Genomic DNA, 277966 nt, shown 5'->3' on the forward strand with positions numbered 1-277966 from the left:
TAAACTAACCTATATTCAACCGTCAATTTCACAAGACTGGAACAAGATAGAAACAAACAGGTTTTTTTGCTGGAAACTAGAGACCCTCTTCTTTCCTTTGATGGGTTGAATGTGTATGTAGTAACAGTACATAATATTATGGTGGGTCTACGGAAATCAGTCAAAAAGCTGGAAAATGCCTGGCAAGCTGGAGGAAGCTGCTGTGAGAATGGCTGGCAGTCAAAGAGTTAATTTATTTCATATATAACTTTGTGTTGTTATTGCCTCATCCCTGCAAAGTTCATTTGTGATTAACTGTACATTTTCCTTGAATTGTAAATTGCATTGAAATGTTCAATGACTGACCAGACCTGTCACTATTCAGGCTGTCAGCTTATTGATGTATACCCAGCTTTGTCTCATTAATTACATGTCGTGGAGTCAATAGTCTAGTGTGTGTGTCTGCAGAGGTTACAGTTTTTTCTTTACTGGTGCTGCTTTCTAAATAGTGTCACACCTATACAGTATGTGGTGTGTGGACATACCTTGACCTATCAATATTAGTTAATATAATTGATAGAATCCATTACGTATTGTATAGGAAGGCTCTTTTTCACCAAATCAATTAGTCTGCATTGCTGCTGCTGCTGCTGCTGCTCATTTATATGCTTGTCCCTGTTCAATGTAACAGAAAATGAACAGCCTTGCTTATGTTTCATAACCGTAGATTAATCACTAAATTCATATACTTATATTTATTTCAACAGCCCCAATGAACAAAACAGAAACACAGAGTGAGAGAGAGAGGCGGAGGGAGACAGAGGAGGGAGGCAGGGCAGCGGGGAGGGGAGGGGATGAGGGGGAGGCAGATGATTGTAAGGATTCTGTATCATTTTGAGGTGGTCTCTTACCCGAGTTCTCCGTCTATTGTGAGAGGGGAAGGCAGGGAAAAATTGAATTCTCAGCTACTTTGGTGAACAAGGAGACACTGACTGACACTCATGAGTTAAATGCTAATTGAAGGCAGCAGAGGTTTGGATGTGAGCTCTGAGAGCGCAGCCTGAATGGCACACAGCCTTGGACTGAGAACGCCACAAAAGAAGGAGCTAAAAGCGGCGCGCATACTCATGCTACTAGAGGGTATACGGACTCTCTTTTGTTGTTGTGGTTGTGGTTGTTGTTGTTGACAACAGAGAATAAAAGATGGATTCCATTCAAGTACATATTTACAGTATACACATGAGTCGAAAAACATAGACACTGCCAATATCGCTTAAACAATCAGCGCTCTCATAAAAATCTAATACATCTAGAAAATAAATCAATTACTATTTATCATTATGTTTGGGAGTATCAGTGTAAGGTGCATAAAGGAGCAATAAGAACAAAATCAAAATGTATAAAATGTATGTAAGTCCAAACTGTAACTTATCCACAAGTTTCCGAATGTCAAAACCGGAAGGCTGTTTTGCTCTGACGGTGGAATTGAATGTTTACATTTTAACAACGGATGTCCATTTGTGTGATATATATCCATTGTTAGAAGCTGGCGTGATGGGGGCGGTGTTTAGCTCAGTTGGTAGAGCACCCGCCCCATGTGTAGAGGTTATAGTCCTCGCTGCAGGTGGCCCCGATTTGAGTCCCGCGTCGGATGGCCCTATCCTGCTTGTCATTCCCCCCCTCTCTGCCTCCCATTTCCTGTCACACTCTGAACTGTCCTATCTAATAAAGGCATGAAAAGCCCTCAAAAAAAATACTTTAAAAAAAAAAGCTGGCGTGATGATCCATGCGTTTACTGCGACTAGTGAAACCACGGAAACGTAAACATTAAATTCCGGCAGAAGAGCAAAACTGGTATTTTGTCAATTTCTGCTGCTTTGTCGAAAATTGCTACCGCCGCATAAACCGATAGGTCTATCTATCGATTCAAGCTACACTATCAAAAAATATTAATGGTTTTCTACCTCTGTATATCAAATATAAAGGCATAAAGTAAGTGTTTTCTTCTCTCATTTGTCTAATGTACAAAAAGTGTAATGAAATTTATAGCATATTTTGATAGTCCAATAACATCCTATCAAATAATGCTCCCGCTACTCTATGCATTCATGTAAGACTATCACCTCACTGCCACTATAGGATGAATGGCAGCATGTTTAGACATACCATTTTATCATTCAACAACAACTCATTCAACAACAACCGTTAACAACAGCGTTGACTGATGAGCCGCAACGCAGGGTTTCAAAAAAAAGTATGGGCGTGGAAATGAAACTTGAATCGACAGAACACCTGCGTCTGTTTTTGACGTTCGGAAAAAAAGGATGAAAAAATACTGATTCTTCTGTATATTTATCTATTTATCGACAAGTATACTTCAGTTTATACATGTTCCACGATTGGATTATTTATCAGAAAGAAGAAAAAAGGATAGATAAATAAATAAATAAAGGGACGTGCTCTCTAACTACTTGACCACCCATTGAACTCATTTTCAATTTGGTTCCGAGAAAAGTTGGAAAATACAGAAAACATGTTAGTAAAATGATTTACTTTACCTTGTAAAGTCACGACAGATAATTCAGAGAATAGACAGAAGCAGCAGACCATAATAATAACCCTTCCCCTAATTTTCAAAAATCAACTAAAGGTCCAACTATGAATTTGTTCATCCATTTGGAGCAATTCAGCCATTATCAGATTTATAAAAGTTTAAACACGAGTCACGACTTCATCCTGTGACGTTGAACTGATGCTAGAGCGACTCACTGATGCAAAGTAACGTTATGACTCTGACTGTTGCTACCTGGTCGGCATGCTACTGCAAAAGTCGTGGAAACAGAAGGAAAAGCACTTCTGTTCAATGCTGGAGAACAGGGGCCGTATTCACAAAGAATCTTAAGGTTAAAAGTAGCTCCTAAGGGCCGAATTTAGGAGCAACTCCTAAAAAAAGTGGGCGTGTCAGTCTTAAATTTAGGACTCCTAGTTTTTTAAAATAAGAGTAATTCACAAAGTGTTTTATGCCTAAAAGTAGCTCCTAAGTCTGGGAGAGCTTAAAAGTCCTGGTGAGGACTCCTAACTCAGTAGCCTAAGACCTATTCACAAAGAATCGCAAATGGCTGCAGCCAGGCAAATGTATGGAGGACTGCGAATTGCTGCAGAGGGGGGAGCTGGAGCACCTGCCCCTTTGCTCGTTGATGCCCAAAGTGCCTTTTTGTCGGTGTTTTTTTTTTGTTTGTTTTTTTTACAGCAACAATATTTACAACATTTTCGCTATAAAACGGGAGTAGTGACGGTGACGGACTGTCTAATACAGGCGTCGCAACGGTCGGACCGAGGTGACTGCAACCGCTGCGATGCAGTCGTGCTGATGTGATCCAAAAATATTTTTTAAAAGTTGGTGGGTGCCTTAGACACACATCAGTTAGTAGTAATAGCTCGCGTGATAGGGCGGCTTCTTCAGTAAACTAAACTTGTTGTCAGTCTGGGTTCGAATCCTGCTATAGGCCACAAATTTGGGTAATGCATTTTCTTTTCTCATCATTATTATGATCACCATATATAATATTAGGGCTGTCAACAAACGTGAAAATTAATATTCGAATGTGGGAAGAAAAAAAATCAGCGGCTGCTTTGCGAGTGTCCGCACTGACCCTCATAGAGTTGCATTTGCACAGCGTCGCTCTGAAAGTGGAAGTGACACGCAACAAAAACTGTAGCAGATGCAGATTGCAGGGAGAAACACAAATGGACAGAAAGTTCAGAGCCCAACTTGGCAGCAGAGAGAGTGGTTTGGACTCGAAGCAATCTGAAAAGCCCCGTCGCACCTGACGACAAAAAAAAAAAAAAAAGTGAAGCGGAGCGGCGGCGGCGGCGAGGAGGAGGGAGGGGAGGGGGGGCGGGGGGCGCCGCCGGCACACAACAACCAATCACCGTGTTGAGCGCCTCGAATTCGTGCACGAGAATTGACGTAATCCATAGCAACGGGGCGTCACCAGGGCGTCACTCTTACTCTGCTCTTAGTGATTTATCCTTAGTAAGAGTAGGTCTCAGCGGCTTTGTGAATAGCTTTTAAGAAAAAACTCCTACGTAAAAACTTTTAGTGCGAGTTAGGAGCACTCCTAGTGGTAAGATAAAAGGCTTTGTGAATACGGCCCCAGATCTCTAACAGATGTGAGAATATAGGAATGAGTTGATGTTGAACTTGTAGTATTTCTTCTTGACTGGATAATAAACAGGTGTTAATGCCATGTAGCCAACTGCATATTACATGTCTCTTTTCAGTGAGTGTGAGTGAACTGGAGGTTTCAGGTTTCCACATTACAGTCATGCAAGTTGAATAACATCAGATCGGATCGGATCGGCCTCCAAAACAGGTGCATGTCCCAAAACAGCTGGTTTGTTTGCATCTTCAGGGCTCCAGACTGTCCCTAAATTTCATCCACTTGCACATGTGAAACCAGTAAATTTGTAAATTTGAATGTAAACCGAAATGTGAATAAAGTTTATAACAAAGAAAAAGAAAAAAAAAAGAGACCACATCGGGACTCGTACACGGGTCTCCCACTTACAAGGCGGCGACGCTGCCGCTCGGCCACAGTAAACAACGGCTGCAGAGAGCCACTGCTGCTGTGAATATAGAGTTTTTTAGGTGCTCGCATCCAGGGGCCATGCCCAGAGTCTCTGAGTTGCTCGGTAACAGGCTGGTATCACCGTCCTTCACCGCTCCTCACCCGAACACGAAGCAACGTCGCCGTCATCGCTGTTTAACGTACGTTACTCCCGCTTTGTACCCTGTTCATATTTTATGTAATGAGATGGGGGGAAAATCAACGGGATTGGTTGCTACAGTTTTGTGACGCACGAAAACTGACTCCAATTTGAAAAATTGAATCCAGTTTTTTCAGAGTCTGGTATTGAAACGTATTGAAACTGCATTTTCAAGTCTAAAATGCTCAGTTATGGCGTGGATTAGCAATTTTGCTCCTGAAATGCCTTGTAACAGAGCCCACACACTAAATTGACATGTTAATCATTTAAAAAAGTGCATTTTTGGTTTAGGGGGCTTTAAGTTTGGAGCCACTGTGCTCCTAGTAAAAGAAGTTAGTCTGGAGCCCAATGAGATATAAGCACAGAGACTTGTAGCAAACATCAAACAGTCTATAACATTTACATCGGTGACATGTCAATCAGACTTCACCAAACGGTTTCTTGCTGACACTGCCCATGCTAAAAGCTAAGAGACGAGGCTAAACGACACTTCAACACTCCTGACCATCGCAGTATACGGGCAGGCAGACAGACAGACAGACAGACAGACAGACAGACAGACAGACAGACAGACAGACAGACACGCCAGAGCAAGTGGAAAGATTAAAAAAAAAGGTGGAGGACTGGTTCTACTTATGAACAGTTCATGGTATAAAACCCTGGTCATATCACAGTGAAGGAGGAGAAGAAGATCTGCTGTCAGGACACCGACCTGCTGACGGTCGGTCTTAGTGCACCTCTGTCCTTATCACAAAGTCCTGAATGATGGTGGCAAGGACACTGACCTTGACACAACGGTTCAATGAACCACCCACTGTATGGATAATGTAACAAACAACAAACCCTGGATCACCAGTGACAATAAGACCCTCCTCAACCAAAAGGAGGAGGAGGAGGAGGAGGGGGAGGAGGAGGCCTTCAGGGACGGAAGAAGAAGCTCTGATTTGTGAAACATCAACAGCTGAAGAAGTGATTAAAGGAGAAAGGAGAAAGTTGCAGCACCAGAAAGACGTTGAAAGGGAAGAGGAGGACCATCACAGGCGACAAAGACCCAGCAACACCAGGTGACGTGGACAAGGCTTCAAAGAGTTCAACCTGCTCTACAACAGTCGCACCTGTTTCTCAGCTTCTTCATAACCAGACACTGCAGCTGTAACTCCCTTCATACTGGAGTCACTCTGTGCAACAGAGGAACTGACATCCATTTAGTCTATGTTTACACCGTGTGATAAAAAGGTTTCACTACTACAGTCTCTCAGGATCCTCGCAGATCTTTAATGTGACCAAAAGTCGTTGCAAACAAAGTCTCAACTAAAACCTTCAGACTTATTTGCTTGCTTTGCTGTTCACTGTGAATATTTTGTGTTCATGCTGAAGGATACCTGCAATTTTTCAGCACCCACATTGGGATTTTTATTTTTTTTCACAGCTTGCTCACAATCCAATTATTGTTTTTGAATCGTTACCTCGCCGTGCCATGCTCAGCCCATGTGAACAGTGAGCTGTGCTCTCAATTTAGCTGTGATGCAACCAATGTCACAATAAAAAAATATCAAACAGAATTGGCAGCTTCCAAGTCATTTTTTGAGGAATTTTCATGTTTTGTCAAAGGACAATTTACCTTTTTTTTTTTTTTTTTTAAAGGGAGACTATTTGATTTCAATGTCAGCATGGAAAAACGTTGAATACCAGACGCTAATGTAATCCAGCGAGGCACATGTTCGTGGGGAGTGCCAATACAGCACGAAGCATACCAACATACTGTCGCTATCCAACTGTGTCCTTAACACTGAACACTCAGAGCTTTGATGTGAGTTTCTCCGACCAAATGCCACATGACGTTAAAAATACCAAAGGGAAAGTTTCAAACCGCTGTCGCAGCCTCAACATTAGGTCCCTCAATAGCAGATTCTTATTCCAGAGATTTACCCTAGATCCTCTCACCCTTCACCTGACCTTTACAAGATCCTGATCATATCTTTAGTTTCTCACTCTTCTCACCTGGACTAAAAAGACTCAGATTTTTTTTTCTTCCTATCTTGCACATTTCCACAGGATCTCAGGGGCAGTGAATGCCAGCACAAGATAAAATGGGGTCTTAACAGCCGCATTTATTAAAATGGATGATTTTTCAGACTGCTGAAGAAGACCAAGCTAAGTAAAAAGTCCAGAAGGGCAATGATTATGCCATTCATTAGGGTCTGTGCTATAAAAATGTGAAAATCTTCCAGCAACATGAGATACCACTTACAGCTGATTTTACCTTGGTTGGTGTAGCCTACATGCTGTATATTTATATATATCTTTATCAGCTGTCAAAGATACACTGCACAGAGATGAAACAGGAAAAAGTGGCTCAGCATTTTTCCTGCGTCTGTCCTGTACAATATCTTTATTTGCAGTGATACATCTCATAGTATTTCCCACTCACAAAACTGACATACAGTCTCTTATTTAGCGCAAGATTTTGACTTTCTGAACAAAATCTGATCTCACAAATCTGGTAAGTTTTGCCATATACATTTACTGCAGCGCCGCAGCAGCAGCAGCAGCACACTATAAGTTCATAGACTGTATGTGGAGGAACGGTACAGGTCAAGTACTGCGAGGCTAATTAGTTTTCCGCCAGGGTATAAATGAGATTATTTCACGACACAAAGTTTCTGGTTGCGCCCTAAGGTTCAAGGCTCGCGATGGCCTTTATGCGGAGAGACACAAGTCTTTTCTTCCACATCCACCTCTCACTTCTCTATCTCTCACTTCGCTAAAAAATTATATTGACTTTTCCTACCTTAGCAATGAAAAAGGACACCGAGGTATATACACCAAGCCACAATCACATAATGGTACGGACAAGGACACATGAGAACTCAAACCAATTTCCATTTAGTTTAGCCACAAACATTAGGCAAGCATTCAGTTGCATTAAATCCTACATTGAGGTTGCAAAGGGCACAAATAGACGGAGGTTGTACCTAAATGTATTTGGTCTCATCATGTCGAGAGCCCGCACCATGCATGCAAGTGCACACTTACGCACACGCACTACATGTGAGATGGGAAAAAAATGACATTGTATCTGAGTGGAGCTGAAATTGCATTAACTGAAAAACAAGAAAATGGTATTTACTTTTTCTTTTTTTTTCACATAGAGAAGCTCATCTCAGGGCCATGCACCTATCTCTTAGTGCTGCGCTAATTACAACCTTATTAGCCAGGAAGGACTCAGGTGCTGCAGAATCCTTCAGTGAGGGCCATCTGTGGCTGACAGCGCCAGGAAGGCCGTCTCATCCAGCCTCAATAGCTAATGAACAAACACAAGGATTTTCTTTCAGATTAATTATCGTCACAATGAATGAATTCCAGGTCCTTTTGGATGTCGTTCTCAGCATATCATCTTCCCATCAGCCCGTCAATCACCTCGGCCCGCACAAACAAACCCCTATCTGTCAACACAAACACAGATGCACACTGTCAAACACACACAAACACAGACCCACACCCAAACGCGCACGAAAAAAACCACACACATACGCACGCGCGCGCAGCACCAAGACAGAAAATCAGATGAGCTAATTAAGATGTGGCGGCTGAGTGGGAAGTAAACTCAAACAGGGCCGGACAGATGTCTCACTCCGGTGACTTCAAAAGGGAAATAAAGGACACAGGGCCATGTAATGTGATTTAGATATAATACTTCCAGGTCAGGGGTGATGGCTAGACCGCTGGGCAGTGGGAGAGCAGCTGACAAGCGTGTAACTAACCATGACGGATGGGAATTCAATGGACTGCCTCCTCTACACAGTTTGAGCTCGACGGGAACAAATTACGTGGGTAACCACCTTGTCGGCTGGAGCAGAGGAGAAGATTCATTCACTCCCAGAAAATTTCCTGACACATGTGTGGACTATAATCAAGTCAGACAAGACTAGGAGTATTGTGAGGGAAAATCCTCCTCTCTAGTCTGACCCCACACAACAGTAATGTCCAGTCACAACAGAAGGATATGATTAATGAGGAAAAAAATGCTTAAATTTTCCTCCCACACTCTAAATATATGACAGTGACATTCGTTTGTAGAGAAAAGACATCAACATTCAATCCACTAGTGAACTGAATATATATGACTGCAACTTCATTGTGAAGCTTAAAATGTATTTTTTACTAAAGAAATGATTCTGTATAATGATGTTTGTTTTAATTCATGTGCATATGTGGTCAAAAGTGTAAATGGAAAAAGCAGAAATTCAAGTTTTTGTTTGTTTTGTATTCTACAATAGCTTTAAAGGGATAGTTCAACATTTTGGCAAATTGGCCCATTGCCATAATCCCTACAGTATAGTCATACCAGTAGGTTCATTACCTTTATTTGTCGGTGCAAGCTGTTCTTAGAACGGCGGAGCAGAGCCGCAAGCTGCTCAGGCCTACGCTACAGAGGCTAATGGGATTTCTTGGTTTCCCTCATCAAACTCATCAAATACACAATCCAACAACTCCAAAACGCTCTCGTGGAGAAGTTGTGACCTGCACATTCACCACGCTACGAGATAATAATGGAACGTTACGAGACAAGAGAGTCTTTTTAGAGGTAAATGCAGAGACTGCTTGCTGAAAAACGGACCCTGACAGGAATGCGCATCAGCGGTTTTGCATGAATTTACCTCTAAAACAACTCTGGTAACAAACCTACTGCTATGACTATAGGGGTTATGGCAATGGGCCAATTTGCCAAAATGTTGAACTATCCCTTTAATTACTGAGTTACATAGGCTTTTTAACCAGCTCAGTTCTGCTTATCACAGATTCTACACAACAGTCTGTGAAGCAAAGGCTGAACATTATCTGAGCTTCACTCCAACATGAGCATCATACACAAAAAGCGTTCACACACAGAATCGACTACAGGTCACGCACAAACCAGAGGAAAAATAGACTTGAAAGTACACTTTGTGTATATTTATCATGTATTGCACGTATACCAAGCAGACGGCTGGATTTACTGAAATATAAATGTTCAGGCAGCTAAACATAAAATAGACTAAAAGAAAAAAAGAAACTGAAACACCTTGTGTAGACCTGAGATGCTGTATGATAACATAAGTGTTTATAGGCTACCAAACAACATAGAGAGAAGGAAAGCACAATATGTTCAAATATGTTACCGATTTCTCTCCAGGTAAATGGATGGTGTTGACAAAGTGTTGCACTCACAGCTGTTCACATAAGGAGCGCTGCACATTGTCGTGTCACAAGTGTAAAAAGAGGGAGAGCTGGAGAGTGAAGCTGAATCCTCGGATCCTTTCTCACCTCAGCACGGCTGGTCAAGTCAAAGTGTGAAGTGGGTGTGAAGGCAGGATCATCGGTTTCAGACACAGTGGGCTGAGGGGGGTTTCTGAAGCTATCTGGCTGTTCGACTAGCAGTTGCCCCCCATGATTTATCCACAAGAACCATAATAATAAAGAGCCGGCTAACGCTATACAGTAGCTAGGACGCCATTTTTGTATAATTTGTTTGTTTATCTAATGAGCAGGTGGGAAAAGAATACAAAATAAATGTAATGTAATGTTATCTAGTTAGCCAAGAGTGGACTGCGATCACAATGGGTCCACCCAGAGGACCCCCAGGAATTTCAAACAGCTGCTGCCTATAGAAAAAATCTATAACATTATATGCACATTAGCTGCCGGATCATTGTAGCTCTAATGTGGCTCAGCGAGTGTTATGATACGATTTTGTCTTAAATCTGCTAAACCATTATCTAAATAAACTATCATGCATTTTGTAATTGTTATTCTCTCACGAATTGTATGGAAAAACTATGAGTTTTGTCTGGTTGGGGAAGGGAAAAAAAAAAAAGACAAAAGGTTTTTTTCCAGCCGAGGGGGAGTCAGAGGTGAGTGCATATGGGCTGAAGACTTGACAAGATCTGACACGAGCTATTAGAAGACAAGGGGGGGCATATAGACGTCAGTGAGGAGGGGCTGAGGGGGGGAATTAAGGCAATGAGGGGTTAAAACATTTCACCTTTTGTGCTCCCACTCCTTCGTACACTCTGAGAAATTAATAGGAGAAATTAGCAAAGCAATTACCACTTTTAATTGGAATAATTCTTCTCATCCTGTCACAGCTGCATCCAGAGGTGCACTGTTAAACCTCCTGTACATGTCTCTTTAACCAAACGCTATTATTAATTTCACAGATTTCCGTGGGGCCTCTTTTTAGCCTCTGACACGTGAAACCATCGCGGGTGAACTCTGCGCTCTGCACTCTCTCCATCACATCTTCCTCTCTTATTCTTAACGGAAGAAAACACTGGCGCAGTCATTTGTGACGGAGGAAAGTGGCTGCAATTAACAAATGAGCTTTGACGCTGCTGTGTACAGAATCTTTTGGACAAACAACCCACAGTCGATGTAATCCTGTTGCCACTTACTTTTTACCCTCTAAGTTTGACTCAATTTGTCTGCGCAATGCAACTTATTTATCTTGTGTAGAGTTTTGTGAATAACATGTTGCACTGTTATATATCTATCTATTACACTCCAAGCTAGAAAAACAACACTGCATGTGTTGTATATGACATGTAGCATTTTGTACATACTACAGTTCACTCATTTGTACATATTTCATTTCACTTGTAAATACTTTTCTTACCTTATTTACATATTTTCACTCAAATTCTTGCTATTCTATTCTGTGTGTTAATTAGGCCTGCACGAGCTAAATGTCCGATGTGCGATGACACTGTTAAATAGGATGCCCTTTAATATCAAGCAGAGAGAATACCCTTGAAAATTAGCCTTTTAGCTAACTCGGGTACATTTACATTTGTTTTTACAATGTTTTATTAATGTGCACTGTCCCTTTTCAAATAAACTGATAAATAAGATCGCAATGACGATAAATAAGCAAATATTCAGGTGTGAATAGGCTATTAACCATACAGTTCCTGTGTCCTTCTGCTTTAATAGGCAACGACTCAATAAGCTGCAGTACATCTACCAGGCCTGTAGGGGCGCTGTAACACTACCACACAAATACACCAAAAACAGAGAAGAAGAAGAGTGGAAAGCTTGCGCGTTGTAAACAAAGTCCAATTATAAGTCGACTAAAGATGAGAAGTCGTTCCAGTGTAAATTTGCCGATCGATGCCACATGGGCGCGTTTCAGGCACGGTTGTTGTTACGTTAAGTTAAAATACGTCTAGCGGCTCAGGTTACAGGTGTGAAGGCATGGTGCCCATAAATAAAACGTACTTATCGCATTTTTTTTGCTTTGTGTTTATCGTACGTGATGACAGTCTGCTGTGCTGAAATAATTTCCCAGCCTAGGATCAATAAAGTTGCGTTCATGAACTTAATCTTACTCTTAACATAGGTGATTTCTTCTATACTATTTCCAATAATGATTTGTGTTTTAAAATCTCCAAACCCTGCTTGGTCAACATGGGTCGACACTGTATGAATTGTTCAGAGTGAACACAACACGAAAGATGGAATAAATGCATTTCCACCGTCAATCACCATGACTCATATGAAATAATGTAAACATGGTAATCATAATAATAGCTGTGGGAATTGTCATCAAAGCACAATAAGGCCTCATCAGGAAGAAAGCATCTGGTCAGTGTTGCACTTGGTAAATTTCATCTGAGTTATAAAACAAAAGCTTCACTCAACTGTCAAGTATAAATCCATTTGTTCAAACAAACAAACATGTGACATTTGGGGAAAGGCTGAGACAAAACACCGATGAGTTAATCGTTTGATTTGACAAAAAAATTGACCATGGGAGAGAAGGGAAACGCCTACGAACTCGCCAGTGTCAGGAGAGGAGAGGGTTTCTTACTGTTGCTCAACTCAACTGTCCCAGCGATTAATTGATTCGATTGATCCTCGAGCCGTTTCACCCGAGATGGGATCAAACTGTATTTTTCACACAGGACGGAGAGACGGGAGCATCTGTTGCCCCTGATAGCTTTGACTTATTTGACTTTTCCTGACACAGAAAGATGGGTGTCCGCTTTGATACGACTTGGAAAACATTAGCCACAATGCGTTAACCCCCGGCCGGCCCCCACAGCGGCGGCAGATTCCCACTGGGGCCACTCAGAAAATGTCCTGCCCTGATGGGCTGATGGGAATCAGAGGAAATCAATAAGCAATGATAGACTTCTGCTGTCCACTCAGCTAATCCTGTTAGTGATAGCTGTGGATTTAATCGAATGGTTGCCCACACACTACAGCTGCTCAGACACTGAGACAAGTGTATGTGCACGTACAGACACACACACACACCTCCAAGTACACTTAACCCCATAACATTCTTATGGATAAGATCTGCAGATCTTCCCTCACACTCTCTCCGTCTCGCTGTCATTTTGTTGAAACAAGCAGCGATTCCAGAGACAATTCATTCAGCGGTTCGAGGAGAATCAGTCAATTTAATAAATCCTTTGCTCATAGTCCAACTTGGACCAGATTGCGGGAACATTTTCCATTGGAGCTGAGGACGTGGAATAAAGACACATTTTGTCCCTATGATCATTTGATAAAGGATCTCTTTTTTGATATGGAGATCAGCACAATGCATGGCAGTGTATGGGAAGCCGAGCAGAAACGGACTTTCCTCCGACAAAGACGATCTCTGCACACGCTGTATACATATCAAAGTGACATAAACCCCCCTCCCCGATAACTACTCTCAATATACGAGCCACACGTATGTTGCAAAGTATTTCTGGGTTAATACCTTAACCCACCCTCCTATAAATGAAAAGACATTATAAAAGCAGGCCCCGGTGGCACATGTTTAAAGGTACATTAAGAGAGCACATCAATTGCAGATGACATAATCCCCCAGCCCTCTTTTCAGACGCTCTCTTACTTCCTTAATCTCTCCGTTCTTTAACCCTCATCTTCTAAGAGGCTGAAAGCTCCCTTCATCTTCTCCTCAAGCTAGCAGAGAAACCTCAAGCTGCCTGGGGAGGGAGGAGAAGAAGAGGTATTACTGAAGTCTGATTAAATTAACACTGTGATGCAGATTTCTTGCCTTTTCCTTCCCCTTTTTCTCGCCTTCTCGCCGACTGCGTGCCGTCTTTGAAAATTAGATGAACTTGTTACATGAGGGTCCGCGCACGTGTGATGTGTGGCTGCTTGTGTGTATATGTGCATCTGCTTTTAATTAATTACTCTCGTCTGTGTGTGTGTGTGTGTGTGTGTGTGTGTGTGTGTGTGTTGTGTGTGTCATTAGCAGGATCCATGACTTGGGATCCTGATTTGCATAGGTGTCTTTTTTTTTTTTGATAGATAAATAAATAAATAAATATAAGATAATGGGAGTTAATAAAAGACTGGAGTGTTCCTCTCTCCACCTCATCCACCCCCTCTAACCCTCTGTAACCTCCAGCCTCGCCCGGCTCTCCTCGAGGCAGAGAGCGGAACCATCCCCTGTAGAAGTACTTTAATTACAAGGTTCCTACATCCAAACAACAAGAGGTTTACATAACTCCCGCATGAGCTGCTCATTATTCAGAAACTATTCTTGCTATCCCTGTCTCCCCCCTCTAATACGAATGGCGCTCGACAATGCCGTGAGCTCCCACAATGCACTGCCTATATAAGTTAAAGTGAAAATTAAGAAAAGTTCACTTTGTCTAACCCGACGACGTCCAATTCCCATCCACCACCACCGCCGCCACCACCACCGCCACCACCACCTCTGTACGTGTGAACGGGATTCCAGCTCAGACCGACGCTGATTAAATTCCATCCATCTGAAGCTAATTAATCATTTCCACTGTGTCTAATATTGTCGTAAGAAAGGTAATTAGTTGACACTCTGATTCAAAGAATATAGCACCTCAGTACAATACGCACATACAGTCCATTGATGATATTCAGTATAGACATGTATATGGATCAAGGGCGCTATAGCAGGAAATATAGTCACTTAACAAGAAAGCGATCTTTCATTAAGTGAGGAGTCCTGGTCACATTCCTATGAAAATAAGTCCTTTTTCCGCCTTTTCCTTAGCGTTAGCTTAGCACGATTTACTGTCAGTCACATATTTACCACCCGCCACACCATCAAATCTGTCTAGCCCCTGACAGAATTTGCAGCATCTCCTTATATCACATTTAATTCTAATTTATGTCCCCCCCAAAAAAAGAAATAGAAAAAAAAATAAAAAAATTGGCGACGTATGGAAATTGTGCAATTTTTTATTACTTCTGGCCATTCAGTGTCTGAACCAATGCCATTGTCCTCCTTCTTCTTCATTGACCCCATCCTTCCTCCGCCCATCTGCTCCAACAAGGTGATGTTTATCTCCAGCAGGAGGAAATTAAAGCCTTGCTTCATGAGCAGCAGATATGCAAATCTTATACAGTGCAAATAGATTGCGGAGCTCGCACAGTGGACGGGGTGGTATTGGGCCGCCCATTGAGCCCCACTGATTTGAAATCCAAATCGAGACGTGGAATTACAAGACACACATGTGGCTTCCTAAAAAAAAAAAAAGAAGAGGAAGAAGGAGAAGAAAAAACATCCAGACTTTCAGATATTAAGGAAAAAATAAATAAAGAGGAGCGAATGAAGAATTAATAGTGGATCTAGAAATTAAAAAAACAGATTATTTATTCGGCTGCTCCATCAGGGCAGATATGATTTAATAACTCTTGTTCGACCACAGGTGAACGCTTATCTGAAGCTCTGGCACAAAACAGCATGGAAATAAGTTCCTCTGATATCACCATTATACGGGATATGTATTTTCTTGAACTCGCAAAATTGGAAAGTAATAGTGGCTATGCAAAATGCCTTGCAGTTGTGGAGTATGTAATTTTGATATGCATTAGTGTTATTGTCAGGCGGGGTGTATGGGCTGTTTCCTTGTGTGATTGCAGGTCTGGCTTGTATTGTGGGAGGGAAGCAGACAGGAGAAGATAGTATTAAACCTGTCCTTGCCATTCCAATCGGTCTGCATGTTCCTCTTTATCATTCTGCAGTTTCTATCCACTTACGCTATAATTAAGTTTCCTGACCCCTGCCTTGCAGCCTTAACTAGGCATTGGGAAATATACAGCCACTGCAGATCTCTTAGCCTGATGTGCTCTCTCTCTCTCTCTCTCTCTCTCTCTCTCCCCTCCCGCCTCCCTCTCGTCTCCTTCCCCGTTTCTGAAAATCTCTCTCTCTCTCTCTCTCTCTCTCTCTCTCCCACTGTCTCTTTCTTTCTCAGAGTCTCCATGGCACTGTAATGGAATAAGAATTATTAATCGAGTAATTGTGTGGAACACATTAGTTTGCATTGAATTTTTCTCTCTCATTTTCGATGCTTGATTATCAGGCTATTGGGCGGACTCTACCCCCCCTCCCCACCCTCCCCCTTCACCTTTCCCCCACTCCAAACACATAACACATGCCCACACACACACACACACACACACAGATGCATACACGCACACATACATACACACACACACACATCCAAGGGGCTAGATCACACTTCCCTAAATGGCATAATCTCTCTCTCTCTTTCTAATGTGCATGCATGGACACACACATACAAACTCACACTCTCTCTTACACATACACACACACACACACACACACACACACACACACACACACACACACAATGGACTGAAGTGTGTGTTTGCATCACACCTAATGTGTGCATGTGTGAGAGATGCTGGAGGAAAAAGCTCCATTCCTGATTGGAAGATTTTTTTTTTTGGTAATGTCCCTTTAACCTCCAACCTGTCTGATAACACAACGGAGAAAAAAAAGCAGATGCACAGAAAATAACCTGCAGCATATGTACAAACATGATTTACAAAAATAGAAGGAAAAAAAAAAAGGAGCCTTAAACCCCAAACATCAGAGGCAGGCGAGCTGCCACTGACATTCATCATAAAAAACCCCTCTTCAATCATAATTAGTCTAATTAATTTAAATCAGTGTTGGATGCCTATCTAAATACAGTGACAACACAAAATGAACATCCCTGCAGCACATAGCCTCAGCCTATACGTTCCCATAGTGAAACACACCCTCGTAGGATTAGAGCAGAAGAATAGGGGGATTATTATTTCATGACCTTTCAATCCGCTGCCTGTCAGGTTGAACTAAAGCCATATATGCTGCTGGAGGACTAATCTCCTTCTCCCTTTGTGTCCGCAAGGGATGTGTCATTTCTTTATCCCCTCTATCCAGATTTACTCCATAAAATAAACTTCCTAGCCTGATCTGATAAGAAGCCATCTCCTTACCGGGATAAGGCTATGGTGCCTCGCCTCCCTGCTTCCCCCGTAGCCGTATTTTTGGGTGTCAGATAACTCAGACGGGGATGGGAACAGTCAGGAAATGCCACTTTGTCTGTCTGGGAGCAGGTGACAACAAAACGACAGTGACTCTGATTAGAAAACACCCTCCTTCTCTCCCCTACCACCACCACCACCACCACCACCTCCTCTACCTCTACCTCTACCATCACTCTCTCTTTCTCTCTTTCTAAAACCAACAAAAAAAAGAGAAAAAGAAATCACATATTTGCCAGGTAGTGTGTGTGAGTGTGTGTGTGAGACACAAATTTATTGATATTTGCGACGCACACACTCAGACGTGCCAAAGTCGTCGGATCACAAACGCTATACACTTATGTTTTTGCTTTTGTTATCGGTCTTATCTTAATTAGTGGTAAGTCATCACTGCTCCAGCTGTCAGTCTGAGCCGTGATCTGCTGATCTGACTGCTGCTGTCTGCCCGTCCTGCCCCCTCCTGCCCCCTGCATCACCGTCTGGTTGACCCCCCTCCCTCCCCCAGCCCCCCCACCACACTGTAATTATTTAATGGACCTGGGTCATACTTTAGCTACTTCCCTGAAAACAGATCGTGAGGTTCTTCCCGTTCAGTTTTGATGTCTGAATTTGATGCACGCAGACATTTGAGGCATTTTTCATGAAGCCTTCTCTCTCCTGTTGCCTAAAGGTCACAGCCTACAGGTGGCAGACATGAGCGCTGTGGACCGGAGAGGCAGAGGTTGGCAGCAGCAGCAGCAGCAGCAGCAGCAGCAGCAGCAGCAGCAGCAGCCTGGGTAGAGTCAGCACTAAAGCAAACTGTAGTAAGTGAGAACTAAAAAGAAAATATGTAAACTCAGTCCTGAATAAATAAATCTATGGAAGCCAAAACTGTTCAAGTGATTGATACCAACCATTAAACAATTTGTGATGTTAAAAATATATATAAAAGTTTTCTTTAAAACCATAACCAGGGGGTGATGGTGCCTAATCAGACTACACAGAGTCATCATTAGTCCACACTCCACAACATTTACTATTTAAGATTTTCCTTTTCTTTTTTTAAATCCCTTGAAAACTACAGAGGGAAAGACGTAGATCAAAAATAAAATAAATGCTTGCAGACAAAAGAAGAAAAAAAAAAAGAAATCATGTCATGCTGTGCCACAATCAGCAGCAGGGCTGATTTTAAGCAATTAAACATCAATATAAAGGTAGAGGTTTGGGGCTGAAGCGAAAATAAATGTTTGAAGTGGTGAAACTATATTAGGCCTGAAATCAAATCCGCACTAAATTCCTTTATTAAAACCTACAGTTTATGTTTAGACTTTGTTTCTTTTCTATCATCATTATTATTATGGAAAGATTTTAACTATTCTTGATATTCAGCCTGCGTCCATCTGGTTTGTTTCCACTGATTCAGGCTGATGTGAACGCAGTCACTCAAACTGACCAGTTCAGCCCAAGTGGAGGGACCGAGTCTCGTGCAGCATGCAGGCGCTGAATTGTCCTCGTGCTCCCGGACCTCGCGCCGCGGCCGGACCTTAAAGCACCTATTCATTCATCCATTCATTCATTCATTCATTCATTCATTTCATCCGCTCCTGTCTGAGTCCAGGCGACTGTTTCCTCGCTGCGGTGTATATTATTGCTCTGATTGGCACGGGCGCGACGCTTCTGTCTGCAAAACCGGATCCTTACACTGGCAGCGACGTCCTCAGGTTTATTTTATTTTATTCTTTTATTATTTTTGAACCCCCACCTCCCACCCACCCCCTTTTCCCTTTTTCTCCTCCTCAACGCAACACAATTGAAAGGCAGGTGCATTTTCGAAAGGGGGGGCGCACGCAGTGGCTATCTACGTGCAAACTGTATATCACCCAAATTGCTTTAAAAAATTAAGCGAAGGCAAAGGAATTATATGAGGGGGGAAAAAAACAAAAACAACTCCAGGCTATCTTAAAAAGAGACAAAAATGTCTCTTTTAAAATGTCAGAGTTATGGTGATAAGAATCTGAGGATGCAGGGAGGACTTTGGTGAGAAGTGACTAATTACCCTGTGGACCGTCCTGATAGTGGAGAATAATTAGATTTACACAAAAGAGCCTAAACCATGCATCTGAATAACAAGAGCAACATTTTCAATAGGGAAATTTAATTTGATTTTGTTGCGAGCTCCCTCCGTGCACTCGAAATGGAAAGTGAGAGAAAGCGTAATAAGGACAAAACAAAAAAACAAAAAAAAGAGAGTGAGAAGAAGACGGAGAGAGAGAGAAAGAGAAAAAAACCTTCTTCTTCTTCCTTCTTCTTCCCGGGACAGTTTCATGCCTGGTTTGGTTGAAAAAAAAAAAGCTGACAAAAACCCACGGTAATCAAAAGAGGAGTTCACGGTAGCTTATATCTTCACAATTAGAGTGCGATTAGATAGAAAAACATATTGACTACACATGGACTAAATCAAACAGCCTGGTTTATTATGGAGGGGAAAAAAAGTTTTGTTATCGTGTCTCTTAATGGTGAAAGGAAATTGGTTTGAATTAAAAATAAAAATGTTACTTAAAAAAAAAACCAGTTCCACAGAATAATTTATTTCAATAAATTATTTTTATGATTCCAGTAGTAAAAAAATAAACACTAAACAAAACAGAGTATTAAAACCACTTCAGGTTATTTTGTGGAATAATCAATAAATTATACACATAAAATAGAAATGTAAGGGATTTTAATGATCATAAGGCCACACAAAAACATATTACATTGTCTTTGATAAAATAAATATAAAGATTTAAAAAGAAAAAAGAACAAAATGCATAAAAATAAAAACAGCCTCCAGTGAACAATCTGTAATCTATATAGTGAAATAGAAATAAAACAAAAATAGGGTGAAATCGAACCGATTATATTACACAAGGACATTATTCTTCCATCCCTGTGTAAAATATCCGCTTTCATCATAGCCTATATAGACAGGCATATGCTAACTATGTAGGCCATACTACATGCAAATGGTGTAAGAAGAGTGCTTTAGAAGATTAGAAGATAGACACCCGGCCCACAGTGGGCTGAGAGGAGTGGGCTCTCCTCCAAGACTGTGTCCTATCTCCTCAGGACTGAAAAAAGCATCCTAATCCTTTACCTTTCATAGTGATCTAAAGCCGATTTAAAACTGTCACTACCCTAGTTTGTGTTTATTTCATGTTCATCTGCAGCTCAAGGCGATACTCTGCACACCCACTTATGACATGAGCAAAAAGATGTGTGTGTGTGTGTGTTGTGTGTGTGTGTGTGTAAGTGAGAGACTGAGACCAAGAGACGACAGAACAAAAAGAGAGCGAGAGAGAGGAGGGAGAGAGAGAGTGCTTGCAGCTTGCTGACCCACAGATGAAGGAATACCCCGTGCGTGTGTGTGTTTGTGTACAATCCGACTGCACTAATTGTTATATTTTCATTTTACGTGTTCAGACCTTCTCGCTTTGAGTCGGAGACATCCACCTCTTATTTCATGCGCCCGTCGAACAAAAAAACCAAGCAACTCAGCTTGAATTCACTTCCAAAAATACACACTCCCACACAAACAGATAGTCCACAAGACAGATGAGTAAACAGTTGCTCTCTGTCTCTATCACACACACAGACACACAGACACACACACACAGACACACAATAACACAAACCATTGACCGCTGAGCTGGCAGGCCCACAGGCAGACCACCTTCCTCTCCTCTCCCTCCTGCTCCTCAAGGCCTTACTGTATTATTCTGTAAGCAGCAAGAGCCCAGCATTGACAGAGCTAATCACTGGAGAGGCAAGGTCTCTCTCTCTCCCTCTCTCTCTCTCTCTCTCACACACACACACACACACACACACACCCACACACACACACCCACACACACTCACGCACAATGATTGACACACAATGGCAGTGAATCTATGCAGTGCCCCCCCCCCCCCTCTGTCTTGCTTTTTGCTTTCTCTCTCTCCCAGCTGAAAAGACAAGGGGGGAGGTTTGGTGTGTGCGTTACTATGTGTGTTAGTGTGTGAGTGTGTGTGTGTGTGTGTGTGTGTGTGTGTGTGTTGGTTACAAGGAGTGATGTCCAACAAACCGAGGTGGAGCCAGAGGAGAAGTGAAGACGGGCTAAAAGATGAGCTTGTGACTAACACTGTTGCTATCCCTGCTCCTAATCCCCCCCCACCACCACCACCACCACCACCACTCTGTGAGGTGCAGCAGCCAATCTGGAGAGAGTCTCAACCCCTCTCATATGAATATGATCCCTGCGCTGGCTGAAGCCCAGTGAACCACTGATCCTGTTATCATCTCGCCCGAGAGAACGAAAGGAAAATGAGAAGCAGAGACAGAGAGAAAGAGAGAAAGAAAGAAAGGAAGAAAGAGAGAAAGGGAATGAGGGAGGTGCGTTGTTTATTGTTTTCTCACACCTCGCCGTGTCATCTGCCAGCGCTTTGACGACCCATAACCCCACTCTCTCCACTTAATCCCCCTATAATTTTGAACCTCTACAGAGTAGGTCGTTTATATCAGCGGGTCCAGCTCAGGTCATAGAGGAGTTGTCCGTTAATTGTAAGGTTGGTGGTGGTTCAATCTACCCCTCCTACCCCCCAACCCACCACCACCACCCCCACCCCCCCTCCCCTCCTTGCTTGTTCTGCTAAGAGCATCTTAGAGGGTCGATGGCTCTATTTTAAAGATCCATAATCTGATTTATTGGAAATATGAATTAGTATATGAACAGTTTTTCTTTTGTTAAGACATTTTTAGCCTGAAAAGACGACAAAGAAAACTCAGACCATCGTCTCTTAAAGGAATGTGACATCCTCAGCACTTTCTCGTTCATATTGTCGGAGTTTAGTTTTATCACACGTATCTTTTATTGTATTTTTTTTTAATACCTTCAACTGTCCTATCATTATATTGTGTTTATATTTTATGCTGCTCTGTAGAAAAGGAGTTTTCCCTCTCGTGGGACAGTAGAGATCTGATCTGATCTGATCTGATCTGATCTGAACTGAACTATACGCCCCTAAATTGCTGCCATTATGAGTGTGTGTGGGCAGAAAATGTGCTTTTAGGATGAAGTGTCTGTCACCACTGAGTGATGATGATTAAATATTATTGTTTATTGACTCTCAGCAAAACACATTTCTGAAGTCCAAATGAATTATTCCTAATGAAAAACCATCACAAAGCAAAGATTATACATGATTTTGCATATTTCACAGATAAATAAACATGTTAATATTATAAATATCCCGACTGATGATAATGATCTCATTTAGCGCACGCGCCGGAACCATAATGAACCAAAATGTGGATTTATTTGTTATTGTTTTGACATGGTGAGGCCTGTTGTTTTCTGTGCCGGTTGCCCGAGGCGACAGGAAGCCGTGTGGTTAATTAAAGAGTGGACAGCACTCCAGACTCCACTCACACACTCCTGGTATTGTCATAAGTACCACTCCTACCGCACACTCCCTCAAGAGTAATTTCCCTCTGTTTCTTATAGGACATGGAGGGCTGAGCCGTGGCCTCGGGGGCACTGAAGCACACTCTGCTGCTCCGTCTCTCATGGACATGCACAAGAACCACACGGACGCATGCACGCAGCCTCCATCTCTGCATAGACTCGTCCAGATAGCCGGCAGATAACACTTTCAATTCAGCTCGATGTTATCGCTTCCCTTTTCTTAGAGAAATATGAACCTGTCACATGGGGCGATCTCACAGATTTGTTACATAGTTCCACGGTAGATAAGTCCAACAAAAGGGGCCAAGGCCTTGCCCCCTCTGTGTGCAGAGTTGGAAACGACTTGCAGCAGTAATCAGTGCGGGAGGATCACATCTGGCCTGACAGCAGCTGCATCACTGTTTAGAAGACCTGCCAGCGTGAGAAACACACAGGTCGATTCCCCTTTCTCCCTGGACAGAGTGGGTGTTCTTCTAATTCATTTCTTCTTTCTTAGGCCTTTTCTTTGAGCCAGCCAATTAACCTGGGTGCAGTGCACTAATGAGTTCCCTCTGGTGGCTCTGAACTGCTCAATGGAGAAGAGGGAAGAGCAGGGCGAGCCAAAAGGGAGAAGCAGAGAGGGGTCAGGGAGGGATAGCACGGGAGCCGCAGGAGGGTGCAGACACGGCGAAAAGGGGAAGATGGGCTGAGAGAGTTTGAGAAAAGAGAGAAGAAGGGTTGAAGACGGGGTGAGGGAGAAGGGGAGGGGCGAGGACCGAGGGGGTTTAGGGCAAGAAATGTGTGATGGGTTGATGCAGGAGGAGAGGGGGACAGACAGAGCACCATCCAGTTGGCCACTGCGGGCCTATCACCAAGACATTGTCAGCCAGACAATGGGCTTATCAGCCTCCTTTTCACACCAGTCTGATTAACTGGGAGGAATGGGAGGACGAGGAGGGGAAGGGAAAGGGTATGTCCTTGTACCAGCCCAGTAAATGTCAGAAAAAAAAAGGGGGCCAGGGACCCGAAACCAGCCTCATGGATTTGAGCGTTCGTCAACTGAGAAAATGGGGAGAGTTTTAAAAACCCCGAACGTAAACCAACATCCCAAAGCGACCGTATGTGTGTGAGTGGAGGGAGGGTCGGCTGTAATAAATCTACAACCTTTGTAAATGTATCTCGCTGACCAGATTAGCAAAGGAAGTGATAAGCACCTTTAAGCACCATTAGCTAAATCTGTGTGTGTCATCAGTCACAGCACAGCGAGGTGCAGCTTATAACCAGTCAGCCAAGGATAGAAAGAAAGGATACAAGTAAAATGTGTCTCAAATCTATCAGAAATTGATGTTTCTATCTTTTTTTTTGTCCGATTTGTTACTCACGAGTAAATAACTCGGTAGGAACTGACAAATCTGACGTCATAAATAATAATATTACCTTCTCTGCTCTGAATCTTACACTTATTACTCACCACAACAAATCAAATCAAATCACACACCTCAAAAAATACAAAAAAAAGCTAAAATATTAACAGAAAGACCAGAAAAAAATAAATGAAACCTGTCTCTTGTGTGAATATATTTCTCATTTTATGGTTGTTTATGGACTATTAATTATATATAAATTAGCACTATGAATTGGAGCAACATTATTTTTGGATAACACTGGTTTATAGCTACTAACACATATTTGTCAAAAACGTTCCTGCCTGCCAGCCGCAATTTTGTCAAGCTTGGCGAGAGCTGTATAGAACAACAAATGACTAAGAGAAGGTTTCAGCAAAATTGTTTGTGTCATTGTTCAATTAGTCTCCTGGGATATTGATCCCGGCTTGTTTGTTTACTTGCTCACTGCTTCCCATTTGTACAGCCTTGACAGCCATCTGTCACACAGAGGGACGGCGAGAGAGGGGAGGCAGGAGGTGACAGAGTGGAAGAGAAAGTGATTTACAATCTGAGGGTTGAGATAAAAGTGAATAGGAAAACTTGAAATGGGTTTTGGGAGCAGACTTGATATAATATAAGAGAGGGGGGGTGAGAATGACAAACAGATCCATCCTGATCCAGAGCCTAAAATGTTATTTAAAGTCAAGCTTTTTTGGAAATATAAATTCCTAATCCAATGAATCCATAAAAGCTTATGTTCTTCTTGCTCAATGATGCCAATTCAGCCGGGGAGTGTTATAAAACCAATGCTTGTGGGGATTAACAAGTGGTTACTCTTCTTGCTCTTCATTTCCTCCTTTTTTCTCCATTGCTTTTTTTTTTACCCCCCAAAAGAAAAGGATGGAGTAATTAGAGGGTAGACCAGGTGGAAGCACACAACTCAAGAGCCCGGCGCTGGCTCACCCTCTTCTCCACAGGAAGATGGGAAGAGGGAGATGTGGAGGAGGGTGGGAGAGGGTGGCCATGACTGGAGAGAGAGAGGAGAGAGTGGCAGAAGAATAGTACAGCTAGGTAAAAAAAATAAAAAAAACGGGGGGTGAGAGAGAGAGTGGAGGAAAGGAGGGAGGGAGGGAGGAGGGGGGAAGCAGCCGGGCTTGGGAGCATATTGGGTCAAAGAAAATAAAACGTGTCATTTAGCCAAAGAAAGAGGATGAGAGCAGTCTGCATGATGGGGAGATGTGAAGGGTGGAGGGGTGGACGGGGTGGGGTGGGGGCTAGAGCCGGGACGGCTGGGCGAGGTGAAGGGGAGGTGGAGGCGAGGTTAGCTGTTAAATAAGGTGGGGGTCATAAGAGAGGGGTGGGATGAGGGAGGGGGAGGGGGGTTTGGATGCCCACCGTGATACAAATGAGGGTCTGCAGGCGGGGGGGGCCACCCACAGTACAACTTGGCCAACAAAGGTGCCTCTGTCTTGGCCTCCCTCCTCCACAGACCTCCTCCTTGAGTGGGCAGGATTCCATTAGCAAGCTGCAGAACCTGGGGTCTATTCATCCGCCCGTCCAGGCCTGACTGACTGAGAGCGCTCGCAAAAGACACACAGACACACATGCACATGCACACACAATGACCCACACACACACACACACAGAGAGAGAGACACACACACACACACACACGTGCTCAACAAGCACACATGCATGCATGCACTCATTCATAGTCACTCACTCACACACATATACACAACACCACTAATTAATCCGCAGATTACCCAGCCAATTATTACCACACTTGTACTAATTAGAAATTATTTAAAGCATTTCCCAATTAGGGTTTACATGCTCAGTTGGGCAGGAGTCTGCCTTCGATAAACCAACTGGTTTTTATGGTAGGGGTAGGAGGAGGAGAGGAGGAGAGGGGGGTAAAAAAAAAAAAAAAACGCATGCTCATTCATATACACATGCATGTGCACGCGCTTGCACACACACATACACGTTTCTGGATCTGACTGTGGTAATCAGGCCGTCTCAACGAGTCCCTCTCTCAGGACGAGGGGGATGAGGACAGACAAGAGGAAGAAAGAGAAAGAAATAAAACGACAAAAGACATGCTCCTTCAGTGCAGCAGCAATACTGTAGGTCGCTCTTGTTAGGGCTGGGGACAGTGATTAGGAGAGGCCACAATAAGACCTGCCAGGAAACACATGCCAATTACGTTACCAGGAGAACCACGGGCCCTCATTGCTATGGGAAACCCACTAGTTTCCGCACCACACGGCCCCTCGTCGCACACACACACACACACACGCATCCATGGCCTCATCCGCTTTTTTTTTTTTTTCCCAACCCTTTGATTACATTATGACATGAATAAGAGGAGGCCAAGAAAAAAAAAAACAAGAAGGTAGAAAGGAGGAGACGACAGTGCGATGGACGAAATGATTGTGTCCAGCAAAGGTACTATAGCAAAAAGGAAGAGTAGTAGCAGTTTACCTTAGAGATCAAAAGTTGGTTGCTGAGAGGGATAAACTTTTGTGGAGTGAAAAGTGTGGTCGGTCAAACCTTCATTGAGACAATGATGGAGGGAGGAAGAGAAAACAAGAGAGAGAGAGAGGGAGATGAGGAAAACAGCAACAAACAGGCTGCAGTGGGATAACAGGGGCGGGACTCCAGGGAGAATTATTAGCGGAGAGAATTACAGGCTCATCCATGGGTGACATGTAAGCCCCACCAAGCTACACGCTCAAAATGTTTACAACACTGATATTTGCTCAACTGCGATGTTATCAGGCCTCGATGTAATACTCAGAGCTTTTGTTCTGACTTGCACGGCAACACTCACCATGCCTACAGATGCAATAACCAAGAGGCGAGATAGCGGGGCGGGCACAATGTTTGTTTGTTTGTTTTGCCAGCATCGTTGTCCAGAGAAGCTGCGACATGCGACATGACCTCAGAGCAGAGAGAGAGAGAGAGGGGGGGGGGGGGGGCTTAATCTGGAATATTTGCGCTGATGTGATGATGGCGGCGGCTGAGATGTTGATTAATGTGCACGCCGGTCGGTGCCTTGTTATTAAATAAACAGGGTGAATACACAAAATATATTGAATAAATTAGAGCGTGAACCGATCTCCTCTCTCTGCAACATCCAGCTCATTAGGATGCATGAGGAAACGATGTTCTGATTGCGACAAGAGTCACTCATTAAGCCATGTTTGTCCCCCGCCAGAGCACCACTCCCTGCACACCCACCCCCACCAACACCACCAACACCCCCCCCCACACCCCACTCTGGCCCAAAACACTTACCCCTCATCCCTGCCATACACTCCACACCAAATCCCTCCCTACTGCACACTCTCCTGCTAAAAGCTCCCTGACTTAACATCACCCCTTCCCAATGGATGTCACCAACAAACCACTAACCCCTCTTTTCACCCTCTTTTCACACACATAACCCCCCCACACACACACATTTACTCCCCTCTCCCCTCCTCCTCCCCTCTCTCTCCTTCTCCTCTGCTGGGATCTGTGTCATCATTTTAATTAATTTCTAATCAGGCGAGAGTAAACTAATCAGGGGAGGCGTTAAACAATGACAGCTCTGCCTGCTCAGCCTCACACTGGGGGCCGCCAGGCTGCTCTGCATGCCGAGAGCGAGGAGCCGCACGTTGATAAACAAGTCGGTTTGAAGATGGGGGGGTGGTTGGGGGGGGGTTATCTACACCCATCTCCTCTGCCATACATGTTAATATGGCCTGCGATGCAACACATATGTGGCCCCCTGCTCGCATTTGCATCGAGAGAGATTTAATTACGTTTTGAATCTGAAGCTGCTGATCACTTTTTTTTTGTTTGTTTCCCAGGCTTTTTTTTTACTGTATGTGTAAGGGTAAAAGAAAATAAAACAAACCACACAGGACAGGACATCTCAGGGTGTCTGTCTGGATAAACACATGGGTTCATGGACGTATGATGGAGATGCATGTAAATGATCAGAATGGACAAACAAATAAACCGAACCCCTCCGTCTGAATTGTAACTGTATGTATCTGCTCAGAATGGTTTGCACAAAGACAGCAGTTATCTGTAGGCGGCCAGATCCCACCAAGGCTGAGCCATTGTGGAAAAACAGACAGAGAGAGGAAGAGAGAGAGACACAGAAAAAGAGACAGAGAGAGAGAGAGACAGACAGAGAGAGAGAGAGCATACTTTTGGGCAATACATTAAGTGAGACAATGTAACAAGAGCGCCTTGATTAACCTCTGCCAGGCTCACACACACACACACACACACACACCCTGAGCCTGAAACACCTTAAACCAACATAAGTGATTCATAACTGGAAGCTCCTAACCATATGATTGCATGACAATGAAGCTGATGACAAAAAAATTAAGTTAATGACCACCATCACACCGGCGGGTTGCCCCAAAAGCGAACAGCCTTCATCCACGGACGGAGCTCCAGCATCCAGGGAGCTTCGTATAGTACATGTACGTTATGTTATGTTATGTGTCTGCAGACTGAGGCCGGCTTCACCGCAGGCTGTGGCGGCTGCAGCACCGTCGCAACAACTCCTTACGGTTTGTCTAGGTGTTGTTGGGTAGAGAGAGAGAAAAGAAAAAAGAAAAAAAAAGAGGCTTTTTATGTCTCTCTCATCGAAGCTTGACCTGATTTCTCCTCCGGTCAGCGCCATGGCAACCGCTGACCATCGACTTAAGGACCAAAGACCATTGGCATAGTTACATGACACACACACACACACACACACACAACAAAAAAAAATCAGATACATGCATGCACGGAGACATAGAAACACACACACAAAAACATGGACACAAGCACACACACACACACACACACACACAGTCTTTACTTTTAAACTTTGTGTAAAGTCACACAGCAACACGACGGAGGACAAAGCTCCAACTGAAATCAATGTTAAAGGCAAACACACAACACATCGCTGGGAATGAAGAGGATATTTCAGTAAGAAATAGAGATGGAGTGTTTAAAAAGATATATTTTTTTAATATATACCCACCACCCCCCCCCCTTCTTCTTTCCACCACCACCACCACCACCTCCTCCTCCTTCCTTGCCCTCTTTGCCAAGTATTAGATTCCCATGCCAACCGCTTCCCTGGGATAGAATAAGGATTGCGGAGGTGGGAAAGCTCAAACCCTTCTATAACATGTCAAACAACGCTGGAATCCAAAACGCAAGAGGAAGAGAAAAAGGGTTAGAGGCAGATTTTCTACAGGGAGAAAGAAACTGTCACATCATCAGATTGGTTATTCTGAGTGGAGGGATGTGGGTATGGGGGCGGGAGGGGGGGAGGGAGGGGCGGGGTGGCAGAGGCTTGGGCTGGCAGAATCTGGCAGCGATACACGATGGCGGTATTTCCACTAAAATAATCAGCCCCCAGGCAACGGAAGGGGGGTGGAGGTGGTGGTGGTGTGTGTATGTATGTGTGTGTGTGTGTGTGTGTGTGTGTGTTGTGGAGGGGTTGCAGGGAAGAGACACACAGAGAGGTTAGAGGGATTGTAGGGGAAGGAGGAGAAGAGGAGACGGGGTGGGTGAGGAAGGATATAAGGGAGGGAAATAGCAAAGATGGAGAGAAAGAAAATCTGGGAAGCTAACCAAGGAAATCCTGCTTCTCAGATATGCAGCTGTGGAATTAAAATTGGTATAAAAACACAAGAACAAAAATATACTTCACACTTCACAAGCCTATTGAAGGGTAAGGGGGGGTGGGTGGGGGGGATTGGTGGTGGTGCGAGGGGTGGGAGGGGGAAGATGTGGCACTCTATGCTGGCACTGATACCTCAGGCACAAGGGGTAAACAGCTATTCTCCTCACTTCACTTTGTCTGGTGCAGTGGTTTCAGGGTGTGAGTGAGTAAGTGGAGGGGTGGGGGGCCTGCAGGGGTCTCATCAGGCTACAGGGCAAACTCAAGAGAGAAGACAAGAGCCCCCTCAGAGACCGAGAAAACACACACACACACACACATAATAATAAAAAAAAAATGCCCCATGAAACAATTTCTACACTTCTGCGTCCCCTCGAGCACATCGCCACGAAAAAAAAAAACAGCGAGGCATTGATTCATGATCAAACGACCGTGATCGTCACTCAAATTCAATAATAACAACCTTCACAATCAAAAGCGCTCTAAATATACTGTACCTCCACTTCAGGCCAGGATTAGGCCTTTCTGTGCACACATTTGTGTTGATGTGCTGCATTACCGAACAAAGACCTATCAGAATCGAAAACAACCATGCAAACACAGATAAACGACAAATCAATTAATTCGAAACGTGGTGAAATAAACTGCGGTGAAACAACAGTGTGTTTGACTGCGAAAATATGAATGGAAATAACTGAAATAATTCTGCATGGGGAGAGTGTATATAGTATACGCCGGTTAAGGCAGACACAGAAACCAGGAGGCTCTATGAGCGCAGACAGACAGACACATGATTTAACTGCAACTTCAAAGGCCTTGAAATACATTTTAAGTTGCATTTCACTCAGCAACTTCTTTCGTGATAGAAAAAAAGGGAGAAAAAATCTAATTAATAAGTGTGTGCTCTGAGAGTCATGTTATCAAATCCAGCCTACTGGAGTGTGACACCACTAAAATAATACAATCATCAAGTATAATGAGTGAGTTAAGAAGTTCACTTAATGCATGTATGGGAGTAAATGGTTGCAGCTGAGCATTGTGTTATTTCATCACTGTAGAGACTTGATCTTAATACAAATCTCTGTGTAATACAGGCCTATTCACACAGCCCTGCCTTTCCCCTCCGGTTCAATTATCATGTGCTCTTTTGGAGAGATATTCAATTAGAAAAAAAAAGGATCCTCCTTTTGTTTTATCAGAAAATAAATTTGGCAACAGATAAATAATCATTTCAAAAACGCTGCGTGCACACTGCAGGCCTGAGAGCGTGTGTGTGTGGGGGGGGTTTCACTTCAGGTCAAAGTCAGAGAAAGTTGAGAAGTTATCAAAAAGAAAAAACAAATAAAATCACAAGTTAAACGAGAAACTGGATATTTTATGTTCTCGTACATTTATTCCTACAGTTTCTCCTCATTAAGATATTAAAAAAAGGACTCTCAATTACAGGATGAGAGTGGAAATATTGGAAGCAGGAGGACAATTAAGCAGCCGTGAAATCGCGGCTGGAGAAGAAAAGCAAAAGGACAAGACAGAGCAGAGAGTCTACCTCATTCACTGAGCAGTGTTTTTGTTGGGAGTATCCTCCACTGAATTTGTCGGCTTTCATTTCATTTCTCTGACATTCTCTCTGTCTGACCATCCAAGTCCTCTCCTGAGACAGATGAGTGGAAGCACAGCTCCAGAGAGAGCTATCAGGATTAGGATAATTAATATCATCTCATTTCACTATGATCCTCTCCGCAGCCCGCTGCACACACGAGGACGGGATGCAGCAAATACTGTGGCGAGAGAATCCAGTCGGCTGTCAATCTAGGCTGCAGACCCCCCCACACTCACTCACACACACATACACACACTCTCTTCCCAACTAACACACACAAACCTCCTCGGCGGCTAAATTGCAGTTTGAGAGAGACGACAGGGGAGAGGCAGCGGTGGCAGCGGTGGGGTGGTGGGGGCTGCCGGGCCCGAGGGACGCCATACAATGGAGCGTGCGGCTGACCAGCGTTCAGGTGAAATTGAATTGGAAATCTTCCACGGCTGGTTAGCATAACAAAGGGCCTCGTGGCTTTAGACAAAGGCTGCTTCTCTAATGCACAAAATCAATCTCTCTACGGGCTCGGCGCATTGTTCCCCACCGCCATACAGGTGTTCCTTCAATGGTCCTTAATCAAAAGTGTCAAAACAAAGTTAAGAGTTATCTCTGCTCCTCCGCAGCTGCTTCTGCAGAGCAGAAAGAGGGAAGGAGACCAGACAGTCACGATAGCAAAACAGCTGAGCTGAGTGTGTGTCTGTGTGTGTATAGGATGCTGAATGCATTCACCACATCCTGCTGCACTGCCATGGTCTGCTGGAGCTGAAGTTGGGCCACAGAGGAAGACTAATCTCATTTCTACCTGAGCCCTGTCCAAGTGCGAGCAACTGGTAGTAAACTCTCCGGTGGAAGCGAGGCAGAAGTTTGTGTTTGCTTTTGCTTCTTTCAGAGGAGAGAGGAGCATGATGGGAAAGAGGAAGGAAGCAGAAAGCCTTGCCTATATCGTTTCCGTCCTAATTGTTAATATCGGTAATAGCCGCATTTCTCGTCTAAGGTTGTTTAACGCAACCTCGTCCGCCCCGTGTGTCCGCTGCTGCTGCACCACTGTAACACTCAACCCACTCTCTCTCCATTTCTCTGCAGGCACAAGACCTTGACTTGCTCAGGGCAGACTGAACTGAACTGAACTGAACTGAACTGAATGAAACCATAAGAGTTAAAACAGTGAATAGAGACGGCGGCCCGTGGCTCCATGTGTGGGCTGGCCCATTCATCTGCCGGGGGATGACAAGTGTTGTTGTTCCTTCCCTGTTTAAAGTAATTCCTCCCCTCGTCCTGCTCCGGCGCTTGTAACGTGATATTTATAGACCTGAACTTTTTAAGTGCTGTGGATGACACTGTGGTGTGTAGCCTCAGAGCACATTAAAAACATCCAGCCTTCAGCGTCTTTAATTTGTGTTTTCGCCATTTTGTTCACATCAGGATGCTTAAGGCGTTCAGCAGAGAGAGCTGTGTGCATTGTGCTGTGTATGTATCATCGGCTCTATATGGAGAGAGGACGCATTTGATGGCTGTTTGTTTTGATGAGAATCTCCGTCGCCGCTGTGTCTGTGGATTACCACATAAATAATAACATAAATAATCTGTAGACTAATCCCATCTTCTAATAAGTGGCATCATAGACTCGACGCCTCCAGTTTGACAGCCGCCTGACGACGATCCATCAGTCCACCAACACACACTCCTGAGAGCATTATACTGTTCCACGTGGTGGGGGAAATGTCAGCTGAGTGTCAGGGAAATCTGTATAAAACCTGACATTTTCATGATTGTGACAAGGAGACGGTAATCTTGATAAAATCATCTATGACGCTAGATGTAATCTCGCGCGCCACTGATAGCCACACAGATCAGGTTACTGTCGATTTAAATGGATGAAAATGTACGTTTTCAGCCAATAGCTGACAATTCAAGGTGACAAGGTGACAAACGCTGTAAATATGAGGTATAATAAGAACGAGTCGAGCTTATACAATGTCACAGCCCCAGTCCTGACGATGTATCAGAGAGAGTTTAAGTGAGTTAGACATCAGCAGCTGCTACCTGGATCTGCTGTTCGCTCTAAAACATGCGCTTTCAAAAGGAGTGAATTACTGAAAAAAGAGAAAAACAAATGAATCCACTTGGTTCTCACTGATTTTCTGGCTGAATTAAGTAACATCAAGTGGACACTAAACATACTCATTCACCCCCTGACCTCTGAAATGCCACCTGTTTGTCCCAGGCTGGTTCCAGATCTGCTGTATTTAAATCCACACTAAGCCAAATTTTAGGGATGCACGATAACGACCTGTACAGATAATTATCAGCCTGATATTGTCTGATAATTATCGGCCAATAACTATTGGCCAAAAATACACAGGTAAGTCCAATAATGACATTTTTTGCAGATTACTAGAGCCAATAATAATTTGCCAACATTGTCCGTTTGCCCCCTCAGTTGTTTCGAAACAATATTACATATTGATTTTTGAAGAGTTATAACTGATGTTGGTTATATTATTCAGTTAAGAGGCAGAGCTATAATGTTAAATTCATATTTACTCACTGCATCTTAGCCTTTCTTAACCTCAGGTGTGGATATAAGTAATTAAAAATGTTATTGGTTATCATTATCGGCTATGGGAAGTAGATAGTTATTGGTATCAGTGGAAAAAATGAGTGAGAGACCATGCATCCCTACCAAATTTAATTTGAAATTGCAGAAATTTCTCTCCATTTTGGTCTCACATTCACACTAAAAACCATAGTTTTGCTCCTTAAAAACAAAGCTTTTCGAAAACAATCCTCAGAGTGGATGAAATGCTAAATAACAGCTGGTTATGAATGGAGAAAATTGAGCCTTTTGGGAAGGATTACATGCAGTAGAGCAGGCTTCATTCTCCATCCAGTGAGCTTGTTGAATGATCAGATCAGCCTCAGAAACCCCTTCTTCCCATAGCTCTCTGATTTCAGATAAGTGGGGTCTGTGTCCAGCCATTTATGAGAGTCCAAAGGCAACAGACCTGAGGTTCACACCCTCTTCATGCTGCAACAGGCAGAGGTGAGAAAGGAACCATGAATACTAGTTCTCTCATTTCTCCTTTTTCTATTTGTTGCACAACTATTTGTGACAGTATAAACAAGTATGTGCTATTTTAACACTGCCTTAGTGTATAAATACTTTGGATGCTCCACGTGGTCTGACAGTGCATCCTAACAACTGATTCTGACAGACCATAAACCTGCTTTAAGCCTGCCAAGACAAGATTTAGGGTCTGTGTAGCTCCAGGAACTTTTAGTCGTCAACTTCCTGTGGCCTCTAACTGGCTGTGACTTTTTCACATGTTAGCATAGCTGATCATGTAATACAGGCGCTGGCATTAAGTTGTGTTTATGTTGATCTTCCATGATGCCAAAACCAAAAGCATTAGTTCAGTGCAGTGGGAAGCTGTAGAGACCAGAAACAAATTGCTATTTTGTGCCTGTTTTGGTTTAATGGAAAATGTGCACACTCAGAAGGCACGGTGAATTTTAGTGGCAGCATAAAGTGAACAGAAAGATTAAAGAGGATGTGACCATGGGGAGGAGGAGGAGGAGGGAGGACGTGACTTTCCCTGGAGAGGAAAAGGTCTCGGCGAGTTGAAAAGGTTTCAACCTGAGGCCAAATGCAAAACTCTAAGTAGATTCATGATTAAAACTCTGTGTATGCACAAAACCAGAAACATGCATATGCTTAGTTTTTTGTCAGAGTCACACAGCCGTGAATATCCACATGGTTCCGCTTTATAAATCTCATTCGTTGAGAAATTAGGCACATGTGCACAAGCTTCAATTCCACTCTCACAATGAGCCATAAATGGATGAAGACACTCTCTTAATCCATCATAAAAAAAACAGTCTCTGCCACAAGTTATCAGACACAGTGAAGAAAGATGAAAAGAAGTGCAATTACATCAATAGTGAAACTGTGGCAGGCAAAAATTTGCAGTAGTTTACTTAAGTACCTTAGCACCACAAATGTGAAGTCTATTTTACTATGAACTTCATTTATTAAGTCTAGAAGCATCTTTATTAGGCTACCAGACAGGTGCCTAAAATTATCATCAGTTAATATTAAAGTAGTAGCAGCCAGTGAAATTAAATTAAAACTAAAAATTGAGCTGAAATACACTCTTTTCTGTTTATTAATTATAGAAATATTGTCGTCGTTGTGTAAAAAGCAAAACTTATTATGATCATAATGAAGGTAAGACTCCATAACATTGCTTATGTTATTTTGTTTTTTCACTTCACTGTAACTTGCACTTCAATCATGTTTCAGATTTGTGTACAGTAACTGGTGTAAACGTGGCTATTGAACATACATTTATCATTTATGTATCTGGCCATCCTTGAGCTTTATGAATCTATGTCATAAACATGCTGAAACTATAGCAACTCTATACAGTAACGAAATAGAAATGGAGAGAAATTTCCTATTTGTTGTTTGTCATTGAATTGACAATGAAAATCTTTTTCTGTATCAAAACACAACATATATTATCACAGACAACAATATATGTTTCAGCGTGGCTAGAAATCTTGATAAAATTGATTTGAAAAAAAAAAAAAACTCTTTTGTGGAGACATTTTTTTGCACCTATACATAAATGGCAGTTTGAGAATTAGCCGGCGTTACTGTGCAACGTGGTCTGTGACTCTTCTCTCTTCCACTATCACAGGCCGGCGAACCACCACCAGCCCTCAGCTCAGTCTCTCTCAGCCTCTGCTGCTTTGGCCCTTGGGAGGACTCATGCAGACCAGTTGATTAAAAATCACTTAGTGGAGAACACAAACAAAGCTGTCAGCCTTTGGCTTGCCCTTGGGATTGGAGTGATGGGGGTTGCAGAGGAGGGGGTAGAATGAACAAGTAGATATGCAGGGGAGGAAGAGCAGAGGAGACACTTACCAGGTTGAGCTTGGTTTGAAAACTTGATAAATGCTATAATTATTAATAACCCGCACTATTTTATTACAACTGCATAAATATGTAATATATCCAAATATTTTGTTAGAGTAGATCATTTTACGCAGACAGGTTCACATTCATACTTCACTATTAGTAAGAATATGATATTTAAATATTCTATAAGAGCATATTCCCTTTGGATACACTGAAATCAAACATTGTCTGATGAAGACGTGGGACATGCTGCTATTATTCTGGTGTTGGGAGTGTGTATAGCACATTCAGAATATGCATCTCTGTTGTGGATTTTATGGCTTTGGGGTCTCGGAGGTTAAACTGTGCATGTAAACAGGATGATCATTTTCATTATGTAAGGGGAGCTATCGCCGCCGGCGTGTTTGTGTCGTGGTGCTGCCGAGACGAGATCCTGGACACTGGGTCGAAGGCTCTGATGTTGCAAGGTTGGTTTTTGGCCAATGGTTATTGGTGGAAGGCAGAAAGCCTCCATTCTCCCTGTAACAAGTCATTTGATCATCACAATTACTACGAAGCCGTTTCATTAAGGTAAAAAAAATCGAGTTCCTCTTTAAGTTGAAATGTTTTCCTTTTCAAAATAAGAGAAAAATGTTTTGATTTTCTCCTCAGATTTCAGACTCGGCCGTGATGTTCTCAGCTCTCAACACGGGCAAAGGTCATCTCGTACTTAAGAGAAGAAAGTCTGATTTGAAACAGGAGGTGGACTGATACAGATATGATGCAGTTAGATGTAAGGCGTAATTGGGATGAGGGGGGGTTGATGTGGTTTTTAATTTAAATCCAATTATCTATGTTTGCTTTTCAAGTTTCCACATTTAACCATGACAGGCGCCTAAATCAAAAACGGTTATGTAGCCTAAACTCCATCAAAGTTATGACTAAAGCTCGTCTCAAAAGACCTTTTCTTTGCAGTGCACAAGCCTATTGAATGTTGTAACCTTGATTGAAGTAACCGATTGAAGTGTCCCCAACTAACTGTAATCCTAACATTCGACCATTTTTTTTATTTTTATTAAATTACTACATTATTGTGTTAATTCTGTTTCAAGTGGGAACATCCTTGAATCTTCCTTGGTGGTGTCCTCAGGGAGGCTCTGAAACTGAGAGACGGTTGCCGAGTGGCTCTGCAGTTATCCCCGCAAGACAATACGTGAAAACGGGCTTCGTATCTCAGATGCATTCAAGCATCATTAAATGCACCGAATGGTAATGTTTTTTGAAGTGTCCCTGCTCGTGGCAAGATTAATACTCAATTGGACTCAATGCTTTCTATGATGGATTCCCAATCACTGCTGATTTTTAAATATGTGCATGACAGGTTTTATCGTAATGAAAGGAAACCATATGTGGTGTCTGTCCACTCGTCCTAATACTCATTAGTCTTTATGGCGTCTCGGTTTAACCATTGGATAACTTTTTTCTAACTTATAAAAAGGCGGCAAGGACGCATCCCATTTGCAGTTAGTAAATTAGTCGCGTAATCAAGAACCTCATAGGAAAAATAAGAGTACTGTATGTATTACACACGACTGGTCTTTAAAAATGGCGTCTCTACCCATTAATTTTGTTATCTAACATCTGAGGAAGAGCCTGTGTGCTCGAAACATCATGTAACTTTAATAAATCTATTTTTTGCATGCAGCTCTTTTGGTGTTGCGGACTTTTCTTCACCTTATGTTGTGTTTTTTTGGTCCAGCACCCACCCAACACTGGGCTACGAGGATGTGCGTGCTGTTTTTCACTTCTATTATTACACACAATTACACATGTTACAGTGTTTACTATGCTCATCAGAGGCAGGAACAGATTAGTTGGTTAAAAACTATAGAAACTAGATGTGTCAACACATGATGACCGTTGCTGGTCTGATCGTAGTGTGACATCCATGACAGTCGTAATTAGTGAGAGCAACACACACACACACACACAGAGTCATGGACATGCGCAGCACACACACACACACACACACACACACACACACACACACAGCTGCCACTGACAAGGGTAGGGCAGCACAGCTCCAACGGTTTACTGGCCTTCACTACCAGATGGTAGTTCCCACTGTATGACACACACATACACAAACACACACACACACACACACACACAGTCTACAAGTTGTGAATAACAGTCATATTATGAAGATAATGGCGTCTGCCTGATTTCTTTCAGTCGATTTCAGACGGGTAAATCAGCATCAATATTTTTAGTAGAATAAAAGTTAAAAAAAAATAGTAATGAAAAGCCAAATAAAGGAGCTTCTCAGCTAACCTCTACAGATTTTCCATTTATGGCTCTGCATCTTCAGGGTAAGGTGCTCAGTTTTTAATACCCCAATACGCCTGACAGCAGACCTGTGACTGAGCCATGTGCAGCTATGTAGCCTGTTGCCTGTTGATTTTAAGTTGTTTTGTAATTGGTCATTTAAGTTTAAGTTTTGCTGTGTAAATGATAATCCTTTGCTTGGAGTTTAATTGTTATCCACAGAGCTCTGCCTCATCTAAATTACATATTGGTAAAAACAAAACTGCATATCTGTAACTTGCATATCAGTATTTCCATATATATTTATTATTGACTGTCTATATCTTTTATTTCTTTTGTGTGTGGATGTGTGTGCGTGTGTGTAGATGTGTGTGCATGTGTGAAAGTAATGCAGTTCTTTTTATGAGAAACACAATCGTTGTATGTCACATGCAACGACAATAAAGGCATTGAATTCAATTCAATTCAATTCAACTCAAGTGACAGTTGGTGCATTGGAAACACTGTCTGATTGAGATATTTTACTGATAGTTTGTCTCAAAGAACAAAAAAACCCACAAACTCCTTAAGCCACTTTCCATCTATCACATTTCAAACCAGCTAGAATAAGGTGATATTAAAGGGATGTTAGATCATTGGAAAAAGACTAGAAATAGAAGCTGCAACAATTAGACAAGACAAGTAAATGACAGTGAAAGAATGAATGTGAGTGATTCATATAATGACAAAAGGAGTTTAAAGGAGTGGAACGGTTCACAAAATCCACAGTCCGGTTTGTATCACGGTTTTGTGGTCATGGTTCGTTTTACGTTGTTGTTTTAACACCACAGAAATACCATATATATCAACATAAAATATATATATCCAATAATTCACCATTTACAATACAATTATGTCTTAGTTGTATAGTCATGTAAAATCTGAAAGAAAGCACACACACCCATGCTTTCTTAAACTGATTATTAAACAATACTATAATAATAATAATACAATAAGGTGCTCCAATGCAATTGTTTAAATTGCCAAGTACTTTATTTAAATTACTTATATACTGTATAATAAAATATATATACATTTTGTGTCCAATAAAGTGACTTAAACACTCTCAGTGTTTCACTTTCAGCCTACTTGTTGCAAAGTTTGCACCCTTTGTTTGAACATCTTCCTCTCACACGATCAAGCTATTTTATATTCCGCCTCGCCATTATGTATTAAACATACGAACACAGAATGGGGGGGGGCATTGTTGTTCCACCGGCGGTAGTCACAGAACCAAATCAACGTCTGTGTAAAAAGGGAGAGCCGGCACAATGAGGGGTCTTCCTTAACGGCATTATAGCGGGATCTCTGTTTAAAACAGGCTTCAGAGTGTGCACGGAGAGCAGGGCCTGTTCACAGACTGATGTGTTTGTGAGAGAGAGCAGAGCAGGGTCCACATCTGACCGTCTGCCACACTCAATCGTCGTACGAATGGAAAAAAAAAAGAAAAGAAAAAAGTTGTACATACGAACCAAAGTCAAACCGAACGGTTCAGAGCATTTTCATAAACCGCTCCATTCCTTGTTCAGTACTTCTGTTAAAAAATGAAGATTTATCAGCAAATTAATCCGTACCAAGTTTTTTCACAACCTTGAAATATCAAAATTGTATCTTCCTTAAAAATAAAAGTCCTTTATGGGTTGGACACAGTATCCTGGGTTGACTAGTACTTGTGTGTCCTTCAGCTGATACAGTATTCTGTCTAACAAGCCATTCAACACAATCTGATCAAATCTGCCCCCATCTTGACCTCCACAGCCCACATTTTGTTGACATTTAGCAAAGGTAAAGCAAAAAAAAAAAAAAAAATTGTAAGAATTATCACTTAATTGATTTGTATTATGCCTCAATAACGATGAGTCGCACAGAAATATCCGGCAGTGACCTGCATGAGCATCCCTGACCATATGGGAGCAAGGTGAGAAGTTTCCCAGCGGAGGGAAGTTGAAAGAGAGCGCATAGAGTGCATAGCAAAAGAGTGAAGTATAAAAGAGACAATAAAAGAGAGATAACAGGTATATGGAGAAAAGAAGAAGAAAAAAAAGAAGGAAACAATGAAAATGGAAGTCTCCCAGGATGCAGGAGCAAAGTCACCTCATCCAGACGCCCAGTGGGGCCTTTAAGGGTCACCTGAGAACTGGGCGGCACATCGGTGTCCAGTACATTTACTGCACGGTCTGGAGAAAAGGATGGGACATACAACCTTGTTTGGTGAATTATACATACGTTCTGTCACATACACACACAAATACACACCTACACACAGGTTACTCTTTGTCTCTCACTCTCTCACACACATCAACCCTTCCGACGCTGCTGTTGTGATTCCCCCATCTTATTTTTTGCTGACCTGTATGTGGCGAGGTTGACAGAGGTGAGCACACAATCTCCCCGACGCCCAAACACAGAGAATTGGATCACCCCTGGGCTGACCTCCACCAGGCAGCGACTACGCCTACGCCTATCTGCACCCCATGCTGTCAACATGGGGACCATTTAGGGGCAGACGGTGACCCCCTCGCTCCTCCTCTGCGGCCCCCCCGGGTTACGTACGTGGCGCCTCAGAAAACTCCGCTGCTGCCGGGCAACATGACAACCTATACAAGACCCTGTCAAACACATGATTGACATCTCCCCCGCCCATCTTGACCAACATTCACACCCCGCGCCGACAAATTACCCCAAAAACCAGACAGACAACCAAACCCTGGCTTCCCCTATTTGCTGTCTTGTCATCTTCCATATGTTGGACACACACAGTAATTATATCAAATAATATATATATATTTTTTTTTTTTTTAACCTTTATTTATCCAGGAAGGATCCATTGAGATATCTCTTTTCCAAAGATGTCCTGGTCAGGAAGAGCAGCATTACAAAACAAACAATCAAAACAAGCGAGAACATACATAGCAAGAGCAAGGTAGCAAAGAGACAATGATAATTTATACAATAAAAGAGGCCCCAAAAGTGCAATACAATTTGAAAGCTAAGAGTCACAGGTGCAACTGGTGACTAATAGTTCAGAGAGAGATTGTTTAAAGCCAGAAAGAGGGATGAGAGCCCAAAGTAGGAGAGGGTCCTCATCCCTAACTCTGTCCTCATTAAGGGAACCTTAAATCGCAACCAGCTATTAGCTCTAAGATCATGTGTAATTTGAACAACACTAAACTTTGAGCAGAGGTATGGAGGCAGTTTGCCTAAAATAGCCTTATACAGTATATTAGAATATACCAGTGCTGTAACCTCCGGGTGTTAAGGGAGGAAAAACCAGCGAGTGCGTATAGAGCGCAATGGTGAGTCCTGAAAGCTGATAATAATAAGGCAAACCTGGCTGAAGATCCATGTGGATTAGAGATGAGTTTTATTTTCTGAGTGCATCAAGTTGAATGAAGGCCACAAGACAGACTCGGTTTAAATGGAACAACAGGTTATATGGCGACTCAGTTAGAAAGAAAGAAAAACACTGTATGTTATTTAGTCACTTTTACTTTTTCCACCCTATTGTGATTGATTTTGTTGCTGCTGCTGCTGCCTGATCACGCACCGCTCTATCATAAACCACAATGTCTCCCATGCCTTTGCCATACCTGCGGCGGAGATTGGCACACACACACACACAGAAAACGCAAACAAATCGCAGGGCGCACATACAGACGACGACACATACACACACACACATACACAGAAATACAAAAAGAGAGTCCCCCACTGTGAGAAAAAAGAGCTACAGTACTCCCTACATCAACAGTGGCCTAGATAAACACAATTCACACAAAAGAGTCACCCCATGAAAATAACCCTCCATCTAAGCATCACTGCACTTATCTACTCATAAACATAGGGATAAATCAATTCAGTGAGAAACACATTTTTTTTCTCTCATTTGAAATTACAGCTGGGGGACCAAAGCTAGCATGATAGCATAGGTCAAATTCACTAACCTCCTTTCTCCATGGCAACAGTCTACCTCTTACAAAAAAAAAAAAAAAAGGCTCAGTGTGGTTTGTTGAAGTCATTGTGAGATGTTGTTCCATGAACTGTGTATGTGTGTGTCACGATTCATTGCGTTGTGTGTTGTGTCTGTTCGCAAGGACATCTGCATGTACAGGTGTATATATGTTCATATAAAGGTGTATCGGTCCATCTGTGTTTAAGACTGTATACATGTGTGTGTGAGTGTGTGTGTGTCTGCATGTGTGTGTGTGTGTGTGTGTGTGTGTGTGTGTGTGATGACAACCCTGTTATCACAGAATCTGTATTAGCATTGCAGCGTCTCACCGCTTTGTTTTACTCTGACCTGTATAATCAGTGTCACATTAGCAACACAACAAATCAAACGCTGCGAGCCCCCCTCCCCTGCAACCTCTCACACGCACGCACGCACGCACACACACTTACACGCACACCGCATGTTGTCCTTCATGCTCCCAGCTGGACACCATACTGTGTCAAACAGATGCTAATTAATATGATAACTAATACCTATTACACAACGTACAACCCCCCCCCCCCCGGAAAAAAACCCTGCTAATTTAATTTCTTCGTATTCAAAAGCAAAGAGATCAAATGAATTAAGAACTCTTCATCCTGTTCAGCTCATCTAGTAAATGTCTGAGTAGGTGGTTTGTTTCTAAATCAAAACCAACTGTGGTCACTATTTCAATTTATGACGATGTTAAAAAGGTTTTTCCTCCGACTACAAAACTTGTACCATTAAAAAATCACATTATAATAATAGGAACTGCATGGAATCGCCACTAATTTTACTAGTTCATCAACAGGACAATGATCTGCAGCTATTCTGATAGAGGATTAATTGTTAAAGATTTCAGATTGTGAGGATTTCCTGTTTTTTTTTTTTAATCATTTGTGATAGTAGACTAAGTGCTTGTTGCTTGAACAAAACAAAACATCACCTTGGTTTTGATGAAAGTGTGGAAGGTATTTTCTCTTATTTTCTGGCATATAGACAAAAGATTTTGAAAAAAATAATTACCAGATTAATCAATAATGTACCTGTAAATAATCATTAGCTGCAGTGCCATAGTATTCCAATAATTCATGTTTTCTGAAAAAAAAAAAAATCTCACAAATTCTATGCAAAAGAGAAAAGACTTTTTTTTCTTACTAATTTCACTGTTTCACAAATTTCAGACATTAAAAAAAATCGTCACCTCTGAGCAGTTTATAAAACAAATGAGATGTTGCCCACTCTACTGAAGCCAAGGTCTGAGTATGTACTTAGATTTGAGATAAGGCACTTCACAGACATCAGTTTTTGTTTTAATCTAACAACCGTGCACTTCATATTTTTTTTCTCACAGTTTTGACCTAAAGAGACAAAATGGAAAGGGAGGTTATAATTAAACTGGAGCTGATTAAACAGGTGTCACTGTTTTGGATTGTGTGGTAGTGAAAGCGATAGTATGAGTGATAGTGGTTGATGTACATGACTTCTAACAGATGTCATGAACTGAGATATAAAAAGCAGCTTTTAGAGTACAGTAAAAGCTCACCAAGGGAAAAAAAAAAGAGTGGACAATTAAAAAGGAAAAAAAAGGACATATTACAGATGAGCAGCGGTGCAGAGTCATATTCTCCTTTCCTGATGTGCGAGCATCCGCTGAGCATCTTCTACTGTAAACCCTCAAGAGTTGGGAAAAAAAAGGCAGAAGAAAGAAGAAGAGAGGAAGGAAGAAATTTAGGAGAGGGAAGAAACAGAAACAGAGGAAGTAAAGGGAGAGAAGACAGACGGGGACAGATGGGAAGAAAAAAAAAAGACGAGTGCGGAAAGAGACGGGAAGAGGGAGCTGAAAGGAGAAGAAGAGGAGTTAGAGGCATGGATTGAGTGAGGAGAAGGAGGCGTACTGTAGGAGATCCAGCTGACATTAACGGGTGAGTTTATGAGATGTGATGATTAGCCAAATCCTGCTAATCAATGACACATTCACATGGGTTCCTGCTCTGTTGCTAAACACTAATTGGTCTATTCTGCAGCAAATAGGGAGATGCTGCTTCCCACTTCACTGTAAGCAATGCGAGCTGACACAGGGGCACATATGGGCACATACAAAACACACACACACACATGCACACACACACACACACGTGACAAATGTTACTTGCATGCACATATTGTACGTCTGTAGAAGATTCTGGTACATAAAAAGGTCAAATTGAGACTGATTCAATTTGAGAAAGGATGAGGAGCAGAGGATCCTGCTTGACTCACTCTGACAATAAGGAGAGAATGCGATCCTAGAGCGGGCCAGTTGAACCAGCAGAGAGGCGGGGCCGGCGAGCGGGGGCGGTGGGGGGCGGTGAGGGGGGGGCGGGTTGGAGAAGGAGCCCGAAATTCAATTTCACTTTGTTGAGTATTTAGATAATGTCTCCTAATGTAATGCCAGCCGTGAGTGGATCCACAGTATGGCTGCAGCAGTCATTAATCACAATGCAGCAGCAGCGCCACCAATGCCCAAGAGCTGGCACTGCATCACCGAGCTGCAGGAGCTGAGAGCACACGCACACATGCACACGCACACATGCACACACACACACACACACACACACACACACCTGAAGACGTGACACAGAGACGACACCTGCAGCTGCACTGTACAACTGTCAACTGTCTAAATATTATAGTGTTGTATGTTTTTCTGATGAAACCACCTACATGGTGATTACATCTACTCAACCTGCAATTGCGAATAACAACATGTAACGGTACATATTAGTCATCAATCAATCATAATTACTCATCATTGCTCATTCTATAAACTGAGCATAGATGTGCAAAAGCTTACATGTAGGGCTGCATCTAATGATTTATCAGCTAACTGGTTAATTGCTTTGTTTGTAAAATGTCAGGAAATAGTGATTATGAAGATTATGTGACCTTATTACCTATTTTGTCCGGTAAATTCTCCAAAAAAGATATAAAATATGATAACAAACTATCACAAAAGGAGAAAAAAAACTAAAAATCCTGGAATTACAGCGAGTGTCTAATAGTTCATGTCTATATAAACCACTACAATTACACTATAAAGCCTACATTACGCATTCAATAATCACTGTTTGTGCTGCTTGTACGAACTGCACTATTTGTATCTCCTGTCCAGTATTTAGACTGTGAGTTAATAATGGTTATATCTTTATCTTGGCATTACATGTATCTCACTGGGTCAATGCAAAGCCAGAATCAAATTCCTTATGTACATTAACACTTTGTCAATGAAGACTAATTGTGAGAAATATGACTAACTCACAGATTTGCTGATTCTATATTATGAAGTGTGGATTTAATCTGAATATTTCTGCAACAATTATTATCACAATTATCAGCAACCTGCAGTATGATGCTAATAAAGCCAGCCAAGAAATATTATAATCTCACATTGGCTCCTCAGGAATATACATATGAAATATTTATATTGGAATATCAATTAGTCATACAAATGATGATGAACAGTTTTGAGAAATCATTTATCAAATAAAAGACCGTGGCTCCTCTCTGCTGTTTTGTTCTGCTTTATGTTATTGCAATTTGAATGTGTTCGGGGTTTTGAACCGTTATTCAGAGAAGACAAGCGATATAAAGACGTCACCTTGGGCTTTGAGAGACAGAACAGGTGCTTTATGGATTAAAATAGTCGCTTTATTAAAAACAATTGAAAATAATTATCGGTTGTCTCGTTGTATCATATACATCATTTCCATAAATTACAGATATTCACTCGCTATAGAACCTCTCACCTTAGAGGAGGATGTTGTCATAATATTTTCACATACACATCTCTTCAGTCTCTCATACACTACACACACACACACGCACACACATGTACAGCACATCCACACCCAAAGCACTATGGGTACGGTCAATGTGGGGTGTATTCCTCTCTGACTGAGTGCCGGTAGTTAACAGTGCTTTGCATTGAAGAGGAGGACAAGAGGAGGGTTCACTCAAACACATGACTGTTACTACCTAAATATTAGTGCAGGGACTCACTCTCTCTCTCCCTCTCTCTCCCTCCCTCCCTCCCCCCTCTCTCTCGCTCACTGAGTGTGCCTCAGTATGTGATAGTGTGTCTGTGCACATATGTGTGTGTGTGTGTGGATGTAATTATGTGCAGAGGAGAGGCTGTTTGGGGTAAATAGAGTTCCAATTATTCTTTTAACCTGTTAGATTGTCAGCCCCACGAACACACAGGGGCCAGGAGGGGACAGACAACAGACAGAGACAGACGGATAAGTACTACATTTAGCGACAAACACTGGCGCACATTTAACTCAAAACTAAATGCCTAAATTTTTCTATGACATGCATTATCCCCCACCGAAATGTTATTTCACTTTTCTGTCAGTCTGTTTTAATGGTTATATGTCAGCAAAAGAGACACTAATATATGCAATTCGATATTTTTTTGTTCTGTTTTTCTTTCTTCATTTCTAAAATTACAATGATTGCAGCTCCTGATGTGACCCTTAAAAGATTCAAGTGAAAAGCGATGAATGAATAGATTTATATGAACCTATATTTTGTTGTTACTTTTTTCCCTTCCCCTTAGTATTTTTTTTTAGATTTTAGATCCAGATAAACAAGGAGTGTTTAAAGCAGGTGCTAAAATGACTGCTATAAGTGATTTGATTGCCGTGTGTCAAGACATGATAACATTGACTTGATTTAATTTGTGATTACACTCGGCTGTTTACAGCTGTTTGACAGAGCAGGAATGTAATGCTCCATCAGCAGCAAATGGAGTAACCCATTCAGCACCGATACCGCCGCAATAAGAGACAGGAAGTACATCTTATTTTCCCACAATACTTTTCTAAATGGCCTCGTGGCAAAAGTGATGAGTAGCTTTTGAATAATTGCATTTTCCTGCACAGACAGATTTCCTGTGGGAGGAGAGGAGTGGTAATTCAGATCATCTTCTGAATACACCTATTGCATTTAGCACAAATTACATTGTGTTTGGTATGTGAATATAAAAAATGAATTAAAAGATTTATTAGGTAAATCTGCAAATCACTAAAGCGTCAAAACAGAAGCACATAAAAATATGTTTTACCTTATAACAAAAACTCACAGAGGAAATATCACTGCTTTTTCCCCCTCTCTCACTTTCTCTGCACACACACACACACACACACACACACACACACACACACACACACACACACACACACACACACAACACACACACACACACACACACACACACACACACACACACACACACACACACACACACACACACACACACACACACCACAGGCTAATAATGTTATCGGCTCAGATCACCAACTCAGCAGATCTCAAACCACATGTCACCTACGATAACTCAACGTATGCACACACACACACACATAAACACACACATGCAGAGTTTCTGTGGCCCTTGTCAATAGGACGTTAAGGGTTTTGGCACTAATGACCAGTGTAGAGATAAGAGAAGAGAGGTTAATGTGTTGCTGTGGGTGATCAAGATAAGACCGATCCCTTCAAGCCAACAGACAATGAGACAGTGAGAAAGGGAGAGAGAGGATACAACAACCTGCATGGGCCACAGGAGTTACAAAAATAAATAAATACATAGAGAAATAAGCAAAAGCATTCTTGATATGAGACGAGATGGACATCTTTATGCAAAAAAAAAGAAAAGAAAAAAAAAACCCTGCCTGTGAACTACTGTTTATCATCATTTGATGTTTGAATAAGTGGATTCATGCAGATTCAGTCCAGTGGCGCTGCTGTGCACATGAATATGCACCAAGCACAGCAGAGTACGAAACACTAAAAACTTAATGGCCACCACCAACCAGTCCAGCTTTTCACTGAATGGGTTATCAGTGCAGCTCAAAAGACAGAGCGAATATACAGCCGCTGTCTCGCATACAAAAGCCTTTCTTTGGAGGCTTTTCTTTGTGCAGGTCAGGATATGTGTGTTTACATGATACAGCACTGCACTAACTGTGTGTGTATGTGTGTGTGTGTGTGTGTGTGTGTGTGTGTGTGTGTGTGTGTGTGTGTGTGTGTGTGTGTGTGTGTGTGTGTGTGTGTGTCTCTGATGATTTGTTTGTTGAGTGTATTCTTAGCGGGATACAATACAATTTACTGTGATTGCTATATAAGTACTTGTTCAGCCTTAGCAGACACTCGTAACATGCATATATGTACACATCTACACACACACACACATGCACACACACCTTCCTCCTTGTGTGTGAAAGTAGCATAAAATGGCTGCCCACCCCCCTAACCCCCCCAACTCCCCCACACACCCCAACCCTCCAACCCTAACCCCCCCCCCCATCTGTGTGGCCGGCTGGGTCGGCTGACATTTGGACACTTGTCAATCATCTCTTTCAATAGCAAAGCGGCAGGAAAAATGGAGTCGGGGGGTCAGCAACTCAGTGTATCGCCATGGCAACAACTGCACTGAAGTTCATATGCCTGCTGGGACTGTTCTAAGTGCACGCATGTTTGTGAGTATGTGCGAGTGTGTGTGTGTGTGTGTGTGTGTGTGTGTGTGTGTGTGTGTGTATGAGTGAGAGTGTGTGTGTGTGAAAATGTCCATTTTTGTTTCTGGTTCGAGTGTGTGCATGTGTGCGTGCATGTGTGGTCCTGTGTGTTCAATTGTTCCCCATCAGCCAGAGGCAAATACTCCTCCCATTTTAGCTCCTCCACCTCTCACCTTGCAACCTCACATGCAGCTTTAGCCTCCCCTCCCTCCCTCCCTCCCTCCCTCCTCTAGCCAGCGGGTCAAGGAACAAGGCCCTGCAGGAAGTACAGCATCCAAAAAAAAAAAAAAAAAAAAAGAGGGGGTACTTAACCTTTCAGCACCTCGGCCTCTCCCTCTCTTTGCCCCGCTGCCTCTCACCATCGTTCTCCTCTTCCTTGCCTGCCTCCGTGCGTTTCTCTCTCTGTGATCCTCCACTTGCACCTGCTCTACATCTAATTGTTTCCTCATCTTTAATAGTTGCCGCTTTCATCTGTTCGCCAGCAGCGCTGCGTTTGGACTTTGTTGTCGAGTGGGTGAGAAGTGTTGCACGTGTTATCCCCCCCACCCCAAAAAAAAAAAAAAAAAAAAAATCGTGGTTCACATGTACTGTATATACGGCCAGGGGGAAGAAACCAGGGCGACTGAGCCACGCCGCAAAACACAGCCACAACAAACTATATGGAGTCTGCTGCTGCGCCGGTGGTGGCCTGTTTATGGGATGAATACGGTGGATAATTTGTGTTCTCAGTCAGGGAAAATAGCTCAGATTGAGCCTTGGAGGACAATCCACTGACCCGTTTACCGAACACTTATCGCAGAGAGGTTCACCAGCACTATTCATCCTCCTGGGACTCCAGCAGCAAACACACACACACACACACACACATACACGGACACACACACACATACACACACACACACACAAGCCCGGCGACTAGTCCCTCCTATCTACCCAGACTTTAATGACAGCACAGTGTGCAGTGACAGCAGCCACACAGTAATGAATTCAACACAATGCTCCAAATGGCTTGAAAAACCTGTAGCTCAGGGGAATAAACACCTTTTATGACAATGTTGACATACACAACGTTTCCACAGCAGTTCGTTGCAGATTTTTGGGGGGGATTTGATGATAGTTTTAGCGAGAGGGCTAAACGCCAAACTTCTGTTCCATTAGATTTGAGCAGCACAACTGTTTCTTTTTGGCACAACAAAAAATAACCTCTTGGAAAACAAAACACTGTGCGAGAGAGAGAGAGGGGGGGAGAAAAGTACACACAGGTTGCTAGACAGACGTATGTTAATTCTGTGTCCTTTCCTCTTCCTGTAACTACTAGTGAGTTTTATGACTAAAATCTGCTGCTAATAGCTGTTTGATGTGGATTAACATGCTCCATTACCCCAATGTACCAACACTGCCAGAATCATTACAGAGCACACACACACAGACAGAAATACACGCTGCATGACACAGACAGTAACACTGCTGCATCCAAATCTCCCCGACAACACACAAACACACACACATATACACACACACATACATACACACACACATACTTCTTGGTCCAACACTCTCCTTCTTCCCGTTCCCATCAATGGACGAGGCCCTGACTGGAATGGCGTAATTCTGGGGGATAATTCATGGATAATTTTGGGATAATCTCCAGCAAACCATTCGGAGCGCTGCCACCCAGTTTGCCCGCAGCCTGATTACCAGGCGCCGAATGCCAGCCACTTGTAGTGACCAGCACCGCCAGCAACCACTTTGCTACATGCAAATAAACAAAACGAACAAGGACCTCCAGCAGGGACACATCCAGCTCTGCTGCTTACACAGACACACACTAAATACTGCAGGTTAAAGAGGTGCAACAAACACACACTACTAAACGCACATGCATATACAGTACACGCACAAACTAAATCCAAAACACATGGATGTAAACATATTGTGATCTGCAAATGCATGAGCATACACAGCCAGCCTCCTCCATGCCCCCTGACACACACACACACTCACACACACACACACAGACGCACGCACACACAATGAGGATTCTTATTATGTGTGATTGCCATCTCGTGGTGGGAGTAATCATGTAATTAAGAATAAATACATGACCTTTACTGTGACATGTAATCAAATATTCTATGTTATTTTGCATAGCTCCACCTCGGACACAGAATTAAGTCAATTTCCCCGTTTCTCTTTCAGGTCATTTCACCAATCTGCCTGCTGCTCGTTAATGAAGAGTTATTTTAAAAAATATATAAATTAAAAACACTGCAAAAGGCTACAACGACAGAGCGTTTGCTGTGTGTTATCTTGAGTTAGTGTTATATCTTTACGTCATTACCATAAACACAAATCATGTGGACATGTGGGAGAATATCAGCACATATGCTGAGCTTTAAGGTTAATTTGGACTCTTGTTGGATATGTGTGTGGGGGGGGGGGGGGTGGAGGGGGGGGTCGTGATGCAGATCTGGTTCATAAGTTGATGAATACTGACATCTAGTGGCTGAAAGCAAAAACTCACAGTAACAGATGCACAAGCACCAGAGATGAGGATGGAGGTAAATACCACCACCTCTTGGCCAATTCACCCACATAACAACATCCATTTTTATAAATATTTTTTTCACATTTGTTTTTGTTGATAAACATCTGCAGATTTTTCTTATAAGATTTCAAGTTCTTTTAAGATCTAAAATATCTTCTAAGATATTAGAGTATTACTATTTTAATCATAAGGTTTAAAAGAACTGATGTGTTTTGCATTCTTACGAGGAGGATATAAATTGATAATGTTACCTTTCCTCCAACACTGCAACCTACACTCAGTTAGTCTCCATTCCACAATGTCCCACACTTTGCAATGCATTCAGAGTGAGGTAGAGGACTACACATGCACACATGCACACACACACTCTCTGCAGCTTAAATGTTTACACAGGTAGGTAACTGCAGACACACATCTGTCATATAACATTTTGCAATTATCATGTAAATCCAGTTTTCAGTTTTCACTGTGTTGGATGCTCTGCACACCTGAGTGAGTCGACTGCTGACAAGTTGCACAGTGTGAACAAATAACTGATGTTTTGTTTTATGCAGAAGGAGGCTGGTGGCGACACTTGACACTGCACCTCCACACTTGTGTATGTGTTGCAAGTGCAGAAGCATGCAAACACCCCCGAGTTACACACTCAGATAGACGGATGAAAACAAACACGCATACACAAGTTCAAGTCCAACCAAAAAAGTGCCATTTCAGGGTTACTCACCATCAGTTAAGAGCTCTATGTGTTACACAGAAAAAATCAAATCAAAGGTGTTTACAGTGTCACGCTCTGCTTCCACTGTCACAAAACTTCTCAGTCAAAAAATGTGACAAAAACTTTAAAAAAGAAAGAAAGAAACTGGGAGTCAAAACTGCAGCACAAGTGTAAAGTATTTCCAGCAGAGAGGGTGTCTCCAATCCAACGGTTTGTATGAATCACTCCACAATTAAAATGGTTAAAAAAAAAAAAAAGCCTGTGATATAAACTGAAACAGCTGCTCAGAGCAGATACAGGAAGCAGGGTCCCTTCAGTCAGCCGTCACTCCAAACAGCACTTCAGTCCAGCACTTTGTTTCCTCCCTCTCTCCCTCTGTTTGAGAAGGTCAAACAGTGAAACTTACTTCTGCAAGAAGAAGTGTAGACTCAGCTGAAGATCATCGTCACACCTGTACGATCACAGAGGACAACAATGAGCCATGATCTAGAGACAAACTGATGCATCTCAGTGGTGAGGGGGGAGAAAGAAAAGGAAAAAAAGAGAGCTTACCTGTTTTCCGTAGCCACCCATCACGTCTCCAGGCGGTGAAAGCCTCTCTGTCAGTGTTTTAACACCAGCGCAGAGTAGCCACGCTGGTCTCCTCTCCTCTCCTCTCCCCTCGCCTCACTGCTTTTTGCCTCTGCTCTCTATCTCTGCACTTGACCAATCCACTCCATCAGCTCCACCACACTCAACTCCACACCGTGCAGCCTGTTCATTTTTCTGATACTCTCGCTCACTTGCCTTCTTCTTCTTCTTCTGCCCCCCCCCCACCCCTTCCTCCTCCTCCTCCTCCTCCTCCACACCGCCGCCGCCACTGCTGCTGCTGCTGCCAAGCCAGTCACCTGTAGACTTGGAGGTACTCAAAACCATTTCCCAATCTCCCGCCCTGCTCGCCTCGTTCTTATCTTGCCTATCTCTCTCATTCCCGTCATTTTCACCTCCCTCTCTCCCACTCACTTCTCACCCCTACCCACTCTTAGTCCTTTCACTTCCTCAAGTCCTCTGCCTGTACCCAACCATTACCAATTTTCCCTGACCCGCTATTTGTTATTAGCCCCTTGTCTTCCTCCTCCCCTTCCTCTTATCCCCTCCACTCTCCATCCCTGTCTCTGCCTATCCTCCTTATATATCCTCAGCCTTCGCTTTGCCTTCTCCCCATCTCCAGCGGCATGAATATATTATTATCTACACAATGGGGCCCTGCTTATTGTTTATGAATTACCAGCCTTGCGGCCAAACAAAGCCTATTTTCATAAGAAACCTCCATTTCATTTCAGCTCCAATTAGATTGGGGGCTAAAGAATAGGAGTCCTCAGGCCTCAGCCCCTAAGGATGGCAGGTCCATTCAGCTTCATTCAATGGGGCCTTATTGCTTTCCCATACAAAAGAGCACGTGGACGGGCTTTCAGACTGAAACACCAACCAAAAATGACTGTGAGACAGTACTGTACAATAACAAATCTTTAAAGAAAGGACACTGAGTGCTTATCCTCCCATCCATCAATTCATCCCTCACTCTTCGCTTTCTTCTTCTCCTCTGTTCGTATATTGTAAGACCTGGACATTAATGATAGACAGTTGAAAGAGAAAGGGAGTGAAAGAAAAGAGAAGAAGAAAGAGGCAGAGCAGCTCAGTTTTTCACAATACATGTCAAGTCTAAATGATCACTGGCTGCTGAATAGACAGAGGAAAGGGAGAAGAAGTGAGTCATGTGTATGTATGCGTGTGTGTGTGGTGTGTGTGGTGTGTGTGGTGTGTGTGGTGTGTGTGTACATCTGATTGATTCTCTGCTTTGAAAAGAGAGAGAAAAGAGTGAGTGAACGAAAGAGAGAGAAAGACCTTGATGCTTTTTCTGAGCTCCACAATAGTGGAAGGGGGTCTGAGCCGTATTGTGGAGCACCCACAGTGACAAGCTGTCACTCCATCCCAGCGGTCGGAAGAAAGAGGCAGAGAGAGTGAAGAGGGGCTGGGGCAGGTCAGCACCTTGATAATACACGTCTGTCCTCCTGAATTCACCAGACTCTCTCACCCACTAGACACTTGACATGAAGACGAAGACTCTTAAGTTTGTCCCGGTAAAGTGAGAGCAATAGAGAAAAGTTGGTGCCAATGTGTGTAAGCATTTGCAATATGTACTTCTGTACCTCCACATGGAAAAACAGGTGATATCAGCTTCTAAGACGAGTCGTCGACCGTGGGTAAACTTCTCATTTTCATGCTCCGGTTCCGGTTCATTACTGGTGGTGGACAGTTTGCCAGCCAGATAACTGAGTGAGAGTCAGGGCCAAGCAAGGTCAGAGCAGCGACAGCCAGCGCTGGCCCCGGCTTTATCTGCCAGGATCTGCTTCACAGGATGCATGTGAATTGTGCCTTTTGTTTCCTACACGGAGGGAATATTCAACGTGAGACAAAAGGAAACTGTTTTCATTACTAATGAGTGGACAAGGTGAGAGTCACAGTGAAAAGGTTGACATCTGTGCTTATTCATCCAACAGCAGCAAAATGGGATCATCTCCCTCCACAAAGCCTGTCACGATTATCAGCGGACACAATGGGTTTCAATAGGCCGGTCGTTTCAATAAGAGCCGGCACACGCACAAACACACACACACAAACATACACACAAACACACACACAGGTGTTGATTGGGCACATATTTATGACATATGAACCTGCTAAAATAAAAAACACTTTAACTTTACTAAGACACAACAATGGTTTCAACAGAGGTGGTCAGAAATATGAATATGAATTATGAGCTTGTGCATCTTTTCAGTCTTTTGTGACCAATAATTATCTCCACCACACACACACACACACACACATAGTTGAGACCTCCTTTAGCAACAACACAACAGCTCTTCTCTCCTCTGGCACATGCACACAGACATGGACGAGCCAGGAGAGACAAGGAAGAGGCCAGGTTTAGGGCACATGTACGTATGTATGTATGAAAATGTCAACACAGCAGAGATAAGAAGGAGAGAAACTCACGTGGAAGAAAACTGCAAGTTGGAGTTATGAAATGCAATATGAGCAATAGCTGCAGTAGCAGTATGTTGATACCAATGTTACAGAAGAGTCTGTAAACAAAACAGCTGAGCTCAAGTCAGAGGGTAGATGATAATCAGCTAAATCAATAAAAACAATTTAATCATAAACATTCAAACTGTGTGCACAGAGAAGATCAATTTAAGTCCTAACCTGATACCAAAACACACAACAAGCACAGCTGGAGAGCAACAAAAACACAGCCACTGTTGGACACCTCAGACCACAGGGGAAAATATTATATAAAAAACCCAAATGCAGCAATCATTAAGTGTATCAGCAAAGACATTCATACTCTTCTTGATTGAACCATAGCATGAAATATAATAAAGGAGGACTGTAAATAAAAGGACCCACAAAAAAATGTAGAAACAACTGACCAACCAATAGCTACATTCATGATAGGCTACTAACTCCTTCACCAATTTCTCATTGACACACAAACACACTCAGATTGGAGCTGATTGTATCACACAGGATTTCAACCATGTCTCACACACACACACATGCTAACAAAAACAACAAATTCAGACTCTCAGTGCTAATTCAATATGCCATATGGACATTTTGTTGCTGTTATTGACCAACAGGCTTAAAACAAGTCACTCATTCTGGCAGCTAAACCAGCCAAAAGCTAAAAGCAGCGTCAGTTTGAACCAGGTAATAAACTGGTACCTACCTGCCAGGATGGGTTTTTTCAGTGTAGAGAGGATGAGGCCGTTCAACAGGTGAGTGTCCTGTTTCTCACAGGTAGATTAACTTCTTCTTTTTCTCTAACATCCACCAAACAGCATTTCAGTTTCGCAAAATATCCATGTTCGCTTCGTTTTTACGACTTCCCTTCCCCAATGTGTCCATACAGATGTTTACAGAAACTTTCTCTCTTCATCTTTTCAACAGCTTTGGCGCGTAATTCCCGCGGTAACCTCTGACCTGAGTTCTTACCTCTGTGGAAAAAAAAAAACTAGCCCTAAAATTCTATTTACTTTCTTGCCAAAGAAGTAACTGCATTATATGCTTCGTATTTTGACATACACCAAATTTATTTATGTGATTATTTAAAAATGCAAATTAAAGGTGAGCCCACGGTGGTGGAGGGAGCGGGTGTAGAGAGGCCCCCTACAGGTCGGAGGTCACTTGTGGCCCAGATGGCAGGATGGATAATCCAGTGGTGTAATTTAACTCAACTCTGTCACTCACTCACTCACTCACTCACTCACTCACTCACTCAGTCATTCACAGACATCCAATACAGCATAGAAAATCTATATTGTGTTTGTCTACAAACAAAGCTTAATTATTTTCACAGTCTGCCAGATAATAGTCATACATGATTGATATTGACACATATCTAGAACGTGCATCAACTGGTGGCAGCTCTGAGCTTTTACTCAACCTTTGCTTTATTTTTGTTGTGTTTTTTTGGTCATATTTTGTCAACTACTAACAGATAGCCTACTTCTTTGGGGAGATGAGTTTCTTTCATTGAAAACGGAGCAAGTCTGGAGGACGCCACCCTGGTCCAGCTGAGATGAAGAGGTGGTTTTGTGGTTACTGTGGAAGTGAAGATGCACTGTCGGTCCTTTCTGCCGTCAGTCATCATGGGAAGTGTCAGCTCTCTGCCCAACAAGAGTGATGAGCTGGAGATATCGGTGAAGACTCAGTAGACTTTTTTTTTTCAAATCATGACAATACTTGTGTACATCCCGTCAAGTTCCATGTGAAGTTCTCCATGAAGTCGTTGCTGGGATACAGACTAAACATCCTGAGGCACTTTTAATAATATCAGGAGATTTCAATTATGTTTCCCTGATGGATTCACTGGGGGATGTGGTGGAGAGATACACTCTGAAGATGATAGAGGCCACTTCATAAAACCTTGATGGACCAAAAAATTGCATTGGTGGACGGAGAGATATAGAAGATCCTTTGTACCTTCAGCCATCAGGCTTTTTAATTGTTCTGCAAATGGTAGATGAGCTGCCAGACAAATGAATTTAAGTAAGTTAAGTAATTTGTATCATATTGTATGTCGTAATCCTCTACAGCAGCGTTACAGTAACCTGCTATTTTGTAAATGAATGAGTTGCAACATGACGACTTCATCATGAACCATTCAGAAAGTCAGTCTTGATCATGTGATCAGTTATAGTTACAAGTTATTGGAAACAAGTGCACGACTGATAGGCCTAGTTTTCATTTATCTAATTTTGAGATCATTTGATTCAACAACCAAACAAAGTTTCCTGTAAATAGGACACAACCCAAAACCTCTAAAGCTAAAATCTGAGTAGACTACAAAGTCCTGAACAACACCCAGAGCCTCAGCTGCCAGCACTTACCTGCTTTACATAGTAACAAAGGCCCGATATGTAAAGAGTTTCTTTGCTCCTTTGTTTAATACATTTTAGCAGAAACTCAAGAGTCATATTTCTAAAAACACATTTATTTCTCCCAAAGGACGAAGGCTCATCTTTTAGCAGTATTTACATCATACAGTACCAAGTCAATATCTGTACAGTTCCCTCAGGTTGTCAAACCGCAGTGGTCAAACAATAAAGAGGACATAAGAGATGTGGGAAGGAGACCAGACAAAAACAAAATTAATTAAAAAATAATAATAATTAAATTACAAGAGAGGTTATGAGATGGTATGGTTCAAGTTTAGGCTTGTCCAAGACCTTTGTGACCATTAACACCATTAATGTACCGTTTATGTACCACTGGACAGCGTCCTGATAAATGATTGTAAACAGAGGGAGAGGATCTCTCCTCATTCGTCTTCCAGCCAGAGACAGCGATGATGGATGTTGCAGTGATAGAAATGTGCGGCTTCCTCACGTTCTCGTTTGGTGTTTACTGTGAAATAGATGATTGGGGCTGTTCAGCATCACATCCCAGTGATTCCTGCTTTACAAAAAGGGGTAGTAATGACGACCCTCTTAGAGCACACACATACACACATAAGCACCTGTTTCAAACAAGTACACAATCACTTGCTTACAGATGCACTCTTGCCCTCGCTCACACAACCAGGCATAAATTATGTATGTGAGTGTATGCATTTCACACACACAGTGCAAGCAAGTCCACACATGTACATGCTCTTTCTCCTTTCAGAGCTCCAGATGGAGACGGTGCACAAGAGCCTCACAGGTTGGTCTCATCCCACGTTGGGTCATTCATGCTCTTTAAAACCCTCCTTACAACCTTTTCCAGATCCTTCCGAGCTCTCTGCTCCTCTTCCAGTGACCTCTTCATCTTCTTATTATCCTGTTGTGAAAAAAAAACCCACTCATGTAACTCGTGTTTTTGTAAAACACATTGAGAGAAGGTATTTCGCCCTGAAGCTGAATCTAACATAAAACCCTAACCCATTAAAAAAAAAGTTATTTCAAATCAATTTGAATTCCTCTTAGCTGATATTACAGTACGCCCTTCATGTGACTCAGATAACATTTGCTTTTTCTAGATTAACTTGAAGTTTTATGTTCAATAAATCACCATCACGATCCGTCATAAAACACTCACCTGTTTTAGCTCCTGAACCTCGTCCCTCAGGGCGTACACCACGTCCACCAGGCTCCTTGAAGACAGGCAGATTTACAGGTCAGCACTCAGGCCTGCTCATTACAGGATACGTACACTGCACAACTCTCAAGGTCCTCTGTTATTTTTGCAAATAACTGTTTTTGTCCCACACTCACTTACATGAGGAATAAACTTGACAATCAGTAAGGGCAGGAGGAACAATTATATGAACAATTCAATGTACAAACATGTTGTTTTGTGACGCACTTGATCAGATGTGAGCCTACCCCCCTGAGCTCAGAGCAGCATAAACCAAAAGCAATACATTTGACTTATTTTACTAAATAATAATAAATAATTCTGGTTATATAATACATTCCCTCAATGTCGATAAATCTAATGAACAAAACAACAATTAACAACACATTTAAATAAAGGGAGACCTGGCATAACTGATTGTTATTATGTGCTAGATGAATATATCTTTACTTAATCACAATACTATAATTAAAACATCCCCATTCTTTACGTGGGATTAACATTAGGTGTAAAAACAATGACTCAGGAATAAAGAGAAGCACATTATCTTACTTTTCTTCTGCTGCAGTTCGTCCGTTGCGACTGCGATCCTCCACAAGGACTTTCTCCTCACCAGGGATGATCACATGCAGCCCCGTCTCCGTCCGCGGCCCTGTTTTCAAAACACAAGAGCACTCAGCGTTTGGCGCTTGGCTTTGTCTCACCTTGTGTAAGACGAGTCAGTACTGAGTCATCTCCAGTACATTACTTTTCCAGACCACAGTCTAAACTTCTATATTGGAGAGAGAGAGCGACAAAGAGAAGCAAATATACACCACAATTGGCGTTAGCAGCAGTGTGTGTTAGTCATGCACAGAGACGATATCAGACAACAGCCAAAAGAAAGGTGAAAGGAAATGAGAGGCTGTGGAGATATGTGGTTAAAAAAAAGAAAGAAAAAAAAGACCCACACAAATCCCTCCATTCAATCACAATACAATTCTCCTTCGACCTGAAATTAATGAGAACTCCACCGTCCTCCCCAAATGAAAACACACGCCAGACAATCGCATCTGCAGCCCTAACAAACCACCAGAATGCCAGCGTCTACCAAATGACAGATTTATTCAAAACTCATAATACAGCGTTTGGGACTTGAACACTTCAGCAGTGTAGAACAAATACACTGAAGGCGCTGTTTGCAGACAAGACATGGTCACATGTGTGAACTGAGTACAGCATTAGAGCACACAGAGAGAAATGTTGGTCAAAGACAGTTAAGTCTCTTCACCCTGCCTGTCCCGTAGTTTGACATAGTTTTTTTTTTTTTTTATCACAGAATACACCTGTCACAAAGTATAGCACATGATGTAAGGACAGTGATATTCTTAGCTCAAATACTCATAGAAGGTAGAACGGGTTTCTTTTTCCTTGTTCCATGACAACTAGTATTTACAGAAAGGGAAACTATGTGCTCTTCATATTTCAAGTCCACTCTGACAGTATTCTGAGGTTGAATGAATAGTTCACATACAAATGTTCCTATATAATCACAGCCTCTTTCTTCTTTTTTTTTAAATTTTAATTTATTTTTTTTTACCCTCAATGCTTTCAAAACACCGAAGGTGAGCATTTACACTACGAATGAGCATTTTACTTTACAGTAACACTGAATACTTAAGTCTACCTTTAGGACTATATCATACACACTCTAGGTAGACGACAAAAAGTACAGAATTTAACAGATTCCAACCCTCCCGCCCCTCCCACTGGCCCGTTACATGATTGTGCAAAATAATCCAAACACTTCATGTTATAATTTCAGTGTAAACTTTGATACAGACCAATAAAATGTTTTTAAAAAAAAAAACAAAGAAGAAAACAAATGATTCTCCCAGGGATCATTTTGTAAACATTGACATACAGAAGAACATATAAATAAAAAAAATGTCTGTATACAAAATAATGAATACAATAAAGAAATCATTTCGGAAACATTAAACAGTACTGTAACTTGGACCGATATATTCCATATGTCACTCACATTGCTTACTGTAAGAGGAGATAGACTCTACGTGGATGCCAAACTGTACTTTTAATACCAACACTGGAAAAATACTTCTTCATAAAAATAGTCATCAATGCACGATACGGTACGGGAAGACTCACAAGCCGGACGGCACACCAGGGACGTCCGGTTTATGAGGCTGTAGCACATGTACCAGTTTGTTAGTGACACAAGCGATGTTTCTTTTTTGACGCTACGTTGCCCCACGTCAGCAACAACTGCTACACCTTAAAGAAATAGTTAAACATTTTAGAAAATTGACTTGTATGCTTTCTTGATCGATACCACTCTCACATCTGTACAGTAAATAAATATATCTTAGTGCACCTGCTAGTCTCGCTAATTCAAATTGATGAGTCGTTTTCTGTTCTCCTGGTGCATTGCTAGAGGATTAAAGCATGAAGTTAAATGTACTTACAGATGAGAGAGAGGAATCAATATAATACAGCAAGAAAGCTATTAGCGTACTGTATTTCCTAAAATGTAAAACTATTCCATTAACAAGCAGGAGACATGTTCCTATCAAACCAAAACATTCAATTCGTATAACACAACTGTAGCGGTATGAGGTTGTAGTTTACAGTTGACCATCCGTGTGTCTGACTGGCATGCTATGCTTGGTTCTATATGATTCTCTTTTTTTTATTTATTTCATTAATGGAGTAACTTGTGAAAACATATTGTAAATGCAACCCTGTGGAACCACTGACAGACAGCAACATTACTGAATCTAAGATCAGGCTTTAAAGGATGATGCTTTGGAGACTACACAATACAGTAAATGATTAAAATGTTAACTTAAAAGGGCCAGTTCACCAAAAATACAAAAAAAAGAATCCATAATATTTCACTTCACTCTGGTGGTATGGTCTAGACATGCTGCTAAAGCTTTTTGCCTCCAACTTCATACAATGGACATGACTGAAATTTCATTTGCTTTGTCCAGATTAATTTAAAAGAATCCCACATTGTGTCCAGACTGAACACCCATTAAACTATTTCCATACAGACATTTGTTCAGAAGTGCAGTGAGATTACCCAAGGTAATGGAACAATGTTTCTGCAAAGATTTATTCTTTCAAAATGTTTTTTTTTTACATTTTTTTTAAAGATTGTGGCTGTCACATTTGAATCCCATTCACCTAACATTACAGCAGAAGAAGAAATCTCTAAGATAAAATCTAAAAGACCAGGACAAATAAAACAAGATCTATCTGTGCAGCCAGACACTCCAGAGGGAAGTGAGAAAATGTGTCTTTTGTAATGTGGGTGAACAGACCCTTAATTCACCGTTCCTAGTCCACTAGCTTTTATTCAGTTTGTAAAAGCCTGACTAGAGTGAGTTGTATGTGATGATCTCCTCTTTCTGTAGCAGCAACTACGGACTGAGTTTCGCAAACTATTGAAGGTTAGCAAAGGGCTTTGAGTATTCAGCAGTGGTCTGGTTGTGTTGAATAGAGCTCTGCTTAGGGCTGGCAACATGAATTGAGCTTCAAATTATGAAAACAGCAATGATAGAAAATGCTAAGAATTTGGATTTTAAGATTTGCATGCTGCTACTGTATATTATCAGGCAGCTTGGGGCACATGTGCCTGAATCTGTGTGTGTGCGTGTGTTGCATCTGTGCTATGTTTGAGCATACATACTCTAAAAACACATACTGGAGAGAATTAGTACATGGTAAATAGAATATACTCGTTCCTGAATTACATCTGAATATCAGACAGGAAAAGCTCAGTCCCCATCTCTCCCTCCCCCTGGGTCTCCCTCCCCCCCATATATTCCACTCCGACATCCCTCTGCTCTCCGCTAAGAGAGGCTGCCACACTTATGGTCAAACAAGGGGAGTGGTCACATTCAAGATAAATTAACAAGAATTATCTAACACTTACTGCATGACAACTACAGAAAGAGAGGAGGCACATAAAAGGGAAAGTGGCAAAGGCAACAGGGAGATGCTTTAAACATCTTCAAACAAACTGTTGAAAAATAAATAAATAAACTAAATAAGTTAACAAAAGAATGAACAAATATATAATATAAAATAAATAGATAAATTAAAAAAAGTCTAGTTTCCTTTAATACATTGAAGGTAAAAGAGGTAAACGTGCTGTACGTTACATTACAGTACAGCATGGCAGTACTGTACGTTCTTTAGTTCTGGTGAGAGATGCAGCTCTTTCGCGGCACCGAGCCCATCCTGTAACTGTGAGTGGTCCAGATGGAGTCATAGTCAGAGTCCTCCGAAAGGTCAGAGCTCAACTCTGGCCGCGACACGCTGCTACGGCGGCCCGGCGAGTCCACGCAGGACCGGTCCACGTCAGCCAGCACGTGGTTGTGCATCAGATCGGTGCCCTGCCAGGCTGGTGGAGGCGAGGGCCGAGGGGAAGGTGACGGTGCAAAAAATGTAAAAAGGGAGGAAATGTTGGGGGGGGGGGGGGGCGAAGGAAGAGAGATGACGGTGCGGAGGGAAGACGAGGAGGAGGAGGAGGAAGTAGCGTACGCAACACGCAACAAATGCCAAATCATAAAAACCAATGAGAGATGGAGGATGAGATGTGATGAGATGATGGAGAAAATCAGAATACATGGAGAAAATTTGTTGTCACGGTATGGAGATGAAAATAAAAGTAAAGAGGGAAAACCAGGTCGACCAGAGCAATGCCAAAGAGTGAGGAGTGGAGGAGAGACAGAAAGAAGAGAAGATACTGTTAGAAGGATCAGCTCAGAATACAAGTGTTAAAGAAAAGCACTGAGTCACAGATCACAGATATAGTCATTAAAAAAGACAGGAAGCACCCGTATGAACCTCTCTTCTTCTTCTGTGCATGCACATGTGTGAGTCACAAACATTCTGTGTTTTCTTACTGGAGTTCAGAGTCTGTCTGGTCTTGGCGCTGGTGCAGTACGCCTCGATAACTTTCAGGATCTGGGCGTCTTCTTCCAGAGCAGCTGTACCTAAAGAGCGAGAGGAGTGGAAAAACATTTCAGAAACAACCTCATTCTCTGTTCTTCTAACATGAAAAAGATCTCACTATCGGTGGCTTTGACTTCTGTTTTAACAATTGTCTGAAGTGCATGGTGCAGGTGCATCCAGGCATCTTTTTTGTTATGTTAAAGGGATAATTCAACATTTTGGCAAAATGACAAATTGGCCCATTGTCATAATCCCTATAGTTTTAGGAGTAGGTTCGTTACTTTGGTGGAAGCTATTTTTAGGTTAGCAGAGCAGAGCTGCGGGCTGCTCAGAGCTACACTACGGAGGCTAATGGGGGCAGTTTTTAGCGAGCAGTCTCTGCATTTACCTCGACAACAACTCCGTCTTGTGACGTTCTGTTATTATCTCATAGCGTGGTGAATGTGCAGGTCACAAGTTGTCCACCAGAGCGTTTTGGAGTTGTTGGATTGTGTATTTGATGAGTTTGAAGAGGGAAACCTAGAAATTCCATGAGCCTCCGTAGCGTAGCTCTGAGCAGCTTGCGGCTCTGCTCCGCTAATCTAAAAATAGCTTGCACCGACAATTAAAGGTAACTAACCTACTGCTATGACTATAGGGATTATGGCAATGGGCCAATTTGCCAAAATGTTGAACTATCCCTTTAACAACAGAAAAAACAGCCGCAACAACATGTTTCAAAAAGGGTTTGGGGAATTTTTGCCATTAAAGAGAGAGGAGAAGTTCAGGGAGAAAAGGGGGATGACATAACAAAGGCCCACAGATAGGATTCAAAGCCACGGCCACTGCAGTTAAGACAAAGCCCAAGTGGCAGCCGCTCCACCAGGTGAGCCATCGGGGCGCCCCTGAAATCATGCTCTTAATTATTAATGGGAGTGTTTCAGGTATAACATCAGATAAAATCAATCACAGTGCCATCTCCCATTCCCTTTAAAAGCCGTGCAGAGTTTCACATTGAGTTAGATTCTGAGTGAATCATCACATTAAGTGTTATATGATGAGAGGTGTGAATAACCTTTTCAGTTCATGATGCTAATGGATGGAAACACTGGTGGATTTTTCCAGATAGTGAGAAAGAAACCTCATGTAAGAGACACCCAAAGCATGGTTTGACCCTCTCTATTGTAATGTCCCACAATCTAAAAACATTTTCAACACTCTCTGCTTGTGTGTAAAAGGAAGTGTGTGTTCTTTGTGCCAAATATTATTCTCTTGACAACACACCTCTTAGAATAACAGTAAAACACTGCACCACTGACTGAAGACCAGGGTTTTACTGGTCTATCCAGGAATCTTTCTTCACTGCCTAAACATAGCAACGCTCCAACAATGTATTTTCTGTTTAACTAGTGTGAGCACAGGACGGGAAAATGACAACTATGACTCTGAACACACTTGCATTATTGTGCGCTGCGCTGTTTTGCACCAAATGTAAGATAGGACCCTTCAATTAAAAAAGGAAAGACTTTGAACTTACTCTTCCTCAAGGCAAATTCCTCCTCAGACTGTTTCCTCTCAGGTTTGCGCTTGGGAAGAAGTTTCTTGACACTCTTAGGACTTTTACTAAGATCCTGTGAATGAAATAAAAACAGAAAATAAGAATTTGAAAAATCAACATACAGCACGTTAAACACACTCACACTGCCCCTTTGTTCCAGAAACTTCAGATTCTCAACATTTATAACATAAATACATATCAAGTGTTTCTTTTTACATATAAAGCATTACATGAAGTGAATATATCTGGTCACTTTAAAGATTATTTTAGACCAATCTGAGAGGTTCACTCTCATTCAACTCAACAGGCATTGCATCATCTTCATCCCCCTAAATGTCTCACTTCCAGTGGTCAGTTATCAATTCAGTACAAAGATGCAATACTGTGGAATAGATACTCCCATCTAGCAAATAAATGTACTGTACATAAGTGAAATGTTTCAATAGGTGTTTAAAGAAATATTTAATTGCTCATCAGTAACTTATTCAGTATTGATGTTCATTTTCATTTTTGTTTTGTTTCAGCTTTCTTTTATTTATGAGCATATTTTTCTTTGACATTAGTGTATTTCTCTGAATGTTGTAATATTTTAATTTCTTATGGGCAGAGGCTTTACATAAGATCTTTTTTGCCTCTTCCTACACTGTATCTATGTATACTGTATATATCTGTGTCTTTTTGTTTGCTTTGGTGCAAAATAAATTAAAACTTAAAAACTAAAACTCAAGCCGAGTCCCTCACCTCCTTGTAGCAGAGGGCAGCAGAGGGCCGTAGAGGGGGTGCGGGCCGCAAGCAGCTCAGGCTCCACGGTTTGGGGGTGTTGGGTGGTTCCAGTGGACCCCACATCAGCGTGCTGTGAGAGGTGCCATGGGAGGAGGGGTGAGGCAGGGTGTGGTAGGTGGGGGCTACTGTCATGCCCCTCCCCTCGGCATGCCGGGACGGGGTGAGGGGGTGAGACGGAAGCTGAAGGACAAAACAATGAGGTTTGTTTAATGGACAGTTCACTGCTGATTAACAACTGATGATCTATAATCACTGTGTGGTTCAACAGGAAGACACACTTTACTCAGGCTGTAGTAGTGATTAGTAAAATCTAAATCTATGGTGCACTAATCTTAAAGGGATAGTTCAACATTTTGGCAAATTGGCCCAATCCCTGTAGTTTTAGCAGTAGGTTCGTTACCTTTATTTGTCGGTGCAAGCTATTTTTAGAATGGCTGAGCAGAGCCGCGAGCTGCTCAGAGCTACGCTACGGAGGCTAATGGGATTTCTTGGTTTCCCTCATTAAACTCATCAAATACGCAATCCAACAACTCGTGGACAAGTTGTGACCTGCACATTCACCACGCTATGAGATAATAACAGAACGTTACGATTACGAGACAGAGTTGTTTTAGAGGTAAATACAGAGACTGCTTGCTGAAAAACTGCCCCCGACGGGAACGCGCATCAGCAGTTTTGCATGAATTTACCTCGAAAACGACTCTGTCTCATAGCGTTTTATTATTATCTCATATCGTGGTGAATGTGCAGGTCACAACTTGTCCACGTGAGCGTTTTGGAGTTGTTGGATTGTGTATTTGATGAGGGAAACCAAGAAATCCCATGAGCCTCCATGGCGTACGTAGCTCTGAGCAGCTTGCGGCTCTACTCCGCGGTTCTAAAAACAGCTTGCACCGACAATTAAAGGTAACGAACCTACTGCTAAGACTATAGGGATTATGGAAATGGGCCAATTTGCCAAAATGTTGAACTATCCCTTTAAATTCAAACAGACCACACTTTGTGCTCATGATCGATTGTTACCCTGTGACCCAATTAATAATCTGGCAACTGTTCTCAAAATGCAGAAATGTAGCTACAGCTGTTAGATACAGACAGATTATCATGACCAAACAATCTGAGGAGAAACTGTGGAAGCCTTTGTTAGTTTCACTGTACACAGAGAAAAATGTGGTTAAGTTTCACTTGTTTTTGTAAAATGCAGCTTCCTTAAAGAAAGGTTAGCTTCAGTGGTGGCACATGAACGAACAAATCAACAATATACATTCAAGTTAACTTGAACTAACTTGAGCATCCTTCAAATTTGGTTTTACCATAACTTCTACCAACGCAGTCCTACAGAGAGTGTTTTCGGTCATACACAAGGTAACATTGTTTTTTTCTGATGGAGTCGAACACTGTAGAGAAATTCATCCCTCAGTAGACCAGATGTCCTATTTCTATACCCCTGACACATCCTCCAGCACCTCCTGGGGATCCTAAAGCATTCACAGAGCAGACAGGATATGTCGTCCCCTTCTCCCACTGGACATTCCCAAAAATACCTCATGATGTGGAGCAGCAAGTCCCTCACACTGACGTCCTGCAGATTGATTTCTGCCTTTTAAAGTTATTTTTCAGACAATTATGAAAGTGCCACAGTGGAGCCCGGCACAAATGCAAGTGGCCTACTGCAGATAAACTGATCGTTATTGTTGATTGTTCATTCAAGGGCCAGAGCTGAATGTTTATTAAGTGCAATTGTGTATTTTACAGCCGTTCTAGTGAGAAAATAAACCACTTCACACGAGGCTGTACACCCATTTGAGATGATTGCTATGCGCTGTGTGAACCAGCCTCTCAGGTCATATTGATTTTTGGGTAAACACTGTAAAATTGGCCAGAAATCAACATATACACAGTATACTCATAGTTATATTTACACAACACTGGGAATGAAATGAATAGAAAGAAAATCATCTGTATGTAGGTCTGTGATCATTAGCTCCTGACCGTGTGGCAGGGAACGGTGAGGGGTTTGTGGCTGGGCGCTGTGGCTGTGGTGTGTTTGATCTGTCTGGTCAGGTGCTCCACCCAGTCCTGCAGGTCCTGCTGGTTGGTGCACACCACCTGGAGACGGTCAAACATGGTGCCTGTGGGGACAGAGACAGAGACAACGTGTTACATATAGCGAAATCAAACCCTTACATTTTTATCATCTCATGTCGACAAGTGGCAGCGGCTGATATTTCAACGAGGGGAAGCTCATTTTTGGCCTACATCATAAAATGTGTCCATTTATTTACCCCAGCCTATAGTTTACAGTATGCATGATCAAACAAACTAATGAAACCATATTAAACTTGAACAAGGAAATGTGAGAATTATGTTAAACCGAAACAAGAAAATGCTATGGTTATGTTTTATTTATAGTCTAAGATGTGTAGAATGGTAATGGGCTATATTGCCGAGCAAATACCAAGAACTGAGCTGCAGTTTGTCAGTTTGCAAAATCCGAAATGGGACTAAATTCGACAATCCTCTATGTTTCAACATAGCTGTCAATCAAAAGGGGATTCAGCCTTTAGACAGATCCTCCAATCATCATGCAAAAGCCCAGCGTTCAGAGCGTCCTGCGAAAAAAAGCTGATTCTGTTCTAACGCATTCTTAGTCAATGAAATGTAAACACAACAACAGTTCATATCTGACATTGACATTTGACCATTTATTTTTTTGACATTTTAGAGGAAGCAGAGCCTTTCCTTGCAGACTTACAGCAATCGCCTCTGATGTAGACTTACCAATGAGCTCAAAAGCATTTTTATGAGCTTCACAGTCTTCTAGTTTGGTCACCGTCATCGTGGCCAAGGGCAGTTTTCCCTGCAAATTAAAAGGGAATCAACAGAGCAGACACAACACATGAGAGAAATGACCTTTCATCCAATATAACGTGTTTTGAACTCTTGAGTTTTAACATTATAGAGGGAATGGCTGAGGAGCATTAGATCCTATTTATCTGTGTTAATTGCTCACCTGGAATATGAAGCCACTCATTCTGGGGCTGGCGGACAGCATGAGGAGGACGTGGGGGAAGAGCATGAGGTACCGCTCGTTCTTCTCCTGACAAACAGGAAGAGGTTCAGGACAGAGAAATAAATGAATACAAGAAATGTTCAGATCAAAGATTCACAGAGTTTGATCAAATCTAAACAAACTGGCAGCTTTTCCTCACTTTGAATGTCTGACGTGTACTTTGTATTTTAATATTTGTTTGTTTTCACTGTTTTTATTGTTGTTTTCTTCCTCTTCCCCATTGTTGGTTCTTTTTCTTTCTTTTCTATTATATGTATTGTAGTGCTGTTTTAAACCGTTTTTATGTAAATGGGACTACAGATGGAAATTAGCATTTTAGCTACAATTTGGCATATTTACATACTTGTATGTCCATCAATGTGCACTGTCCCATCTAAATAAACAACTAAATACAAATACAAATAACTGCTTATACGTATTAACAGTTCTTTATATCTCTGATGTCCCATTAAATGCTTTATGACTCTATGATAAAATAAAAATGACAGCCTGTTAATATGAATTACTTAAATGGCAATGGAAGCACTGTAATTTATGCACTGTGATGTTAAATTCATATCTTGTGACTGAATTACAGAGTGAGGGAGGTAGAAGTGTTCGTACCTCTGAGCCAGGACTCTGGACTAAGACCTGGCTCATGTAGAGCACAGAGCCCAGGGTCTTGATGTCGTCCCCCTCCCACAGCCGGATGGACTCGGTGAGAATCTGCAGCTCCAGCTCTTTACGCTTCCGCACCTCCTGGCACTGAGCCTGGCATGATGGGAAAACACAACTGCTCAAAGGTCTGCTCTCAATCAAGTCTTATATTAAGTCTTGGCTACATGTTTTCAACTTACAGACAGATTTTTGAAAGACGCCATGCACTTCTGAATGTCTGGTCTGTCGGGGTAACTCTCCTGAAAGACGAGAAATATGTTGGTTGTCACAACATTACGTCACATCTGGATTAAATGTCTATGTATACACACACACACACACACACACACACACACACACCTCCATGTGCCTCTCCAGCTCTTTCAGTAAGGTCGGGTATTTGTCGATTCTCATGAAGGGTTTACTGAGGCCGGTGGTCAGGGTGAGGATCCCGGGACTGACTGCACCCCTCCCCTCCATAAACTCCCCCAGTGCTTCACTGCAACACGAAGAGAGAGACAGAGACAGAACATAAATGATTTATCTTATCTGGCAACCTTAATGATACTGCAGTGATTTTGAACAGTTTCACAACAGAAATCTCTTTTTGCCTCTATTATTTATCTTACATTGATTTCTAAAACAGTGGAAGATATGGACGTCAGATGTGTTCATGCCTTTATAATGAAGAGTTAATAGGGATGGACTGGCTAATTAGTGAACACTTTCAGTATGAAAGCATGGTCACATACACAGATGGAGCTGTAACAAACTTGTTGCAGCAGATAGCTCATTCTGACTGATTGGCTATTTGTTCTATAAAATGTCAGACTATTGAAAACTGCCTTTCAGTGTTCTACTATTCCCTAAAGTCTGAGGTGACGTCTTCAAATGTTTGACCAAAGATAAAAGCATCAAATCTTCAGAGAAATGTTATGAAATATTATGATGTAAAATATCTCTCAAACACCAATATGTACCAAAAAGGAAAACTATGTGAAGATAAAGAAAACAGTTAAAGATACTTATAAAAGATATTTTCTTTGAAACACTGCAAATTATAGTTTTGAAAGATGACAACATATTTATAACAACACCTGTCACACGAATGTGTTACCAAATGTCATGGCTGACTGACAATATATAAAGAAAGAATCTCTTAAATATGATTAAAATGACTGATAATTAAATAACACAGCCAAGACTGACACAGTCCAGATGTGCCTCAGGTCAACGTCTACTGGCTCAATTATGGAGTATTCCTTAAATAGACATCTTCACAGGTCCTCTCATTCCCAAGTAACCAAGACTGTTGGCTCAAAATCAAATTCATCCTAAAAACACACAACCTGCTGCTGAACCGCAGGTAGGGGTGGGCGATATGGCAAAAATATCATATCACGGTTTTTGAAAAATAAAATAACGATCTCGATTTTATCACGATCTTAAATCTAAAATTGAAAAACAGACAGACAATTTAGGTCAAAGAGCCTCTCTAAACAAATTTTAATGGACTCTATGCACAGCTCCACTACTTCCTGAACTTAAGGCAGCTCCTTTATTTCCTGTCTTGCATTATTAGACAAACTGATTAATCCAGGTGTGTCTGAGTAGTCACAATGATCAGACACACCTGGATTAATCAGTTTGGGAGCTGCCTTTCAGAAATTCAGGAAGTAGTGGAGCTGTGCATAGAACCCATTTAAATAGTTGCAGTTTTGCCAATATGTGCAAGTAAACATACTGATAAAATGCACTCTTAATAAAAGGTGCCCCAGACGATCCTACGATCTCTGCACTTTGGCAGATCGTCTACACGCTCTAATCCTTCACGATTTAATATCGTCATATCGCCCACCCCTAACCGCAGGTGGAGTCCAGTTCAGGTGTTCAGGATCTGGTCTAAACCTTTGGACTTTTTCCCTCTTGCACTAAAACAGCTGGCACTGCAGTCTTTTTTTTTCCTTCCATTCACTCTCCTTCAGTTGTAGTCTATACAAATTAAAACACAGTCTCCACTGCAGTTGTGCTGATGATGGAAAGTAGACTGCAAAGTTTGCACTTTGTGTCCGTGTTAGCTGCCACAGTCAGCAAACAGCAGGTAACTACAACTGTGAAACAAAGACAAACTCCACAATATAAGCAATCTCTCTATCTCTGTGTGCAACATGAACATGAACATCATCTTCTTCTGACATGTGACAGGATGAAGACAGAGCTTACCTGTACTGGGTCAGCACATTCACTGCACACGGGTGGTTGGAGCAGTACCCCACATAAAGAGCTTTCATCTGTGGCATGAGGTTGAGGAAGAAGCCTCCCACCCTCTGCTGACTTTCTGGAAGCCTGAGGGGGGAAAAAAAGAAAAAAAGATTAGACATACTGATAAAAATACAACTGAGCAAACTCTCCCACAAGGACATTAGAAAACAGACTGGACCAGAAGAATCAAATGTGTGGCATGAGCTTAACACATTACAACATCACAAATATACACTCAGCAGGTGGTTTATTATTAGATACACCTTTCTAACTGCTCTTTAAAGGGAGCATAGGCCTCTGAGTTACAGATCTCGCACGATTTGCGCCGGCGTCAGTAATCGCACTGACGCCAGCGCAAATCGCAGCGAGATTTGGACGGACCAGGAAGAGGAGCTTCCGCTACAAACAAGCTTGAAATATAGACTTATTTAATTTTTTTCGGAACAATTTCGCATTTCGGGGCTTCAATACAAGACGGACATTACATACGAGCAGCATGGAGGTATTTGGATGTTTTTTGGTGTGTCTTTTTGTTACAAAGACAGTTGGTATCCATTTGCAACCGTTATATGGACATGCACTGCTACGCCAAGACCCCCTGTAACTCAGAGAAGCGACTGCTAGGCCTATCACACATGGCATCAACTCAGTGCATTTAGGCACATAGACAATCAGCAGAAGTTCAAACCAAGTATCAGAATGGGGGGAAAGGTGATTTAAGTGAATCTCCAGACCAGAGGGGCTGGTCTGAGCATTTCAGGAACTGCTGATCTACGGGGATTTTCATGCACAACCATCTCTAGACTTTACAAAAATAAAATTTAAAAAAGATTAAAGATCCAGTGAGCGGTAGTTCTCGCCGAGTGAAAACGCCTCGATGATGCCAGAGGTTAGAGAGGAATGGCCTGACTGGTTCAAGCTGATATAAAGGCAACAATAACCCAAATAACCACTTATTTCAATCATTACAACCAAGGTCTCCAGGAAAGCATCTCCAAAGGCAGAAAATGTCAAACACTGAATCTAAAGGGCTACAGCTCACCAAAATTTGGGCAATAGTGGTTTGGAGAAACGCTGTCTGTCTCGATTTCTGCTGCGACAGCTGGTAGGGTCAGAATTTGGTGTACACAACAGCATGGATCCATCCTGCCTTGTATCAATGGTGCTGGCGGTGTAATGGCTTCTTGGCCGACTTTGTGCCCCCTCAGTACCAAATGAGCATCATTTAAACTCCACAGCCTCCCTGAGTATTGTCGCTGACCATGTCCATGTCTACCCATCTCCTGATAGCTACTTCCAGCAGGATAACGTGCCGTGTCACAAAGTCAAAACCATCTCAAACTGTTGACAGACAAGGAGTTCACTGCACTCAAACAGCCTCCACAGTCATCAAATCTTAATCCAGTAGATTGAGATCACCTTTGGGATGTGACTGGGAGATTTGCATCATGGGTATACAGCAGCAAATCTGATGCTATCATGTCAGCATGGACCAAAACCTCTGAGAAACATTTCCTACACCTTGTTAAATCCAACGCAGTACAAGTAAATTGTACCTAACAAAGTAGACAGTGGGTGTATAATGCATAATGCTTTGTATTCCTCAGGCTTCAGTTTAATCCCATCCCTGTAGTACAGCCAACCCAACACTAGATGTCCCTCTGCTTATTATGAAACAGTCAGGATGCTGCAGTGGGGCTGTGTATGCATGAGGAGGGACTAACTTGGTGCACTCCTCCAGTGATTGGACGAGCATCTGCTGGAAGGTGCTGATCTCCTCCAGGTTTCCAAGAATCAGAGCCACATCCGCGCTGCTCAGCCTGCAGGAAGAATTGATAATGGAAAGAGGCAAAAATGATGACTATACTTATTTATTATCACTTATTATCTAGGAGACGTGTAAAATAAATAAATTTTAAAAAAAGCCAGGCACTTGATCCAAAAATCTGATTGATTGTGCTTCCCATTACACAACAGCATCACTAAAATAGCCTGGCTCTGGTTTGATCAAGCTTTATGTGTAAACAAGTCGTACTTGTCTATGTTCTGAAGAGGTCGCAGGTAGTTTGTCAGGAGGCTCTGCAGGTCCTTGGAATATTCTGTCTCTGTTTCCAAAATGTTTTGCAACACCTACAATAGAAAGAGGAAAAACATCTTTAATATTGAAAGAATAGCTGTGTTCTTTGTTAAGACTTGATTATCTTATGAGTTATTGCCACAGTTTTTAAACCATAAACAACATCATAACACAAATTTACAACATTATTAGGGATTAAGCGTTTAAAATGATCCTGCAGACTGGCAAAAGGGATCAACAGTATTGAATATGTGCTTCAATAAAAAAAATCTTCATGAACTTAAATTGTGTGTCTTCTACGGAAATTTAACACCTCAAGAAAGAAACTACAAGTCAGCTTCAGTTTATGCCAATGGAGAATCAGATGGTGCGCCACAAAACTGATAGTGGTGGTGAAATCATGCAAAGACTGTGTATATAACTAATAGGTTCTTCATCAGAGTGGCATTGATTGGTTCTGCACAAACATATGGCATCATAATAAAAATCAGAGGTGTGTGAGGCTACCTGACTAATTAACAGTGCCTTCACACTACAAGAAATACCTCGAGATGCCTCACACAACGTGAGAGTGTGTAAAAGAAAAAAAAAAAAGCGTTATTCCACTGTGCTCATTGTGCAACTGTGATCACAGCTTCGAGAAGGACACCTGCCCTCAGCCGCAGGAACATTTTCCAAGGCAATCAGTGAGCGTTTTAGTCAAGAGCACAGCAGAAAGTGTGTCAATGAGTTGTTTGGAGTACGCTGTGCGTGAAGAGGCCAGAGAGTTTTTATAATAGTACTCCATATGATTACGCGTAGGCAGGAGAATTTCAAATTGCTGAATGACAAAAATAACCCATGGATAGATACGGACAGAGATACAAAACAACGTGCACATAAACCTTTTCAATGTGGTGTTAGTGGAAAGAGAGAAGTGAGAAAGCAAAAAAAAGTTTAAATAGCATCCTTACCAGGTTATAATAGGTCTTGCTGATTGCAGAAGTGTCAAAGCCTTTAGGTGGACTCTTCAGGGTGCCAGACTTGGGCGATACTTGTTTGTCTGTGACCAGAAAGAACAGAAAAAGTCACACAATACTTAGTGACATGGAACTGAAACACCACAGTGTTTTAAAAACCGAGGCTCCTTCTTCCCAGGTCAGAAATAAAAAAATATAATTGACTGCATAAAGAAACGTCCCTCTAACAAATGCAGATTTTAGTGGCTGTAGTTTTCCTGCACATCTAAAGCACAAAATAGCTTTACACTGTTCTCATTCCACAGTAAGGCACATTTATATTTTCTCTATACTTCTCCTAATTCTTTATATAGAATAACATATTTACATGTTTGTGCTGACTCAAAGCAAAAGGATTGATGAGAACCAAAGCCGCTGAAAATATACGTCTCTAGGTCCGGTCCTTACACTCCTTAAATCAGTGCTAAATTGGTAAAGAAATAAATGTCGTTCAGACAGAGGATCAGATTTTGAGCTGCTGCCTCTCACCACAAGGCATCTCAACCAGTTTTACAAGCGAAAAAACAACAAACCACAGCGGGCCCTCGAGAGGCAGCAGATGTGGGGCTGTGCTATTGTCAGAGGGCCAGATGGAACAGCAATGACAATGGCAACTGTGATGTTGTCTATAATTTGGCCGTTTTGGTGGGAGAGACGTGAAAACGTCTGCTTGAGAACATGATTTAATCTGTCAAGCTGCTGTGTTCAGTCGAACGAAGCAGTCACTACACTGCTGTATTAATATCATGTGTAGTGAGTTGTGTAGGAGGGCGGAGGGATTGTCTCTGTAAAAATAACCCGGGTTAGTTATCAATATCATGACAGAAAGTTGTGTTCAGATCTCCGAGGTACCTACCGGAGCCTTTGATCTCACGGACATAGTTACTAGGAAACCAGCCAGTCTTGCCATTGAGCATCCCCTCCCACCATCCTCCATCCTCCTGTCGAGTCACACCGATGATGTCACCCTTAGCGAAGGTGAGCTCATCTTCGTTGGTTTGCTGGAAGTTGAAACGTGCCTTCACCAGCAGCTGCTGTCCGCTGTTCTCCGACATGTCCTGACAGAGGAAGAGGTGGACCGCCACGTTAATCCAGAGAAGCACATCAGAGAGATGAAAGACGACAGCATGATGATGACAGCACAGATTTGTTGTGAAACGTGCCGAAACATTGTGCAACATTAATTACTCATTACACATCATACTCAGTATTTCCATCTGTTTGAGACGACTATGTGCAAACACTTTTTGAGTAATAGTTGGCTGCTGTTCTCCTGCAAACTTTTCCATGTGTCCCATGTGTAACTAACAATAACTCACTTTAATTGGACTGAAGTGTGATTGATAGTTGTTGTGAAAAACAGCAGATTACTTATTTCTTACTCTAACTATAGAGTTCATATCAGAGGAAAATGGAGAATTAAAACACCTGCTGCAGTGCTGACTTGAAACTTGCATTGTTCCTGATAGTTAGCATTTAAGGAACCTTTACTTTCCTATTTCATATTGAAAATAATTCATCTGCCAATGGTATTAACGGCAAAAACCGGGTGTGAAAGCAGCTTTAACATGAGGTCTAGTGACACAAATGACTCACAGTGTAGTTCTGACTGCCTTTAATGCTGAGCTGAAAACAACGTGTGTGGGTGCGCGAGGTCTGTGACGAGCCATTTACACATTGTGACACAAGTGTTTGCATTAACAAATTGAAAACAGTAATTAAAGTATTTCTCGCTAAATGACGGGACTTGATTAACCATTTTGTATAATTAGCAGTTATTCATAATACTTGAGTCCTGTGACAAATTAATCAAAACACATCACAGGTTTTCGACAGTGTTTTTCAAACAGTGCCGTCAGTGTTGACCTCACCAGACTGCGAAACTGGTTCTGCAGCAGCTTGGAGGATCGGCCCAGCGAGGCCTGAGAAGACAGGGACTCAAATGACTTGATGCGGTGGGCTGAAGAGTGTCGGGCGCACACCGAATCACTGCCCACGCCGATATCTGTACAGGAAAAGGAGGGAATCCATAAATACACCAGACCTGGTATTTGCATTCAGCGCCCACACACCTACAAGTACACATATGTCTTTCACAAAAACACACACACACAACATAAAACTCACTCACTCACATTGCACACATTTTGACTAACCTGCAGTCACTTTATTCAGTGCAACCAGACTGCTCAGCACCTTTGCAAAGTTGAGTCCCAGCAGCAGGTCACTGGCCTCGAATGGCTGTGGGGGGGGGACAGAAAGGGGGAGAGAGTGGGTGACCAAGAGTCATCGATGAGTGCGTTTCCTCTTAAAAGCCGATCGCTAATTCCAGCACAGCAGGGCTGCATCATCACTTGGCCGCGCTTCAAACACTGAACAGTTGATCGATAACTCTTGTTATCTTTGACAGAAGTAGCCGGTGAAACACGCTACACGTTCAGTCAGTGGACACATGACTGCAGCAGATACACACACAGACAGCAGGGCGTTCAATAAAACTGTTTGACTCATGGGCATTACTGAGGTACAGAGCTCCTCTGACTACTTCACCAAGAGCAAAAGCATCAAAGGATGAGACTGGTCATATTCAAAGACCAAAACCAACAATTTATCCAACCAGAAACTACTGCCTGCAAAGCCAGACTTTTATTTCCAGGGGCTAAATTGCTTATTCCTGCTGCCCACTTTCATTACAAAGAACCTCACTACTGATAGAGCTTTTTTTTTTTTTTCTTTAGACTTTCATACAAAAACACCTGGGTCACTCTGTTGCTCATGATGATTCTTATGATGAATTTGGGCACTGTTTCAGTCAACTGCATCCTTTCTTGAGTCCTGGGGTCTATCAGCGCCAAATGCATTAACTTTAAGTGTTTGTTTGTTTTTTACAGTAGGCTATATTAAGTCCTGCATTGTTTACATTCATGTATGCTAGTAGCAAGACACTTCAAGCCTCTCTTTGCTGCTTTTTGATGCTGTATCCACATCACACTGGATGTAACATTAAAGAGACCCCGAGGAGTTTGCTTTTGGTTATAAAAGAGTCTCATATTACTAATGTGGACGAATCTACGTTACCCACACTTGTTAATTGGTCCAATTTCGATAAATATATCGTTTTGTCTTTATGGTTATTTTGATATTATTATTCAGTGGTCGACCCGCCCAGCATTTCCGAGCTGCCCGGCGGGTCATGCGAATAACGCTGCCAAATCACCGTTTATGGTCGGAACTACGACGGTATCTGATCGTCGAACCTCCGACTTTCATTCTTGATCAATGAAAACATTCTTGGCAAATGTTTACGCTTTCGTCCGTCTTGCACCGCTCATAGGAAATGTAGTGTGAAAACACTTCGCTTTCCAAAACTCCTCGTAGTCCCTTTAAGATGTGAACGTATTTACATCATCAGACAACACAAGGAAGTTGAATTACCACAGAGTTGCTGCAGCAATGGTTAAAAGGCCGGTGTACTGACAATATAACATAGCGGTTATCAGTTATACCAGGGTTTAATTACATTGATTGCTCTGCTTCAGACATGTCAGACAGTTTTTAAGCTTTCAGCACTACTATATTATTTACCAATTGGGAACTTGTAACTATTACAATAGGGCAGGGAAGTCTGAACCACTGATAAGTGTTAATGATTTTTTTTTTTCGTACGATCTGCTGAAAATAAGAAAAAGGTGGAATAAAGCCAGCCTTGTCTATTTAGCTGCAGGAGAAGTGCAAGCACTGTTTGTATCACTTTCAGCGTGACTGTCACTAGCCTCTTGGTTAGTATGAATGGCAGCGATTGTATCTGTGTTGATGACTGTAGTTGTCCTCTCTCTTCCTGTGTAACGGCTTCAGATGATTAGCTACTCCTGCCTCAGTTATATTGAGGGTGAGTAACTGTCAGATATGAGTCTCTTTCATCTTCCGCTCTGATTGCAGATATGTCCTCGGGGAGAATGTGAATGGCTGTTGAATGTGTGTTTGCAAAAGAGAGTGCATGTGTGTGTGTGTGTGTGTGTACAAGCTGAAAAGACTCGCTGTCCTTGGTGAGGTATTCATGTGAATGCACCCACTTCCTCACCCATCCATACTTTTCAGTCGGCTCCCATGATAACTGTAAAATGGGAGCTCGTCTTCCTACACCTTCAGAGGCAGCGTCTCCATTAAAAAACTGTTACACATCTCTTAACAGTGAAACAGAGCAAATGGTGCACATTAAACATTCATGCAGGGAGATAATGAACATTACTAGCATGACAAGCTCAGACACGTCTGCCAGCACGGGCCTCAGCATCACAGTCATGTAATGATCCCTAAGAGCAGGCTGAGACAATAGTGCAACACCCCTCTGTGACTCAGCAAGCTACAACAGCATGGCAAATCGCTCCCACACTTCTAATGATTGAGGAAAGAGTGTTTACATGTACGGGGAACTACAACTACTCCATGTACGCGCTGCTGTGTCGGAGTTGTCTCCATCCTGTCTGGGTTTATTTCTCTACAACAACCTGCTCGCTCTACACTGTCCATGTCTTATTGTATGTATGTATTCACAACAGTGACAGTGGAGACAATAAAACAAAAACAATAGGAGCACAGATCACAGCATTTCAGTTTGAAGGGTAGGTGTCACCACATTCATAATAGCCAGACAGCATTGGAGACATAGTCATGACTCATAAATACACAGATGAGGCAACCAAGTGGTTTTCTATCTAACTTAATACTGTGGCGTTCTCCTCAAACCAAGAACCAACCTCAAAACCTCAAACCAGCTAATGATGTGTCTCAGTTCTTAAAGACGAGACAAAAGACTAAATGCACCTGAGGCGAGAGAGACATCAAGATTACAGCCTGGACTCGTTTTTAGATTTGATTTGATGTATCAGCGTGGTCCGTTTATCTGTCTGAGGATGGCTGCAGTACAGACCTGCTGCTTGTGTCTGTGGGTCAATGGTTGTAGCCGATCATTGACTGTGATAAAAATAAGAGCAAACGCCTTCCATTTAGTTTTGATACTTACTCTTAGTGAAATAAAGTAGTGTAATTTAATATAAAAACAGTCCTTCATGTGTGCAGAGCTGCAGGAGTGCAGCAACGATTATTTTCATTGTTGGTCAGTTTCTCAATTATTTGTTCAATGCAATTCATCAGCTGATCGTTTGGTCTCAACCACAGTTTCCTCAATCCCAGAACGGTGTATTATTTAATGCAAGGGGAATAAACACATTCCCATTTAAGAATGGGATCTTTGCTTCAGAAGGTGGTGGAAATGATGAGCAAATATTAAAATGGTTGCCAAATTTTTATCTTGACTGTGTACCCAAATAATAGATTCATTGTTAGGTGTTAAAATTAAAAGGAAAAAGTCACAAATTAACCATTATCATTTCAGTTCATGATTAACACAGACAAAATGATTGACAGAGAAGTAATGGATGATAAAAGACACCTCCTAGTCGCACCACAGAAAATATACTCTGGCCAAAATACCTTACATGTCTACTGTGGTACACAATACAAGCAACACCTCTTGTTTTAATTTTTGATGGTTATGGATCCAAACTCTCCCATTAGTTGAGACAGATGGATCTGAGATTATACTGCCAGGGTAGATGGAGGGTATACGGTTACTGTGGGACCAGTGGGGTCATGGGAACGCTAAAGATCACTTCCTGTAGTCAAAGGCATTAGAGGTGAAGGGTCGGTACCAGCAGCTGCCTAAGTGTCAGATATGGTTTGAAGAGGTGGAGGAGGAGGAGGTAACATCAGATTTTAAAAAGGGGGTTAAACCCAGCTGAAATACACCAAGAAGACACGTCAAAACCCAGCAAGACCAGCACGTTGATGCTCAGCCAGACATCCTGCTTAACTCCATTAAAAAGGAGGTAGATCAGCACTGCAGCACAGCAAAAAGCACAGCGTCTATCTATCTATGGGTCAGTCTGTACGGCCGCTGCTCTAATCTGCGGCTGCGGCTACCTGGGTTCAGAGCCAGCACCGCTCTGGGCTCTGGAGAAGATCCATCGTCGCTCTACAGTACAGATGGTGAGCGGGAGGATTGCCATGTCCCAAACTACAATAATCCTTTCGCTGTCCAGTTCACTCAAAAACAAGTCACATACATTTTGAACCCAATGTCGCACGCAAAGGACCTGAAGACTCTTTGGAAAATACAGGAAATTGAGGGCAGTGTTGACACAGCACACAAAGGACGGTCATGTTGAGGAATCTGAATATTTGTTACTAAAACAAATTCCACATTAAAGCTCAACCTGTCCATGTATTTAACCAAAACAAACAGGTCTCTCACAGAAATATTAAACTTGATGGATGTCTTTTGCTTCCCTGACAATCCAGCCTGCCTGTAAACTACTAAACAGCATGATAAACACACTCAGTATGACAGCGCTCTGTCTCGGCCCGTCTCCACCTCTTGTTCTGAGGCTGGAAGCTCCGAGGAGAGAGGCAACGCTGAGCCAAACACTGAGTCTCATTGTCAGACCCCGGGTGGTTCAATGACCCCTCTATGCACTGGCCAACAACACACGAGCCCTTAAACAGCACGCTGTCCTCAATTTGCTAAAAGATTATGGAGATATATTCTCATCATTAACCCAAACTACTTGGATATTTCTACACAGAGCTGCATGGGTGAGGTCTAAATCTGTGTGAACATGTACAGACTTCACACTTTATAACAATAAGACAGTATAATTACCATGTCAGGACTAGACCTACTTACATAACCATGGCTCTATGTTGCTTGTCCATAGCTGCAGTGGCTATTTGCTTTTTCCAAGGTTCAAATCTTTCAGTGTATATGAGCTGCTGCTGCTGCTGGTGACAATAAAGCCACGCGTGAGCCCGAGGACAAAGCTTTGCATTAATTAGCCAGCGTAAACATTGCCATGGCGCATCTAGATTTACGTTGGGACATGTAAACAGGCCACAGTTTGATACGTTTTAACTCATTCGTGTCGGTTGTAAGTTGCTATTGCGTTGGAAATGTTATCTCCAGTGGACGGGCGAGCGAGGCTTCTCTCGTACCGGGCGATGGGTGATTGTTCTCGGGGCTGCTAGTCCACTCCTCCTCCCCTCTCTCTCCCTCTCTCTCTGTCAAGGGGGCTGCCGTCCGTCCGTCCACTCCTCCATGAGCCCATTGTTTATTGTACCACCACTCTCCTCTTTAAACACACACACTAAACTTCACATTTCAACCGCAGCAACCCTGCCTTTGGTTTCCAAAGCAAAACGGGACCAAACATAAAAAAAACAAGAGAGAGAAGCCACACCACTCACCTCGACGCGGAACGATGTGCAGCCCTTGAGGAACTCCTTTATGTTGCTCAGACACTCGCCGTCGTTTTTCGGCTCCTGGTAGATCTGGAAAAGACGGACGGAGACGCTGGTTGGTTAGAGAGACACACTCGGCTCCTCTTGCTCCTGCGTGTTTTTGTTTTTTTTTGCAGTTCACGCTGAGGTTATGTGAGAGTTTCTTGGCCCTAAATAATACGACTCTTCTCTTCTACCGACGCGCATTCTACAGGCTGCGTTTGGTTTGGTTTAGCTCTGCAAGGGCCTGGCGCTCCGGGGAGGCTCAACACAAATCCCGCAGCGGGGAAGTGGAGGAGACTGTAGTATTGGGTCGAGGGAAATGACGTTGACAAATAGGGATCCCCCCATTGATGTTGCTGTGTAGCCTATGGGTGCACTGCTTGTGTCATCATAACATTTCCTTTAACAAAACCGATAGGCTATACAGTTAAATAATAAGCAAACTTATCATCACTGATAATAAATACCTACTGCAACAACATGAGGAGGAGCTATAGGCTACAACCCCTCGTGCTAAATCAATACCGCTGCGACAGTGTCAACAACAATAACAAATGAGCTGGCACCATAAAGACTGGGTTGACAGGTATTACATAAATACATAATGACTGAACTCTGAGTTATTGTGTGAGAAATTAAACACATAACATTAAAAAAACAACAACACAGTATTTTTTGATAAGAATCTAGGCTATTGATAAATTCTGATCATGACAAGGATCAATCATCACTGCTCTCAGGTTGAGGAACTATAGGAAGCCACTATATATATGGGTCATTCTTCAACTACGGGCAAATTTGGTCTTGAAAATTTTAGAAAATCAAACATATATTTTGAGAAATTTTTTCAGATATTTTACTGTTCAGTTATGTATAGAAACACATTCTGATAGCTGTTGTGATAAAATTATTTAGATAATATAAGATTTTTGACATTTTAGTCTAACATTAAGTGGAAAGCGTCATTTCCGTCACACCACAAAAAAGTTGTTTTTCCAAACAAAATTATGAAAATAACCAATTTTTCAGAGCATTTATGGAAATTTCAGCTGCATAATTTCCAAAACTGCAAAAATATTATTAGTTTGACTTCTAATTTTTATTAATTTTATGTGAAAATGTATAATGTGGTGGAAATGACAATGTGTGGTGGAAAGGACTTCACGTGTTGGAAATGACATTTGACATACAAATTGCTGAGTCACCTCCAAAAAAAAGTGATGGAAATGACTGTTGTGGAAATGACATTCTGTCACATTTTAAAAAAAAAATCTCATGCTATATTGGCATGATGATCTCAGCTTTAAAGCTATCAATAAATGTACACAAAATACACAAAATCAAATATTATTTTTTACATTATTTGTACATTCAAAGGAAATATGAGCTGTTTGGAAATGACGACCAATAAACATACTCTTTGTTTTGACAACATTAAACCTTGATTTTCTCTACTTTCAGTTCCTTCCAGGGAGCCAACTCTGCTCTCCAGCCATGTGCTCTCCTAACAAAGACTGTTGGAGTAATTAGAACTATACTTGACCTTTAAAAAAGATCCCTAAAGTTACATTTTGTGGCGTGTGGTGGAAATGACTGAGACCCCAAGGGACAGGTGTTCTTTTTATCAAAAAAGATAAAATAGCTATATATATATTTAAACTGCTGTACCTTTAAGCTTTTCTTTAATGATATTTGGGATCAGTCTAAAAACACCATGTTGGTGCACACACTTCCCTCCTCTCCTGCTCTCACTCTCAAAAATCAAAAGTCAATCTTTTATTTTGTCGATTTCTCCCCTCACATTGTCATTTTTCTCTAAAGCATTTTATCCAATTTTTCTCACATTACCCACTCTCTGCCCTTAATATTGTCATTGTCTGTTTGTTTTTTGTTGTTGTTGTTTTTCACATTGCCCATTGTGCTTATTGCAAATATGACCATAAGAATATTATGAGGAAGCTACAGTGTAGTAGGTGGATGTGAGTTTGTAACACTACAGTGATTCATTGATATGAGAGGACTCTTTAGATTAAGATGAAACTGAATATTACAGGTAGGATTGAGACCACACATGTTCCTCACATCAGGGGCATCATGACCACCGCTCTGCACATAGAAAGGAACTGAGGGGCAAAGAAGAGGTGCAAGTAAGGAAAGCAAAGAGGATTGTTACGGCAAATTGTATATATAATAGTGAACTTATTATATAAGTGTTTGGATCTTCTTCGGTCTGTATATACAGTACTGTAGTTATGTCACTGACATTGACCTTGATGCTAGCTGACATCCGGCGCTGTTGTGCCCCACATCTCCCGCTTTCTTCTCGCCCACATACACACCCAGTAGTGCCTGCACTGATAGCAATTACTCAGACTGAATGTGGCTATGGGAACTCGGCCAAGGCATTACTGCATGAGGGCCACATCTCGAGGACGCCACAGGCCACATCTGGGTCAGATGTTGACTGGATGTGGGAGGCCGGCGATACTCCCAGAATTTACAGCCTGCTCATTAAGGAAAAGTGGAAATAGTGGCGAAAACCAAAAGCATGGCCTGGGGAAATAGTAAAATATTACTAGAAATAGAAGGAATATCACTGTTTGGACTGATAAATCAGGTCAGGCCAGGCCGGGGCAATATACTGGCCAGTGTTATCTTATCACACATTATCTGTATCAGTGAATATATTGGCTGATAAGGGACAAGACCTGTCAGTGCAGGAACGACAAGAATCTGTTTGTGTTAAGTCTCCATTACACAGCCTGTCCACCAGAGAGCACTGACAGCTTTCATTTTCAACTGTTAATGTCCTGATCAGTACTAATGATGGTCACAATTAGTTTATGCTAATGACAAAATGTCATTCTTAAAAAATATTGTAAGCCTGTTAATTAAAAAAAAAACATTTAGAGTATGTGATACTGGTTGATATAGGCTATGACAACAACATAACAAAAGTCTGTGACTACTGTTACTGTATGTTGTTTTCAGTCCTGTGGTTTACCTATGCACCATGCACTTCATGCCCAAGTCATATTTTCCTGAATGGGACAATAAAGTACCTCTGATCTTATTTTATCTTATCAGATATTCACATGTCAATCTATATCTAAAATGTAGTGTTCAACAGTCAATGTTGTTGTTGTATCAACTCACTTTGTTTGGCTCAGACCTATTAAAAATTTGTTGGAGGGTTTTACAAGAAACCGGTTTTCACTGAAAATGTATATATATTTCATACAATTCTGTTATTCACAACCTGCCATACCATGATGATTCAACAAATCATTAGGCTTAAATAACCAATATGTTTGCATGCATGAAGCTAAACGCAGAGGACGTGAGCTCGTGTCGGGGGGGTTTTTGTAAATCTTCTTAGCAGTTATTTGCAAATATAACATGAAATCCTCCCTGAAACGAGAAAATATTGCAGATTTAACAGAATTTAGATCAGCAATACAGTGGATGATGATGCCACATGCTGATTTTTTTTGGAGGGGGGGATTTCACCCATTGAACAATGTTCCAGTTGTTTCCTCTTTTGCCTGGGGATAACAACACACACAACCTCAACACATCACTTCCACACGATGCCTATACTATTATACACAGCCGTCAGGAAACGCTCATGTCTACAAAATGGTGCAGCACAGAATTTGATTATGCCACAACAACACCCTGTTGTCAGTGTGTGTGTGTGTGTGTGTGTGTGTGTGTGTGTGTGTGTGTGTGTGTGTGTGTGTGCTATGCATGGGGATGAATGGAGGAACCTGTTTTTGTCATTTAACAGGCAAATTTCTCACGCTCATATGGAGCTGCACTCAGCCGGGGAGCAGAACATCCTCTTTTAAGGAAAGCATTGCAGAAGCTGACAGAGGAGGAGAGGCTACAGGCCACCATACGTTGACAGACACAAACACTGCGCTGTGTCTTTAAATGGGGAGAGGGTCTATCTCTCTCTGCCTGCATCTCTGTGTATGCGCCTTTGCAGTCAATGGCGGCCCACTCTTATAGCTGTGGTCTAGTGTGTGTGTGTGTGTACAGACAGCCGGACATCCCCTTGCTGCTGACCATAATGTTATGTGTATCAACACAACAGTGTCACACAAGCCTGGATTATAAAAACAGAGGCTCCAAACGAGAAAGCTCATCTGCATCTGCATTGACACATATTTAAAACCAGGCCTTCAACATGGAGATCTATATTGCAATCCAATCGCCAGTGATACCTACATTTGATCAATCAGTTCTCATTGGGGCCTAGTTTGGAGCGGATCAATACACAGTGGAATCAACCAACCAACCAGCGGCCTTTAAATAATAGGCTATCTTTCTCTTTTTTGTCCTTTTCTTTTCTTCCGACACACACACACAGCCTACACAGTGACTGACACACGTATGTTCAAGCATATAGCGTTGTTTTTCGCAGACAATAAACCCGGGCTGCCGTGACCTACAAAAGAAATCGCCTCATGGACCAGTGGGCAGAAAGAGAAGCCAGACAACAAACCGCGTCGGTTTCACGGATCTGGGCAGCACACAGACACGCCGACGGGGCGGGCGGTTGCAGAGGAGAGCGGGGTGGGGGGTAGTGTGCGTGTATGTGTGTTTATGTGTGTGTATTGTGTGTGTGAGAGGTGGAGGGGGGGGGGCGGTATTGCCCTTACTTTTTCCGTGGACCCCGGGCTGAGCCGCTCCAGCAGCCTGCATAAGACCACCCCATCTTTGAGGGAGGTCTGCAGGAAGGCTTCGGGATCAGAGATGGTTTTCTTCGGCGACTCCAGCACCCCGAGCGTGATCAACCACGTAACCGTCTGTTCCGCCGAATTCATGTCCAGTCACAACAGATCCGATTCAACAAAAGCGGCAGCAGCGGCGGCGGCGGCGGCGGTTGTTGTTGTTGTGTGTATCTCAACAGCCTAGTCGCTGCCCCGGTTACGCTGTCATCATCTGTGCGTCAGAACAGAAACACAATTAATCAAAAAAAAAAAAAAAAAAGGATGCATGAGATGTCGATGAGAGAGAGAGAGGGAGAGAGGAGAGAGAGAGAGGGGCTGCGGGAAAACCTCTCACCTCGGGTGGATGCGGATGACGGCTGGCTGCTGGTGGAGATTCAGCAGGTCTGGTTCCCTCCCTTGGATGGTGTGTGTGTGCGTGTGTGTGTGTGTGTGTATGTGTGTATATTATGTGTGTGTATTTTCCCTCTAACCTGGCAAGCTGTCAAAGTGCGGTTCGCCGTGATGCGTTCAGGCACTGGACTGCATACATGCGCATCGCAGCCGCCAGCCACTCATCCATTGGATGACATCACACCAGAGGGACAAGCCAGTCCAACCAGTTGTTAGGACACTTCAGCATGACATGAATAGGCTTTTTCTCTTGTGTGGCTTTGCATATCCTGCTTCTCTCTCTCTCTCTCTCTCTCTCTCTCTCTCTCTCTCTCTCTCTCTCTCTCTCTGTGTGTGTGTGTGTGTGTGTGTGTGTGTGTGTGTGTGTGTGTGTGTGTGTGTGTGTGTGTGTGTGTGTGTGTGTGTGTGTGTGTGTGTGTGTGTGTGTCCGTCCGTTTATTACAGCTAAACCGCGCCACAGGCCGTCTGTTGTTATCAGCTGTACACTGCGGTGTTTTGGACAGGTCTCAACTGAAAAGAGGAAGCAGCCGAGCAGATGGAGCACCAATAACATCAATAAAGACACTACATTTGAATATGGTGAACACACAATTTAACAAATGGTAATGGCAATAATAGGATATTTATAGTTGGAGATACTGAGCTATGATGTTGTGTTTCAACTAAAAACAACTCTGAGACATAAAATCCTGTTTATGACTTTATTTCCCCTAATAGAAGAGCTCCCAACCTGATGAATCTGTAGGAATATTAACAGAAAAAAGACAGAAAGTGATATATTACATTTACATTCAACTTCTAACTTTATATTGCTTTTTCTACCTGTGACATATTTGATTCTTTCACATTATCTGGCATCTAAAGCCAATAAATGACACAATTTGACAAAGGAAAAGTATAAAATCACTTTTTTTTTAAACAAATATTTTAAAGGAGTGAGTCAAAAGGGAAATAAGATGGGAACCAAAGCCTATGAATATTGTCCTCGTGTTCCTCAACGGTATTTCTACCTGTTGGCTGCCGACCTGTTGAGAGAAAATACACTGGACTGGACTGGCTGAGCACATTAGACCCTCACTTTTTTTTTTTTTTTTTATTACTGTGGGATTTATTGGAGCACATGGCACTGACCAACACAAACAGGAAACTATGCAAAGGCTGGCACAGAGACAGGGCTGCACCACTGAGTCAGCAAGCCACTGAAAAGGTGAAACTACTAGATGAGTCAATCAATCAATCAGTAAATAAATAAATAACAGCTACTATTTTGAACCAAAACTGCTGAACATTTTTTGATCCCAGAATCTCAAGTGATGCTTTGCTGCTTTCTTTGATGGCACATTTATTGTCTCTTATTTGTCTGTTGGGTCATGTCATCCACAGGCTTTTAGGGACACTGTGCTTTAACATTAGGCTGTTTTCCTTTTTTTTTTTATCAATATAATTTATCAAGAAAAATGTTGATAAATGAATCACATCACATTGACAGAGCCTGTCTTCTGTTGCGAAAGACATAGTCACAGTGTGTGCGTTTTAGGTGTGTATAAAGGAGAGTGTTAAAAATGCATCATCAAATTGTGTTTGTCCTGAGGCCAAAAGGTAAAAACAAACAAACAGACAATTTAACATACATATCACAGTCTTGGAGGACTGGGACTGTGATAGTGCAGAGGACTACAGCCTCACTTCTCATGTTGGCCACAGGGTGGGGCTCTCTGCACACTGTAACCACTGAGCTGAACATCCAGTAGCATGTAGGATGCTGAGATGAAGCTCCTCTAGGACAGTGGTTCTCAGTGGGGTCCGGGGACCCCCAGGGGTCCTTGAGAGGGTTCAAGTGGGTCCCCAACTTTTTCTTGAAATGTTACCACTTTTTATAGAATTTTTCAAAACCTTTTTTTGAGAAATGTTACCACTTTTTTCTAGAAAATGTTTAACTTTATTTTATGTTTCTTTAGAAATCTTACCACTTTTTTCTAGAATTTTTTTAACCACTTTTTTTCTAGAATTTTTTAAAAGTTTTTGGAGAAATTGTACCACTTTTTCCACACACTTCTCTACAATATTTCAACAAATTCACGCCATTGGCCCTAATTTGAACGTATACATTGACTGAAAAAGTAACGTTCTTCAGTCTCAGAAAAATTATTTGTTTTTTTCTGGTGTTTGCGTCAAAATTTTGTCCAATGGGGGTCCGTGGTCTAATTTGTGTCAATTTAGGGGTCCTTGATGTAAAAGAGTTTGAGAACCACTGCTCTAGGGGGCCGAGAGCCGTACACAGTAGGCTACTGCACAAACTGCAAAGTCAGCAGTAAGCCAGTTATCTCCTGCTAATAACCTGTACCACCCATATATGGATGATTGCTAAGGGCTCGATATATGGTGATAAAATTAAACATTAAGCCATTACTGGTGAAGAAATAGGCACAGACCCACAGCACCTTTCTATACCTTTTGTATAGTTATATATGTTTAAAATACACCTTTGCAGTCTGCCAGTAGCTTACATCTGCTATTGCATGATTTATTAACGGGTAATAATAAATTATTTACTCGTGCTTTATAAATTAGCTACAAGACATTTTTAGGCTTATAGTTTTTAAGTTGGCAGTTTATGGCAGGTGTTATCTTCATCTAGCAGGTCTATACAGCTTCAGTGAATATGTAACCTGCTTTTATTCTGAAACAACAGGGCCGAAATACATTTATAACAACTTAATAACATTTTGACTGTAACCTGATGAGCTCATCAAACACTTATCACCTCATATGTGCTGGATTATTAGATGGTGAGCATTTATTAATGGTTTACTGATTATTTTTCTCACACTGGCTGAGGGGAATTTTCTCAACCTGGCAACCCGAAGGTGGTCTTATTAAAGGCTTATAACTGTGCCGCAGCAGAATATGAGATAAATATTGATACAGTCATTATTACAGCTTACAAAGCCTTGGCAAAGGTCTCCTTATTAGACGGTGTTGTCAAATTGTTCACCTTTCTGTCTCTACCTGCAGGAATCTGGGATACCCACAGGATCTCCATGGTAACCAAAGCAAACCGCAGGGACAGACAGAGACGGACAGCGGAGCTCAGGCCTCCTTGTTCTCTTCAATCCCCTTTCCATCTCAATCTCTTATTTTGCCTCTGTGTGTCATGAGTGACACAGAGTGAGTGTGTCACTCTCTGCAAAACAGAAATATTTATTTATTTATTATCTTTCTTATTGTTATTTAAACCTTTTTTTAACACATATACTCTCTATCCTGCACTTTAAGAAGTTTTCTGTATGTTCATTAGCATTTTTAGGGCAAATCTTTAGACGATTGTGTCTATGGGGGCAGTGTCCCTCTTATCTTATTTTATATTTTATGCACCCAACTGTCTTATTATTTATCTATGTTTGTTTTACAGTCCTATGTCTTAAATGTTTCGCAATTGTTTTCCAATACGGACTTTACTGCAAATGGCAAATGAATGACTCTGACTCTGTGTGTATGTGTGTGTGTGTTGTCAAGAAGGCTGACTCTTGAGGCCAGCCATGTTCTAAACAGACGGTGTCGAGGGATGACATCGTGCCTTGGAGGTCTTGTCGCCATGAGTCCTGTAACCATGGGTGTTCTAGCTACTGTGTGGCTGTGGGGACTGGCCCCGGGCATTTCACATCCTTCCATTCCCAGTTCATCCCTTCGTACATTTCCACTTTGTTCCACAGGTGAAACGCTGCTGTTCTTTCTCTGTTTGGTTTGTTTGCTGCCCAGGTTTTAGTGCAGCACACATGAGGAAGCAAAAAAGCCTCAGAGGGAGACCGAGAGTTTCGGTAATAACAGGACCAAATGCTGCGAGTAAAACCAGTTTAGATGAGATAGAGAGAGATATCCAACCAAATACACCCAGTGGCCACCTTGTCGGTACATAACCAGAAACCCTTTGTACAATCTAATGAAACCAAACACAACTAAACACAACTATGCACTGGTGTTAACTGCATTTTAGCCCTGAGGTTACTCGCCTGCATCATGTTCAGAAGTATTTCTAATATTCTGCCCTATCTAGAATGTAATGTAGTTTAATACTACATCCACATTAACCTTATACTCAGCAATAAACATATTTGTATTGAAAAATGTTCAATGTCATCAAAAGCTGAACTTAATGAACTTTGCAATGGTGGAATTCAAGACGGCCTGTACAGGTGTCACTCACATGGCCAGAGCGTATGGATGTATGGATGTCTGAGTTACAAAAAATGTAAAAGCCAAAACATGAATGACATTAATGAAGTTAGTTGGTTTCTCAGTAAAATATCTTTTAAAAGTTAGTGAAAAAAAATCTCTTGATTTTTTCCTAAAGCCAGACGTGTCCAAATGTCTTGGAAGCAAATCAATGGTCTAAATAGTTTCCAGTTAATTTTCCATTGATCGACTAATTGACTAATCATTGAAGTGCTACATTTTTGGCGCCACTGCACTGGTTTCTTCCGTGATGTTACAGACCAGGACTGAAAGAGTGACTGTAGGACTGTACATGCATGTAAAGACGTTCTCCTTCTCACACCATCAGTGATGCGTAAATATTCAAATAGTACTGAAACATCTCTCTACAACAATAACCTTTGTCTCTTCCCGCGTCTCTTCTCTCCAAGAGCTTGTTAACTACAGCATATATTAATTTTTAAAATCACAATTTCATTATCTGCTTTAAAGATTCATCATAGCACACATCTTATTTATGTTTTTCAATCATGTTGTGTGTTAACGGTGAGTTTTCACTCAGTTTCCAATGTCAAGTCTTATTTTTGTATGCAACTGAAAGCAATACATTTCAGAATGACTAACCAACAACTAATTCATCAAGTGTCTGGATTTCCATGCTTGTCACGATCCAATGACAAAGCCTTACCCGGCAAGAACCTCCTGATTTATTGACAAAATGTCAACAACCTACAGAATTAAATATGACAGAGCTTCTGTCTTTCTAGTGAGCGCAGGGCTCGTGTTGCCTAAACACACTCTTGAGTCGTTGTTAAACGTGAATCGTAAAATTATGAACTTTCTGCTTAAACAGGAAAGTGCACATGGCCTCAGATAAAAATAAAAAAAACACTAACTAAATTCAAAGGAGTCATTCACAGCAATGACTGAGTGATAGAGAGAACGGCGCTCCTCTTATCTCTCATTTAAGAACATTATTTCCAGTGATGAACACAAACACTACATTCTCTGGTGTTTTGGACGTCTTGCACACATCACAGACTAAATGAGTTTCTGCATCTGGACGAGTACCAGCTATGTGCGCATTGTCAAAACTCAGTGTCACAGGTGTCTGGGGCTGCCCCTGTGTTCAGTCTTTAACAGGTGCTAGGCCTATATATAAATATAAAAAGGCACAGAAGGGTCAGGTCAGGAGAGTGCAGCCCAAACCAATTTCAGGATTCAATAACATTTTCTTATTCTGCAGAATATGCTACTGGTTTAAAGGGAATTTAGTGTTTTTATAAAGAACATGGTGACACCTACATGGTCCCACATATTAATGCAGTTAGTGCTCTAATATATCAAGCTTCTCGTGTCCTTCTCTCCCTCTGCTCTCAGCCTTCCCCATGAGCCATTTGAGCCTGCTCGTATTTTATTATGACAAGGCAAACTCCATGCAACCCAGAGCCACTTCACAGGCCAGAATGCATTAAGCAAAAATGATGGATGGAGTGGACAAACACACAATGCCAAGACAGAGGAAGTAGACATGATCGAACATACATTTTCTGTAACTTAAAATGGGATGCAGCGTACAGCCAGTCGAGCCAACAATCTGAAATTTGTTACTGATTCACAATGTAAATCTGTTACCAAAGCTGTTTTATGTTAGAAACCTGTAAACAATCCAGTCACCGGAGAACATCCATCTAGCAGAAGGGGAAACAGTGCGAGCTAGACAAATAAATTTAACAAACCTATTGTCAATAAAACTCAACTGAACTGAGGGGTGGAGCCTTTAGCCACGTTGTTGTCCTCATGAGGACACTGAGTTTTCTCATGTTACCCTGAAACTGCTCACAGACATCCAAACACTTCATGATGCTAAGGAACTTTGGCATTTCTCATCCACGTCAAATTAATAATTCATCCTTGACCTTGGAACGAGTCAAAAAACAAACAAATAGATTACATATACGATTTATAAGCAGAGCAAAAACAACAGACCTCATTCAGCTGAGAAATGAAACTTCAGCTGTTAACAAAAGTCCCTTTATGACTCTGGGATATTTTTGTAACGTGTACAAGGTGTTTGACTTGGCTTCTCATTAACATACAAAAGGGCTATATGTTATTTATTTTACATTTATAGCCCATTAGATAACACAATTGCATGTTTGGCTGCTTTACAATGCTTTTTCTCTTGCCTCTGGAGTACATGTGATGAGAGGTAGCATCTTATAAACGGTTGTGGGAACATAGGGCCTAATTTTCAGTGACAACAAAAGTTAGAAATGTGGGAACATAGGGCTGAGGGAACATAGGGCTGTGGGAACATAGGAATGACCCCCTAATAAACTGCAGTGGTCGTAGAAAACTTTGAAAAAAATCAACAAAACTTAGTAGTAAACCTTGATTATAAACATTTTACACAAAAAAGTGGTTGTAATGAAGTTGTAAATATTGGCATTTACTGGCTGAATGCAGTACAGCTGTCACGTGGCACACCATGGATGTTGATGGGCTATTCTGAAAATGCGTGTAATAATATTTTCAACCTAACAATGGGTGCGAATCACATGAAAGGCCACGCAAGATTATGGCCAACCCCACAGCTATAGGGGCGGTTTAGGGTCTTTGAGCTGATCTATTTTGGTTCCACTTATCTTTTTTATTGGGGTTAAATCAAAAACTCACAATGAGCTACACTGTCAAACACCAGACGGACAAAGTTAGCCGCTGGCCGCTGAATACTACGGACAATTTAACATCTAAAAGGCCCTGTTTCCCTTAGGAACTAGTCCAGACCAAAATTAAGATAAGAAAAGGAAAAAGGAAAGTCAAGCTAACAGTTACTGCCATTACTCTTGAATGTTACTGTAAATAGTAAATAGGCAAATTTGATAGCCATTTACAGATTGTTGCACTGCCCCCAAGTGGGCACCACAAATCAATTAATGCGGAGTTAAAGCCCCACAATTCATAGCTACGCCCCTGTGGGTTGGACTCGATGTCATAAACATCACCAAGTCATGTCACCGGGGTGTTCAGCGAGGATGGTGCTGTGTGCAACGATCCATAATTTGCGCATTTCGATATCCACAGCAGCAGCAGCAGCAGCAGCCTCCTCCTGACTGTGTTCGTGTTGTAGACTACGCTCAGTGCCAGAGTCTGAGTCGTGATCTCCCTTACGTGCGCCGCTGCGTGTGTGTCATCTCTGACGTTACCGGGAAACCGCCTACATCGCCCTCTGTCTCCCCCAGTGACACCAACAAGCCAACCCCCCCCCCGGCCGCCGGCAGCTTGAGCGGCGGAGCCAGGAGAGGAAGAGCCGCTCGGTCCGCTCTCTGCTCTGGTCTGGACTGGTCTGGACTGTCAGCGCCGGACAACCGCATCTACCGCGCGTAACTCGAGTCCTCAGTGGTATGGACGCCGGAGGAGAGCATTGACCATCCAGGAACCATGCCTACTGTCCTCGGTGGCAAAGGGAAACTTTCCATTGTCTGTTTTCTGCTCCGATGCGCATATTCTCAGGTGAGAGAGAGTATATTTATATATGGACTAAACGGAAGGGAAAAGTTGTGATTATGTTTTGTTTGTTTGTATGACACAGACCGTTCAGTGACAGTGACACTCGTCTGGCTCTTCAGTTGAGTCCTCCAGTGTTTTTCTTGCACCATACTTGCACCAGTTTGTAAGATACACGAAGTAGTTTCAGGTTGAACAATTTCCCTCCTTTGAACTGAGCCCTGTGCTAAGATGAGACGTGTTGTGCTCTAATCCTCCTCAAGTTTCAGTTTGCAAATTAAAACCCTTCAGATTTTTCTACAAATGCACGTTGAATATAAGCTGAAAATGAGCATAACTTCAGTAATTGCAGATACTTTAAGAATGCAACAGGTGGTTGGCAGTGTAGTTGGCTTGCATGCTGCTTGTTGCAGGTGTTATGATGGGTTGTGGTTTGACCCTGAGGGATTTCATTCATCTGGGTATTGCACCAGGGCTGTGATGCTAGTGGGTATGAATGTGTGAGACACACTCTACATGATAATATCCTTACTAATGGGCCTGTAAAGTGTAAACTGATGGAGCTTTTTTTTTTTTTTTGGGCCTGTGCACCGTCACAGGATGCTGAAATACTGTCCGTCTGTGTTTATGTTTTTCCTTTAGTGCCAGTGGCCTCAAAACTGCCTCGTGGCTGTGATAATTTTCACACAAAGTGTTTTCCATCCGCAGGCTTAAAGTCCAGCCACTCAGACACTGACCTTAGTGAGTCATGCATGCAAGAAAGGGGAGCACCACACACCCGCATAGACACACACAGAGGCATGCACGGTGCACTACAAAAAACATTTTCAACTGTGCATACTCATGCTGCACAGATGACATCAAAGGCGAGAGTGGTGCATAGAGGTAAGAAGCAAATCGTCTTTCCTGAATGAACGCTTGAGCAGCACGCTTCTTGGCTTTCATGCAAGTGCAGTGAATTTGAATTGTGAGTTAAATCGTGAAAAGGAGAGAGATGGGGGAGGGAGAGAGAGAGAGAGAGAGAACAGAGTTGCTTAATGTGGATAGAAACACAAAGTTGCTTGCGACAGTATCAGCATCCGTCTGATCATCTGCAGCTGTGATTTCTGAGATGTGAGTCATCAACGTCCTCTCGACTCTCACAGTTTCTGTTTCTCTGTGTGTGTCTGTGTGTGTGGGTGTGTGAGAGACAGTGAGGTTTACAGTAAAGGGCCACACCGCTGTCAGTGTTTAAACTAAAAGGCGGGAAGCCGAGTGCAGAAGGTGATATTTGTGTGTATGTTTGTCTGTAGGTAATTGAAATAGGACTGTTCACATCTTTAGTAAAGACTGAAGAAAGAAATGAATGAATGAGTTCATGCATGTGTGTACAGTTATATTTGCTGCTGAACAATTCATTTTGTACAAAAATCTGAATTTTACGTGAACTTCAAACTGTACCAACTTTGTATTTTAAATGCTCAAACATGGAGTGTGTGCATAGTCAGCTGCAACTCTTGCCTGGTTGTTAAATGAAGCAATCCTTTTCTCTGGAGGGTTTCAAAACTTACCCCCCGAATAGATTATTAGCCTCAACTTCCTGTGTCTTTGTCTCATCTACTCTGCAGGTAACAAGAAGCCAACACAACAGCCGTGCCAAAGATATTCTGGAGGTAAGGAATGACTTTAAATCTTTATCGACTTTTTTAAAAGTGTCCCACTAGGACTAATTAACCAAAAAAGCTTTGCAATGATGAGCTTCATTGTGGAGTATTTGCATTTGATTATGTGGGGTTTGAGTCACGGGAGTCTTTAGATTTAGTAGTGTGATTAGTGCTATTGCTGTGAGGGGAAACACCTGCAGCTCTCACAGGGTGGTAACCGATGATTATTTTCACTATCAGTTCATCTGCTGTTTGTTTTTTTTGTTTTCTGACTAATCAAATTTATCGTTTAACCATAGTCTTTACAACATTTGACCAAAACATTGAATTGGAAATAATATCTTAACATATAAAAGTCAGGAATCAGAGACTTTATCATATTTGAAATGCTATAAAACAGAGAAAGGCAGCAAGTCTTCACACTGGAAGAGATGGAAGCAGAGAATATTTTGTAGGTTTGCATATAAAATAAAATAAAAACAGTTAAATTATGATGACAACAGTTACAGATTGCAGGGCAGAGGGCGTCCTGTCATGAGTGCAGGACAGAGAGGAGGAGAAAGAGTAGGGTTACAGAAGAGAGCAGTGAAAGGCAGATAGCAACACATAGTGCTCCACCGGGGAGCCTCGTCGTAGCCGGAGGTGGAGAGGGGTGAGGGCTGGTGCCGTGTCCTTGGTGACTGAGGGAGGAGATAATGAAGTGAAAGGATGAGCAGAGAGAGGAAACACTTGGCCCTTCAGGGCTCAATGTAGAGAGAGTGGGAAGAGAAAAGATTTAAGAGTCACCTGCCAGGTTGATTAACAGAACAAGTGTCAGATGAATGCAGACTTCCATTTTAGATAAAGACATGGTTTCACATTTTTGTAAATAATCTTATTTTGTTTTAATTTTTAGACAAGAAGATCAGTACCACTCTAGTGTCTGTACAGCTGCTGCCTGTTAGTTTAGCTTAGCTTAGCATTAAAAGAAAACAATGAGTCTGGTTGTGGGCTCCTACCAGCGTCCAATAGTTAAAACATTATATCTTGCAATATGTAAAAAAAAGAAAAGAAAACCTCACCTCAAAAAAATGATAACAAAGTTTTGGACTTTTATGACTTTGGGATAGATCCAGTCAGGCTAACTGTTTCTGCCAGTTTCCAGTATTTGGTATGCCAAAATAAGCTAAGTCACCATTGGCTGTGACCCTGGACTGAACCAGGCTAAAAAGGCTCAAAATTAAGAAAACACATTAGTAATAAAAACCTGCCCTTATTCTAATGGCGACTTGAGGCTGGCTCCCAAAGCAAGTCAATCCCCATTGACACCCATGAAATTATCAACTTTACAGCAGGAATAATCACGCTTGCTTGCAGCCCAGTCCAGAAAACAGTTTTGGTTTCTACGGCTGATCTCCTTCATGACGACTGTATGGGGGTGAATTTCAGTATCTTACTCATTTGAATTTGACTAAGGCTTTAAATTCTGTAAAATTTAGGGAGTGTAACATGAGTGACAAGTGGGTGACTAATGGATGATGTCATGGAGGCTACATCCATCTTTATTTACAGTCTATGTGATATTCTTAATTGGCTCTTCTTGATAAGAAAGCAAAAAAAGTACATCCCCATCCCTGCTCCACCTCCACACACACCATTAAACTTGAAAGCTGATAAAACCTGACCTTTTCCAGATCTTGCTCACTGTTTCGGCTGTCAAGCAATCTTGTGCCCTCCTTCAATGACTCCCTTTTATGCACGTATACTGTACTATACACACACTGAACCCCCATGACTCCACATTGTGACACAGCCGGGGAACCAGATCATGCTAAAATGGTAGATGAATGGCGCGAAATCAGGGTTTTTTGTCAGCAGCCACAAGGCCCGGTTTGTCTGAGTGTGGCTGCGGGCAATCTAATCAGCAGAGATGATAATCAGAGTCGGAGCAAAGACAGTGTGCTGTATATGCAGAGCTCTCACCATGTGGTTGGTTTCCTCTCCGTGCACCGTGCAGAGAGAACAAATAAGAAATGGGGTTAATCTTTCTTGATAGTCCAGGTGTATAATCATGTGTAATCATCACACACTCTTCTCTTCTCTCTTTCGCTCAGGGTCTCATTTTATTTTAAATCTCTACCAGGACTTAATCTGCATGAAAAGCACATAACAACAGACAATCACACTGATTGGGAAATGGCCGATGTGATTTTAGTAATACCTACAATCTAAATGGGAATATTAGGGGTTTATTAAAAGATGGGATATGCAGAAAAGAGTGTTAAGACTAATGGCTGGAGAGTTATGGATGTAAATATGTACAGTATCATGCTGCTGTAGTGCCACCTATAGGTGAAACACCATTGACTTTTGCAGTGTACACAAAGTTCTTCATAACTAGTTTAGTTAGAGCTGATGATAATTTTCATTTTATATTTATGTATTGATTATTTCATTCACTCATTTTTAGTCTGTATAATAAATGTTGACACAACATCTTAGCGTGTAATATTTAAATGGGTTTGGTTAAGTGATATAATATCTTAAAAAAAAAACAAGACAATGTTAATAAGAGCATGCAACCAATGGTTAGACTTATAATCAGTTCATTCATTCTCTGTTAAATTACTTATTCAGTTGGCTTGTATTTGGCTATTTTCAGTGACCTGAATTATAGTAGTCTCCATCCATTTCCACATTGGACCACTCCACTCTTTGGCTTTTATACCAGCTTTGTTTTGGGGGGATGGCGAATGTTCTTCCCAAGGTCTTCCCGAAAATGTTCAAACAATTCAGCTCATCAAAGTGATTCATAATATCCACTTCTATTGCAACCTCTTTAGTTGGCTATAATTGTAACATACAACTGCACTATGGTTTTAACTGTCGCTCTGGGGACTGATGATTACTTGTTGTGGCCCAATGCCACCTGACGTCTTTTACGTTCATCTCCCCAGGGCCATCTACAAGCAGCAAATGGTTTGATGGGCTGTCCTATGTTTTAGTTCACTGAATGTGCCATTGAGATTGCTGCCTTTGGAAATTTAAACAGAAAAGAAATAAATATCTAATGAATGCACTGTTGGTGGCTACTCAAAAATACTTTTTATATTGAAGTGACCCCTACTTTAAAGAGGAACTATGCAAGATTTGCACATAATTAAACAGCTTCGGAGTAACTGTGATGGTTAAATGACTTGTTATGGGGAGAATGGAGGCTCTCTGCCTACCACCTAGCATCTCTTGGCCAAAAAACAACCTTGATGATCAGATCAGTGCCTCCAGCCCGCTGATCCATGTTTCTTGCAAGGTCGTCTTGTGAGAAACATGGACTTCTCGCCCGCTGTGTTGATAAAACCAAACCAAAACCAACCAAAACTCTGAAATAGTGACCGGACGTGCGTAGTTCCCCTTTAAATACATGTTTGGAAATGACAATACATTCACTAAATGGAGAATGTTAACAGCAATTGTGGATTTTTAACTGGAACAATTTGTTTTTCACTGGGAATGACGGATTAACTGTGCTCCCCTGATTTTCCTTTATTGCCTTACATTGTTTTTTGTTATCTCTCTATGTGTAACTCTCCAAAAGATTACTGTACAATGAGATCAATCAAAACAGAATGACTGCACAGAAATCTTGACACAACTGCAGAGTGCACACTGTGAACCTACACGAGACACTGAGGGTGACCTCATGTTTCCACCAACACGCACACTCCCCCAGATCGGGAGGACTGAGCTCATATCAGGAGTGTCTCAATAAGAGCTTGTCTGCACTGTATGTGTGTAAAAAGGGAGAGAAGTTAACCCTAAATCAGACAGGAATAAAGAAAGTTCTGATGACAGATTTAGGATGGCGGAGGTTTCTGAATGTGAAGATAATTACTCACAGTGACATCTCACAATTCACCTTTGACCCCACCCACTGCTGTTGCACAGGACATGACTCAGTCCTGGCCGTCCCAGCAAGCCTTAGGGGGTGACCAGGCCCAAAGAATCCTCTACAATCCTAAGGTATGTGGGCGTGTTTGTTGTTTATCTTTGATAATTAAAGAGAAACTCCACCGAGGAGTCTCACTGAACATGTGAAAAGGAAGTTTTGTTAAACCCTTTAGTGACTAAAGATAGAGCAGCATGAAGTGAGTCAGTGTGCCAGTTGGCCCTGAAGACTACACGTTTGAGGATGGGATGTGGAGTTACGTTCTTACCAGACCTCTGTAGCCTGGGTAGCAACTCAAGTCTACATTGACTGCCAAAAGAATAACATATCCAAATGGCAGAGCAGCATTGTGGGTAATGTAGGCACCAGGTTTTTTTAAAAGGATAAAGAAGGTATTGACTAAATTAAAGGATGTTATCTCTGATTCTGCTACATCAATTTTGATCCTTTTCTCTGTCCATCATGAGTTAAAGTAGTGTGATGCTTTTAAATGTGCCTTTTAAGATTTGATTTTCAACCACTGTTTTATTGTCTCCCTCTGTCCTAAGGATGCAAAGCAACCAACACAACAAAGGCAAAGTGAGTGTTCACCGATTCAAGAGTTTGCATTTCTGATATATGCAACATTTTACAGCTGGTTTTCTCCATTAGTGGTGTAATATATGATCTATTTTCTGGTTTTATATGTTCTTTTACTCTCTTAGGTCAGGGGGATGTTCAACTGCGAATGACCCGTCACCCTCACGTTGCACCACACAAATCGTAAGTGAGGCATGAGGAAACAAGATCCACTGAAAGGTCATCAAACCTGAAGTGAAACTTTGGAAAACAAACATATGATAAAATATTTCACACCAAAAGCTGATGTGTTCCCATAAGTATTTTTTGAAAAAAAAAATGAATTCATGAATATCCTTAACCAAAAGGAAAAGCATTAAAAACAGAGAGAGTGGAGCGAAAAAGATAAATAGGGGTCAGTCAGCTAACAGTGTTTCAGGCTATGTAACCTAAGTCAGGTCAAAGGTCAGTTAACAATCCTGAAAGCTGTCAGTGGAGACCGATGTGCTTCTGTTGGTTAACTCTATACATCCTCTTTTTAACGCAAAACACATGTTCTGTAGCATAAGCCAACTGCAAGTCTCACCTTATCACACAGCCCTTGTTATGTAATACTGCGATTTTATGACGGTTCATGTTTCAAAAAATATTTGGAAAATGTTTTATTTTTGTGAGCAGTGAGCAGTGAGCACTGTTTGCATTTTAACTGGAATGCATTCAGCTACAAAAGTAAATCGTCTACGCTGGTAATCGTAATCCTATTCCAAACAATGGACATGCAAGTAAAAACAAATTATTTATTTAAAAATTATCAGTAGTGTGAACTTTGTACCTTATTAAATGATCGGTCATCCGATCAACTTACATGCAAAACTGGTTATGGTTTTTAAAAGTAGGCTAACTGTGGAAATCTGTATTTTTAAAATGTAAGTTTGAATGCTTTATCTAAGTTATGCTGTGGTTATTATTAGGTACACAAATTATCATCACTAAACACAGTTTCTTCATCCATATCATTAAAAAGTGAATGTGCTCCTGCCATAATTTATAATCATTCAGACTGTGGCATCTTGGTTTCTTACATAAAACTGATTCCAGTTATTTTAAATTTAAGAAAGAGAGAGACCTGGTTTAAGTATTTGAATGAGTTGTGATAGAGGGAAATAAAAGGATGTACTGAAAACCCTAACAACAACTTGCCCTTTTTCTGACTGTGTGTTTGTTTGTTTACAGCATGCTTGCTGATGACCTGAAGCTAAGCAGTGATGATGATGACACTCAAAGGGTATGTAACGCTCTGCCCCTTTCCCCCTGAAAGCCAGACAACAAATCACCATGCTTCAAAGCTCTTTCATGATAATATGCCTTTAGTAGTAGCTGTGTCCTAAGCTGATCCTCATGCTGCTTTGCATGCTCGAGGGAGGCAGACAGTGTTAGAGGGCGGGGAAAATGTAAGGGAAAGCAAAACAAAGATGAGGACTGGAGTGTTTCACAGCTCCTGTTGAAGGATGCCTGATTTTGTTGTAGTGTTTCATGGTGTGCGCTCACACGTCTATGCGCAGCTCAAATGGCATTCAGATCAAATTCCTTTTTCTCTGCTAATCGTACAAAGATCAGGCAGCAGATGTACCACGTCCAGTGAGTAAGTAAGTAAGAAACTCATTCACCTTGCTGTTCCTGTGAATGATAACTTTCTGTTTGTTTTGTATTCTTAAAGGCCACTCATGAGTCAGCTTCCTGGGAAAGACACAGGTACCTGATTGCAAAATACTGTGTGCATATCTTTTATTTTGTGTTGAGTGTTTGTCTGTAAACATAAGTCGAACCGTTTATGTGCCACGAATAACAACAGTATCCGTCTGAGTGGATGTGTGCTCTCCTCGGCCATGTACCTATGCTGACCCCACTCTGATGTTTGTGTGTGTGTGTGTGTGTGTGTGTGGTGACTGACAGCCTGTCAGCACAGCGAGCGCACATACATGGCAGGAGGGTGAGACATTCCAGCTCGGACTCTTCAGGCTCAGACTCCTCTGCCGAGTCGGGCAGCAGCAGCCTCCTTCATTCCCGGAGCCCGAGCCCAGACGTCCACCCGGATCCTGCGTCGCCTGCCAACACGCAGCCACAGCGCAGCGGCAACAACAACGAGGTACCAATGCAGAGCCAGACTCTTGTCCTCTTATGTCCATATCTCACTTGTCTGTCTCCTCTTCTGTTTGTGTGCCTGTGGGTGAATTCTCTGCAGGGAGTGGTGGCCACGAGGCCGTTGACGGCAGGTGTGGGGAGGGACAGAGGAATGAGGAATGCGTGTGAGTTGGGAAGGAGGAGGATGGGGGAGGTTGAGGGGCACGGGTAGCTTTGGGAATTAGTGCCTGGGTGTCATGTCAACAGGCTGAGTCTTAAAGAGGAAAGCCCTCAGGAGGTGGAAGTGATCAAGACTTGGGTTCATGTTGACATCTACAACTGGAGCTACTCTCTATCTCAAAACAACATCTCACACAAGAATGAGGCCAGCTTTGCATTTTGTTGTCTCAGATAAATACTGAATGGGTGATTTAATATATTACAGCGTATGATGGAGGCGGGTATTTGTTTGAGACGTGTGCTGGGTGGGGAATGAAAGGGAAACTTGCTTCTCTTTTATGAATGGAAGGCCCTGTAAAACATAGCAGAACTGTATCACTAAACACACACTACATTGGGCCCCTATCGAGAGGTAGGCAGCGGAGTGTGTGTGTTTTTTCGGAGGGGGAGGGAGGGAGGGAGGGAGGGAGAGAGGGAGGGGGGAGGGGTGTGCACCATGTGTTTTTCATTTATGTGGAGTGTTTGAGTGTCTCCCAGAGAAGAGATGGGGGTTGGAGTTCTGGACGCAGCAAATACAGAGTTCCAGGTAGTGAGAGAAAGAGGGAGGGACAGAAAAAAAAAGGGGAGGGAGTGAGGGCAGCCGAGAAGGTACAAGAGATGCAGTGTCTTCTCTGGAAAGAGGGCGAGGGATGTGGGGAAGGAGGGGAGGGTGGTCACTGTTTGACTTGAGGAGTAGAGGTCTAATTTAGCTCTTGGTCAGCTAAGAGAGCAAAAGAGAGAAACGGGAGACAGAGAAAGAAGTTAGCTCTCCAGCTGTGAGTATCCTCTGTTTTGGGTTTTTTTTTTTTTTTTTTCATTTGACTAAAAACTCCTGCAGTCTCTTGTGTTCTTCACATTCTTACAGTTACCAAGCCAGTTGTTAAGCAAACATTAAGTGAGTCATTTCACATAATTGGATGGGGGGTTGAGCTACTGTAAGAACAGATGTGGACTGTTAGACTATGTAGCAAGTAGGCTATTTGAAGGAGCTTAACATGCCGGTTGAAGTTTTTATAGAACCAAGTCTTTAGATATGAGTCACGTCCTAAGGTTTTCATTCTGACTTTCACTAGTTTTCATAGCAGCCGGGTCAGTGAGGTGCAGTTAACGTGGTGCAGTTAAGATGGCTCTATCGGTATGTGCAGATGTTGTGGTATGTGCACACTTGTTTGCAATGCGTGTCTGTCCCCACATGGTTAAATGTTAAGTGATCCTTCATTCTCTACTTGCACCTTATCTCTTTGCACATGAAAAAAAACATGTGTACAGCAGGGAAAGTAAAAACCAAAACTGACTTTCAAATAACCAAATATAATGCACGTTTCCTGCAAACACTTGTTACCAAGTCATGATTATGTAAATATAATAAATAATGTATGAGTATTCTTACATTTTCTAGTTTCAGTTTTCATAACTTAAGCAGTAGATTTTGTTTTGTTTTTAAGATACAGCTGTGTCTTTAGACCAGTTGCTTTGAATTAAGTGTGATGACTTACTTTTACCACACAAACAGATGTTTTAACCAGAGCCCTCTTCATAAAAAATTGTGTTTCTGGACTATTACAGAATGAACAGCCAAATACTAGTCATTGAAATCAGCTGATTACATAATTGTACATCAGTAATGGTAATATATAACATATTAAATAGCTACTACTTTGTATCTTGCATTTTGACACTTTGAGAAAATCCTGTTGATAAATACTCAACTCAGATTGTAATACTTAGTAAAAGAGCACTAATACATTGTTGTATTACTTGAGAAAACAATCTACCTAAACTTTTTCCACCATTTCCAGTGTGTCTCAGGCCTCTGGTTCTATTTGTAATTTATGTCCTTTTCTTTTTCTTTTTCTTTCTTGAGATTGACCATCCCTCTGCTGCCCAGTGGCAGTTGGATAAATGGCTGAAGAAGTCCCGCAAAAAATCTGCCAGCAGTGAGCAGGATCCTTCCCACAGCACTACAAGACACTTGTCCTCTCTTCACACCCAGCGAGCCCCATCTCCGGCCAGGTCCTGGGACAGCAATCAGGACTACAGCCCAAGCCAAAGCCCTATTCCCAGCCCACAGTTCAATTACAGCCAAAACGATAGCCCCCTACCTAGCCCTGGTTACAGCTTCTGTCCTAGCCCCAGCCCGTTTCCCAGCACATGTGTAAGTCCCGGCCCTAGCCCAAGGCACAGTCCAATCCCCAGCCCAGTTCCAAGTGTTTGCCCCAGTCCATTTGGGAGCCCAAGAGAAAGCCGCAGCCCAAGCCCTTTACCTAGGGAGCCTCCAAGAAGCCCAAGTCCCAGCTTACCTCCTCCTTCAAGGGTTCGTCAATACCCTGAGGTTCAGAGTCAGAGCCACACGCAACCTAACCAAACAACTAATTCACACAAGACAAAAATCAGGTCATGGACCGACACGTTGCCTAATGCCGACATCAAGAACAAGCCCACAAATAGTAATAGTCAACCGCTGCCAACTCATCAACATAGGCCCAAGACTCAATCCACACAGAACCAAGACCAAAGCCAAAGCAAATCCAAGACTTCTGCTGTTTTAAACTCTTCCCAGAGTCACAACCACAAATCAAGACCCAAGTCTAACTTTCAGCCAAATCCTAAACAGCTCTCCGAAGCTCCGAAAGCCAAACACGCATTACATTTTGAGCAGGTCCAAGGTAGCAGATCCCACCACAGCTCCAACCACAAACCCAGGCCTCCATTTCAACCCAGCTCACAACATAGCCCCACAAGAGCAAAGCACTTAGTTGCTGCTAACCGTGAGACCAATGCTGGTCATAGTACTCATTCTGAACCTACCTCTAAAGCTGCCAGTAATACTGGTGGTGGGTTGAACTCTCGGGCTAGTCCTTGCCTAAAACCTAGGGCCAAGTCGTGGGAAGCTGCATTGTCAGTTCCTGTGCATGTTAATCAGACAAAGACATCACAGAAGAAATCCCAAAATAAGGAGCAGCAGGTAGATCACAGAGGAGATCACAGAGGAGACCACCGGACCCAAGCAGAAGGGAGAAAACACGAGAGGAAAGAGGACAGACATAGGGAACAACAGCAAGGGAAACAGGAGAGAAAGGCAGGCAAGAGGCTGGCGGAGGAACAGCTACTGAGACGTCCCTGGATTGAGAGTTCAGCGGAAGAAGAGGAGGCAGAGGAGGAGGAGGAGGAGGGAGCAGTAGAAAGGCATAGGAGGAGAGAGGAGACAGCAAAAGGTGAAAACAGGAGGAGGAGGGAGCACCAACACAGACGCGAATGGCAAACAACAGTCCAGACCAAACAGAGACAGTCTACCAACACCAAGCAACACTGCCTTCAAGAGGACTCGCGCCACCAGGGGAGGACAACAAAGGGAAGAAAAAGTGAGGAGAGGGAATTACAGCCAGATCCTTCACCTCCTCCGTCACGTACCCCAACCCCTCCTCGGCCATCCTCCCCATCATCCTCATCCTCCTCTTCCTCCTCAAATTCAGATTCAGAGTCTGAACACCCAGCTCTGATCACCAAAGTCCCAGCCGATTCTACCTCCCAGAAGAGATTTGCCAAGGAAGGGCGTCAATGCCCGGGCAGACCTGACGCAAACAAGCCAAAGGTGGTGCACTCCAAAGGACCTGTCTCAGCTAATCCAGGTGAGGGGCAGCAGAGTGGGGGGAGGCAAAAACTCTACACCCTGGTGCCTTTTGGGCGAGGTGAGAAGACAACAGCGCCTTCCCAGCGAGGCCTTAGAAATCTGGTGGTGCATATAGACCTCTGTCTTCTCAAGAGGGTCCCCGACAGCACTACTAGCCCCACTGTTAAAAAGCCTTTCTCCTCTCCCTCGTCCTCTTCATCAACCAAGGACAAACAAAGAGAGGCTATGAAACACCTATACACACCTGAGACCGCGACAAAGGACAGCAAAAGGAAACGCAAGGTAGACAACATGCAGTGTACATTTTTATATTCCGTCTATTATATTTTTTTTGTGTCTCCGACCCTGTACATATTTTCATGCATTAATACAGGCTGAAAACATTGATAGAGGCATATTCCTCAAAGAGTGCTTATGTGTGTTTGTGTGTGACCAGCTTGAAAATGGTGAGTCACACAGAGAAAGCAAGAGGAGTATTCCTCATGCAAGTGACCTCTCATGTCGGACAGAGTCATCAGCTCACACAGCGCAGTGCAACATTGTGACTGAGACCACACACAATGGGTAAAAACAAACACAACACCACAAAATATGTGATTATATATTATATGTATATTTAAATCTCACCTTACGTGTGTTTGGGTGTGTACTTGCAGGTACTTGGAGGAGTATTTAGACAGCAAGAGGCCTTTATCCCCCCTGTCTCCACTGTCCAACAGCCCTGAGCCCTCCAAGCCTCCCGTCAAAACAAAGACGTCTGAACAGCATCACATCCACACCCATAAGAACAGAGACAAGAATAGAGTCTCTGCTGTAAAGGTAATACAAAAAGGACTGCTTGTTGAGATTATCCCAAGCCCATTGGTTCCAACATTTGAGTTAAATACACCTGTTTCTAAACCTGTACACTCAGCCCAAGATGGAGGTGGAATGTGTAAAGGTATCAAGACAACCCCAGCCCCCATGCGAGTCCTGGAGTCTTACAGAGCACAGGGGGACGGTGCCCAACCACGAAACGTGAGCAATTATCCCAACAACACACACAGTGCATCACTGCACAGCCCATGATGGTAGTTGAGATAGATAAAGCTTGTTGTGACTTACTGAAAACATCAAATACTTTGACTCAGGGCTCCAGACTGCCCCTAAATGGGAGCATTTTGCCCTTAAAATTTGAGACAGTGCAAGTACATTTTTCATCTACTTGCGTGTGCAACCAGTAAATTTGCAGTTGTTTTTTTTTTTTACACTGGTGAAATGCAGAAGGGGCGACTTAAAGACTCTGGTATCTGTCATTACAGGTGGCAGGCCAATGTGTGTGAGGATCATGAATGAAAAGGAAATGTGAATATTTGATTTGCAAGTCGATTTACAGTGTGCGCCCCTAAATTCTCTGATTGCACACTAAAATTTTAAATTAGGGGCCACTATGCTCCTAGTAAAAAAAAGTTAGTCTGGAGCCCTGCTTTGACTGTACCTCACTATATCTGCATTTTATGTTCACCTTCCTAGTCCACACCATGCTGAGTACTACTTACATGAAGCTAAAAGGATGAAGCATCGTGCCGACGCAATGGTAAGTTCTTGATCTTTGATTGAATATAAATGGTTGAGAGAGAGAGTGAAACTGCATTGTATGATTAGATGAAATACACTGATATTTTGGGAAATCCAATCTGTTTAGAAACAGAATGATTGGTTTGATTTCTCTGTTAAGTCAGCAAAATGTAGTAGTAGTCTCCTTTTTCCAATGAGGAAACAAAGAAATGAACATGCAACATACTCTGTATGTTAACATCATATATCAGTCAGTATACTGAATATATATTGTGCTTTGGCCATTTAGAAGTTGGTGTTAACCTAGAAATTTTGATTAAACAGTAAAAATCAATGTGCTCAAAACATTTCCTCATACATATCAGATCCTGTATAAATTAGGGTTTTGGTTTCTGCTGGATTGTAGCCATTTGCTGCCTGTGCTGAGCTGAACATGACCTGTTGAAGAACTTACCATCTAATTCCTGTTTGTTTGGATACTTTAGAGCAAAATATTTAAATAGTCTGTCCTTTAATATTTCACCCAATCTCTTGTTTCAGGTGGACAAGCTGGGGAAAGCTGTGAACTATGTTGACGCTGCTCTTTCCTTCATGGAATGTGGGAAAGCAATGGAGGAAGGTCCGCTCGAGGCAAAATCTCCCTACACAATGTACTCAGAGACAGTGGAACTTATCAGGTAAATACGACATCAAAGCTAGAACAGATATGTTATTAGGATAATGAAAACAAACAAGGCAAGGCAGCTTTATTTATATAGTGCATTTCATACCAAGGGGCATCTCATTTGACAGTAAAAACTGGAAACATTAAACATACAATTAAAGCAGAAGTAAGTGATATATTTGTGTTAATCTAAGTCTTAAATAGTTAGTATATCTTCCGACAGCAATCACTTCTATAGAGTGTTTGGACTGAAACACGGGTCTGTCAGTCACTCTGCTCTGCTCTGAGCCGAGGAGAAAACATTTATTGTATCCTACAGTTTTTATCCAATGAGGAGAGAGAACGGCATGCAGGGCTGTGTGTGCAGCCAAGGAACGCCGTGAATGTGGTGACGTAGCGACGAGGACTGTTATGGTGCGTTCAAGGAAACTCGTTTTTTTCCGACCGTGAAGTGGTACCAGTTCGATCTGGTACGAGTTCACCGGTCGGAAGTTACGAGTGGCCGTTATAGTGACTTTCACCGGTAAAACAGGTCGGAAAAACACGAGTGGGTTGCCTGAAACGCTACAAAGTCGTAAGTTGTGACTTGAAGCTGTAATTTACGATTTCAAAAGCCTGCCTGGAACGCAGCATTAGCGAAAACGACCGGACCACTTACTTCTGCTTTAAAAGCAAGAAAAAATAAGAGAAGGTACAGGAAAAAGAGAGAGAGAAAAAATGCATGAGCAGCATTAAATATTGATTGTATTAAAACAATTAAGAGAGATTTAGATTTAAAGTTCTTAAAACGAGCTCAGCCATAAGCACATGAAAAGAGACGTTTTTAACCTGAATTTAAACAAACTGTATATGAGCCGGAGCTTCGTTAACAGTCCAACGTCTTCAGGTATGCAATGAGGCTGAAGAGCCACTCCGGCCCTGGGGCAAGACAGGAAGACAAACAGCTGGCGGTTCTGTGGTGCGTATGTCATCTTCTCTGTTTATACCACATCTATCAGCGTGCTGAAGGTCCTGCATTTTGAATATGATTTGTGGTCCGTTTTAGTCTCTCTGAATTGTGTTTGTATGCCTACAGTTTCCGATGCCTTGCCCTACTTTACTGGCAGATGTTTCGCTTAAAGAAGGACCATGCACTGAAATACTCCAAAGTACTGCTGGACTATTTTAAGGTATATCTAAAAAAAACAAAAAAAAAACAAGTCTGATTTACCACCATCTACTCACAGACACTTACACAGATTTCCGGACAGCATTCCCGGACAGCGATAAGAGGAATGTAAACAGCAGGAAAACTCCAAGTCTTATTTATGTTCTTATTACAGAGTTCTCCCAAAGTGCCTAACACACCACCCGGCTGGAACGATTCTGGGAAGTAAGTGGAAAATAACTTTATACCATAGACTCTATTTCAGATTTGGCTTCTATTCCATCCGCTGAAAGTCCATTCATCACCATCACTCTATTGTATGTGCTTTCACTCCTAGGGGCGCAGGAGGACCCCCGTCATCGCTCTCACCCAATGCCAAACACCTTGGACGCGGTTCACATGGGGGCAGCACTTCCCCCTCTCTTATAAGCATCCCCCAACGCATCCATCAGATGGCAGCAAATCACCTGAACATAACTAACAGTGTCTTGTACAGCTATGAGTACTGGGAGGTGGCTGACAACCTTGCAAAGGAGAATAAAGGTAAACACATGGCTTAGATGTAACGTTCGTATGGTTGGAAAACTGTCTTTGTTTGACCACACTTGACAGCAGTTTTTAAGCAAGGTTATTATAGTTTAAAAAATGTAATTAGTTTTTTTTTTCAGTTTATTTTTTGTTAGTTCAACAAGTGATTAAGCAGTTTTAGTTTTTTTGAGAAATTGACTAGTTTTTATTTAGTCTTAGTTTTAGTTTTTCAGGTATTAGGAGAAAGCCTCTGTGAGACCTTTGAAGATGAACTTCCAAATTTGTTACGTTCACTCTTATACCTGTGGGTCGTATTCGAAGTCGCCCCATATTGAGCTGTGGCATTTTCTTCCTGCAACATCTCTAAGAAAACTAAACTATAAGATATTAATGTTATCTGCAATTCAGTTTAGTTTTAGTTAGTTTTGCATTGTTCATTGTCGGTTTTTATTTAGTTCTCGTTTTTTGAAAAATTGTCATTTTTATTTCAGTTTACTAAATCATTTTTGCATGGCTAGTTTTAGTTTTAGCCTTAGTTTTAGTTCATAATAACCCTGTTTTTAAGAGCATTTTTCCCCTTTCTCATTACAGAGTTCTTCAATTACTTGAATACTCTGTCTGGGCCACTGACTCTTCACAGTAGCATCGCTCACACAGTCCAATACACCAGACAGGCTCTTCAGTGGATACGCATTAGTGCCAAACTCAACTAAGGACAGATTTGCCTTTTACCTGTTCACTGGATCTCCAGTTCTCATTTGCTGTGAGATGAGAGAAAAACGCAATGCAGCTAACAAGACAGCGCAGTTGGCTACTGTGCTGTGTGAAACGGGAGTTGGATAAGATCTGATGGGGCCGACATTTGTCATCATCAGGGCTTTTCTGTGTGCAAAGCCTTCTGAAGGTGTAAACTATGAACATCTCACACATTCACTCCATGCGATTTCTTCCTCAACATTGGATTACTCCTGAGGAGTTGTGTGTGCTCTGTATTTGAAATCTCTAATCATTTGCCAAATATTGCTTGGATCTCAAAGAACTCATAGACAACTTTGGATTTCATCATCATCATCCATCAGACTGTTTCTGTGGACTACAAATGAAAAGATACCATGGAAGACCAACCAATCATCCAGTCATATACCACTTTCTCCAAAGTAGAACACTTGTTTCCTAATGAAGGACTCGTCTCTTACTTCTGAATTTTATTATATTTTCACTTTTATGTGTTTTTACTGTGCAATATTTGATGGATTATCTGTTTTTAGAAAATGAGAAAATACAAGAGAATAATGTTGGTGGGTCTAGTTGCCAACATTAAAGATTACAAAATGTATTACTGGCTCTTTGTGGAGTGTGTATAGTTGACTGAAAAATGTTGAGGAGGTCATCCAGACTACGTCTTCATAAGTTAATTTTCTTGGGCATGGTTTAGGACCTTTCATTTTACATGTCTAGATTCTGCGATTCATTCCAGGCTTGAGACAAAAGTAGAAAGTGTACTTGCAACATGAGTGACACAGCAAACAGCATGAGGACTGCAGTCTCATCTGTGGGTCAAAACATTCTTCATCTCATCAGTCTATGAAGCTCATCCCAAATCAACTGGACTACTGTCACCTACTGGGTCAGCCCTTACAATCATTACTTCCATTTATTTTTTATTTACGATATTTGAAGTAGTTGAATCACTTAAAGGGATACTTCACCCAAATTGGTAATTCACCAATTGTCTACTCACCGTCATGCCAAAAGAAAGGGCTTGGAGAACTATTGGAGTCATCAAAACGCTTTTGGAGTTCCAGGGGGGGGGGGGGGTCCGGCTGGCAACGGCAGATTGTGCTCACTTTTGAATAGTCCAAAACACACACTATGAAACATCCAAATACCTCCATACTGCTCGTCCATACTGACCCAAGTGTCCTGAAGCCGCCACATGAAAAAGTTGTTCAGAAAAAATTAATTTGATCTCTGTTTTTAGCCTAACTACTTTTTCATGTCGCGGCTTCAGGACACTTGGGAGTACGGACGAGCAGCATGGAGGTATCAGGATGTTTCACATGTTTTGGATGATTCAAAAGTGAACTCTATCCGCCGCCATTATATGAAAATCTGTCACCAGCCGGACCCCCCCTGGAACTCCTAAAGCGTTTTGATGACTCTGAAAGTTCTCCGAACCCTTCCTTGGCATGACGGCGAGTAGGAAATTGGTGAATTATCGATTTTGGGTGAGGTATCCCTTTAAAAAACACGACAAGACACGGTTGGTGGTGAGTCAGCAGCGTTACCACATTATTTACAACTTATTTAGGTGTACCTAATAAACTGGCCACTGAGAGAAGGTGTGATCCTCCGTCATGATAATGATCATAACACTGTTGGCAGCACAGTTTTTGAAAGCATTCATTCACACAGGTCCATGTATAGGTTGTCTCGCTCCTACCTTGGCTTTTTGTTATTGCAGACACACACACACACACACACTAGGTGAGAGTGACTGTGTGGGATTCAGACTCAGTCCAGTTGTGCTCTCTCTCACATACAGTCTCTCTCTCTCTCTCTCTCTGGCTCTACATCACTGCAACTATACTTCCTGCTGCACAAACACAGAAGTCGCACATGAAACTTCAGCATCCGATGTCTGGTACCATAGCAACAGAGAACAACCAATAAGGGGGGCTCTTCAGGACACAACAAGCCTTAGGTCAATAGCATGCTAGCTTCTTTGATTTTTATGAAATAGGATTTGTTTCAAACTAATCCAGCACAAGATTAGATTTTTATTTCCCGCAGACTATGATCTACTTAACTCTACTATCCTTTACTTGAACCAAGAAGATAATATCCCCCCCCCCCACTTCAGCTGCCATGATTAATCTAAAAAAAAAAAAAAAAAAGCAGTCAAATCAGTCCACATCAGATTAGGTAAACCATGAGAAACAAATGGGAATCTCAGTAAAGGTGGTACCATTTTTGCTGGTGCTGGCTCAGTGACCTTATTTCACTTGCATGATAATTGAATCCATTCGTTGAGCTGCTGAAAATGCACATAGCCTCTCTACGTCGTGAAATTGAAATGTGCTATCTTTTTTTTTTCTGACTGTGGGCTACACTGGAGTATTATTGTCACAGTGGGAGTAGGGGGGTAGGGGGGTAGTGGATATGTGGAGTGGACCACCATGTCCACACACACGCACACAGGCACACAGCCTGAGCTGCTGGTTCGTTCATCCGGCACGTGTCCCTGCGTCACGGCCCTTCGCTGCCTATGTGTGCCGGGCCGTCTGAGGACAGCCGAGCTCGGAGCCAGACAGTACACACACACGGCAGACAAAAATAAATATATAAATAAATAAATAAAAACCCTAGACTGCTCTGGATCTACTGTCTCAACAGGCGGTGTGGGCGCACTGATTGACAGCGCAGGTTATCAAAGGTGAACAATCGGCCAGTGCGCGCAAGATGCGTTTAGTTTGGGATCAAACTGCTCCACACCCGCGGCTCACTCGTCGTCTCCTTCTTGTCCGAGAAAACCGGCGTAAAAGTATCAAGAGTGGGCGGTTTAAAATGAAAAAAACAATAAAATAAAACTGTACAGAGCTTTTTCCAGGAGCTTTTCAAGCAGTCAATTCAGATTCAGATGCCACGGACTCGCTTGCCCGCACAGTGGCGGCATTACTGCACAACTTGAAGCTAAAAACAAGAAGCCGGGGATGAGCTGCATCAAGCTGGATGAGAAACAGCGACACGACACCCGGAAGTTGAGCGTATTTTGTTTTTGAAAATAAAATACAGACCACACACAACACTGTACAGTCCAACTACAATGATTTTACACTTTCAATACTAGATTTATATGCAACTATGCTGTGTCTAAAGAGCAGTGATGGGAATAACGGCGCTATAAATGAACGGGGTTGCTAACGGCGCTACTTTTTCAGTAAGGAGTAACGTTAATCAATAAAGTTACTACCGTTATTACGCCTTTACCATACTGACAGTAAAAAGCGCCGTTACTTAACTCAAGCAGTCCCGTCATAAAATAATACACCCCTTCCTTTAAGTGAACATTATAAACACTTTTCATTTTTTGCAACTCACTTCCGCATAGGCTCTGTGACGCGCTGTGTCGGTTATTTTTTTGGGGAAGTAACGAGTAACTATAACCAATTACTCTTTAAAAGTAACGTGCCCAACACTGCTAAATACTGGTTTTGAAGGTCAAATTCGGCTGCTCAGTGTTAGCAACTCACTACCCAGAAGGCGCTAACCCAAAGCTAATTAATGTGTTAGCTTGTTTATGAGCTAAACTAGCAAGCCGCGTGTGCTAAACGCTGACACTCGTACCTGCTAATCTGTGCTAATGCTAACATATAAGTAAGCAGATATTATAATTTTACTCACCCCGAAAAGTAGGAGCTAAGACGTCCCCGTGTTTGTCTATTAACAACACAACAGGCTAACGTTATATTATCTGTCCGACCGGGATAGCCACCGGCCGTTAGCTAACTGCCACGACACACCTGTCACTCAAACTGACCACGCCCCCTTAACCATAATTAATTCATAGACAAAAAATAATATAGAAATATGAATAAAATTAAAAGTGGTGAGTTACATAAAAATTCAACAACGGGAAGTAGCTGTAAAACAACCTTTTTTTTCTTTTTTACCAGGCTGTATCTAACGACCATTTCCAGGAACTGCAGGTTTGACATTTCCTTGCTTGTTTCTTTTTTTTCTTTTCATGTTCTGTAGGGTTTCTGTTTGCTAGAAATCCAATCTTCACGACAGGTAACAGTATGGAGTTATTTTTGTCTCATAAATATCTGTAAACGCACAGAAGGTGATCTACAAATGTTCCTTGGTTTGCACACGTGTTTTGCTATCCACAAATACAAATTTCTAATTTGTAACTTGTATTTTGGTTTTTACAAATAAATGTGTATTTGTAAATATATTGGGTATTTGTAAATGTATAATTTTCCATTTGTAAAAACAGAAAAGCCATTTGTAAAACCGAAAATTCTGTTTGTGAAGTGTGACTGCATTTGTGGATCAATCACACACACGCGTCTCTTTCCGCAATGACGTATTTCTGAGACATTCCTGCCGAGATCCACACAGATCCACAAACTCACAGCTGCTGATTCACAAATGGAAAATTATACATTTACATTATACATTTACAAATACCCAATATATTTACAAATACACATTTATTTGTAAAAACCAAAATTAAGTTACAAATTAGAAATTTGTATTTGTGGATAGCAAAACACGTGTGCAAACCAAGGAACATTTGTAGATCACCTTCTGTGCGTTTACAGATATTTATGAGACAAAAATAACTCCATATAACAGCCTCTGAATAGTAGTTGTGAGCTGCAGCAATTTAGTTGAACTGAAATCCAAAATATTTTATTTTGAAATATGTCAACCGGAAGCGCCGTGTGTTCACCTCGCCCACTTTGACGGCTCACTCGCTGCGAGAAGAGAAAGCAAAGGGATCAGGCGGTAGAAATGGAGAGCAGAAGGATTGGATTGGAGGGGGGTGAGCAGAAAACGTTGAAGAGAGAGACATGGCGTGGCAGCATGACAAAATAAGAGGATCTCGGTTTACCTAACACGGACTTCTTCTCCGGAGCAGCGGGACCAGACCAGGAGCTAACTAACTGTCTGGAGGAGGAGAGGAGAGGAGAGGAGAGCATTTCCATTTCGCTTTCCTTTGGTCTTACCTCGTCTATAACAATCAGTGCGCACACAACAACGTTTGTGTTGTGTGCTGGCTGGCCAGTATCTGCAGAGTGAAGTCTGTGGCTAACAACCCAGTCTGACAGGATAAAAGGTAAAAACAATGAAGTGACTTTCCTCCCCAGGACTGTTGTCTGTTTGTTTACAACCGCGATTTAACACCGCACGGAAGTTTCGTAGGAGTCACACCAACCTTATCCATTGTTTGACGGCTTTTTTTTTTTTTTTTTGGCCAGCATTGTTAGGGAGTGCAGAAGACCACATACTTCTACTCGTATTTTTCTTTTGCTTGCATGAACTGACATGCTTTTCTTTTATCGTCGTGCCGTGGCGCAGCGACATGCATGATTAACTAAGCCAAGCCAAGCTAAGCAAGGCTAATGTAATGTTAGCATTGAAAGACAGAGGTGCCACATGGGGCTGCTATGCATGTTGTAACCTAATGTTAGCTACCTGACAGTCAGTGCCAGAGAGAGAGAGGACCTGTCCGGGCATGCCCTTGGACACTGATATCAACAACACCCCCCTCCCCCCTTTAAGACAGACAACTTATATCACATTAACACCTATGCAGTAGTCGCACTAGTCCTGCATAATTAATTCATAACATAACAACTGTCATGACCTGTCACTGCTAGTGTGTGTCTTTTGGCTTGTAAACAAACAATGGACAACCACTCGGAGGGTGTTTACTTCTCCACAATGTCACAATATAGCAACCAATCAATCAGTCCAGTCAATAAAGATTTATTTGCTCAGCCCTTTAAAACAGCCCAAACGGTGACCAAAGTGCTTTAGTTTCAGTTTATTCCAAACCAGACCACAATAGACACAATTCAACAAGACAGAACAAAAACAACCAAACAAAACAAACAATAAACACTAACATATCAATACAGTAACAGTACAGTAAGAAAATAACAATACCTGGCTTGAAACAGGGATGGGTGAAGCATAGCTTTTACATTTCCATCCCCGGTTTACATGCATATAGACATATAAAAACACCATCAAGACACACATGACAAAAAAAAACAATAAAATAACAACCAACAGAATAAGTGTTGAAAGCCATTTTGCTCTACATTTTGCCAGAGAGCTTTACAATAAAACAACAAATAAATAAAAAATCAATAGCAAGAGATATTCCAGAAACAATAATAAAAACATAGAATAAACATGGCACAACAGTCTTAAGTGTTAAAAGCCATTTTAAAATAATAAAATTGATTTTAAAAGACAGTGATGGTGCACATGTCGGGGGGGAGCTTGTTCCACAATCTGGGTGCCGCTACAGAAAATGTCCGGTCACCTCAAGTATAACATTACAATAAGTTGGTAATAATAACCCTATTTGATAAATTACAATGTATTAAGCCTATGCAGTCTGAGTCTGTCTGAGTGTAATTCATTTTTGCTGAATGGCGCCTTTTGTGCTTCCAGGTAGCTCAGTATGAGTCGAGATGGGTGGACTAAGAAGAAAGCCAACGCCGGTGGTGACAATGGTTGGGCTGAAAGGGTGAGTACTGCTCAGTTCATCATAACCACAACAATGCTGGGTATGAATTTCCCCCACTATTCATTTTCTTCCTTTCTACCTGTTAATTAGATAAATGTTGGACTTCCACAGATACTGTGATGAATGGTGCATGCGACTCCTACCACCCCACAATAACATTTGTATAAGCCACACAAACCTGATATAAATAGGATAGTAAAGATAATAACATTTGTGCCCTGAATTGGCAAAATATTATTAACTTGTATGAATACACAAACCGTTCCTTGAGGATCATAGAATCGATTGGGTCATTATAATATAAAATAAAAAACACTCAGAGCACCTCAGGTTTTTAGCCTGTGAACATAAACAACAAAAAATATGATAAAACTCTTAGTTTTGTTTTTTGTTTTTTTAAATATTATATAAACCAAAGAAATATTTGCATGTGTGTCAGTAATATTGTTTGATGTGCTCAAATGTGATTCACCCTCTTCTGTCACTGCTCTACTTCTTGTGTGTATGTGTGCAGGGCGGCTACATGGCTGCCAAAGTCTCCAAGCTGGATGAGCAGTTTAAACTTGACGCCCCCAGGGAAAGACAGAAGGAAGGCTTATGCTCCACCATCTTCACTGGAGTGTCCATCTATGTCAACGGATACACAGGTAGTACCCTGCTACATCCATAGTTTGACATGTGTACACTATCTTCAGTCAGTCCTTCACCGTATGAACAACAGAGCAGCAATGTAAATGATAAGAGAATGTCAAAGATGAGTGTCAGAAGATAAATAATCATGCTTTTAAAAAAATTCTCAGTGATTTGAATTATACTGCACTCCCCTCATTTGGTAGTCTAAAAGAAATATTAAATTTACAGTATATTGAATGAAATTCTAGCTGTACAGAACCTTAATAAATCTCAGGAGTTCTTGATGTATTTTAATGGTGTGATTATGATAATAATCACTGGATTCACTGATACAGAAATTGGCCCATAAATTGGATATTAGCAAAAAGGAAAAAAAAAAAGAAGTAATTTAAATGCAGTGCAATGAGCAAAGACCCTGCGGTATGTATGCTATCTTCTCTCACATCCTTTCTGGTCATTGTTTATCTTTTAACTGACTGTATCTTTTATGTTTCCTGTGCTTGTGTTGTTTTGTACAAATCCATAAATCAATGGCTGTCTGACTACCCTAACACACTTACTGTAACACTGTGGTCAGGTCACTGGGCACTACCCAGTGTGTAATGGGGAGTAGCATTGTACTTACAACTTAAAAATGTCACATTAAATTCATCCATTAAATAAATCTCACATAAAAGGTGGGGCAGTTCTTCAGTGCAATTTAAACCAGTCACGTTATTAGATGCGCGTCAATTGACATGCGTAGCACATACTGGACTAAATCACACAGATTAAAGATGTTAAGGTACGGTAGCCTGGGCGTGCTGATCCCGGGAGTGAATGTGATGAAATTGCTGCTTTTCCTGAGAGTTGATAAGACGGTGACATATTCTGACAAGTAAATGTGAATCAGCCCCTCATGATGTGCGTAGGAGGCTGTGGGCGTGTGGACATAAATTGCAAATAATGGAAGCAGGTGTACTGAACCGTGCTTTTTTTTTTGCTGCAGGTGCTTCCTCTCAGTAAGCTGACATTATCTTTTTTCTTGTATTTTTTTTTAATTTGTCTCCCTGTTGTTGTGTTTTCTTGCCTGTTTTGTAGAACCGAGTGCAGATGAGCTACGCAGACTGATGATGCTGCATGGCGGCCAGTTCCACGTCTACTACTCTCGCTCCAAGACCACCCACATCATCGCCAATAACTTGCCCAACACCAAAATTCAGGAGCTCAAAGGGGAAAAGGTCATCAAGCCAGAGTGGATTACAGACAGGTGTGTTCAGGGGGTGTGGTAAATCTCATGCTTTAAAGGGGGAACTATGCAAGTCTGGTAATTTTTCTGCTGTTTTGCTAACCCTCCTCCCGGCCATGTACATTTGTTTTTCCACATAGCTGGCGAGAAAGCAATCCATGGAGCGGTGGATAATGTTATATATCATTTACGATGTGTATATTTGTGTAGTTTTATCTGTCATAAACAAGAGATTATGGGTTACGGGGTGTGTTTGTGTCGCGGCTGAGACGAGTGGTCGGTGGCTTTGATCTTTCAAGGTTGGTTTTCAGCCAAGAGATGTTAGGTGGAAGGCAGAGAGCCTCAATTCTCCCTCGTAACAAGTTACAGGTCATTTATTTAACCATCATAATCACTCCAAAGCTGTTTAATTAAGGTTAAAAAAATTTAACTGTAGCATAGTTAAAGGGATAGTAGCATTTTTTTAAAAGTGGGGTTGTATGATCTACAAATAGTACTTTAATTGCAGTAGAAGACTCTCTGCACTCCTCCCGTTAGCAACGCCAGCCCAGAGCCCTGCCCAGAGATTTACAACATACAGTGTTGTGAACAGACCCAAAGAAACGGCCTATTTTCACGGCCTAAAAGAGGTTTTACCTGAAAAAAAATACACCGTTCCATTGTTCGCTATAATATAATTTTTTCCAGCCCCTCAAAGTGCAGGAAAAACACAGTTTTTATTTGGAGCTAACCAACTGCTGATCGGACGGGCGCTAACCCTGGGCGGAGGGATACGTGAGTTGGTTAGGTCCTGCACTTTGAAGGGCTGGAAAAAATTATATTGTAGCGAACAATGGAACTGTGTATTTTTTTTCAGGTAAAACCTCTTTTAGGCCGTGAAAATAGGCCGTTTCTTTGGGTCTGTTCACAACACTGTATGTTGTAAATCTCTGGGCAGGGCTATGGGCTGGCGTGGCTAACGGGAGGAGTGCAGAGAGTCTTCTACTGCAATTAAAGTACTTGGGGGATATTTGTAGATCATACAACCCCACTTTTAAAAAAAATGCTACTATCCCTTTAAGGTTACAATCTTGCATAGTTCCTCTTTAACATTCATGTTATTTAGGCAACTTCTATTTTACAATGTTGGCTAAAAATGTGTGTTCATTTTAAAACAGTGTCAAGGCTGGGCGTCTCCTGCCTTACCTACAGTACCAGCTGTACACAAAGCAGAAAGGCCCGCTCTTCCCTGGCATGACTCTACGCCAGACCTCAGAGATCGCAGGACCGAGCCACGGGCCGCTGCAGCTGAGCGTCCATCAAAAGCTGCACCTGCAACAGCGCCATGAGCAGTCCTCATCCAGCTTCCAGACCAACTCAACCAACCTTAATCCCAGCCACAATCAGCTCCACCACATCCAACCTCAGTCCATCAAGCACAGCCCTGCGGTCAATTTCATCAACCCCCAGCCGAGTCATTTAGTATCTGGTCACCTCAATATGGATCCCAGGCTCAGGAGTCCTTCATACATCCACCCGCTGTCTAAACCGAGCCCCACGAAGCCCACACAGTCACCTGTTGAAACACCTCATTGTAATCTCAAGTACCAGAGAGCAGGCCAACCACAACCTCAGACCAACTCCTCCTCCATTATGCGGCTGAGTGGCTGCAAGGAAGAGGAATTAAGACTGTGAGTATGTGCAGTTACAGTAAAGGGATAGTTCAACATTATGGCAAATTGGCCCATTGCCATAATCCCTGTAGTCATAGCAGTAGGTTCGTTACCTTTGATTGATGCAGCTGATGCGCGTTCCTGTCAGGGGCAGTTTTTCAGCAAGCAGTCTCGAAAAAAACTGTGTCTCGTAACGTTGTGTTATTATCTCATAGTGTGGTGAATGTGCAGGTCACAACTTGTCCACCAGAGCGTTTTGGAGTTGTTGGATTGTGTATTTGATGAGTTTGATGAGGGAAACCAAGAAATCCCATTAGCCTCCGTAGCGTAGCTCTGAGCAGCTCGCGGCTCTGCTCCGCCGTTCTAAAAATAGCTTGCACCGACAATTAAAGGTAACGAACCTACTGCTAAAACTATAGGGATTATGGCAATGGGCCAATTTGCCAAAATGTTTAACTATCCCTTTAACAAAAGGGATGAATTATCTGTCTGTTGTTTTTGTCTCTTTTTAGTTTCCCATATAACTAAATCAATTATCCCTTTACATTACAGAAACGGATTGCAGACCTCACTGGATTTGATGAGCCATTCAAAAATGAACGAAATGCAAGAGTGTGGCAAAGAAGATCTTTTCCCACCACGGGCGGTGAAGGAAGCACCCCTGACCAATGGACACACTCATCTTGTTAATGGTGCCTTAAAGCCAGAGGACTTGTCTCCCGTTACAGACGAACCCTCTGTTGACAAGAAGCTGCCAGATTGCAGGGTCAAGAGTCCAGTGGACAAACCTCAGATTCCTCCAGTACACTCTCAGACCAAACCTGACCCGTACGAATTTCCCCACAGTCCTCCAAAGCAATCCGACCAGTCCCCTCCTGTCTTACTGGAGCAGTCCACCTCAGAAGGAGCCAAGGAGCAGAGACCCAGACCTCTCACACCGCCCACCTACCAACCTACCACCGAAACCCACCTCCACCCAAAACAGCTCCAGCCGTCCCTTCAGGTCGACCCCAGTCCTGAAAAGACTCATCTTTCCCCTGCATCTCGCTCTCTGTCACATTCTCCAATTCGACTGAATGGAAGTCACCACAATGCCTTTTCATCTAATCCTGCCTCAATCAACACAACCAACACAACCAAACCCGACCCTTCCTCACACAAGTCGTCATCGTCATCATCATCATCGAGGTCATCAACACAGTTGCTGGCACAGACAGGGGACTTGATCTCCGAGTACTACTCTCACTCACGTTTACACCAGATCTCCACGTGGAGAACCGGCTTTTCCGAATACGTCAATGAACTGCATAGCAAACGGAAAGCAGCAGGGGCCGCCTCCTTTCCTGGGAAAGACCGACTCAGAAAATCTCTGGTGCCGCACTCGTCTGAAAGCCAAGGTAGGACAAGAAGTGGCACTTTTCATTTAAAACTCAGACTGGCATTTGTTTTTTGTTTGTTAAAGAACTGTATATTTGACTGTCATGGTGGCTCGTTCGTCTTAAGATCTCATAGAGGAACTATGCAGGATTTTTACCCTAACTATGCTACATTTTGACATTAATTAGTAATTGTGATGGTTAGATAAAGGACTTGTACTTGTTATTGGGAGAATGGAGGCTCTTTGCCTTCTAAGTTGCGTCTCTTGGCTGAAAACCAAACTTGCTGCCGACCCGGGGTCCCAGCTCTCGTCTTGGCTGCTCCACAACACAAACACGCTCTGTAACCCGTAATCTCTTGTTTTTATGACAGATAAGACTACACAAATATACACATTGTAACACGTATATGATAAATAACGTTATCCACCACTCCATGGATTGATTTCTCGCCCGTTTACTTGAAAACAAATGCACATGGCCGGGTTAGGAGGGTTAGCAAAACAGTGGAAAAGCTACCGGACTTGCATAGTTCTTCCTCTTTAAAATGTTAATATCAGTTCTTGGAACTTCTTGGGGTACATGTTGCAAGATTGGATGATATATTGTGTTCGTGATTTGAAAAACTACACTGATTGTCTGGTGTCTCTTTGTGTGTCAGGTACATCAGCACCTGGAAATGTCAAATCTTGTATTCTTCATGTGGACATGGACTGTTTCTTTGTGTCTGTGGGGATCAGACATCGGCCGGACCTCAAAGGTGAGGCAGCTTATGCAGCGTCTGTACAAATCTTGTGTTCATATGTAATCACAGGCACCTGTTACATATCATGGAGTGTATGTGTGTGTGTGTGTGTGTGTGTGTGTGTGTGTGTGTGTGGTGTTCTTGCAGGAAAACCTGTAGCTGTGACGAGTAACCGCGGACAAGGCAGAGTCCCCTTGAGACCCGGGGCCAACCCTCAGGTGGAGCAGCAATACTACCAGAGGAAACATTCTCACCCTCCACCAGGTCAGACTCTCAAACACCACCTGCCAATAATTGTCGGTGCAAGCTATTTTTAGAACGGCGGACGCTATGGAGGATCATGGGATTTCTTGGTTTCCCTCATCAAACTCATCAAATACACAATCCAACAACTCTAAAACGCTCTGGTGGACAAGTTGTGACCTGCACATTCACCACGCTATGAGATAATAACACAACGTTACGAGACGGAGTTGTTTTCGAGGCAAATCGCAGAGACTGCTTGCCGAAAAACTGCCCCCGACGGGAACGCGCATCAGCGGTTTTGCATGAATTTACCTCGAAAACGACTCTTGTCTCGTAACGTTTCGTTATTATCTCATAGTGTGGTGAATGTGCAGGTATTGCACCGATAATTAAAGGTAATGAACCTACTCCTAAGACAATAGGGATTATGGAAATGGGCCAATTTGTCAAAATGTCTGAACTATCCCTTTAATTGCAACTTGCTTGACCAAGTGTATCCTCGTTTGGCCTCTCAGAGAGTTGTGAGGACGATTTACACAGAACCCCATCACAACACAGTCCCGACTCCCACGCCAACGGACTGGACCAGGATGCTGCAGCACTGTCAATGGCCGAGATTGCATCCTGCAGTTATGAGGCGAGGTAAGATATAAACACACACACACACACACACACATGTTCATTGTGTGGGTCTGTGTTTAGTAAAAAAGCCAAAGTTAATAAACAGGATGTCTCTCACAGACAGGCGGGAGTGAGGAACGGGATGTTTTTTGGCAAAGCGAAACAGTTGTGTCCCTCGCTGCAGTCCGTCCCGTATGATTTTGAAGCTTATAAAGAAGTGGCTCTCACCATGTACGAGATACTGGCTGGGTAAGAGCAACTCACTTTCACTTACTTCTCTTGTCGTTTACATGCAAAACGACCAGACGCCCGCCATCTCACTGATTTTTCTCTTTTCAGTTTTACCCACGACATTGAGGCACTGAGCTGTGATGAAGTGTTGATAGACGGCTCTGCTCTGCTCGCCGAGTTGGGCATCAGCCCAGAAGATCTGGCCAGAGCTATCAGAGCAGACATCAAGGAGAAAACAGGATGCTGTGCTTCAGTGGGCATGGGTGAGTTTATGTTTATCCTGTGTTGTAAAATAAATCAAGATAATGTTTCGGACTTTACAAATTCAATCTTACTCCTCATCGGTTCAGGGTCCAACATCCTTTTGGCTCGTCTGGCGACCCGGCGGGCCAAACCAGATGGACAGCACTTCCTAAAGTCTGAAGAAGTGGATGACTTTATCAGAGAGCTGCCGGTGACCAGCTTACCAGGTAGATATACAGCACCATCTGCTGGTCCCGTTCATTAATCTACAGTTTTTAAAGGGATAGTTCAGCTTGTTTAAAGTGGGGTTATATGAGGTACAAATGGCCATTAAGTATAACATCTGCAGTAGAACGGTCTCTGCTCTGCCCCACTGAGAAGCCCCGGCGCATCCTGCTGCACCGAGACTCAGGAAGTAAATGGTTGTCAATAAGGGGCAATTAATCAGCGTATTTACGCCGCCTGCAAGAAGTCCTGTCTAAAAATAATACACCAGTTCAAGAGTACGATATAAAGTAAACATTTACAACGCATCAGCTGGTCAGAAAAAATTTATCTGGAACTAACCAACTCACTCAGTACTCCTCCGCGCAGGTAGGCTTCACGACGAGCTGTATCACTCCGCCTATCAGCTGTTTAGTGTCATAACTGCGGTTGCTATCCTGAAGGGTAGTTCAACTTTTCTAAATATTTAGAAGATGATCCATGTGTTGTGTTCTCCAAGATGCACAAACAGATTTTACGGTCCCCTTACAGCTCTCACCGTATTCCTCTTTGTGATATTTCATTATACTCTCCTCACCACTGAGACCCAAACAGCTGATAGGCAAACTGATGCAGCGTGTTACAAGGCCTATTTTGTCCGACCAGTTGATGCACTGTAAATCTTTACTTTTTATCGTTCTCTTGAACTGGTGTATTATTTTGAGACAGGGCTTCTCGTAGGCGGCGAAAATACGCTGATTAATCGTTCCCATTCACAACAGTGTACTGCCTGAGTCTCGGTGCAGCACGATGCGCCGGTGTTTCTCAGTGGGGGGGAACAGAGACCTTTCGAATGCAGATATTATACTTAATGGCCATTTGTAAAAAACTGAACTATCCCTTTAAGCTTCAGTGACGCTACCAGATGACTGAAAGATTAATGTAATTCCTTTTTCCAGGTGTTGGGCCTGTTATGGGCAGAAAGTTGGCTGCTATGGGTGTGAGGTCATGTGGGGACCTCCAACAGGTGCCTCTATCTCAGCTACAGAAGAAATTTGGACCCCGGACCGGACAAACCCTGTTCCGTTTCTGCAGAGGACTGGACGACCGGCCTGTCCGCTACGAGAAGGAAAGAAAGTCCGTCTCAGCTGAGATGAACTACAACATCCGCTTTACCAGGGTTAGACCTGCCGTCTCTCTCTCGAATGCAATTTCTTCTTCTTTTTTTTTTTTTTAGTCCCATCCTGCATCTCTCTAACCCTCTTCTTCTGCGACTCCCCAGATTGATGAGGCAGAGAGTTTCCTGACTAATTTGTCCATGGAGGTGCAGAAACGTCTTCAAGAAGCAGGGGTGCGGGGTCGCAGAGTTACCCTTAAGATGATGGTGCGCAAAGTGGGAGCTCCGCTGGAACCGGCTAAATATGGAGGTCATGGGATATGTGACAACTTAGCCAGGTAAGAAAGAAACTATTATTACCGCACAGTGTTTACAATCTCCTCTTTCCGTTGCTAATCCATGACGTTGCCTCTCTGTTAGTAGATAGACTGTCAATCTTCCCCCAAATCAGATTCAAATTTCTAATGCTTCTTATGTTAAATATTCAAAGTATATTAGAATTTTTATGTTTTTTTTGTTTTTTTAAGCTCATTTTATACACCTATACCAGCTTATTATTACGTCCCACGCCCACTAAGGCATTCCAACCAAATCTGTTATGTAACATTTGCAACACACTTAAGTTTAACCAACTCATATGAAACATTCAAGAAGGGAAATCGAATTATTACAAGTAGTGCAACAGATCACAGTTGATTCGTTCGGATCGCTCTCCACTAGTCGGTGCACAAGTGGTCTGCGGATCAATCAATGAAGAAAAAAAAAAAGTTGTGCATGTCGTGTGGGAACATGTAGGCGCACCGCCCCAGCCGTATTAAACTGGCAATTAAAAAGAACTCTGCTCGTATGCGCACAACAACAAAATAGTTTGTTTTATCAACATGTCCTCTACTACCCTCGCTGCTTCCCACCATCTTGTTAACAATGCCGTCGCAACACACAATGTTGATTTGCGTCGTTGCAGAAGGCAGAACTTCGAATGTTCTCATTTTTAAAATAAATCAAATTCTGAGAAAACAAAAGAAAAATTCCAAGGCACTCTCTTACCTATAAAATGCCTTTATTAAATTATGGCATGGTCAACATGACAATTAAAAACTCTTGACGCGTTTCGGCGTCTAGCCTTCATCAGGGAGTCAAATGGAGTGGGACAGGAACAATGGTTCTTTTATACAAGTGTTTGTCCAATGACAAGTGTCCACCTGGTTGCCACAACCCAGAGTGGGTGTGGTCATCAGCCCATTAAAGGGACATATCCATGGCCCAGGCCTCAACTAAGCTGAATGAAAGAATAAAGGAAAACAATCAGTGATATGTACAAAATAAACATGCCAACAGATACCAAAGAGAAAACATTAGATATCAAATAAGATACAACAAAACAATCAAACAGCATAAGATAAAACAAATACAATACAATAATAAGCAGACATAAACCAGAGAAAAACTAGAGAACATAACAAACTCACAAGAAAACAGTGAAGTCTAAGTCCTCATTCAGGCCCGGATGTTTTGTAGCCTGCAACTTATAGATCCAAAACACTTCCCTTTGATTCAGTTTTCTTTGTCTATTGCCTTTGCGTATAGAAGATGGAATGTGGTCTATGCCAAATGCTTGCAAGGTAGAAGGATTACTGTTATGGAAGTCAAGGTAGTGTTTGGCCATAGGATAATTAACATTTCCAGTGCGAATTGCATACTTGTGTTCTGCCAATCTGTCTTGGCGGCGTCTTTTGGTTCTGCCTATGTAAAACACTTTGCAGGTGGGACATTCCAACCTATAGATGACAAAGGTAGTTTTACAGTTGATGAAGTGTAAAAATCAAATCAAATTCTGTTCGAATAGCGAAGTTCGTTCTGACAGCCCTGCTCTCTGTGGACTCATCCTTATCTGTCCTCCTGCGTCCAGGACTGTGATGCTCGCACAATCCACCGACAGCGGTCAACTGATAGCCGCCGCCGTCATCAAGCTGTTCCACGCCATGAAGCTGCAGGTTCAGGACCTGAGAGGAGTCGGCATCCAGGTTCAACTTCTCGAGGGAAACCACTCCGTCCCCCCGGACTCTGCAGGCTCGCACAGGACACGCTCCATCAAAGACATGTTGCTCGGTCAGGGGAAGAGTGGCCGATCCCAAAATACTTCCTTGACTACAGCGCCGTCACCGGGCTCCTCTCCTCATCCTCTGTCCCCTCCTGAGCCGGTCCCAGGGACGAGCAGAGACCAGCAGGCGAGCAGACGAACTCCAAAACACTCACGAACACGTCTCAACCTCAGCATCGAAGTCCCCTCCCCCTCACAGGTAGGCGCATGAAACTCTTAAAGGGATAGTTCAACATTTTTGGACAAATTCACCTATTGCCATAATCCCTGTAGTCATATCAGTAGGTTCAGATGTGAGCTGCTCAGTGAACACAATGGAGGTGAATAATACAGGTCCCCTGTCCCTCAAAACTCATTAAATACACAATCCAACAACTCCAAAACACTCTGGTGGACAAGTTGTGACCTGCACATTCACCACGCTATGAGATAATAATGTAACGTTACGAGACGGAGTGGTTTTAGAGGCAAATGTGCAGTCAGAACTACTTTCCAGACATGGCTGCTGGGCGGAGTGATTTCAAAAGCACAAATAGTTCCAAGTATTTGCTTCATGTGTTGTATTGTTACATAATTGCACATGATTATTTCATAGTGTGGTGAATGTGTGCAGGTCACAACTTCTCCACGAGAGTGTTGGATTGTGTATTTGATGAGTTTGATGACGGACAGAGGACCTGTACCATTCACCTCCATTGTGTTCACTGAGCAGCTCACGTCTCTGCTCCACCGTTCTAAAAATAGCTTGCACCGATAATTAAAGGTAATGAACCTACTGCTATGACTATAGGGATTATGGCAATAGGTGAATTTGCCAAAATGTTGAACTATCCCTTTAAGGCTCAGATATTTCTAAAGGATGCAGTGATGCAGTTTATTGGAATTGTTTTGATTTACCATTTCCAAGGTGGATCGTTCTGTGTTGGAGGCCCTGCCGGCAGAGCTGAGGGAACAGGTGGAGCAGTCATGGACCAATCGGGACGGGAGACAAAACAACTTGCGTCCACCCAGTCCTCTGCCCTCCGCTCCTCCTCCACAGCCTGCCTCTCTGAAGCCTCGTCCGCCCTCACCTCTTCGACCTGCGCTGCACACTCCACCTGTAGGAGCTTTGCTTCTGCATATTCCAAACCAGCCAGACAGTCCGGGAATCGTACTGGAACTACCCAACTTCTCACAGGTAGAGCTGCATCCGATTGAGATTGGAGTTTTATGAGCAACACACATATCAAGGAAAATGTTCATGTTTTTCATTCTTTGATGTTTATAAATAGTAACAAATAGATCAGATTTTTCAGATTCCGATTCAGAATTACGTTTTTTATAGTGTTATATAGTAACAGCAGACGTTAGAGACGTTATTTGGTCAGCTTTGCTTTGGTTTTGCTGAACACAACATATACACCAAAGTATGTCACAGTCTGGAGTGCTCCACAAAATATGCTGAAAAAGCAAAATTTTCTAAATTGCAACTTGACAGTCAGTTTCACTTTGTGTCTGTGACTCTCTGGCTGCAGGTGGATCCAGATGTGTTTGCTGCACTTCCCAAAGAGCTCCAGGAAGAACTGAAGTCTGCCTATAACCGTCTAACAAATGCACAGCCTCAGGCAAAAATATGTAAGTCCAGCAAGTGTATTACTAGCTGCAAATAAATTTCCTTTGTCTTTTCCTCTTATAATCTGCGTGCGTTTTCTCTTTTACACCTAACTGTTGTCATCTTTGTTTCTCTGCAGTGGAACAGAAGAATCCACTGTTGCAGCTGAAACAGTCAGGAGCAGGAATCGGCATCGGCCGTGTTAAGCGACGCTACAAGCGAAAAAATGCAGTGAGTCCCGTGAAGAAAGGACCTTCCCCTACGAAGAAGCGTCACACAACAAACAGCCCTGCCAAAAGCCTTCCGCCTCATATAACACCATGGGAACCGGTTAACACAGTCAAGGTGAGAGTAAACACGGTTTCATACATTTTGTCACGCCAGCTACACGTGAAGATTAAGACAGTCTGTGCTCGTTTTGGAGTTTTATCTGTGTCTACCTGGTTCAAATCTTATTTTTCCTTCCCAGACTGAAAACGGTCCCTCGACATCCTCCTCAAAACCAGACATCGCAGACTCTCTGTCTAAATTCATCCCTCGTCCTGCTCCAGCGTTAGCCGGGGCCTGTGAACTGACGGACATTAAAACACTCCTGCGGGAATGGGTCACCACCATAACAGGTACACAGCAAGGAATGTCTAAAGTATGGCTTTTGGAACGAGTGCAGAAACAGTTTTTGTGGGGGTTTTTTTCAACTCTCTTTATTGATTTTTCTCATTTTGAACATAATACACAACAGACAGTAATATAAACATCATACACATTTACACTTACACATTTACACATGAAGCTCATTATAGTTCAATTAAATTATGTATCTCAAAATAAAAAGAAACAAACAGGTCACAAGGGAATATGATAAAGGGGATTCATTTGAAAGAGAAATTTTATATACATACACATACATGTGTACAAAAAAAAGGGGAAACCCTAAACAAAGCAAAAAAACACATTTCTTTCCTTATACTGAGGGTTAAGAGCACTTCTAAAACTTGCCATCAGACTATATCAATAAGATTGTATAGAACTTTCTATCCTTTCTATCCTTTTTCAGTAAAAATGTTATTTTCTCCAGCTCTAAATGTCTCATAACATCTGTCAGATTTGAATAAATTGGGGTTACTTTTTGTTTAGAAAAACATTTGTTTTTAACGTTATTTCTTACTCTTCAGAACCCATGGAGGAGGACATCCTGCAAGTGGTCAAATATTGCACTGATCTGATCGAGGACAAAGATCTGGAGCGATTGGATTTGATTATAAAATATATGAAAAGGTAAGTAGTGTACAGTTGCCCTGGCTCCACTCCTCTGCCCGCCACATGCTTTTTTTGTTTTCATTTATTCCTCCTTTTGCATCTTCATCTCTTATTTCACAGGCTCATGCAGCAGTCGTTGGAGTCTGTCTGGAGTATGGCTTTTGACTTCATCCTGGACAACGTGCAGGTGGTCGTGCAACAGACTTACGGTAGCACCCTGAAGATATCATGAAGAATGAGCGACTCTGATTTCACTGTGTTACCTTTTTCCACTTTTTGTTTTGCTATGTTTACAAGGTCAACTGCAGTACACGTTAAGACGTTGAAGTGATGAGTTCCCCTCTTGATTGTGACACTCGTGCTGCATCCGGCAGTTATTGACTTTGCGGACGCATACTAAGACATAGTGTTACAAAACCCATGGCAGTATTTGATGATAGTATGTACAGTACGTTTTTACCTGTACTTGCTCTTTAAGAGACAAGTTACACTAACTGAAGGGCAGGAAAGGTACTTAATGTAGAATCTACTCATCACAACCCCAAACAGTGGTGATTGTAGCAATTTTTGAGAATGAATCCGTTTTCATGTCGGTTCTTCTTGAAATTATAATAAGACTCAGTTCCATACATAAGTGAATTTCCATGTGTAAGAGTTTTTGCAGACAATTCTTCACTGTTTCTTACATGTCCCGTTGAAACCAGGCCTCTGATTTTGCCATTGACCTCTCCTACTTGTCCAAGGATTAAACATTGCGTTTTTTGTTGTTGCACTTCAATCAGTCTAGATTTAAAATATTCACAGCAGCAAACATAACTATCATGTTGAAACACAAAACATTTTTAATGATTTTTGGAACTGATTAGTTTCGTTGCACTCCTCATACTTCAGACATAAACGAGGCGAAAAATAATCTTTGATGTCCCATGCCACTTAAACTGACCTGTGAAATATCCACTACTGCGCTGTCACAAAAAAAAAAAAAACAGACAAAGTCTGTTCAGTAGTTCAGTAGTATCTTTTTTCTTGTCTCTTGCAAAAAAAAAAAGTGCCAAACTCTGTTATTATAACATGTAAATAATGTTTTTAAAGATCCTTGTTAAAAGTTTTAAAAGAAAATATGTATGTAGAGGGCTTACCTCTTGTATTGTTTACATGTAGTGAACTCTTAGTAACTGTCTTTAAATTGTAAATCCCCTCACTCTAATTGTTTGTACGTGGTTCCGACATGGAAATCAGAAGGTGGCCAAAGCACTTCATATGAGGTTAACTGTTGATTCTCAGTATCACTCTGACTCCAGAGGATGTTTTCTGGGGTTATGGCAATCAATAAGTAGCCTATGCATCTCTTTTTTTGACTAACAAGTGAGATGTCCCTTCAAGATAATGTAATATTTCATACAACCTTTGTACTTGGAGTAAAATGGTTTTTCCAGTGTGTTTTCACTGGTTTCATAAATCTGAATATTGAAACAATGCTGGATTTGCATAGGAAGAGAAGATGTACTTTTTAACTCTAACCCATCGTGTGTTCTTCACATGTTGGAGACATTTGTATGGCTTGTGGCTACATCATTGTATTTTTGTGAAGTTAACTGTTAACCGTGGTGATGAGAAGTACTCAGCGGATGCGGTTGGCTGGCTGGCTGGCTCGTGATCTCACCATGCAAGACATGATGTGTGTGCTTGAAGCGTTTGTTTAAAACAGTATCCCTATATGCAAACCAAATCAAGCTGTTGTGTTTTTTTTTGTTTCGTTTTTTTAACTCGTTGACATGAATGTAACTCATAACGTGCAAGTCGCCATTCACTCTCAAGATGTTGCTTCTCTTCACCTGTCATATCTTTCCAGAAGGGAATGGCCAGGAGCTAAAATTGGCCAGTCTTGTCTTCTCTAAACTGGCTTGTGCCTGACGACCTTAAGCTGTGAACTTGTTTGTAAGTTTTCTAAATCTTGGTAATAAACTGTAAACTCTGTATTAATTCATTTGTCTTTGTCAGGTTTTTTTTAAGTTGCAACCTGTCTAGCAGAAGAGTGCTGAAGGATTTCCATTTTTGTTGAATCTGTCTTCATGTAGACATCAACAGTAGCTGCTGCACAAAGTGTGTGGTAATTTATCCAAATTCAGTAGCTTCAATTAAATAATTAAAAAACTTGATATAAAACCAGTGGAAATGTTGGAAAAAACACTTAAAATGAGAGAAAAGAAAAGGTAAGGGTATGAGGTACAAAGGCAATTTTGGCAAGGCAATTTTATTTGTATAGCCTATTTTTACAAACAGTTTGTCTCAAAGGGCTTCACATGACATCATAACAACATCCTCTGCCCTTAGACCCTCACATCGACTGAGGAAAAACTCCATGGAAAACCCTTTTAACAGGGAAAAACAGGAGAAACCTCAGGGTGAGCAACAGAGGAGGGATCCCTCACCCAGGACGGACAGACGTGCGGTGCAATAGTTGTTGTTACAGACAAGAAAACTGTTTACAACAGAGAATGTGAGAAACATGGAAATGTTAACAACAGCTGATGAAGGAAGCTTCTTTTAGGCAAGGGAGGCAGGGAGAGCAGGCCAGCATAGAGGGAGGACTGGATGATAGACTGGTTCATAGGAAGGGAGGGCAGGCAAAGTACATAACATAAGCTTGATGTACTCAGGTAATCTGGGTTTTTTCTTATTCTAGGGTTAGGGGATACAAATAGATAATCACCTTGTTTTGGTTTGTTTTTAAATACATTTATAATAGTCCATTTATTTGTGTTTGAGTATCAGGAAATTTCCGTTTAGTGTTGAAAATGTCAAGGACCTGGAACGCCGCGCATGAAGCCGGATCAAAACAGTATTGTTACTATTATTTTATTTTGTTTTGTTTTTTTATTGAGTGAGAGTGGTATTCTTTTTTTTTTTTTTTTGCTTTATTGTAAGCATAACATAATTATCCAAGCACATAACATAGCATATGTTAACATTATGCATTATACAGAGAGATAGAGGTGGACAGAGCAGACAGGGGGATAATGTAAAAGGAAACAAAGACAATAATGTAAAAGGAAACAAAAATGACAATAACAATACAAATAATGACATTATAAATAAAAATTAAATAAAATACAAATAAACATTGCCAGATTTGGAAGAATCCATTTACCTAGTAAAAAGTTCTTAAAGAGGGGCTATGTTGAATCTTTCAAAAATACAGTTCGTTTTCATAGCTTTTTTATTTTTAATGTCTTTTATTGTAGTTGCATATTGGAGAATTTCTTGTGTGAAATGATCCAGGCTGGGTTTTGATTCTGTCCATAGTGAGAGTGGTATTTAACCAACCTACACTCCCAACCAGTCGGTGGCGGACGGTAATGCACAGAAACGCTGTTTGCCAACCGCCGAAAGAAGAAGCCGGAAGCAGTTTGACGTAACACCTGCTGTGTCGTCACATCCGGGGCACGTATTTGCATTTCGCGCACGAAGCGGGTACCTGCAAAATCCTCCAGGTAAAACGTAAACGGCAGCGAGGTTAATAGCTATAGCTCAACTTTAACACCGTAGATCATTGATGTTTATTGTGATTTATTGTTATTTTCCCGCCACGTCGGTCGGAGCGTTGACGTGACGTCGACGAGGCTAATGTGAGCTAACGTTAACTAGCTCAGCAGGCTAACAGTTAATACAACAACTAATCCTGTCTGATGCTAAAATATTTCCCGTGATTACCGGCTCAGTTTAGCTCCTAGCTACATTTCCCGGTTTACAAGCGTGTATTTGTGCGACGTAGAGAAAGAAAAAGGGAGAAGAGTCGAGCTAAAAGAGAGAAACCGAGCTTTATATATACTGTAGCCTAGCAGCAGCGGGGCTAACAAAGCTAACAGCCGGCAGAAATAAGGCGTGACCGGTCTGCAGCTTTTGTCTCCACCTGAAAGACGATACCGGGTCTGACAGCTCGTAGAGTAGCGTTTTCCTCCGTTACCCGAAGCTCTGACTGTTATGTAACGCTGATCCTTGACAAATGCTGCTTTGTTCTCCCTAAGGCGATTGTCAAACTAGTTAGCAAAAGCTAAATGTGTAATACACTCATTCTGTAGTTTTAATATTGTACAGTTATTATTATCATACTATTGTTACGATTTTATAACCTATTATAGTATATATTGGAATTAACATTGTTGGAATTGTTGTTTGTTTTTATTTTTGTTCTTTTGTACTGTGTTAAAATAAACTTTAAATCATATAGTTTGTGATCTGTGTTGGAAAATGCCATGTCACTGAAATGGAGAATAATATGGACAGTACAGAGTGGCCTCAAGTGTTACCTGGTGTTATGTCTTACCTTACTTTATCTGTTTGTTTTTTTTGTTTTTTTTATCTCTGCAGGTTTTTAGCTGGTCACACTTAGCAGACAACCATGGCCAACCAATCGATGGACATTATCACCAAGGTGCTGGAGCAGTCAGCCAAGATGGTGGAGGAGCAGGTGGATGCACAGCTGGCCAAACTGAATGAGATGGATGAAGACGACCTGGAGAGACTGAAGGAGAGGCGGTTAGAGGCGCTGAAAAAAGCCCAGAAACAGAAGCAGGTGAGTGGGATGTTGCCTTGTAACGTGTTACGCAGTATAAGTCCCTACATGTACATGTTTCAGCAAACAAAACATTTACATACAACAACCTCATATATGTCAAGGTCTGCTGTGGTGAGAGATGGTCATTAATTGCAAGTTTGTTGTTATTTTGCGACAGCCTGATTTTGAATCCTGCTATTCCAGTCGTCACTGAATTAATGGGAATATCGTGAACTTTTGAGGAAGAAATCATTTGAAAATCTTTTGAAAAGCTTCTGTTTTTTGCCACTATTTGAGATCACTTGTTATTTTACTCATCCATGTTCTCTCTTCCTTAAGGAGTGGCTGTCTAAAGGACACGGGGAGTTAAGAGAAATCCCAAGTGAGAAAGATTTTTTCGGAGAGGTCAAGGACAGCAAGAATGTCGTCTGTCACTTCTACAGAAGTTCCACCTTCAGGTAAGTCCACAGCAAATTCACTAACAGCCTTGATAGTAATGGAGCGACAGGTGTGCAATTGGGGAATTTGCTGAGGGGCCTTAAAATGACAAGTCAGTTTACTGTAATAATTAAGTCAAGAGAATTTCAGCTTTTCAGATGTGAAATCTACTTCTGTTTTATGAATCATTGCAAATTAAATCCTCCTGTTTTAACTCTGTTGAACAAAACAGGCAGTTTGAATATATAGCTTTGTCATTTTTCACAATTTATTTATATTAACAATAAATTGGATAGACATTGATTCGTGAAAATCATTATTTGCAGCCTTAACTTAACCACCTTGAAACGTGACATTTCAAGCAACTGGCTTTTACTTTGTTGTGCTGCTTTACTGTTGTTCACATGATCACACTTTCTTTGATCTTAATTTCTTTGTTTTTCAGTGATAGTTGCTGCAGTATGTTATCATCAGACTGCAAAACTCATCACCCTGTGCTCTCTCTCTCTCTCTCTCTCTCTCTCTCTCTCTTATGTGTAGATGTAAGATCCTCGACAAACACTTGGCCATCCTGGCAAAGAAGCACGTCGAGACCAAATTCATCAAACTGAACGTAGAGAAGGCTCCATTTCTGACGGAGAGGCTGCGGATCAAGGTTATTCCCACGCTGGCTTTGCTGACGGACGGAAAAACAAAGGACTACGTGGTTGGATTCGCTGACTTGGGAAACACAGATGAGTTTCCTACAGAGATGCTGGAATGGAGACTCGGCTGTGCGGACGTCATCAACTACAGGTGAGACACAGACGCTGATTCAGTTGAAAACAAAGACACTCAGTACGTTTACATGACACTGGGAAAAAAAACTTAATTATTGCCTTAGTCCGACTAATATCGAAGTTCTCCAACTCTGATTAAGACACCCAGATAATGTGACTGGAAATCGATTTTCTTCAGCATGTAGTTGAAAATTAATTAAGCCTATAAGTTGTTTATATTCAGTTTTTTACTCGGTAACAGCAAAGTCAACAGGACAGGGAACGGCAGAAACGACGCCTATCGCCGCATGAGGTGGCCGTCAGTTATTCGATTTTCTCCGTTGCATGTAAACTGGGACAAGGACAGAAGTCCGATTAGACGCCAAAATCGAATTTTGAGCATAGCTCGATTAAGCTGTGCATGTAAAATGTACTGATTGTTGCTCTACCTTTGTTTTTGACACTAACCTTTTGCTCCTTTCTGCTTTTTCCAGTGGTAACCGGTTGGAGCCCCCCACAGTGACACAGAGACCAGGCACAAAGTTCACAAAAGTGGAGAAGAAAACCATCAGAGGGCGAGGATACGACTCAGATTCAGATTCTGGAGATGACTAAGAAGCGCTGACAGTAGTTTTCTTCCTCAGGGCTACCTCATTAAAAAAAAAAAAAAAAAAAAAAAAAGGTCAAGAAGACAGCCCGCTTTAATTTTCCTTCTCCTCTTCTTTCATCAACTTACCAATTAAATACAAATTTCCATATTTTTAATCAAATCATTTTATGAAAGCATTTTCCTGTTTGTGTTTCAGCCTTATTTAATGATTTATATGCTGTGTTTTATATTTGAATAACTACAAAATGACACATGGACAGGTGACAAATTGAAGGAAGTGAGACGCTGCGCCGCCATGTGCTGCTAGAACAGCTTCATGCTTCGTCTATGGAGGGATGAACACCACCGAGCCGTCCTCTGAGGAGACAAGTGGACCCAAGCTATGCCAGCAATATAAGCCCCCCTCCCCCCAGGGCATAACTGCACTTCCACATCCCATAACTGTTGGGATCAAGCATTTAGGCCTGGCTATTATATCACTGCCTCTGACACTGGATGTACTGTGGAGTGCACCTGCATTCATTCTGTCTCCACTTTCCTTTCATTTGTCACCTGTCGTGCACTTCAAGAGAGACATTTTACATCAACATGTAGACGATACATTTCATTACTGTCCCTGTCGTATATCAACTAACTCTTAGTTGTTTTATTGTGTTGTTGATTTTGTCTCTTTATCGGCAAAAACCTTGAATTACTTTAATACTCATTTATTCAAGTAGTTCTGTTTATTTCACGTTTCCCTGTGACTGGTGTTTGAACAGAAACCATGATGCATGTGAGTGCCAAGATCGATCATCTTTTAGCATCAGATGACATGTTCACACATGGCTTTTCCTTGTAGCAAGAGTGTGACCTAATGCAGACTTAATAAAAAGCATAAAAGGTCCTTTGAGTCGCCTTTGATTTCATATGCTCTTCTATAAAGCTGTGACAGGGTTCCCACATGGCCTGGAAAACCTGGATACTAATCATCCAGTCATGGAAAAAAAAAGAAAATGTCAAATGTACTGGAAAAGCTTGAGATTCCCTGGGAAATTATTTATCACATGATATCAGCTACCAGCTCTATCTGACTTCTTCAGACCCCGCTAAGGATTTATTTTCCAAAGAAGTGCCTGGCGAGCAAACTAGAGACTTTGAGTTTGATTGATTTATTTTATTTGAGTGTCATGCACATTTTTTGTGCCCAGCCCACATGGGCCTATAAGACATTAAACATTTAAATACATACTTTAAAGAATGGCTAGCGTGTCATCTTCAAAGAAAAGAAAGGGATAAAAACAAAGAAACCAGAAATATTCACATTTAAAGTCCCCCTCCCGCGACCCTTTTTGGTTATTTTAAAACCAGCAGCTCATTAGCAATGCACCTCTGGAGGGTGGGCGGAGACTGCGCTTATCTTATCCTCTTTTGAAATGTGTGTGAAACTGGTGGAGCTTATAACTTGTAAAAGCTTAAATGGATGTGTGATATTACCGTCCTGTAAAGAGGTCTAAAGATGATAATAATAAAAATAAAAAAACACCTGTATGAGTGTGTAGTGTAGAGATGGCTTCTGGAAAAAAGGACTAGTAGTTGTGGTCATATCATGACACAGCAAAACAAAAAGAGAGAGAGACATGTTTCATTTCAAAAGTTCTTTAATTTAAGTTCATATGAGTTGTGTTTAACAAAAAACCTCAACATCCATCACCTGTTTGTAAACTGTGATGGAAAACAGATGAAACTTGTACAGTTGAACAGGTATGTGTTGACTGGTTATTTTAAGATGGGTGGACAAAACAGACCTGAACCTGTAACACAGCTGTATTCACATGACAGAGCTGTTCACATGTTCACATGTTGGATCTTCTTTCCTGCTTCATTGAACTTGTGATCATTTCATATTAGTCGGAAGAAGATGATCGTCTTTCCTTCTGTCCATTTAACGCGTGATCTCTCATCTCATTTTAGTCTGAAGAAGTGCAGCAGCTCACAACACACCGCACAAAGTTACCTTCAAGTAATAAGAGTCAGAACCAGTAGAGTTGGAGCTCTGGGTCATTTCTAATATATTTATGTACAAATGTATTTTTTAATCTACTGAGAGTGGGGCTAGGACTCGATGGCCTTGGTGTCTACAGGTTGGAGGAGGCGACGGACAATCAGCTCTCCGTTGCTGTTAATGTAGGTGTCGGCCATGTCCTGTTCGTCAGGGAGGCCGTAGGGAGTCTTCAGAGGCTGGATCCTGAATGAATGAGGAGAAGAAACAACCATCGGGAGGGGCAGGATTTTCTGTAACTGCATCTTTTCATGATTTACATACTCAACAACTTTATTTTGAAAAAGGAGGTGTGTTGCATTGACATTGACTTACTTCACCAGGTGCTTGACAAATTTCAGTTGACTGTTGACTGCAGGTGTATTTTTGTGAATTACAGGAACATGAGGCTGAACGCATCACAATGAGAGAACAAAGTGTAAAAACATGTTAGATAACTTTTTTGACCGTAAATCTTCTTGATACACAACCTGTTCATTCACAAAGCATACAGCACTAGACAAGAGGTAAATTAAATTGTTATGAATTTCCAAAGGAACACATATTTTTTTACCTTTTCAAGCCCCAAGTGTTTCACCATCTCCTTCTCCCAGTACGGCCTTCGCATCACACTTTTAACTCGAGTCACTATGTGCAGTTTGTGAGGCTGGTCCGGATCGCCCCCGTACTTCTCATGTTCTTTTGATCTCTCAGCAAAAATCTGTCAACAGACAAATAATCTTAAGTAAAGCTTGAATTGTTTATAAGTCCAGAAGAGAGGAGCGTCATTATTTATTACCATGTTAGGCCAGATTCATTTCTAGTCTGTATGTGTCGTGACGTGAGGCAACAATTACATAAAGATACTGTTGCTGTTTGACTCGGGGAACAGCATTATTGGGGCTTTGACTAGCCCTAATAGGAGCTGCTATAGGTATTTATCCAGGCTTAGAAAACGCTGGTGGGATAGCCTGCTTATGAATTATGTGGAGAGTTGATAATTGATTCTCTCTCTGTGTGTCTGTCTCTTTCTCTCTTTCTTAAAGCAGAAGTAAGTGGTCCGGTCGTTTTGGCTAATGCTGCGTTCCAGGCAGGCTTTTGAAATCGTAAATTACAGCTTCAAGTCACACGTTCCAGGCAACCCACTCGTGTTTTTCCGACCTGTTTTACCGGTGAAAGTCACTATAACGGCCACTCGTAACTTCCGACCGGTGAACTCGTACCAGATCGAACTGGTACCACTTCACGGTCGGAAAATACGAGTTTCCTTGAACGCACCATAACAGTCCTCGTCCCTACGTCGCCACATTCACGGCGTTCCTTGGCTGCACACACAGCCCTGCATGCCGTTCTCTCTCCTCATTGGATAAAAACTGTAGGATACGATAAATGTTTTCTCTTCGGCTCAGAGCAGAGCAGAGTGACTGAGAGACCCGTGTTTCAGTCCAAACACTCTATGTAAGTGATTGCTGTCGGAAGATATAACTATTTAAGACTTATATTAACACAAATATATCACTTACTTCTGCTTTAAATCTGTTTTAGAGACAAGTCACAAATGCCATAAAACCATAAGAGGTGGACCGCCCAAGCGATACAGCAACAGGCAATACAAGAACCCAACAACAAATTGAGACCATGAGGACTCAAATTAGAGTGCAGGATTCAGTTAAAAATAAATAAATAAAAGGGAGGTATACATGATAAAAACAAATAAAATGAGATACAATAAGATAATAAAAGATGGGATGAAAGAGTTAAAACCAAAGAAAGTGTAAAGTAAAACAAAGAGCATCTGAGTAAAACTGAGATAAAATAGATCATATGATGACATAACAAAAAAGCAAGTGTTTTGCCTCAGTTCTTCTTACCTCTTTTGGGATTCTGGCTTTGCTAAATTTGCTGCGTGCAGGCACAAACCACGGGCAAGGTAACAGTGCAGCTTCTGTCAGGATCTGGAAACAAGCAGAAATAGTTAGACATGGTTAGTGGGTAGAGCAGGCGCCCCATGTGTAGAGGTTACAGCCCTCCAATTTCCTGTCTTTCTCAACTAACCTGTCAAAGGCAAAAGCCCAAAAACAAGCTGAGGGAGAAGCAGAGGGAGTGATAGATAGATAGATAGATAGATAGATAGATAGATAGATAGATAGATAGATAGATAGATAGATAGATAGATAGATAGATAGATAGATAGATAGATAGATAGATAGATAGATAGATAGATAGATAGATAGATAGATAGATAGATAGATAGATAGATAGATAGATAGATAGATAGATAGATATTTTGATTTATTCCATTCATGGTATACATTCTTCAAAAGGTTGCACATAGTATTTACATAATGCACACACTGTCACCATGAATGAAAAGGAGCAGGATGAAGAAAACTTTTAGTACCTGCCCCTCTCTGTTGTTATAATTACATTGGCTTACTTCAACACCATTAGTATACTCTATTTCAAAAATATTAAAGATGATGAAACATAGTAGTGACAAGAAAACAAACAAAATAGCAGTGGACACCACTTGTCTATCTATGTTTTCTTTTTCCCCTTCTTTTTCTCTTTCTTCTTTTTTGTAGACACATATCTTTTCTCTTTTAAACATTTTTCTTAAACTGAGACATACTTATACAACTTTTTAATTTCTTGCTTTGTGAATGCCATAATTTTACACCTGCAACAGAAATACACATTTGTTTTAAGCTTACAACAAGCTACAAGTTTTGTAAATGTACTAGATAGATAGATAGATAGATAGATAGATAGATAGATAGATAGATAGATAGATAGATAGATAGATAGATAGATAGATAGATAGATAGATAGATAGATAGATAGATAGAGCAGGTTCTTCTTACCTTCAAACCGCGGCAGACACCTGACATGTTTATCTTTCTTTCTGTTCCTCTGCAGCAGCTCTGATGTTACAGACCAACGGGCCAAGGTTACAGCTCCGTCACCTCGCGCACACAGCGGAGACCAAACGGGACTAACCGTTAACGACTACAAAACTACAAATGTCTCTATTTTCATGACAAATACACAAAATGTGACAAAACAACTACAATGTTAATTCAAGAGCAGAAAACAACGATGCAAAAGGTTGCTCACGTTGAGTCCACCACCGGAAATGACGCGGTGCAACTGTGAAAAAGCACCGACATGACAAGTGTTACCAAGGTTACGTTCCTCAAAACTTTATTTGAGATTTTGAAAAGAAAAAAAAAATGAAAATACGCGATCTAGCTTTTATATTAGACGATTTAAATAAAGTATGAACACTTAAGTTGCATTATTGTGTTGAAAATGTACTTATCCATATCCCATTCACCGTTTATTTAGTATTTTTTTGCTTCTCTGGGAGTTATTTATGTGGCGCACTTAACCGGAAGTGTAATGAGTCACAGTGAAAATACACCGATATTACACATTTTACTTGAACATCGTTCCGATAAACCTTATTTAAGATTTTTAAAGACATGATACACTATGTAGATATTATAATATGCAATTATTACGTGTGTATTTCTGCTGTTTGGTTTTTGTTGAAGATGTACCCATCTAGTATCTTCCTTTTATTTACGCAGCGATATGTTTCTCCGGGGATTATTTTTGTGGCGCACCTTTCGTATCTGACTGACTGGAGAGTGGGGAGGAGAGCGATACTTCCTGATATTCTTTAAGTATGACAACATAGTTTTGTGGATTTAACAAAAACAAAAAGTAGGCCCAGTTGCAGTTGACAGCACAATGGCACAAAACCACGTGTCAGGGATGGAGACGTCCGCGGTGTCCGTCCTGAAACGGGCGGTGGAGCTGGACCAGAGCGGCCGCTTCCAGGAGTCTCTGGTCTGCTACCAGGAGGGGATCCAGCTGCTGATGGACGTGCTGAAAGGTACACACACACACACACACACACACACACACACACACACACACACACACACACACACACACACACACACACACACACACACACACACACACACACACACACACACACTGCATTGGCCTCTCTTCACTGGCTACTTGTAAAACATGATAGATGTACTTTTATTTGTCCACTTCATGGACTAGCACCCGAGTATATTGCTGAACTCCTCCTCACTCCCTACTCCACCTCTCGTCCCCTCAGATCCTCCCAACAAATCTCTACTTTCCACCCCATACACAAAGTTAAAAACCAGAGGTGACAGAGCCTTTTCCACATTTTGCCACATTCAGTTTGTTCTTCTTTCTTTTTCTTTTCACCCACTGATTTTAAATGTTCTTTGTCTCTGTCTTTTTTTGTTGTATTCCCTTGTTATTGTTGTTCTTATTGTTCACATAATTGTAAAGCATTTTAGTCAACATTTGTTTATTTTAAATGTGCTCTATAAATAAAACTGACTTTGACTTAAAATCTGAGACAGTGCTTGCCTTGCACATGTGCAACCAGTAAATTTTCTCGTTGTTTTTTTGTTTTTACACTCAAAGAATCCATAATCTGTCATTACAGGTGGCAGGCCAAGGTGAATGAGGATTATGAATGAAAAGGAAATGTGAATATTTGCTTTGCAAGTCGCTTTGTGCTCCTAAATTTTCTGCTTGCGCTCCGAGATTTTTAAATTAGGGGCCACTTTTCTCCTAGTAAAAACTATTTAGTCTGGAGCCCTGACACACACATACAGCAGTGTGAATATAATAAGACATGAACGTGATCATTGCTTCTTGTTTTCTTTCTCTTCCTGCAGCTGTGAAGGATGAGTCAAAGAGAGGACACTACAGAGAGAAGATAAAGGGCTACATGGACAGAGCCGAGCAAATCAAAGTTCATGTCAACCAGATGAAGGAAGGTAACTGTCACCACTCACCACCACTCATGACACAGGGCTGGGTCAACTAGCTGTGCGTCCTCTGGTTTAAATCAAATTTAAGTAGGATCAGTCAATCACTCACATTACCAATAGATCAGAGCATATTTTCTCTTCACAATATTATAATAAAACATGTGTGAGAACTGAGGCTATCAATTGCTCCACTTCTACATGTTTACACTTGTTTGTCTTTCCTCCGTCAGACGGGAAGTACCACGAGCAGATCAGGATATCAGAGGACGCTACCGGTCATAGCTACGAAGCTCTGTTCAAGCCGTACATCAGCAGTGCACTCACAGAGGTCTGGGTGGAGGATCCGTACATACGACACACACACCAGGTAAGATCCATGTTTTCATCACTCTGAGGTTTTATTCTGCTTTTGTTTCTAGCTGGATTTGGCTCCATTGATCATTTCTGTGTGATTTCATTACTGATCCATTGAGCCTTCACTTTATAAGAACACCAATCTGTATTTTTTTTGTATATACAGATTACAAGTTATGTTATTTAATGGAAAAGATAAATTATCATCACATTAATAATGATTTAAAATTTATGAGACATGAAATCCATCTGAATGTGAAAAGCTGAGGAAAACTAGTCCTCTAATGACACCAGCTGATAATAAAAAATGAGATAAATCAGTTAAATTGATGATGAGATGTTACATCATAGTGGAGTTTGGTATAGTAGTATAGTATATAGAGTAGGTGTGGAGTGACCTCTGGAAGTTGGTTTTCTTGCATCACACAACTCACGGATAGCTCAACCTTTCCATTTTTTAAGTGAACATAGCTCTTTGCACCTTAGTTTTGATGATATTTTGGTTTTATCCTCAACATAAAACTGCACCAAATGTTCTCTGACATAACAAACGTGCCCTCACTCTTCTCTCAACCCACAGTTGTACAACTTTGTGCGGTTCTGTGAGATGCTGCTGAAAGCGCCCTGCAAGGTGAAAAGGATCCATCTCCTCACTTCACAGGATGAGGTTGGTTGTGTTTAACTCCATGTAATGAAAAGGGTCGCAGCCAAAGCTGTCTCTTCTGATCAATTTACTCTTTTGTTTCCCTGCTGTTGTTGTTGCGTCCTGCAGGCAGACAGCAGCCAACAGAGCAGCGCTTTGGCCGAGCTGAAGGAGAGTCTCAGTGAGCAGGGAGTGACTCTGGATCTGCAGTACTCGTCCACCATCCATGACAGGGAGATCAGGTACAAACATGACTTGTCCTCAGTTACAGCAGTTTCATGGATACATGGAGACACAACATGTCTTATATCTTTTTTCTATTTTTGAAACTACCATAAAATATTGAAGAATATAATATTTTCCCATCAATGTGGCTTTATTTTGTGGCAGTAGTCTGAGCTTAATTTTGTTTTTAGGTTTGACAACGGTTGGATCATAAAGATAGGAAGGGGGCTGGATTATTTTAAGAGACCAAAGGTGAGTTTACCTACCTTATAAAAAGCACAACCATGATGTAGGTCAGGGGTGTCAAACCCATTTTAGTTCAGGGGCCACAAACAGCACAATTTGATCTCAACTGGGCCGGACCAGTAAAATAATAGCATGAAAACCTATAAATAAAAATATTTTTTTCCCTTTGTATTAGTACATTATTAAGATGTTTACAGTTAATGAACTTTCCTTAAACAACAAAACATATTATGAACAACATGAAATTTCTTAATAAAAACATGTGCAATTTAAACAATATTTATGCTTCTTCTGTCTTATATTTAATTGGACCCACTGCTGGGCCGGATTCGGCTGGCGGGCCGCATGTTTGACACCCCAGATTTAGGTCATAGACCAAAACTGTTGTTGTGAATGTCTTTTTTGTAATTAACTCAAAATATACAAACAGAAAACAAAACAAAACAAAACATGATATTAATATTGAATCAATATTGCTTTTGATATGCATGAACTCTAATAGAGACTGACAGAGAAAACTAAAAATAATCAAATTCACTTCAGCCATATGAAGAGCCGTGCACATTGTATATACTAAACCAAAACAAAACAAAAATGTTTCTCTCTGCTTTTTTTCTTTTTCTTCTTTTGGTCATGAATGTGTGACAATCAACATATTGAGTTCTGGTGGTAAAGAAAAAGTGTTTGTTTCGTCCCACAGGGCCGATTCTCCATCGGATACTGTGACTATGACCTCAGGCAGTGCCAGGAGACCAGTGTAGACATCTTTCACACCAAACACACAAAAACACTATGAGACTCCTGAAGCCTAATTTAGCCTTTTATCTAACTCAGTGGACCTCACTTACTTACCTGCCTTCAAAGTGCACATACATACATATCTGCTGTGGTGATGAATTTGCCTTCTCTCATGCATATGATCAGCCTCGTTACAATTGTGCACCTGCGGGCATTCTTCAGCAGAGTTGTTATAACAAGCTTGTTGTGTCAATACTGTGTCTTAAATAACAAGCCAACTCTATAATATAATATTTTATATTCCTAAAGTGGATTCTCTCTTCTCCCCCTGTTTTAAAGACTCTTTTGTATGACCTTTGTCCTTCTAAAATACAGTAAATGTGTGATGCTGCCATCTGGTGGGAAATTAATTATTTGTTTAATAATAAAAATGCAATTTTAAAATAAAATGTCTCTTTGTGGATCTGTAAAACATTTATTTATTTGTCTTTTCACCATTTAGTCTAAGCGTATTTATCTCCAGTGTGTTACACTCAAAATAAACAGCTCAAAAGTACCTGCATTCAATAAATCAATAAAAATGCATCTCACCACCTGATTAAAAGCAATATTTTACTAATATTTAAGTCTGATTTGGACACCTGACCACAGTTACTATAATTCATGATGTAGTGGATTTTGAATTCAGAGATTAAAGCTTGTTTGTTTGCAATTTATGAAATAATCTTTTGACCACATCTCATGGTCTTCATCCACACATTGGGTTGTCATGGACACAACCATACATGTTTACACTTTCCATGATGGTCAGCACTAAATCGATTTCTCCATAAAACATAAATATAATTACAGTTTTATTGGTTTGGCCTAATCTGTATCTATTGGTTTTATTCTGTCATCACGGGACAAAGAAGCTCTTGTTATCTCTTTGCAGTCCAGTGGTTTGAAACGTGTCGTTTATACATTAACAGATTAACATGACTTTTGGATTCCTGGAGAGAAAGGCCAACACACACTGACATCTGGTTAATGAGTAAAACATATGAAACGTCATTAGAACCTATAGCTCTGTATTTGACAGTGTGGGAAAAGTCGCCGGTGGCAGTGATTTACTGTGAGTCTAATATGAATCCAATGAAAATGTAATATTATTTTCCCAAAAGCAACATTCAAGACAAAAAAAATATCCCCTCATTAAATATTCATGGGAATAATTTCCTGTGAATGAAAACCCATGGTGACATTAAACAAACAGTGCTGCTGCCGCCGCTGGATTATCTATCGGCCTTAATCTCGATATGCACAGTGCTCATCCGGGCCTCCGAGAGGAATAAATCATAATCCATCAGGAAACCACGCGAACCAGAGGCCATCATAACTGTAACAAGCACCTCCGTGTCCCTTGAGGTTAAATTCCTTACTGGCAGCCGGTGCTGTGTATTTCAGCATGGAAAGGCGGGTGGCCCCACTCTATCAGCTGTATAATCACCTTATGAGATAAGATATGCTCCCGGTGCATGTCGTCCTTTTAACGTGTAGATGTCAGACAATAAATCCATGAATGGAAGGAATTAAAATCACGGCCCCAGACTCTTATGTCACTGCGGTCTGGTGACAAGCTGCATGCCATGCGTGTGTTGGGCTGTTGTGCATGTAAATCCAGATGTCACCGGTGTATTTCCTAACAGATGAGATGAGGATTTGTGTGGTGTGATGAGGAGCCTCATGAGAGAAGCTGCTTTTGGCCACACACACACACATACACACACACATCACACAGTCAGACACAAAAAATATGGATGCAAACGCTTTTTTTTTTTGCTTTCCATTTTCCCGCTGCCCTCCCTCTCACTGATCGTAGCCCAGTGGCCTAGATAGTGTTCCCATCTCTGAAGACTGTGTGAATGTGCAGAAAAAGTTGGATTCACTGCTGCAGCACTGAAATCATCTCCTCGAAACATGCAGGAGACATATTTGTTGTAGGATAGGATTGAATAGGATTGTGTTTTGAATATTTCTTGACTGTACAGATGTGCAGGTCCCACAGCTGGAATCAGACCAGTGGTGCTTCAGTTTTCTTTTTGTTTTTTTTGGTGAACCCATGAACCAAAAGGCCACCAGGTGCACCCAACTGGAAGCATCTTTGATCAAAATGATTAATAATATGTCATGCAAAAACACTAATGGATGCAACATTAATATATTTACTCACATTTATATAATAAAACACCAAGTTTTGTTCACCAAAGCTGAGAGATGTTCAATACCTGGTTGGTATTGTTTTATATACGTATGGATTTAACTTAATTTAGCACGTACAGAGTCCCACCACCCCCCCACCCCCTTTCCTGTGTGATCATATGGTGGTGGTGAAGGCAGCTCAGTCGGATACGTAAACAGTCCTATGAGCTGTAATTCCTGTATGCCTGTCCTCTTTCCAACTGGAGCTTTATTTTTTTCCCTCTACTCTCATTTCTGGGCCTAAAATCAGGTTAGCGTTTTATAAGGAGCTTAGCGCAAAGGGCCACAGTGTGCCACTAATGTAATAGAGTATCTCTCTCTCTCTCTCTCTCTCTCTCTCTCTCTCTCTCTCTCTCCCTCCCTCTCTCCCTCTCTCATTCTCTCCTGTCCTCTTTTCTCTTTGTGCATTTGCCTACCCTGTCATAAAGTGACCTTCTCTCTCTCTCTCTCTCCGTCTCTCTCTCTTCTTTCTCTCTCTCTTTCTCCCTGCCTGTTTTTCTTTCTCCTTCCACTTCCCCTCGCTTCCTTCCCCTCTGCATCTCCCTCCATCTGCAGATGTGCACAACAACACAAGCCTGAGGTTTAAACATTAGGACAGTGACACAGCTGAGACACGACAACTCGGGCGAAGGAGAGGACGGCAAAACAAGGAGGGAGGGAAGAAGAGCTGCTGCTGCTGCTGCTGTGTGACTGTGAGACGTTTGGTAAGTTCAATCATTGTTGTTTTGTTTTGTTTTTTCCTTCTGCATAGCGTGTGAACACCTGTGTGTGTCCAAGAGAGTGTGTGTGTATGTGTGTGTGGGTTTTCACACTGAGAAGGAGAACTACTATTCCCATGTAGGCTACGTCAGGTGAATTTTAGTGCTGCTGTGCCGTGATTAAGCTGTTGTTGCAGATTATAGTGCTGTGAAATCTTACAAGGATCTCTGTGCAATGTCAATAATCCAAGAGATTATCCTCTGTTTCTGTTGGGGGCTATAGCTCTGCTCTCTGGATGGCAAAAGGTCTGAGGGGGAAATGAACACTTTAAGTTTCATGCCCTGTGGTGGTGATTCAAGTTGGAATTCATTTGTAGGACAAGAGGTTTAAATGTTGCATAAGTCAAATGTGACATAGCCTGCAACTTTTTTCCTTCTGTGTCTCGCGGTCTGAGAGTGTGTTGAGTGATTCGAGAGGTGCAGTTTGTCCATATTCCTGACGCATCTCGTCTTATCAGGCGGACCGAGCTGTACAGGATCAAGCTTTGTTGACATGTTGTGCCTTAGATACACAGAGGAGAAGTGGATGAAACGCAGAAAATGGTGAATGCATATCTTGAATAGAGCACTGTCTCCAGGGCAGGGAGCAAAAATAGAGGCAATAAAATAAAGGAAACAAGCTCACTGCTGCTCTCAATCTTGCATCCAGCAACACATCAAACCAAGTTTGTCAGACAAGTGTTGCATAAGTAAAAGCTGCCCAAGAGCAACATTTTTGCTTTTGCTTTGTTCACAAAACACAACATGTTACCCCGGCTGCACTGTACAGTGTTATAATTAGAAACCCTGGTGCTTCCTTGTAAACTACATAGCCTGTTTTATCTTGATGACACTGAACAAAATATCTTTTCTGTGCTGCTGTAAAAGCTGCTTTGATTTTATTTGATTGGATTACAAAGACAGGTGTTTCCTAACCACACCCCGCCGAGCTACAGTCAAGGTTTGTACAGTTCCTGATAATGTCAATAAACCTTTGAACCTCAAGTCCTTTGCCACATCTTCAGGCTATGACACCAGCAGTGCCATTCAAGTGCACACGGTTGTCAGAGGACAGATAACGTGCGACTGGAGTATTCATACGTCGTTAGACGCCCTTCACCACGTGACGACAGCCTTTTAAAACCACAGGCCTGAGGTTTATATTGTCACGATTGCCTCTTGTTATCAGTCTCGCTCTTCTTCACACACGTGTCCTGTCGTCTCCTGCCTGCAGGGATGGAGTCTTTCTCTGGAGATATAGAGGAAAGCAGTGAAGATATTCCAGGTGAGGTTACATGTACCTGTCATTAATGTTTTACATAACAGAGAACGATGGTGAATAGCAAACAGCACGAGCTGACGTGTGTCTGATGTAACAATTAGGAAAGATCATTAGATAATTTATAAGAGATGAGATTAAGTGAGTCCTGCCTGTGTGTGTGTGTGTGTGTGAGCTGCTGTGACCTGGATCTTCTCCATCTCAATCTGTCAGGACGCAAAAAATCCAAACTCAAATCTCTGAGAACTCGTCTCTTCGGGAGGAATAAGAGAACAGGTGGAGAGGAAGACGCCAAACTCAGTCAGTCGGCCAGCGACATCACTGCAGGGAAGGGACTCGGATCAGATGAAGATTTGGCGTGAGTGTCCACACGAGAGGAGCTGTTGTAAATGTTTTCTTTACAGCTTCGATTTCTGGTCTCATCCCTCACTCTGTGTCTCTTCTTCTTCCTCCTCCCCTGTTTTCCTCAGATGTCCCCAGGGGTCGATGGGGTCACGAGCATTGTCTCATGACAGCATCTTTCTGGCTGAGCAAGACCTGACAGACACCGAGCCAACCAGGGTTTTATCCCAGGAGAACGTGCACAGCAAGATCAAAGCTCTGCAGGTACAGTCTGGTGCAGTCAGGCATTTTGTTGGGAAAGAGGCCTCTACAGGTGTATTAAAAAAAAACACCCATGCCCTGGTGTTGCAGATGAAGCTCCAGCAGCAGAAGATGCATTTGGGGCCACCGCCTATGGTTCTGCCAATCAGACGTCCAGAGGACCTGGGCATGAGGTCAGAGGACGACAGTCTACCCCACAGTCCCCTTGAGGTCTCAGGAGGTGACGCTACGTCCCAGGGAACCTTCAGCAAGGTGATTAACTCGTCTCGCTTAGGTGATACACGCTCAGTTATCTGCATGATGCATCCGTTTAAGTTCTTTTAGGAGAATATGGGGATGTGTTTTTATTTATTCCTAGTGAATGTATCAATCACACTCTTCCTGGATGCACAGCTCCACTTTTCATCAATTGTTATTAACAGTAACATTAACATTACCCGGAGCTATAGCCATAGATTTGAGTTTAGCAACGTCATGCACACACCTTGCCTGTGTCTGCCTGGCAGGTGCAACAAAATTATGTGTAGACTATTGTGTGTTTATCTGTACAGTAGTTGTTAAATTATGGAGAGCCTGCAACCCTAAATTGTGAACATTGTGTAAATGCTTTTTGACGGTGTAAATCTGAGATTATAATTGGGATTTGGTTCAGTTTAAATGACAGGGCAAGTGACATTTTTGCTTTCTATTACTACTGACAAATCCCATAAAAGGTGTGGTACCCAGTCTTTACTACTGATGTTGTAAATATTCAAAAACAGGTCACAGATATCAAACTACATATGATATGTAGTTTCAACAAAATAGGATGAAGATGTTTCAGGCCTGTTATTGGACCAGTTCATTGTTGGGAACCTGTTGACAACTATTTCATAACATGAAACAACAATATACAATAATAGGCCTATTTGTAAGTTTTGCTATTGCTACATTTCTAGCTTTAGCATTAACAACTTCATGTTGCATCTTAATTCACTCACCAAGAGCTTGAGTGGTGGAAAGAAGCACCAACGTTAACTCGTTGTCGTTTTTCTCCTGAGGTTAGCATGCTAGCTCGGCTCCTCTTGTCAGTTTCCAAGAGCGTATCACATAGTGTAGACACAGCGCTGCTCAGAGGGCGTATTAAAACCTTTTGTGTTGTAAACGCAGTGTTGGATCAACCAAAAATACATGTTTGGCAGCACAGAAAAGGAAGCTTTAGCTAGCCTCTTTAGGACAGAGTCAGGTTGAGGAATGAAAGACCATCTTCTACCGTCTAAATAATATTGCTGATGATTTTCTTGATTTACTCTTTCTTTCTAGCCATCCTCTCGTCCACTCTCACCCACCCCTAAACCTGCACTGACCAAGTATGTGCCCACAACTCCATCCCATTCGTTACCCCCTACTGCCCCGTCTGCGTCCACTGCCATCGAGTCCCCGCTGGACTTCAGTGCTCCGGTTCAGTTCACCCCCTGCTTGGATACCTCTGCCGCACGTCACCGGATGTCTGTCAAGCCCAGAAACCAGAGAGCGAGCAGCAAGAAGAGATTCACTGCAGTGAGTGACCATATACGTACCTACCGTTTATCAAACATCACGTTGTTCGTCCTCCTTCTGCTTCCCTGACCTCGATATCCCTGTTTCTTTCAGACTGATTCTAGGCCTCATTCGCACACCCTGAACAACATCGACCATCCTGTGTCTGTGAAAGAAGACGGGGAGCAGCTTGGCGCTAAAGACGAAGTGACGCTAGAAACAGAGCAAGGAGAGGCAGACGTTCCCGTCACAGCTCATCGTCTCTCTCCAAGATCCCCAGAGGTGGCACCAATCGCATCAGAAGCAGCAGCACCCAAACCATTCAGTCTGGACCACCACGCTCCCATCGGAAGAATTCCCTCTGTTCCCTCCCGCGTTAAGCCTCAAAGGCTGATGGATGGAGCGTCTAGTGAACGGCCACATTCAGCCTTTTTTGAGTCAGAGCTAAGAAACAAAAGAGAGGGGGACTCTGAGATACAAGTAATGTCCTTTGAGAAGAGAAATAGTCTAAAAAGGGCCGGCATGACCGAAGACTCTCCAGACCAGCTTGGCTCCGTGTCGGCGTTCAGGCCTTCCTCTGCTCAACAGCAGGTTCACGGTGAGCTGGAGAGCACAAGAGGAATAAAGAGACCAGCACAAGGATCCGGGTCTTTCCATTTTTCCATCAACACTGCCAAAAACCAAGATGGAGAGAGACCGCGTTCGGGCAGTTTTATAGGAATGCTGGGACAAGTCGAAGCCAGGCACAAGGCCGCTGAGGATAAACCCTTTCAAAGAGAAAAAGAGGAACTGAAGGACTTCCAGCCCAGAGGGAGCCTGTTTGCCGCGGGGAGACCGAAACAAGAGGGAGCGCCACCCAAAAGCGTCGTACTCCCATGGGAGAGGAGGGAAAGCCTCAAAAAGACAGAATCTGTCACAGCATCTAAAAGCACCACGACAGATACCGACACCGCAGCAGCAGCAGCAGCAGCAGCAGCAGCAGCAGCAACACCAGAGGTTGTGGAGAGCAGCCAGGAGGACGTGGAAGTGGCAATGGAAGCACAGGAGCTCCAGGAGGAAGAGGGAAAGACGGCATTTGGCGTTAAACTGCGCTCAACGTCTCAGGCGATAAAATTTCGGTCCGACGCTGCTTCTAACCATCTCTCTAAGCCGCCGCCAGCGGTGTGTGAAGATGACAAACAGAAAAGACAGGAAATGATTGATAACGTTGGTCATAGTATCTCTACAAAGCTGCCAACAAACTTCTCCTTCACGTCCTCCACCTCCGGAGACCATCGAGTGACGGGTGAGTATCTGTCTGGGAAATCTTGTTATGTCACAACAAGGTTTTTAATCTCCTAGAAAGTTAAAAGTTGTTGCCACCACCTTCAACTTTCTCATAGTAAATAATCTCTCTGGAGTGATAAGGTTTTCACTGATCACAAGGGACCTTTGTACTCATTAAAATACCATCCAGGCTAACTTTAACTGTGCTGCCGAGCGTGTCTAACAGATTTGTGTGTCTCCTTAGATCCAACCCCTTCTGGCCTCTCCCTCCCAGTCAAGAACAACCTGCCATCTACGGGCTACGAAGCTCACACCACACCTGCAGCGGCGCAAGTGACCTCCTCAGACCCCAGAGAAGTGGAAACTGCCCCCACAGTGCCTCAGGAGCCTCAGCCCGGCCCTCAATCTGCTTCACCCGAGGTGTCCTGGATGAGCCTGGCCATGGAGAAGACCAGAAGTCTGCAGCAACTCTTCACCAGTCGATTCCCTAGAGAGTTTACAGGCGCGCAGACTGTGGCTCGACCACAAGCACAAGCGCATGTGCAGCCGGCGAGTCAGGCAGAGACGCCGGCCGGTGCGGCAATGCAGACACAGACTGTACGAGTACAACAGAGTACACCACCAGTAAACTTTACAACCAATCAGCCGCCAGCTGATCCGGTAAAAGCAGCAACAGCGCAGAGCAGAGTTCAAACACAGACTGTCAAAGCACCGCCGACATCAGTGCAACAGAGGACAACGACGACGACGACAACAATGTCTAATATGCAGTCAATCTCTTCAAGAGAAACACAAACAGTAAAACAAAGCAGTGAATCCCAGTCACACCCAAATACAGCGGCTTCTCAGTGTGTGTCTCATCCACCTGCACAGACACACCCATGGACGACCCAGGCCGCTTTGCGCTCTTCCACACAAACCGAAACCTCAGCTCCTTTCGCACGAGGGAGTGCCGCTCAGTGTCTTGCACAACCTCATCCGTCCTCCACCCAACAGCCTCCCTGGTGCAACCGAGGCCTCAGCCACCCGACCAACCAGCTCAAACCCACAACACCAGTTTCCGCTACCTCCTCGTCAGCCGCACCTGATCAGCCAAAGGAAAAAGAGGCCAACGTGCAGGAAACAGAGGGTTCCTCATTCTCAGGAAGACGAGCGGTGAGCGAGAAGGCTGCTTTTCTGGAAAAACGAGCAGAGTGGACCAATTCGTCTGCAACCAAGGGGGTTAGTCCTGCTTGTGTTTCATAGCACGGTTGACTGATACTGTACTCTCTTCTTCTTGTCACGACATTCAGATTTCAGAGAATCACCAATAAATTAACATTTTCAGAAAAGGCAAAGACATGCTCTTTAAAGGGATAGTTCAACATTTTGGCAAATTGGCCCATTTACATAATCCCTATAGTTTTAAGAGTAGGTTTGTTACCTTTAATTGTCGGTGCAAGCTATTTTTAGAACTGCGGAGCAGAGCCGCGAGCTGCTCAGAGCTACGCTACGGAGGCTAATGGGATTTCTCGGTTTCCCTCATCAAACTCATCAAATACACAATCCAACAACTCCACAACGCTCTCGTGGCCAAGTTGTGACCTGCACATTCACCACGCTATGAGATAATAACGGAATGTTACAAGTTTTTTTGAGGCAAATACATGCAAAACCGCTGATGCGCATTCCCGTTGGGGGCAGTTTTTCGGCAAGCAGTCTCTGCATTTGTCTCGAAGGGATGAGGGAAACCATGAAATTCCATGAGCCTCCGTAGCGTAGCTCTGAGCAGCTCGCGACTTTGCTCCATCGTTCTAAAAATAGCTTGCACCGACAATTAAAGGTAACAAACCTACTGCTATGACTATAGGGATTATGGCAATGCGGGCCAATTTGACGAAATGTTGAACTATCCCTTTAAAGGTATACTAGTCCAGGACATAAATTCTTATGTGTTTTTGTTTTATTATTGGATTTTTGACAGTTTATTAAATATAAAACATAGATTATATAGGTTTTTTCGATGTTGATGAATCCTGAGTACTTGATCTAACTCTCAGTTTTTCTCAGGTCGAATTGAGGAAAACTCAAACAGAGGTGCAGACATCAGCTGAATCCTCTGCCCTGTTCAGAACAGCATCTCTCAGCAAAGACACAAAACCAGAAGGAAGGCAAGGGGTGAAACTCTCAGGTGTGTTAACTTAGGGCTTATATCAATCATAATGGCATTCGTATAGAAAATACACCAGTGTCTCTCCACCGTGTGACACCGAGCTGTTTCTTTCAGAGTCGAGCCCGGCCAGAGTTCCTGACAGGCCTCGTGAGGACAGGTGGCTTCGGAAAAACGTGACATCTTCATCGCCCTCGTCGTCGCCCACACAGCCGTCGGTGCTTCAGTCCATGTCTGACAGCGGGCAGCCGTCCTGGATGGAACTGGCAAAGAGGAAGTCGATGGCCTGGAGCGACAAGACCATGGACTGAGACAGGAAAGAGAAGGATGTATACAGGGTATGAACAGCCATGCAAGACAAACACCACCTTCATCAAGGTTAATGAGTTGGATGCTTGCTGAGAATAAGGTCGATACAAGTCCTTGGTAATTCATGTAGTATGGCTGTTTGTGTCTGTCTGTGTAATGAATTGTATTTAATTGTAAAGTCTTAATGTTATACAGGAAGATTGAGAGAGAGTATATGTTGAGAGGTTCACTGTAATCCTTCTCCTCCACAAATACTTTAAGATAAAGGGTATATGTTTCATCTGATTCAGCATTTCACTGCTGTGGATACTTTATGTTGAATAATAAAAAATTCATACAAAGCTTTTCTGTTCTTTTCTTCAGTCTCTTTATGTAGGCCTACGGTGGTTTAGCCCCAGAAGGCCCAGTACTGTATGCGCATTATACTGTTTCAACACCACCATAAGTACACAATGTTAGTTAAAATGAAGCAATAACAAGCGAATGGGGAACAAGACTGAAAAAGTTACTGTACTTAAATGATCTGAGCCTTTTTCAAGACTTTGTTTCAGGATTTTTAAACCCTGCAGTGATGTACACATTATATAAAATCCATTTGCCCACTAATTTGGTAAACAACCGCACCTGCTATGATGTCTGCTGCTGTGAACAAGGTCATGTGAGGTTCACCCACACAGGTGTTTCCACTTATGTAGCCTGATTAAATAACCCGCCACCTGGACTGTGAGTGTGGACAGAGTGCACTTGACTGTTGCCGTTATTAGTCCCTTTCAGTGACTTCTGAATCTGTTTGAGCCATGAACAGATGTTTCAGCCATAAAAAGGACATGCAGCGAGCTGTTTAAAAATAAATAAATAATTTTAATCTCCTGTGAAGAATTATGAGGGAATAAGTTGAAGTACCAAGTATTTGATGAACTACAAGAGGTAGTGACCAAATATGCTAACAATATCCTAAATTAAACATATATTTTATTAAAGCAGAAGTAAGCGATCCGGTGGTTTTGGCTAACTTCCTGTCAGCCGATGGAGTTAGCAGTCGCCGCCCCCGTCCCTACGTCACCACATTCACGCGCATCCCTTGGCTGCACACACAGAGAGGACCGCCCCTTTATGCCGTTCTCTCTCCTCATTGGATAAAGGTTGTAGGATACAAGGAAAGTTTTCTCCTGGGCTTACAGCAGAGCAGAGTGACTGACAGACCCGTGTTTCAGACCAAACACTAAGTGATAGCTGTCGGAAGATTTAACTATTTAAGACTTATATTAGGCTAACACAAATATTCCGCTTACTTCTGCTTTAATGTATGCAAGGTCATAACAGCATACCAAAGCTTCTGTATGCTTATATCCTGTTTGTCTTTGTTTTTAATTTCCACATTTATTTTGATGTATGATTAGGTTACATTTTGAAAACCACATTGACAGGCTTTGAGATAGATGTATAGGCTATTTATGTAATTTATGTCTACAATATTTCAAACACAGACCTGTATGAACATATTTGTTTGGGCTATAAAGTTTATTATTATCAAATATAGCCTATGGAATTTTCCAATGGGCTTTATGCACAGCTCCACTACTTCCTGAAATAAGCCAGCTCCTTTATTTCCTGTTTTACATTATTGGACCAACTGATTGATCCAGGTGTGCCTGACCATTGCTGTGAGGTCAGACACACCGGATTAATCACTATTTTTTTTTTAGGTATAGGCCTAACGTTTAATATGACAATTCTTTTGTTATCAATGTAAATGTCAGTATGCTTTATTTATGTCATACCATTAATTTCCCCGGCCTGTCAGTAGGGGTCGGTATAGACGAGCTCTCTATCTTACACAAAAATCTCCTCGTGTTACGAAAGCACACACACGTGAGTTTGTAAACAAGAGAGTGAGTGGGTGAAGCAGCTGCAGGAGGAGGAGGCCATCATTTCCCCGAGCTCCATGCTATGAGGGCCCGCTGCTACTTTCCCCTGCTGGCGGTGCTGGCCAGCGTGCTGCGTGTGTGTGGCGGCTACACCCTGCGGAGCTCCGTGTCCTGGGTCGTGTCCTCCAACGATGTAGTGGAGGACTCGGACCTGTCGGAGGAGGTGGCCCCGGCGCTGCTGGTGGACGGCGCGGGGCTGTGGAAGCAGGAGAGTCCGGGGGAGCTGGTGAAGCCCGAGAGCGACGATGTGGCGCAGCTCTCCTCCCGGTTGTTCTCCTACCGGCTGGAGAAGGTGAAGTCCCCCGGCAGCAGCAGCAGCAGCAGCAGCAGCGGCAGCAGCAGCAGCAGCTCTCCTCCTCCGCACCAGGAGACCGCCAGGATGGCCAGATACATAGCTCATGACAGTGACTGGGGTCATCTGGCCACCATTTCAACCCAAGACAAGGTAAGGTAACGCATCCTGGGGGGTGGGGGTGGTCCTGATCAGTGGCGTGCACAGACTTTTTGAAGGGCAGGGGCGATTGGGAAAAAAAGGGCACATATGGCGCGTCCTCACCACTGAAGAGGGCACTTTAGCCCACGTTTTGGCCCCCATGAGGTCACTTTAGCATGCATTTTGGCTTCCAAGAGGGCACTTTAGCACACGTTTTGGCTTTAAAGGGCACTTTAGCACACGTTTTGGCCCCCATGAGGTCACTTTAGCATGCATTTCGGCTTCCAAGAGGGCACTTTAGCACACGTTTTCGCCCCCATGAGGTCACTCTAGGACGCGTTTTGGCTTCCAAGGGGGCACTTTAAGGCTCCCGGGGGCACTTTAGGGGGGGCAACTTCCCCCCTTGCCCCCCCCCCCCAGTGCACGCCACTGGTCCTGATGTAATATGTTAGCTGGGTCAAACTCATGTGTGAATACAAGTCAATGCATGTCAGTATTTAAACAGGTGGGCCTGAGAACAACCTACAAAATCTTCTCTCAATGAACCAAACACTGAGGTGTGAAAAACAAAGTACTGTAGCCTACATTTATTCAAGTAGGGTACTTCTTCCTATACTGTGAGCAGTAGGCTATTGCAGTGGTTCTCTAACTTTTTTACATCAAGGACCCCTAAACTGACACAAATTAGACCACAGACCCCAATTGGACAAAATACGCAAGAAATACACAAATATTTGTTCTGAGACTGAATAATGTTATTTTTTTTAGTCAATGTACATTTAATGGCATGAATTTTTGGAACAACTTTCAAGAAATTTCATGAAAAAATTTAATATTTCTGGAAAAAAAAATTGTGGTAAAATTTCAAGAAAAAGTTGGGGACCCTCTCAAGGACCTCTGGGGGTCCCCGGGCCCCACTTTGAGAACCACTGGGCTATTGTACACTCACTGCATATGTCCATAGATGGTTTTACACAAAACATAATGCATAATTGCATTATTATTAGTATTCATTTAAGGCCCTACAGCGCTCACGCAAGTGTCAGTTTGGTCGGTTGGAGGTGTGTGTAGGCTACTTATAATGAGATATATGCTGGGTCAACATGCCAGTGAGAATAATAAAGTTGTCACAAAACAGACTTGTGACACATGATTGAAGACTGTGCGGCAAAATAATATCTTACACAGAAAATGTTTCTGGGACCTTCAGATACGCCTTAATAAGAAAGGGGCCAAGTTAAGTACATTTACATTTTATTTTTCATTTTAACAGTCTATTTCATTTTAGAAATGAAGAAGACTCTAAACCTGCAGAAATAATGCAAATGCTCACATTGATGCCTCCTCCTCATTATAATTGATGGTTTCATGTTCTTTCCAACACTACTGGTCTTAATCTATTCGATACCCTGCATTTGTGAAAAATTTCTCTTCAGTCAAAGCTGCAGTAGTCATTTTAGAAGTACTGAGGTCACTCATCGCCTCCACCCATTAGAAACTGAAACGTTTCCATTCATTGGGTACTTCCCATTTTAATATTTGAAATTTCTGTGAGAGTTTTTATTGACTCTAAGAACAGGATCTCTACTGTACAGTGGCCTAAAACCAAAAAAACAAATTAAATTCTGGTTATATTTCTTTATTTTACTGAATTGAAAGCTGCCCAGTTTAGAGACACTAAAAAACTAACTTGAAAATATAAAATTTCACCTTATCAGAATAAGAATCAGAAATAGAGGATCATTTTTCTTTGTTACAAACTCCTGAATAGTAAAGAAAAAGCAGTGAAAAATGTAATGTACATAAGAGTGAAGAATACATATTATTACTAAAATAAAAGCAGAATAAGAACATATAAAATAAGATAAAATAGAATAAAAATGAATAAAATGTAATAATAATAACAATTCACATATGTACTCTTATTTACTTAATTCCCCCTGATATACGAATGCAATTATAAACACAGAACACACAGGATTTACATCTACAGTATCTTTAATGGCTGAATTTTGCTGTAACACCAGGTGTTTTGGGTTGTTTCTTACAGATCAAAGGTATCCCGTTTGGGAACATCTTCTCAGTCAGCGATGGACCACTGGACAACAGCACTGGAGTGATCTACTTCTATATGACTCCAATGGACAACTCTGTGTCGGACTTGAAGAGTAACCCCTACGCCTCTCTCACCTTCTCGGAGGCAGAGGGGGAGTTCTGCAGGTGAGCTCCACTGAGGTCACGATGACCACAGTAATTAACTACAAATAAACTCCTCGGCCCCTATTAGCTTCAATTTCCTCTCACGCTACAGGCAGGAAATACTGGCTTGGCCGAAGGTTTGCTGAGTGGTAATTTTTGGTGATTATACATAAATTCATTAGAGCAACAATGCAAATACATACAATTTAAATAATGTAGGCCCTGAAACTCACCAACTGAAGGCAGTGGCCATAATAATAACACAGGCTCAGATTAGTAATGAAGGACAGACGGGCTGCAGGAGTTGTGCTCTCACAGTGCTTATTTTCAAACAGTTTCCCAATACAATCAGTACAGATCCATTTACACACTGTCTGGAGCCTGTGGGGCCCTGGACAGTTTCCCACTTTCCTTTCCTGGCCGGTCCAAGAATTTATTGAATTATGGCTGTGAGTTTCTAAAAAGGCCGGGGGAAAGTGTGTGTGTGTGTGCATTTGTTTTACAGTGGTAACATGGTCCTCTGTGTCCCCAGGCAAATGGTGTATGATCCAGAGGATCCAAGATGTGCTCGACTTACACTGACAGGGAAGATGGTGGAAGTGGCTCCAGACGAGCTCGCATTCGCAAAGGAGGCCATGTTCTCAAGGTGAAACATGGGGGGGAAACAAAGAGATTTGTATATGCACAGTGCAGGTGTATTATAGTTAACTAAAACTAGCAGTGAAAAAAATAATTGAGTTAACTTTGTCTGTATATTTGTGTAGTTCAATCTGTCATAAACGAGAGATTGCGGGTTGCGTGGTGCGTTTGTGTCGTGGTGCGCAGAGACGAGAGCTGGGACACGGGTGATCTTGCAGAGCTGTTTTCCAGCCAAGAGACGCAATAAGTGACACGCGTGTGAAAGGCAGAGAGCCTTCATTCTCCCTGTAACAAGTTAAGCCATTAAAATTAAGGTTAAACCATCACAATTACTCCAAAGCTGTTAATGTTAATTAAGGTTAAAATGTAGCATAGTTAAGCTACAAATCCTGCATCGTTCCTCTTTAGTATGGGACGACTTTGAGTATGACCCACAGGTAGATAAGAGTGAATGTAACGTGATGAGGACTGATGGGAACATTTATGGGATGCAACTAAAAGGGAAAAATCCCACAAATTTGGAAGTTCATCTTCAGAGGTCTCACAGAGGCTTTCCCCTAATACCTGGAAAACTAAGACTAAATAAAAACTAGTCAATTCCTCAAAATAAAAACTAAACTAAAACTTCTTAAAGCAGAAGTAAGCAGAATGTTTGTGTTAATATAAGTCTTAAATAGTTGTATCTTCCGACAGCAATCACCTTTATAGAGTGTTTGGTCCGAAACACGGGTCTGTCAGTCACTCTGCTCTGCTGTAAGCCGAGGAGAAAACGTTCCTTGTATCCTACAACCTTTATCCAATGAGGAGAGAGAACGACATAAAGGGGCAGTCTCTCTGTGTGTGCAGCCAAGGGATGCGCGTGAATTGAATGTGGTGACGTAGGGACGAGGGCGGGGACTGCTAACTCCATCTGCTGATAAGAAGTTAGGCAAAACGACCAGATCGCTTACTTCTGCTTTAATCACTTGTTGAACTAACTAAAACTAAACTGAAATAAAAAAGCAAAGTGAAAAACGAATGAAAGTTTAAAAACTATAATATCCTTGGTACAGTGGCCTTTGTGACCATATGTTGCTGTTGTTTTTGTTTTTGTTTTTGTTTTTGTAGACATCCTGTGATGGCCAAGTGGCCGGTGGGGCACAAGTGGTTCTTTATGAAGCTCGCGTTGATCCAGGTGTGGCTGCAGGACTGGGTCGGAGGCACATCGCTCGTTCCCCTGGAGGAATACTTTAAAGCTACACCTTTCTGAGAGCATCCCTGCCTGTGCGTCACCTCAGCCTGCAGAAACGGATCGGTTCGGCTGTCCGCTGCACACGTCACCGTCACAAAGGGGTGACAGGTGTCAGAACAGCAATATTCAAGGGATATTTTGCACATTTTTCTTCCAATTACTTTTGCTATTTGCCACTTTTACAGTGATTATTCTGAACACCTACATTTCCTCCTTCATCATTTCATCAGTTTCAAGTGTTTGGTGTGTGAATGTATTTTAAGTCACAAAGCTTATTAAACTGAATGGTCACAGTCATGACAGCTCACACAGAGCGTGCTGCCATTTTTCATGTATTCTTTTTAAACATTGATTTTACTGTTTTACAGGTTGGCATCAAACTATATGCCATGTTTTGAAAAATAAATGAATGTTAGGACACTAAATTCTTGTCTATATATATTTTTTTTTAGAGAAAAATATTCAATTGTTGTGTTGAGGTTGTTTTAAACCATCAAACTTATTTGTACTGTCAACGCTGGGTCAAAGTCACCAGGCCTTAGCTGTGTAGTTATTGTAAAAAACAACCTTGTGCCTGGATATAACAAAGGCAGCATGCAGTTATTATCAGCTAGACTGTGTGATAAAAAAAAAAAACCCACACTGTTTCAAGGTTCATATCACATTCCCCTCATTAGCAGATAGAAGTTGCGATGTGCAAATTTCTTTCTTTTTTTCTCCACCATTTTCCAACCATTCTGTTGTGAGAATCGTGAGATAATGATCAGAGGATGTAGAGCTCTTAACTAAGTGGGTCTTGAGTTGAAATTGTTTTGTAAGCTGCTGTTTTCAAGGTCAAGAATGAACTTTAATTAAATTAGCATTATGCTCTGATACTTTGAGCACACACTGACTGGCATGGCTCTTATCTGACGCACAATCACAAAATTGCGTTTTTTATTGTAACCGAATTGTAACCCTGTCATCTCCGCTCTTCATATTTGTTAGCAGAATTAACCTCCAGAACTGATGTGTGAAATGTTATCATTAAATGTGAGTTATCTTTTATGGTGTAGGTATGTATCATTTTACTCGATGGAGACATCTGATGAATACGGATAATGCATACTGATGACATCTACATTAAAGCGGCTGAAGACAAGGCCACTAGATGGTGTGCTTTCTGCCTGTAGCATGGGCTACAAGCTACTGCTGCTGCTGCTGCTGCTGCTGCTGCTGCTGCTGCTTGGTGGAAAACACAAGTTGGTCACTTTACAGCAGAGACCAGCAGACAGATTTTACCCATGGGACAGTTTTTTTCAGCACTGGTCAGCCTTTTTGCACTTGTGGTGGAAATACAGGCTTTTATATTTCATGTTTTCTTTATTTATCCATTTGAACAAGAAGCATTCAATTAAATAGCATTCAATTTAAATTTTAATGTAGGCCTATTCATTAAATTTAAATTGGACTGAATAAAGTTGGTCCAGGTTTATCTGTCCAATATGAATATATAACAACACATGCAAAAACAAAATAAAAAATAGTGTTTTAAATCCAGATTTTGGCTATTGATAATACTGTATATCACTAGTGCAAATTGATTAGAAATTCCTGAATAATCAAATTATGTAGGCACAATTATTTAAAGCAAATCTAGGCCCCGTTGTTTCTATCTGTGTGAAAATCCAATACAATCTTGGGTGAATCCACTGTCCGGACAATAATTGCTTTATTTTGAAAGTCATCGCTACCGGAAGACTTGCTCGTTGGTTAGACAGGTGAACCCCGGCAGCTACTTTTGAAAACAGTTTTTGGCCGGTAATTGAATAATTTTAGGATGTGTGTTGACTGAAGCTGGGAGACTTAAAGGAGAGAAATTACTCTTCGACAAACAGTGACAAAACCTGGACAAAACTCGTCGATCTCGCTGCGGCTGCTTTTGTTTTGGTGAACGGCAGGTTGGCGGACCCCGGTAACGGAGCTAATGCTGCGTTCGAGACAACTCGGATTTCCCCGATGTCCTACTTGAAAAAGTGCACACAACAACAACAACCTGCACCGCGCATAAAAACATCGATTAAAATGCCAAAATACATTAAAACGTTCTGAGATATACAATATTTACTTACGATAACACAGTGCATTGATGTTGTTATTTCTCTTCGATTTTGATGCGTTTCATTCTTTTTAAATGCTTCTTTTTCTGTGTTGCTAATGCCTTGCTGCGAATTTCTAAACTCAACATGTTTCATAACGAGTTGCTTCATTTCATAAAAGCACTCAATATAATAACATAGCCTGCACGTTTTTCCCCCCTGGGTTCTCAAATGCACTTTATTGTGTTATTAAAGAAACATATGGCATGGATGTTTGTACATAACTACTGGTGCAATAAAAAAATTAAAAAAACAGATGCCTTGCTTGTAGCTACTTTGAATGCAAAGTTTGTCCGGGTCCGCCATGTTATGTATGTTTTTTATGGAGTTGTCTCATTAATATCTGTAAACGCACAGAAGGTGATCTACAAATGTTCCTTGGTTTGCACACGTGTTTTGCTATCCACAAATACAAATTTCTAATTTGTAACTTGTATTTTGGTTTTTACAAATAAATGTGTATTTGTAAATATATTGGGTATTTGTAAATGTATAATTTTCCATTTGTAAAAACAAAAAAGTTTGTCTGTCTGTGAAGTGTGACTGCATTTGTGGATCACCAATCACACACACGCGTCTCTTTCCGCAATGACGTATTTCTGAGACATTCCTGCCGAGATCCACACAGATCCACAAACTCACAGCTGCTGATTCACAAATGGAAAATTATACATTTACATTATACATTTACAAATACCCAATATATTTACAAATACACATTTATTTGTAAAAACCAAAATACAAGTTACAAATTAGAAATTTGTATTTGTGGATAGCAAAACACGTGTGCAAACCAAGGAACATTCGTAGATCACCCTTTGTGGATAGCAAAACACGTGTGCAAACCAAGGAACATTTGTAGATCACCTTCTGTGCGTTTACAGATATTTATGAGACAAAAATAACTCCATAGTTTTTGGTTATTCTGGTGTGAACGCTTTGAAGTCGGAAATCGGAGTTTTCAACTGGGAGATTCCGAGTTGTCCTGAACGCAGCATAACTACCGGAGTTCCAAGTTAACGTTAGCTCAGCAGCAGCAGCAGCTAACTAGCTAACACACACACACACACACACACACACACACACGGAGAGACACACCAACACACACGCACTGTGTCGCAGTCAGTCAGTCCGGCGGATAGACACCGGCCACAGCTAGCAGCAGCATGGCAGGTCAAACTAAAAAGTGACCAAGTTGAGTGGATAACACCAGGCTCGGTTGGTTGCTCGGTTGGTTGGTTGGTTGGTTGGTTAGCAACGCGCAGATTGTGATTTTTTCTTCTTCTCATCTGTTGCCAGTTGAAGCGGAATTTGAGGCGTCGCCTTTCGGACCCCGTCAGAGAGCGAGCAGCCTATCCCAGAAGACACACATAACACAGACACACACACAGAGTGAGAGTCGCAATGATTTTTTTTTTCTTCTACTTGTTAACTTGTAGCTAGCGGGGCTGGCTGCGATAATTATTTATTACAATGGGTGATATTATCGGCAGCTAAAGCTTGTTACACATTAACCGACCATGTAAGGAAGAAAAAAAAAAAAAAAAAAAGGGTCTCCGTCACGTTAAAACTAAAAGCAGTTGACTCGTGGTGCTCGGTCGTGGTGGTTAACACAGGAGGAGCCAGGCAGGCAGGCAGGCAGGCAGCAGCTCCGCGAAGAACAACGACAAGAAGAAGGAGAAGAGCTGCAGACGCACCGAGGAGCACCCTGCCTGCACCCCCCCCCCCCCTCCTCTCTCTCCGTTTCTTCATCTTTTTTTTTTTTTTTTTAACCAAATTTGACGCCCCCTCCTCCCATATATGCCTGCGCCTACGCCCGTGTCAACATCCTGAAGGCGGAGAGAGAGAGAGAGAGAGACGGACCGACCGACCGACGGACGGACGGACGGACGGAGGGTAGGACTAGGGAGGCAGCGGCAGCGGCGGCAGCGGCAGCGGCAGCTCCTGAGTCCCCCGACAGTCGAGCCGAGGAGAGGAGAGGCATCGCTGAAATGAGATGAGGCTCAGAAATGGAACTGTGGCCACTGCGATCATCTTCTTCACGTCGTTCCTCAGCCTGTCCTGGTACACAGCGTGGCAGAATGGCAAAGGTAAGGTGGTCTTCTTCCTCCTCCTCTTCCCAGCAGCATCACATCACATCACCACTCAACACGGTTTTTTTTTATATATTAGTACCTACCACCACCACCAATAGCTATGCTCGAAGGCCTGGTTGTTGCTGGTGCTGCTGGTTGGTGCCGGTGGTGGTTAACAAATCAAGCTGACGTATATCCACTGAAAATAATAGCCTATGCATTATAATTCAGTATACCCACTGCAACAAAACTATCTAACTGTGATACAGGTATGAACAGTATAGCCTACCTAACCCACTACACCACTAGTACAGTACAGCAGGTGTTGGTCCATTACCCGATTTCCCCTCATATAGCCTCCCCTCCCTCACATCATTGTGGGTTCAAGTACATTATGCAATGGTTTTCTTACTAACTAGGTCCATGCCTGTTATATTCTTCTTACTGCACTGTATTTACTGTATCCTGCCAATGTATCCATGGGCAGATGTGTAGTCAGTCCTCCTCCTCATCATCTCACCTCCATCAACCTCAATCATTTAGGGATACTATAATATGTACCTGTTAGTTTAAAGCACCATGCCCTGCAGCAGAGTTTGCAACACTTCCTTATAAACATGTGTCATTCATTTCTCCACTTGAGAAACATTAGTTGTTGCGGGGTTGTTGTTTTTTTTACCATTTACCCAGGGCTCCAGACTAACTATTTTTACTAGGAGCACAGTGGTCCCAAAGAAAATGTTTACGTAAATCAGCATATATTCACATTTCCTTTTCATTCATGATCCTCATACACATATTGGCCTGACACCTGTATTGACAGATTCTTAAAGTTACCCCCTCCATGTTTCACCATTGTTAAAAAAAAAAAAAAAGGCAAATTTACTGGTTGTTCTTGCGCAAGTAGATCAAAAATTTACTTGCACTGCCTTAAATTTTAGTTGCAGTTTGGAGCCCTGCATTTACCCATAGTTTAACATGTCCTATCCAACATTTGGGCCCGGACAGGCTCAGTCATTGCACAAGTGTCTGTGTTTCTATAGTATGTAAGTGCTGAGTGTTTACATTCAGGGTTTAACCTAACTCATGTGGGGAGGGGTCATGGGCCTTAGTGACTCCTTATCAACCAGGTGTAAATAATTGCAGCCTTTAGATAAATTCCAAGCCGAGGCTTCATGTTGTGATTACTGTCGAGCTTATCGGCCTGATGAAATATTTTCCATTTAATGTCCAGTCAGTGCCAGCAGAGATTGGCCAATGGCTTGATGAAAGTGTAAGCAGCAAGGTTAAAATGAAACTGCGCTTAATTTCCATTTGGGGCACTTGTTGATCGTCCAATAGGTCCCCTCTGTTCAGTTTTACTTGGTAGTAGTTGTTATAAGTTGGTAACAAGTACAATGTTGTGTAGGACAATAGACAAACATGATGGATTGTGTCTCTCAGATTGGTCCACATTTACGATGGCTCTGTTTTAATTGAAATGTCTCAGTGTGATAGTGACCAACAATGCACAACGACAGGACCTGAAGAAAAGATTTAAATCAGACATCATCCATTCACAGTTGTGCAGCTCCTGCTTCGGCATGTTAAGAGTATGTTTGTCTAAATGTACTAAAAGCAAATGGCCTGGCTTGTAGAGTCAGTAGCATAGGGAGCTCAATGCAATGCAAAGAGCTCAAACAAACAGACACAATGCAGCAAAGGTTACATGCTGTCAGAATATAAACAACATATTGCACAAGATAAAGAAACATTCTTCAAGTTCAGTAAAAACTCAAGTCATGTCCTACAGCAGAAGTTTTCAGAGTAACACGCCGGTCACGAGTAAATGACCAACAAAAGTAGCCAGTATTTCCAAACATAAAAGAAATAGATATCGATAATGATTATTTTCTGTTGTGGTTTGTGTTGTTGCTTGTATTTCTGTTTATGAAGCAAGTTCATTCTTGTCTCGTGTGTGTTTTATAATCGGTGAATCTGCAATCTTGACTTGAGTTGTTTTGCTTATTTGGAGCAATTCTTCCACAAGTGCTGCCTTTGTGTTGTTACAGAGAAACGCTCTTTTTATTTGTTTATGCCTTGTCAATTTGATTGTGTTGATTCCTAAGCTGCAGTGAGTGCACTCAGCAACATATTGTTGTTAATAGCCAGACTGTTCAGTCAAGAAGGGTTGATTCCAGGTTGGACTACGAAATGTGACAAATGTTTACGTTCAGGGGGCAAGCAGGGTGAGAGTGTAATGAAGAGCTCCTTTTGGCCTTGCAGTGAAAGCTTGAGTATTGATTTACACCTTAAACTCTGGACAGCATCAATTTATATGAGGGCCAGCTCTCATTCTTCATGCATATCGCTTGGCTTTTTCATTTCTTTCTTTCACTTGTTAATCCAAACTGAGGTAAGAATACAAACAAAACAGATACAGCAGAGACTAAAGCCCCCGTTAAATATAATATTCGTATGTACACTTACATTCTTGCAGGAAATGACCGTTATTTAAAAATGCCCGAAGATGAATATTTATTACCGTATCAGTTATATCCTCAGCATGAATTTCCATATATTAATCCCAGGGTACATGAAGCTCTCATCAGTGTGGGCGTTACCTGCATCATCAACATCACAAGCTTTTTTTATTCATGTCCTTCACCCTGTGTTGCACTCTGCCCGCCTCTGTGTGCTTGTGCTGTGCTCTTTCTTGTCTTAACATGAGTTCTTTTAATACATGTATTTATTTATTTATTTTCCCCTTTTTTGTAAACATATGAACCTCTTTCATGTGTCCCCTATCATTTCTCCTCACTGTTAAAGATGGCTTCTCCTCTTGATGCAGCCTAGCGTGGGTGTTCAGAATTTACTTGGCCTCCGGCATTGAGTCATTCTGAAAGAGAGAAATGTCAAAAACACCTTCTTCGTAGTTACACGGAAAACATTTTGTATTGAAGCTCACGACTGTAGTTGTATGCTTTTGCGATTGTTGTGGCCTTTTAGAGACAGGACACAGGTGGGAGTGTTTGTTGTATTTGGTGTTGAGGTGGAGAGGCAAAACAAACCTGGGCAAAGTATTTTTTAATTTTCATTTTCCCTGCCCAACTCTGTGCTTTTCGACAGCCTGTCTTGTTCCTGGTTGCTCGACTGCTGTGAATGAGAGCCGTGCCAGTCAGCTGTCCAAACACTCCATGTTGAATGACTCTCCAGAGTGTGTACTTCTCTGTCAGAGCCTGCCCTATTCCCCAGTGAGAGACTGCACTCTGATATCTCCCGTGTTTATGTCCCAAGTAAACCTTAACACTCTGATTACATTGAAAAACAATGGCGGAGCTTTAGATTGGGACGAGGCATAAATAGTTATGATGCAGCAATAGGGGCTTTTCTGTTGCCCCTTTCTTATCAATGCTCTTTTGAAATTTAAAGGGGAACTACGGTATGCAAGTGTGGTCGCTTTTCTGCTGTTTTGCTAACCCTCCTCTCGGTCATGTGCATTTGTTTACAACAAAGCTGCTGAGAAATTAATCAATAGAGTGGCACATAACATTATAGATGTTATATAAGATGTTACAAAGTGTATATTTGTGTAGTCTTATCCGTCATAAACAAGAGATCACAAGTAGGGCGCGTTTGTGTTGCTGGTTGATCGGAGGCCCCAATCTTACAAGGTGGGTTTTCAGCCAAAAGACGGGAGGTGGGAGGCAGAGAGCCTCCATCCTCCTTGTAACAAGTTGCAATCATTTATATAACCATCGCTATTACTCCAGATCTAATTAATTATGTAAATAGAGCATAGTTAAGCTACAAATCCTGCATAGTTCCTCTTTAAGCCAAGCAGCAGGGAGGGCATTGCCTGCCTCCTGATGATGCCTCATGTTAGTTCACCATATAAATGGTGGTAGAGAGCAAGAGGAAAGGAAATGCACACATGGCGCACTATAAAAAGTAATAAGTGGGTTGCAGCAGAGACAAGCAGATTAGAGAGGTGGAGTTTTAATATCGCCCGTCGCAGCAAGTTACTGTAAGTCAAATAAACTTGATAAGGACTAAGAACACCATGGCAATAAAGTACACTGCTGATACTGTAAGCACGCATTAGTGTCCTTGTTTGTAGTCAAACTTAGGTAAGGAGAATTGCAATATACCACCACCACCATCACCACCAATATGTCGGCACATGTTGCTTCCAAAAAACCCTCCGTGTTTATATTGCTAGTGTCTGAACTTCAGGAAAAATCACAGACATGAGAATGAAACACAACAAATCAAGCCGCCACTGACACGAAGCAGTGGCTAGTCGCCAGTGAACACAATGTAAGCTGTGGTTGTAATTTGGTTGTTTACTTTGAAATTAAGACGTTAAGTATCATAGCACCCTCATAAAACACACAGGTATGTTTACACGGAAGCGATAACCATCCTGTGTGCACAATTAGCTCACAGTGGTGAGTGGGATTAATGTCTCGGCTAGTGAGTCGTCATCAATGTTTTAAATGTCAATAGAAATCATGTGTTACAGATGTTTTTTATCTGTAACATACTCGTTCTTTCTATTATAATTGTGCTTTTCTCATGAGCACTCACATTAAATCTCTCTGTGATGTCCAGCCTGAGAATGCGACAGATCTAAGGCGCTTATCAGTTCTGCTGATACGCTGAGAGTCAACAGTTACCACCACAAGAACAACACTTCTTCCCTTATTGAAAATGCTGCTGCTTCCTCCTTCTTGCCCTCCTGAAATCTACATCTTCCCCTCTGTTCCTTCCTTCCTTCCTTCCTTCCTTCCTTCCTCCGTCTTTTAAAAAAGCATGGTTTCCATCCATCATCACCTCATTCCAAACACAGTGGGCCAAAAATAGCAAAAGTGATTGCAGTGAAGAGGGTAAATGAGCAGACAGATAAGGAAGAGTGCTAGGTCAGATACATAGTTTATTAGTTAGGATGGAAAAAAAGAATACGGCTTGCACATTATGTCCTTTCTTTTGCAGTGTGTCTGTGTGTGTTTACATTTAGCTTGTGCGCAATGTGAGGTAAGGCAGCCTGCCAGACAAATCCTAAGTGGCCTGGAAGGAAGAAGTGAGTAGAAAGGCCAAATCTTAAAAGACGATGGAGGAGGATGAGAAGAGCCAGAGGTAGAGAGGCTGTACTGTATGATGGAGGGAGAGGACGAGAGTGCTGACAAGGCGATGAGACGTTGGGATAAGTTCTTTTCTGTGCAGTATGTTTTGTACCCTGCTTAGTCAGACACACACACACACACACACACACACACACACACACAGAAACACACACACAGCCATCTCCCTTTATCCCAAACAGCCCTCGCTCTGTCTAAACAGGAACAGGCGTCTTCATCTCTTCGTAAGTTAAAACAATTGCCATTGTTTTCCCTTCTCCTGCCTCGGCGCACTTCCTTAATTCAACATAGCTATCCATTAAGTCATGCATTCATTCATTCATTCATTCATTCATTCACTCACTCGTCCTGGATTCTTTCCCTCAGCGTCTGGGAGGAGAGCTAGCGACTGTTGGGCTCCGGCTGTTCCCCTTTTCCTCATTTATACTTTAATTATACTGGGGCGTGTGTGTGTCTGTGCTTTAGTTTAGTCTGCGTGCGTGTGGTCGTCGTGTTAACAGTGATTCTGACAGCTGAGGTGCTGATCTGATGATGATGATGATGATGATGATGATGATGATGATGATGATGATGTCATTTACAGACAGTGACAAGTTAGCAACTGGGCCTTCACAGGAAATCGTGATTTTGGGGGGAAATTCCACACAGATCCTCAGTGATACGACAACAACAAGACATTCATCACAAGAGCTCACTCGGAAAAACACACAGTTCTGAAAATAGTATGAGAATTTTGTTTACTTTATTTTATGAGCAGATTTCCCCTAGTTTCTCACTGAGCTCATTGATTTAAAGTTTTTACAAAACCACATCAGTGGTAATTCACTGTCACTTAAGTTGCACCATATTTGTTTACAAATGCACCCACTGAAACCAGCGTGAAGACAACCAAGCTGTCAAATATCAATTAGATTAAAATGTGTTGGTTTCTAGTCATTCTTTTTTTTTTTTTTTCATTTTGACTATTTTGTTGACATTTTTCTCAATGCACTATTTATCTTCTTAAAGGGATATATCCCTTACAGAAAAACCATATGAGCTTCACATGTGAAAAAATCTTGCACATGGGAATCATGTTATTTGCACATGGGAAACTTGTGGTTTTGGCCCAATTTTATGTGAATCACATGTGAATTCCCATGTGAACCCATTTTTCACATGTGGTTACATGTTTGACACGCTCTACGGTGTGGGCCAATGGACCAATTTGCCAAAATGTTGAATAAAACAAGTGTAAAATGCCCATTATAGTTTACCCAGATAGCGAGGTTATGTTTTCAGACCAACAGTGCAAAGCTCAGTCACATTCAGTTAGCAATAATATAGAAATATTAAGTCTTCACATCTTATAAGCTATAAAATAAAAAAATTAAAAAGTCTGACATGTGATTAGACAGTTGGTTTCAGGTTGTGTTGTCAGTCAACTAATTGGGAAATCAGCTAATCCGTTGCAGCTCTAAAAATAGTTTTGTAATGGACTCGGAGCTCTGAACCCCTCTGGATATTGTTAAACAACTGATTTGTGACAACCCTTATAGTGGAGTTTCCAAAAAAAGAGGAGTGATGGCCCTGGCAGATCTCGGCCTCTCAGGAGCCAAGTGAGGCCAGAAGAGTGGAGCTGAGCAGAGTGGGGCAATGGCTTCAGCTCACTGCTGTCAGGCAGCCGGCACAGAGACACAGCTGCAGGAGCTCATGACTTACAGCACAGCAGAGGAAGAAGAGTGGGTGGAAGGAGGTAGAAACAATGAGCCCATAGTAAAAAAAAAAATTAAGATTCTGGGTTTGGAAAGTCGCCAGAGAGGCAAAATATCAGTCTGTCTCGCTGCTTCTCTGCAGTTTAACTCGCACTGTACTTGAGACTTAAAGTAAAAAATGTTGTGTATGTGCAAAAAAAAGGACGGACTGGGATAAAAGTCTAGCATTTCTCTTTCTGCAAACTACAAAAAACCGTCCAGGGAGTATCACCGACCTACTCATGGATCGACTTGCACTTCAGGAAAATACCACCAAAAAAAATCAATACTACTACTCAGAGTGTGTGTGCAGTATTATTTATGTATTGGTGTGCTTTGCTTTTTTTTTCCCTGTGTGAATATATGTGTTACATGATTTACACCTTCTGAGGCTATTGCACTGAAAAAGTTTAACTTTATTTAAGATCTTTTCTCACCAGAGCATAGTGAAGCATGACGTAATCCTTCATACAACTTCTGGATCATACTTAAATATGTTTAATCTATCATAATGACGGAGCTAATGTTGCAGCATCTGTGAATTTTTTGCCCCCCGCCTGGCCCCGAACACCAACATGCTATAACCATTCATGTTTTCAGTCCTATTAATCTCAAGTTCATGCTTTGCACCATCTGCCCTACTTAAGAGATAACAGCTCGGTTAATTGCTTTGTGTTGCACACAGCAGCTGCAGTGTGGAGCCACGTGGCCAGCAGGTGCACTCCTTCAGGGCTTTACACATGTATAATACATGTGGAGATGTTTCACATGCATGTGCGATGGTAGTAGGTGGGGTCAGTACTCGTTGATAAGAAAGGGCTGAACGGTGTTGCGTATCTTTTCAGTAACTGAAACAAGTTGAAGGACTGATAAAGTTGTTGAGCTCTGCTGATGTGACAGAATAACGGGAATAGTAGCTGAATTGCTTTAAAGATGAATTGGCTCTCTGTCAGAACATGGAGACAGTCTGGTGTGATCGAAATCAATTAGAAATTTCTTTTTTGATAAATTGGACTTCTGGAAACGTGCCATGTTTTGTGGCCTGAGCACTTGGCAGGAGAATCAATTACTTAAGGGAAAACCTGAGTATTTTGGGAAGTGTGTGTCTTTGCTTCTTTTCTTTTTTTTTGCAGAGAGGAAGATGAGACGATAATTATCACTCTGGTGGTGTCCGTAGAGTTAACGGGAAGCTAACACCAGCAGCTGGCTCAGTTTGCTCAGTGCAAAGAGAGGAAACTGTCACCATGGCTCCATCCAAATGTAACAAAACCCGCCAACTAGCATCTCCACAGCTCGCTAATTGACGCTGTCTGCCTTGTGTTTTTAATCTGTGTGAAATCGACAAATTGACATTTTTGTTTTGTGCCAGGCCTGTCTCTTGGTTGGGACAAGTTGCCTGGCAACACGCTAGATAGATAGACTCTAAAAGATGAACAGAAATTGTTCAGATTTGGAAAGATGCAACGACAGACCGCAGGATGCAACGTCTTTAAAGGAACAGTGCATCCGTGCAGACCATTTGCACTGGAACTGTTACATCTGCAGAAACTACAGTGGTTTCGGTGAAAACTATGTGACAGTAGCATAAGCCACAATTTCCTCTCAACACCTGGTGCTGAATCGAATGCAGCTCTAGCGAAACTGTATTTCTAGGAGCGTTAGTAATCACTTTTTCTCAAAATGGGTTAAGCGAGTGATTTTCTCGTCTTTGTTGCAGCTCTGGAATGACAAATATAATAGTGCGTCTGCCATCCACAGGATTTTCGAGTAATTCTGGGCAAGTTTCCTCTCATAATCACTGAAGATGTTTGATTCCCGCTTCCACTTGGACAGTAAATGTTTTTGAAATGCTGGAGACCAGGAAAGGCAGTGACTGGACGAGTGCTGGGAAAAAGGGAGACTTTGCTCCAAAAAAGGACATCTGCATATTATGTAGTTGGACTCTCTCTTTGCTCATGCAAACGTAAACGGCACAAGTCCCTCATCAGCACTCATGAACCCTCAGTCAGCAGCATGCATCAGCAAAGGGAAAGTGAGGTCAAGGACAAGATCACTGCGAGGGCTTTTGATGAGCTGATGGATTCACTGAGAGAAACTCTTATCACTCTGGTGGGTTCAAGTTGGATTTCTTCTCAAGTATTTCATCATCCTTGATCATCCTTCGCTCTTTAACTGTGAAGATGTGAAGAGGCCAAGACAGATGGCAGTGTGTGTCTGTCTGTCAGGTTTTTTTTTCCCACTCTGATGTCTGTGGCACACTGATAAGGTGAAAATCACTGTACATGCAATTTTATGGTTTATGACAGTGTCTGGATTCACCATGATACTGTTAATTTGGTTTCCCACAGCAGTAGTTATTAAATCATAAGAGTAATACTTGATAACCCTTTAATTTCCAGGCCATTGATTACGTGATAATGTCAAGAAATAGCAAAGAAATAACAATTGATTGCGTAGTAATGTCAAGAAATAGCATACAAATAACGGTCAATTTCATAGTAATGTCACATGCGTTTCATGCTTTGAAATTTTGGGAAAGCCCAGAATTTTTGCAATTGACTGTTATTTATAGACATTTTGACGCAATGAATTGTTTTTTCTTGGCTATTTCTTGACATTATCACGTAATTAGCGGCCTGTAAATTAAAGTGTTACATAAATACTTAAATTGCTGACTACTTTGTGACAAATGCGTTACTTAATACAGTTATTGCATATTATGATTGACCAGTGAGCCCAATCCTGGCACGTTCAGGCAGCACGATCTCATTCAAACCCCCCAAAAAAGTCCATTAAAGAGCCAGATAGAGTAAAAACTTATAATGGATATTTTTTTCATGGTCCACTGACCCACTGATGCCGAGGGATTTCTCCTGGTGCTCCTGATGGCCACTTTGGACGATGACAGACAGGTCCATTGTCAATGTATTTGAGAGAGAGGGTGGGGGTGGAGGGGGTTCACACGGAGGATCTGAGCACATCAATGTGCTGCATGAGCGCCACCATGAAACAAGATTTTACCTATTGAAATATGTTGTTGAGAAATAGAAAAATCCATATGGTGCAGGGCCGTGACAAATTTAGAAATGTATAAGGAACAGTGTGGTAGTTGTTCTGTGAATTTTGTGAAGATGTGGTTTGAAATTACCATACCGTTCAGTCTGCACGTCAGAACTCACTAAACCCTTATTTTGGGTTGGTTTGGACGACTCCGACTTTGTATTTACAGTTTTATTCTCTTCCTCCATCTTTCTCTCTTATCAGTCTTTTTCTGTGATGGTTGACAAACCAGTTTAATGGTGCATTATCACCAACAACTGCCCTCATCTCTTAAGACATGGTGAAAGTTCTGGTGGCCCAATCACATTACTGTGACAATTACAAAAAAAATCAGTGATTTTCAGGCTCCCGGGGTTGAAAACCATGTGGTTTTATGAGCTGTTCCCTCAGTTGTAATCAAATGATGTCGTTAGTTTTCGAATTTGCGTAATACCACCCCTACCTGTGAGTATCGGTGGTTATCGGTATCTGTAGAAGGAGCAGTGGCTCATTTGCATTTAAAGGGACAGGTACTGAAACCAGCCGTTCTGAACAGGGCTGTTTTGAGCGGATAAAAAGAGCTGTGATGTTTGATCCTTGGGGTATTTTGACCGAAGTATGTCACAGACATGTCTTTAAGACACCTGGGAACTATTTTAATTTGTGGAAACACCATCCTAAATTTAATAAGTTAATGAGTTCAAATGCCTGGATTACACCTCCGCCCAATGATGTATGTGAAATCTGCCATTGTCAATAGGCAGGTACTGCAACCTTTTGTGCTTTTATATTCACTTACCTAATAGCATGCACTTGGGCGTGTTATCGATTCCAGTAAGGCCTTGAGTAGTAGATGTTTTGCTGTATGGTTTGCTATTGTACATCAGTTCCTCAGTTGTTGCATGCAATGTTTTTATGGATACACAATGTTTGTACATGAGGCCCCAGAAAAGAGCGCGAGCAGACAATAATTTATGCAAGAATGGAAAGTGCAAAAGCGTAGAGAGTACTACACGACATGACACAAAAAATGTTTAAAAAGGTATGAAATGGAGAGGAAAGAATGAGACAGTCTTAAGAAAAAGAGAGGAGAGGATGTAAAGCTCAAAGACCGAGCAGAGCCACTTAGCCCTTCCCCCCCACAACGCATGGTTCTGGAGAGCAGAGAGGAATAATGAGATTGAATAGATGTAATCCAGACCTCAGGTAGTCTTAATTGTTTAAAAGATTTGTGTGCCCAAGCCATCACTGAGTGGCTGTATACCAGCAGAGTGTCTTGAATATGATATAGAAAATGAGGCAAAAAACAAAACAAGTATGGATTATTTCATTGTCCAATGTCCAATTTGTGAATATATATATATATATATACATGGGAAACATTGAGTTTAGTAGAAACCTTATTGACTTTATGGTCTGTGATGCTCTGTGCCTCTTCTTTCTTTTCAAGGTAGAATTACAGGTTTGGTTTCATCTCCACAGACCTGGAGTCGAACCATCAAAGGGCTGATGTGAAGATGAAAGTGTTTTCTTTCTGAGGGTTGAATCTGCCTTTTTTCTTGAGGTTTTGGGCAAAATGACAGCATCTGTCTGTGTGTCTGAGAGATCAGCATTCATGAAGAACAACATGGTTCTGTGGAAAAAAAAACAGAGGAGCAAGGGGCAGAGTGGATGGACAATAGCTCAGCTCAGTCGGAGAGTGATGGAGAGGAGAAGATAAAGGGAGTCGGGGGGTTTTGTTGGAGTCGAAGGCTCTCTGAAAATAAATCCAGCAGCAGAGGAAGATCAGAGACAGGACACAACCCCACCCCTCTCTCCCTTTATCTCTCTCTCATAGACATACACACACATACACATCTATACAGTATGTGGACTTGAGGTGTTCTTTTGTACTCCCTTTAATTTATAACTTTATTTTGGAACAAAATCAAGTCTGTGCTGCTAATATCGTCACATTTTAAGGCATATCAGCCAGCGGCAGACATTTTATTGGCTTTTAGTTTTATTTAATTTGGATTTTCCACCCAAAAAGGCAATTTAATAAACTTTATTTATAGGCCACTTTAAAAAAAAAAAAAAAACCCAAAAAAACACACACTTACAAAAAAAAAAAATGCCTGAGAACTCAAAGCAATAAAAAACAACTTAGTAATAACCGAGTAAGTAGGATAAGTACCCAGACTGACTCACTGTGTTGTAAATAGCTGATCTGATAAAGTCTTTGACCTCATCCCTTCGACAGACCACAGCTCAGCCCTTTTACGTAGAATTTATCAGCCGTGTCACTCAAACCTCCCGTCCAACCGCTTTAGCTTCCTGATAACAGTTCACCAAAGACCAGCTTCCTCGGGTTTTTGCAGAAAACTGCCTCCAACCCTCAAAAGCAATTTCCCGTCAAAACCAGCCAGTTAGTAATTTCCAATAAATGGCTGCTGCTGAGTGCTGTATCACTGGCGACATTATCACCAGGTACCGCTGTACTTCAGACATTTGCTTTAAATCCTTGCACAATCTTGAGAAATCCTGGTTCAGAAAATTGAAAAAGTATCTCTCTGAATTACCTCGGCTCCTTGACTTGAAGTGCTCTACAGATCCACTGTGCTACATTCCCAACCGCTCCCGTAAAACCCGTTCAGAAAACATCAGATTACCGTAAATGTTTGTAACCACTTGAAAGAGAGAGCTGAAAAAGCTGCTTAGTCAATATATCCTTACAACACAACAACATTTATTGTGGTTTGTGATAATAAAGAACCTATTTTTTGATAGAAAATGTACAACAAGTCGTACAAGTCATGAAGTGAAGTCATATTGACTCAACTTTTGCGTCTACTCTTTGTGTGATGTGTATTCCCAAAGTGGACAGACTTTTATTCTGAAGTCTGTACTGGACAGTTTTGTGCACATTTTATATTTGGGATCATCTCTAAGAATGGATGTTTTCTTTCTTCTCCATTGTGTCTGCCTTTTGTGTGTTGTTGAGTTATCAGAGATGGTGTATGAGTGTGTTCGTGTGAACCTGTGTTGCTGCTGACGTAAGGCCACTTCCTCTGTGGTTGCTCACAGATGAACCTCATCATGATTACGCAAGGTGTTTGTATATATATACTATATATAGTCTGTTTTATGTGCAGATAACGGTTCGCAGCTGTTATAAACTGATAATGTGTCTGTTGTTTGCCCCATATTACATATCAAGACAAATCGAGTGCTGGCATCTCCTTCACCTTGACGACTTCTATTGTTCCCGGTGTTTTGATCCACATCCAAGTCTCATATTTGAATAACGCATCACATTTCATGCAAGGTGCGATGTGGAAGTGAGCACTTTATGAATGATTTCTAGTTAAGGTTTCACTGCCGTAACGGACGACTTTCTGGCTTCACTAAAGTGAAATATAAGCTGCACTGGATCGCCTAAATGAGGCAGTGAAATATAAAAATGTCACATCCAATACATTTTGTCAGAGCCAGATTTACAAAACACATCACTGTAATGGGTTTCCTTTTTCGTTTGCACTCTTTCAGGTGATTAACTTTTATGTTTTGTTGGAAATTCACAGTATGCATGTTGTTGTCCCCTGCTAATTAACCCCCCTCTGCTTTTTATTTCCCTCACAGAGAAGCTGGTAGCTTACCAGCGGGAGTTCCATGCCTTGAAAGAGCGCCTTCGTGTGGCTGAACACAGGACGCTGCAGCGATCGTCTGAGCTCAACAACATCCTTGAGCAGTTCAGACGTGCCATTGCAGAGACGAACAACAGCAAAGATGCTCTCACAAACTTCTCAGGTAACTGACAGGTGCACAAAGACTCATTGATTGTATTTGATTCAAAGGAAGTTCTCAGCGGAGGCACCTAAAGTCGTTTCTTATGAAAAAATGAAATGAAACAGACTTTTTATGTGTCTATTTTTTATTGTGGAAGGGTTTCCCCAAACTTCCTCTGTGTGAAGTCTGTGTTCATTAACCCTTAATTGCCACTGGGTGGGTTATTAAATCCAGAAAAATAAGAAGAAGATTACATATAATGAACTTTTACATGCACTCATAGTGTAAGTTACAAACATAGTGTGGGGCCTGCAGCTAGTGAGTCTTTAAATTCTCAGAAACAACTGTGTAAGTCAGTACATCACTAAATATTTCATTCAATGATGTTGTAGTCGACATGGCCTCGCTGTTCCACCAGTGCACTTTGGTGTCAACAAGTGATGGCTTAAAAAGTCTGCATAATTCAACTTCTGTCATCATTTAATAAAACAAAGACAAGGGCTCAACTTAACCTCTTCCTCTGTTGCTGCTTTCAGACGAGACACAGAAACTACTGAAGGAGCTCGCAAATAGGAAACAGCTCCAGGTGCCAAATATCTACCACCACCTGCCTCACCTTCTCAACAATGACGGCAGCCTACATCCTGCCGTGCAGGTTGGCCTTGGCCGCACTGGAGGTGAGCAGCTCATACGAACACTCACTGCACTTACATAGTACATGTGTGTATGGTCGTCCTAGGAAAACACAGTAAAAAGCTCCTGAGAGGCTCATCACACACGGGACGGAGCCAAGTCTCAACAAGTTGTCAGCCGGTGACTAGTTCACAACAAGTATCCCCTCTGGGCTGAGCTTTGTAATAATACTTAAGTGAACAACATTTGCAGAGCTGAAGTTAATTATAGTATATGTACAGTGTAATTTCCTGTTTAATTAGCGCATTTTGCATCCGGCCTCTTAGTTTGATTGAGTAAAGATTTCAATCTTTATTTCAATTCTTTTGTTTTTCTGATGTGTGCTTGCACTTGGTGTGTTGAAATTGTCTTCTCTTTTTTTTATGGACCTGTGAGGCATTGTTGGTTTGAAAAGCGGTACCCATAAACTAAAGATGAAATTACAAAGTTAAAGGGATAGTTCAACATTTTGGCAAATTGGCCCATTGCCATCCCTATAGCTTTAGGAACAAGCTATTTTTAGAACGGCAGAGCAGAGCTGCGAGCTGCTCAGAGCCAAGCTACGGAGGCTCATGGGATTTCTTGGTTTCCCTCATCAAACTCATCAAATACACAATCCAACAACTCCAAAATGCTCTTGTGGACAAGTTATGACCTGTACATTCACCACGCTATGAGATAATAACACAACGTTACGAGACAGAGTTGTTTTCAAGGCAAATGCAGAGACTGCTTGCAGAAAAATTGTCCTCAACAGGAACGCGCATCAGTAGTTTTGCATGAATATAACTCGAAAACAACTCTGTCTCGTAACGTTCAGTTATTATCTCATATTGTGGTGAATGTGCAGGTCACAACTTGTCCACCAGAGCGTTTTGGAGTTGTTGGATTGTGTATTTGATGAGTTTGATTGAGGGAAACCAAGAAATCCCATGAGCCTCCGTAGCGTAGCTCTGAGCAGCTCACGGCTCTGCTCCGCCGTTCTAAAAATAGCTTGCACCGACAATTAAAGGTAATGAACCTACTGCTATGACTATAGGGATTATGGCAATGGGCCAATGTGCCAAAATGTTGAGCTATCCCTTTAAAGGGATAGTTCACCCTAGAATGATATTTCGCTCATTATCTACTCACCCTCATGTTGACTAAGGGCTGGAAGAATTCTCAGAGTCCACCGTCCCTTCTCTGAGTTACAGGGGGTCTTGGCGTAGCAGTGCATTTCAATGCAACGGTTGTAAAGGGACACCAGAGCTCTTCGTAAAAAAACACACACAAAAAAACATCCAAATACCTCCATGATGCTCGTATGTAATGTCCGTCTTGTGCTGAAGCCCCAAATTGCGTAATTGTCCCGAAAAAAATTAAATAAGTCTATATTTTAAGCTTGTTTGTAGCGGAAGCTTCTCGAAGCTCCTCTTCCTGGTCCGTCCAAATCTCGCGTGATTCGCAGTAACCGCACTGACGCCGGCGCAAATCACGCGAGATTTGGACGGACCAGGAAGAGGAGCTTCGAGAAGCTTCCGCTACAAACAAGCTTAAAATATAGACTTATTTAATTTTTTTCGGGACAATTACGCAATTTGGGGCTTCAGCACAAGACGGACATTACATACGAGCATCATGGAGGTATTTGGATGTTTTCTTGTGTGTGTTTTTTTACGAAGAGCTCTGGTGTCCCTTTGCAACCGTTATATGGACATGCACTGCTACGCCAAGACCCCCTGTAACTCAGAGAAGGGACGGTGGACTCTGAAACTTCTTCCAGCCCTTAGTCAACATGAGGGTGAGTAGATAATGAGCGAAATATCATTCTAGGGTGAACTATCCCTTTAAGAGGAAGAGATGGAGGCCTCTGTACATTTAGCAATTCAAATTTCCATAACATATAATCTCACTTCACTATAATAGCGACCACATTTTTGCCGCACAATTTGTCCCGTCTACACTCTAGTCTGTCATTCGTTGGCCACCCCACCCTTAATGAGGGGTATTTCACCCATGTGTGGTTCTTTTGTCTTCAGTCCTGTTTTCAACAACCCCATTTTCATTTCAAGCTTTTTCCGTTTCCCCCCACTCAAGCAGCCCCATCAAAGCGTATATGACCTCTGCTATATCAGGTTCACTCTAAGAGGATTATTTGTCTGGCATTGTGAGTGTGAAAGGTGAATTGAATTTGGGGCACAGGGGAGGTGAGTTTAGGGACCGAACATCTCAAATAGTGTTTCCACATTCCTAATGACAGTGACTGAGGGGGAGAGGAGGAGAGGCCCCAGACGAATTAGAGGAAAAGAAGGAGGGACAGGTTGGGGGCAAACAGGAGCTGCTTGTCTCTGGCCTGCAGCCTGGTTGATCAATGAGTGTGAGGTATTCCCACGGGAAAAAAGAAAAATGCGAGGTCTATTGTAGCCACCTTTCCAAGTCGATGCCAGTCAAGCTTTTAGGACTTTTTTTTTTTAATAGTATTCTTTTTGACATCTGAGAAAGAACGTCTAGCCAGTGGTAATGAGGAGTTTGTTGTGTTGTGTTGCCAACTGCTTTGTTCTCACCCGCTTCCTGCCCTTAAAGCACTGTCAATTGTGTTCAGTGTGTGCACAGAGAGGCTGGAGGTTACAGCTATCAGGAAGCAGTAGCACAGCTGCTACACAGGCTTTTTGACCCTCCACCACTCGTGCATGCCACATGACATACTTGAGTGGCCACTGGCAACTTCTGCCTCGAGGCCCCTCCCTCAGTGTTCCTCTGCTGCAAATTGTTCCTCTCAGTCTAACTCAGTATCTCTCTTTTTTTTCCCTTTCTCTCTTGTTTCTCTGCTGGTCTAAGCATATCTGACATTGGGATATTTATAGCTGTGCAAATTAGGACATCATCCCACTTAAAATTGAACAAGAATATGGGAAGAAGGGAGTTCAGAGAATCTCTGGCCTTGTTCAGACCTGGCGTGAACATGTGTCTCGGGTGATCCAACCACAAGGAGGCAGCTCCAGGTACAGGTGTGGATGCATCCTAGATGCATTTAGGACATATTTTCAGATCCAGTCGCACAAACCGCTTCACTTCTCGAGGGGGTCTGGATCACATACTGTACATCCACATTCTCCTACGAGGGTGCACCCACATGTCTTCTGTCCAGCTGCAGTCTTGTAATGAAGCAAAGTAGGGCTGGACGATTATGTCCCATGGCAAAATCATAATCACGATTATTTTGTTCAAAGCATGCTGACTATTTATGTATATTGGGGTGGGGGTTGATTGATTGTGCCAAAAACCTGCACGTTTAATGACCCAGCAACAACAGGCCAGAGGAGCTAACTAACTAACTAACCAGCCAACAACAAATCACTACATTTGCTTTTGTGAATTAACTGACACATGTGGGTAGAAGGACTGTTCTTCAGAATAAAATCCCAGTAGTCTAGGAAAATGACAAAATAATCGTTCTTCGATTATATCATAACGTTTTGAGATTGTTTGGATCAATTAAACAGGGTTCCCATGCGTCCTGGAAAACCTGCAAAACCTGGAAAATGGTTGACCAATTTTCCAGTCATAGAAAACACATGGAAAATTAGTCAAATGTCCTGGAAAAGCTTGAGTTGTCCTGGAAAATTATTTATCACATTGTGACATCAGCTACCAGAGCTCTATTTGACTTTTTCAGACCCCACCAAGGATTTCTTTTCCAAAGAAAACTAGAGACTTTGAGTTGATGAGTGTTTCCAGTATTGGACTGCTAGCATGAGAGTTATCTCTGCTGAGTGACAGATAGAGGAGCAGCGGAGTGCTTTAAAAACAAAAGTGTTGTTTGTTATAATTTCTAAGCATGTAACAGATTATTTCATTTTCAGTTAGAGCCATAGACTGCACTCCTTAAATCAGACTTCTGGGAGTGAGAGAGGAATAAACATAAAAACAAACTGGTTAAATGTACAAAACAAGGTACAACTGTCAAAAAGAACACACAGAATGGGATGGGGGATGTATTGGCGTGATTAGATGTCTGTCAGACTGTAGCAGCTGAAAATGTCCTGGAAAATTACTTCCAGAAAAGAGTGGAAACCCTGTCAAAATCCAGTTGTCCAGCCCTAAACCAAAGTATTTTTAAACATCTCACACTGTTCCCCACTCATTGATTTATTTGTGATGGCCTGCCACAACATCATTGACCACAAGATATTGATTTTCTATTTATATTTAAGACTATTTCAAATGGCTGGAACCTCATTTCATTGCAGAGCTCCCACCTCCCTCCCTCCCTCCCTCCCTCCCTCTCTCTCTCTCACTCTCTCTCTCACTCTGGACAAACAGGCCTGTCGGTCATAATCTGACTTGCTAAAAACAGCAATGCACTTTGTTATTAAAAACAGATCATTTCCGTTTACCCAAATGCATTGGTGGTGTCACAGGTTGATTTGCATGTACGTAGCCTATTTATTTGCATAAACGGGTAAGGAAGTGAGCAGGAGTGGTCACTTGAAATGCATGTGGAAACGCATTTTAATGCCAGGGCTGAAAAGGGGCCTGAAATGATGTGAGTGGGCCCTAACCCTGACTGAATACCCTTTCACAAAAAAAAGTCTACAAGGGCGTTATTGTAAACACAGCTTTGCTAGCTCCAAACACACACATGGCCTCCAGCAAGTCTCCCACCATCCAACTTGTGCCTTTTTCACACAGTTGCTACTTTCTTTGTTACCAAGCAACGTCAGCTGTATTCGAGAATTTGTTTATCCCGACCAGCCAGAAGATTTTCTCTTCACACTCCTTTTCTCGCGAATCTGAATGTCCTTCAGCTGCTGTTTTTGTTACTTCTCGTTCTTCTGCCATCGGGCCTCAGCAGCAGAGTGTTGACGGTCACATTTCTGCCACAGAGTGTGAATAAAGATGGACGGAGCCGCTCTGACATCATCCTTTAGGTTTCTTAAGAGTTGGTTTTGAAGCTGCTCAGTGCCTGAGTCCCTGCTGATCCAACAGCAGCTTTTGCTTAAAGAGGAAATATGCAGGATTTGTATCTTAACTATGCTACATTTTTACCTTAATTAAACAGCTTTGGAGTAATTGTGATGGTTTAATAAATGGCATAACTTGTTATGAGGGAGAATGGATGATGATATATAAATATCCAGCGCTCTTTTGATTGATTTCTTGCAAGCTTCGTTGAAAACAAATGCACATGACCAGGACGAGGGTTAGCAAAACAGTGGAAAAGCGACCAGTTCTACTTTAAAGCCCTTACAAAGAATTTATAACTGAATACACAAAAGTCTCTTGTTTCTGCTGATGTCTCTGTTTGACCTACAGCAGCAAATGAGGCCATTGGTGTGAAGATGAGCTATTTCTAAATAGTGTAACTCTTTGCCTTGGGGAGGCAGTGGTCGGGTCGGTCCACCGGACGAAACGATTTACGGCACTCTGACCGGAGACAACACACACAAGCCAGATAAGAGTTTTTCTACGACAGTACGTGCTAGAGCTCATGGGAAATGCAGTCTTTGTTTCGGCAAAACATTACCACTTTTGTCCACAGGGATCGGCAAAACCAACACAAAATGAAAGTTCTTTGAAGATGCTTTAAAGAGGAACTGTGCAATATTTTTAGCTTAACTATGCTACATTTTTGACAGCTTTGGAGTAATTGTGATGGTTAAATCAATGACATGTAACTTGTTACAAGAGAGAATGAAGGCTCTCTAACTTCCACGTAGCATCTCTTGGCCGAAAACCAACCTTGAAAGATCAGAACCTCCGCCCCGGTGTCCCAGCTCTCGTCTCTGCGACAACACGACACAAATGCGCCCCGTAACCCGTAATCTCTTGTTTATGACAGATAAGACACATATACATCGTGTACATGATAAAAAACATTATCCACCACTCCAAGGATTTCTTTCTCGCCGGCTTTGTTAAAAAACAAATGCACATGGTTGGGAGGAGGGTTAGCAAAACAGTTGAAAAGCAACCAGACTTGTATAGTTCCCGTTTAGAGGCTAACTAACCCAGGGCTAATATATTTTCTGGCAACATGGCTAATTAGTGAGAAAGCTACAGGTAATGTCGATGCCAGTACCTGCCAATTTGTGCTGATTTAGCTGTAAATAAGAGAATACTATAATTTAACTCATTTCATAACTCAGGAGTACAGATGTCCTGTAGAAGTTTCCTTTGTAATGACTATTTGGGCAAGAAGATAATCCCTCAACAGCTTCCCACTCAGTGCTGGAAGTCAAAGAAATACAGCAAACAACAGTAATGTGAACTGTATATTTGAATAAGGCGGTGTATTCTTTTCTAGTTAAACCAGATTAGGATTCTTGCTTCTGTTGACTTTGCCTGTGTACTCTGAGCACAGGGTCCAACATGGCTGATTACTCACTCACTTTGAATGGCAGAGGTGGTGACCTCAATTAATTAATCAACACAATCTGATGGGGAAAAAAAAGATCTAATCTCAAACTCATTACTTTCAGTGGCCACTCTGCAGGTGCTCAAGTCACACACACACACACACACACACACACACACACACACACACACACACACACACACACACACACACACACACACACACACACACACACACACACACACACCACACAACACTAACACATGGCTGGCCTGTGCTTGACTCTTCTTGTATATCAAACGTCAACCGACATGCAGCCACTTCTGGTTGAAATACATCACCAAGCACAAGCAAAAGCTTTTCAACCATCACGTAATTATCAAAATGTGTTATTTTATTTCAGTGCGGGCCAGCTACATTGTTGCAATGAAAGGAAAAAAAGGACATGGTTCTGTTTTCCATCCACAGTATGAGCAGCATTGCATGTCAGAGCAGCTTTACTGCGCTGGGCGAACCGTTATGGACGCAAATATCTGTACACAGAGTGATGATCATGATGCCCACATGCTGTTGACAGTGAAGTGTAATTATCAGAGAGGTGGGCGGTTTTGGATGCATGTCAGGCAGCGTGTCACACGAATATGTGGTCATTGTCTATAATTACTCCTCACTTACACTCACTCTGAACCAAGTTCTTTTAGAAGTGATTAATTAAATGTCCCCCTCTATACATTGGCATACACTGGCTGCATAATGCAACACCTATAGGCTGCAGGCAGTAGGATTTATGTTGGCTGTGGTGGGTTATTAATGGTGAACAACACTACTTAAATTAACAAGATACCATAAATTTTGAGAGACATGACGATCTCATGGAAAATTATATCCACTTTTTTGTTGATTGTGGGTTTTCCTCTGCCAAGTTTGGTTTAAAAGGTCAAAAGTTTAAAACACACTTGCCATATGCAAACACAGACAGAGACACAGACACAGTGTGTCATGCATTAGCCCCGGCAAGACCTTGAGAGTCTGAATGCCTTAAAAAGCCTCGGTTTTCGTCATTAGAGCAAAGCAGACAGTTTTCTGCAGCCTCTCAGCAGCACTTTGTATTGGAGAGTGTTGGTTTTTTTTGATACAGAAGCAGAAATTATAACATGAGAGGGTTTTTTTTTTTTTTTAAAGTCATCAAAAAAGATTTGATTAGTCATCTGGTCTTTCTTTTAAACCGGGAAGTGGAAAATCAAAGGCCAACTTGTTCGTGCAAAAAGGCAAACAAACATGCTTCAGATTAAGGAAAATGAATTCATGCATCCTGTTGTTCAAAATGGAGCAGTTTAATATTATTTCTTTTTTGCATCTCACAAAAACAACCCATATAATAGATCCGTTGATTTCATTATAGTAGTACGCTTTATCTTTATCTGTTACACTTTATCTATATTTCACTGATGATTGAATATGATTAATTAATATGATAAATATCTGATGATCTAACTTAGCTCAAGTTAAGGTGAGTGTCTTATTCTCAAACACAACAAGCAGCGATTTAATGATGTTATTTTGTTCCCAGACACCACCCCCTCCCCTAAATATCATGTACTCATGGTTACATAACAGGAAAATGAACACATTTACATATTAGGTTTAAACTAACAACAAAGCTGGACGTATTTTTACTGGATGTTGAAAGCACAGAGAGAGACGGAGCCAAACACTTGCTTCCTTTAAATGTATGGTCTGCCAAATCAGTTATTTTCACCGATGTGACAAGGGGAGCAGACAGACGTGTGGATAGCTCTCTCTCTCTCTCTCTCTCTCTCTCTCTCTCTCTCTCTCTCTTTTTTTTTTTCTTTCTTTTTTTTCTGACGGAGATGAAAGGATGGCAGAGAGAAGCAGGCAGACTGATCAAGGGGACGACGGCGAGGGGAGGGGAGGGGCAGTCCTGGAGTCGGTCCTGCTCAGGCTGCTGCTGCTGCTGCATTATCACTCATTCACTGTCTGCCACCCTCCCTTATTCTGTCACTCTCTGTCTCTTTTCCATCCTCCCACATTCTCCTTTCATCCTCGACCTACTTTCTTGGTGGTGGTGGTGTGTGGTGGTGGTGGTGGTGGTGGTGGGTGTCGCTATACGACATGGTGGAGCTCTGTATGAGGAAACACAAAGCAAAACTGGGACAGATTCTCCACGCTGCACAGATCACTCTGGAGGATTGCACCCTCTCCTCTCTCACAGGTCCGTCGTGCTGCTGCTGCTGCTGCTGCTGCTGCTGCTGCTGCTGCTGCTGCTGCTTACCCACTCGTTCTGCACCTCAAGCTCGCTCTGTGCTTTTTGTCGAGGCCCCTTGTGCCCCCCACAGCACCTCAGCTAGTCGTCAGCATATTTTCCCCTTTCAGACCCTGCATGCACTGCACACACACAAACACACATAAGCCCCCAGTCCATGTATCTCACAAAACATCAGCATCCCTACAGGGGGAAGTTGTTTGTAACTTCCATTAAGGACAAAACAGAAGCTTGTTTGTTTTCCTTTCTCTTGGAAAGCATGAAAGATAAAAGCAGTGTCCTTCTGTAGTTTCTGACCCGAGGGCTCGATGTCAGTAAGGAGAAAAAAATACATCACGCATGGACGAAGATAAAAACCAAACATGAAAAAGAGAGCACACGAGATAAGGGGGCAGTTCTGTGCTACGGCCCTAATTTCCTTTTCTTGGGAAGACGAAACAGTGATTCATTGTCAGATAAGCCGCCTGAAAACATGTCCATCCTTGCATTTGTTTTCTCATCATCGGCGTGGGCTCGCTCTGTACTCTTTCACTTTGCCTCTCCCCTCAGTGAAAGTGATCCTTGTTTTTTTTTGTTTTTTTTACTTCATTAAATGAACTCTTTTTATGTGGGGGAGGGGGGAGGGACTTGCTTCAGTCTCTTGTTGTACTGTATCTCTCGGTCGTAAAGAAGAGGCTCTCTGTTTTAGCTGCTCCAGGCCCCATAAAACTACACTAGAGGCAGTAAGGAGAAGACAACAGAGGCTCTTGTCTTCCTGTTGGGTCTCTCACATGAAGCTGTACTCTGTTTCTCTTTAGCTCAGAGATGATGATGATGATCACCATGGGTTTTGCTGTCAGTTGTTTGTGCAGACACTTAGGGATATCACGATTGTAGATTTTCTTGGTACAAGTATTGTCAGAGAAATAATCATGGTATTACGATTATCACGATTATTATGCATTTATCAATTTCCCAACACTATTAATGTGTAAAATCAAATATAGTCAAAATATAATTACATTACTAAATATTTAGGACCCCCTGGAAGACGAGATGATGCATCTCAAGGGGTTATCCCTTAATAAAATTTGACTTAAATTTGACTTATTTACACAAAATATTTTAAGTTTCTATTAAATTATGACCAATTATTAATCTCCCAGGGAAAGTGTTTGAAATATTCAAGTCATTAATTGTCATACATATATCAAATGTTTAAGTTAAAGCAGAAGTAAGTGATATATTTGTGTTAATATAAGTCTTAAATAGTTATATCTTCCGACAGCAATCACTTACATAGAGTGTTTGGACTGAAACACGGGTCTGTCAGTCCCTCTGCTCTGCTCTGAGCCGAAGAGAAAACATTTATCGTATCCTACAGTTTTTATCCAATGAGGAGAGAGAACGGCATGCAGGGCTGTGTGTGCAGCCAAGGAACGCCGTGAATGTGGTGACGTAGGGACGAGGACTGTTATGGTGCGTTCAAGGAAACTCGTATTTTTCCGACCGTGAAGTGGTACCAGTTCGATCTGGTACGAGTTCACCGGTCGGAAGTTACGAGTGGCCGTTATAGTGACTTTCACAGGTAAAACAGGTCGGAAAAACACGAGTGGGTTGCCTGGAACGCTACAAAGTCGTAAGTTGTGACTTGAAGCTGTAATTTACGATTTCAAAAGCCTGCCTGGAACGCAGCATTAGCGAAAACGACCGGACCACTTACTTCTGCTTTAATTTTAATCTTTTTTTTTTTTTTTTTTTAATTACAAATGACACTAAATTCCTACCAATTCAATGTTACGTAAATGGACCAGTATCTGTGCATTTACCTTTACTTTGGTGCACATCTGCTGATTATGGTTTCAACATAATCTTTTTTGGAAAGTGACGACATTCAGGAATCTTTACGATTAATTAATTGTGGCGTTTAATAAGAGTTCAAGTTAATATAGTGGTAAGTGGGTTTTTTAGTAAATGCCAGGTAATTTCAGTCCAATCAATAAAACGGCAACAATTGTTGGACCAAAAGAAAGTTAACAGAATTATATATGAACTTTTTTCATTGAGAACAATGCTTGGTTAATGTAGATGCATCAGGAAACTACCTGCAGTGTAAAAATACACTGATCAGTATTTTTAGTGTGCACGCACTTGATCAAACATCAACCCCTCTTCCTGTTCTGACCCGACCCCTTTTTTCTTCTTCTCAGTTACCATGGTGATGGGGATTCCCACAGTGAAGCGGAAGGTGAAGTCTTATCTGTCAGAGACCCTGCGCTCGCTCATAGACAAGCTGTCACCGGAGGAGAAACTAGACTGTGTGATTATTGTCTTCATCGGGGAGGTGAGATCTCACAGTCACATGAGTCACCGAGTGCATGATGCGGTTTTCACAGTGAATTCAAAAGTAAAACGATGACAAAAAAGTTTGTGAGTCTTAACGTCTGTTTCCTTCTGCTTCGATCTCTGCAGACTGACCTGGACTATGTTCACAGCGTAGTTGCAATCTTGGAGAAAGAGTGAGTACTACTTTTCACTCCTTCACAATACACACATTGAGGTGCATCATTAGAATATCATGGAAAAGTTAATTTATTTCAGTAGTTCAATTCAAATAGTGAAACTCATATATTATATAGATACGTTACACACAAAATGAAATATTTCCTGTCTTTTCGGCTTAGAAATTCAGTATCTCAAACAGTTACACAATATTATGAAAAAGTTTGCGGTAACCTTTTAATTTACAGGCCGCTAATTTATGAAAAACATGACATTACTATGAAATTGACCGTTATTTCTAAGCTGTTTCTTGACATTACTACGCAAATACTTGTTATTTTTGGGCTATTTCTTGACATTATCACATAATTATTACATAATTAGCCGCCTGTAAATTAGAAGGTTACCAAGTTTGTTATTGTAACTTATTGGTGTCACACTCTAATCAGCTAATTAAATCTCAACTCCCACTTCTTGAGCCTTTAAACGGTCTCTTAGTCTGTTTCAGTAGCGACACTATCATGGACGAAGACTACTGACCTTATAGTTGTATTCTTATTTACTGAGATGCACCTGTAGAGCAGAGAAAAGAGCGTGCAGGACGTCTTGTTACATTGGTGACACCGCCTCTCCTCCTTGTTCAGCTTTTCTACAGAGCTGAGTTCAGGCTTGCTGGAGGTGATCTCCCCACCAGCCACTTATTATCCTGACCTCAACAACCTCAAAGAGACTTTTGGAGACTCCAAAGAGAGAGTGAGGTAAGCAGCAGCAGCAGCAGCGGTTCGCTCAGGCATGACGTCCGCTGTGTCACCCGTGTGTTCAGTGCTGACACTTAATTAGCTAAAAAAAATGTGATAGAAATCATTATGGAAATGTAGAGAAAGGCAGCCTGGAGATAAATATAAAAATACAGAGGAGCTGTGATGAGGATTGCAGAAAAAAAAAAGGAGAGATGAGTCAGGGGGGGTGGGGGGCAGCGAGGCGGCGAGAGCTTTTAGGGAGGCTCTGCCGTGCTTAGTATTCCACAGGCGTTTCTCAAAGTCAAATCAAGGTCATCATCAGCAGCACCCTCCATCTCTTTCTCTCTGTAGTGCTCGCTCTTATTATCTCCTCTACTTATCTGCGCTTTATAGTCGGCTTACAACCGGCTTCATTAGAAATCTGTTTACGGTGCAGTTTTTTGTTGCGGTTTGTACTCGTGAAACAGTCGGATGTTTGTGAGCACAGAAGCTTCTGCCGATCAAACGTGAATCTGTTATACAGTCCACACCTGAAGTAAAGGATACGTTGTTGTTTTGTTTCTCTATTTTGTTTGATGTTGTGTGTGTAGTTGTCCACTTGATTTGAACATTGTTTATCTCATATTCTGATGTAAACCTGCTCAGCACTCAGTTATTTTAGTCAAAGTCACATTTAATTTTATAGCACGTTTAAAAACAACCGTAGTTGACCAAAGTGTTGTACATAGCTGATCACACAATGCAATTAAACAGGAAATAAAACAGTTCAGACATACACAAACACACATTCATGCTCCAGAGAAGGAGAATAGATGCATCTTTCGCAATGAATGTTTGTTTTCAGCGGTCTCTTTATAAATAAGGAAAGTTTATTCCAGAGCCTGGGAGTCGCCACTGCAAAGCCTCGGTCACCTCCTTCGTTTTTGCATCTGGATCGTGGACTTTCTAAAAGAAGCTGGTCTGAAGACCTTGTAACTCTAACTGGGAGTTGAAGGCTTAAAAGTCTGTCTTAAAAGCCATTTAAAATCGTAAAAACAAACAATAAAATCCTAAAACCAATCCTAAATTGGACAGGAAGCTAGTGTTAGGAGGCCAGAGCTGGTTCGATGTGATCACGTTCCCTCTTTCAGTGAAAAGATTTTATCCTTAATTGAATGTGCTGAAGCTCAGTGCCAGAAGAGCTAAAGATGTTTAACAATCTATATACAAGAGTTTAAAACATAACACAGTCCAGATCTCTAATGTGTGCACTCACAGACGCACGTTAATAGTCTAGAGTAGGCAAGGAAGGGTCGCTGCGTTGTGTATAGCTCTAAAAGGAAGTAAGAAGACACACACAGCATCTCACAAAGAATCTCTGACCTTTTGTCAGCGGATTTCTGTCTGATGCTCGACTTGACTTATCCAAACGTGTGAAGCACATTTTCAGCCTGCTGCTAAAAAAAATAGCAGTAAAAAATTCTGCGGCACCTACAGTAACCTTTCCGCTTCCTCAAGATAAGAGAGCGCCAACAACAATGTGTCCGACCACACCTCATTTTAAACCTCACACACTGCCATGTCCCCTTTTTCAGATGTGTGCGTGTGTTTTTGCTATTCAAACAATGTGCGTGCGTGGATGAGGGGGGAATGACAGCTGTGTTAGTGTGAAACCGGCTGCTCGTCACTGGTGGAGCTCTCCGTCTTTGATGCGCAAAGGTCGGCGATTGCATTTTTTCATAGCAGAGTTTAGCTAACGAGATGTTTCAGTTTGTTTTTTTTTTCCAGGCTTGGTTTTTCTCTGGCGCCCTGCGGGGGAAGCGCAGCACAGACTTAGAAAAACGCCGGTCCAGAGGCTTTAGGCTTATTACACTCGCTCAGTGCTGATGCTGCAGCAACACTGAACCAACTGGCTGAAGTTTTAATACATGCACATCCAAGCCTTCTTCCCTTGTTAGTGGTATCTGTTCACCTAGTGTGAGTTAAGTGTGTGTTTAGGTGTGTGTGTGTGTGTGTGTGTGTCTTGGAGCATGTGCACTGTGTGTTATCTCCCACACCTGTCGACTGGAGGCATCACGAACACCTGCAGCCCCTTGGCAAACAGCAGTGAGTCAGACTGCAACGAGGGCAGATCATTCAGATCAAACAATAGGTTTGACAGCACCGGTTTATAAATTATTCAAATACAGTCTGCTGGTGAAACATTCACTTTACTGGGGAGTTGCCTGACTTGTACAGTTTTCCTTTGTGAGTGTGAAGCAGTGAGTTTGGGAATCTTTCCTGTATAATATTCACATTTCAGATGTGTAGAATTTTATTATGTGATTTCTGCTTTGTTTGTTTGTTTAGATGGCGAACGAAGCAGAATTTGGACTATTCCTTCCTCATGATGTACGCGGTGAACAAAGGGGTTTATTACGTCCAGGTATGTGATAAGTGTTTCTACGGTCACGTGTTGCAACACAAAGCCATGTAGACAATTAATGACAAATATCAGCTTAAAAAAAACTTGGTTTGCACACTTCAATTCAATTGAATAAACTTTATTTGTCTGCACATAACTAGTCCAAGATAAGCTTTACCACCCACAACATACAATGAATAAAGAAGCGGCATCAGTGCAAAGAGAAAAATGTAACACTTTATAATAAGTACACACTATTAAGCATAGTTAAACATTAGTTCAGCATTAAATACTGAATTCATCATTTATAACACATGAATTCTCATTAGTATGTAGTTTATAAACACAGTAAAAATGTTTTACTCATCAGTGATAAGCACTAACTGTAATAACTAATGCTTAATAGTGTGTACTTATTATAAAGTGTTACTGTTTTTTTTTCTTTGCACTGATGCTGCTTCTTTATTCATTGTATTTTTTTCTCCATGTGGTAAAGCTTATCTTGCACTAGGTGTGTGCAGACAAATAAAGTTTATTGAACAGTGGTTCACAGTAACAACAAACCGGGTAAATGACACTACACATAAATGGTTGTAAAACAGATGGTTGTAGTGCCTTAAAAACTGCTCCAGCAGAGGCTACATGGAAATATTGATCAAAATATTGATCAAAATTGAAATATAGTCGGTGTGCATTGTTTCAGCCATTTATCAGAGCTACTGTGCATTTATTGTTCAGCCTGAAACTAGTTTTACTTCTTAGCTCGATCCTCTCAGACTTCTACAGTTCTTATCTGCATTAAACAAGGCGTCCAGTTTGTGAATGTTAAAGTTTGCATATTTAAGCTCGGCATTTTGATTTGCCACCACCAGCCATTTAATGTTTTTCAATTTTAATTTATTGAAGAAAGAAGGGACAATGCATATTTATGAACACTTGAATGTAAAATATGCCAGATTGTAGCCCCAGGCTGTTTTTGTTTAACTCTGTTGTTAAATTTCCGGTCTTTCTTGTCTTCTGCATGGGGTGTTTCTCACAACTGGAGGGAAGAGGTATTTCCTCTCTGACAGATACTGCTACTCTAGTTTAGTGTAGTAGTGACTCAGCGTTGTGTTTTTTTTTTTAGTTTAGTTCAGAGTGACGTCCCCGTGTGAACATAGAGGAGTCTCCCCCGCTGCTTCTCTCCTCCTTTTATTCCACCAGCGATAAACTCCCAACTGTTCGAGTGTCTGCTGCTCTCTCACGCTGTGTTTTCTTTCTCTACACTACACCTGCTCCGTCAGCTGGAGGATGACATCGTGGCCAAGCCCAACTACTTTGCCACCATGAAGAACTTCGCCCTGCAGCTCTCGTCGGAGGACTGGATGATCCTGGAGTTCTCTCAGCTGGGCTTCATTGGTACGGTCCATTAAGCGCCCGATCAATATCCAGCTTCCTGTCAGATGAAGTCAGATCTCTGTAATCATCTGATGTCAAAGTCAAACACACACTCACATTCTTCACTTTAATGATTTTCTACAAGGTTGTTATCAACTCATTTTTTATTACAGTATATCAGTATTTTCCATTCCAATAGACGAGGCGTTCATAAATTGTGAGTCAAATCCAGCTTTTGGCAGACGCACAGCAGAGCGGCCAGGAAAAACAGTATGGAAATTATATTGATCACTTTGAAAACTAGGTCATTGTAAAGTGAAATTAATTAGCTGGGAAAGGAAAATGCAAGTCCAAATTGAGCACGCCACTACAGTGCCTAAATAAAGAATGAGGATTTATTTTTAGTCCAAGTGAAACTTCTGTTTCCTTTTTTTTTTTTTTTTTTTCATTCAAATTGAGCATGCACATAAATGGCTCAAACAATGACGATTCTTTTCAGAGCCCATTTGTTAGTGATTAACTAAACACAATCTCACATGAGTATTTTAATAATCTGCAACTTTGTTTTAAATTAGCAATCTGTGTGTTCCTAAATGAGGGTATAGTTGTAATTGTGTGCAGATCTGCGTTTAAAATTAAAGTGTTCGACTGTAGATCAATGAGTTTAACTAGACTGATGATTAACCCCTAATTTATTGCTGTAATACACTGAGAAGATTTAATATTTGTTAAGCTGGACTCTGGTTCCCTGGAGGGTTTGTTACAGCTGGTATAATGGATGATGGGATATAAAAAGCAAAAGATATTGTCAACATTTTGTATTAGATTCGTATCGTCCTTTATCTGAGTGGAGTGTGTGTGAAACCAGGCAGAAAATGCATTACGGTAGTTATCTGCCCATAATGGACACTTGATGTTTGAAGCAGGCAACTGGAACAATTTTCCTCCTGTTTCCAGCCTTAATCTGATATTTCAAGAGACATTGTTTCCATGAGAAGACAATAATTTGCCGTATATTAATTCCAGTTGATACTTCCTCTTGTTTTTATTTACAGCGTGGCAACAAGTCCCATAAGTCCTCTTCACGGTTTAATCATCTCGTTGCAAATAATTGGCTGTTAATGACGCTGGGTTCTTCTGAGCAGAATCAGTGAGCATCTAATAAAAAACCTCCTCTTTCTTTCTCTCTCGTTTCCTTCAGGGAAAATGTTCCAGGCTCCAGACCTGAACCTCATCGTCGAGTTCATCTTCATGTTCTACAAGGAGAAGCCCATCGACTGGCTGCTGGACCACATCCTCTGGGTCAAAGTCTGCAATCCTGAAAAAGATGCGGTGAGCACTGCTGCCGTGGTTACTGTGTGTGGACTGGATATTATTATGGAGCAATCAGCGTGTGAGGAGGAACAGGTGTGATATTTCCGACCGCTCTGCTTTTTTCCAGAAACACTGCGAGCGTCAGAAATCCAGCCTGCGTGTGCGGTTCAGACCCTCCCTGTTTCAACACGTGGGACTCCACTCGTCTCTCGCCGGAAAGATCCAAAAACTCACAGTGAGTCCGACACGGCCCTTGAAAATGATGCTGGCTCCTTTCTGTAGAAAAAAAAATGAGATAACAGCACTAACCTCCTCTCTCCATCTGTGTCTGTAGGATAAAGATTTCCTGAAGCCGCTGCTCCACAAGATGCACGTCAACCCCCCAGCCGAGGTTTCCACGTCAATGAAGGTATCACCCCATAGACATACGTAAGACTAGATGGCTCGCCTGACTTGATGCTGCTGCCTAATGACACGGCGTTGCCACACGGCCTCCATCTTGGCTCAGTCAACTCGCTTCCTCAGAGCATACTAAAATAACCAGAACTTGATTTTCACTCGGTTTGTTATGAACGTCACAAATGCTGTTATGATACTACATACTTCAAATCATGAATAATTTGGCCCATTGCCATAATCCCTATAGTCTTAGCAGTAGGTTCGTTACCTTTAAAATTCATTGCAAGCTATTTTTAGAACGGCGGAGCAGAGCCGTGAGCTGCTCAGAGCTACTAATGGGATTTCTTGGTTTCCCTCTGAACAAGTTGTGACCTGCACAATCACTATGAGATAATAACGGAGCGTTACGAGACAGAGTTGTTTTCGAGGTAAATTCATGCAAAACCGCTGATGCGCTTTTCCGTAGGGGGCAGTCTTTCACCAAGCAGTCTCTGCAAAACAACTCTGTCTTGTAATGTTGCATTATTATCTCATAGCGTGGTGAATGTGCAGGTCACAACTTGTCCACCAGAGCATTTTGGAGTTGTTGGATTGTGTATTTGATGAGTTTGATGAGGGAAACCAAGAAATGCAGCTCGCAGCTCTGCTCCGCTGTTCTTGAAATAGCTTAAACCGACAATTAAAGGTAACGAACCTACACCTAAAACTATAGGGATTATGGCAATGGGCCATTTAAAGTAATAGCTATATACGGACAAAATATCCCAGGGTAATGAATAGTTTTTTTGAGTGCAGATGACTGGATCACCAATCTGGTGCAGCCAGAGTCAGAGCAAGTTGCCTCACCCAATATGGCCGCCTGTGAGTTACGTCTGCATGTAAATCTGTGATCAATATATAAAACCAAACATGTGTGTTGTGTCTCACAGGTCTATCAGGGTCACACGCTGGAGAAGACGTACCTAGGGGAAGACTTCTTCTGGGCCATTACTCCGACTACAGGAGACTACGTCCTCTTCAAATTTGACAGACCTGTTAGCATAGAGAGGTAAACGTGACGGAGGACTTTGTTATAGTGTGTGCTACTGTTCTCCACATGATTTGAATGCAAAATGAGCAGCTCTTTTAACATTCAAATACTGTGGAGAGCATGTAGAGCACAGCCCGACATATGTACTACTATTATTATTATTATGAAGGTAACATTTTCACCTACAGCCAGAGGCAAAATTGTGCTTCCCTCCACTGATTGAGGTTTAGCTTTAGAGTGTGTGTATGTGTGCAGTGTGTGTGTGTGCAGTGTGTCTCCGGGGATCAGGGTGAGCTAATGAGAGTGCTCTAAAATAAGCGTTCTCAGGCCGGCATGCAACTCTCTGTGGAGCCGGGGTAGAAAGAGAGGAGCGAGACAGTGAATATAAAGGGACCTGATAGCTGATGATAGACTGATGGCTGAGAGCAGACCAAAAAAAAAAAGAAAAAAGGACGATAATATTTGCCGATGTGTCAACGTTGCGGTGATTGTGTCCACTTCTCCCGCAAAAGATTATGTTAGCGAGTGCGGCGAGAGACTGTCAGTCTCTAAGAAAGTAAGTGGCAGCGAGTGGGAAAGAGTCCATCCACCGTTCCACTGTCTGATTCTGAAGTGTCTCGCCTCTACTTTTGAGTGACACCGTTTGCACTCGGCCAGACTGTATTGCTTTTCTGATTAGACATCTCATCAGCAGTTGGTTGAGAGATACAGTTTTTTTTTAGTTTTTTTTTATCATCTGTCACTGCCTCCGTCTCTGGCCTGCGTCCTCGCTCAGTCTCCTACTCTCTGGCTGTCAAACGTTTTGATACGAGTCACAAACTCTGAGTGAGGACAGATAAAGTAAAGGGAAGCACAATCAGGTACCTCTTTGAATCTTCTCAGCTGTCATCCCCTCCAAAAAAAACATTTCTCTGCTTTTCTTGGCTAGAAAAGACAGAAATCCTAGACTTTTTAATGTTAGAAACCTGTAGCTGTGACCTGAATATGAGATCTAAGAAGCATAAGCTTTGAAATTTTTATCATCCATATCCTCCTTTGAGTATACGCAGTGTGTGTATATCAGGGTTATTATAGTTCACTAAAACTAAGACTAAAACTAAAACTAGCAGTGAAAACATAGTTTAGTGAACTGAAATAAAAGTAAAAATGACAACTTTTCCAAAAATGAGAACTAAATAAAGACTACAATGAACAATGTAAAACTAAACTGAATGTCAGGTAACATCAGCTTAGTTTTAGTTTTCTTAGAGATTTTAAAGTTGCAGGAAGAAAATGCTGCAGCTCAAAATGGGACGACTTTGAGTACGACCCATAGATAAGAGTAAATGTAACATGATGAGGACTGATGGGAACATTATAGGATGCAAGTAAAAGGAAAATATCCCACAAATTTGGAAAGGCTTTCTCCTAAAACCTGAAAAACTAAGAGTAAAATCGAAACTAGTCAGTTCCTCAAAAATAAAAACTAAACTAAAACTGCTTCATCACTTGTTGAACTCACTAAAACTAAACTGAAGAAAGAAGCGAAAGTGAAAAACTAAATGAAAATAAAAGCTAATGAAAATTGAAAAATGAAAACTATAATAACCTTGGTGTATATACACTTGCGTCCAATTTTTTTTCATTATTGTGTGTGGACATAAATCTGTGTATCTGTGGCAGCAGCTACGAAGTGGGAGCGAGAACGCTTCTATCTGTCAGCGCGAATATTAAAACGAACCCTTGATTTGATTTGTTTGGCAGGTTCCTGTTTCGCAGTGGTAACCAGGAGCACCCGGGGGACAAAATCGAGAACACCACAGTGGAAATACTGCCTGTTTCGGTAGGGGAATATACACACACACACACACGGAGCCGCTCACATGCTCACAAACACACACACACACAGAGTCAGTCACCCCTCTGTGGTGTGATGTGCAAACGGGTCTGATTAGATTACATTGAGTGGTTGGTTTCAGGGACGCAGCACATTGATTATTGACAGGAATGTGAGCGTGACAGAACGGTTTGCCGTGCCAGAGGCGACGCGTTGTGACATTGTGATCCACACCTACAGAAACTCGTATCAGTTCAAGTGCAGCTCAAATGGAAAATCATTAAAAGATTTTAATTTGTGTCATACATTTTATTCTACTGCGTGTGTGTGTTAGGAACCTGGACTGCAGACCAAAGAGAAGTACAAACGAACAGAGGACCGCTTTTACAGAATCGGTAAGTGGATTTGACAGTCTCCTAGCGTTGTGTGTGTGTGTGTGTGTGTGTGTGTGTTAGTGCATACAAACACACTCAGACATCGTGATCAGATTACACACTTACTTGCTGCTCACAGTTACAGTCAGGCGACAAAAAATGTGTGTTCTCAGTCACGGCCTTTTTTCTATTTTTCTTCCTCCAAAATGTTCCTCTTCTATTTATAGTCTTCTTTTCATTTTCTCTGGTTTTGTCCTCACATATTTTATAATTAATAATATGTTTTTGTATCCTAATGTGTTTTTTTTGTTTCTTAGATGTCCTTAAAGATTGTTTAGATAAGATGAAATACAGTATATTGGTTAAATAAAGTAGATGAAGTGGCTCAGTTACAGCGGGGAAAATAAGTATTTGCAGATTTTTCCCCTTATTTCACTTGGTCACATGTAAATTAATTTATAACCTTTATATGATGATATTATTTCTGGGATGTTTTGTTGATATTCTGTCTCTTTCTGTTAAAATAAACTTACCGTAAAAACTACAGACCGTCCATTTCTCTGTGGGAGAGCAATCTTACAAAAACCAGCAGGGGATCAAATACTCATTTCCCCCACTGTGTCACAGTTTTTCTCACTTGAGTCCTCTGGTGAAATATTTGTCCATGCACCTACTAACACCAATACAAATGAGTTTAGTGCGTCATATGTACTTTAATGTGTGTGTGTGTGTGTGTGTGTGTGTGTGTGTGTTTGTCTTTAAACACACAGGTCAGTTTGAGAAGGGAGTGGCAGAGGGGGCTGTAGATCCTTCCTTCAATCCCATTGTGGCTCTTCGGCTTTCTGTTCTCAAAGACTCTGCTGTGTGGGCCATCGTTAGTGAGGTAAGCCAAGTCACACACACACACACACTGTTAAGCAGCTGTTAATCTCTTGTCCAAACACTTGAAATAAAATAAATGAATAAATAAATAAACGCTTGCTCCAGATGCAAACTGCCTCCTCCTCCTCCTCCTCGCATCTAACACGTGTGGCGTTGTGCTCTCCTCCTGCAGATTCATATAAAGAGGATAGCTGGCTGACTCTTCAGGAGGGGGGACATGAATCATGGCCCCTGGGGGACCAAAATCTCCTAGACTGCTTACGCAGGGCCTCTGGCACCTAGCAACCAGCAGTGAAATCATTAGAGCCCACTAGAGTTGCTCGACTGAGCTTGTCTGAGGAAAAGCCACTTCTCTTGTCTGTTCCCCACTCGTCCTAATGTACCTTGTTATTTTTTTTGCTTCTCATCGATCGATCTCTCTCTCCCCTTTTTTTTTCTTTCTGCATCTCTCCCTCACTCTTGTGCTCTTAATTCATTTGTGAGAATGTGAATACTACTGTCTAAAAGAACAACAGCAGAGTGTGTGAAGACATCTGCCCTCCTCCTCCTCCCCCCGTCCCTCCCAGCTCTGGCTCTGAACGTGACTGTGTTGCTCAGCAGCTTTTTGAAACACAATCAGAAAACGGTCTGCTGGAAACGAACGAGGAGAAACCATCACGTCTGGGGAGAGAACCAGTCACCTGGCCACTGGTGTCGATGCTGCCAAAATCCTCCTGTTACTTAATGCTGCCACCTTGGGGCGAGCTGGGGCATTGCACTGTCACTAGCGCCTCAGCGAAGAAGCCCCTCTCCCCCTCCTCCTCCTCCTCCACCTCCTCCATGATCAAGAATGTTGTCATCACTCATGGCCAGTTGCTCTCTGTTCTCGGCAGAGATGACGGAAGCTCTAGATCAACACCAGCCCAAACGAAAAAAATATGTTTTTTTCTTTTTTCCTCCTCGAGTATTGTAAGTCACTTAAATACTCCACTTGTCCTGAGACACCAACTCAGGACGAGCTCTTTCTTTCCAAACTGCTCCTTGATCCTGCCTGCAGCCAGTCGGTGTCGACTTCGACCAACTTTGGCCAGATTCTGTGGTAATTAACTTCAGTCCATCAAGAAAATAAGTAACATGACACCATATCAATCTCACCTCCTGTCTGACAGGCTGTGTATGACCTCAGTGTCCATTTATATAGTATACCAATCAGACATTGCCTTGGCGTCATTTTCCCGAAGGAATATATTGTTATATTGATATATTATTACAGCTTTGACGATCTATGAAGGTGATTTAATTTATTTGAAATAAATCTTTAATTTGTACAAGAGGTAAAATATATTTTTATTCTATTAAGAGATGTTTATGGTAGTTCAGAACCTGTTTTATTTGTGAACTGTTTTTTGTTTTTGTTGGGTTTTTTTTTTTTTATTACTATTGCGATTGTACATTTTAATTTCAGAACAGCTTCTTGTGAAATTGCTTCATCTGCAAGTAGCAAGTAGCACGGTTACGTCTCTTTTCACTTGAAGTGAAATGTTTAGAGTTAAAAAACGATTCATTTTCACTGTAAAAAAAAACAAAACTAAATGGAAGGAGAGTTGTGATTAGATTCTTATGAAGTAGTTGTGGGTCAAAATTAGAAAAAAAATGTGCCTTATATCCAAGTTCCCTTGAAATTGTCTCAGCAGCATTATTCCAATCTGTTCCCTCATACTTACTTACGCCTACACTTTAACTGCTGGAGATCATGATATTTAAACTAAAAATAACACGTACAGTCCAGTTGGCGATTGGATGTCAGAGGCACTCTTATGTGTTATGCTGAGTGAAAGTGGTACTGGAGGGTTTTTGTACCAGATTTACCATCTGCATGATTTTGCACTGCCTTTTCCACTTTTATGTTACCATCACGCCTCCTCCCCACCACACACACACACACACACACACAACCATTATACTTAAAATTTTTCCATTTTTTTGCACAGATACCCATTTCACTGACTCCTCCAAATCCACTTTTCCAACCGTTTTATTTTGTCCAGTCGCATATCTTTATTCTCTGATTGGACAGAGTACTATGACTACTGATCACTGCAGTTTCGCCTTTTTTTGTGGTATGATTTGGCTGAAGGTTGTGCAGTACTTTCACTGATTGTAAATCTATAAAACAACAAGTATCTCTTTGTCTCTCACTCGATCTTTTGCCTAAACTGTTCATTGGAGTTCCTTGGACATCATTTTGTGTTCTTGTGGCCAATGTTGTGAGTGGAAGCTATTTTTTTTTTTAAGTGAAACCTCACTCATCTTACATGTCAGTGGTTTATTCAAGGGGGTCATGAAGTGCCTTTTTGATGATGAAACTGATATGGGAGTGTGACGTTTACTCATCATGCTTGTTTACATGCATGATTTATTATTTGTAATTTATTATAAACAATGTTTGTTTGGTTGTTGGGTTTTGTTTTTTTGATCAGAGCAGGTTCTTCCGCCCCCCGATCAAACCATCTACACTAGAGCTGTACTCTTAAACACATAAGCATTTCACACTCTGCCTCATACTCATGTTCTGTTACTTGGTATAGGATGGGAGAAAGCCATTTAAAGGGTGGACTATGTTGTTTTTTGAAGGGTAAAAGACACTTTAAATACTTTACTCAAAGGATTGGCTTCCACCCCTTTACCCGGCATCCACACATGGAAACTGAAACTGAGTGCATGAAATCAGCATGAACAGTCATATGATCCCTCTTTCTGTATTTGTTGAATGTGGACAGGAGACAAAAAAAAACAAACAGGAACTCTTCCCATGCTCGACAAACACCCATCAGTTCATGTGCCTTCATCATATACATGTGAATGCCTACGTCTGATGATTATGACATCATTTTTCATGGACATCTTTGAAATAAATGATAAAAGTTGTTAGAAATCATGGCCATTTTTTGTGTTTTTATTTTTTTTGTTCTGCTTTAGCTACATTATTCATGCCATCTTTGCATCACCAGGTTTTGAAGAAACAATCAAAAATCTTTTTGTCATCGTCATGAATTCATCTGTAAACATTGCAAACATGACCACAAAATTCAGTCTTTTTTGTTTACATTTTGACAGAGAAAGCGTGGGGGGAAAAAACTACGAGTTCTCCCAGCATGCATTGGTTCTTCTTGCGCCGTCTATTTCCGTTTTCCCATCATGCAACTTCAGAAAACATGGTGGCCGAGTTGTACACAGCAGCAGCACTTATGTCATTGCAGGTAAACGCGCCGATTCTCGCTCTTGTGAGTGTTTAAATCAGGAAACAGCAGGGTTTAAAGTGAAGCGTACGAGATGCCGAAGTATTACGAGGACAAAGAGCCGGATAACAGAGCCTGTGCCGGCGTCAGAGAGGACTTCAAGGCCTGTCTCCTCCAGCACGACTGCGTTGTAAAGGTAAGAGCCACAGACGTCCTCTAATAATAAAGATTATTCTAGAGGTATTCAACCTGCAGAGAGAGATTTAAAATGCTGTCAACTGGCAGATGACACCACTATTTTCTTAAATAATGAAAGAAAAACCGGACAATTTGACAGAAATAGAATGGTACTTGTGTTGTATCATCAAGATGTCGTATCGTATCTGGGCATTAAGATATGCAAGAATCAAAAGGAAAGAGTAGACTGGAATTTAAATTCACTCATTGAGAAGATATATTTAAAAAATAATAATAATAATAATAATAAAGAAAATGACATGTGTTTATTAAGAGATTATCAATCACTGGACGGATACTGTTGTCTAAAAGTGAATGGTCTATAGCCTACAGCTATGGTAGCCTATTATGTTCCACAAGAAGTAAAACTGCCTTAGCCTATATACAACTTTATATGGAAACAGAAACCTCACCAATTAAAACGAACAGTATTGTGTAACCCATACTGCCAAGGGGGCTTTTAGCACTTACGTGATTTTTAAAATTATCTGGATAAAGAAATATGTGCAAGGTAAAAGGAAATTATGGTAGGGAACTTGAAAAAAAAAAAAAAAAATACGGTGGCCCTGAAGGCCGCTCAAAGATACAAACGCGCTACAAATTTCCGGAATCCAAAGGCAGGTGCATCACTTTTTAAAGGCCCCCTATGAAAACACCTCCGTTGTTGTGAATATATGTGTTTTTATATGTTGACAAACTGAAGCTACGGAAGAGCATTGGGACTTGTTTTTTTTTTTTAAGATTCTCAGATAAAAAGAAATACTGACTTTTAATCTCAAGACTTTTTTTCTCAGAAATTCTGAGTTTTTTATCTCAGAATCTTAAAAAAAAAAAAAAAAAAAGATGCTGTTTGAATGCAGGTTTTATTCATTTTTATATTTTCAGAATTTGTGTTGGTTAAATGTTCAATAAAAATTACAATCATTTATAAATGCCAGTCATAACAAGGTGTCAAATTCTGTGTTACGTGTTCATCTACTGGTTGCAGTCAACTTGAATCTGAAAATATTTAAGGCGTGAGAGAGAAGCACCCAGATGTATTAATGGGGAAAAAAAACTGGTGTCTTTATATGTTTTAGGAGGGGAAGCTGCCCAGTGAGTGTTTGAAGGAAGGCCACTGCAAAGCCCTGCAGACATCTTTCTTTGAGTGCAAGAGGTCAATGGTAAGTGTGATAATTACGCTGCACTTGCAAAAACAAATAATGAAAATAGAACCCGTCCTATTAAATTTAAGCTAGGATGGAGGCAAGACATTTGGGAGCTGAAGAAAACAACTTTCTCTGCTTTACCAAAACAAAGCTACATGCTGATATTGAAAACAAATGTGTCTTTGCTCGGTTTTAATTAAATCACATTTTCTTACAGAGAGGTTATTATAACTGTGTCCTCTTATTTGCAGCTCGACACGAGGTCAAGATTCAGAGGAAGAAAAGGATATTGATGAACCCTCTGAATGTTGATGCTGCTGCATGAATGAAAAATGACCCTGCTCACGGGTCAGAGTGAGTGTGTGTGTGTGTGCAGCGTTTAAACCTCATCCACAAGACATGCGGGCAGCAGTCGACGACCATGGATTAACTACGCATCTGTAAAATGCTGCAGTGCTGGGATAAAACAAAGACTAAAGCTGGAGCTTCTGGCATCTTGATTCCTTTAAATATATTGTGTTATTTCATTTGAGTGTGAGTGTTTTAATTATGGAAAACAGAGAAGCAAATAAAAGAGACTTTCTATCAAAACTTTATTGTGATGTTATTATACAAAAAAACTTAATTATAAGATTAGTTATCAAAATACTACTATAGTGAAATATTAATACAGTCATACGAAATTGGTCCTTGCTGTTATTTCAAAGAATCCATCATCATTTGCTCGAACATCTTCATATCCACCTTCTTGACGATGAAAGCCTTGTGAGTCTTCTTCAGTAAGTCCACAGTGTCGACCACCATCATCCCTCTGGTGTGTGTGCCTGTCAGCTCCACGGTAACCGGATGCCGGTCGGTTTCTAGGATAAATGAGTCGTTTACGGCGGCCGCCATGGCGTACGAGTCGCAGGAAATGAAACCATTGCCGCCAACAAACTCTTTCTCAAAGCGTTCGCTGTTGCAAGCGTCGATGCTGTGGCGGAAGATGCGCTCCATGAAGCGAGCTTTGGCGGTGTCCTGTGCCAACCAGGCGTCGCAAAACTCCTGTCGATGCAAGAAGAAAGGTCAACACAAGGTTATAAGTACACTATTACTACAACAATACACCTTTTTCTTTATTTCCATTACTTTTTTACATTGTAGATTCAAACTGAAGACATCAAAACTATGAAAGAACACACATGGAGTTATGTAATAAACACAAAAGTGTGAAACAAAGCGGAATATGTTGTATATTTATGATTTTTCCAAGTAGCCACCTTTTGCTTTGATGGCAGCTTTTTGCACACTTTTGATTCTGTGGTCGTCGCCTGGAACGGTTTTTGTTCTCCAACAGTATCGAAGGAGTTCCCAGAGGAGCTGAGCACTTGTTGGCTGTTTTGCCTTCACTCTACAGTCCTACTCATCGCAAAAACCATCTCACTTGGGTTTATGTCGGGTGACGGATAACAGTTCTGTTTTAATTACAGGGTGCTTGCGCAGGTCTTGAAAGTCTTAAGAAGTATCGAATTTCAAATCACTCTTTTCCAGACCTTGAAAAGTCTTGAAAACGGTCTGGAAATAAATTGAGCTCTCAGTGGAAATGTCAAAATATGCACAATTTTTTATATTTATTTATTTGTAATTTCTGATCCTTCAGGGCTCATGTTTTCACTACACATTGTTCTGTTGTAAATAAAATGTGTAGTTTGGTTGTGCTGCAACCAAACTACACAGCTTTTAAGTGATCGGCTCAAAACTGCATGAGTTTGAGCTCTTAAAAACATAATGATTAGCTTTGAAAAAATCTGGATTTTTTTATTTGGGAATAGGACAAGCACCCTAAATTAACACTTTTGTGTTTACTATGTAAGTCCATATGTGTTCCTTCATAGTTTTGTTGTCTTAAATATGAATCTACAGTGCAGAAAGTAATAAAAATAAAGAAAGACCATTGAATGGGAAGATGTGTCCAAACTATTGACTGCTACTGTATTAGAAATCTTTTGAATGTGTGAAAGATGAAATCTCACCCAGGACAGTTTGCTGTAACAGGTAAACTCCCAGCAGATCAAGTACATCGGACACTGGTAGTCGTTCAATACGATGTAAGCAGCTTCTGGATCGGCAGCAAAGTTGAACTCGCCGCACACCGTGGTGTTTCCTCGAGCTGGAAAAACAAACCACTGATGATTACACACTGAAATTTAATTACAATTACAAAACCAAGCTTCATTCATTCATTCATTCATTCATTCACTCACTCACATACCTATTTAAAGGGATAGTTCAACATTTTGGCAAATTGGCCCATTGCCATAATCGCTATAGTCATAGCAGTAGGTTCGTTACCTTTATTTGTCGGTGTAAGCTATTTTTAGAACGGAGGAGCGGAGCGGCAAGCTGCTCAGAGCTACGCTACAGAGACTAAAGGAATTTCTTGGTTTCCCTCATCAAACTCATCAAATACACAACCCAACAACTCCAAAACGCTTTTATGGACAAGTTGTGACCTGCACAATCACCACGCTATGAGATAATAATGGAACGTTACGAAACAGAGCCGTTTTCGAGGTAAATACAGGGTAAATACAGAGTCTGCTTGCTGAAAAAGTGTCCCTGAAGGCAACGCGCATCAGCGGTTTTGCATGAATTTACCTCTAAAACAGCTCCGTCTCGTAACGTTCCGTTATTATCTCATAGCATGGTGATTGTGCAGCTCACAACTTGTCCACGACAGCCTTTTGGAGTTGTTGAGTTGTGTATTTGATAGTATTGAGTTTGATGAGGAAAACCAAGAAATTCCCTTAGCCTCCATAGCGTAGCCCTGAGCAGCCTGCCGCTCCGCTCCTCCGTTCTAAAAATAGCTTACACCGACAATTAAAGGTAACGAACCTACTGCTATGACTATAGCGATTATGGCAATGGGCCAATTTGCCAAAATGTTGAACTATCCCTTTAATAAAACAATTGTAAGAACATTAGGTTTTGCATTTACATTATGTCAAATGGGACACCCTAGGAAGCTGTAGAGCTTTTTGAGGGGGGCCTAGGCAATCAATCAATCAATCAATCAATCAATCAATCAATCAATCAATCAATCAATCAATCAATCAATCAATCAATCAATCCTCGTTGTTGATGAATTTTCCCTCCATATTCAGATACATCTGTGCTACAGTCTCTCTCTCTCTCACTGACATTCAGTGTTGCCTCCCATGATGTAGAGCCCTCGCAGTTTGCTTGGTAGCGACGGATCCATCCTCACAGCCAGCGCCAGGTTGGTGAGGGGCGCCGTGGCAACCAGAGATACCTGGGAAACAAAACATGAGATATGAGACACGCAAGAGGCTCATAAACACACACAAAAATAAAAATTGTTGTTGTTGTTGTTGCCACATCACACACACAGACACACACACACACACCTCTCCTGGGTTTTCATTGACGATCCTGATCATAGCTGAAACGGCGTCCTCCTTCTGGACCAGGTCCAGACCGGGAGCGTTGGCGTCGGGAGCGTCTCCCAGTCCGTCCAGCCCGTGGAAGTGTCCGGCATCGATGTTTTTCCCGAGGATGGGCTTAGCGGCTCCTTTAAACACGGGAATCTGGCATGTGACCGAAGCGTGAGAAGGAAGATGAAACATACAGTACCACATGGAAAACATCTGCATGGTTGAATTCATGCTCAACCAGTTGGATTATATAACACATTCCTTCTCTGTAGTGATTTTAAATCCAGTTAAAGCCTTGGATAGAAAACTGATGATAAAGAAATAGGTAATGACATGAAATAAATAAAGCCCCTGTCCTTGTTTAGTGCCCTAAACCTGAAGTATTTTACATCCATAGTTGAGGTGGCCGATACTAATCTGTGATGTCTTTTGTTCAGTTTGATAATGATATCATGCTGAATGTTTGATTTAGTATTAGTTTGATTTAAGTATTATACATTTGGTTCTTTTTTCTCTATTCTTTTTAGTGTTTTATTCACAACTTATGTACATACAGCAGCTTTATGGATGTATATAATAATACATTTTATTTATAATGCGCTTTTACAGATGCTCAAAGACGCTTATATAAAAATAGCAAAATTAAAATACAGAAACAATGTACAATATCTAAAAGAGACATAATAAAATGAAATGGATAAAACTATAGAATAATAGATAGAAGAACTGAATTTAAACATATTTAATTACACTTTAAAAGCCAGTTTAAAAAGGAGGGTTTATAGGAGTGATTTGAAGGTGTGGAGGTTTGTACAGTCTCTAATGGGTTAGTGTATATTTTTTCTGTTTTTTGCTCTTCAATGCCCTTATATATGTAGGCCTGTGCTGTGCTACTGTTGTTGTTGTTAACATTTCCATGTTTCAACACATTCTCTGTTATAAACTGTTTTCTTGTCTGTATAGGCTACAACATCTATTGCACGTCTGCCCGTCCTGGGTGAGGGATCCCTCCTCTGTTGCTCACCCTGAGGTTTCTCCCATTTTTCCCTGTTACAAGGGTTTTCTACAGAGTTTTTCCTCAGTCGATGTGAGGGTCTAAGGGCAGAGGATGTTGTCATGATGCCATGTCAAGCCCTTTGAGCTTGAACTGTTTGTAAAAGCTATTGTAAAAGCTATACAAATTAAAATTGCCTTGCCTTGCCTACTGGATACTTGAATTTCCTTTGCGATCAATAAAGGATCTCTACGTCTAAGTCTGAATGATTTAATTTCCTTTTCCGAGCACTTTGCCACAACTGCAGCTTCTTTGGTGTTAAAACCAGAATCCTGAATCCTGATATGCAACCATGCAACAACGCAGACCTAACAAGGGTCACACTGGGCGTCCAGTCTGATAAGTTCTTGGCGGCAATATGTTGTTCAGTTCCCGCCTTAAGTCATGCGGCCTGAGGAACAACAAGTCATTGTCTGGGCGGGTTCATAAATAGAGCCGCTGTCACATGTTTCGATCTGTGTCGGCCAACAACACTCATGAACAAACACACTAATGTTGGTCTGAATGTGTCATTTTCTAGTAAATTGTGTCACTATTGTCAACACATAACAACATTGCACACCCACCTCCAGTCTTTTACAGGCTTTCAGGACGCGTAGTGTGTTCTTGCACACATTCTCCACTGTGGTGTTTCCATGCACACAGGTGACGCCCAGGAGCTCCACGTTGGGGGCGGCCAGCGCCAACATCATCGCCTGAGCATCATCCACCCCACAGTCCACATCTGCCAGCAGCTTCTTCCTCATCTTGGACCCTGTGGAGGGAGAGAGAGACACAGACTGAAATGACCTCAGTGCCTGCAAGACACTTTTCACTGGACACCTCGGGTCAGTGTTTAACTTTAACCCCTTTTAGTAAATGAATAACCACAAAACTACACTTCATCCACAGACAGACTAACTGTTATCCAGTAACTGACGGTTAAATGAAACATATATGACAGAAGAACAAAACTTACCGGTAGCTGAGTGTGAGACGGAGACACTGCAGTAGTAGCCGGTCGGTGCTCGTCTTCTGACAGACTGGAACCGGTCAGCTGCTAGAAACCTGTGACCGACGAGAGGGCGAATCACTGAATGCGTAACGTTGCATAACAGGAAGTAAAAGTTAATGATACATCTAGTAATCTGACTTTTGGACTTCTTCCTATCTCATCATCAGTTGTGGCCATGGATGTATTATATTATCGGTTGTGGCATAAACACACAACCAGTGCCCTCTCACTAGAAGACTTAATGTAGATAGATAGATAGATAGATAGATAGATAGATAGATAGATAGATAGATAGATAGATAGATAGATAGATAGATAGATGCTTTATTGTCATTGTAAAAGAAAATACAACGAAATTGCCAGTGGCCTCGGCGTCAACAAATGCAAACAAATATACAGTATATAGCCTACACAACCAGTCTGGCCAGCAGGAAAAATAACTATGTAGGCTAACTAAAATGTATAAAAAAATATATATAAATTGGCTAAAAATGTGCTAAGATCTTTAGTATATTTAGTATCAATTATGTTTATTTACTTATGTCTGTAAAAACTCAATCAGAAGTCATAGCACTGAATGTAGAAAAGTAGTTTAATCTGCAAATTTTACTCAGGCACATTTCTGGTCGAAAAACAAAAACAAAAAACAGCACTTTCATCACTGACCAGTAGGCTACACAAAAAGAAATCACTATTGAGGGGACATATTAATATTGATCCATTCACGTTTCCCCTGAAATTACCCTCACATTGAAGTGTCATTCACACAGCTACAATTTAAGAGCATGTTAATAATGCCTTTCACGCGCCCTCAAATCAAATCAAAGTAGCGCCCAAACAACGAGCAACGAGAGGTCAAACAGAGACGTGAACACGCAGCAGCTCTAGTTCCGCGTTGCATCAACATTGCAGCATCCGGTGTGTCTATCTGAGTACTGTCGCCTCACCTGCTCACACAGCTGCTCAAAGTTGTTGTCAAAAATGTTGTTGCAGGCACAAGTCGCACGATCACCGCCATGCACCGTCATGCATCCGACTGGAGACGCCAGGACTTCTGTGCACCACAAACTGCACCGACCTACAGCCCAGATAGGCTACTACAGTCTATATGTTAAAGCCTCGCCAGTCACCAGGGTCTTCACACAGAGGAGAAGAGCCTGTTTTTTTTATTAACTCCGATGTGTGTCTGTATTCTGGTTTCGGTCTTGAGAGCGGATGCGGAATTCACCAAATTCACCAAAGTAAAAGTGTTCACCAACATACAATTTTTTTTTTTTTAAAGACAATAACTTGTAATGCAATTAAATACAATAAAAGAAAAGGGCTAACTTAAAGGCTCGGGGATTTTCTTGTAAATTATATTCTTTAAATTAAAAAGTTTCACCGCATTTTATTAGCTTGGTGCTTTTATTTTGACGGAAAGGCCTGTCCCTCTCGCCCTGGTTCCGGAAACAGCCACTAAACCAAAGACGGTTTATAAATAGAGTATCTTAGACCAGACTAAACGGCCCCAGATCAGAGCGATTGATATAGGCAAGGCAAGGCAAGGCATCTTTATTTATATAGCGCATTTCATACCAAGGCAACTCAATGTGCTTTACATAAAGACAAAACATTAAAAAAAAAGAAGAAGCATAACACAGAATAAAAACAAACAAAACACTAAAAACAGAGTTAAAAGCAAGAGCAAATAAAAGTAAAATAAAAGAAAATAGATAAAGTTCTCAGCTATAAGCATGTGAAAAGAGAAATGTTTTTAACCTGGATTTAAATGTGTTTACAGTTGGGGCTGATCTCAGTTCTGCTGGTAGTTTGTTCCACTATATAACATAAGTTGTAAATCTGGTTGAGTTTGAGAGCTGTGCCATGGAAAAACCCTGTTTGTTTTGAAGAAGATTTCTTCCTTCTTCTTTCTTTCTTAAATGTATATACCAAAAGTCAGCATAATAACTTAGATTTGTTATATATAACAAATCAAAATTAATGCTATATAACAAATTAAATAAACTAACTGTTTAGTGTTTAGGAGGGGAAATTAAGCTTTGAGTAATTGTCATTGTACTGATTAACCTTTGTTGGAAATTAGCTGTCTGTATCATCTATGTAGAGCTGAAACTATTAGTTGATTATAATAATGTACTTTGTTATATTTGAACCTAAAGTGTTAATCAACTAATAATTGATGAAAATAATGTTTGTTTGTCTTTAACGGTCTTTTCTTCCACCTCAAGTGAAGGACACACACACACACACACACATACACATTCCCACAACAAAGGCGAGGCAAACATACCTCCATATTGCATTAAATTTTATTATTTCACTTAAGTTTAAAAAAAATTATAGCAGTAATTATTATAACAGTAGTGCAAGGAGGGATTCAGCAAACTTACATTCATTTCCCCAAAAAAACTGACTCACCACCACACAGGTTCATATAGAGATACAGTGTACCAGATTGAGACAGGCAATATAAAAACCTACAGTAGGCTAGATGATTTGTGAAATGAAGAAGGGCTTCATTTCCAATCCCACCACCACCGATGTATAGCACCTTTGCACAGTCACAACAACATCGGTTCATTAGAAACCTGGTGCATCATAACGTTCATCTTCAAGGGGAGGGGGAGTCAGGAGAGGAACTGGGACACGAAGGTCACGGCCTGGTGGACGTCCTCCGTCAGCTCCTCGGGTAGCGACAGCACCACCGACGTCAAGCTTCGAGTGATTTCTAATATCCTGCAAGCAGAAGAACAGATGAACACAGGGGCCTGTTATCAGATCGCTGCGTTAATAAAGGGATAGCTCACCCAAAATTCAAATTTCACTCATTATCTACTCACCCTCATGTCGACTAAGAGCTGTGAGAAGTTTCAGAGTCCTCCGTGCCTTCTCTGAGTTATGGGTGGTCCGTGCAGCACTGCATGTCCATATGATGGTTGTGAATGGTGCTCACTTTTCTTCGTCCAAAAAGACACACCAAAAAACATCCAAATACCTCCATACTGCTCGTCTGTAATGTCCTTCTTGTATTGAAGCCCTGACATGAGAAATTGTTCCGAAAAAAATTAAATAAGTCTATATTTTAAGCTTGTTTGTAGCGGAAGCTCCCAGTGTCTCGGTTCACTGCTCTTCCTGTGACCGGCGGAACAATTTCTCATGTCGGGGCTTCAATACAAGAGGGACATTACAGACGAGCAGTATGGAGGTATTTGGATGTTTTTTGGTGTGTCTTTTTGGACAAAGAAAAGTGGTGTCCATTCACAACCATTATATGGACAAATACTGCTGTGCGGACCCCCCCCCCACACACACACACAGCTCTTAGTCGACATGAGGGTGAGTAGGCACCGTATCTGAGCTCACCAGTTGATGTACTGAGTCGCCAGCTGAGGCTCGTGCCTGGAGCCTTCGTCTATCACCAGAGACTGTTTCATCTGTTTGAAGTTGGCCTCGATATCTTTCCTTATTTCAGAGAAGACCTGAATTCCCCTGAAAGAGCTGATGACTTGCTGCAGAAAAGAAACCATTGAAAATTAAAAAAAAAAAAACAGCTGAATATAGGAACATGCAGGAATAGAAGGAACAGGAGACATTTTGATTTCTTCTCCTCTTACGTATATAACTGAGAGCTGGTGGGCGATGTATTTATGACTTCCAAGGTGTCTGATGTCTTCCTCTAGTTGTTGACTTAGCACCAAGAGCTGGTTCAGTTTGGCAATGTGGAAGAAGTACTCTGCAACAGAAGCAGAAACAGTTGCACACTTGAATGTAACTATCATCATATAATCAACCAGCATGGAGGCAGTGGACTTGGTAACTGCAGGAGAACGCCCACATGTTACAGTATAAACAGTGTAAGATTCATTATTACTGTGCAATATGAAGTGTTAGAAACATGCTTTCTTTCTTTAATGTAGCCTACATATACCTTGTCATTATAAACTAAAACAGACAGGAAACAGAAGTGTGCATCCTCCTCCTAGTGCACGATGATGGCCGGGTGTAGTGATTAAAGGGATAGTTCAACAAATTGGCCCATTGCCGTAATCCCTATAGTTTTAGGAGTAGGTTCGTTACCTTTAATTGTCGGTGCAAGCTATTTTTAGAACGGTGGAGCAGAGCCGCAAGCTGCTCAGAGTTACGCTACGGAGGCTCATGGGATTTCTTGGTTTCCCTCAATCAAACTCATCAAATACACAATCCAACAACTCCAAAACACTCTGGTGGACAAGTTGTGACCTGCACATTCACCACGCTATGAGATAATAATGGAAGGTTACGAGACGGAGTTGTTTTAGAGGTTAATTCATGCAAAACCGCTGTGCACGTTCCTGTTGAGGGCAGTTTTTCAGCAAGCAGTCTCTGCATTTGCCTCTAAAACAACTCCATCTCGTAACGTTCTGTTATTATCTCATAGCGTGGTGAATGTGCAGGTCACAACTTGTCCACCAGAGCGTTTTAGAGTTGTTGGATTGTGTATTTGATGAGTTTGATGAGGGAAACCAAGAAATCCCATGAGCCTCTGTAGTGTAGCTCTGAGCAGCTCGCGGCTCTGCTCTGCCGTTCTAAAAACAGCTTGCACCGACAATTAAAGGTAACAAACCCACTGCTAAAACTATAGCGATTATGGCAATGGGTCAATTTGCCAATTTGACTTGTAGGATCAGGTATCTGACATCTATTCTATGTGATATGTCATGTTTTTGTAATACTTTGTGGTATGCGGACCCCAGGAAGAATAGCCACCATCTTAGTGGCAGCTAATGGGGATCAGAATAAAGAATAAAGATATATTTGCTCTCACCGTCCATCAGCGGCCTCTCCAACATTTCGACGGGACTGCCTTGAATGAGGAAAACCTCTACACGAGGAAACATCGCTGACAGACCCACCATGTCCAGGTAGTCCTGTACAGAAACATAGAAACCAACTCATTTCTGGGACACTGGGTAAAAGTTTTAGTTAAATTTAAGTTGATTTTGGAGAAATCAAAGGGAAACATTATGCACATTCCCGTGGTTTATTCATATTCATATACAGATGTGATACCTCCAGCTGTGGCATAGGCTTTGGTAGATGTTCAAGGCACTGCAGCATCTGGTCAAGAATCTCTGATCCTTTTTAAAGAATATATCACAAACATGTCAAACAAACAAACAAACAAACAAACAAACAAACAAACAGGAGGTAATCCAAGTCACATTCAACTTTGTGATTATTTGCCACTTGTACCTTGAGCCTGGAAAGTGTCTGACTCCTCTGGGCTGCAGCCTTGTCCCAACTGCTCCTGGAACTGCAACACAGAAACTATGAATCACAGGAAGAAAAACTACAATGTGTCTACAGTACATAGACTGGAGTCAAATGTTTATAAGCACTGGGACAGACACATGGACATGAAACTAGATTATATGCCTAAAATGTTAAATGTTTGACATTAACAGCTCAAAAACACACCTAACAAAGTCTTATTTCCTTTATACCATGAGTTTGTTTTTAAAAGTCTACTTCATGTGTTACTTTTTTTGTTTGGGTGGGAGACACCAGCTTACAACATGATAAAAATACAGCAGATGTTCATATGCTGCATCTCTGTGGTTTGTTTTGACAACACTTTGTTTGCAGCACCATCTCTCCCAAGTCTAATACTGGAAATCTATAAAAAGCTTGTTCACAATTATTAAGACGACTCACATGTTTTTCTCTTTGGGATAACTGAGATAACTTTTGGACCCCTGGTGGCACTTTAAGGATGACTTTTACCTTGCTGAAGACGAGTCTTACTGTGATAGTTCTGTTTTGCACCTGTATTATTTGTTTCAGTGTGATTATTTCCTCTGAAAATTAATAAACACACTTGTTGTTGAACTTTTGTCTCTCTTGTTTAGAGGATGTTAAATCTAAATTTAAAATGAACAGTCATTTCTTTATTTGCCACTAAAATCCCCAGTTTGTGGTAAAAACAAGATATACATTCCTCACACATATTGTATGAAGTAAATTAAAACTAAATAAAATATAAATAATAGCAAAGAAGGACTGATTTTACAGCTCGTATGATTTTTTTTCACAGCGGGGTCTGTGGGAAGATCCCAGACAGTTAGTAAGACCAATGCAACAATGATGTAAAATGCCTCTTGAGTATAATTGTATGAACCGTCATTTATAAATCAGCTCCGTGTTGAGTGCATTATCTTCATAGGACATGATATCTATCAGCTGATATAATTAAGACACCACACACCCAATGCTAAGTGATTCCTGTTTAATGGGTGTGTATGGTGCATTAGATGCCTGTTTTATTTGCATTGGTTGGTTCAGCTGATAGTGACATTTACTTGATGAAAACTTGATTGCAAAAAAAAAAGTGTTGAAGGAGATGGAAGTGAGCAGTGTCAGCTGTGATGATGACGTGATGCTCGGGTTGCCCTCTCTACAGTGGCTTATACCTGCTGCATCTGTGCCCTGATGAGGAGGTCCAGTTGCCCACAGAGACACAGCATCTCCAGGCCCACCTGCTCTGGACCCAGCCGGACCGGCATCAGGGGTCTCTTCACCTGTAGCTCCACTGACCGCAAAGCAAAAGCCGCAAATCAACATGTCTGTCTGACATAGATCTGACAATAAAAACCCCACACCAAGACACCTCCTCTCTCCTCCTCTTCCTTTTATAAACACATGGCACACCCTGTCAAACAATGTGCATGTTATCATCATCATCATCATCATCACAGCTCCTGCAGGTCCAACAGAAGGAAGGAGAGGATGCTGCCTGATGGAGGCTGAAGGGGAGTGGTCAGCGGCGGAGCTAATGCATGCAATAGAAACGCCAAGAGATGCATCCAAAAAAAAAAGATATATAGGCCTATATAAAGAGGAAAAAATAAGAAATGAAAAGTGTTGGGACTTACCTTTGAACGCCTCATGGTAATCGCATGGCAGACAGAGCGGCTCTGAAGTGCTCACTGCCATATCTGACCGGAGATTATCACACAGATTCACCGATAAAAGCCATATGATGATGATGAAGATGATGATGACAGCAGCCTTTTTTTTTTAGTGAGGCTCCGGAAAATTAAAGTATATATAAGAGTCTCGTTGTTTTTTATTTTATTTTATTGCGTTTGGTCGGAACTAATCTAACGCGTTCAGGCGGGGTGATGAGCAGACGCCGACACAATGTCCCCCCTCATCCTCCTCCTCCTCCTCCGCCGCTACTTCCTCGCTCCCTCGCAGGTGACGACGCTCAGACGCAGCAGCTGCAAAGGTGGGGAACACATCCATCACCCCCGGAGGATCCATGGAGCTTTAAATACTCATAATAAAAGCTCACACACACATACACACACACACACAATGCCCACGCCCTTTGTTGCAGCATCAGTCTGGGATTTGCAGTTTTGAACACCCCCTTAAACCCACCTCCTCCTCCTCCTCCTCCTCCTCACACAGACGGAGGAGCAGCCTGTACCGATGATGTCATGTTTTAAGGACGATGAGCAGCATATCTGTGTTGGGATGATGCACCTTATAGGCCTACAGGACAGGTGTTTGCCTCAGGGCTGAATGAGCAACAACAAACAAATAAAGAGAAATCTGACTTGTAGTGGTGGAAAGGAATCGATTATGTAATGTAAGTAATGAACTTTAAGTGCTGTTTTTATTTTATTTTATACAGCTTTATGTATGACCACACTCCAGTAATTTCCTGTTTCAACTGAGTGAATCATTTTGGTTGGATGTAATTCAATATAAAATGAGGCTCCTACATGCTTGAGCTTTATACACTGCTGACCATCTATTAGCCTACCCTTTACAGATACTGTCCCCAAGATATTTTTATTGTTAGAAAAAAAACTCCATGACTTTTCCAAAATGAAACAGAGTTGTTTAAATTCATGCAAAACTGCTGATGCGTGTTCCTGTCGAGGGCAGTTTTTCGGCAAGCAGTCTCTGCATCCGCTTCTAAAACAACTCTGTGTGGTAACGTTTCGTTATTATCTCATAGCGTGGTGAATGTGCAGGTCACAACTTGTCCACCAGAGCGTTTTGGAGTTGTTGGATTGTGTATTTGACGAGTTTGATGAGGGAAACCAAGAAATCCCATAATGAGCCTCCGTAGCGTAGCTCTGAGCAGCTCACGGCTCTGCTCCGGCGTTCTAAAAATAGCTTGCACCGACAAGTAAGGTAACAAACCTACTGCTATAGGGATTATGGCAATGGGTCAACTTGCCAAAATGTTGAACTGTCCCTTGAAAACCGATATTTTCCTTTAACATGAGTAAAAAGAGCTGTTTGTTTTAGCACTGCCAGTGGAGGATCCTCAAAGCACAAACCAACTGCGGGCTTGGTTTATTAAATAGCAAAGTCAGACAAGATGTCTCAAATCTTTCAATCAAGACTCAAAATGCATCTTAGTAAAATACAACTGGCTTATAAAGTTTGTCACAGTTTTACAGTATCGAAAAGTGAAAGTTTGAAATAAAAATTCAGAGGTCTTGACAGCGTAAAGGCAAGAAGACATTTAAATAGTGTGCTAAGGAATATATCTCCTGATACTACAATAATATCAGTATGGCATTGTAAAAAAAGAAAAACAAAACAGAAGACAAGGCTCTAGCAAAATTCTAACTCACCTGATTCTTTTCAACACTCAAATATACAACAATGTACATTATTTTCGTAAACAACCATAATTTCAATAGATAATCTTGTTTACAAGTGCACCTGGAGGAAAAAAATAACATTTATATCCTTTTGCATCAAATGCCCCCCCTTGTCTGAGATCTACCTCAACAGTAAATCTTGTTTGTAAGCTCCTATCAAGAATAAAGACTATGGTCCACAACTGTACATATTTTTACTCCCTTTCATAACAGTGATAATACATCAGGTCAAGAGTCCAGTGGCTGAAGCAGAAAAGGGCACATGCTGGAGTTTTTCGATGTCTCGGGACCACGACTGTTATTCTGCCGTTTCTTCTTCTTCTCTTAGCTCAAGGATGGAGGACGTGTGTGTGGTTTCTACTGACGAGTGCCGGGGGGTAGAGTGAGGTTGGCCATCAGCTCGTGAACAGACGTGAATATCGTACACTCACCTGAGAGGAAGGAGAGAAAACAGGTTTTAGAGAAAGACAGGTCTCTCAAATTTACAAGCTTTGCATGCAGACTCATACTTTTTAAAGGGATAGTTCAACATTGCCCATTGCCATAATCGCTATAGTCATAGCAGTAGGTTCATTACCTTTAATTGTCGGTGCAAGCTATTTTTAGAACAGCAGAGTAGAGCCGCGAGCTGCTCAGAGCTACGCTATGGAAGCTCATGGGATTTCTTGGTTTCCCTCATCAAACTCATCAAATACACAATCCAACAACTCCAAAATGCTCTGGTGGACAAGTTGTGACCTGCACATTCACCACGCTATGAGATAATAACACAACGTTACCAGACAGAGATGTTTTAGAGGTAAATTCATGCAAAACCACTGATGCGCGTTCCCGTCGGGGGCAGTTTTTTGGCAAGCAGTCTCTGAATTTGCCTCGAAAAACAACTCGGCCTCGTAACGTTCTGTTATTATCTCATAGCGTGGTGAATGTGTGGGTCACAACTTGTCCACCAGAGCGTTTTGGAGTTGTTTGATGAGGAAAACCAAGAAATCCCATTAGCCTCCGTAGCGTAGCTCTGAGCAGCTCACGGCTCTGCTCTGCCGTTCTAAAAATAGCTTGCACCGATAATTAAAGGTAAAAAACCTACTGCTATGACTATAGCAATTATGACAATGGGTCAATTTGCCAAAATGTTGAACTATCCCTTTAAGAGCCTTGGGAGTGTTGTGTCTATGTTTGTTAATGAAAAACTGCAAAATAAAGTTGAACCCCTTCAGGCAGGAGGTACAAAGTCCCCCTGGCCAGAAAATCAACCCACAAAAAATCATTCATTCCATCTGCAGTCACAGCCCTCAACAGTAGAAGAACTCTAACAACCTAAAATGACTTGCTGCTATTGTGCTTTTTATTTTTGTAAATGTTTTTATTGCCTTATTGTGTTTTTATTGAGTGTATGTAAAGTGATGAGCCCTGTCAAAGACAAATTTCTGCTACCCTTGGGGCAGACAATAAATGATCTATCTATCTATCTATCTATCTATCTATCTATCTATCTATCTATCTATCTATCTATCTATCTATCTATCTATCTATCTATCTATCTATCAAAGTGAGTGAGTGAACAAAGAAAAAAGAAAAAGACATCTCGCCACAGGCTTGAATAATTTGATATCACTTTTTTTCTGGGCGATTAAATATTCAGTTATTCATTAGCTGTGAGTGCGTTCAGTCTCTCACCCTGTCTCGCCGGGTGCAGCTCATTGAACCTCTTGAGGATATTGGAGACCATGAGGGCCGCGGCCCCAGAGGAGCTGTGCTGCCTGGGGATGTCGGCCTGCTGAGTGAGGCCCGTGGCCATGTCGTACACGATGGGGACGATGATGCTCACGGGGTCCTGGGGCAACGGGATACGCTGGGTCAGCTGCAACTGTGAGCCAGAACACAAGGGAGGTTAAGGTTGGTTAACGGGCTTTGTCGTGGCTTTCCGTTGTATTGTCAAAGCCACGTGAGAGGATGAAAGGCAGGGATTCTTACAAGAATGAATAAGAGATGTATCTGTTTCAAAACAAAAACTTTACTGAAGGAAAATCAATTTACATCCATCACTCCTTAGAAAAACTGTGCTCCCTCTCACCGCTCTCATCCAAACTGAGGCAGTCGGTGCCGTAATCTCTCTCTACTCTGCACTATAGATATAGAACACATAGATCTAAAATACAAACGTAGAAATAATGAAATACAATCTAAGTTTCCAACTCTTTTTTACATATCTATGTATTATGACTCCTACAGGCTTCAAATGATGTGTGAGTGTGTGTGTGTGTGCCCTCTGTCCTGGTTTTTAGAAAGCTAATTAAAGCGGCTCTGCTGTGACTTACGAAGAAGAGCATCTTGGACTTGAGCACCACAGCGATAGTCCCGGGAGGAGCGATGGGAGGAGCGCTGGGAGGGATGGTGAGACAGAACTGGACGTTCCACTTCAGTTGTCCAGCCTGGTCGGGGAACTGCAGAGCGAGACAGACAGACAGGGCAGGTTTATTTACACAGCGTTTTAAAAACCCAGAGGCGATTCAAAAATACTTCACATAAAGGTGAAGAGATGCATCAGGTAGCGAGCACTGTGTCTTGTTGCCATGGTTCCATATTCATGTATTTCTTGAATTTTCTAATACAGTTAAGGTGTAAAGATGTTGCCACATAATTATTCTCATGTTCTACATATTGAAAAATCCCTAAAAAATATAATAAAATGTACTTAATCATCCGCATTAACCAAAACATGAACACATGTGAGAACTAGTTACTCACCAGTTCGAGCTTCATGATGCGCACACAGTCCCTCAGGATGTTTGTGGGCGCCCCCAGCAGCTTGGTGAAGGCATTCAGAGTGTTGTATTTGAAGGGAGGACCAGCAACCTGAGCAGACGACACCAAGACATAACAAAATGTGTTACTATGTGAGGGACCCTAAAAGGTGCAGTGCATTAAAAAACGTGCGAGCGAGACCGAACCACCCGCTATAACTAGAGATCATAAGAGAGGTTTTCACCGTGGAGAGAAGGACCCATCGGCTTAGAATGAGAGAAAGTGTCTTTGTGGGAGAAATAGACGCAGTGAACGATACCTAAGGATTGACTGATTTGGATTTATTGACTTTGTTTTGATAATGGATGTTGGTAACCATGTCTGTTATTCGTTTGTTTTTTGGTTCTTACTTAACACATCTATCCTAATTTTCTATCCAATTCTGCGATGAAATACATAATTCAAATCTGTATCTTTGTTTAAATGTAAAAAACTTCAATAAAAATGTGAGTGTCCAAAAAAAAAAAGAAAGAGTGAAAACACAAAGACTATGATAAATTAGACCTTTAAAGCCCCTCTGAGGAACTGTCATGTTTTGCCGGAATGAAGACTGCATTTCCCTAACTAACTTTTTGTGAGCAGTTTTAGGCAAATTATTTCCGCCTTGGCTGAAGCTTCTCACTCTGTTTTTTTTTTCTCTCTCCATCTCGGTCTTCTGTCAAATAGCTCTGCTAGTCTCTGTTGGCGCATGCGCGTAGCCGATTGCAGTAAATTGCTCTGTCTTTCCGAGGAAATGCCGGGTGAGTCGACCACTAAATAATAATATCAAAATAACTACAAAGATAAAATGATATATTCATCGAAAATGGACACAAACAAGTCTGCAGGGGTCGACAATATAAATGGCCTGGTGGCCCAGATGTACTTTTCAAACCGTCAGGGCCACCAGAACGCTCCAAACACTGGCCCAGTCGGGCCAGTGAAAATAATGCCTTGAAAAAAATATAACAAGTAAATAAATAAATCTAATTTCACATTAAATCCCTGTGGTTTGAAATGATAACTCGGTAATGATAACTCGGTAATTTGCTAACAGTTATATCACTGAACTACTTGGAGGATAAAAGTAATGACTACATAACTTCATGTTTGTGTTGAGGCATATTTACCATTTTAACTCTGTTTTTACTTCATTGTTAAACCACAGTGGAGGCTAAATACTGTACAAGTCTAATGTGAAACAGTTCTTTATTTATTAAATAAAGTAGCCTGATGAATTTAGAAGCACTTTTTTTGTCCTTCTTAAACCATGGTATCGAATAATTGTCAAGAATCGTGGAAATTTACTAGTATTGGTATCAGTATATAAGAAAGTTCCAGCCTTGATGATAAGACCGCAGGAATTGGCTGGGATATGTAGTTTTTCGTTAATATGGGGATCGATACCTATTGTTCTGGGCCAGTGGTTAGAATGGTGGGGCCAGTGATTTCCCTTATTGTCTACCCCTGAGTGTGGGTAATGTAGATTCATAATTTCATTAATATGAGACTCTTCCATAACCAAAAGCAAACCCCCCGGGGCATCTTTGAGGAGAAGCTGCCTTTACGTACCCGTGTCTCAAAGAACTTCTCCAGCACCTGCAGCTCCTCCTGCGCCCACGGCCCGGTGTTTTCTGGAGTCACTTTGAGCTGCAGCGTCTGGTAGTTCTTTGGGTTGAGAGCGACCCGGCACTTGAGCACATCCGTCTTGAACATGATCACCCCCGGCTCATTAGAGTTCACAATGGACAACTGGAGAGGAGTTGACAGAGAGAGGTGAAGTTTAGTTTAGTTACAGTTCATCTGATCGTCAGCGTGAACTGTGCAACCACGACACTCACGTTGGGTTCCTGCTGGATGATCCTCTGCAGGTGTCGTCTCATGATCACCGAGCCCAGGAAGCGCTCCAGTGGCGAGCAGAGGTAGCTTCCCGCCAGGCCGGGCACCAGGCAGGGGGTGGGTGAGGGTAGCAAAAGCACATGCAAGGCATTGTGGGTGAGGATGGTGGGAATGGAGGCAGCCCAGGGGCGTTGAGGTAGCTTTCGGGGTGGAGGCATACTGGTAGGCATGATCTGTGAACCTGGGAGAAAGGAGACGATCACGTTATGTGTGAGAACTGGATCTTGCATGGTGATTGTACTGGTTATGTAAATGTGTAAATGTACAATGATATAAAAAAACTGTTTCCTTAACAGTGAACTAATATTATATTGTATTTAAATGATATTTAGGCTGTTCCTTTTGCACTAGTGCTGTATATTTTTTTTTAAATTATTTTAGACATTGTAGGATATATTTTATCATATACACTGCCTGTCCAAAAAAGTCTCACAGTCTTAATATTTCGTCAAACCGCCTTTAGCTTTGATTACGGCACACATTTGCTGTGGCATTGTTTCAATAAGCTTCTGCAATGTCACAACATTTTATTTAGTTGCATTCATTTTCAAAGATTCTTAAGGTCTGGACTCTGTGGTCACATTGGACTACATTTCTTCCTTGAAGATGATGGTTCCCCACTGTCCTTCCAGTTTGTAATAATGCGTTGGACAGTTCTTAACCCAATTTTAATAGTCTCAGCAATCTCATTGGATGTTTTATTTTGCATGCCAATAATTTGACCCTTCTGAAACAGATTAACATCTTCTCCACGACCACAGGATGTGTCTTCTGTTCTTGTTTAAGAAATGAGACTGCATCAGTTAGGGTAGGGTTAAATAAGTTGTTGCCAGCTGAAACATAATCTTCCATGCAGTGATTATCCAATGGGAAGCTCTTACCTATTAGCTTAGTTAAATCCAAGTGGTGCCTTTTCTGTTTTTTTGGACGGGCAGTGTATTTCCTCTTTGTATTTTATTTATTTCCTTTGCACATTCCTTTTGGAGCAAGCTGGCATAAGAATTTCCTTCGGGGAAGGATCCAAAACCACCGACCATAACTCAATGAGTACAGAGACTGAAAAGGGTCGACTCTACACAATGGAGCGAATGACTACAAGTCTACAACTGAAAATGGATGACTGATGGAGGAATATGGGTTATTATAAGATTGTTGTGTTTCTCTATGATTTATATTGTATTACTGGAATTCCCTTTGGTACAAACCTATTTTCCATGTGATTGACTTTTATGGTATTTATTTTGCATTTCATTTACTTGTGTTTTTATTCATGGGGTCCTATTTCAGTGAATGTTTTGTTTTGTGGAAAAATGAAAATATCTAAATAAAAAGCAAAAAAAAAAAAAAAAAAAGATTCATCTATCTATAATGAGAAATCAGAACTTACTGGTCGCAGCCCGTGGAGAGTGAGGATCAGGGATAGGCGAGTGCAGCGAAGGGTTACCGGGGGACATGCCAGGAATCCGAGCCCCAGGAGAAGGCCCTGGGACCTGGGGCGAGCCCGGCCACTGGCCCCTGTGGCTCGGAGACACCATGGGATACGGAGAGCTGGGGTCCAGAGCACCTACGATTTAAACCAAAACACGGCCGTCAGACACACAACACTGAGGCATTAACAAGCAACAGTCAGACAGATTCACCACTGTGTGCCCACGCTTCACAGGTTATTTGTCTTGTGCTTTGCTCGTGTCAACAAACTCGTGTTTAGCTCGGTTCAGTTCAGCCCGTTCCAGCCCAGCAGACCAGAGTTACCCTTCTGCTTACCGTGGGGACTGGCAAAGCTGGTCTGCCCCATCGCTATGCCCAGAGAGGACGGAGACGGGGTGGGCCCGAAGGGAGAGGGGGCCCTCAGAGCTCCGCTAGGGGAGCCAGAGGCATGGATGTTCCCTGCATACACACACACACATACACACAACCAAAGGGCTCGTCAGACTCAAAGGTTGACAAGTTCTCCTCACACTCAAACACACACACACTCATACACACACACGCTAAAGCTTGGCGGAAGGGCTGAAGTCTCTGGCTGGTGGGCTGAGATGGCGAGGAATGGAAGTAGCAGGGCTAAATGCATGCTTTGTTTCCCCCCCTTAGCTGTGCAGTGTGTGTGTGTGTGTGTGTGTGCGTGTTGCAAAAAAAAAACACAACTGATCTCATGGTTTCACAAAATTAAAAATGGGCACACATGGTCGCTCTTCCTCATTCTCTCTGAGCAGGAAGGTTTGGTGACAGTAACGTGATATTTTCTAAAACAATGGTTGTATTGGTTGTAATGCTCTATGGTTGCAGGACAAGCTCAGATCACACAAACAACACAACAAGTTATTCTCTCTCACTCTCTCTCTCTCATTCACACACACACACCGATGGCCTGAGGTCCCATGTTTGCCGTTACCTGGTGACTGGGTCGGCATCATGGATGGTGGAGTTACATTAGCGTGATAATTCGGTGGCGGCGAGGTGAGAGGGGGATAAACGCCTCCCGCTCCCCCTCTCATTGTCTGCGGCTGCTGTGGCGGCTGCAGCTGGTTTATCAGACTGTCCATCACGTCTGGGCCCACGGGCGAGGGCGGGTTGTCGTCCTCGGTGACGGAGCGTCTGCGAGCATCCTGATTGCTGTCCACAAACATGTTCAGGAATGTCTAAAAAAAAGAGAGAGGAACATTTTGAAATCATTTCATCATTTCTTAAGTGGTTGAAAGTTTGTTGTGTTGTCTCATGACCCTTTTGCTTATGACTTGTTCTTGCTTAACATCACTGGGCCTGAATCCAAAACCCTTTCAAATAACAAATAATGATCTAATCCAGGGTTAGTGGGGGGGGGTCACGAGGCACCGAGAGTGGAGGCCGCGAAATGATTTCCAGAAATCAAATAACATTATTAGAAAAAGATAAAAGTAGTAGTTAAAATTACATATAAAACCATGCAAATACATTTTCCTCCTCATCTTCAGATGCCTACAGATTGTGTCTACACGTGGAAGATAATCTCCGAGTGGCCTTCTCCAAAATTAAACCATCTCACTAGGAGAGAATAACGCAGAAACAAAGTAATTCCCAAAATTTAATTTTGCACAGCAACAATGTTCACATACTGAGTGAGTACTATGGTTTATGGATATCACTTTGACTGAGATATATTTCTTCTAAAAGAAATGTGTCAAAATTAAGTTTGCACATGACATGCACGTGAACAATGTTCACTTATAAGTTACTTCTGCTTTCATCGTAGAGTAAAGAGCTATATGTAAAATCATATCCTTGTTGTGAGGCTGTTCTCTTCTTTTGTGTAGTCGTTATGCCCGTGTTTGGATACGCCTATTAGTGCGTGTGCTCTGTACGCATGTCACCTCCAAGGGTAGTGGGGGTCACAGTCTACTGTATGGCACCGTTATTCTGGCGGTCCCGGGCTGAAAAGTTTGGGAACCCCTGATCTAATCCATGGGACCAGCTTTTTGACTTTCAATTAGCCCTCTGCCTCTTAACTAAACTCTCAGAAAAGTGGCATGATTGATTGACTTGTCGTTGTTGTGCGGCGAGCCTGGTTTACCTTGAGTCCTGGAGCTGGGTAGAAGCCCTCTACAATCTTAGTGTTGTCAAATAGACTGTAGGCTCCGTCCCTGATGGCGACCACTCCCCGGCTGCGGCAGTAGATGTCGATGCAGTACATGTTGCGGAACGCCAGACGGATGTGCGTGGGCGACTGGGGCAAGATGGAGAAGCACTGGTAGGCAGTGTTGGTGCGCTGGGTCAGGCCCAACATGGGCACGGTTGGTAACTTGTTGATTGCATTCAGAGGGGCCTGTGTGTCCGAAAGCACCTGGGGAAGATTGGATATAGAAACGTGGTCAGAAAATTACACAAGAGAACAAAAGAAGACAGAAAATTGAAGGAAAAATGTAATAAAAGCTCATGTGCATGTTGTTGCTGCGTTTCATGCCTGTGCAGCTGTGTACCTGCAGCAGCTGCATCACATTGGGGCTCTTGTTGAACATCTCCTGCAGCTGGTGGAGGATGATGTTGTGGCAGTTGGAGCATCCAGAGTTGGGACCCACGGTGCCGAGGGCGAGGTGGAAGCGCTGGCTGCTGGAGTTCCACTGGATGGTGACGGAGCTGCCTTTGGTGGTGCCGTAGCACAGCACCAGCTTACGGTAGTTGTACAACCGCACCTCTGAAAACAGGCTCAGGTAAGATGGCATCTCTGGAAGGAAGCAGTCACGACATGCAGCTGCATTAATTTACTAGGATATGAAAGATTATGATAATGATGGATTTTTAAAATGTGGTGTTGGAACTGTTATTTCCACCACCAAGCACCTAAAATCAATAACCTGATCAATAAAAACAAGTGTGCACGTACCTGGAAGCGCACGAGCGAAGTTGAGAACGCACTGGTAGAGCTGACTGATGGCGTTCCAGTCATTGAGGAACATTTCCACGACCTTACGTCCCCCGACCGGCTCCGACAGCGGGTTTTCATACGTCAGATAAACGTGCCGCGTGGATGCTAACAGAGAGAACAGATCGGTGAATTCAAACAACATTAGGGTCTATGTTCAGCAGTGTATGCAGATAAAACAGCAATTTGGTGCTTTAGAGCGTGTGAGTTTTTAGGCCGTGATATTTTGTTCAATTACTACAGGTGATTTACAGGTGACTCATATAATCTTTATTATATGGTAACACATTGAAAATTTTCTGCTGGAATCATTCATTAAAGAAATAAAAATCTGGGGAAAAAAAGGCTGAGGGAAATTATACAGCTCCTTAAACTTGAAATGTTGAGATTCACAGTATGTAGCTCTTCAGATAACTTTGAGAAAACTTGGAAGTCTTTCATGGACTAAATTAGAACGAAGCTTTAATTCCCTTCTTTCTTAAAACGCGGCCCAGATGTAATGGACCTCTACAACTTTATATCCTGTATCTATTTCCCTCATGGCCCATCATAATGTGCTAATCTTTTTCTTTTTCATTTTATGCAACTGCAAAATGTAAATGTTTTTCTGTTTGTGTCTAAGTGTACTTGTTTTTCCTTGAACTGTCCCTTTATGTCAAGTTGTTAATTTTTCTTGAAAAAGCCAATAAAAATATATTTTAAAAAAAGAAATAAATAAAAGTCTACTGGTGGTGATGAGGTGGGGATGTGTACCTTGCTCTTTGCTGTGTGTGCTGTTGAGGGGGCAGTTGGCCAGCATCAGCTCAGCCACCCAGGTTCTGTTGTTTCTGCCCTGCAGCCGGAAGGTGCAGTCCAGTAGGGAGCGCTCCAGAGCTCTCCTGGTCTCCTCTCCCACTCCTTTACACGGAGGAATCCTGCAGAATAAACACAACATTTTTATATCGCCACAATGGTTTTCTTACACTTACATTTGGTTGCTATTAAGTGTGTGCTATAAATGTTTCCATGTGGGCTTGTGTTTGCATGTATTACTTTAGTAGACGTATTGCGTGGCTGCTGCCGTCTCCCTCCACTTGGACACCCTGGTTTGGGATCTCCATGTTCGACAGCTTCCCAGTGACAAAGAGAGATTTAGGGTTAATAAAGATTGCCATGTTTGTACATTTGAGGACCGACATGCATGCTTCAAACTGTCTGAGCTCTGAGACTTTACCTCTGTTCTGAGGCCAATGAAAGGCATGTTGGTGTCGCACATCGCTACGAGGTGAGCCAGCTCCTTGTTGAAGGCACACATTTCCCCAGACCGCTTAGGCTTCTTTGGCTCTGGCTCCCCCTGTTCTCCACCACTCTGCAGAGAAATACAGTCAAATTAAAATGTGTTGGCCTCTTTTTCCTTCTAGCACTGCCTTATAGCATGATGATTATGCAGTAATATTAACTCTACAGCATAATAATATGTATTTTTCAGCCTTCTAGACCAGTTGAACCAGTGGTTCTCAACTTTTTTTTACATCAAGGACCCCTAAACTGACACAAATTAGTCCACGGACAGAATTTGATGTGAAACGGGATTTATTTTTTGTAAGATTTCAACATTTTTTTATCTAATTGTCATGGTGTAACGTCTGTATGTTTTTTTATGATACCTGCCTTAGGACAACGGATGAAATTTAGTAACTGTGCTAACTGCGCCAACTGCGCCATATTTATATTGATGCTTTTCGCTGATATGTTGATTAATGTGCATTGTCCTAATCAAATAAAAAAAAAATAAAAAAAATGAAACAAACACCAGAAATACACAAATATTCGTTCTGAGACTGAAAAACTTTACTTTTTTTAGTCAGTGTATATTCAAATTAGTACCACTAATGAATTTTTGGAAAAATGTCAAGAAATTTCTGGAAAAAAATGTAATATTTCTGGGGGGAAAAAAGTGGTAAAATTTGGAGAACCAGTTCCCTCTCAAGGACCCCGGGGGGTCCCTGGATCCCACTTTGAGAACCTATTAAAAATTAATTTGTGTTCAATGAAACACTGTTTGTATGACTTCTCCTGTAATAAGTACCTTTCTCTTTGTCCCTGGTCGGACCGCTCTCCCTGTTACTGTTGTAGTGTCCTGGATAAGGTGTTCTAGGTTGGGCTTGAAATGCTGTAGTAGCTGCGCACACATGGGTCCGTCCTCTCCCTCCAACTGAGATACAGACAGGAAGGAGTACTTGTACTGCAAGGCGGTGGGACTACTAGGCACATCAAGCATTTCCACCACCTAAAAAGAAGGGATGATAAGCAGGAAAGAGAGGAGTTAAAGGGATAGTTCAACATTTTGGCAAATTGGCCCATTGCCATAATCGCTATAGTCATAGCAGTAGGTTCATTACCTTTAATTGTAGGTGTAAGCTATTTTCAGTACGGCGGAGCGCAGCAGCTGGCTGCTCAGAGCTACGCTATGGAGGCTAAGGGAATTTCTTGGTTTCCCTCATTAAACTCATCAAATTCAACATCCCAAAACTCCACAGCGCTTTTGTAGACAAGTTGTGACCTGCACAACCACCACACTATGAGATAATGACGGAACGATACGAAACGGAGCCGTTTTCGAGGTAAATACAGGGTAAATACGGAGACTGCTTGCTGAAAAACTGTCCCTGAACGCAACGCGCATCAGCGGTTTTGTATGAATTTACCTCGAAAACGGCTCCGTTTCGTATCGTTCCGTCATTATCTCATAGCGTGGTGGTTGTGCAGCTCACAACTTGTCTACAAAAGCGCTGTGGAGTTTTGGGATTTTGTATTTGATGAGTTTAATGAGGGAAACCAAGAAATTCCCTTAGCCTCCATAGCGTAGCTCTGAGCAGCCAGCTGCTGCGCTCCGCCGTACTGAAAATAGCTTACACCTACAATTAAAGGTAACAAACCTACTGCTATGACTATAGCAATTATGGCAATGGGCCAATTTGCCAAAATGTTGAACTATCCCTTTAAAACAAAAGAAACAAAAACCAGAGGGATAATAAATGCTCCTTTCAGGAATACGCTGGTTGAGAAACTCACAATGTAGTACTGTGGAAGTCGTGTGAGCTTAATGAAGAGTTTGTGTTTGGACAAGTTGCCGACGGGGTGAGAGGCCGAGTTGGAGAGGTGCAGGACGTCGGTACAAACGGTGGGAAGGTGCTTGACAGACTGTCGACTGCGCTGCTCCCCCAACCAGAACCTAGCCAGGGAGAGAGAAAGAGAGAAAGAAGAAAAGAAAGAGTCAGTCTCTTCTTGAGCGCTGATTTTCAGTACAGGGTTCATAGCATATGTTCATACTCAGAATTCACACTGATCACTAGTGCAGGACTCTTAAAGCCCTGGCAACTCATCAACACCCATCTTGCCAGAGTGCTTAGCCAAGTGTTGTGACTGACAGCTACTACTACTGACTGCATTTAGACAAATCTGACCATGACTCCTACTGCTCACTACTTCCTCCTATATTTATATTTCTACTGTAAACTCTGAAGATGTATCCTTATTCCTTTGATGATTGAAAATTACTGTAAGTGGATGTGGACTTACTTCAATTGTTGCAGCCAAGGTACGATGCGCTTCATGTCATCATTGATGGTCTTTTCAATATCATCCAGCATGGACTGATCTTTTGAGAGAGAACGCCAAAGTTTTAGGTTCACAAAGCTCACACCGAAACACACAAATGAAAAAAAAAAAAGCTGTTTGTTCAATTTTCCTCCTACTCACCTAATCCATACAGCATGGGCTGGAACATGCCAGAGTGCAGGTCTACAAAAATGTGCAAGCACTCTGAGCGACCACAGGGCTCCAGTATTGGAATAACGAGTGTGGGTAAAGCAGTCTCAATGAATGCTGAAATAAACAAACACATACAGTTTCAGATAAACAGTATCTCTCTTCCCAAGAGAGCAGATGGATGGAACCTCTATTCACAGTAGTTAAATGGAAGCAGAGCTGTACAGTAAAAGCATGGAGAGCACATCTCTATGGTCCAATCTGAACATGCAGATCAACAAAATCAAGTTTCAGTGTTCCTGCCGACTCCTAACAAATGTATCACAACAAAAAAAACGACAGAAATCTTTCTATCACGTGTGTTTGAAGCTAGAATTACGTGTTCTGCTTTCTAAACATGGGCTCCTTTACCTACAACTACTGTTGAAGACAAAACTGGTTTGACAGATAATTAAAAAGCGAGTTAAATAAATAGTGAGTACGTACAGTTGTCACTGGGATTGCTGGTCTTTAGAATAGCCTTCAGTTCCTGTAGCTTCTGATGGGATCGTGCGTGCACACTGTCGATCAAAAGTTTCTCCACTGACAGATGATCAATCTAGAGAACGACCGGCAGAAAAATTGATGTTTTTTTAATTATACAATATTTCTACAATAAGCCATACTGGTCCACACTTGTAATTACACCAATGTCCCCTTTACCTTCATAGCTCTCTCCATTAATTTGGAGTCACAGGCAGGGAGAGGAGGTTCATGGGATATTTGCAATGGCTTGGATCCATCTGTCTCGTCAATTTTGATTGTGACTTTATGTACTGATGCTGTACCTGTTTTCCTACCCAACACCTGTTGGCTGCAGAAACAAAATGAGAGGGTCAGGAGGGGCTAGTGGTAGAAATTGTATAAATGCATTTGGTACAAAACACGGTGCAGTTTCAATTATTTGTATTAAAATGGCACCTTCTGTAGATGTGTATTAAAAGACAATTACAGGCAAATTCAACCTGAGGCTACAGTTTCCTAATATTTTAGGCCTAAAAGAATTGTATTACAGCTCCGTTTACAAACACGTTGGCTTTTTTTAAGTAAACCCCTCGGTGTATGCTTGAATATCCATCTGGCCTATCTGTGAAATAAAAAAGCTGTTTTGTGGGATCTTAGGCCTAAACAGCCTAAGATCCATCCATTTCCATTATACGCTTGTGTGGCGATGCAGGGACAGACCAGAGACATTAGAAAGAAAATCTTCAGATTTATTCATTTAGACCTAAAATATTAGGAAACTACAGCCCCAGTTTATTTTATTATATTTTTTTCTCTTTGAGACACTCATTTAGGAAATACCTCAGTTTGTCTCGTGTATATGCTTGTTTTCTTTAGGATTTGTTATTTACTTTGTGAATATATACCTGGGGAAAAAATGAAAAGTACAAAAATGCAAAGAAAATAAAATGACTGATTATGCATGTGAAGGCAAGAAGCTTTGCAGTAATGTATTTAAAAAAAAAGAAAAGAAGGAAACTACAGCCCCAGGTTGAATTTGTCCGGAATTGTCCTTTAAATTAACTGTATTTTATTTGAGTCTGAGGCTAAATCCCTCATCTAGAAAGAGAACATTGTGGATGTGGCCTTACTTCCACACAGTCAGCGTGAGGTATTTTGCGGGAATATATCTCTCCTCCTGCACCAGGTCTCCCCACCGCTCTCTGATCAGCATCAGAGTCTGAGAGTGAAGCACCTCCAGCTGCAGTGACAGACAGAAGGAGTCTGGAAACATTTGCAGTTAAAGAAAAACAAAGTGTGGGAAAAACACAGAGTCCAGGTGAAGAAAGATAAAGTATTATACACATCTTCCCCATCAACATTCGAAACACACTCGCACGCATATCCTTCAAAACGCATACACTTTGTTGGTAAATGGGGTGTTTGTGCCCCACACAGACTGCTCTTTCACACATTAAGCTGCACTGCTAGTGTGGTGGTGGTGCTGGTGGGGGGAGGGAGAGGCAGAGATGTACTGATTAGCATTGTGATTAGCATGGATGTGCTCATCCTGCATGCTTGATTAGAGTCTTTGATGTTAGCATTTGTTGTCTCTCTACATTTTACCATGAGTTAAAGCAGCGTGAAGAATGACACAATGTCACTGCCTGACAATGTGTAGATAAATAGTAAATAATGGGACTCATTTATGTTTGTAGAAAATGTAACTCAGCTGTGAAACAACAAAGAAAACACTGGCTTCTAAACTATTTTATCAACAGGTGTCAAAATGCACATCTCCATAAGGAATTGACTACATCTTAATAACGGTGACAACAGTGCGACAGTCGTTGTGTTGAATTTATGAAAAATAGGGGGTAAATAAGGATCCAGGTCTGCAGCTGTGTTTCTCATTGGGATTCTGCACTCATCTACTTGACCGGTCAATACTCTATATGCTCTGACATACACTACCGCCCTACTGCAGTGGTTCAAAGCAAACTGGGACAAATGCCAAGTGGTTGCAGGCGGGACATACACACACACACACACACAAAAAAAAGCTTGTGTATGTGTGCAGATAGACAAATAAAGACATGAAAAAAAAAGGATACGCAAGCAGTTGTACATGTCCTGTAGGGGTTTCTCATCCGCGCAAAGACGAGCCTGCACCAACTCGTGGATGAAGTTCACCTGCAAACTGTGGACCAAGGTTCGGCCATCTGTCAATAGGGAGGAGGGGGGAGGGGGGGATTGATGGAACCAGATGAAAAGTGAAAGGGAAAAAACATTAGCAGTGAAGTTTACAGTGTTGTCCATCAGCTTGTCAATGGTACCCACTGTGATATGCAGAAGAGCTGGACGACTTACCGCCCGTTTCTTTGTCCTCCACCAAGATCTCCAGCTTCAGCAGCCTCCAGGGAATATCAGGGTCGTCTCCCATCACAGTCAAAGTGGCCTCAAACTCCCCTTCCACACGAAACTTCACTCGTCCATTGGCTAACACAAATACACACACACACACAGAAGCAAAAACATACATAAAATGGTCTCTTTTCCAACACAGCTGAGAACAAGCTCCAAATTAAGTTACAAGAATGCCTAGCGATTAAAAAATACAAATCTTGGTTGATACAAGCTGCTTACCAACTGTGAGGTTTGCTAGCTGGGGTGGTAAGTCTGTGGTGACGAGGCGGTGTCGCAGAATCTGATTCAGCTGGTTCAACGTGGTCTGCTTCTCAACCTTAGTAATGGGGTCTGGAGGAATGATCTTATCCTACCCAAATGGAAAAAGACATAGGAACAAACGTGCTGACATATCCAACATAAACAAGAGACAGATGTTTAAATCACAGCATCTCTACAAGAAACGCTGTAGATTGGCCGTCTCTACGCAGGCAGCAGAACTTACACGTATGCATGTGGGCAAACGTGGGTACGACCCTGTGGTGAGCACATCGATGGCGAAGGGGATGGCGAAGCTGGGCAAACGGGCATGAACCAGTGCATCTCTGGCCAACGACGCCAGCCTATCAGCTGTGTCCACAAACAAGATGGTCTGCTGATCCAGGAAGCTCGATATCATCTGTTGCGACAGGAGAAAAATAACAGTTAGTTGAATTTGTGTTTTGATGGATAGAAAGATATTAGTCAAATTACACAATCTTGCTAAAAATCACAGTGAAATAATCATAAGGACTCATTTATAAGCCGCCTTTTGGTAAACTAATATGTATGTTAGTGAAATGTTTTCTGTTTCTTAATGTCCCTGTAGGCTCAGGCTGCTAAGAACTTGGCATGCAACTCTGTTATGTTATTTAATGAAGCGTGTTCTGATGCAACTGTGTTGTACACAGTTTACGTTGCCATTTTGGCTGCCAATCGTCTTCTTTGTTAACGTAAATAAACATGAGCATGAATGAACAGCCACATACCGCACATTTCTCAACTTTCCCTGCATTGCTTGCCCACTTCACCAGGGCCAGCAGACGTACGAACAGTTGCCTGGTTCGACTGGCAAACTGAACAATCTCAATTTTCCTGAAAAATAAGAAGCACAAGATATATACAGGTTACAAACGAATGCATATCAAAAAGTATGGGATAAGAAAATTTTAAGACACATACCTCTCCATGTCCGTTTTCCTGGGAAGTCTGGAAAGAAAAACATTAAAATGTTAATTTTCTGTCATAATTACTCATCTTATTAGTAAATAAAACTCATGACATAACAGAAGACTACCTTCATAAAATTGGTCCATCTAGGACATGAGTCTGCTTTTGATACAGAAAATGAAACTGAGGCATCTTTTTTACTTTTACTTTACCACTACCGGTGATTTGATCTGGGACAGCTGAGCAGACTGGTAAGTGGACCATTATCACATCATTATCACTTTAAACAAGCACTTGACACCCCTTTACCCTTGTTTTTAATAACTTATGTGTGATAATGTTATTTGGTGATGAATGGCTATGTTATGTGTCTGTTATTTTTGAGTGCCAACATAATTTCGTTGTAGCAATACAATGACAAATAAACGTCCTTACTTACGTACTTACTTATCTATCTATAGATATAGATATATACATATATATCACATAATATATGGAGCTGTTATACGTTGTTTACCACTACGCCCCCTGATCTCACTAGACATCTGTGCTATCCACTTAGCAAGCACCACTATGCATATGAAAGACTTCCCCCAACTGATCGATTAGTCTCAAATGTGCACTTGCGACGAACCCCTTAGTGATTGTTTTTGAAGTGGTTTGAATGAAGAGCATCATCTCAGTTTACTATGATTAGCACCACAGTTAGCCTCAGTTAGCTTTGAGGCCTAACAACGCTGTTACTGTTACTTACAGCTCCGCCAGCAGGGTGATTTCATGGTAGGTCCTCTGGAGAAGAAACTCAATAAGCAGGCTCAGTCGGATACCGTGCGTGGCCGGGGTCCCAGGTGGCGGTGGCTGTGGACCCGAGACTACCGGACCTCCGAGTGGGACGAGCTGCCCATCTGACCCGATCTGCACCGGAGCCATTTTACAATGACGACGACTCAGACTCAGTTAGCAACGGCGAGCGCTACAAGGGGGGGAAACTAAACTATCGACCTGTAGTGGCTAATAACTCCTTGCGAAAAGGTTTTTCTTCGTAGTCTTACAACATTTTCTTTCCGGCATGGGCTTTTTTTGTTTTGTTTTGTTTCCCACTGTGCAGCTGGAAAAAAAGCTTAACAAATTGTACACCAAATCTGGTAACTCATTACGGAACAGACTCAACGCCGCTCAGCCGCCATCTTTGCTGTCGTCTGTCGGAGATGATGATGATGACGACATAGATCCGGTGGGAACAAATACCCAGACTGGAGCCTTGAGGAGCGAGAGTCATTAATAATATCCCTCCGAGTCTTCACCAGTGTTGGCCAAGTAAAAAGTAACTAATCACCAGTAACTACTGCGTTACTTTTTTCTTTTTCTTTTTAATAAAATGCTCAAATATGCCAAATTACTTACTTGGACTCGCCCCCCTCAAGCGCAACGACAGGCTCTGCGACGCGGAGGAATACTGAGTGAGTTGGTTAGTTCCAGATGTCTTTTTCATGTGTTCATGTACACTTGACTCGATGTATTATTATTTTCTGACGGGACTTCTTGAGTCAAGTAACGGCGCATTTTATTGTCAGTAACGGTAACAGCGTCATAACGGGAAACAGTAACTTTTTGGATTACTCGTTACTGGAAAAAGTAGCGCCGTTAGTAACGCCGCTATGCCCATCACTGTTCCTCACCACCACTGTGTTGTGTTGTGCAGCCGTTAACTGATCAACGGATTCGATTATCTGTTGCCCTGGTAACAGCTGACCTAGAGGTAGAGCCAGGAAGTGATCAGATCATTTACCGCAGTAAAAATATTAGCTAATAGGCTACTACTCTTTCTAAAATATCCTGTTACAAGTAAAAGTAATGCTTCGATACTGTTTCCAAGGAAAACTGTAAGTAGAAAAACACTCTTGAAATATTTATCAGTGTAGATAAATATATATAGCCTCTTTCGGTTTATAGGTACAGTTAGCCTAGATCTTTATTGCAGACACATGGTCCATATGACAAGAAAATTAAAAGGGCAAACATGGGAGGAATTATTTTGTACAGTACTTAACCATAAGTTACCATTGCCATTAAAAATACATTTAATATAAATATACTGTATAAGAAATGTATATTAGTATGTACAGCTGGTTTGGAGCTGGTTTGTAATCATTTCACAAGATTAGAGCTAATTCATCACAGACTAGGCTAATACACTGATTGTTTCCTTGATAAATCAAATCACAATTATCCGGAGCCGTCTTTTATGTTTGATCAACAAACTGATAAACAGACACATCGTCAAAGCCCGAACTCCCCATACAGTAGTTGATGGTTTTAGCATTTTTGTGTCATATTTCACATTCGCACAAATGTATTAAGTTATCGTCCACAAGTCATTATCCCATGGACAAAAGGTCCATGACAAAATGAATCACAAATCATTACAATGTGTGATCTGAGGGGGCTGCATGCCTTGTTCTGTAGTTTCTATTGCTGTGTGTGGTGTGTTTCTTGATGAGTGGGCAGATCCATTGTCTTCCTGTCTTTTAATCTTTCTCTATGGCATCTTAAAAAACGGTAGAAATAGCCCTGTGGAGAATTATACATTTTACCGGTATGCTGTGTACCACAACTCCGGTTGCCTCATTTTGTAAATATAATGCCATCCTTTAGGTGTGACATTACTCTCCTGAGGCTATTGTCTACCAGCCTTAAAGCTGTTGCATTAACATATGACTACATAAGGCCAGCGTAAACCATGTTACACATTAAAGTCTGATTAAAGGGGCTCATATTTCTCCCATGGGCACCCACCACCTTGGGAGCTTTGAAAGGAGGAGGGAGGGGTATTCAGTATTAATGTACACAGAGCCAGACCAAACACTGGGTGTGGCAGAAATGACTGATAAACAATATTAGCATATAAAAATGACTCCAACAGACAGGCTTTAAATCAGATACAAGTCAGGTTAAAACACTGCATGCCCCAGTGGTTCCAGGCAGCTTTTTATATACGACCTGTGCCCCTTTAAGCCCTTCAGTGTCTGGAATAATTGAAACACATTGCAAGTACACATTTTCTCTCACTTTTGTAATATTTCTCTAATTTATGACCACTGAGGGTGTTGATTTATATATAGGCACTAATTAACCCTTAACCCTAAAATTAAAGCAGAAGTAAGCGGAATATTTATGTTAATATAAGTCTTAAATAGTTATATCTTCCGACGGCAATCACTTACATAAGTGTTTGGTCTGAAACACGGGTCTGTCAGTCACTCTGCTCTGCTGTAAGCCGAGGAGAAAACTTTCCTTGTATCCTACAACCTTTATCCAATGAGGAGAGAGAACGGCATAAAGGGGCGGTCCTCTCTGTGTGTGCAGCCAAGGGATGTGCGTGCATGTGGTGACGTAGGGACGAGGGTGGTGACTGCTAACTCCATCTGCTGATAAGAAGTTAGCCAAAACGACCGGATCGCTTACTTCTGCTTTAACACCTGCCAACCAACCAAAACCTGTTATTTACAATATTGTAAATATTGTAACATTGTAAACCATAACATTTTACTGTAAACATTTTTTCCATTTTTTTTGTCTACCAGTGTATTTGCAACAAATATCGAAACCCATTTTACCATACATTAGGTGATGATTAAGCGTCTACTGTGAGCAAACCTGTCTCGATGCAAACACCACATGCCACCAGCTATAACCGCTACTTAATTACTTCCTGATCAAAACAAGCCAAAGATCGGAGTCTATTAGTAATCAAATAGCCTTTATTGTTATTTCAACAAACAACATGTAACGAGATTTGTGATGCCACATCTATTCCAGGGCTACAAGGACAGTCATACAAATAGTAAAAAGTACAGTCATGCTTTGATAATTTGATTATCAGAACCACCAAGAAATACTGAATTTTACACTAGTAATACACTAGTAATACTAGTAATGTTAACCAGCACAGTAAGGGCCATGTTGTTTTATGAACCTATCTGGAGGCCTTACCCGGATTGCTGAAGCCTCATATACATTGGCATGCAAAAGTTTGGGCACCCTTGGTCAAAATTTCTGTTAAATGCAAGTGGAAGATGAAATGATCTCCAAAAGGCATAAACATGAAACACTCTTTTGCAATATTTAAAGCAATATCTGTGTATTATTTTTGTTTTATACAATTAGAGTGAAAAGGGGAAACAAAGCAGCAGTCTGCAAAAGAATGGGAAACCCAGGAGACTTGAGCTCTCAGATAACTTTGACCAAGGTATCAGACAAGCTATTTACTATTTACACACTGTGATTGTTTCCAAAGGGGGGGCTACTAGGTACTAACTATGCAGGGTGGCCAAACCTTTGCTGCAGGCCCTTTTCCCTTTCTGTCACTTTGAAAATGTAAAAGATGAAAAAAAAATGTAGAGGGAATGTGTCATTTGTAACTCCATGCATTTTGGAGATAATTTCATCTTCCACTTGAACTGAACACGCCAAACTGTTCACATTAACAGAAATTTTAACCAGGGGTGCCCAAAGTTTTGCATGCCACTGTATTCATCTCAGGATCCTAAGGATCTTGTCCCTCTATCACTTTAGACCAGAGGTCTTCAACAGGGGGTCTGTGGAGGTGCTGCAGGGCCGTCTTGGTTGAGCAGACAATGTTTTAGCCTATATCTTTCCATATAAAAAGGTCAATTTGAATAGCTTGTGTGCATGGTTATCATGCAATCAACAGACATAGTTGATATCAGCATTGGTATCAGTTAACAAGGTCTGTTTATAAATGTCAGAGGCATGGCCGCCCTGTACCTTGCACATTTAAAATAAAAACATGTATATGAACCTGTATATTATTCGAATAGCTTAGTATTGAATACACGGCACTGGGCCTAGTTTAATATAATACACGTTTTTTAATATAGCACAGCAGGGGTCCCTGCTCCATCTCTCCATCAGTTTGGGGGTCCTTGGCCTGAAAAATGTTGATCCATCAGTATGACCACCCCGTGCGATAGGGGGCGATGTGTAGACAGGTGCGCCCGCCCGGGCCGCTCCGCTTTCTTATCCCCCACAGGTTTGAACCAAACCACGGATCGGATCGCCCCACTGGAGCCGGAGCCACTTATCGGAATTGAGACTGGGTTTTTTTTAATGCCCTTTCCATTCAGCGGGTGTTGTGTTTTCTGAACTGCACTCGGTTGCGGCGCAAACTAGCTCACAGACAACAACGCTTGGACTTGCTGGAGTTGCACCACACAGCCGTCTGGCCCTGTTTTCTTTTTTTGTTTTTTTTTACTGAGCTGCATTTGTGTCCGACTGCGCTTCCGCCATGTTGAACTGATTCAAGTTGTGAGTGAGTGAGTGAGTGACTGCTGTGCTGTGCTGTGCTGTGCTGGGACCGAAGTGACAAGCCCTTAGAAATCGGACTAGGCAGAGTTGGAGGGGGGCTGGCTGTCTGTTACCGCCGCGCCGCGCCGGTGACGCAGGGAAAAAACACCCAAGAAGAGGCAGAGCAGAGCAGAGCAGGGAGAGAGGGGGGAAAGAAAACGTAGGAATTAGATCTTTCTAGTAACAGGTTTGTGTCCTGCCTGCGAAACTGAACTGTCACCGATATAGGCCACGTTTATGTAATATACGACGACACCACCACCACCATCATCATCATCATCGTTCAAGGCGGCTGTGTGGACGTAGCCCGTGAATAGAGGGGGGAAGTCATATCAAATTCCTGGTGAGTGAGTTGTTACAGCTAACTAGCTCGGTGATTGTTATAGCTGGCTGCGGCGGCTAGTGTTAGCATCATCAGCTGGTGGTAGTGGTGGTGGATGCAAGGTAACATCATTACTGCATTTGATTTGAGTCACTTGGGGGTTATTCAGCCCGTGGACGTTTTGTTTTTGTTTTTCCTCTCTGTTAGCTGCTGTTAGCACATTCAGACTTTGACAATGTCAACGCGATTAAATTGCAATTCATGGTGTTAAACAGATTCACTGAAGCCGAGCTACCGCTAACGCTAACTAGCCGCAGATAGATAGATAGTCCTCGGCTCGGTCTACACACTGAGAAGGAACATTTCCTTTAAACGTACCATGTTTACCTCAAGTTACTGAAATTTAGTCGGCCTTGTAGCACAGGTTTATTTTTTATATAATTCATGAATAATAGCATGTTTTAATCCACATTGCTGTTATCATTTTGTTTCCACCGGGGCTTGCGATCTTTCATTTTCAGTTTGTTTTAGTATAAGTTGTAAGTTGCCGTCAGACGATGATACAGGTCAGCTTCAACACTCCAGTTAGTGAAATTTCAGGAAATAGACGGCTCCGCTGTCACTTGCATATTTAACCGTATCTAAGATGGCTAGTAGCTAGGTTAACTTGAAATGGCTGCAAAGCGACATTTTTTTGTGCCAAATCGCAATGTTTTGTTTGTTTGTTCTATATATGGGTGAAACAAATTGAAGTTGTCGAGTCATATCATCAAAGCTACTTGTCAAAATAGAAACATTAGCACCTTAGATGCACCTTGTTTCGGATATTTACTCGCCAGTGAAGCTAATGGCGGCTACCAGCTAACATCTTACTGTTTATCTGGACTGCTGCACGTTAGCACGGTTTAACAATAACACAATACCGGCAGGGGAAAGAGATGTTTGATCGATCATTATTTTTTAATCAACAGCCAAACTTGCTCTCTCTATGTGTGTGTTTAAGGTTTTTGCTTGGACAAGTATTATAATGTCAGGCCCGACCGAGTAAATGAGGCCTGCGTGTCTCAGCGCAGTGGGCTTTGGACGAGGCCTTCACTGCTCCGCTGTCTGGGCGGATCGCCTTGCAGGCTAACCTAACTATCTAACCAACTACCTAACTAACCAACCTAAGTAACTAACCAACCCAGCTGTTAACGGCAGTCGAGGAGCTAGTTTGTGGTCATAGTTACGTAATTATGTCAGTGTTTTTGGTGTAAATGCACCTGCACTGTTTTAAAATCTGAACGTGTTCCACCACGACAACACACCATAATGTTACATGACCGATTTCACCCCAACACGTCCATAAAATGGGTTTTTTAAAGTAACAACATTAACCTTAACGTTACAACGCCGGTTCAATCCCCCCCGCCCCCTCCAAAAAAGGCCGCATTTGCATCTAGCTCACCGTTTGTCTTAATATAATATATATAATGTGTGGCTCTCGGTAATGTGTCAATTACTCACAATAATGTTTTTTGTGCGTCATTAAAGTAATCCACCCTATAACCCCCATTAGCAGGTAGTTATTATGCATTGAGGGATTTTACTTATAGTAGCTCTATACATATGATGTGACATTTCAAGCCAAAGGCACTTGCTAGATTTTCGCCCCATAATAATGACTGTAATGTACTGCCTGTAGTGACAGCTGCAATCTTAATTGCTGATGCAGAGGCAAGTATCACTGGCCACCTGTAAAATAGGAAATAACGTGGTTTCACTACCCTTAAACTAAGAGCACAGTAGATAAACCGAAAAAGGAGTCTGGACCACACATTTGTATCTCCTTAAAATGTATGGCCATTCTCAAAATAGTCTTGCAGTCCCCAAAAGCCATGTAGCCTGAGCTGGGTTAGTGCAGAATGCTAACTATGTTTACACTCCCACGCTTGCTGTCTTGTTTGTATTTCAAACTTTGACATATATTTGTGGACCATACCAACCAATCCCGTTGCCAGTCAGTCGCTGATCCACAGATCCACTGCATGTTTCAGGGTTGACAATTTAGTGGAGAAAGTAGAGAAATGATGACCATAGAGGCAAAGTTCCCAGGGGCTGGGTTTAGACTTTGTATTGTGATTGTCAACATTAGTCAAGATTTAAGCATGTTAAATAGCGTAGAGGATGGCTTGATTTTGATTTCTTTTTCTTTTTTCCCCTCCTACAACTTATTAACTTTGGAGGGTTCTGGTGTTACCGTCAGTCTGTTTTAAAACATGGCACTGACTCCAACATCTAAGTGTTCATTTTATGTCAGGGAAGCTGAAAGGTTGTTATGTTGATTGCCTTGGCAAGCTTGATATTGAATCATTTCCTGTGATATTGAATTTACCTTTCCCTAATTTGTGTATGCACAAATCACATGCTTTTTAACAGCTGTTGTTTGATTGGTGTTTATTACTACATTTTGGGTAAGAAACAGTAACTAGTAAATAACCCACGACCAGTGCAGCTTCAGTGCTGAATGATATGAATCTATGTGTGCTAATGTATTGGCCCCAAAGATCAAAACGGTTTATCAATAGCTCCCACATTGTGCTGTAATGCTGTGTCGTGGCTACTCTCTTAAAACATTAACTATTTGTATCATTTCTGCTCTGTTTTAGTGGCTGAAAATCTAATGTAAGATGTAAAGCTGAGGTGTGAAGCTTAGATGATAAATGCTCGATGAAGTTACCTTAAAAGGGATATATAAATATATATTCTCAGGATGTGTTGTGCTAAACGGGCAGGTGCATCATATTTCACTGTTTGATTGTCATGCTGACATTTAAAGGGAAGTTATTTGGTGTTTTCTGAGTTGTATCCATCATTCCTATTGGTAATGTGCACAAGCTTCACTGCTGTAATCATTGAGTGACAAGATATCATCATGTGTAGCGAGGCAATCAAACAGGCAGCTTTTGATGTTTTTTTTCTTTTGGCTATAATTTTTTTTTTGCTGATATTTTATCTTTGTTTGACAGCCATGGTGTAGAGAGAGGAAAGAGTCCCAGCAGAGAGCTACATACAGGTGCAGGTTCCTCAGCCAGAATCAAACAATAGCCATTGCAGTTATGCAGCATGCCCATTAACGATCAAGTGTAAAAGGAGCATAATATTATAGTTTCCACATTTATGAGCATGCTTGGGTCATGACATAAATTTCGCCATTGGAAAATGTATAAAAGGCTCTGTTGTAGATGTACCCACTGATTTGTTACATCCTATAGTTAGTTAACTGTGCCTGATCTGGGAAAAACAAACTGAGCTTTTGGAAATGTCTGCTGCTATCCTCACCTCTGCAATTTATCTTTAACGGCACATTGCAGCATAAAAAGCCTCTTTTACCTGCGTTGATGTGTTTAGATTCATAGCTCACATGTGCAAAATGCATCGACAACAATCTTGTGCACATCTATGGATCATTAACAGTATGAATGAAAACAATTACTTTTCTGCGCTGCCTGCAGCTGTTAATGTACACGCACAACTCAGGTGTTCGGCCACTAGGATGTCCTGATCGTGCAGGGGCAAAAACCCAGATTAGACAAAAGTGATTGGAATGGAAATTAACATGCAGATGCAGATAGTATTAGACAATCTTTTTGTGGTAAACAATTGTTGTAGTTCACAGACAAGCTTCCTGGTTTAACTTTGACCTACTGAACATATATGGTCTGTTACTGGACTGTTACTCACATTACTGGTTTTACCTCCAAATACCAGGATTAGGTAATCTGGTCAAACTGCTGTTGTGCTTTTATCATTCTGACCATTTGACTCAGCTCACTCGTTCTCGGTATGGCTGTAGCATGTAATATCACCATTTGTCAGATGCAGGTCCATGGGCACGATTTTTATGGTAGAATTATGGTCAAACAACGAAAACAAGACCCACGCCTGATAAATAAGTTAAAGTGTTGTCTGAAAGAGATGTTAAAATGTCAGTTAGCAGTATCATTCGACCTTTGAAACAAGAGCCGTAACTAGAATTGTAAATGTGAAATTCGTGAAGTTAATATAGATATGAATTGGGAAGAAACTTAGTACTACTGGATATACTCAATCTAATGACATTCAAATCAGTGATCCATATCAGACCCTCAAAAGCCTGAGGCCTGATTCATAACACATCAGTGACTGACCAAAAGAAATTAAGAGAAAGTAGCAACTAACACGCCAGGGCCCAGCTCGGATTGAGTTGGTGTACATGGTAACTTCTGTAGTACAAGATTATAACCATCTGTTCACTTATTTTGCTTGTGTATATTATAAGTAACTTAACTAAGCCAGCTGATAATTCTGACCTTTACCCCCTCTTCTCCCCGACTCCAGGTTATGCAATGGTCTCAGCGGCACATCCAGATCTCCAGGTGCTTGTGTCCCTCTCTCGTGCGTTCGGGCTCTCTTCCCTCTGCTCTACAGCTGAGGTGGCTGTAATTTTCCTCCTGGCCAGCGCTCCCTAAGAGGCCAAGATTGCCAAGATCTGCCCCGTGGCGAGCATGACGGCCACCACGCGTGGCTCTCCGGTGGGGGGCAATGACAGTCAGGGCCAGGGTCAGGCACCTGATGCTCAGAGCCAACCCCCACTGCCACAGAACCAGGTAAGCATCCCATCGTCCTTCCACCGAACTCGATTCATCCTTAGTTTCTTGTCCTCTGCATTGAATATTTCACACTTTGCCCTCCTCTTCTAAATAACTGTGCACTTCACTCGCTCTCAGACAGTGGTCACATGTAATTAAATTAACCTGTGCAGGGAGAAGGGGACGCTGTGTTTATTTCCTCTTCTTTCTTTTTTTTTAGCTCAGTCACTGCAGCAGAGTTTTTTAACAGATATTGCTCGTACCTAACCACACACAGATGCCCAAGGGGACGAAAAAAGGGAGGGAGGGAGCGGAAAAGAGGGAGAAAGAGAGTGAAGGCGAGGCATCAATGAACAGAGCCTCTTGAGTGATGGATAAAGGATATGTGTGTGTGTGTGTGTGTGTGTCTGTCTTTGTGCGTGTGCATGTGCAGGCCTGTGTTGGTTAGAGATGAGCCGTGGTAAGACGTGAGAGGCAAGCTGCCTATGTAGGTCAGCCAAGCAGAAGGAGCCTTCGCCACACACCCCCACATTTCATATTTCTCAGTTATGCATCTCTTTCGGGCTAAGTGTATCCCTCTTTTACTCTCCCATCCACAGCTGCTCGCACCACCACCCCACTGATGTTCATACACACTCGTTAGATGAGTTAAAAAAAAATGAACTGAGGAACGATCGCTGCTTAAATACACATTCATAAATGCACATTGTTGCCTTGTTGTTGCTCTTCCTTCTGAAATTTCCATTTGACAGCACCGTAACAGAGGTACACCCACATGCTAACACATTTATTTTTACAAAACAACCACATCAGCCCTCATTTTTTTTGTTTCCTCTGGGCACATAGATACGAAAACAAAGCATCTGGATAGGGAATGTGGATTTGAATGCATTTTATTTAGGGGCCCTTCAGTAGAGACACCTGCCTCTTGGACTTAGAGACTAGGACAATAAAAAAAAAACTGACCCCCATACAAGAGGTGAGCCATGCCAACAGAAAAATGCACAACAGAATCACCATAAACCTGAAATGGGGCAAAGTGTGCACTGCAGCTCGTCAGGGCAGCAGTAAAAGCCCTGTTTAGAAATAAGAGATTTAAATCCATGCAAACACAAGAGGGCTTTTAATTTTAAATAGTAGCAGGTATTGAGTTTGTATGAACATGTGATGCAGTAACTTTAACACAACAGAAAAGATATTACAAAGAATTCAAAGAACTGTCTCAAATATATTACTTTTGTCCCCTGCAGGTCTTTCTTTTTTTTTTTTAAGCATATACAGTAGTTGAAAGCGCTTGTGGATCACTGAAGGCACTGTGCTGTTTTCTTCTTAGTGCTTTTTGTCAGACAAATTGTAAAATTGGGATTTTTACCAGCGCAGAGCGGCAGCTTGGAAGTGTCCTGGGACTTTACATGTCCTTAAGTCTTATTGGATGTGTTGCACTAATCATTTTAAACTTGTTCCGTTTTCAACAGAAACAGAAAAAAACATGTAAATGAGAACGGCTTCCTTTTGAAATTTGGCTGTAGTGAAATACTGTATATTACTGCGCAGAGACGAGGAGAGAAGCAGATAGATAAAACTGGCTGATAGTAGGTAGAAGCAAGAACGATGTAATGAGGCCAGTATTTTTTTACCAGTTTTAACAACATCCTCAATTTTGTGCTTTCACCACATGTGGTCCAGTTACATACAGCGTTTTCACCGGGTCCTTTCAGTATGTTATTTTTATATGTTTTTATTTTTGATGGAGCAGTATCAGCTAGATAAAACCAGGTCTATTTCTGATCCTTTGTCTTGCCCCAGGTGCGCCAGTGATCAAAAATGTCCCATTGTGCCCCATTAAAACACTGTAATTACGCAGCCTTGATAGTGAGTGACCAGAGGAGTGCGCAAATTAAATAAACAGCTGCCTGGAGTGTAATGAGTGTGTTTAATGAGCATTACAGCTTAATGAAGGCCTCTAGCTTCACTGTAAACTTGTAGTCTTGTTTATTTTATGAATTGCGTAAAGATTATTAAGATTTACAATTATTGCTAATATTATTATATTTTGCTTCTATTAATGAATCAACGCAAATTAATAGTCATTTTGTGGGTTTTTACAGACATCATCTCCCAACTCATCTAATGAGAACTCTCCAGTGAGCCCACCAGATGAGCAGGGCCAGGGGGACGGGCCCCCTCAGCTGGAAGAGGAGGAGCCCGCTTTCCCTCACACTGACCTAGCCAAGCTGGATGACATGATCAACAGGTATTTTACTCGCATCTGTTTTTGTTTTTGTTTTTTTTGCATGATTTGATTTCATTCCAGATCCTAAACCCTTTATCTGTGCAACATTTGTGATGTGAACATTTTTCAATCCAATATAAAACATTATCAAATTGTGCTCAGTCACCAGTTCACTACTCTCCACTGAACAGCGAAACAAATTGAGCTCCTTTGTGTTTTTCTCTCGGCTTATGTCTTCTTCTTCTTCTCTCTCCCAGGCCTCGTTGGGTTGTACCAGTTTTGCCAAAAGGAGAGTTAGAAGTCCTCTTGGAAGCTGCTATAGACCTGAGTAAAAAAGGTAGGAATACACAGGATGTTATTCTGTATCTGAGAGCCCATCCAGACAGATACGGCTTTAATGAATCTGCATACGTTTTTTTTATTGTTTCGACGTCTCGTTCTGACAGAAATGGTGTTTTAGGAGGGTGAAAATGGTATTTTTTGGAAACGGATCCCGAGTGAGAAAACCTGAAAACGCTGCCCCAGCGTTTTTGTGTAGACACCCGAAACAGATCTTTTGTGAAACGATGATGTCATACCCCCCACCTCTCTCACCTGTAACCTGAGCCACACCACTAGACATGTACACAGTCTATGGATGTAACGTGACAACAACAGCCAATGACTGTTGGCTCCCTCGAACAATGCGGCTGAATCGCGCCCGTTAAATCATTATCAGTCGTCATATTTGCACTGACACGACTCCCAGTCAACATTTAATTGACTTCATGTGTGGCAGTGTTACAGCGCCACACACACATGCCAGTCCTGGACACTTTCTGTCATTCAAATTCCACAGGAATCGTCCTCGAGAGACCATTAAACATCACAAATTTAAATAATGATAAAGTGTAAAAAATAGGGTCACAACTAACCTTTATTTTCATCTTAATTTTCTTGTCAGATATTTTATCAGTTATTAGACGTACTGTTCGGACTATAGTGTATAGAAAGAGGAATGTCTCACCATAGGTCCCAGAGCCCAGTGCGCTATTTTCAAACAACAGTTTTTGTTTGCTCACATAGACATACAAACAAAAACCCTCACCCAAGCCACATAAACAGGTTATCTGGTGCATGGAGAAATGGACTCATAAATAAAAGACCTTCCTCTCTTCAGCATCTGAATTGTAGCTTCACCCTCTTTATTACACTCAGGCTGTTGCAAAATATTCTTGAAAATGTTACATATTCACTGAAATGACCTTTATATATCAAGTCCAAAATCTTGTCTTTAATGTGCTTGTATATAAAGTCTTAAAAATGGGTCATGTCTTTCTTTGCAGGACTGGATGTGAAGTGTGAAGCATGTCAGAGGTTTTTCCGAGATGGTCTGACCATCTCCTTCACAAAGATCCTGACAGACGAGGCGGTCAGCGGCTGGAAGTTTGAGATTCATGTGAGTCATCGTTTTTGCTGTGTATTTTGTAGGATGGGCTGATACATGCTTGACTACCAAGTCGATACTACTACAACACTTGGGCAGCGAATCAATATTGATATTTTAATCTTTTTTTGTTGCACTAGACCAAGAGAAAACTGAAATAATACTATACTACAAATATCAGGATTCATTTTATCAGTCAGTCTAAAGGGAGTCAGTAGGGGACAGGCCACAGGTCTAGTTGGTCATTGCCCAGAAATAAGGGCTGGGTATCGCTACTGATTTACTGAAACAATTTGATTCCGATTCACAAGGTCCCGATTCAGTTCGATATTGATTCATTTAGAGATATTTCAGTTTTAATACCAATTTTGCTTGGTTATGAAAGAGATTTTCACAGAACTAATGCTGCAAATTGTACAAAGATGGCACTCTCTAACCTGGTGTATTATTAAAAATATTACTGTTTGAATTACACATTGACCCAAAAGCATTTGCATTAATGTACATTTATTTAATATGACCCACTACAGAAGTAAACAGTGCAATTCTTCAGTATAGTCGTGGACGATGATCGCTATCGTGCAGATCTAATGGAGGAAACAGGAAATTGTATACTTTAAAAGATTGATCTAAGGATTTTATGATTCGATATTGGATCTTTCAAATGAAAATCGATATGAATCAGAAAACCATTTTTTTTAAAAAACCCAACCTTAAAGAACTTAAAGTTTCCGGTCAGCAGTCGAACAACAGTTATCAGTCAGCTGAACTGTTGAATATTTAAAGGTTGACTATGTAGAATTACAAGAAAAACAACAGAAAAAGAATTCCAGCAGTCGATTGCCAGACCGTTGCTAGGCAAAACGGGCCGTTGCTAGGGACTCCGCTCTGAACAGAGGACAGCAGAGGAGGAGGACTAAGCAGGATATTTACCTTATGTTTCATTTTTACCGTCATTAACAGCATAATAAATGACTTGTAGCTTGTTACAGGGAGAGTGGAGGCTCTCTGCTTCCACACCGCTGCTGCTCAGAGCCTCAGAGCCTCCCTGTCACTGCTCTCGTCAAGTTGGAAAAAAAAAAAAAAAAAAAAGGAGCTCCGTGGCACCGAAAGTCCGCGACGATAAACGTGTTTATGACAGATAAGACTACACAAATACACCCATCCTAACAAGTATATGATAATCCATTGATCCACCGATTGATTATTAAAAAGGCTTGGTTGGAAACAAACGCATCCGACCGGGAGGAGGCAGGAAAACAGCGGAGAACTGAGCCACATGTCGGCTACAGGCAGGTACGAATGTAAACAGAACGTTGACAGAAAGTCATTGTCGAGCCCGTCAAAAAAATTAAAAATAATAATTCAGACTAAAAAAAATTTTTTTATGGAAAAGCAATACTTTCATTCTGTACCCCTCTAAAGGCCCCATGGATGTATTATTTTTGAAAAAATATAGCTTTTAATAAATATTCTACATATTCAACCTTTAAGCAATATATCACGACAGGCCGTGGTTTTTTGTTTCCTCTGGGCACATAGATACGAAAACACAGCATCTGGATAGAGAATGTGGATTTGAATGCATTTTATGTGCATCGCGTCGGGCCGAACAACGCCCCTTAGCCGTGGTATGAGCATATACCACGGACTGGAGTGATATATTGCTTTTATAAAACGGTTACGAATAAAGGCAATATAAAAGAGGGATACGCAATCAATTTCATGTAGTTTTATTCAACCAGAAATACATATTATCCAATAAAATAGCCTCACTGTGAAAAAAATAGTCCCACCTCTCCAGACGTTAGCTCCAAATTAGCTCTGCATCTCGTCTTTTCCTCTGCTTTTTTTCAGGTTAATGTCACTGCTCAATCCACTCTACCGTTGTTAACCCTCCCCGGAGGTGAAAGTTCACCTTAAACATGTGAATTCAACTACTTTAGTCCATTTTTTTAACATCGTAAAAACATCAGCTGTCTTTGGCTACGGACTGCAACAGTCCGTTGTCATGGATACATGACAACAACTTCCATTCATACCAGTCATACGTGCCTGACACGGAGTGATAACCTATGCTGTGATAAGGTTTTAGAATAGGTTAACAACCAATCAGATTGCGGGATTTCACCTTTCCGTTTTATAAGAAGAATTATTCACCTAATTTCAAACACCAGAACAGGCAAAAGGAATAGCAGTACTGGTATTTCTCCCTTTTTGAGGAAATATATAATGTTTTAATAAAATAATCGACCCATTGCTGAACTATTCAGACTCTATGAAAGGAGATACGGCTAAGCACATGTAAGCTGGAATAAAAGGAGGGGATCAACATAATTATGAAAGGTTGGGAAAGAAATCTATTCTGTTAACCTTGGTGGTATGAGTCAGCAGAGTCACCTTAGTTTAAGTCACCCTATAGCCTTATCTCATCGGCTGTGTACATTGTTCAGACTGGGGTCTCGCCAGGCCAAATTGAGTTTTTTCAGTTTTGTTTTCATCGAGCTGAGTGAAAGAGGCCACGCCAGCAGTGATCAATGATCTTCATGTTAGGAGTTGCTGAATGTGTCGTGCTGTGTGCTGTAATAAAGAGATTGATGTCTGGAAACCTTTTCATGATAAACCACTCAGACAGACGGCGACGTCAAGGAGCCGCGTGTCTCTGTTTCTCCTGTCGCCTTTACTTCAGATAATGCTATCTTAAGTTTTTTTTTAGTTTTTTTTAATCTAATCTTATTTCAGTACGTTTCACACAGGATTTTACATTATTTTCCTCTGATCCATAACTGCTCTGATTATTTACATCCCTCAAATGTTAAGGAGGGAAACAGTTTCTTTTCAAACTACAGGAGTAGAAACTCTTAAAGCTTCTCAGGAATTCAGTGATGAGTCAGCCCCACATTGATCCCTCGTATCTAGTTACTTCAGATCTGTAAACCAGTCAGGAGCCATGCAGGAGAACCATTTCAGTCATTTTAGCAGAGATGTGATTAGGAGTTGGGCGTTTTATGCCTCTGACAGCCGTGGCCAGAGGCTTTTTGTTGTCAGTTTGTCCATCTGCCGATCATCCCATTCTTGTGAACATGATATCTCAGGAACACCTTATGGGAATTTCTCCAAATTTGATGCTAATGTTGACTTGGGCTTGGGGTTTATTGATTAGATTTTGGTGATCAAAAGTCAAGGTCAGTGTTGCCTCAATGTTGGGTATAAATGCAGGTGCTAATTATGAAAATAATAATAACACTTAATGAATTGTATTCAATTTCTTCAAAGGCTTCAGAGTATCCAGTCATATCATAGCATAAACATTGACCCAGCTGTTTCTGCTTAATTCCTCATTAACCTAATATGTTTATGTTTACAGTCATGAAATCTGACTGGTCCTCTTTTTGTGGTGCATGCTTGATGGTTGCAGTTATCACAGCCACTTCTTCACTTCAACAGCTGGCAGCTGTTTAGGTTGTTTTAATCTTCTAATCAAGAAAACGTGCTTCTTAGTCAGCATGTACCTACAGCAGCATGACCTAACCTTACTTTGACCGAGTTACATTCAAGAACCTGTTTTCAATGACGGAAAGTAAATTCACTCGAGCTGTAATTTCTTTCGATCGATCAGCTGTGTTTACTGTTTCAGGTGTCATAGTTATGATGGTTAGACAGATGAATTAGTCCACTAACGCATCCTACAGTTTGACATGTTTGACATGAGTTTTTCAGTATAGAAGCAACTCAGGTTTAAGTGTCGGGACGAAAGTAACAGCTGTGATTTCGTCCCTCTGCTCATTAACAATGAGCCTGTCTTTCACTCTGCCGGTACCGCGGTCACACTGTGTGTTAGGATTGATTAAAACACAACGTAAACAATGTGACTGTATAGGACATGTAGATACTGAAGGAGGAGGGCGAAGACCAGTGGTTAGTTTTGGTTTCTGTTCTAATGGTTGATGGAATTCATTAATTTAATTTATGTCAGTGTTGGTGGAGCAGACGGTTTTGGGGGAGCTGGTACGAATCATTGTCAATTCCTTCTGACCTCAATTTGTTTTGATACTACATATTTTATCCGGTTTATGTGTCCACCACTATCCTCGCCACATTGAGGGAGGTTCGTTTTGCCACTCAGTCCAATGGAAGGGGCGTGTCCCAGAGCAACGGGACGTAAACACATACATACATGTGCACAAGTCATGTGCAATGGATGCTGGTCTCAAATTAGATTATGTATTTTACTTCTACGAATTCTGTACTTCTGTCTCTGTCTGTCTTGTCTAACAGCTCATGTTATTTCCTTTCTATCCGACCTTGCTTCACAGAGATGTATCATCAATAACACACACCGGTTGGTGGAGTTGTGTGTGGCCAAGCTCTCTCAGGACTGGTTCCCTCTACTAGAGCTGCTGGCCATGGCCACCAACCCTCACTGCAAGTTCCACATCTACAATGGCACACGGCCCTCTGAGACCGTCCCTGCTGGAGCACAGCTGGCTGACGATGAGCTCTTCGCCCGACCACCAGACCCACGGTCTCCTAAGGTGAGTCACTGCACCGGTTGAACAAACGGGAAAAAATGTACCCTTGAAGTAATGTTCCACATTATTTTTTAGGTTAATAGGACTCTTCCCTCCTCATTCTTTCAACCTGCCAGGTTTTAACTTTTTCTTAAAACTGACCTCATTGCTTGTTCTCTCGCAGCCTCTGATCAGATAAACGAATTACACTTTGAACAGTCTAGATTGGGCTTGATGTTACCATACCAATTTATTTGTGCCTCGTGATAAATATGTAGGTGTTCAAAAAATAATCCAATTGTCAGGAAGAATCACACAGTAAACAGACCCTAAACTTCTACTGAGGACAGTCAGTCTGTCTTTTATTCCTCGTAGACGAAATCCATAGAGTGGCATTTTAGTCTTACCCCGAGGGCCCTTGTGAGACAAAGACGGTCCCACTGTGGCATAGACTGATAATGAAAAATATGGAACTCGCAGTCTATAAGACACTTAGTACTTGTGTCAGAAAGCAGATTGTGTAAAAGAGAAGGTGGATACACCAGAGAATAGGAATTTAACAGTGAAAGTGATGAATACAGCGTGGGCATGGGGTCAGTGTGAGCAGCACTGCAGCTCTGCTTTCCTGTCTGCCTCTGTTGGCAGAGGGCCCAGGACTACTTAGGGCTCCACTGTGTAACTATTAAGTCAGATTTTGCAACTGTTTGTCTTTTATTTTTATTTTTTATTAAGGTTGACATCCAATCTGTCATTCCTAAATATTTATAACAACAGTGCCCATTTTTCACAGGCTTTACATTGCGTATTGATTTTTTTAAAAAAAGGAGCAGGGCCTCATGTCCTGGAATCTCATTCTCAAATGAGACACAACTTTATTTATTTATTTACTTATTTGTTTAATCTTTTCCCCCCTTGTTTTCTATTTACAGGGCTGGTTGGTGGACTTAATAAACAAATTTGGCACGTTAAACGGGTTTCAAATGTTGCACGATCGCTTCATGAGCGGCCAAGCACTGAACGTCCAGATCATCGCTGCACTTATCAAGTGAGAATGTTGTTTGATAAAAAAAGCACCATGTTCTTCGCTTTTATGGGCCGTTTCTGTCAGCTGACTTCTGTGCTCTCTTCTTTTCCAGGCCTTTTGGCCAGTGTTATGAGTTCCTCACATTGCACACGGTAAAGAAGTACTTCCTTCCAGTCATCGAGATGGTTCCTCAGTTTCTAGAGAATCTCACAGATGAGGAGCTGAAGAAAGAGGCCAAGAACGAAGCCAAAAACGACGCACTGTCCATGATAATCAAATCTCTGAAGAATCTGGCTTCTCGTGTACCAGGACAGGAGGAGACCGTGAAGAATTTAGAGATTTTTAGGTTAAAAATGATTCTTAGGTGAGTAATAATGTCTTTATGAAAATTCTTTTCACAGCAAGGTTTGAGTTTTCATAATTTATGTATGCCTTGACCTAATTCTTGATTTTTCTATCACCAGGTTATTGCAAATTTCTTCTTTTAATGGCAAAATGAATGCACTAAATGAAGTTAATAAGGTGATCTCCAGTGTGTCCTACTACACTCATCGGCATAACCCTGAAGAGGAGGAGTGGCTGACTGCAGAGCGCATGGCGGTAAACTTCCTTCACCTCTTTACTTTTGAACTTTGGCGTCAAAAAAAGTTCCCTGTCTCTAAAAAGCCACTTCTCTTTTCTATGTCGCTCCACGCCACCACAGGAGTGGATCCAGCAGAACCACATCCTGTCCATCGTGCTCAGGGACAGTTTGCACCAGCCGCAGTACGTGGAGAAACTGGAGAAGATCCTGCGCTTCGTTATCAAAGAGAAAGCTCTTACAATGCAGGATCTGGACAACATCTGGGCTGCACAGGTCGGTCTTTCCAGAATTTTGTATTTACCCAATGTTGAATGACAGCAATGTACTTAATTTTCATTGTATAGTCTGGGTATGCTGAGTATCCAATGGGAAGCTCTTACCTATTAGCTGAGTTGAATCCAAGTGATGACTATTTTTCTGGACGGGCAGTGTATTTTTATTGGATATTGCTGTGTTTTTATTGGATCCAATGGGCACAACTGGATGACGTGCATGTTGTCTTCTCCAGAATACGACAATGCAGCATTGCTACTTGCTGCTTAACTGTGATATTACATAACATAGGATGACTTAAGTGCACCATAAAACAACAGAATCAGACACCTAAGTGAAACTAGCACAGTTTGTCATCTGGTTAAGGTTTTTTTTCAACTGTACCACAGTTTTTATTGTGGTAAGTTATAAACTTCAATCTTGCTTCCTTGCTCAGTTGTGCTTTTAGTTTACGTGGTGACCTTAACATCAACTTTCATTCTCCAAATGCCTCAGCTTTTCTGCTGCCGACCATTTCACTTCATTTTATACCTGCATTTTGTGATCATGACACGCACTGCTGTAGATTTGGCTCTAGTGTGACCCAGAGCAGAAATGGAGTAGAGGTTTCTGGCACAACTTAACCTACTTCTGAGGTGCATGAGGAAGGGACATAATCTGAGGAAGTCAAAATTGTACTTGATACAGATGAAGCCTGAAATTGACCAGCAGCCTGTTGCGCCAGCTCTGTGTAAGTTCTACCTTAAGTGTAAAGTCCACACGAACTGATACGTTGAAACTAGTTAAGGTAATACTTAAGATGTATCTTTGTTTAGTTGCGCCACAGAGACTTATGTTTCATCTTAACGTTTAAACTACGCAAGACATTATCACAGATGGTGACGTCATCACATTAAGTAGCCAATGAGAGAAAAGTATCACTCCTCGTGCAGCGTTTATTATTTTGTCACGTCTCTTGTGAAATCCTCCCTGAACGGGTCAACGACTGGGAAAACCCCCCCCAAAAAACGGCGAGTCCACAGTCGCCAAGTCTGCTTATTATGAGCGACTTTGGGCTTGTTTTTCTGTCTTATAAATATTGGTAGTCGTTGCGGGTTTTTTGGGCTTGTTGTTAAAGTGTAGTTGCTTAGGCTTGTTTTTTTCACGTCCGGTCCTGTTGTTCGGTCCGGAGCCCCCCATTCTACAGCGAATAGGTCAATGATCCGCTGAATCTCCGCTCGTGGGAAACAAAACTGTGTCTATAAATCAAAATCATCATACATATCTAAAGGATGTAATCTGTAGGTAACACAGCTGGGAGAACTTGCTCTCTCTCCCCCTCCTCCAAATCTTCCCACCTCTCCAAACGATGCGCCATGACAACCACTACGGATGACTTTACACCTGCTCAGAGCAAGGTGTAGGACTTAGGTTATAACTTATGACTATGTTGGAACTATCTCAGCTGGTGCAACACTTAAAATATCAATAGTGCGTAAACTCCATTCTAAACTAGTTACTTACGTTCAAACTAGGCTACGTTTGAACTTACGCACAGCTGGTGCAACCCACTGCAGGTATCTTTTGAAAACAAGCTTCGAGAAGGAGACTGAAAGGAACACTCAGTCAAAGTACATGGTGCAAGTCAGGGCTTGTTTCCTGTAACTGAAACACAACTGCTGTTGTACGTCGCAGACAATACGTTGGCTGTTAATTGCCAGTTGTTCACAGCTGCAGCATTTCCCCGACACTGCTGAGACGTCTGCTGGTGTATGTCAGAAGTATTTTTGTTAACCCAACAGTCGGGTTTTGTTGTCTCTGTACATCTGCAGGCCGGTAAGCATGAGGCCATTGTGAAGAACGTCCACGACCTTCTGGCCAAGCTGGCGTGGGATTTCTCACCTGAGCAGCTTGATCACCTTTTTGACTGCTTCAAGGTGAGTTAGACTTGTGTTAATCAATCTGCATTTCGCTCCGGCTTAACCACATTGCAGGTGGATTCTTGCGTCACAACAACAACCTGCTTGTTGCACCCTCTACTTTAACATCTGGGCTTGGCTCTTCTTTTTTTTTTTTGTTGCGCAGGCAAGCTGGACCAATGCCAGCAAGAAGCAGCGTGAAAAACTGCTGGAGCTCATCCGGCGCTTGGCTGAGGATGATAAGGATGGTGTGATGGCCCACAAGGTCCTGAACCTGCTGTGGAACCTGGCACACAGCGATGATGTGCCTGTAGACATCATGGACCAGGCTCTTAGTGCCCACATCAAGATATTGGATTACAGTTGCTCACAGGTATGTTGGGGGTGCTGATGAATATGCTTAAAAAGTAAATGGCATGCAGAATAACAGACAAGGAGCTTATTAAACTACTAACTTATACTGAGGATGTTTAATTTTCACCCACAGGACAGAGACACACAGAAAATCCAGTGGATAGATCGCTTCATAGAGGAACTACGAACCAATGATAAATGGGTGATTCCCGCCCTGAAGCAAATCAGAGAAATCTGTAGCCTCTTTGGAGAAGCTCCTCAAAACCTTAGGTAAGGTCATGGTAGAAATCAATTGTGTAGTGCAGCAACACATACAGGATAATCCTGATGTAGGCGAGTATGAAGCATTTATTTGTTTTAGTTTTTAGGCGTTTTATTCTGAATTATTGATACTTGTTTTGCACATAACCCATGATTGGGGGAAAAAAACAACAAGATTCTCTATTGTTGTGTGATTACCTGTAGCATTTATCACATTTGCACAAGACGTGTCAACTCTATTATTTAGTGCCCAGCACAGTAAGACAGGAGGTTTAGTGCCCTGACATCAACATTTCCCTCTGCAGATTATCCCAGTGCACTAATTAATCATCAGTGCTAACCAACCAGGCTGGGCAGAACACCAGAGATTTTACTACATTTTCTCACTGACAACAAATAAATCTCTCACTAAACCAAACTTTGCTCTGAACTACCAGACCTTGGCAGTTTTGGTATGCTCCGAGTCTGAGAGCATGTCCTCGCTGCGTGTTGTCCTGAAAATTTTTTCTCATTAGTTAGGATGCTTTGTGGCAAAGGGATGCTCATTTTTCTTTTGAGTACAATGAAAGGAGCTGAAAGGTGCATTGACTGCGTTTGCTTTGTTGTACTGTAACAAAGTGAAGGGTAACTACGGTTGAAAGAAGGCACTGGACTGTGTCGATAGAATCAGGTCTAACCTGAACCACGGCAAGTCTGTGCCTAAAACTAAAACAATCAATCAGTCGAAATGACCATTTGAGCTGCTGTTTTATCTAGCAGCTAATTAAAGTAATAGTCCTGAGAGTATTAGGAAGTTGACATGAGTATTTTTAATTCACACACCTCGTCACAGCAAAAACTTTCACCTGTCAGAGTGAGAAAAGCACAGGGCAGCTGCATTTACATTATGAAGATGTTGAAATCCATTCAGCTTAATGGTAACCAGCCCTCATCAGTTTTATTATTTACACCTGTGCTTTTCACCTGTGACATGTCGAACTGTCTGCAGGTCTGTTTGTTATACATGCTGATGAGAAGTGGAAGTGGAATCAAAAGTTAAGTTCAAGTCGTCAGGTAGCTGGAGTACCTAAACAAGAGAAATTTAAACTAGGGTTTAAAAATAAAAAAAAACATTAATTTAACATTATGGAAATCTGTGAGAATACTGTCAGATTGATTTGAGATCATACTGTTCAACATTATTCGTAAATTGTTTTGATTTCAAGTAGTGTTTTTTAATAGTCACTAGAAAATATGTAGTATACATGCCTGTTGTTTTTCAGAAAGAAAATGCCAATTAACATACAAACGAACTTAGTGGGGTAAGTTGAGTGCTAATTCCAGGGTTCTATCTATTTCTGTGTTGCGTCAAGTCTAACTTTCTCTTTGACATTTTTATAAAAAAAAATACTATATAAAATGTAAATCGCTTAAGCAATTCTTCCTTGGGTTTCATCTCAAATGACTAATTCCTCATCCAAACCCCCGTTAATGTCACAGCTCAAGGATAGTTCAGTTAAGACTAAGACAAGACACTTTAATTCTAACTAATAGGAGAGCAAGTGTTTGCTCATCCATCACAGTCTTTGTAGGTCATAAATGTAGAAGAGAAAATGAGAACTAAAGAGAAGCATAGATGATATTGTAGATTTATAGAATTAAATGCTGCAACAGCCATAAAATCACACATTAATAAGTGTTGATAATCATTCATCATTGTTTATTCCTATATTTGTATTTTTTTTGTCATTTTAATTCATTTTTTATTTCAAGGATGCCTCAAATGACAATTTCAGTTAGATGATAATCAAGGTGTTGTAACCAATTTTAAGCCAATTCCCAAACCATGTATGAGGTGTGGTTCCACTAGATATCTTTTGGTAAACTCCATCTAATGTGCCAGGATATCTCTAGAGGCACCTGGTGGGAGTTTCTGTGCTTTTTCTCAGTTTTTCTCAGTAGTGAACACAATCCATAGTGCACGTCCTTTTAAACTAGTCACTTACACAAGGTAAATAAAAGGTCCTTTGAGATGGAGCCCCATTCTTCCTGATGCCAGCTCCTTTCAGCTCAAATCATTCAATGCAAAATATCAGGGGTATTTCATGCCTTCGACCCACTTATGTTTCAACTTAATATATATGATATAATGACTCTTGAATGTGTTTGTAGTTGTACTATTGATCTTAACTGGAGTCATTGCATTACAGCAGCAGTTAGATAAACTTGAACCACCTCTTGGTTCCTATTTTTTGTTTACTACTAGACCTTTTTTATTTTAAATTTCCAGGTGGTTCCTGGTTATTTGTAGCTATTGAAATTGCATTAGTCTTGTTTAGTTCTTATGGTTGGTTTTCAAACCCAAAACTTTTAAAGTGGAAACAAGGCAGGAAATGTCCTGTACTGATATGACCTCTTCTGCTGGTTATTCTATGACATGCATACACACACCCACACCCACACACACACACACACACACACACACACACACACACACACACACACACACAAACAAATGTACTCTAAAAGCTGCTTTCTTTATGTCCGTGATAGACACAAATGAGAAATCAGTCATGCTATGTTTTTTCTTAATCAGAAATTGTACAACTTAAAAGATTTTCAACATTGTCTTAATTCATTCTTTGTTTTTTAGGCTTTAACTTCCTCACTAAAAACCTGTTTCTGCTCTCCTTACATCCACCACTCCTCCCGCTGTTCTCTCCTCAGTCAAACCCAGAGAAGTCCTCATGTGTTTTACCGCCACGACCTGATAAACCAGCTGCAGCATAACCATGCCCTGGTGACCCTGGTGGCTGAAAACCTCTCAGCCTACATGGAGACCATGAGGCAGTTCTCCAAAGGTGCTTCGTGATAGTCAGACTACTTCATTTCATTGTTGTTTCAGTGCACAGCTGTTGGGTTCAGGGTTTTTACGCTCTTGTCTGGACTGGTCTGACTGGTTGTGTGTGTGCTTTTACAGAAGAGCAAGCCGAGTTTGACCCCCAGACAGTCAGGCCAGGAAGCCGCTACAGCCATGTCCAGGAAGTACAGGAACGACTCAACTTCCTGAGGTACAGCTCAATCTGAACCATCTCATACAGTCAGTTATAGTCTTGTAAAAGGTGAGGCTACAACTACATGTAAGCTGAAACTCTTTGTGTTAAATGATTTTTATTAAAAGCAAAATAAAAATTACAGTTATATTGAAGCTCCACTCAAGTTGCCCAGCTGTCGGTAGTTTGGATTCATCTGTTTCTGTCGGAGAGTATTCATGCATCGTAATAATTCAGTGAGGAAAATAGAGCACAGACACACAGTGTGTCTGGGAGCCACGCATTACATTCCCAGACTTGTCCGTGGCCACTTTAGCTGCTTTGTTGAAGTACCTTGTTCAAGGACAATAGTGGATAATTGGAGAGGGGCAAGTAGTACCCAGTGACTTCACCCCACCGACAATTATGATTCAGGTCTGGAACCAAAGCTGTGGCCTTCATAAGTGCGTTTCTCTAACCTCCAGGCCACCAGTGTCCACTATTGATTTTCTTTCTTGTTATTTTTTTTGTCAGGTTCCTGCTAAAGGACGGCCAGTTGTGGCTTTGTGCCCCTCAGGCCAAACAGATCTGGAAGTGTCTGGCTGAGAACGCCGTGTTTCTCTGTGACCGCGAGGCCTGCTTCAAATGGTTTGTTTTTTTCATCTCATTTGGCCTTTTTTTGGCGTGAATTAATTTCCTTAAACTAATCAAGCAGACGTGTTAGATCAGAACGCCGTGTTAACTTTGCTGCAACACAACACACCAGGTACTCCAAGCTGATGGGCGATGAACCGGACCTCGACCCGGACATCAACAAGGACTTCTTTGAGAACAATGTTCTGCAGTTGGACCCATCTCTGCTGACGGAGAATGGCATGAAGTGCTTTGAGAGGTTCTTCAAGGCTGTCAACTGCAGGGAAGGCAAGCTGGTTGCGAAGCGCAGGGCCTACATGATGGATGACCTGGAACTAATAGGCTTGGACTACCTCTGGAGGGTGAGCAGATTTGTTGCAGCAGTAGCACAAAGGCAGATGTTTTTGTTTATTCTCCTTGTGGCTGAAGTGAACGTCCCCAGTGTCTCATCGTATACACGAAGGGACTCTGTTCTGTTTGCTACAGTAACATTAGAGAAGAAACAACAGTGCTATTGTACATATTGTTTTTTCTACTTCTTGTGTTGTTAGTAATAAAACGACTACCGTAGATTTTATAGTCTGAATACAGTGTCATGCAAAAGTTTGGGCACCGTTGGTCAAAATTTCTGTTAATGTGAACAGTTAAGCAAGTGGAAGATGAAATGATCTCCAAAAGGCATGAAGTTACAGATGATACATTCCCTTTACATTTTAAACAATATATATATATATATTTTTTTAATTTTCATCTTTTACATTTTCAAAATGACAGAAAAGGAAAAGGGCCTGCAGCAAAGGTTTGGCCACCCTGCATCCTGCACACTGCGTGCCGTGTAAATACTAAATAGCTTGTCTGATACCTTGGTTAAAGTTATCTTGGAGCTCAAGTCTCCTGGGTTTCCCATTCTTCTGCAGGCTGCTGCTTTGTTTCCCATTTTCACTCTAAAATTGTACAAAACAAAAATAATACACGGATATTGCTTGAAATATTGCAAAAGAGTGTTTCATGTTTAACTTTATGCCTTTTGGAGATCATTTCATCTTCCACTTACTTTATTTATTTTGACCAGGGGTCACTGTATGATGGAGGATGCAGTTTTTAATGTTATTTTTCCATATTCTTCTCTCAACCAGGTGGTAATTCAAGGAAGTGATGACATCGCTAGCCGTGCAATAGACCTGCTCAAAGAGATCTATACCAACCTTGGACCAAAATTACAAGTCAATCAGGTACGGGCAACGTACTGGTTTAGGTTTAGGTTGAGGTTTTGTGGATATTTATTGGAGCTAGAAAACTGGGAACATATACAAGTATGTGTTTTGAGGTCACTTTTTTTGTAATTCACTTTTTATTGCTTTTTAACTTTGCAACAAAAGGACCAGCATATATGAATGTGAACAGCAACAGGAACAAAACAACATAACATGAAAAACAAAAAAAACACACATACCCCCCAAAAAACATAAAAATACTTCATCTACATACACAAGATACCTCCAGCGTGTTGAGGTCACTTCTGATCATTTGTTGTCATGTTGCAGTGCTTGTTTTTATTGTTTTATTCTCTTCTTCTCTGTAGGTTGAAATTCATGAGGATTTCATCCAGTCGTGTTTTGACCGTCTGAAGGCGTCCTATGACACGCTGTGTGTGTTGGACGGGGACAAAGACAGCATCAACTGCGCGCGTCAAGAGGCCATCCGCATGGTGCGGGTTCTCACTGTACTCAAAGAATACATCAATGAGTGTGACAGTGACTACCATGAGGAGAGGACTATACTCCCCATGTCCAGGTACGGCCACAGAGAAACAGCTCTACTTTTATCATAACTATATGATCACACATCGACAGGGTGACGCTTTCACATTAAAATAGACTCAAAGTCACCAAAGATTTTTTAAGAGTGTTTGGTTTAATTGATTTATAATAAACCAAACCAAACCGAAACAGGCACTGCAGTCAACTTTTTTGGGGGTGAAATATTATAATTCATGTAAAGTACCTACTCAAAAATCAATAAATTATTGCACAATGTAACTGCAGCCCTCTGTTTTCCCCTTTTTAAGTGTGTGCTTTATTATAATCTATTTTTACCTTGTGCCTCTCAGTGAAATAAACAAGGTGGCATGTATTAATAAATCTCTTTATTCCTTTTCTCTTGCAGAGCTTTCCGTGGGAAACATATCACGTTGATCGTACGTTTCCCCAACCAGGGGCGTCAGGTAGACGACCTGGACATCTGGTCTCACACCAACGACACAATCGGTTCAGTTCGGCGCGGCATCCTGACCAGGATCAAAGCCAATGCTGCACACACTAAGATCGAGCTCTTCATTGGTGGAGAGGTTGTTGATCCGGCTGACGACAGGAAGCTGATTGGACAGCTGAATTTGAAGGACAAAACGGTGAGAATGTACTCCCGACAAAAAGAAATATTCTATTGAAAGTGCTGCACTCGCTACACTTTTTTTTTTTTACATACATGAAAGAAGTGCTTCTGTTTCTAACGTGAATTGATAAAATGAGATCCTAGGCGTCTAAATAACATCTTCAAGCCCAGATGAATGTCTGCGTCTTTGAAATCAAGTGTGTTTCATCCATTTGAACCATAAAAAAAAACTGTTGTGTGTGTGTGTGTGTTTTTCTTTTCTATAGCTGATCACGGCCAAGCTGACCCAGGTGAGTGCCAACATGCCTTCAAGCCCAGACAGCTCTTCTGACTCATCCACCGGCTCTCCTGGTAACCACGGCAACCACTACAGTGATGGACCCAACCCTGAAGTGGAGAGTTGTCTTCCTGGAGTGGTGAGTGTAAAAAAGCACAGGCACTAAATACACACACACACACACAAAACTATTTCAATGTTGCTTCCAAACAGCCTTGAATACAACGGTAGAGTGATTCTGCAATTAAATCGTTAATCCTCTGTGTAGGAATCTGTTCCACACAGGGAAATGAGAGTGTGAAACGGTCTCTCGACAGCAGTTTCTGTTATTTTTAAAAGCGAACGTCATCTATGATCAGTCTTTTCACAGCCACAATCTTAACACCGTCGTCTTGCCACATTTTCTTCCAGATTATGTCGCTGCATCTGCGCTACATCTCCTTCCTGTGGCAGGTGGCCGACCTGGGCTGCAACCTCAACATGCCTCTGCTCAGAGACGGAGCTCGAGTTCTCATGAAACTCATGCCCCCAGGTATACCTGCAACTGTGCTCGCAATATTTCCTTCTCAACTAATTCACTTGAGGAAAAACACACACCTACACAAGCTCACACAGCCAACAGTGGGTCAGTACCAAGTGTGTGTTTGTTTTTTTTGTATCCTCAGATAACACTACAGTGGAGAATCTGAGAGCTGTGTGTCTGGACCATGCCAAGCTTGGTGAGAACAGCCTCAGTCCTTCGCTGGACTCGCGCTTCTTCGGCCCGTCACCCTCACAAGTGCTCTACCTCATCGAGGTCAGTGTCACTGTACCTTTGCATCACAAGTGCTGATAAATGTGCCCATGTTTGCATTTATAGCCCCAAGCTATTGTAATGTGTGTACTAGGGTTGTCACGAGAACCAACACTTCGGTACCAAGTCGATGCCAACACATAAAAAATACGTCGGTACCTCGGTATTGTGAGTACTTTGCCCTCGGCGGGTCGTGTCGGGAGTGACACAGGCAGTATACATGCGTGAGTCTGAGCTCATGTAAACATGCCATGTCATGTGTCTTTTTACGGCCAGTCGTGATGGAAACATGATGCTCGGCCAGTAGTGCGGCATTTGGACCGGAGTGAAAAACAAACTTCTTCTTCTTAACATTATGTTGATGTCAGCTCTTTAAATTCTGTGCAGTTTGAGAAGCTGTTGAATCACAGTGATGCTTAAATACAAGAAAGTTTGATGTGAAACAGTTAAAAAAAAAAAAAAAAAAGTAGGCCTAGTGACTTTAGAAGCACGTGGGTGCTGTTTGGTTTTTTTAATTGTGGTATCGAATACGTTTCGATATGTTGAAATTCACTGGTATTGTTACTGACTACTGAAATTCTGGTATCGTGACAAGCCTAGTGTGTGAGTAGCAGCGCCAAGACCCCATTAGTAATCATGATATAATACTTGGATATGTTGTAAATTACTACTAATAAGTAAAGCATATAATACTATTGTGATGATGTTTATAGACTAAACAATAATACTACCCTGCTGTGTGAGTCCAGTCTCACTGTTTCTGCCCCGTCTCTGTCCATGTATTAAATGGTTCATACTTTGCTTCTGCTTGCTCCAGGTTGTCTATGCTTTGCTGATGCCAGCCAGTGCCACTCTGGGTGAGGACGCCAGCGACTTCCAGTACAACTTCTTGAAGAGCGGCGGGCTGCCCCTGGTGTTGAGCATGCTCACCAGGAACAACTTCCTACCGTCGGCGGACATGGAGACGCGGCGTGGGGCTTACCTTAACGCGCTGAAGATCGCCAAGCTCCTCCTCACCGCCGTGGGCTTTGGACACGTGAAGGCTGTAGCGGAGGCCTGCCAGCCCAACGCCGAGGGAAATATTCCAGTCTCTCCGGTTAGGCCACACGCATAACTCACATAGACATACCTGCGTAACTGCTTCCTCAATGGTTGGCTGCCATATCTCTACTGACATGCTGTTATTTTTCTCCACACGACCGTCACCTGCCCTGCATTGTCTACAGATAAACCAGGCCACCCATGACCAGGCTCTGGTCCTCCAGAGCGCCCTGCAAAACATCCCCAACCCCGCGTCAGAGTGCATGCTGCGCAACGTAGCCATCCGCCTGGCTCAGCAGATTTCTGATGAGGTAACAAAGAACTTTATTTATTTATTTTTAAACACTTTATTTGTACATTTACAATCATATTCTCTGTTTTACAAAGTAACAAAGAACTCTATGGTGGTAATAACTTTTTATACACAGTGCCAATTTTAGGTTTAAAGTTTAAATAAAGGTAGTTGTCTTTTCTTGAAATTGTGATATTGAATGTAATATTGTTTAGTGGTGTGCATCTTCATTGGCCTCATGATTCAATTTGATTACGATTCACCAGTCAACAATTCGGTTCAATTCGATTATACGATACATCTCAATGCATTTCCATGCATCACATCCTCAATTTTCTATGTTGCCACACATGGTTTTTTCATTAATTAACATAATAGTCAGATAAATATGATAACTTTTCATTTACATAAAATGAAATAGGAAATGTCATTTAAATGCATTTCCACAATACAGCAGCTTGCTTGGAGTCTGAACACGCAAAGAAAAAGAAAAGGCCAAGCCTAGTTAAAGGTGCACTCATTTCTCAAAAACAAAACATAGATCTTGGCATTGTGCTTTAAAATAAAATAAAATAAATCACTGTCTCTGTATGTGAACAACACCATCAAACTTGAATGAATGATTTTAATTTAAAAATCGATTATGTGACGATTCAGAATCGTCCCATTGAGAATTTTCGGCACCGTATATATTGTTGGTGTATAACAAAGTGTATGAGAGCAAGAAAATCTATTTTGTTACTGTTTGTAATAATAGATTTTGTTGGACTACTTTTTTCACCAGAATTTCTTCCAGGCATCAAAGTACATCCCAGACATTTGTGTGATCCGAGCGGTACAGAAAATAGTGTGGGCATCAGGCTGCGGTACGGTGCAGCTCGTCTTCAGTTCCAATGAAGAAATCAGCAAGATTTATGAGAAGGTAAATAAATGTTGAGTTATGTTTGGATGGTTCTGTTTTCTTGAGAGTTGGGATTAAATGTCGTCCAAATATTTTAGAAAACATCACAAGAGCACATTAGAGTGGTGGTTGGTTAAAGTCTCTGCTGCACAGTCAGCAGGCATTAATAGATACAGACTGTTGTATAACCTAAGAGGCAGGGCAGTAAAAGCTATTTTTTTAAAAAGGGCACTAATATAAAAAGCAAAGCAGTATCCATTTTTCATGATATCTTTAAAATCTTTCTGTTTCTCATTAGACAAATGCAGCGAAGGAGCCAGATGGTGAAGATGAGCAGGTGTGCTGCGAGGCCCTGGAAGTGATGACACTGTGCTTTGCCCTCATGCCCACGGCTCTGGACACACTCAGTAAGGAGAAGGCTTGGCAGACCTTCATCATCGACTTGCTGCTGCACTGCCATAGCAAGTGAGTCTGTCAGCTCGTTTATGCTGAAACATGAGTGAGCCGACTGAAAAAGAGAAACAACCTCGCCGTCAACTGCAGCCTTTTTACAGTTTGGACTCGATTTAATGAGGCTGACGTCGTTGTTGTTGTTGTGTCTTGGACAGATCTGTTCGTCAGATGGCCCAGGAGCAGTTTTTCCTGATGGCGACTCGGTGCTGTATGGGCCATCGACCCCTCCTCTTCTTTATCACCCTCCTCTTCACTGTGTTAGGGGTGAGTGGCTGTTTTTGCTTTGTGTTTTTCAATCATTTCTCTTTTTTCGGTGCCGTAGTGACAGTTAACTGCTTACAAGTTCACTAATGTCAAACTGTCCATGTGTGTGTCCAGAGTACAGCCAAGGAGCGAGCCAAACACGCTGGGGACTATTTCACTTTGCTCAGACATCTGCTGAACTATGCCTATAACAGCAACATCAACCTGCCAAATGCTGAGGTGCTGCTCAACAACGAGATCGACTGGCTGAAGAGGATAAGGGTAAAACATTTTTTAAAAAGCCTATTGACATATGGCCCTTATCTGTTTTTAATCTTGGGCAAGGCAGCTGTATTTAAATAGCACATTTCATACCAAAAGGGCACTCAATGTGCTTTACATGAAAACAAAACATTTAACAGTAAAAATTGAAAACGGGAAAAATAACAACATAAAACTCAAAATAGTAAAAATTGGATACATTCAACATACAGTTAGAAGCAAGAAACAAGAACGTATGTTGTAACAAAACACAATTTTAATCGATTGAAACACTTAATGATTTTATTTTGCAGGATGAGGTTAAGAGGACCGGGGAGACCGGTGTGGAGGAGACGATCCTGGAGGGCCACCTGGGGGTCACCAAAGAACTTTTAGCCTTCCAGACACCAGAGAAGAAATATTATATCGGCTGTGAGAAGGGAGGAGCAAATCTCATTAAGGTAAATTAAATGGTCAATACCTGAAATGGTCAATATAGAAAATGAAAAATGTCTCCTCTTCTTCTTATAACATGACTAAGAACCCATCTCTCTCCTTTTCTTCTTCTTCTTCGTTAGGAGCTGATTGATGACTTCATCTTCCCAGCATCTAATGTTTACCTGCAGTACATGAAGAGCGGGGAGTTCCCCACAGAGCAGGCCATCCCAGTGTGCAGCACCCCCGCCTCCATCAACGCCGGCTTCGAGCTACTGGTGGCGCTGGCTGTCGGCTGTGTCCGCAACCTCAAGCAGATAGTTGACACTCTGACAGACATGTACTACTTAGGTAGGCGGGACCCCAGTGCAGCACTTTCACCGATGATTTGTAAATCACAATGCACATGGATTCATTTTTTTCCCTTGCCTCTCTACCAGGTTGTGAAACACTGACGGAGTGGGAGTACCTGCCTCCGGTCGGACCGCGGCCCAACAAAGGTTTTGTAGGCCTGAAGAACGCCGGAGCCACATGTTATATGAACTCAGTCATTCAACAGCTGTACATGATCCCTCCCATCCGCAACGGCATCCTGGCCATCGAGGGCACCGGCACCGATGTGGACGACGACATGTCAGGGGACGAGAAGCAGGAGAACGAGGTACCGTGAGAGTTTATATTCCATCTGTCAGTGCGTTTACATGCACAGCCAAGTCGAGTTGAGCGTCTTGTTGGAGTTCTGTCCTTGTCCCAGTTTACATGCAACAGGGAAAATCGAATAATTGACGGTGTCCTCCTCCTCAGGTGAAATGCGTCGGTGAAATGCACTGACGCATCAGCCCAGGCATTTTTGTTTGTTTGTTTTTTTGCCAGATTCAGGCCGGCTTCTATGCTACATTTTGTGCTGTCTCTGCCGTTGTGAAGCATGCGCACATGCATTGTCCAGTTTAACTCCGATTAAGGCGTATACATGCAGACGAAAACCGGTTTACAATCGCCAATTGTCTGGTTTCCAATTTCAAGATCAAGAGTCAGTCAGAGACTTTATAAATCCATAAAGGAAATTGTGGTGTCACAGCAGCAGCATCTCATACAGACAGACACAAAAGAAAACAACAACCACGAAATACAACTATCAAATAAAACAGATTTAAATAATTAAAACTCTTAATTGGGATAACAACAAATTATTGTACACTACTTCCAATTATCTGGATGTTTTAGTCAGATTTGGGGAAGTCGGACTAACGCGTTAACATGCACTTCAGTTGTCCAGTTATACTCGGGTTATACCCATAATTGTATTTTTTCCAACTGTCATGTAAGCGTCCTGCGTGTTTTCTGTCTCCACAGAGCAATGTGGATCCTCGGGATGAGGTGTTCAGCTACCATCATCAGTTTGATGATAAGCCCTCCAGTAAGTCAGAGGACAGGAAAGAGTACAACATCGGGGTGCTGCGTCACCTACAGGTCATCTTTGGCCACCTGGCTGCATCCAGACTGCAGTACTACGTCCCTAGGGGATTCTGGAAACAGTTCAGGTATTTTAATGATTCACAGTCATTTTAAATGGCCGCTGGTTATAAATTGTTTCACATTTAAAGATGACCTTATGGTTTCCCTTACTTTTCAGGTTATGGGGTGAACCAGTGAATTTGAGGGAGCAGCATGACGCGCTGGAGTTTTTCAACTCTTTGGTGGACAGTCTGGACGAGGCCCTGAAAGCCCTGGGCCATCCTGCCATGCTCAGCAAAGTGCTGGGAGGGTCCTTTGCTGACCAGAAGATCTGTCAGGGTTGCCCCCACAGGTGAGTTCAGTCTTTCCTACGGCTGCCCCCAAATAGTCGACCAAGAAGTCAGTACGTAGCAGGTCCCTGTGATTTCGCGTTTGTGAGACAGTTAACTATTAATCAAGTTCATAAGCTGTGTGATGTGTGAGACTATGGCGGGACTCTTGGAGATGAGAGATGGTGAAACGCTGTTAAACACCACAATAATAATGTTTCTTTCTGTGCTAGACTATGGCGGGCCCAAACGAGACTACAACCATGTGTCCATCCACACGTTTTTATTCGCATTAAGCAATATCGAATTGAAAATGAATTGAAACGCCTTAAATTGCAAGAAAACAATTCGATACACCAATATGATCGCAAAACAGCACATGCCGTCATTACGCACAGCTTTTTATTCGATTTAAGGGTCTCAGATGGAAATGCACTTGAAGCAGCATTATTCACATTTTTATTTTTATCGATATTTAGATAATTCGATTGCCAAGTGGATGGAAACATGGTTTGTGGCGGGCCGCCATAGTCTCATTAATTAATGGGAAACACTGTTATCTGTGACTTTTAGTCGACTAATCGCCCAAGGATCCAAGAAAATCTTTGGTCGGGGGGCAGCTCTAATCTTTCCTCTTGTGTTCAGTCACTTGAAATAATCTGTGGTTCGATTTCTTCTTGCCTGATAATGATTATTTGTGTGCTGTCAGGTATGAGTGTGAGGAGTCGTTCACAACGCTCAACGTAGACATTAGAAACCACCAGAACCTGTTGGACTCCATGGAGCAGTACGTTAAAGGAGACCTGCTGGAGGGAGCCAATGCCTACCACTGTGAGAAGTGTAATAAGAAGGTGAGGACGGAGTTCATCTGGAAGCTCCCGAACGAGCCATGAGGGAAAATAGGAGGAGGCTCGTTTTAATGATCTGTTTTCTCACCCTCATTAACGAAGGAGCTAATCTCAATGTTTGCTGCTCTTCCCTCGTCAGGTGGACACAGTGAAGCGCCTGCTGATTAAGAAGCTGCCGCCGGTGCTGGCCATCCAGCTGAAACGCTTCGACTACGACTGGGAGAGGGAGTGTGCCATCAAGTTCAACGACTACTTTGAGTTCCCCAGGGAGCTGGACATGGAGCCGTACACGGTGGCCGGCGTGGCCAAGTTGGAGGGCGATGACGTCAACCCGGAGAACCAGGTGATCCAGCAGAACGAGCCCTCTGAACCGACACCGCCGGGCAGCTCCAAGTATCGTCTGGTGGGAGTGCTGGTCCACTCAGGCCAGGCCAGCGGCGGACATTACTACTCGTACATAATCCAGAGGAACGGCGGCGACGGAGAGAAGAACCGCTGGTATAAGTTTGACGATGGCGATGTGACGGAGTGCAAGATGGACGATGAGGAGGAGATGAAGAACCAGTGCTTTGGAGGGGAGTACATGGGCGAGGTGTTCGATCATATGATGAAAAGGATGTCGTACCGGAGGCAGAAGCGCTGGTGGAACGCCTACATCCTATTCTATGAGCGTATGGACTCACTGGACAAGGACAGCGAGCTTGTCAAATACATCTCGGAGCTGACCATCTCCTCTACCAAGCCGCATCAGGTCAAGATGCCTGGTGTCATCGAGTGCAGCGTCCGCAAGCAGAACGTCCAATTCATGCACAACCGAATGCAATACAGCCTGGAATATTTCCAGTTCATTAAGAAACTTCTGACCTGTAACAGTGTCTATTTAAACCCTCCTCCAGGTACGCATCCTTTTTTTGTGTGTATGCTGCTGCTACGTGGGTTTTTGTTTGTTTATTTTTCACACATCGAAGAAGTTGAAAAGATGAAAAACATATAGGATCCAAGACGATGTGAAGGAGAAATGCCACAAGAACGTTTTATACATCGTAGAAACAAACATGGTTTAACATGATTTAACAGCAACAACGCGTTACAAAAGCTCTAGAAATTATTATTTGTGCTAAACGCTCACTCACTCACATTAAAAGCGTATTAATAGGTCATCAAAAATATACATTAACAAATCTGAGGGCACCACATGACAGCATAAGTTGCAGTTAATTGAATGCAGAGCTACTTCTGTGGATCCTGTTTTTATTGTTTTATGATCAAACATAGAGAAATGGATCTAGGTAGGTCAGCTATTTGGGTTGTAGCTGCGTTTACTTATTGAACCAGGTAAGTAAGGCACATGGATGAAGAAGACCTGACCAGGCCAAAATGGCAGCTAAAGAGGCACAGAGATAAATTAATGCTGAGAAAGCTGAAGTAAGCGGAAACCAGATGCAATCTTCTGACTGCATCACACATCTGTCAGCATGTTGACAGTAGCTCCCACTACATTATTTAATAACTACTCATTACTCATAGATTCGACCACACTCATCCTCGCTCTCAGCTTTTAATTTGATCTCAGCCACACACCTGTAAAGTATGTAAATAAATAAAGTAGTTAAAGTTAGTGACAGCAGGTATCTTAGAATATGCACACCTAACCACAGACTCATGAGGTGAAAACAATACCTGTGTGAATAGTGCATGCACATCCAGTGTGTGAGTCCAGGTGCACAACAAAAAGCAAAGTAAGGGAAAGAGGAAAAAATGTTCGCACACTGGTAAATGCTCCCCAAAAATCAATGTTTTGATCTTTTCAGATTTTCTTCAGGACTGACTAAGATCTTGAAAAGATGGAAATGTTCTACTTGAATACATTTTTGGGGAGCATTTACCACCTGCACCATGAATGCGATAGAAAGACCATTAAACAAACAAGTAGTGTGTCTGTGTGTCATATTACATCACAAATTAACAACACCCCTGATAAACAGTGGTTGAAACACCATCGTTAGAGTTGTTGAACCTTGGCGTGTGTGTGTGATCGTGAGAGCAACCGAATGTGATGCGTCATAGCTGCTGAGTAATGACGTCACTCCTCCAGCTGTGATGCTGCACATCCAATATCCCCTCAGGGCTTCTTTGATCATTCCCAGCACTGATGATGATGAATTCCTCATTGTGTTGTGTCCACTGTGGATT

The 277966-nt window shown here is 41.8% G+C and overlaps 14 protein-coding genes across 20 annotated transcripts in view; 9 read left to right on the forward strand and 5 right to left on the reverse strand.

Moving 5' to 3' along the window:
- Window positions 1-57771: 57771 nt before the first annotated feature.
- On the reverse strand, window positions 57772-87878 carry arhgef7a (Rho guanine nucleotide exchange factor (GEF) 7a). The gene is made up of 22 exons (XM_085764321.1): window positions 87654-87878; window positions 87248-87530; window positions 82545-82628; window positions 77399-77483; window positions 77114-77247; window positions 76099-76300; window positions 75198-75286; window positions 74203-74297; window positions 73892-73987; window positions 72129-72251; window positions 70266-70404; window positions 70106-70165; window positions 69873-70019; window positions 69210-69296; window positions 68978-69056; window positions 68189-68328; window positions 66155-66376; window positions 65393-65486; window positions 63828-63917; window positions 59464-59563; window positions 58873-58927; window positions 57772-58614 (listed from the first exon to the last, which is right to left on the reverse strand). Exons 2-22 carry the CDS (start codon window positions 87410-87412, stop codon window positions 58492-58494), a joined length of 2409 nt encoding a protein of 802 aa, XP_085620447.1. The 5' UTR covers window positions 87413-87530; window positions 87654-87878; the 3' UTR covers window positions 57772-58491.
- Window positions 87879-95198: 7320 nt separating this feature from the next.
- On the forward strand, window positions 95199-112766 carry aff3 (AF4/FMR2 family, member 3). Of its 2 annotated transcripts, none has more exons than XM_085765300.1 (19): window positions 95199-95437; window positions 97039-97083; window positions 100999-101073; window positions 101548-101578; window positions 101704-101761; window positions 102791-102842; window positions 103275-103309; window positions 103511-103703; window positions 105762-107810; window positions 107965-108092; window positions 108185-108347; window positions 108442-108545; window positions 109041-109104; window positions 109626-109762; window positions 110636-110707; window positions 110825-110918; window positions 111072-111121; window positions 111234-111439; window positions 112016-112766. In XM_085765300.1, the coding sequence occupies exons 1-19, from the start codon at window positions 95366-95368 to the stop codon at window positions 112135-112137; spliced, it is 3750 nt and encodes a 1249-aa protein (XP_085621426.1). In that variant the 5' UTR covers window positions 95199-95365; the 3' UTR covers window positions 112138-112766. The 2 variants fall into 2 exon arrangements, with proteins under 2 accessions (XP_085621426.1, XP_085621427.1); XM_085765301.1 differs by having other exon boundaries at window positions 111049-111125; window positions 112016-112747.
- A 4072-nt stretch (window positions 112767-116838) lies between these two features.
- On the forward strand, window positions 116839-133925 carry rev1 (REV1 DNA directed polymerase). The gene is made up of 21 exons (XM_085764374.1): window positions 116839-117272; window positions 118622-118697; window positions 119212-119344; window positions 120411-120579; window positions 121716-122228; window positions 122763-123607; window positions 124248-124346; window positions 124479-124595; window positions 125093-125219; window positions 125319-125447; window positions 125538-125692; window positions 125780-125899; window positions 126836-127056; window positions 127159-127331; window positions 128903-129293; window positions 130002-130271; window positions 130609-130708; window positions 130825-131030; window positions 131155-131305; window positions 131858-131960; window positions 132063-133925. Exons 2-21 carry the CDS (start codon window positions 118632-118634, stop codon window positions 132172-132174), a joined length of 4200 nt encoding a protein of 1399 aa, XP_085620500.1. The 5' UTR covers window positions 116839-117272; window positions 118622-118631; the 3' UTR covers window positions 132175-133925.
- A 1409-nt stretch (window positions 133926-135334) lies between these two features.
- txndc9 (thioredoxin domain containing 9) lies at window positions 135335-139192 on the forward strand. The gene is made up of 5 exons (XM_085765340.1): window positions 135335-135436; window positions 136314-136518; window positions 136840-136958; window positions 137479-137733; window positions 138191-139192. Exons 2-5 carry the CDS (start codon window positions 136345-136347, stop codon window positions 138309-138311), a joined length of 669 nt encoding a protein of 222 aa, XP_085621466.1. The 5' UTR covers window positions 135335-135436; window positions 136314-136344; the 3' UTR covers window positions 138312-139192.
- A 1197-nt stretch (window positions 139193-140389) lies between these two features.
- On the reverse strand, window positions 140390-143471 carry mrpl30 (mitochondrial ribosomal protein L30). The gene is made up of 5 exons (XM_085765613.1): window positions 143191-143471; window positions 142198-142281; window positions 140901-141047; window positions 140663-140736; window positions 140390-140533 (listed from the first exon to the last, which is right to left on the reverse strand). The coding sequence occupies exons 1-5, from the start codon at window positions 143215-143217 to the stop codon at window positions 140401-140403; spliced, it is 465 nt and encodes a 154-aa protein (XP_085621739.1). The 5' UTR covers window positions 143218-143471; the 3' UTR covers window positions 140390-140400.
- Window positions 143472-143946: 475 nt separating this feature from the next.
- mitd1 (MIT, microtubule interacting and transport, domain containing 1) lies at window positions 143947-148083 on the forward strand. The gene is made up of 7 exons (XM_085764410.1): window positions 143947-144227; window positions 145066-145167; window positions 145392-145528; window positions 146096-146182; window positions 146288-146400; window positions 146575-146635; window positions 147330-148083. Exons 1-7 carry the CDS (start codon window positions 144083-144085, stop codon window positions 147423-147425), a joined length of 741 nt encoding a protein of 246 aa, XP_085620536.1. The 5' UTR covers window positions 143947-144082; the 3' UTR covers window positions 147426-148083.
- Window positions 148084-150010: 1927 nt separating this feature from the next.
- Window positions 150011-157788, forward strand: cracdla (cracd like a). 2 transcript variants are annotated; one of them, XM_085765393.1, is made up of 10 exons: window positions 150011-150312; window positions 151580-151630; window positions 151838-151982; window positions 152095-152230; window positions 152318-152479; window positions 153530-153766; window positions 153860-155030; window positions 155256-156232; window positions 157061-157181; window positions 157278-157788. In XM_085765393.1, exons 2-10 carry the CDS (start codon window positions 151582-151584, stop codon window positions 157469-157471), a joined length of 3192 nt encoding a protein of 1063 aa, XP_085621519.1. In that variant the 5' UTR covers window positions 150011-150312; window positions 151580-151581; the 3' UTR covers window positions 157472-157788. The 2 variants fall into 2 exon arrangements, with proteins under 2 accessions (XP_085621519.1, XP_085621520.1); XM_085765394.1 differs by lacking the exon at window positions 150011-150312 and having other exon boundaries at window positions 151477-151630.
- A 1563-nt stretch (window positions 157789-159351) lies between these two features.
- Window positions 159352-165041, forward strand: creg2 (cellular repressor of E1A-stimulated genes 2). 2 transcript variants are annotated; one of them, XM_085765410.1, is made up of 5 exons: window positions 159352-159694; window positions 159734-159842; window positions 161881-162050; window positions 162562-162675; window positions 163776-165041. In XM_085765410.1, the coding sequence occupies exons 1-5, from the start codon at window positions 159420-159422 to the stop codon at window positions 163915-163917; spliced, it is 810 nt and encodes a 269-aa protein (XP_085621536.1). In that variant the 5' UTR covers window positions 159352-159419; the 3' UTR covers window positions 163918-165041. The 2 variants fall into 2 exon arrangements, with proteins under 2 accessions (XP_085621536.1, XP_085621535.1); XM_085765409.1 differs by having other exon boundaries at window positions 159352-159842.
- A 1991-nt stretch (window positions 165042-167032) lies between these two features.
- mgat4a (alpha-1,3-mannosyl-glycoprotein 4-beta-N-acetylglucosaminyltransferase A) lies at window positions 167033-206784 on the forward strand. Its single transcript, XM_085766183.1, has 16 exons — window positions 167033-168127; window positions 181629-181796; window positions 182312-182452; window positions 193261-193394; window positions 193523-193569; window positions 194197-194310; window positions 196621-196696; window positions 197959-198073; window positions 199254-199384; window positions 199494-199601; window positions 199701-199775; window positions 200695-200813; window positions 202539-202617; window positions 202946-203006; window positions 203756-203868; window positions 204040-206784. Exons 1-16 carry the CDS (start codon window positions 168034-168036, stop codon window positions 204064-204066), a joined length of 1602 nt encoding a protein of 533 aa, XP_085622309.1. The 5' UTR covers window positions 167033-168033; the 3' UTR covers window positions 204067-206784.
- Window positions 206785-207035: 251 nt separating this feature from the next.
- Window positions 207036-208970, forward strand: coa5 (cytochrome C oxidase assembly factor 5). The gene is made up of 3 exons (XM_085766185.1): window positions 207036-207281; window positions 208402-208485; window positions 208722-208970. Exons 1-3 carry the CDS (start codon window positions 207180-207182, stop codon window positions 208761-208763), a joined length of 228 nt encoding a protein of 75 aa, XP_085622311.1. The 5' UTR covers window positions 207036-207179; the 3' UTR covers window positions 208764-208970.
- A 75-nt stretch (window positions 208971-209045) lies between these two features.
- On the reverse strand, window positions 209046-215136 carry LOC146965286 (inosine-uridine preferring nucleoside hydrolase). Its single transcript, XM_085766184.1, has 7 exons — window positions 214900-215136; window positions 213917-214005; window positions 213525-213712; window positions 211878-212057; window positions 211651-211762; window positions 210483-210619; window positions 209046-209514 (listed from the first exon to the last, which is right to left on the reverse strand). The coding sequence occupies exons 1-7, from the start codon at window positions 214968-214970 to the stop codon at window positions 209167-209169; spliced, it is 1125 nt and encodes a 374-aa protein (XP_085622310.1). The 5' UTR covers window positions 214971-215136; the 3' UTR covers window positions 209046-209166.
- A 1118-nt stretch (window positions 215137-216254) lies between these two features.
- LOC146965287 (uncharacterized) lies at window positions 216255-221342 on the reverse strand. Its single transcript, XM_085764911.1, has 8 exons — window positions 220867-221342; window positions 220405-220523; window positions 219188-219248; window positions 219005-219072; window positions 218760-218862; window positions 217570-217688; window positions 217319-217464; window positions 216255-216691 (listed from the first exon to the last, which is right to left on the reverse strand). The coding sequence occupies exons 1-8, from the start codon at window positions 220925-220927 to the stop codon at window positions 216583-216585; spliced, it is 786 nt and encodes a 261-aa protein (XP_085621037.1). The 5' UTR covers window positions 220928-221342; the 3' UTR covers window positions 216255-216582.
- Window positions 221343-222268: 926 nt separating this feature from the next.
- med14 (mediator complex subunit 14) lies at window positions 222269-240745 on the reverse strand. Its single transcript, XM_085764388.1, has 29 exons — window positions 240303-240745; window positions 239561-239587; window positions 239368-239473; window positions 238845-239018; window positions 238580-238709; window positions 238304-238432; window positions 238048-238155; window positions 237085-237217; window positions 236153-236303; window positions 235937-236048; window positions 235442-235567; window positions 235262-235340; window positions 234755-234914; window positions 233739-233969; window positions 232914-233048; window positions 232733-232809; window positions 232454-232614; window positions 231662-231808; window positions 231258-231502; window positions 230852-231121; window positions 229697-229943; window positions 229069-229191; window positions 228692-228868; window positions 227247-227485; window positions 226978-227157; window positions 225370-225477; window positions 224940-225065; window positions 224299-224488; window positions 222269-223052 (listed from the first exon to the last, which is right to left on the reverse strand). The coding sequence occupies exons 1-29, from the start codon at window positions 240476-240478 to the stop codon at window positions 222979-222981; spliced, it is 4341 nt and encodes a 1446-aa protein (XP_085620514.1). The 5' UTR covers window positions 240479-240745; the 3' UTR covers window positions 222269-222978.
- A 3903-nt stretch (window positions 240746-244648) lies between these two features.
- The window catches only part of usp9 (ubiquitin specific peptidase 9), a 49313-nt gene continuing 15995 nt past the window's right edge, over window positions 244649-277966 (forward strand). Inside the window, exons 1-37 of one of the 4 annotated variants that reach the window (XM_085764390.1) lie at window positions 244679-244876; window positions 249597-249865; window positions 251956-252101; window positions 252338-252417; window positions 253406-253518; window positions 257823-258041; window positions 258947-259062; window positions 259154-259405; window positions 259506-259641; window positions 259745-259897; window positions 261709-261813; window positions 261962-262168; window positions 262283-262419; window positions 263673-263711; window positions 265117-265250; window positions 265370-265460; window positions 265956-266069; window positions 266188-266416; window positions 267191-267286; window positions 267637-267848; window positions 268221-268461; window positions 268712-268861; window positions 269134-269254; window positions 269388-269518; window positions 270333-270611; window positions 270742-270867; window positions 271633-271770; window positions 272048-272214; window positions 272358-272466; window positions 272581-272727; window positions 273021-273167; window positions 273285-273492; window positions 273582-273802; window positions 274495-274682; window positions 274775-274948; window positions 275635-275776; window positions 275913-276669. In XM_085764390.1, coding sequence (XP_085620516.1) covers window positions 249764-249865; window positions 251956-252101; window positions 252338-252417; window positions 253406-253518; window positions 257823-258041; window positions 258947-259062; window positions 259154-259405; window positions 259506-259641; window positions 259745-259897; window positions 261709-261813; window positions 261962-262168; window positions 262283-262419; window positions 263673-263711; window positions 265117-265250; window positions 265370-265460; window positions 265956-266069; window positions 266188-266416; window positions 267191-267286; window positions 267637-267848; window positions 268221-268461; window positions 268712-268861; window positions 269134-269254; window positions 269388-269518; window positions 270333-270611; window positions 270742-270867; window positions 271633-271770; window positions 272048-272214; window positions 272358-272466; window positions 272581-272727; window positions 273021-273167; window positions 273285-273492; window positions 273582-273802; window positions 274495-274682; window positions 274775-274948; window positions 275635-275776; window positions 275913-276669 — 6127 coding nt within the window. In that variant the 5' untranslated portion in view covers window positions 244679-244876; window positions 249597-249763. Of the gene's footprint in view, window positions 245259-249596; window positions 249866-251955; window positions 252102-252337; window positions 252418-253405; window positions 253519-257822; window positions 258042-258946; window positions 259063-259153; window positions 259406-259505; window positions 259642-259744; window positions 259898-261708; window positions 261814-261961; window positions 262169-262282; window positions 262420-263672; window positions 263712-265116; window positions 265251-265369; window positions 265461-265955; window positions 266070-266187; window positions 266417-267190; window positions 267287-267636; window positions 267849-268220; window positions 268462-268711; window positions 268862-269133; window positions 269255-269387; window positions 269519-270332; window positions 270612-270741; window positions 270868-271632; window positions 271771-272047; window positions 272215-272357; window positions 272467-272580; window positions 272728-273020; window positions 273168-273284; window positions 273493-273581; window positions 273803-274494; window positions 274683-274774; window positions 274949-275634; window positions 275777-275912; window positions 276670-277966 lie in introns of all 4 variants that reach the window. The other 3 variants (XM_085764389.1, XM_085764392.1, XM_085764391.1) reach the window with 3 other exon arrangements.

The sequence above is a fragment of the Trachurus japonicus genome, chromosome 21 (assembly GCF_045865225.1).
Source record: "Trachurus japonicus isolate A0001 chromosome 21, Traja_1.0".
NCBI classification, from domain to species: domain Eukaryota; kingdom Metazoa; phylum Chordata; class Actinopteri; order Carangiformes; family Carangidae; genus Trachurus; species Trachurus japonicus.

Excerpts from the sequence above, each read along its gene's own strand:
- arhgef7a (XM_085764321.1), bottom strand. The coding sequence starts at position 87,412 with ATGAATTCGGCGGAACAGACGGTTACGTGGTTGATCACGCTCGGGGTG. Across the intron at positions 74,298-75,197 it reads GCAAGACCTATTATAACCTG|GTGTTGCAAAACATTTTGGA; the intron begins GTAAGGATGCTA and ends TTTCTATTGTAG. Across the intron at positions 66,377-68,188 it reads TCACCGTTCCCTGCCACACG|CTTCCGTCTCACCCCCTCAC; the intron begins GTCAGGAGCTAA and ends TTTGTCCTTCAG.
- aff3 (XM_085765301.1), top strand. The coding sequence starts at position 95,366 with ATGCCTACTGTCCTCGGTGGCAAAGGGAAACTTTCCATTGTCTGTTTT. Across the intron at positions 103,704-105,761 it reads GCAGCGGCAACAACAACGAG|ATTGACCATCCCTCTGCTGC; the intron begins GTACCAATGCAG and ends TTCTTTCTTGAG. Across the intron at positions 108,546-109,040 it reads ACGGTGCCCAACCACGAAAC|TCCACACCATGCTGAGTACT; the intron begins GTGAGCAATTAT and ends TCACCTTCCTAG.
- rev1 (XM_085764374.1), top strand. The coding sequence starts at position 118,632 with ATGAGTCGAGATGGGTGGACTAAGAAGAAAGCCAACGCCGGTGGTGAC. Across the intron at positions 124,347-124,478 it reads ACATCGGCCGGACCTCAAAG|GAAAACCTGTAGCTGTGACG; the intron begins GTGAGGCAGCTT and ends GTGTTCTTGCAG. Across the intron at positions 129,294-130,001 it reads AAGTCCCCTCCCCCTCACAG|GTGGATCGTTCTGTGTTGGA; the intron begins GTAGGCGCATGA and ends ACCATTTCCAAG.
- txndc9 (XM_085765340.1), top strand. The coding sequence starts at position 136,345 with ATGGCCAACCAATCGATGGACATTATCACCAAGGTGCTGGAGCAGTCA. Across the intron at positions 136,519-136,839 it reads AAGCCCAGAAACAGAAGCAG|GAGTGGCTGTCTAAAGGACA; the intron begins GTGAGTGGGATG and ends CTCTTCCTTAAG. Across the intron at positions 137,734-138,190 it reads GCGGACGTCATCAACTACAG|TGGTAACCGGTTGGAGCCCC; the intron begins GTGAGACACAGA and ends TGCTTTTTCCAG.
- mrpl30 (XM_085765613.1), bottom strand. The coding sequence starts at position 143,217 with ATGTCAGGTGTCTGCCGCGGTTTGAAG. Across the intron at positions 142,282-143,190 it reads GTGTCTGCCGCGGTTTGAAG|ATCCTGACAGAAGCTGCACT; the intron begins GTAAGAAGAACC and ends GCTTGTTTCCAG. Across the intron at positions 141,048-142,197 it reads AAGCCAGAATCCCAAAAGAG|ATTTTTGCTGAGAGATCAAA; the intron begins GTAAGAAGAACT and ends GTCTGTTGACAG.
- mitd1 (XM_085764410.1), top strand. The coding sequence starts at position 144,083 with ATGGCACAAAACCACGTGTCAGGGATGGAGACGTCCGCGGTGTCCGTC. Across the intron at positions 144,228-145,065 it reads GCTGATGGACGTGCTGAAAG|CTGTGAAGGATGAGTCAAAG; the intron begins GTACACACACAC and ends CTCTTCCTGCAG. Across the intron at positions 146,401-146,574 it reads ATCCATGACAGGGAGATCAG|GTTTGACAACGGTTGGATCA; the intron begins GTACAAACATGA and ends TTTTGTTTTTAG.
- cracdla (XM_085765393.1), top strand. The coding sequence starts at position 151,582 with ATGGAGTCTTTCTCTGGAGATATAGAGGAAAGCAGTGAAGATATTCCA. Across the intron at positions 151,983-152,094 it reads GGATCAGATGAAGATTTGGC|ATGTCCCCAGGGGTCGATGG; the intron begins GTGAGTGTCCAC and ends TGTTTTCCTCAG. Across the intron at positions 152,480-153,529 it reads CCCAGGGAACCTTCAGCAAG|CCATCCTCTCGTCCACTCTC; the intron begins GTGATTAACTCG and ends CTTTCTTTCTAG.
- creg2 (XM_085765409.1), top strand. The coding sequence starts at position 159,420 with ATGAGGGCCCGCTGCTACTTTCCCCTGCTGGCGGTGCTGGCCAGCGTG. Across the intron at positions 159,843-161,880 it reads CCATTTCAACCCAAGACAAG|ATCAAAGGTATCCCGTTTGG; the intron begins GTAAGGTAACGC and ends TGTTTCTTACAG. Across the intron at positions 162,051-162,561 it reads GCAGAGGGGGAGTTCTGCAG|GCAAATGGTGTATGATCCAG; the intron begins GTGAGCTCCACT and ends CTGTGTCCCCAG.
- mgat4a (XM_085766183.1), top strand. The coding sequence starts at position 168,034 with ATGAGGCTCAGAAATGGAACTGTGGCCACTGCGATCATCTTCTTCACG. Across the intron at positions 182,453-193,260 it reads TGGCCTTGGCCGCACTGGAG|TTACCATGGTGATGGGGATT; the intron begins GTGAGCAGCTCA and ends TCTTCTTCTCAG. Across the intron at positions 193,570-194,196 it reads GTTGCAATCTTGGAGAAAGA|CTTTTCTACAGAGCTGAGTT; the intron begins GTGAGTACTACT and ends CTCCTTGTTCAG.
- coa5 (XM_085766185.1), top strand. The coding sequence starts at position 207,180 with ATGCCGAAGTATTACGAGGACAAAGAGCCGGATAACAGAGCCTGTGCC. Across the intron at positions 207,282-208,401 it reads AGCACGACTGCGTTGTAAAG|GAGGGGAAGCTGCCCAGTGA; the intron begins GTAAGAGCCACA and ends TATATGTTTTAG. Across the intron at positions 208,486-208,721 it reads TTGAGTGCAAGAGGTCAATG|CTCGACACGAGGTCAAGATT; the intron begins GTAAGTGTGATA and ends TCTTATTTGCAG.
- LOC146965286 (XM_085766184.1), bottom strand. The coding sequence starts at position 214,970 with ATGGCGGTGATCGTGCGACTTGTGCCTGCAACAACATTTTTGACAACA. Across the intron at positions 213,713-213,916 it reads CGTCTCACACTCAGCTACCG|GGTCCAAGATGAGGAAGAAG; the intron begins GTAAGTTTTGTT and ends CTCCCTCCACAG. Across the intron at positions 211,763-211,877 it reads TCAATGAAAACCCAGGAGAG|GTATCTCTGGTTGCCACGGC; the intron begins GTGTGTGTGTGT and ends TTTGTTTCCCAG.
- LOC146965287 (XM_085764911.1), bottom strand. The coding sequence starts at position 220,927 with ATGGCAGTGAGCACTTCAGAGCCGCTCTGTCTGCCATGCGATTACCAT. Across the intron at positions 219,073-219,187 it reads AGACACTTTCCAGGCTCAAG|GATCAGAGATTCTTGACCAG; the intron begins GTACAAGTGGCA and ends TTCTTTAAAAAG. Across the intron at positions 216,692-217,318 it reads GCGACTCAGTACATCAACTG|GATATTAGAAATCACTCGAA; the intron begins GTGAGCTCAGAT and ends TTCTGCTTGCAG.
- med14 (XM_085764388.1), bottom strand. The coding sequence starts at position 240,478 with ATGGCTCCGGTGCAGATCGGGTCAGATGGGCAGCTCGTCCCACTCGGA. Across the intron at positions 233,970-234,754 it reads GACTTCCACAGTACTACATT|GTGGTGGAAATGCTTGATGT; the intron begins GTGAGTTTCTCA and ends CCTTCTTTTTAG. Across the intron at positions 227,158-227,246 it reads TCATCCAGCAGGAACCCAAC|TTGTCCATTGTGAACTCTAA; the intron begins GTGAGTGTCGTG and ends ACTCCTCTCCAG.